This window comes from Leuresthes tenuis, unplaced genomic scaffold (genome assembly GCF_036924035.1).
Source record: "Leuresthes tenuis unplaced genomic scaffold, fLeuTen1.0.hap1 SCAF_17, whole genome shotgun sequence".
Taxonomy (NCBI): domain Eukaryota; kingdom Metazoa; phylum Chordata; class Actinopteri; order Atheriniformes; family Atherinopsidae; genus Leuresthes; species Leuresthes tenuis.
The window spans coordinates 15,039,343-15,327,700 of NW_027325371.1; the positions used below are offsets into that span (position 1 = coordinate 15,039,343).

At 39.5% G+C, this 288,358-nt stretch overlaps 8 protein-coding genes and 1 long non-coding RNA gene across 13 annotated transcripts; 3 read left to right on the top strand and 6 right to left on the bottom strand.

Moving 5' to 3' along the window:
• Nucleotides 1–7,501: 7,501 nt before the first annotated feature.
• On the bottom strand, nt 7,502–11,786 carry wfikkn2a (info WAP, follistatin/kazal, immunoglobulin, kunitz and netrin domain containing 2a). The gene is made up of 3 exons (XM_072368736.1): nt 11,247–11,786; nt 10,372–10,688; nt 7,502–9,344 (listed from the first exon to the last, which is right to left on the bottom strand). The coding sequence occupies exons 1-3, from the start codon at nt 11,457–11,459 to the stop codon at nt 8,144–8,146; spliced, it is 1,731 nt and encodes a 576-aa protein (XP_072224837.1). The 5' UTR covers nt 11,460–11,786; the 3' UTR covers nt 7,502–8,143.
• A 5,707-nt stretch (nt 11,787–17,493) lies between these two features.
• Nucleotides 17,494–23,473, bottom strand: ankrd40 (ankyrin repeat domain 40). Its single transcript, XM_072368732.1, has 5 exons — nt 22,929–23,473; nt 22,327–22,475; nt 21,473–22,150; nt 20,699–20,880; nt 17,494–20,512 (listed from the first exon to the last, which is right to left on the bottom strand). Exons 1-5 carry the CDS (start codon nt 23,060–23,062, stop codon nt 20,369–20,371), a joined length of 1,287 nt encoding a protein of 428 aa, XP_072224833.1. The 5' UTR covers nt 23,063–23,473; the 3' UTR covers nt 17,494–20,368.
• Nucleotides 23,474–25,029: 1,556 nt separating this feature from the next.
• Nucleotides 25,030–31,247, top strand: luc7l3 (LUC7-like 3 pre-mRNA splicing factor). The gene is made up of 11 exons (XM_072369794.1): nt 25,030–25,282; nt 25,943–26,009; nt 26,129–26,168; nt 26,253–26,397; nt 26,535–26,609; nt 26,762–26,866; nt 27,105–27,266; nt 27,584–27,945; nt 28,328–28,512; nt 28,657–28,871; nt 30,553–31,247. Exons 1-10 carry the CDS (start codon nt 25,184–25,186, stop codon nt 28,836–28,838), a joined length of 1,422 nt encoding a protein of 473 aa, XP_072225895.1. The 5' UTR covers nt 25,030–25,183; the 3' UTR covers nt 28,839–28,871; nt 30,553–31,247.
• Nucleotides 31,248–33,855: 2,608 nt separating this feature from the next.
• LOC140273429 (uncharacterized) lies at nt 33,856–45,666 on the top strand. Its single transcript, XR_011908034.1, has 3 exons — nt 33,856–34,038; nt 35,156–35,240; nt 36,436–45,666. It is a non-coding gene; the product is annotated as an uncharacterized lncRNA (long non-coding RNA).
• Nucleotides 45,667–53,197: 7,531 nt separating this feature from the next.
• Nucleotides 53,198–130,072, bottom strand: cacna1ia (calcium voltage-gated channel subunit alpha1 Ia). 4 transcript variants are annotated; one of them, XM_072368982.1, is made up of 35 exons: nt 129,963–130,072; nt 123,030–123,163; nt 116,717–116,814; nt 111,768–111,927; nt 106,966–107,314; nt 106,695–106,787; nt 102,055–102,379; nt 101,314–101,702; nt 96,506–96,657; nt 95,885–96,070; nt 95,079–95,196; nt 94,782–94,937; nt 94,430–94,520; nt 93,024–93,178; nt 92,100–92,813; nt 91,460–91,560; nt 90,174–90,297; nt 89,901–89,969; nt 88,085–88,263; nt 86,266–86,392; nt 85,831–85,956; nt 85,613–85,702; nt 85,296–85,488; nt 84,439–84,590; nt 83,383–83,492; nt 80,494–80,627; nt 80,059–80,129; nt 76,221–76,299; nt 75,071–75,192; nt 72,580–73,035; nt 65,876–66,025; nt 61,537–61,671; nt 59,633–59,849; nt 58,570–58,805; nt 53,198–58,352 (listed from the first exon to the last, which is right to left on the bottom strand). In XM_072368982.1, the coding sequence occupies exons 1-35, from the start codon at nt 130,050–130,052 to the stop codon at nt 57,621–57,623; spliced, it is 6,813 nt and encodes a 2,270-aa protein (XP_072225083.1). In that variant the 5' UTR covers nt 130,053–130,072; the 3' UTR covers nt 53,198–57,620. The 4 variants fall into 4 exon arrangements, with proteins under 4 accessions (XP_072225083.1, XP_072225082.1, XP_072225085.1 ...); XM_072368981.1 differs by having other exon boundaries at nt 61,537–61,674; XM_072368984.1 differs by lacking the exon at nt 65,876–66,025.
• A 100,407-nt stretch (nt 130,073–230,479) lies between these two features.
• On the bottom strand, nt 230,480–234,442 carry lgals2a (lectin, galactoside-binding, soluble, 2a). Its single transcript, XM_072369220.1, has 4 exons — nt 234,337–234,442; nt 232,539–232,618; nt 231,854–232,025; nt 230,480–231,121 (listed from the first exon to the last, which is right to left on the bottom strand). Exons 1-4 carry the CDS (start codon nt 234,343–234,345, stop codon nt 230,975–230,977), a joined length of 408 nt encoding a protein of 135 aa, XP_072225321.1. The 5' UTR covers nt 234,346–234,442; the 3' UTR covers nt 230,480–230,974.
• A 2,899-nt stretch (nt 234,443–237,341) lies between these two features.
• LOC140273604 (beta-galactoside-binding lectin-like) lies at nt 237,342–239,135 on the bottom strand. The gene is made up of 4 exons (XM_072369219.1): nt 238,857–239,135; nt 238,403–238,482; nt 237,917–238,088; nt 237,342–237,681 (listed from the first exon to the last, which is right to left on the bottom strand). The coding sequence occupies exons 1-4, from the start codon at nt 238,953–238,955 to the stop codon at nt 237,535–237,537; spliced, it is 498 nt and encodes a 165-aa protein (XP_072225320.1). The 5' UTR covers nt 238,956–239,135; the 3' UTR covers nt 237,342–237,534.
• Nucleotides 239,136–239,975: 840 nt separating this feature from the next.
• gtpbp1 (GTP binding protein 1) lies at nt 239,976–246,913 on the top strand. 2 transcript variants are annotated; one of them, XM_072368986.1, is made up of 14 exons: nt 239,976–240,433; nt 241,901–242,012; nt 242,091–242,271; nt 242,480–242,663; nt 243,080–243,244; nt 243,354–243,477; nt 243,591–243,705; nt 243,783–243,927; nt 244,023–244,205; nt 244,336–244,471; nt 244,732–244,910; nt 245,160–245,321; nt 245,617–245,667; nt 245,861–246,913. In XM_072368986.1, the coding sequence occupies exons 1-14, from the start codon at nt 240,239–240,241 to the stop codon at nt 245,975–245,977; spliced, it is 2,049 nt and encodes a 682-aa protein (XP_072225087.1). In that variant the 5' UTR covers nt 239,976–240,238; the 3' UTR covers nt 245,978–246,913. The 2 variants fall into 2 exon arrangements, with proteins under 2 accessions (XP_072225087.1, XP_072225088.1); XM_072368987.1 differs by lacking the exon at nt 245,617–245,667.
• Nucleotides 246,914–246,990: 77 nt separating this feature from the next.
• Nucleotides 246,991–258,334, bottom strand: sgsm3 (small G protein signaling modulator 3). Its single transcript, XM_072368985.1, has 21 exons — nt 258,154–258,334; nt 255,141–255,224; nt 254,899–254,984; nt 254,240–254,303; nt 253,548–253,759; nt 253,270–253,377; nt 252,929–253,072; nt 252,533–252,728; nt 252,180–252,325; nt 251,579–251,812; nt 251,225–251,407; nt 250,911–251,066; nt 250,725–250,779; nt 250,586–250,635; nt 250,299–250,451; nt 250,128–250,198; nt 249,900–249,948; nt 249,652–249,737; nt 249,424–249,546; nt 248,848–248,908; nt 246,991–248,479 (listed from the first exon to the last, which is right to left on the bottom strand). The coding sequence occupies exons 2-21, from the start codon at nt 255,145–255,147 to the stop codon at nt 248,399–248,401; spliced, it is 2,265 nt and encodes a 754-aa protein (XP_072225086.1). The 5' UTR covers nt 255,148–255,224; nt 258,154–258,334; the 3' UTR covers nt 246,991–248,398.
• Nucleotides 258,335–288,358: the final 30,024 nt, after the last annotated feature.

Consider the following 288,358-nt stretch of genomic DNA (forward strand, 5'->3'; position numbering starts at 1 on the left):
TTTTCCATCACAAACGGTAAAAGCATCAATTAATATTCATACTCTCTCAAGGTGGGGCGGCATAGTCTTTGGGGAAAGGAACCTGACTGCAATCCAAAAATAGTTCAACTGCAACTTCTATCTCGCTCTCGGTCTCTGACAAGCCCAGGCATTTCCTTCCATTTCAAATAGTGAACACTTATGTAATGCTTCTTTTGAAATAAGGTCAAGACTTCTAAATTGTGCATAAGATCACAACTCAAACATGACGAGACTATAAAAAGATTCTAGACCAAGTACAATTAAAACAAGCACATACAATTAAACAAACTGGGTATATTTGTAGTGTAGTCTTTAGGAGATGATGCCTTTCTGGGGAAACTATTTGAAACGCACGTTTCTGCCTCAGCTCTCTGTGACAAGCCAGGATCTCAGTGAGTTACTAATTATGTAGGATCCAACATTGGTCACATGTTACAAATGCTAAAATGGTATTAAACAGGCACAGGTGAAATATGGCTATATTGAATACAACAGACAATAAATGAAAATATTTTTTCCCTCAGTAGTATGTAAGGCATCTTGATATTTCTGTTTTGCTTAGATAACGATTGATTACCCCTTAATATGAATTATTTTGATGTAGAAATCATGTTTTTTCTTAAGAATTACCATTAGCAGAAACAGCTTCCATAAAAATTGAAACATTTGGTTGAAAATCTCTTCAAGGCTTTTGTTTTAAAGTCTTTTTATTTATTTATGGCTATATTTTTTAATACCAGATTTGATATTGTATATTGACATCTTGAGCATGTTAAAAGAAAAGAGTACAAGTACAAAATATGATTCCATCCACAGCCCCTACGATCAGCAAAATTAACATTGTTTGGGTCACAATATGGTGACAAAGTGAAAAGTGAAAAAAAATGAGTGAAAGTTTAACCTATTCATTTAGCAAAGGCAGTCCTTTCTAAAGTCTGAAATTGGACTATAGTGAATCAAGCATCTGCAAGCTAACAAGTTACTCAAATCAGCCTAAAGATTATATCAGCTGTCAAAAATGTTTTGTTACCAAGAGGTCAAAAAGTCTTTTCCAGTTGAAATGTTAGTTTTTAGTTGTGCTTCTTGATAAGTTCAAGGGTAGCAATGAAATTAATGCAAGTTCTAATCAAGAAAGAAAAAGGTCAAGAAAAAGTAGATCTGCCTTTCAGATTTCACAGGAAGTCCTCGCACAGTCAGGTCAAAAGTGTGAATCATAGTGTCTCACTGCAACACTCATATGTTTACTAAAATAGCCTGAGAATATCAGGGTGATCTTATCAAGGTATTTTTTTTTGTAATAATCTATCTGCCTCTTGATTCAAAGCACAACGTAGAGCGTTTATCTCTTTTCAGCGAGGTATGGAAAAACTGATGGGGGTCTTTGGATGTTTCAGAAGTTCAGCTAGGATCACTTGCTGTTGCTGTCTCTGATTCACAATAGTTCAGCTGAAACTTAACTGAACAGCAATAACTCACAGACAACAAAAATCTAGCCCAACTGTCTATGTCTCCACACGTGAAAAAGAGCAGTCTAGCACTCCCCCCAGTGTCTGCAGAGTTTTACCGCCTCCTAGCAGAGACTTGCATCCATTGGCCCCTCTGGTACCACGGCAACATGGAATGTAATGTCGCTGCCGCCTCAAGCAGAAAACATTCAGTTTACACTTGCTTCACAGCTGCGTGGAAGGCGTAGTCAGCTTTATTGACACAGAAAAAGAGATTGACTTCTGAAATTTAAATGTTCACATGAGCTCAGGCAATTGTTTGGAAATTGCAACATTTGCTGAACACAAGAAAATGCAATTAGGAAAGCAACAAAAAGAATATCATTTTTAGGTCCACGTGATATGATTGCAACTTTTTTGTTGTGAGATTGCTAACTACAGTATATTCATTTTAAATTAGATAGATTTGTGGCTCATGATCATGGAACAGCTGCGCCAGATGGATTTATTCTGAGTACAAACAACTGCGCCTTATTCATATTATCATTAATGAAATAACTCCATTACTTTATCCACTAACTCCTTTCTGTAGTCGTTTGTAACTTGTAGTTACTTTTTATGAGTGAAACGTGATGTGAGCAGGTTTTTTCTTTAATTTCTGCCCTCTCTGATAACACCATTCCTTTATATCCAAAGCTTTCATTCAAGTAGTCAGTGTCAGTATAACTTAAAACGCCTGTTTCCTTCCCCATCACCCAAAGGTTTCCTTTCTGTCTTTTCACATGTGATCAGCCACATCCACAGTGGACTGAAGTTCCCTGTTTCCACTCCTGATAGCAGCTGTCTCTGCTGCCATTCTGCTGGGTCACACAAGGACAACAGTCCTTGCCCCCCCCCCCAAAAAAAAAACACAATGTAAAATCCCAAAGTAACTCTTTGTGATGCTGGCTCGAGATGAGAACATTTTGTCCCAAGCATCTCTTTATCTCCCCACCCCTCCCTCTTTCTCTGTTTTTAGCCACTCCCTTTCCTCTCCCTCTCTCTCCCTCTCTCTCTGGTGTGAGTTTGTGTGTGTATGTGTCTCTCTTTCGTTCACATTTGAGAGCAGCACAGACAAATGTTGATTTTCACTTTTGTAGGGTGACGTACACACGTGCACTTTGCTATTTGCATTAATGTATTTATGAATTTTCAAAGTAAATTGACGTGTGTGTTTGTGTGTGTGCTTCAGCAAGTATGACGTGAATCAAAACCAGACTGGTGGTGTGACATCTCATTAAAGAGACAGACCCGCTGCTGTCTCTGCCAGCAGCAGCAGCACTAAGAAACTTTCCAAACTGAATGCCTCAGTCATTTTTTGATGGGAATAAGTTGGTGCATTGTCTTACTTGTGATTACAGGTGTTCTGTATCTATCTATCTATCTATCTATCTTGATACAATGAGGGGGGAAAGAGAGGGACATGAGAAGCAATCATGTCCTCCTTTCTCCCCACTTTGAGCAACGACTATTATTAGCCAAGGCAAAAAAAAAATATGTGGGAAAAAGATTCCCCAGGAGTTGGGGAGCATTTTTATGACCAGGACAATTTATACAATTTATAGCTACTATGACCTCCACCTCCATCTTATCCCAGCAACAACCCCCACCTCCGATACGCTTGCTCCAGTATGTCCTCATATTCCCCTTTCTTGTCTCTCTTTACCTTCCTGCTTCCTTATCCTCCTTTGGTGTTTGCAGACCATAGATATATCCTGAGAGACATGGAGTCTAGGTGCAGCACCTTGGCACAGTATGTGGATGGGACAATCAAATGAGCATCAATGCTTTCAGGAGAAGCTCAGAGAAGACTAATACATAGATAATAAAACAGGAATTATGGCTTTTGTTGCCCTTTCGGATACATGCATGTATTGTGAAGTTACCACAGTATATCCAAAAATATAAAGAATTGTTGTTATTATTGTTGTTATACGCTGTAGCTTTAAATAAAGCCCAGACTGTGGTCAACCTTCAAGCCTAAAGCGTGCCTAAAACAGAATATCTTATTATTACAGCATATCAATCCACTGATATATGCTTTTAGTTGGAGCTGTTGCACATTCAGCGACCTCTCTGAGATTAGGTTCCTTGTAAAATGGAAGGGGTATGATTATGTAATCAAATGAATAATTACCAGCGTTCGCCATACTTTTCTGCTTCATGCATTATAATGTCACATCTCCAGCTTTGGCCAAAATAAACATTTTCAGAAAGCAGTGTACTTTATAACTTTATGACTTTGTGTCCCTCTCTTGTATCCTCATTGAGACCTTTTTATTGTTTAATCACTGACCTTGTTGAGGCCGGTTAGGTTTAAGGCTAAGGCGTGAACTCAGATTAGATTAGGGCAAGGGTAAGTGTTTGGGTTAGGGTGTGGGCTACACAGCAAGTGACAATTCAATGCAATGACCTAACAAAGACAACTGTGCAAGCTTGCAGGTGACCACGTGTGTGTGCACGTGCGTGCTTTCGTGAATGTGTTCACAGAAAATGAGGAAATCACAATAAAATTAGATTTGCAGCTAGGCTTCTGAAAAGTGAAAAACATATGAATAATTTAATATACAAACATGAAACAATATAACAAACATGAAAATTCTGCATAGATTATATCTACACAAATACATGTATAGATAAAGATATAATATAGACATAAAATTCTTATCTTATTTATTGAGACTTATTACTTATTAGCAACATCTGTCTGCTTTGTGAAGCATTTTGCTGCCATCCAGTGGTCATGCACTGATTGCACAAAGAAGTAGTAGAAACATATTGGAATACTGAGAACTACCCATTTATTAAACTTCTGTCAGTATTAAAAGTTCCACCTTCTCTCATTCTGATAACTATATATTCAGAAGTCCAACCGTGTACGATTGCATCATTTCAAGTAACAGCTGCTTTGATGTCAGAAAAACGATTCAAAGAACACGTTCATCTATCTGATTCTGCATGATAGTAATTGAAGTAAATGCAATCCAAATCATTTCATTTTCACTGTATTCATACAGCTCCAATTGACAACAGAAGCAATCTCAAGGTACTTACATTCTCAAGGACATTCCATTCAAGTCCAATTATTTACAACAAATTGAATCCAAACCAAAATGTTATCTGTCCATGATTATGATTAAAGTGCTAACATCTAGGAGGAGTAGAACTCTTATATCCCACATGATGCATGTGCTTATGTGTATGAATGTGGATTCATATTTATCCCACTAAGTGCACACAAACTCACCAAGATGAACCAAACGCATGCTCCATCTGTTTTTAGTCCTTTTTGTTTGTTTTCTCTCTCGTCCCTTTTTTTCTCGACCAACTACAAGGTAAAACTTTGAGAAAGAAGAAAGAGCCTTTTTTGAAAATTGATTTCCTTGAATCTTCCAAATGTCATTGTTTTGCTTTTGAAATGTTGGCGTCTGTTTGTCATGGAATGTAACTTAAACTTAGCACCATGGCGAGCAGAATGGTGGTCTGAATGCCATGTGCCAAACAGTTGCTTTACCAAGGGAAGCTTTATGGATATAGGGCACCCCTTGATGCTTAAATACTATTTATTTATTCATTTATTTATGTTGAAATTATATATTAATGCTGAACCTGACAGGGGGAACAAAGAAAGGGGGATGTAAAGAAAAGAAAAAGGAGAAAGAAATACAAAGGGATAATATAAGAAAACAAAAGAATAAGAAAAAAAAGAAGACAAAACTGGTCAACCAGCTGCTACATCTGTAGAGACTTAACAGAAAACATTCTATGGCCTCCGTGGAGAAACCAAGTGGAGAACCATCAGGAGCATCTACAGGAAGACAAACGAAGAAAAAACAAACAGCAACAACACCAGCAGTAAGAATATGAAAACATAACTGTGGATACTGATGATTAAAACCACAGGACAACACAGCAACTGTATAATAGGCATGTGAGTGAGTGAATGAATGTGTGTAAGCGTGCAAAATATATCAACGAGGGAAAGAGAGAATGAAATGAGAATGAAATTCAGCCAAATCACTGTTTTGAGGAAGCAGACATTGTCTCTATAATGACGTGATCTGACACAAGACTACTACACTAGTTGATACACAGATTATTTTTTGATTTCCAGTTGATGAGAATAATTTCTTTGCGATACATAAGGCTGCGAGGACCTCGTGTGCTGTGTTCGTCGCTGAAGTCATCCTGCATGAACAGCATGCAGGGCCATGTTGATAGGTCCTCACATACCTCAGAACTTCTGGACAGCCACTCAAAACCACAAAGCATGCACATAATCATCAGTTGTGTTGTCTGTGCCATGTGAGCACATATTATTTTGAGGTCTACATGTATTAGTGATATTGGGCGCTAGCTGGATGGAAGTTTGAGGTCTTTGTCCGGTTTCAGTAGAAAGGTAATGTTAGCAGACTTCATGTTTGGAGGTAATCTGCCATTCTTCTTGATTTGTGATGTCATTTTGTAAATTGTAGGTGCCAGTGTAGTCCAAAATTCTTTGTAGCATTCTGCTGGGAAACCATCTGGTCCTAGGGCTTTTTTACAAGGCATATGTTGAAGGGTTTCATGGAGTTCACCCTTTCGAGAGAGGTGAATCCAAAGCCATGACCTGTTCATGTTGTAATTTTGGAAGGTTGATGTTACTAAGAAACTGGTCAATGTTATCGTCTAGTGGATCAATTTGTGATGAATATAGGTTTTAATGGATTTTTTAGGGTTTTATGAAGAGACCATTGGAACTTACATAGATGTATATATCCTTTTTATTACTGTATGTTTATATATTATATAAGGATAACAGCTTGCTATGAACATGCAATATTAGATCAAATTGTTAAATTGTATATGGAAAGAAAGTTAATCACCTCTCTGAATACCACTAAGTCCATCACTCCTGTGTCACTGAGGGCATTGTGCGCCTCCTTTGTACCTGCGACTGTCTGGCTTATTATTATGGTCTGTCTGGCAGACTGCCTGGGTGGTGTTCTCCAAGTGAACTTGATACTGAAATCAGCACCCGGCTGTGATCTGCAGAACATCAAGGCGGCTGAGTGGAGCTCAGTCTGGTGCACAGCCAGTCACTTAACACTTGTCAACGGCTCTAATGAAAATGACCTTTTCCTTGGTGGCCTCTTTTTCATTAGCAGGGTCAAAGGTCGCCGCCCAAAGCTGGTTATACGTTGATCCAAGAGGGTAAATGGATGAGGAAGAGGGCAGTGGAACAGGGACAGAGGCGGCTGTATGAGGGGGGAAGGGCGAAAATATTTGACGCTAGCTGGCTCCTTTTGTTTTATGTATGTTCAGCTGGTCCTTGAAACAAATTTGATATGCCAGAGCTCTAACATTAAATCTGATTTGATCGCCATCAACAACAGCAATCTTGTCATGAAATCCAGAAACTCAATCAGAACGTGTCTGAATGGAAATAATACAAACTTAAATCTCTATACCGACTTTTTCAATTTGTGGCTTGCATCGCTGCCCAAGGTTTAATCCCCCTCTTTTCCATTCTGTTTTCTATTATGTCTCCTCAACACAGATGTGGTGAACAGAGTGGGTGAAAGAGAGAGAATCAGCTAACATCCCTCTCCTCCTCCTCTTCCCTTTCACCCCGGCCTCTTGCACATGAAAGGGGCCGCACAAGGCCAATGGATGGCCAGTGGGGTGTGTGCTATGCGAGGGCCCCAGACCCAGACACAACACAACACACAGCTCTGCGGGCCACCACAGCTGGGCTGGAATGTGACCTGCCTCAGACTTTAATGCCAGACAAGGTCCTGTGTGTGTCTGTGTGTGAATTACGTGTGGAAGGAGGAGGACATGGACAGAGGAACATCAGCAAGAAAACAAGCATGATCTGACCGCCAGAGCCCTCCGACAAATTGAGGGTATTTTTCCCCGAGCAGAGGAAAGGCTCTAAAAAAAATTAGGAGAAGGGAATACTTTCAGAATGATTTTTTTTATTCACCAACTAATGAAAGCTATCATGGATGAAAAAAAAAAAAAACTGTTTGTTCTTTATATAATTAGATTCACAGAGTTACATTCTGTCTATCTGCTATATATATATTCACTGGCCAAGGCCCTAAGAAAGAGGTCAAGAAAAATAAATATGAAATACACAAGTCCACATACATATTCTGTATTGTAAAAGAAAACTTATCAAAACAAATTCCACAAAAAAAAAAATAATGGAATAAAAGAGCTTATTTGATTCTGGTAAATAAACTGAGGCTTCATATTGCATTACTGAGAGCTGAAGTGCTCAGAACAGCTGTTACACATTGTTGACTTTGAGATACCCATAAAAACATTAAACATGTATACTAATCACAATAGAACATACAGCTAAATGAATGATATTAGTGATAACATGTGTAGAGGAAAAAATAGTTACTTTTACTATAATACTTTTACACAGGGGGAATGCTTTTTGAGAAAAGGTTCTTCTGAGTGGTTTAGGGAAAAAAAGAGGTGGAGGAAAACATGAAACGCACAACAAAACTTCCAACATTACAGATAAATTAGCTTTGTGTTTCCTGGCAGTCTGTTTGACTGTTGAGGTCACTGGAACTTGGAGTAATCTTAAAACAAACAAAAAAAAAAAGCACTCTGGCTGAGTTTTCACGAGCACCAGTCTACTGGGCTGCAGAGAAATCTTTGAGGAAATCGCAGGTTTTCTTGGTGATAACCTCACGCAGCTTTCTGATTCTGCGAGTGCTGGAGGAGCCCACGAAGCTGTCAGGCTGCAGGACGGCCATCCCGTTGTGAACATCCCCCATGATGATGAGCTGCCCATCAGCAATAGTGATATTGGGACAGGGACAATTCCAGTCCATGTTCAGAAGAGTCACCTCCAACGGTTCCTTACCAAAGAACCTCAGACCCATCTTCTCGTCCTTCAAGATCTCCTCCACGGTCACCAAAGCATGGCCTGACTCTTGCTCCTCTGTCATCTCAGTCACACGCCCGAGGATAACAAAGTCACTCTTGCAGAAGCTGGTAACCATCTTGCCTCGAGGTTTACATATCTTGCAGTTATGGTTCTTTGGAAAGGGACACATCTCTTCACAGGCTTCTTTAGACTCAAAGTTGTTCTCATTCCCACCGCAGCCTCCATACACAAACGACTGGCACTTTTTCAGCCTGCTGCTATATGCCCAACGGGGCTCATACGCCTTGCAGGGCCCTTGTAGGCTTGGTAGGCTGCAGGGAACTGCCAGCTCTCCTCCACATGACAGCATGCAGGCATCATAGGTGTCGAAATGGTTTTGGTTTTTATTGCACTGACTGTAAGTAAAGGTAAAGCAATTGTTCCTCTTTGGTTCGTAGTACCAGCTTATGCTCTCTTCTCCACAATCATCAGTGTCTGGACTCTTGAGGCACTCAGCAGGTGGAAAAGGAAGGTTGGTATTATTCCCCTCAGCATTTCCACCTTTCGGCTCTCTCTTGATCACCACCAAGGGAGAATGTGCAGACACACTTCCTCCGACGTTTCTGGCTGTGCAGGTGTAGATTCCAGCATCCTGAAGTTGGGTGTTGTATATAACCAGCTGGCCGATGTTAGTGACAACAACATTCCCTTGCACATGATTGGGTCTCATTATTATATTGTCTTTGCCTTTCAATTGTTTCTCCCAGGTGATTTCCGGTTGTGGCTTTCCAGACACCTCACACAAGAAGCTTGCTGTCTCACCCACAAAAACAGCCTGTTTTGTGGGTCCACTGTGTATGGCAGGGAGCTGAATTTCAGTTGGGAGGGTGGTTTGGAGTGCAGTTGTGGGATGTAAGGTGGTCTCCACTGGGATTGGACTGGTGTTTGGCCAGGTCAGGTGATACCTGTAGGTAGGTTAAATATAATGTTAAAGGCTTATATTTAATAACAGCCCCAAATCAGAAAAAAAATGGTAAAACCAAAGATTGAATACATTTTTAAAAAAAGATCACAAATTCTTTAACTTACTTTGACTTGCTTTTTCTTCTCGACTCTATTTCATTTATCAATATACATTCATTTTTGCATTTCAGGTCTGCAACATATTCAAAAAGAAATTGGAAAGTTGGATGGGAACGATTCTGAGCTAACGATGATGTAAACAAAAATAATATGTAATGACCTAAAAAAGAATAAATAATGATACTGCTTAAAATAGATGATTCTCAACATGTGACTGCAATCATAATTTGTATGATGCAAATGTTACAAAAGCAGTATCCATAAAAGGCTAAATCTTTAGGGTCAAAAGATGGGCAGAGGATCTGTCCATTTTTTTCGACGAATGTTTGACAAATTACTGAAATGTTTGAAGATAATGAGCTTCAAAGAAGGATGGGGAAAGGATTTGCATTATATCTCTCCCTCTACAGGGCATAGTGTCATTAAACGATTCAATTTAGTCTAAAGGAACTTCAGTGTGTAAAGAGAAAGAGTGCAAACCCACACTGGTCTGGTTTGGTCGGAGAATGTGTGAAGAAATTTGAAATGAAAAAAATGCAACAATGACAACCCCTGACTGTTGCACATCTTAACCCTTTATTGTCCAAACAGAACAAAAAAGGAGTTGGGAAAATGTTTCTTTGCACCTTTTTCATCTCCTTCTAAACATATATACATATATATGTTTAGACAAACGTTAGAAATATCATTTCATGGTACTGGGTACTAGACTGGAAATTTTTTTTTTTTTTCTATTTTTTCTCTTTTTTATAACGTCCAAACTCAAAAATGACATAATTCACGCAAAAAAAAAAAAAAATCATATTTCAGAGCCAGAGATAGATAACTGTCATCATTTTGAGGACGTAAGCAAGACAACTTGACCTCATCTTACCAAAAATAAATGATAAAAAATACTTAACATGTTACCTGCAGGTGACCTCAGAGATTGAGATACCCTTGGAACAGGCCTCGGCATCCATGTAGCACTTGTTATAATAAGTCATGCCGTCAGAGGCGCATGTGAAGTGGGGTTCTCTCTCACAGCGGTCTCTGCACTTACAAACAGGCTGGCCGTCCCAGATGTCACACTCGGAGCCTTGCTGAGCACACATGAACTTGTCGCAGGTGGCACCCTTTGGCATTCCAATAGGGCCCTTGTTGCCCTTGATATCTATGTAGCGTGCTGCCACGCAGCTCTTGTTACCACACACATTGGGGCAACACTTCTCAAATGTCTCACAGTCCTATAGTTTGGAAAAGAAAAGAAAAAAAGACAAGTTCTGACCTCGCACCAGGATATTTGTTCAGTTAAGTAATATGTGTGAACTCGACAAATCCTTTAAAAGCAAAAACAGCTGTAGTTTATCGTGGGGTTTGTTTTAATTATTATGTCTGTTTGCAGCAGTTTTGTCAAACATTTCACAGCATGTAACTAAAGAGAGAACATTTAAATGTAACTGTCAGCATACTGAAGAGGAACAACAAGAATGGTTGGGAACTGACACAGTAATCTAGCATTTGTCAAACATGGGATCGTCTTGTACTAAAGAGTAGAATAGATCTGTTATTTTGTCCAGACTATGAAGTGTAAATGTCTGATCATCACAAGCCTTGTTGCTCCTGCATTTGATTCAACTTCGACTTTGACACCCAAACCAATACTTTTAAATACAGTTTGGTATAAGCTTGTGATCAAATAATTCCCTCTCTTATTTCTAGGTACTGTCAGTCTATTTTCTTAATTATAACTATAACTTTAACTACACATTACATACACTACAGTTACTGACAGGAGAACTCACCTGGTCAGATTCGCACTCGCGCATGCAGGTGCTCATAGCATCCACCCACAGATTGGGGTTCAGATCATTCGGACACATACCTGCGTGAGAGTACACCACCTTTGCCACCATCATGGGCATTGCTCTCACACGGCAGCTGTCCATGCAAAGGAATATAGTGTAACATTGTCCGAGAAGAAACCAAATCCATCGGGGAAACAGCATCCACCACATATCGTACCGGAGCAGACGCCAAAATGCTGAAAATCCAACCGGTTTAAGACTACCGTAAAGTTTTTCACTTAAAAAAAAAAAAAAAAAAAAGATTTTTAACCTGTCCACGGTCGCGTAGTTAACTTTTACCCACTCGTATCAGATGCGGGATGAAACGGCGTGCGTACTGGCCCGGTCCCGATCTTGAAGAAAAGTCCAGGTTAGTTACTCCACGTTAAGAGTTGTGGTGTGTAAACCCCCTCGAGGTCTGGCAACATGAATTACAGTGGCCTGTCTACTCAGAATGCAAATCCCAGCTGAGTTACAGTCATGATCAACTTAATTAAAAAGAGAGAGAAAAAAAAAAAGTTCGCCAGCAGTTTGCAGGGGCTGTTTCATAAAAGAACTGACGAGACACCTGTGCGTAAGGCGCCGGCTTCCTTAACCCTTAGCTTGCAATGTGGGCGCAAAAGGGAATTATAGGTCACTTTCATCATCTTAGATTTTAACCTTATGAAAGTTACTTTAATGCCATTAAAAATCACGAGTTACAACATAAACACTGAAATATTTTTACAACTGAAATAAAAATCCATATGAATATAAATGACAGATAATTCACATTCTGGTGTACTGATGAATATTATAGAAACGTCTACTATGATGATGATAGGCTTCTATTTAGTAACATATTTTGCTCTCGGGGATTTTGTTATAAAATGTTTTGTCACGTTCATAAAGGGTATGAGAATGCTGGGACGTTTCTACTACTTGCCTAAACAGAATATCTCCAGGAGATGGCACCAAACTCAGGATCTATTTGTATAAGAATCCCTCTTGTTTGAATTCTGCTCTAAAAGCTTACTTTAAACTATGCAGAATCCTGAGGTCTTTCTTGTCTGAAAGAAAAAAATCCAAAAACATCAGCAGCCAAACTTTCCAGGTGATAACAAACAGGTGCATTGGGTGTAGGTCCCATACCTGCAACTTATTTTAGATAGTTGATAACTGCTTTTCAAAAATGTAAATTTCAGATATTACGAGTTTAACTTCTGCCTCACAGCAGTTTGCATTTTTATCATAGTTTATAAACTGACCATATGCGGTTGGCAGAGCCACATATAAACCCATTTAACTGTGGCTGACAATGCAGTTTTTCTCTCATATTCCTTATCATATGAGTTTAAACTGATTTAAAAGATAAATAATGATTACTTGAGCTTCTAATTGTGTTACTTTATCGTACGTGTTGAATGTTTGTTTTATTCTCCAGTACATTCCTGCAGTATAAATGCAGGGTATAATGCTCCAAGCACTAGAAATACTGCGGCACATTGGGCTGCTATCACAATATTGACATGCAAGAAGTCACAAGTAGTACAGACAGCTTGAGATCATGCTGTGAAAAACTGTGCTGTTCCCCAAAAGGAAATTCCAGGAAGTGCGGCAGAAGAGAAGGCTTTGAAACAAAACAAAAAGGCCTGCGGTGATGTGTTCAGTATAAACATGACAAAAAGAAAAATAACCTTTTGAGTTTATTCCAGCAGTGACACTGTCGATACCCTTTTCTTGGTGTTAAAAACAGGTCTTTCTCTGTCATTAGGAGACCAAAAAAATGTTCAAAAATGGCTGTTTGTGTGTGTGTATTGTGTGAGGGTATTAGTAGTGTTTGAGCGTCTCTGCTTCCCAAGCTGAGTCCCTGCTGAGTCTAATGAGGCCCACTGCTCTTCAGGCCAAACCCTGCAGTCCAGTCTGGTCTGCTGTCTGTGAGCCCTCCCTGAAGGCCCTTTAATGTACACAAACAAGACATCCATTTAAAGAAAGTACAGAAAAGAAAGTTTATTAAGCCGGTGGTCCACATTACATATTACATATTTACAAGGAGTACATTAAAACAAAAGTGCAGGTACACAAATGAACGTAAGTTTAGTTTAAAGCAAATGTGCAAACACCGTCAAGCTGTGTTTGCACTGTCTGCCCCCCCCCCCCCCCCCCCCCCCCCCCCCAACCCCCCAACCCCCCCAAGCCCTTCACCCCTCAAGACCCTACATTCCCAACATAGTCAGTGCTGGGGCTACAGGGTGTGTCACATATTGAATAAAGCTACATGGAGGACCCCATGCAGGTCTTTCCAACCACTCTATCTGTTTTCAGCATCTGTATTATCTGCAAATCGACCTTGACTTTGACCGCTCTGCACTCTCAACATGTTTGTGAGCCTTTACAACTTTTGATGTGTCCATTTTCAGTCAGTTCCGTAATTTGTGGATCTGCATTACAATGGATGTTTAAAACTTGGATCTTTAGGTTTGGTTGTTTTGTAAAAGCAAAGCAAGGCTTTTATGTAAACTGTACCCGATGGGACATCTGGCAGAACACCTAACCTTATTTCAGTTCAATTTAACAGTAATGCTCTGCAATTACACTGGCATTCAGATCTTTTTCTATTAAAATATAGCAATGGAGTATGGTTAAGCAAAGGATCATCATAGTTATGCTTCAAATATTGCACACATTTCTACTGTATATTAATAAGTCCTGGTCATCAGCATGAAGGAATTTTAATTAGTTTCTCTGTATAGAACAGCTTCTACTCTGGAATGCTGGCGAGTTTCCTTGTATGAATGTCTTTCTTCAGATCCTTACACAATATTAGTGTTGGATTAAGGTTAGGACATTGGCTTGGCCATTTCACAGCAATAATCTTTTGCCAGAACAGTTTATGTAATATTGTCTTGCCGCATCCCAACCCCATTTGAAATACATTTTACAGACACATGTCTATTTTCCTATTGCATTTGCTGGTACATTTATGATGATTATGATTATGCATTTGGCACATGCTTTTATCCAAAGCGACTTACACTTTTATCCCAGGAAGCAGGTAGCGTAAGGGGGTCTTGCCTAAGGACCCCTACTGGAGGTAGTAGCTTTCATGCACTGGGGTCAGGATCCACATGAAAGTTGATAATCTTACCATTACACTATCCAGTTGTTACTTTCAGAGTTTGTTGTTCCATCAACGATGACAAGGAGCTCTGGTCATGTTGCAGCAAAAATAAAAGAGGTCCAAACCATGATACTGCCATCCCCATGTTTAACAGATAACATTCACATACAAAAAAAACAGCATTCTCATCTGTCCACAAACTATATCTCTATCTTGTCCTTGCTGTCCATGTCCTTCAGCAAACCTATAAGAAGCACTGTCCTTCTGTCGTTTTATTGATGGGCTCATCATTAGCCAGTGTTAGAATCACGTAGCTGCTTAAAAGTTACCCTGGGTTTCTTAGAGACCTCCCAAACTAATACACACCAGCTCTTTGAGGGCTCTTTTTTGGTTGATCACTCCTGTGGAGGGTAACAGTGCTCTTTTATTTCCTCTATTCACAGACATTTTATCTGACTAAGGATTTTCTAAAGTTCAAACTCTAGATGGTTTTTTAAATGTTCTGGAAAGGCCAAAAAAATCAACTTCAACAACTTCTTTTCAAGGTCTTCAGGAATCTTTCATGTGTTGTATATTTAAAGAGGCAACCCTTTATCTTATACATTAACATGGCATTGTATTAGAAGCAAAAGGTGTTTAGATATAGTGAATAATATGAGCAATAACAGGAAAGTTATAATGAGTCACTACAACATAAAAGAGACGGTGGAGCACTGTCTGCAAATGAAGACAACCTGAATATTGATTACAATGCTTGATATAGTGATTTTTCAAAATGTCCTCATCCACATTTGTTCAGAGCTTTGTGGGCCTAGCTGCCTTTTTTTTATGTTGGAAGATGTTTTATGGGTTTAGGGTGAAGGCTCGACAGCAAAGATTTGAAGCTGTGACTTAATCTGTCTCAAAGCTCCTGATCAAAGTCACATGGATTGGTAAGAGTGGTACTGCACAAAGAACTCAAGTTAACACATCAGTTCTATCTTCAAGAATTCTGACATTTATTTGTAAAGGTTTGGAATATACACCGATGTGATCAGGATCAGAGAAAATGCTACATCATTCCACACTTTCCTAACAAATCAGTCCCGCATAGTACACAACGACAAACTGTTGCACCATTTTTGTATGGCTTTTTCTCAAGAGGTGGAGGCAGATTGGTTTTGTTAACTGCAGACAGACCTGGGCTTGCGCTCTCTTTGTTTGCAGCCTTTATGCTAAGCTAAGCTAAAGATTGCGAAACAGAAAGACACAAGGGTTATCCCAGTTTTCTCTTTTCCTCCCTGCAACACACTTTAGTTCACATTACAGTTTACAGTGTGAAGCTGGCTAAATTGAGTGGAAAAGCAAAAATGTTCCGACCAGACTAGAGTTTGTACCCAGGCCCAGGAAGTAGTACAAGTGGCGCTAGCACAGACAAAAATAACCAGAAAACATTTTAATAATGTTGTATTCTGCTCAAGTGCATACTGCAGATCAGATTTGCAACAGTAAACTTGGCTCTATTACATTATTTGAAGATATATCATCGAGTTGTAAGGTTAAAACAAACTGTTGTTTCATGAACACTTCTACGTGCAAAAGAGCCACGAAATTACAGTATTTGCTTGGATTTCTGCACAAACTATGCTAATAACTTCCCAACTGAGCTCAGTGGTTTTACAGTGTCATGCATGCATTTTTGTGGCAAATAAGCAGCTCTGTATATTAGCTTTGTGCATTATGCCTGTTTGAGAAGGGCACAAACTACGTCAAATGCCACGTTTAAAGGCATGTACCTGGGAGTAACGTCGCCTTCTGCCTCCAGTTCCAGGGGGTTATTGACTACGCAGATCCGCAGCTTCTCTTGCCTGTGATTGAGGCCTGGGAAGCTGGTTTAAAACAATGACGGTGTTATGACTGTTCATACTAAGCTTATTATGAGTGTCTCATTCCAGAACAAAGGAGAAAGACACGTCCAGCCACAGCAGGGCCCTAAGCTGATTCCTCAGCCTCAGTCTAGACATACAACATAACACAGCAGTGAAAATGGACAGACATAGAGGCATGCATGCATAGATGGGCATCCAATGAAATGTAGATATCATGATAGCCATACAATGCTTTGTCCTCTCTTTTTTTTCTTTTATATAAACACGCACTTAAGTAAGACCACTCTGCTTAGATTATGCAATATTTGTGTTCTCCAGATCGCAGTGTCCGAACATCTGGACACCACATGAACACTATTGTATTCATTACACTAAAGAGGTTAAGGATTTCACAGATACAAGAGCATCAGTATGACCGTAACTTAGGTGTTGTTTATGTTCTTTCTATCAGGGAGGGAACATAACAAAATCCTATGTTAATTAAGTTTATAACAGATTGTACAACAGCAGTTGTTATACAGATGCAGGTCAAAGGTGAATGAACAGACCGGAGACCAAAACGACAGCTTGATGGTGCAACAACACATGATTCTTCCAATCCAGGATTAAATACCTTAAAAAGAACCATGAGCAAGTTGCTGAAAGTCTGCATCAAGGTAGAAAATAGGGATTACCTTTTTTAAAATTGCTCACAGTATTGAAAGACATGTGCCTCCGCATTTACTGTCAGAATTAGATTAGTTTAAAATGTTTTCAAAGGTGCTGCAAGAACATCCTCCTGAACCGACCCCCTGATGTAAAGTACATCCCATTTCATTAAGGGTAATGCAGTTTTATTTAACTGTATCGACTGATGTTTCTCTCTTTTCCCAAAACGCAGTTTAGGTCATGATATGCATCTATACCACCACGAAAGATGGTTTCATCCACTCAGCTGGCTCCATGGCTGGTAGGTGAGAAAACTCCAGGCAAAAGTGTAATGCTGCCCTTTATTAGGATCTGTGTGTACAGACTAAATTCACAGTAAAAGCTAATATTATTTTGTCAAATTTTTACCGTTTTCTTTTTTTTTTTTCTTCTTCTCCATAATCAAAAATGAAAACCTTCATGCAACAGGAGCTGAGATATAATGACCTCCACTCGGACTATATGATAAAATAAAAGGATGACAAGTCTTCACAACCCATGTGACACAGACGGGACTCTGGTTGTGAAGAACCAGAAGCACAAGAGCGCTGAGAGTGACATTTTATTAATCACCAATTGCCCTGCATGACAATACTCTGCATCCAATTATGTAACAAGCTGGTATCGTGACCTGCTCCCCAAAATTCCGTTCTGAAAAAAACGTGACACAGGAGGGACCAAGACCTCAGAAAAACTGGTACATTTAAGTATAGACAAAGAATGACTCGGTATCGAATCAACAGGTTTAGAGTAAAGACAAAAGCTTTACATGATCTGAAAAATTCAGAGAATAACGGTCTTCTTTTTCATCCACAAATCTAGTCATCTGGTGCAAATATCTGCTCGTGTGCTCCCTCTAGTGGCTGTAAGCTGGAATGCATTTCACATGAAGGATGACCAGCACTCGACTTGATGGTGAATCAACTACAAAGAAAAAGAGAATCAGGCCAGATACTAAATTCAATATGTTAAAATTGCATCGATCAGTCAGATGTGTGTTCGCTTGTATAAGACACTTGGAAAGTTTGAGAAAATATAAAAAAAGGAACAAAAAATAAAAAATAAAGATCAAGTCATATACCATGCTTTTATCAAAGAACAGGTAGAGGTCTCCAGAACAAAATCAACACAATTTTAACAGTGCCTAAAGATTATTTCTGCAAGTACACATGACCTACTGTATATAAAAATATCAGACTCTGAATGCATAGGTTAATTCAAACTGTATTCTGCTTTTTCTGGAACAATAAGCAACCCACAAACATAACGTAGGCATCTCCTTTCCACAGAATCAAAGAACCTACAAAAAAAAACAATGGCAAACATGCAGCTTTCATCCACCCTGAGCACAAAATGGCACGGGTCTTTTTTTTTTTAGGGGAGGGGGCATATGGTCAAATTCCTGCCTCACGCATGTGTCACAGCTTCGCTCAATAAAGCATTTAACGTAGCCGGATCTGCTCAAACTCTCTGGAAAGCACTTCAACAGAAGCCTCTCAGCACTTTCCTTCAAAGTAGACTTTTTTTGACACTAAAAGAAAAAAAAAAAAAAACGACAGGCCTAGCTGGTTCAAGAAAAACACACAGGTTAATAAAAAGAACAAATCGTAAAACACAGAAACACAGCAAGAGCCCCGGGAATACATTTGAACAGTAAACGCTTACCAGCAGGTAAGATACTGATTGTAGGACACGTGGAATGTCCGCCTACTGCACTGTTTGAGATACATTGACCCCAGCGTACACATTAATGAAAGCAGCATAAACAACATTACCACCTAACTCAACATGACTGTGCCTCTTCCCCAGTTAAATGATTTATTTTGCCCTTAGTGTAAATAACCATCGCGTCAAAACGGTCTCTGGGTGAGATATCTTGGCTGCCATTTAGAAAAAAGCAAAAGTTAAAACAGAAAATCACTTGAATTATATAGATCTATATATTCTTTCTTTTTTTTTTTTGTTAAAACATACATATGTACTGGAGTAGCCTTGAATATCAAACCAATATATGCAGTATGGTGATTTTCTGACGCGACACAGTGCAAAAGAGAAAAGATGCTGGATAAATGCTGGAAGAACAAGGAAGCACTCGATCATAAAACTAAGATCAACGTGGGCTTTCCCGTCTCTTCCGCTTTACTCTGGAGCAAAAAAAAAAAAAAAAACCCCAAACATAAATAAAGTGAAATGAACACTGTTTTGTTAGCTCTAAAGTTAGTGTCTTTGCTGGCTGGACGAGTTTTTGGTCAAACAAATCGACGGCGACTTAGACCCGAAGTTGAATCCTCGTGCGGAACCTTTCCCGGATCACCCAAACGTCTCACTTCATTAGCAAGAATCAACATGACTCGAAAATTAAATATGTATACTTCACATTTGACATCTGACTTAATGTAATAACACTGTAATAACACTCTGTGAAGCAAAGTGATGGACATGTTGTAGAATAAGAAGGAGTGGGGGGGGTTCCGCATCGACACTTTTATCTCTGAGGTTTTTGTCTTATGTGAAAAGAACCCAAAACAAAAAACAGAAGACAGTTATTCAAGACATTACTAGTTATTTCCTTACCACAGTGTACAAGTGACTGATTTCAAATGCAGGGGTGGATGCTAGTGCTTCTACTCAACTGGGTCCATCTGTGTGGGGATATAGATTAAAGCATGTTGTGTGTGGTCAGCTGATAAAAGTACTTTGAGTTCAAAGACAACATCTCAACTGGTTTGAGACTGAATCCACCTCAAGAATTAGGCTAACAACAGATTTTGCAAGAAAAGACACTAAGGTTTATGCCAAGAGCGTGTAGAAAAGTGTGTACACAGGCGACGTATCTGATATTACTCTGTAGGTCAATTTGTTAGAAATCCAAGTTCACTGTGGTGCAACATGTCCTGCTCTGTGGTCTGACGATTAGCTTATCAGTTAGAGTTATGAAAATCCTTCCTGATATCCTCTGCTCGTGTCCTCTCAGACTATGCTCCTCTTCGACCAGTCTGCAGCCAGAATAAAAACGTGTCCATATAAGGCGACTGAAGAATCCCATTCAAGTCCAGCCCATTAGGAAGACAAGCCAACGTCCCCCTCCGTTTACCCACTGGAGCCTTGGCACAAAGTGCAGTGGGAGAAAGGTTCATAAAGAGAGGAGAGAGGGGGTCAAATACTTTCGCAAATAATTGAGGATACCATGCATCAGTAATCGCTTGGAACTCATTGGATACAATAAAGCAGCAGGAGGGCCAGATGGGGACAGGAGGTGGACAATAGCTACAGTTGAAAAAACAAATCTCCGCTAGGATATTGGTAAAACACCAAAGCCGAACAAAGCTAGAACAAGGAACCCGGGCAGGCAACTAGTCGAGGTTGCTTGAGGATAGCTACAGAAGCCCATCATAATCAGGGAGACCTCAGGGTTCGTGGTAGCTTTAGTAGGTGAGGCGGGAGGCCTTCATGTTGTAGCAGGGTCTGTCTGTGAGGCCCCCAGCTCCAGAGAAGAGGGACAGACCTTCTGCTTTCTCCAAAACAACCTCCAGCTCCTGAAAGTCCTGCAGCCGAGCCACATCCTTGTCCTGGACAGGAGAGGAGAGGGATGCAGCATTTTACAACAATAAAGTCCACCTCTTGTTAAGTTTAACTGAAAACAGAATAGAAAGGGACTGAGGACTGCTGACAAAAGCTCGAAGTGCACTAAAATACTTAAGTGTTTAAATGCAAAAACAGAAAAGAACTCTTTGGGTGGGTCGTCGTTGCCATACCTTTCTTAACATAGTGTTTGGCAGCTTGCGGATCTTCTCCACGTGCTCAGCGCTGATGTCCAGCTCACGGCAACAGACTCTTAGAAGGGAGCGGTAGGTGAGCTCCTGACGATCCAGCTCCACTTCGATAAAGTCATTCTCTCGTGCATTGGGGTTCTGGATCCGAACCTTCAGTACCAGCTCTAGGGAAAACAACCAGTGATACCTCTCTGTTAACAATACTGATGTGTTTATTTAGAGGATGATGGGCATTGAGCCAGAGTTGAGTCACTAGAAGAAACTCGTTTGTTTAGTATTCCAGAAATGCTGTGAGACTGGATGAACTCAGGTGGATGTTTCTCCTTTAGTGAGGCTGTGATAACTTACTGTAATGACTTATTACAGTAAGCGATGCTGCATTGTTTAAAATGAGCCTTTCCTGGTTCAACATGTCGGATGCAAGAAGTGAGAATGCCATCATGGCTGTGCTCTCATTGCTCACAAGCTGAAAATGATCTGACCGCATAAAATGCAAATAACACTTTAGGTGATAAAGAGGATGGCCGTTTCTTGCCTCTGCTCAGACAAACGCATGCAGATGTTTCACCACGTGTATCCCAATGGAGCAACCCAAAAAGTGCCAAACAGTGTCAAATGTACGATTAAAACCATATAACTCTGTTTTTACATGTCTGTTTCTGTAACAGGTTACAAAAGAAGCTGCGATTTATCAGCTGTCAGGCTGTGCATCTTCGTAATGAGTCAGGAAAGTGACATAATTCAGAATAAACTGACCTTGTACATTGACAGGGAAGGTGCTGGTGAAGAAGAAGGGCTGAAAGGCCGGCATGGGCCCATTGGCCTGACTGTAGCTCAGTTGCTGTGGAATAGACTGCTGCCTGCTTATGGTGGGGTTGGTGCTGGCCACTGGGGCTTGAACCTGGCTGCTGCCGTTGCTCGCCAAGTTGGTGCACGGCGAGGACAACGGCGGCGAACACATGTGGCCATTGTGTGCCGCTGCGTGAGGGTAGTCGGCGTGGTTGACCAGGTGAGGCTCGACTGACAGGTCCATGGGCACCGTGCAGTTAACAGCAGTGTGATTGTGGGAGGAGGCCGTGCTGGAGGAGGCCGTGCTGGAGGAGGCCGTGCTGGAGGACACACCGTTTTGCTCAGACACTGGAATGAGCTCTCCGACTGGAGACTGACTGTTGTTCACGGTGGGATCTGAGGGAGCAGCTGGGCCATCAGAATCCAGGCTCTGTGATTTCTGAAGCTCTTCTGTAGGGGAAAGGGAGGCCGAGTCACTCTCTGTGTCTTCAGCGTGTTCTCCAGAGCCATTGTGCGTAAGGTGCTGGGTATGGATGATTTCTGACTTGTTGTCCATCTTGGAATACATGAAAGGCGGGTTGGAGAGGTAATTTGGGATGATTGGCAACTCAGGCTCCTTGACTTCAGGCACTTCCTCCACCTCAACTGTAAATGCATAGAAGATTATTTCCTTTTATGAGCTTCATGCAGTAACAAAGTCAGTTTTTTATCAGTCTTGAAATAAAGAGATACAGACAGAATGTTAATCAATCAGTAACAACTGTGGTGCAGGAAACATGTGAGAGATGCAGGGAAAAGAGAGTAAGAAAAGCGTTGTTTACCCCCTAACAGTCGCTTGATCTCTGGTTTAGATGTTAACTGTGAGGCCAACTCATCCTTAGCTGTGAGGATTTCCTTGTCTGCTCCACAAGTGAGTAGATAGGATACTACGTGCTTATGGTTCCTCTTGCAAGCCCAGTGAAGGCATGTCCTGATTTTAAGTGTTGGAAGAAGACGGAGATGAATGAATAAATAAATAAACGACTCCATCAAATAATAATAACATAAGCAAAATGTCCTATTTTAACATAATTTGAGAATGGCACAAACATCCATTGCAACATGAAATCAAACTGGCTGCATATGTAACTTATAAGTTGTTGCCATTCAGCACAGCGAATGGCACTGGTATGCAGACTTAAAAAAAAAAAAAACCTTATAGTTAGAAATTGAGATACATTTCCGGAACAGATAAGCGAGATAAAAGTAGCCAGGTTTGCCGATTAACAAGGTCCACTACGTGTACTGTAATAGGATAACGCCGACCAGTTTAATCCCTGGAGCTTCGCACTTTGCTCAATGATCTCTAATATTTTCTAATCATGTGAGGCAAACCAAAATTGACGGCGTTGAAGACTGTCAATCGTTTGCTAAGAACACTTACCATCCATTGATTTCGTTTTGTGAATTAACATTTACCCCACTCTCTACTAACGACCGCACTTCGTCGATATCTCCGATGGCAGACGCCTCTCTCAGCCGCTCCTGTAATTCTTTATCCAACGAAGTCATGGACATTTTGACACAGACAACTAGCGATGATCATAGGACACTCAAATGCCTCTCGATTAAATTAGGTTGCCAACGTGAATTGCCAAGCGATTTCCCAGGTGATGGTACAGAAGTCCACTGAAAATAGACTTGACAGCTAACATTAGCTACCTCAGCTAACCTCACCAACTGGCTAGCTTGTCGCGTGCTAGCTTGTGGCAGCAAAGGCTTCAGCTAATGTAACTTTGTATTGATGGTTCGTTAGAGCTTATACAGCAAGTCCTCTCATTTACATTAATCTCTGTTGTCAGTTCACGTTACTGTACCACTGCCATCCCTCAGCACACTCATTCAATCAAACTGAAATGACAGAGATCCGCTTGTGTGCTGTCAAAAACACCACCGCCTCGTCGGGGGGGAACGTTAAAATGTGACAACAGTGTGCACAAATGTTGGTTCCCCGCTGGACACTCTTTGGCAGCATACACGCTTTTTTTGCTACCTAACCCCACGTTCAATGATGCAACACTTTCCACTCTTTGGTTATAATCTTTCTCAGTAACTCTGACGAAAAAAAATAAAAGTAAAGTTACGTTATCAACCCACACGTGTTGCAGAGCTATCAATCACCGCTATTGGGCTATGAACCACCACAAGAAGAGTTACACAAGAAGTTATTGTAAAAAATGTTTCTGAATTATTCCCTATACCATACTAATTAATTTTCTTTTCGTGCCCTTAAAACTTAAGTTGCAAATATCGAAATGAATAACTGTATTGATGCTGACCACATTTTGGATGCTGCAATTTCTATATGTGACCACTAGAGGACAGTCAATATTAATTGTACTTGGTATACTACCTTCTAATTAAATGTTTTTAACGTTTAACAGAAAGGGTTGAAGTAATATTATCATAAGTCACATTGAAAAATCCTTACAGAAGAAACTATTCCTGAGAATATTTCAAATTAGTAACAGTAAAAAACAACAACAACAACCATTCGTCATTCCATTTTTTTATATTAGCCAAACTAATTTGATTCAATTTTGTTAATTCATAACTAGTTATAAATACAAAGATTTGGCCCTAACTTCCTTGACATTTGGACAGCTGCAAAAACTTTTTTAAATTACTTCATAACCAAATATTAAAGGAAAAAGGCAACAGTCAGAAAGTGTTTTTGGTCTTATTTATTTTGCTCATCAAGGGCCCTGTATACTATACACTAATCCAAAAAGTTAAGAATGAACAAAACTCTATTAATCACAAATAATCAGTGAAAATGTACAGAGGTTGGTTTAGTCACTATTAATTAAACTGGGAACCTTTTGGAATAACTTTGAACGGGAGAATAGACTGGGCGAGGAAAGATGACTGAATGGGACAACAATGATCGATCATGGGCTTACCCTTGTTGAAACCACGAAAGATAATAGGTATTTACATCCCTGAAAAAGACACAAAAGTACCAAAATGTCACATAAAAGCAAAATGCAACGTAATTATGCCAAAATTACACATCAATGTAAACAGCACAATTTAAAGCGAATCAAATAAGAAAAACACATTGTAAGGTTGAAAATAATTCACCTAAAAGAATATGCATTAAAGGTTACAAATGTAAAGTATAACAAATAAAACATCTGGGCCAAAAGGGAAATGGCAGGAAAAGAAAATAGAATATCAAATTAATAAAAAAATGGGGGGAAAATTAATAAAAAATTGCCACACGGTCATGTAAGTACTGTAGGTCTGCAAAACACACTTGTTGAAGACACAAAATGATCACAAGTCACACCTGCTTGGTTAGTGTTTGTCTTGCGTTTCATACACGTGCGGGTTGGCTTCTGTAAATCTGGGAGAAATTAATAAATAGATAGATAGATAATAAAACAAAAGAGTAACGAACGCAATCATATGCTTTTATCACATATCACCATAGGGGTGGTCGAACTCAGAGCTACATCGGTTTGTGCTTCCGGTTCAGAGGTACTCTGGGCTATTAGCAGTTGGAACGTGAGCGGGCGTTGTTGTTACAGCGTCTGCCATTTTGATTAGATGTACTTTGCGCAGTATATGGTGTGAATTGGCCCTCCACAGTACAGCACAGCACTTTGAGTCAAGGCTCCATAGTTTCGGGGAAAAATGCTTTCCGCCGCCCAGTTACTCGATGAGTTAATGGGCCGTGACAGAAACTTGGCTCCAGACGAGAAGCGATCCAACGTACGATGGGACGACGAGAGCGTAAGTTAGCATTATACGTTAGCCTTTATATTGTGATAAGCTAACATAAGGCAATCGTTGTGTGTTGTCTTAAAATACATCACATGGCTTGTGGAAGCCAGTTGACATGAGCCATCTGTCTTTAGCTGAGGTTTCATTGACCATGCTATGAGATGAAAGCGATGGTGGCCACTTTGAGTGCCGTCTCGGGACGCGTGTTAGCAGAATTAGCGTCGCTGTGCTAACACCAGTGCTATGTCAACGGTTCAGAATGAAGCAAGCCCACGCTGCGGTCTGACACGAGCACACATTTTAGCAATATTTGTCGTTTTGGATGACTAAAGCCTGGTTCATGTGCGGATGTAACGCTTGCAGACAACCGATGATATAAGAACGGGCATGTTAATCTGACTACTGTGTGTATAGTTAACTCCTCGTCAGATCCACTTGTTCTTGCTGGGGATGTCCTAATCGTGTGTGTGTGTATTTTATTTTTTTGATCTGAGTCATTGATATTACTCAAAACAGCATGGAGCATTGTGGTAAAGAGTAAAATTAGACTGGGGTATTCTTTGTTTGTATAAATGACCCTTCTCACGACCTGATTCTGTGTAACCTGAGAGGAATGCGAGGGGTCGACCATAGGATGCATTCATATTCAATCTCCCTCTCTCTTTCAAGGTATGTCGATATTATCTCTGTGGCTTCTGTCCAGCCGAGCTATTCACCAACACACGTTCTGACTTGGGTAAGTGGAAACCTTGCGAGATCCATAAATAAGCACATTTTAGTACAGTAGTGATCCATCTTTTTTTCTTTTTATCCTGGTTAATCAAATGTTTGTTTTTTTTTTGTCCATATTTTCAGGTCCTTGTGAAAAGATCCATGATGAGAATCTTAGAAAATTGTGAGTTCCAAAAGTGACTTTTTTTTTTATTCATGTGTGTCATGGTGTTTCTGACTAATAAATAGTTGTTTTTTTTTGTCCCAGGTATGAGAAAAGCTCTCGATTCATGAAAGAAGGCTATGAGCGAGACTTCCTGCGGTATCTGCAGTCACTCCTGGCAGAAGTGGAGCGGCGGATTCGTAGGGGGCACGCCCGGCTTGCACTTTCCCAAGCTCAGCAAAACGCAGGGGTTTGTACTTTGGTTTTAGGACATTATTCTGTACACAAAAATCTAAATGCTGCGTACTCGGACTGCAGTACAGATCATCAACCTAAAAGATTGATGACGTAGCCTCTGTGTCTGAGATGCATGGTTTTTCTCTGCAGGGACCTGGCCCATCGGGAAAGAATGAAGAGAAGGCCCAGGTGTTAACAGAGAAGATCGAAGACCTGGTTATGCAGGTTTGTAATAAATATTTAGTTATAAGTTTATATTTCTTTCGGAAATGGGTAAAGTGCATGCTGTAATGTGAGTGTTGTTTGTGATGTTTGAGAACCCCCAGACTTCTTGTTGTCACTGTTAAATGCAACACGGTGTGTTTTGCTTTGCTCAGATTGAGGAGCTGGGATCAGAGGGCCGCGTGGAGGAGGCTCAGGGAATGATGAAGCTGGTGGAGCAGCTGAAGGAGGAGAGGGAGCTTCTCAGCTCCACCCCCTCGGTGAGTCAGCTAACCTCGCTTAATCGGCCTACAGACACTGCTCAAGATAGCTGGTGCTGCTCCTGTAATGCTGCATGTTTGCAAACACAAGTTTTTTAAAATTTTTTTTATCCCCCTATGAAGTGAATTCTTAAAGTCAAACTAAGCAGCTGAACTTGGCCAGATAAATCGTTTGAACCCCCTGCACACAGCACTTAAAAGCCGTTCAATAAGATTTCTATCTGTGCTCTAAATCCAGACTATCGAGAGCTTTGCTGCTCAGGAGAAACAGATGGAGGTGTGTGAGGTGTGCGGGGCCTTCCTCATCGTGGGTGACGCACAGTCCCGTGTGGACGACCACCTGATGGGAAAGCAGCATATGGGCTACGCCAAGATCAAATCTACTGTGGAGGAGCTTAAGGTAACGCAGTCATCGAGCTTCCACGTGTTTATGAGTCACATTATTTGTGCTTTTGGAGCAAACAAGAGGCAGAACAACATAATTCATAGACAGAATTTCTTTCTTTTTTTATTTTTCTTAGTACTTTGAAGTAAAAGAAAGCTTTAGTTGTTGTGTAAGTCTAAAGAAAAGTAAATGCTGGAAGCGTACAGTAACGTCAGCGTAGGTTTTCTAGTTAATGTTGACATGTTTGCAGGACGAGATGATTGGCTCTCGTCTAAATTTGATTGGTCTTTGTTAGAGATGGTTTTTGGTGAGTCATGTTTGTTCGTTCCCAGGAGAAACTGCGCCGTCGCTCTGAGGACCCCCAAGGCGAAAATCCAGCCCTCAAACGAGACCGAGAAGAGCGCGAGCGCGAGAGGGAGGAGCGGGACAAAAAGCGCAAAGAGGAGGAGGAGAAGGAGAAGGAGCGGGAGAAGGAGAGGGAGCGGGAGAAGGAGAGGGAGCGGGAAAAGGAGCGGGAGAGAGACAGAGAGCGGGAGAGAGAGAGAGAGCGCGAGCGGGACAGGAGAGCGCGCCGGAGCCACTCCAACAGCCGCCACTCCAGCCGAGCGTCAGACCGGAAACGGAGCAGGTCCCGCGATCGCCGGAGGTCCAGGAGCAGAGACAAGGACCGGGACAGGGAGCGCAAGCGCAGCAGGTACGGCTGACTGAAGTGTAAAAGCCACGGTCTCAGGGATCGTTTTTATACGTTAAGCATTCGACATTTAGAGTAGTTTGTCCAGATAAGTTGGAATGTGGGTTTCTATTAGCCAACCCCAACAAACTGAGGAGTTTTCCCTGAAACACACGTAACGAGCAGAAAAATATATGATCATTACATTTTGTTTACATTTTGCGCAGCTTCCCGACTGTGGTGAAGAAACGCTGACTGCTGCAAACTTAGCTGCGTCCCAGTAAAAGGACATTATTGATACACTCGGGAGCCATTTATTATTAATCCTTTGCCTGTTCCTGAAAAGACACGATGTCTTTCACTACTTGTTTCAGCTGACGCTAACACGTTGGACTCTCTTCTTTAGGAGCCGGGACAGGGAGAGGAGGCGCAGCCGCGACCGTTCTGACAGAAAACGTCGCTCTCGCAGCCGCGACAGGAGGAGGTCGCGCAGCCCAGACCGCAAGTCTCACCGCCACCGCAGCCGCAGCCGCAGCAAGGACAGAGACCGAGGAAAGGAAAAAGACAAAGAGCGGTCATCTAAAGACAAAGGTGAGGGCCTCCGTTAGCAGGTGCAGGATATACTGTGAGGGTGGATGGATTTACTACCCGCTCCTTTGCTGTTTGTGGGACAGTAACCCTCGGCACAGATCTGGCAACCTGACCGACGCAAATGTTTGTGTCACTCTTTGTCAGACCGTAAGACGACAGAGGAGAAGAGCAGCTCTAAGAAAGACAAGCACGCTGACAGAGATGCAGCTGCCATCAAGGCTTCGTCAGAGGTGGAACCGATGCAGACTGAGGCGGCTGCCTCCTCCCCTCTGCTTAACGGCCAGCAAGAGCTCCTCCATTCTGAAGGTGACACTCAGTCCAATTAAAACTGATCTGATAGGACCTCAGATCAGGCTCAGGTAAGTGCGTCCTCCTCTTCGCTGCCCCTGGCTCTAAACTCATCCCTCTCCCACCTCCTCCAACCCTTCCACCTCCCTTTACCCTCCCTCTCACCCTCCTCTCCCACCCTGCTTATGTTCAGTTCAATGCCTATGATTTTTGTCTTCTGTACTGTATGCAAATATCTTTATCCTGTTTTTGATTAGTGCATCGTAAGTATGCACTGAAGATGAAGGACTAGGCCCGATGAATGAGAAGAAGGTAGAAAACATTCACACAAAGCCAAGAGGGAAAGGCCAGTGTAGCCCTGAGCAAACATGCCCGGAGGTACCCCTCGTTTTGTATCGGTTTTTGATCCTTATAGTTGTATATTTCACTTTGTGGACAAGGTGGCAGGAGAGAAAAAAAACAACAACAAACAGACAGAAAAAGAAAACACAGTAATGAATCCAATCCAGTTTTCCTGCCTGTATTTGTTTGTTTTCAGTTCATATATTTCTTTTCTTACTTTGAAACAGGAAAATGTGTTAACTTGTTTGACATATCACATTCTATTTAGGGAAGAGGTTTAGTCACTGTGTGTCAACATGTTTGTATTTGTATCTTGGGGAGTTTCTCCTACCCATGTAGAAACACACAGACACACATTTAGCCTTGGGTGTATGTGACAAACAAGCCGTTTATTTTTGCCGTAATCATAACTCAAATGCAATGGATTTGTTGTCCAGCTTACTGTGCCTGATAATGCCATGCACTGTGTGTGTGTTGGGGGGTGTTATAGCACCGGGGGCCTAATGTTACTAACTAACTGGAGGGTAGGGTTTATCGAATGAATTGCAGCTGACTTCCATACCTCACACAGCGTTGGTGTTGTGAGCGAGACCACATGAGAAAAAGGGCAAATTAAAAATCATGGATACTCTCTGACTGTCAAACTGTGCAGGTACTCACCCCAGGTACTCCTTTCTCTACCCACATCCATTTCTGAATGCTGTTGCCTGTCAGAAAAAAAAAAACAAAACAACACAAATGTACAGCTGTAGTACATGAATTTGAAAGCTCGATTGTGTGCACATTTTAAATTGTTTTCTACGCCTTTGTATTTGGTAATATGTCGGGGGGGGGGGGGTAATCTTACCGGGTCAACAGAGACACAGACGGCCTACTTGATATACCTGTGCCAACAGCTGAAACGGTCGCCGGCACGTGTTTCTTGGTGTATTTTTCATGGCGGCGTTGTTAAAGTCACACTTCTTCAGCTTGGCAGGGTGTTTATGGGGGAAGCGTTTATGCTCTGAAACATTAGAAGACGTTTCACTTTGGCAGAGGTAATATCAATTTGTTTTCTTCGAACCAAATTAATTAATTTAGATGAATGCCGATCAGAATCGTGTGGAGTTAAGGTGGCAAACTTGTGATTGGATGCGATGCAGTTAAAATGTTCAGCGGAGAAAAAAAGGCGGGAGAACGGATTGATGCTAACACCAAATTCTATTAGAAAGCTTGAAATGGCCGTTGTGCTAATAATTTGAGTTTACTGGTGGTGTCTCTTTTGGGATCTGCATTTTCCTGTGAAAACCGAGATAAAAAAAACCGGACTAGTTGGTGATACTGTTGCTCGTGTAGCAGCGGCAGATGCTGCAAGCGCGTGCTGTGGGACCTTTGCTAACGTTGGCGTTTGTGGCGGTTTTTGCTCCACAGGAGAAGCTGGGATGTCTGGTGGAGGAAGAAGTGGAAGAGCACGCCCATCCTTTCCCTGAACCTGACACCTCGCTGCTTAAAAACAAGGTGAACCACAAAATGTGTAGTGGCTTATTTAAGAAATGAACGCAAAAGTACACGTGTAAATGAGGAGAGAGGAACGATGCGTTGTTTTTTTGTTTTGTTTTTTTTTCTTTTCTTGTTGCATCACCTGTCAAATCGTTTTGGTTGGATGAGGTTAGCTGTGGTTCATCTGATTTATTTGTTTAGATGGCAGCCAGATATCACGTTGATACCAAACTCAGAAGTTCTTTGTTTTTTTTTTTTGTTGTTTTCTTACTTTTAAAAAAACTTTCCACATCCTCAGTGTTTCTTGGCATTTATAGTGAACATGAAATAAAAAAAAAACAGTGCTTGTGGTTTTGTATTGGTTTGTCAGGTTCTTCTTCTTCTTCTTCTCTCCCTGACCTCCTTTTTTAAAAGTCGGTTGAAAGCGTATGTACAATGTAAGAGCCTCCGACGGGGAGCGTCTCTTTTCTCCTCCACTTAGAGCTCACATTGATTGCTCTTGTTCCGGAACTGTAAAATACTCTGATTTCAATTTGATCAAAAGTTTTGAAAGACCCAAGATTTGTTTAATTTTTGCCTTGCTTTTAATGTCCATGTTGTCATGTTGAATAAAAAGTAAAATTTCATCGCTGTTGTCTTTGTCTGTGAGAGAAGTTTAATCCTGGTGAAGGTCGTCGGATGTGGTGTAGGTTCGTCGTTCATTTAAAAAACAATGTTTACCGAAAAAGCTTCATGCTCATAGGTCTTAACACTCAAGAAGGTTGTAATGTCCCTTTAAAAAAAAAAAAAAAAAAAAAAAAAAGACACTTTTGAGCAATACTTGTGTCTACTTCTAAATAACTGGTGAATTGTTTTTTATATGGCTACTAATAGCAGTTTATATACAGTAGCACCTCCTCTAAACGTTCACAAAATGCTGTGTGAGGCGACTGCAGGTGTGCACACATGCAAAATATAAAGAACATTTAGTTGGCCACATGAGTAAAAAAAAAAACAGCAGAAGACAACTCATCAAGAAACAAGTGAAAGCACCTTTTTTTTTTTAAAAAGTGCATTTATGAAAAAGAGGACAGAAACTGTGGCGCACCTGATATCCAGCTGTTTGCAGGCCTGGCACAGAGAGATTGATCACTCGATCCTGGGATCTCCCGTCGGGACTCTTCAGAAGATCTCGGTCTGCACCCAAACTCGCGTTGGTCTCAAATGGGCCTCGAAAGTGATTGTTTAAATCTTTTAGGGCCTCCTAAGCTAAAACCAGGGCAACGTGTTATTTTCTGTAGCAAATGCTGAGCAACCGGGGAGCAGGATATTAAATTACCAGGAGTGGAAAGGTTACATTTACTTAAGCATGTGAAAAGCAAATTACTCTTGCCGCTTGGCCTGTGTGATGCCAAACTTTAGTAACCAGGCCCATCACAATGAACAATTTCTCTGATCAGCCACATTAAAGCACAGATAAAGGGAGTAACTGATTTTCTGGCATCCGCCTGGAGAAGACCTCCTGACCTCACAACCCACAATGCTTTGCGTATCCATCGCTAATCTAGCGAGTCGCGATGTTATGGCCGATCAGTGTAAACACTATGACACATCTGGGATAAATCTGATTCAGTAGGGCTCTTTAATGCAAAGCACTGGGTCAAACTGACAGAAATGTCATGTTTCCAGACTGTTTTCCACTGTTTGACAAAGTTAACCGACTTTTTTTCCGCTTCTGTGCCCTTGTTGCACACTAATCCTCTGCTGCAGACACAGACCATGTGCCATTTGCAGATTTTGAAGGCACTGGAGACATTTTGCTTATTGCTCATTTATTCATTTGCAGGGTTTATGCAAATCAAATAATTTCTAGGCTTATAGCAAAGTGGGGATATAACAAAAAAAGCCATTGTTAATAAATTATATGTTTAACAGTCATTGACTAAAATGTAAAAAGTGTAGCAGCCCAAGTCTAATGAGCTGATAAATATATATATAGTGCAAATAATGTAACATTCTTTGATTTATTTCCATATTTGTCCCTAACTCCTTATACACCGGACTTGTTTTGCCGCTGACAGACACCTGGTTCGGAACTGACCTTTCCAAACCAGGTGCCTGTGGAGAAAGTAGCAGGCGAAGGTTACAGTTCATTTGACCTTAATTATTGGTGACATGGCTGTTGGGTCAGTGTACAAGCAGCATTTACTACAGATTCAGACGAAAGAGGGAAATCTTTAGTATTCAGGGAGCAAAGGAAAGTGTAGCACCGTCTGTAGGCTCACTCTAAAGACTTCCTCTTAATGTTAAAGTGACGGTAAACCGCAGACACACCACTTGAGATATGACCTTCTGTGATTACAGTGAAGTCGGAGAGTGTAATTATCTTGGCAAAATCCCAATTCTCACATCGATAATATTGTGTGACGACTCAGGCAAAAGATTGGCTTCTTGCACAGAAATGAAATTGCTCGAGGCAATTTTCATGGCAGTCTGAGACTGCGGTGATGAGATTTCTAGAGCCGGATCCCCCTCAGCTCCATCATTCCGCCCTGAGGTTTGTTACTCGTGATGCTCGTGGTACATATCCCTGCATTTGACACGGACACGCTGGGGGCCTTAATTGGCATCGACACTCAGCGGTAACTCTTCATCTGTAAAGAACTTACTGGCACCACGTTACCTTTCAGAGATTTCTCGAAAGCTGAAGATGGATTTGATCAGTCTTGCTTCACTGACCAGCTTTTACTTCACACCCCATGAGTTAAATCTGACCGTGTTAAAAACTGCTTTTGATTTTAGATCATTTAGCAAATCACTGAACTTATTGGGCACTGTGAAAAATGTGTTTTTGACCTCTACTTGCAATAGTTTCATGTAATTTTGAATGAATTATATGTAGATTTTAGGTACTGTTTAAGGTTTACTTATAGTTTTAAGTCATCTGCTTGAACTCCTTTCCGCCTGTAAGTGACTTAATGCCACTGAAAAAAAAAAATTATAACCATCATATTAAAAATTTGAAGTTGTTTCCAAGGAAAAGTTTATTTTTTGGCGTATTTTCCTCTCTTTTTTTGTTAATAATCTTCTCATTGTTAATGTGGACATAAATGGAAGATTATTGCACTGCAGTTTAGTGCTTGGAAATTGGGTGCCTTTTGATATTATCTATACATAATCCTTCTCCTTTAAGCAGGTGAAGTGGCTGAGCTGTTAGCTCTGATTCTCTCTCTCTCTCTCTCTCTCCTGCGACTGTATTTCAGGCTCTGGATTTGAACACCAAAGGTGCAGGTGGGCTTCAGATGGTCTGTTGACGTTTGGCAACATGAACTGAAATATGAAACAATGACCCGTGGATGGAGGCCAAGGTTTGAGAGCCAAGTGCAGTGCTGATAATATGCATAGCTAAGAGCTGGAACCATGATGCAGGAAGGTATGGTGAGCTGAATTTGGCTTTCTTTATGTAGTATTTTAGTATTTAACTGTTTGAAGGGACTGCAGTTACAGTCTTTTTCAATACCGAACAGCAGGGGGCGCTGTATATCTATTCTTTTGACTGAAGTACTCTTGTCAGCTGCAGAATGTGGCGGTGGCCTCACAGCAGTGCAGATACAGGAGTTCTGGGCACATACTGTGCCTATTATTGCACGCATTTTCACAATGATCTGGGCGGAACCTCATGAATAGTAACTCCTTTAGAACGGCGTCACTCTCAGGCATCATTAACATCCCACTCTGCAAACCAGACCTGTACGTTAAATTTGCACAGCGGTATTTCCTCAGGGTACAAGTTGAAGCTACAGGGGGAAAAAAAAGAGCAAAAGCAAGGAACGAGCTGGAAAAGCGGGAGGGATGAAAACGTGACAGCAGAAGAATCACGGGGAGAAATGGTGGCAAGAGTCCGCCTTGCGTGATGCTAAAAACCAGGCTTTAAAGAAATAATGGGCATAGTGCGTCTTCTGCTTTCTTTGCTTTACATCTCTGCATCACACAGACACCCAGTGAACCTCAAGTGAAGGTCGAAAGTGTAAACAGCGTGTAGATTATGCAGCAGAGGAGGCAATTCATCAGTATTGTTGGTGTGCTGTCTGATTAACAATTGAGACTGCAACACACGCTCACAGCCTATGTCAGCTGTCACTCAGGTTCTGATGAGGGAGTATAATTTCCCCCTCAGTATGTCTGTCACATGTGCCTAGCCAGTACCTGGTGTTCTGAAACACTATAGCCTATATAATTTATCTCTGTATTGTAATGAAAGAGTCTAGCTTGATTTATTCTTCTTCTTTTCACAAGTTACATGTTTTAGCTTTTATTTATTCTAAACTGCTTTTTGAAAGTATTCAATTAAATTAAAATGGATATGTTTTTGGATTTTGTGTGCTGGACCTACACAAAATATTCTAAATTTGTGAAGTACAATTGAAAGGGGGAAAAAAAGAAGAAGAGAAATAAGGGGGAAACCTAAACAACTGTCTGATGCAAAAGTAATGTGGTGTAAAGATCACTAAATGTAATGTTCAGTCCATTTTTTTTAATTTGAATTGTTTTTTAGGTAGCAAAAATGTATTCTGTGGCTCCCTCATGGGAACGTCTACTTGATTTTCCAAACTGAGAGCGCTCTGACTGCTCGACTACAGGTAAGACACTTATAAGCGGTTCACGCGACCCCACTAAAATCCCTTCATGCCCTGATTACCACTCCATGGCTGACTTGCAGTCTACACAGTTAATCAGATCAGTAATTAACTGTAGCAGGAGGTTGCATCAGATCCTTACCCAGCTCAGTTGAGTCACCAGAAAGAAATGTTGGCAATGTGTATAATCTCAGCATTTCTCAAACAGATTGTCACAAACTTTGTCAAGTGCATGAGGTGTTTTTTTTTTTCCCGCCCTATTTTAATTTCATACTTGCTCTGTTTTCACATACGTACAAAAAACGCTTAATTGAATTAAAGCTGGTTTTTTTTAAACCTTCTCATTCTCCAAATTTGGAGGACACTGACCTCTTTCTGCTGCGACACCGACTTCCCATAAGAGCTTCACACAATCCCGCTTAAAAAAATGCTTAAAACTAAATTATGGAGGTGTGTTTTAGCAAAAACCTGATATGCGTGTCATTACATTTTGAGATAACCACCTTTCCATAATACTGTACCCTGCTTAGACGCCGTCACTGCTTGTTTGTAACGAAGAATGTAATGTGAAGAAATGATAATAGAAAAACGCGCCCGTGCCTCCAGAAAACCATTTTAGCCCATGAGCTTAATGTCACATGCAGCTGGTACAGAAGCAAGGACTCTAAGGTTGTTCTCAGCTTGGTGGAAGTGAGGTAAGCAGGAAACACTGCAGCATTTACTTAGAGATGATGCCACCCCTGTAATATAATACCACTTCAATGCTACTCCCGATTCACCACGTATAAGCTTCAAAGCTACTCCACATGTTAGTAATTGCCTTCATGACACAGTCTCATCTAAAGTTCTGCATTGTCAGTGTTGCAGAGGTAAATGCAAACTTGTTCTGTCAGGTTGCATTTCCCTGTGCAAGACGGAACAAGATGCTGCTTGTCTGTGCACGTTTAAATTATTAGGGATCTGTTCTGCGGTTTTACCTGCACACTGAAAATTGGTACCGGCAATGGAACCAGAGTAAATCCTGCTTTCATATTGCGCCTCACACCATCTTTACCGTTGCCTCGGCAGATGGCTCCACCACAGGAATGGGCTCAGAATCGAGAAGTAACAGTTCAGCGGGTTTCTTTTTTTGTGTGTCTCTCTGACCATTTCCTTGTTTGTGTTCTCTCTTTTTTCGATTCCCTCTTTTGTCCTGCAGTGTTTGCAGTTCTGGCATTAGCGGAGCCACCCAGAGCCAGGGAGTGAGTGTTAATGCCTCCCACCTGAGCATCAGAGTCCTTTTGTAGGTGATGGAGTGAGGAAAACTCAACCCCCGTGCTTGTCCTCTGTGAGCCAGAAATACAAGTGATACAGTACAAGAAAAATAGTAGCTGGAAGAAATGGCGTTAGAAGCTTTTTTTTCTTTCAGCTGGAGCATCATACATTCTAAATTCACTGGTACATGCCAAACATTTGGATGTATTACAATAAATAAAGGGAATAAAACTGGCAGGGGGTGAGAAAGTAATATGAAAGCTTTTCAGACTGTGCTTGTGGGCTGGATCTGGTGTGTGGTTGAAATCAGTTTCACCTTCCCATAAAGAGCACACTCACAGACACATTTTTGATACGAGGTAATATCAAATCATTCTCTGGTGTAGCCCTGTCTCCACGGTGCTAGCTCAGGCTGACCCTGCCTGATTTGTACCATAAAAGTCGATGGTCATGCAGAGCACAACATACACCGCGTGGAATCAAAGTAATTCTGCACACAGAGCTATCCGACCTCCGTCTGTGTCTTAACACACCAGCAGAGGAGAGAACACATGACGACAACTGCAGGAGTACAAACGACACAGTCCAGCTAACTAAAGAGAAACAATTGATTAAGTATAATTTTAAAGGATTGTATATAAAGTCAAAGATTAACAAACAAATGTGCGTCTCGTATCCTGCATATTGAACTAGGACAACTAAACCCTTTGATAAGCTTCTGTATCAGTAAACGACTGTTGAGGTCCTAATGTTGGGTTATTAATCTCTGGCTGAGACACCTAAAGGTTTCTCATTACAATTTGAAGCCCTAATGCCTTAAAGTCTTTGTTATTCATGAGTTTTCATTGTCCTTAAGGTTCACGTTGGTATTTACTCTCTTGTTGTCTGTAGATTGCCGTCAGATTAATAAATGAATTTTCCATTAGGAACAATGATCCCATTCTCCTGAGTAACAGATCTAAAGAATTGTGTGCGTTTCTTTTCTTGCTTCTTTTGAAAATATGGGAGATATTAGGGCTCGGTTATGACATGTCTAACATGTCAGTAGGATTTGCTTTAAAGTACATTGAAAGCTTCTTCTCAAGTACTTCATCCTTTACTCACTAATGGGATTTGTGTATTGAAGAGGGCGGCTGCATGTTGACTTCTTTTTTTCTTGAGTTTTGCAAAATTTGTATTGACATTTTTTTTTTTTACCAATAATAAAGTAGGATGTTTTATTTGATAATATTCATGCCCTGTTTGGGGTAATTGATATTGCTTATATCGGTTGCTGGGTATTACATTGATAAAGTGAGTTGTACAAACAGCACCACCCACTGACTACATTTAAAATAACTCAAAGCTCACCAAATCTACACCAAGTCTTTTAGGTCTGACAATTTACTGTTTGCAGTCACTTTTACACCATCCATCGACTAAAATCGATTTGACTTTTTGGCTACATTTTCCAGGTATTAAAACAACAGACACCACACATTTCAGTAACGTCCTTCCTTTATGCAAACATTAATGTGGTTGCAGCACCCTCACATTCTTTGAACTATAAGTAAGAAAGTAAGAAAGTAAGAAAGCGCTGTGTCACTGTGATGGTAGACCATTCAGTCAGCAGCCTGTGGAAGTCATCTTCTCCAGCAACAGTCAGCCAGATCAGGCTCAATTTATTATATTTCATGCTAAGCCTCTACTGTGAGGAATTCTTAAGATGCTGTAATTAATGTATTCTGTCTAAAAGAAGTAAAATGAGAAGAAAGAAGGACGAAGCTCCAGAAAATAGACTAATATTATTGACTACCTGACAGACAGACCGCAGTTAGTGAGACTGATAGGCTGTGTGTCTGGAAAGATGGTCAGGAGCACCACGGGGGGCTGTACTCTCATCGTTTGTCCTCACTCTGTACACTTCAGACTTCCAGTACAACTCGGAGTCCTGTCATCTCCAGAAATGCTCAGATGACTCTGCTGTGTGGTGTGTTTTTGTGATGGATAAGAGGCTGAGTGCAGGGAACTGACTGGCCATTCTGGGCAATGGTATGACAAGTCCAAAAAGTCTTCATTAACTAACATTATTGTATTGTAAGTAAATTGGAAATTTAATAACAGCAACACATTCAAAAAAGGTCTGGAGAGAGGCAAAGAAAAGTTAATTATGGAAGATTCTATGATCAACAGACCCATTGGCAACAGGTGAACATGTCACCGGTCATCTTTATGTATAAGGACTGGGAGAATGACGCAGCTCCATCCTGGGATTTGATCTTTCATCATCTACAGTGCATAAAATTGGAAAAGGAATCTGGGAGTCTGAGGAAATATCAGTGCATAAAGGCCAAGGACGACAAACACTCTTGGATGACCTGCAGGCCCTCAGGAGGCACCGCATGAGAGACCATTACGCTACCGCAATCAATATATCCACATGGGCTCAGGGGTACCCTGACAAAGCATTTCACTCATCACAGTTCGCCGCTGCATCCAGACATGTAACTTGAAACTGTATTACACAAGGACAAAGCCATGGATCAGTTCCACGCAGAAACACAGCCGAGTTCAGCCAGAACAAGCTCATCTCGGATGGACAGCGGGGATGTGTTCTGTGGTCAGATGAGTCCATGCTTCAGCTGCTTTTGGGAAGAAGTGGCATCAGGTTCTCCATGCCAAAGATAAAGACCATCCAGCTTGTTGCAATAGCCAGAATCTGTGATGTGATGGGGGTGCATCAGTGCCCATGGAGGGGAGGACTGTGATATCTGTGAAGGTATTGCTAATGCAGAGGTGTAAATTGGAATTTTAGAAAGAAATATGCTAGCATCAGGGTTGTGTCTTTTCCCAGGTGATAAGTGGTTATTCCAACAGGAAATGGCAGACCTTATTGTGCATAATATAGAGCAGTTTTACTTCATAGCGTGTGCTTGAATCATCAAGAAGAATCCGACAACTGCGGATCGTTGAGCTGCTGAAATCTTGTATTTAGCCAAAATGGACAGATTCCTCCAAGAAACCGCAGAAGTTAGCATCCTCGCTTCTCAAAATGATTGTGATTGAATAGCTGGTGTAACAAAATGGGAAATTATTATTCTAAAAATATTTTCTTAATTGTTTTACAGTTATCACATTTTGGAAAAGAGAACAAAAAAAAAATCCAAGTACAGTCAGTAGATGATCATTTAGGGCAACAGTTTTTCATAAGTGTGAGAGAGTGTTTATGAAAAATACTAATATACTAAAGATATTAATACAAAGATACTACAGTTTAACTCTTCACAAAGGTGTTATTATTCTAACACGATTGCCCTTAATTTACTCAGAATGTTTATCCAGTCATTCATTTTTCATACCCACTTAATCCAATTTAGTCTCGCGGGCGGGGCTGGAGCCTACCTCAGCTGTCACTGGGCGGGAGGCAGACTACACTCTGGCCAGGTCGCCAGTCCATATCAGAGCCACACAGAGACAAACATGTCACCGTGACAAAGACACCATGCACGCTCACACTCACTCCTAGGGACAATTTAGAGACACCAACAACCTGAGATGCATGTTTTTGGACGGTGGGAGGAAGAGAACACGTACGCATACACGTGGAGAACGTGCTCTCTCCACTCAGAAAGACCCCAGCCGGGAATCGAACCTGTGAGGCAATGGTGCTAACCACCACACCACCGTGCAGCATGTTTGTTCCACACAAATGCACAAAGTATGTCCTCCACTATCTCTCTTTCTGAAAAATGCCGATGGTGCAGTCTTCAAACTAATCTTTCTCTTTCACAGCACACTTTTCCATCCCATGAATTATGTATCACATTAATTAGGCTTGTCATTACAGAATATAATATAATACAATACAAATCCACTGGAAACTCCCCTCTGTTCCAGTTCAAACATAAAACGGACATTTTCATCTTCCCCTCTCTCCCGGTGTCATTGTTGGCTGTGTGTTATGGATGAGAGGGAGGGCCCTGGGTATTTGTTGTACCACTCGGGACACTGCATGGCATTGCGCAGGGGGAATACAATGAAATAGCACGATAACAAGATAAAAGCCTCGTGTTGGACTTCAAAGGGGAGCGGCTGTGTGAAACACGGTCTGCGCCTTGATGATTTCAAAAGAAAGGTCTGCATTAATGGAAGCCAGGGGCTCTACATGTGCACACATGGGGTGTCGTATGTAAACACACACTGTGCATGCAATTGTGTGAATATATAAACACCCTCCCACTCCTCAAATCATTCAGGACTTAAATGGAAGCATTCTTCCTCTCACTGCTGCTATCTTTTGTACTTTAATACGGGACTTAAGCTTCTCCTAACTACCACGATCAAGTTAAGTCTTGTTAATTGAAGCTCCGTTTAGCTGCAATATGTTGCCCTGTTCATATGCTGTATGCAGTGCATGTTTAGCATAGAGTAACCTTAAGGTGTAAATCTCTCACAGACCTGTAAGTCTTGGCAGAGTGAGGTGCTGCCTCTGCAATAAATTTGAGAATCGCTTATTGATCCGTGCTGGGCTCCAAGAGAGTGGGCTGTTCTAGCACCTTAGAGACAGTTATGCTCATGCTTATGACAGCAGGGAGTGGATATTCAGACATATATCACTTTTTTCTCTTTCTGTCAATTATGGACCCACACACATTTGACAAGCTTTGAGGCACTGCTCTCAACATGAAGTAATGAGAGGATGTTGGGAGGTGGCTTCTGCATTGTGAATCCTTTGGCCTTTCATCGATTCAGGGTTTTAGTGGCCCTGTATTGATTGTCCGTCTTTCCTTGTACAGAGATCAGTCATTTGCTTGATCACTCATGCTCTGCGGCCAATTGTGCTTCCTTTTTGTTTCAGCAGCAGAGAGACTGCGGAGACAAGTCAGGCATAGGTGAAGTCTGACAAGCTTGGTTATTATGGTAATTATGTCTTAGAGCGATAGCTTCTGAAAAGCCTGAAAATTTAACAATCCTTAAGCACAAGCCTGCAAACCGGTGAGACATTGCATGTGCATGTGTGCCTGGGTGTGTTATCATCTATGCCACTGCTCAGCTGCAAATGCTGTCAGATGACATTACTCTGATGTACAGTATTTGTGCACACCTGTGTGTCTCAGCGTAGGTGTGTGTGTGTGTGTGTGTGGCTTCACTCATTTTCCTGTAATCATCCAGTGTGCGTCTGCAATGAGTAATGAAGCTCTGGCTGTCTGGCGGATGCTGTTTAATCATGCAAATCAGCGACACACTCACTCCCTGCAAGGATATTACAGTCAATGCCGGTCACCGGGTGATGTTGACCTACTGCTGGCTGATCTACTCTGCCCTCTTCCCTCTACCTCTGCGAATTACACCAAAGCGCGAGTGTAGAGGATGGCGAGGAACGGGAGAGGCACAAAGAAGGACAAAGTAGTGAGGGCTGAAGAAGCTGAAAACCCACACACACAGATGAAAAGAACAACTTGGAGAGAAACAGATGAGACAATAAGCAACGGGAAGCATAAAAACAGGGTTTTAGAAGTACATTTAATTTGATTTTGTGTGTTCACTGGGAGCACGGTATGCTCTGTGTTTGTCAATGAATTTGATGGTAATTCAGATATTCTATATATGTAGCAGCTGACAAACAGGTTTCCTTACTCTCTCATAGAGGCACTTACATGTATTGTGTTATATCAGTAACTGTTATAGCATATCTTATACATAGGTGGTTTAGGTAGGAGATCATATGAGTTATTTGCATGTGAGATGACCCTAACATTAGATAACTGCCTATAGCATATGAGTGGCTAGACAAGGCAGTGATGTCACAACTGCAACCAGCAGAGTAGTGTTTTTCAACGGCTTCTGAGGCATAGTATACGAGAAATGGATTATTTGTGTCCATGTGTGTGTATGTGTGTGTGTTAGGTCGGAAGTCAGTTGTGTCCGTGTGTGTTTTTGGATATTGAAGTCGACGAGTACTGACATTTGCACTGATGTGCACTGAAATGGAAAACTCAGCACCGAATGACAAAACACCCGACTCTCACCTTAAAACCTGCAGGAGCAGGTCCACTCTATAATGCTACACACAAACACAAACACGCACACACACACATACACATAACACTTGCTTCTGCCAGATTGGATGTTAATTGCTTCTTAGTTCCCATAGCTTGCTTTATATTTGACAGCACATTACATCCCTTATTTTCTTCTTTTTTTATAAGAAAATTATTTCAATTTAATCACTTATTTTTCTTATACTATTCAGGAGACAAGTTTGATATTTGATGTCGCTTACAACTAAAACCTCCTAATTGACTTTTTTCACCACTATCTTTATAGCACTGCATTTACTCAGTGTTTCCCCAGGATAGCCGGTCTAGGTTTGGTAGGCAGGATACGACTATTAGATTAAACAGTTCGCTGCTGCCAGAAAACCAAAAAGGAATAAACAAAATAAAATGTGTCCCCCTTGAGAAGAGTGTGGTAACACAAATCTAATTGCAATTAACAGGCTTGTGTTATTTACAAAGAATGTTCATAATGTTTCTCAATATATTTATTTGTAATGTAATTAGTTAGTTTGATATTTAAACTGTGACATAAATGCAGAAATTCGGAAGAAAAACCTGGCATATTGACAAAGTTAACTGGTCTTTTTTTTTTTTTCCACCATTGAATACTTTGTTAATGCAGGTTGAATAAACCACAGCCAGTAGTTTATTTTACATTATTTTTCTATTCATCAAAAAACAAAACAAAATAAACGAGTTAACGGTTGCATTTCCTACCCGGATTTATTTCATACAGGTGGAGAAAAGGTACCTCATTGATGTAGCTGTAACAACAAACATGACCATTTGTGACAATCGTTTTAGATAGGGGGATTATTTACTTGGAGATTTTATGGAGATCAGGTGGGATGTAGAAGCCGGAACTGTGCGAGACTGATAGCAGATAATAGTTCATTCCTCGCAGCTTCAGGCTGTCACGACAACGGCACACGAGACAGGGGGATCAACGGTGACAGAGTGCTGAGATAAAGCCTGACAGAGATGGAACCTGTGCGTTGTAAGTCTCGTTTTCTAATTTAATGTTTTACTTATTTATTTTTTTCATAATGTCTCTCTTGATTTACACATCTTCTTCGACGTCTCTGGCATCATAAACGTAGCTTCAGTTTGTGGTACAGCGTGTGATATGATTACAAGCCTTCCAGCTCATCCTTTGGCATTTGGTCCAATTTTTGGTCCTGCTTAACACTGCAGAAGAAAACACCCATCCAGTTGTTTTTAATGCTCTGATGTGCTGTGGTAAACTTTACGGTACCGTGAAACAAACATTGACAACAAGTAACTAAGGTCACTAATTCGGTAGCACAACAGCTCAGTTCTCTAACGGTTGCACCACAGATTTATTTCTCACAGATGGATTGGATTGTCTTTTTTTACGTTCATAAGTCTGTCGTCTATCATGTTCTTGTGCATTTACATTCTCAAAATGTGTCCCTCCTTCTATGTAACTGATATGAACAGATATGTTAAAGTGAACACAACTCTGATACTAGAACAGTTATATGTTTTAAAAAAACCTATTTCTTGTTCAATTTTTCAACACTTTTCGGGTATAGGGTCATTAAAGTTTAAATAAAGGTGTAGGCGCTCCCAAGTCATTAGTTATCGTTGATGTAGCTTAACATCACGTTAAACAACATATGAATGCAAAGTGTCATTGGGGAGTGGTACAATTATATAAGTTCACCAAACCGCCTTGTCATTTCCAACAAGTTATACACAGCAGCAAATAGAATGAACATCTATTTCACTCTTCTTTAGTGGACTGCTTACCATATGTTGAGGATATTGGACATCCGCCACAAAACAGGGAGGATATATGAACAATGGATAAGCAACTCGATCCATCCCCTCAAGATAGTGAACGGCATCACACGGCATACTGCCAGCTCTTGTGAAACTAATAAACAAAGCAAATTAGTCTACAGTGTCACTTGGGACCAAGCAACTAATAAAACACACTGTCCAAGAACCAATCTGTCACCCTGCCATGCCTAAATTAAGAAAGAGACTATTTGGAATGCTAAATTGGATTTTATTGGATGGGAATGAATTTCAATCAAAATAAAGCAGGTTTGCTTTTTGTGGTAGAAGCAAATGAGTGACTGTATTATTTATTTTTCTGTAGCAGTTGCTCCAAAGAGCGAGCGAGAGAAAATATCTGTTGATTGTTTTTCAAACTGCTGCTCTCAAGGTACGAAATCACATTTTGTGGTGTCATGTTATGATCATTTGGATGTTTAACAGCACTTGTAAAAGGTTGGTTTTCATTTCCACACATAATTTGGTTCTTAAGGCGAGGTTAACCATTCAAGTGTTTCTCCTCAAACAGATGAGTGAAGGTTTTTCTCCATCTGTGTTGCAACCACACTCTGAAATTGGAATAAGATGAATGTGTCATTTACGCTTTTAGTTAGAATTTCAGTTCCAGCTATGTTTGTTTTGCTACTCTCCTCTCAATAAGTGGAACTAAAAAAGCAACATGCTATAAGGCAGGGAAATTGGTGCACTTGTGTAAAGGTTGAGTAATTTAAGTTAAAAGTAGCAGGAGAACATACAAGGGGATATTGTCTCTGTGAAACCCAATTCCTCGTCTCATGTTCACTGTATGCCATCTCACAATGAATCTATTCTGAATTTATTCCTCCAGTGTGCTGTGCCAAGCAAATACAGGCTTCTGTCTCACACACAAATGACTCCACATATGGAAGATGGCAAGATCTTTTTCTGTTCTATCAATCAGTTTGGCCTTTGTCATTTGCTTTCTTGTGTATATTAGTGTGTCTAACATGCACTTGATATTTGTATTCTAAATACAGCTTCCCATTGAACTGCCCAGTAACCCTTAGAGTGTATTCTTGTGATGAAGCTGATCCAACAATGTAACCAATAATGGAAAAACAAGAAAGAAAATAAACCATCTGAATTCATGTTTCGTGATTGATCTCAGTGCCTTGGTGCCAATCATATAATAAATTCATCTTCTGAAAGCAGCCTTGCATCAGATCTTTCCTCTTTTTGTCTCACTGTGCCCATTAGAATCTACCCTCTCCTCATCTCCCTTGCCTCAACATCAGCGTCAAAGCCACAAACATCAAAAGTGCTACATAACCACTCATTTGAATGCACTTTCCGCTTCGTTCATGCTTATGCAACTAAATAAAACACAAGCGTGCGTGGCACATCTTAGAATGAGTACATCCAGTAGCCTAGTATATCATCAGACTTTGAGATGGAGCGGATCAGCTCCTGCAAACTGTCGAGGTTATCTGATCAGTGGACAAAACATGTATCGACAAAGTCACGAGTATGTCCTTTCACAGATACAAACCATCTCAACTAAGTGTTCCAGTACACTAGAAAACTCAACAAAATGACAAAACCCAGGCCAGTGTTGATACACTGAATGTATACATGCAGGAAGTATTTGATTCTTAATCACATACACTGGTTATGTTAATCCAACTTTATTTGATTAAGTATGATTTTAGACCATATTTTTTTTCAATTTCATGTTAACTTCGTTTAAGTAAATGTAGCAAAACGATGGGAATTCATGCTAAACAGTTTAGCCTTTCAGAATATCTACTGAAATGTCTAACTTGCCACAATCTATTCACTCTTTGATATATATATATATATATATATATTTTTTTTTTTTTTCTACAAAGAACGAGATCTGTGGATTTTTTGTCTGTCTCCAAGTTGGAGGCAGGTCTGGAACAGATCAGTAAATAATTTTCTCTTGTGCCTCGCCGTTTCTTTTTTTGTCAGCTTTCTCCCTCTTGCACCCCTTTCTTGCCCTCCTCTGTTTTGCCCCCTGTACTTTAACTCTTGTGAATGCAGACATGGGAAATGTAATTCCACTGTGGATACATCCTGTACATGAAGTGCTGGCTTCAGTTTCACTTCCCGAGCTCCTGTGGATATACAGCATATGTTCAGAAGCTAAAATTGGCTTTTTTTTCCATCTGCCAGCAAAGTTTGCAGTTTGGCAAAGTGACACGTTCTGCTTTACTTTGCTTCGCTGGTGTTTTCTTACATTTTTTTTTGGCCTTTCTTCTGTGCTTTGTCTAGTTTGAGCCAACCTCATTCATCTTTCCAGCTGCTCTTTGCATGCTTCTGTCCGCCTGCCCCTCTGTGTCTCTCTCTTGTTCTCTAAACTCGCTCTGTCTGTCAGTGATATTGTTGCTGTATTTGAGGACAGACCCAGACGCAGCAAGGACAAATGAGAACATTTGTTACTGAAAAGCTCCGGTGGGTTCTTGATCCTAGCTTTTACAAAAACAAGAAACATTGACAATCAACGGCCGCTCACAATCCCATTTGCAGCAAAATTGGCTTTGACTCTCTGTGTTACATACCTGTACGCTCACACTCAAGACTGTTAGGTAAATGGGGAAACTAACTCTTCAGTGGAGGGGAGAAATACAAGCTATAAGTGTCTTCATGCTCAGCAGAGCGACTGATTGCAGTGATATTGGAGATGACAGAGATGTGGCAAAAAAAAAAGACTTACAGTATAAGAATGAGATTTAGAGGGAGCTGGTTGGCTTAACACTGAAACACATCTATGAACTGTACACTGACAATGGTACTCAAACGCAGATGCAGCCAAACAGCTAAAATCCATACTCTAATAAGCACCTTCGCAACCTATTAATGTGGTATGTAAGCACTGGTGTTTCACCTTGATGTCTTAACTCCTTAAATCTAAAAAGTACTCTTAAACTGAGCCATATCTTTAAGGTAACACGCAAGATGGAGTCCTTTTTGTGTCTGACCGTACTTGTATCTGCATCATTTCCTTTTCTTTTTGTATTCAGTATTAAGATTCAAAGCCATATTTTCATTCAGCCATAGTAGGATTTACAGAGCAAATCTGATTGGCTGCCATGTCCAAATGGTTGGAAGATGGATGAAATGGAAATATAGAATAACAATGTAGATAAATCTTCTTTAAATCTTAAAATTGAATCATGACAGAATATGTTTTGTATATTTATTCATTTTCCCTCGCACTTGGCAACACAGTGACTGAGTGCTTAACAAGTTAAACGGCCCTCATTTTCTGCTAGAATATATCCAGTGCACGTTGGCATTCAGAACATTTATTTTCTCAAAGCTGGACTGACACACCAAGATAATGCAATCAGGAGTTGAAAAATAGCATATATACATACGATTGGTTGGAATAAAACTGCACCTTTCCTGTCATGATCTTTGACTTGAAATTACCAGAAAAAGCTGGACCACAGAAAAAGAAGCCAGCAACAACAGGGAACAAACAGAAAAGAATAGCACCCATCTAATTTCTTAAATGAATAAAAATGTATAGCATGAACAGAATGAACAGAGCTGTAAAACTGTCCAAGTCACTGCCTTACAAGTTATCAATTTGCTGACAGATTAATAGTTTGTCAGGTTTTTGGGTTATGGGTCTAGGTCAGCCGGAAGAAGCTCAGTGCCAACAAGCTAACAGGGAGCATATCACCGCCTGTCTTAGCAGAGTTGGACATAGCCTACTTCATCCATGTCTGATAGCTGCATTTAAATATACAGAGTAATTCTACAAGTCTCTGGAACTCCACTGAAAGAGTTGAACACCATTCATCCAGTTATTTCTTCCTTTGTTGTGATGATGGCAAAGAACGCTGTCAAACCATTCAGTTCAGTGTCACTGGCATAATATCTGAGGAGTGTGGGAATGGCATATGACACACACCCTTTTGCATGCTATGGTTGGTGACATCATCATCCTGGAAGAAACCACTCTCATTTGGATATAAAAGTGACTACAAACTCATCACAACCTCATCACAACCCCCCCCCCCCCAGCAGCAAAACAGAGGCACCAGTTGCCTTCACTGCATGGGTAAAAGGTTCAGGTTTTTCCTGAATAAAAAATAAATAAATGTCACGCTTCATAAATATCTTCATGGACATGTTGAACGGTTCCTGTTATTGCAATGCAGCTCTGGTTCTGAATACATTTTCGGCACATTACATATATTCTGGCAAGATTCTTTAAAATTCATGAGAGTCTTTATAGCTTGCCCTTCACTGCAACCTTGTGTCGTGCATTAGGCAAATTTGAGTGCATCTTACTTCAAGCTATTGTTCTGCCTCTTATTGTCACTCTTGATGGGCTCACAGCACAGAGTGGATGAGAGTCTTCAGCCAACAGCCCTTAAAATTAAGACCCATGTGTAAGAGGGGAAGCTTTTCAAGATGCAATGGCTATTAAACTCAAACGCTTTTAGATAAAGCCACTGAGCACCTCTGACATTTTCAAACACCTTGACTCAATGGCTTCTCCTCAGTCAGTGAAAGAGAGTGGGTGATGTGTATTTTATTGATTTATTCATTTTCAGGTAAATAAACTGCATGGATAAAAACTGCTGCTTTTGTTCTTGTGGATGCTCCACAATTTGGAGTACAAATGATAGAATTAGCTTCCTACTGAGCTGAGTTGATTGTATTGTAAATGCAGAACTGCACTGAACTGCAGTAAGTCATTGTATCTTATGGGATGAACTTTAGATCAAAGTTTCTGCTCCTCCAATCTTCTGATAAACTGTCAGTTAGATCCTGAAAGAGAACTCAGGGAAATGAAAGCAGTCACAATGCTATCAGTGCCAGTAGAACGTGGTCAGTTGTACTCTCCAGATGTGAAACAGATGTTAATCTTAATTTCAATTGATGGTTTTGATTGTTATGCTTCATCATACTGTGCATTGTTATCACATAATCAGATTATCCCATATCTTCCATTGCCCTTTGATGCAGCTGTGAGCTGCATTGTTGCAGCACTGCAGCTGCAACGCAGAAAAGTCGAATCATCTCTGTGCAAAGAAGAGCTAAACCAGCCAGAGCAAGTTTCTGTTGCTGCTACCTCCCTTCAGCATAATAAATAAACGTCATATTTAATTTTCCCCATAATTATAAAATTGGATTAAGAAATAGAAAATAGAAATGAGTTATAAAAACTTGAGTATGTGAATTTTTTATGGCATCTTTTCAGTATTGTTTATTATTTGAGTGGAATCGACAATTAACACAACTATAAATCTTTTGAGTACGTCAGACTTGTCCTCTCCCACCCATCAAATCATTCTACAGAAAAATAGAATAGTTTGAATACTGAGGTTCTGTCAACTCTCAAACTGGTTTTCATGTTAAGGGAAACCACAACGCTTTTTTTAAACCCAGCTGTTGAAAACCGGTTGTCACCATCCTGTGTGACTGAACTGTTGGGGCTTGCTTTGAATAAATCTTTCAAAGCACAAACCAGTCACTCAGAGGCTTTGCTGAATTATTTTTCGTTATCTTACAGAATAGCAGGCCAGATGTTTAGAGAGCCAGTCAATCAGCCATTATGATGAAGGTGCAACAAGGCTGAAAGTAGCAGTGTCAGCACTGCTCCCAATCCCACAGTTTATGCTGTCACAGCCTCTTGTTCTAAACTAATGGCTGTAAGTTGGAGAGAAGAAGCAGAAAAAAAATCAAGAGTAGAGAGTCAGAGGAGGAAATTGCAGGTTGTTAAGGGACAAGCTTCAGCCATTAGCACTGACAGGCACACTTCCTTGGAGAGTCATGTTGAGTGCAACACAGGAGTGAATCTTTTTACAGTAGTTGGTGTGCGTGTGCGCAGGAGAAGATGGAAAGAATAAACACACGTGAGGACTGATGCAAATTATTTGACAGTTCATAAAGGCCACAAAGCTGCCTATTAGAATTGAATGCATACAGGGTTTGCTGATACTGTACCTGCTTAATTCATCGTCTGAAGTCATAAAGAAAGAGTGAAAGGTGAGAGTTGATGACAATGGAAAAGGGAAAAGAGAAGATATACTGAAAGCAGACACAAATAAAGAGACGCTCAAAAGGAGAAAAAAAATCCTCTGATCAGGTAACATTTATAAAGCTTAAGTATCGCCTAGAGAATGAAAATGATTTTCTCTAATCTTCTGCAGTCAGCTCCTTTCACAGGCACTTTATTCATCCTTTTGTTGTGCCACCCCCACAACCTGCCTTATCTAGCTCTTTCTCTTGAGACTGTGATACAATCAGTGGGTCTGGACAACTCCCTGGGCAGTTAGCCTTGACAGCTGACAAGAGCTGGTTTCGACACAGCCCAGTACGTGTGTGTCTCTGTTAGGAGGGACTCAAGTGTGGTCTGTGAGTAAAGTTTGCAGGGTGATACAGTCAAATAAATAGATAAAGTAGGGGAAGCTGAGTTAAGACCTTTGGTCTCATATTAATAAACCTACCTAACTACATTAGGGAATAAAATGGCATTTGTTTATCTTAATTTTTCAGTCATTTAAAGGGAAGCTAATCTTGCTGCAACATAGCCCCATAGAAACTTTCACACTACTCAATGACCTCTCAGGTGTATGTCCCCTGAGCATTATATAGTCAACAAATTATTGTCCATGTTACTTGCTTGAGGTGAAAGTCAGGTTATCTCTCAACACATCAAAGATATTCTACTGGGTAATGTGAGTCATTATATGTGCAGGGCACAAAAAAAGGTCTTAATTAACTCACAAAAAACTTCTGCAGTCTAAATATTTAAATTCTGCCTTTGTGTGTATAAAACCACAAACAGTTGAAGCAACATATCTGTGCTGTTCTTTTCCAACTATCTTCTGACCTAATATTTTTGACTGGTAATTCTGCTGGAGAGATACATTTTTCCTCATTGAGAAGAAGCTATAACCTATTTTAATTTATTTCATGCTCCCTACTCAACAAAATAGCCTCGACTAATCCATTTGGGATATTTGTTTCCATTTTCACTTTTTCAGAGATCTCCCTCTGCCACTGTAAGATTAAAATGTTTAATACTGAGCAGAAAGGTCACGGCTGAGACATAAACGGTAGGTTTTCAAGTGAGGTCCAACAATTTCTTGTACCAAAGGAGACTAAAGGTCCCCGGGGATCTATGTGCTGCCTCGGGAGGATATTAATTAAATCCTGCCATTTGAGGTATCTGTTGCAAGTGTGCACTTAAGGAGGTTACTGGACTAAAAATTCCTTTTTTTTTTATGACAGGGCACGTCAGCAGTTCTCAAAGCCCTAAATATTTGCTCTTCAAAATCATACATTTTCTAGTCTGATTACCTGAAAATGCTCTGGGTATAACTTTGGATTTTTCCTCTTCCTGTAAATGACAAAGAAGCAGATGATATTGGCCTGCACTGTTGACTACAACTCTGCCATGAGGCTAATGCTGTGGTAATTTGGCCGTACACATTTGAACCAGAAAGCAGTTCTCAAGAAGAGGACGCTAAATCAGACGTGGTGTTATGCGAATGGATGAAGTTTATTTCATGGTAATGTCTTTACTTCCGATTACTTTCAACAATATTAGAAACATAACAGCAACGGATGATATGGGCCTTTGGCTTGACAGAGTTATCAGCTGGTAATGTGAAAGCTAATGTAAGATAAGCATTGTTCTCAGCTCTGACATGTTTTGCAGCTGATAAAAAAAAACAAAAACGAGCAAACATTGATCAAGGCTGCTAACTCACACGCAGCCACCTGTCAGCAGCTGGTGCTTGTGCCAAGAGACACGGGACAAGGAAACAACATTAAAAAAAAATAATAATAAAAAAATAACTTGTTGACGGACATGCCTTCTCATACTCCCACCATCAGCTGGATGAATGGCTGGAAGAGTATCAGACAATATAATTAGTGTAGTGGCAAAATCCACCTGTTTTTGGGTCAAGTTAGCAAAGCAGTTATCTGAGAAATGAACACTGTAGACCCATGTCCTTTAGAATTTTTAATGGGACACTGATGTTTCCAAATGAGTGAGTCCACTCCTCCTTCTTATTTAACATCTTTGAGTGAGACATGAATGCTTAAAGAATCACAACTTTAAACAGAACATGTCTTCCACCTTCACCACAAGAGCTAAACTAAGTAAACAGCTCTCCAGATAGCTTTTAATATCTCCTTTAGCTTATTAGCTTCCGATTCTAACGGTTTCTCAAAGCACAGTCAAATTAGCTGTAAAGTAGTCACAATTAACTCTCCGGTCTTCTTTTCATAGAAAATAGGGGCTGTCTGACCTCACATTTCTTAGACAGTAGGTGGAGCTCTGCAGATTCAAAGCAGAAATCCTCAGCCATGCCAATGATGACTGATTTTGCTCTTGATATTAACAAATCCAAAAGATTGACTTTGGTCAAGGGGGTACCTCAAAGACCCTGAGGACAACCGAAATGTTGCAACAAAAAAAAAAAAGTGCTCCAAGTCTTGAAGACCCATACACACTTTTCCACCTTCCTGTGGTGACATTTGAAGGACAGGGGCCTGGAGGGAGAATTGGTTTCCAGAGGTTAGATGAGGTGGAGGGCTGGCTGGTTGAGGGTGTGAGGTAAACAACACCTCTGAGTTCAGCGTGCATGCCTAATGTGCTCTCTCGCTCTGACAGTTCTGCTGGGCAATACTGCAGATGAAAAACTGTCTGGAGAAGTTGCCTTCTCCTGCAGCATCTCACCACCTAAGCCTCTAACACTGTCTGTTAGCTTTACTCTATTCAGCTTTGCACATTTCCTGCTCATGTGCCTGTCCCGTCTATAGCTTTCTCTTTCTTTCTTTTTGAACAGATCTGACTCAACGTCTTTCCCCCTGCCGTCATGTCGAAGAATACTCTATGATGTATGGAACAGGTGTGGAGACTACATGTTTGTAACATTACATGGAATGCAATATTTTCTGGTTTCATATCATATCATGTGCTGGAAGAAAACATTTTTTTGTGACTTAGACTGACTTTTAGTGGTTTCATAGCAGTGGTCAAAAAACAATGGGGCATTCCCTTTTCCTTTGTACATTTTTTAAAATGCATACTAATTATATATTCAAGGTCATTGGCAGCAATGCACACATGCAGATTAAAATACATAGATATGTACAAATGTAAATCAAATACTTTGAAGTTGTGTTCAGACTAAAGGCAAAGCAAATTTTTGTGGTGGTACAACTGTGTATGAATACAGTGTACATGTTTGCTCAAGGCAGCATGAATATAGCAAAATCACGTCCAGAAAAGTTGGACATGTTGAATATATACCAAAAATCTGTGCTCTTGCTATGTCCCTTTCGCCAGAGTGAAATGTCACCATTTTTTATTTCTGGAAATCATAGATAGGCATAATCTTTAATGTTTGTCGGCCCAAAGAGCTCCTTGTCACACATAGTGAGTGATACTGTGTGAGGAAACAAGCATAGTATTGAAAGGCTGTATTTGACTTATTTCATTCTCTTAAATCTGGCCAAAGAATGAGTGAGAACTCAAAAAAAGGGTTTCACACAAGACAGAAGCCATGGTACTTAAAGAAAAACTACAAAACAGCTGTGTTACATTGGAGTTGAATTGGAGACTCATGGACAAAGGGTTGGTGATTTGGTCTAGTGGCTAAATCCACTGCTACCCCTCCAACCTTGGGCTCATTAGCTGGTTGATAAGGCACATAGTCATGCAGGATAATATGCTTAAATTACAAAATGGCAATGTGAGAGGTGTGGACATTATGCCAGTGTCCTTGTAGAAAAAACTTTGTAACATGACAGCCATCTTCAAAACAAGCTCGTATGTATAATGAATGGGAGAGAACAATTGAAATGGGCACTGGGACAAGTCATATTTGATCAAATCTGCTGATTTTGTTTCAAAATAAGGTTTTAAAAGCCTTTCAGTACCTTCATTCCTAAAAATCAAAACCCTTTAGACATCAGGGTTTCTGAACTGATTGGTAGACTTTCATCATGAGCTAGGTAAGATAATTATAATATTATAATATCATATGGACACTTGGCATACATTGTACAACTACCATGGTTTTGCAGAATTCTATCTATGGTTCTTTAAGTTGCAAGTCTCTCCCTTATAATATATATAATTAGCCTTCATTTATATCATAGCCATTCATATCTGTGTTTTCTAGAAATGTAAAATGGTAATATTCTGCTCTGTGTGGTGGGTTGCCTCGTGGTGCAATTGTACTCCATCTTATCAATATAGAAGAAATCAAGAGAAAAAAGTCTCAGCCACTTACCAATGGTACACACAACTTGAGTTCCTTGTAAATTTTGAAATTAGTCTGCATAAGAGCTGTGGGGAACACACGCTGTACGGAGACACACTTTTTTCAGTGGTGTCATACAGCACGTGCACTTGCTGTTAGTAATGTATAGACACAGTATGAAAACACTCCAGCAGTCAAATTTGTGGGAATCAATCAAGGCAAAAGGAAGAATAAATTTGCTTCGCATTCTGTTTGAGCACAACTTTACAGCTATTCAAAAAAAATATATTATTAGTGGTTTTTACCCCCCAACCTGAGTACAATAGCTTCATTTGTTCAAGTGATCCAATTGGAGCCCATTTCTTTTCTGACTGGGTCTCTTAGAGGGCAGAGGTGCCATCTGAATGGGTGTGAGCTCAGCAAAGTCAAAGCAAGAACAGACAGTAATGACTACTGTTGTATTCTGAGGAGATAAAAATCACATTGACATCATTTACTCAGGGCATACACATATAACATTTATTGCTGTGTTGTCAGGTTTTAAACTTTGATGCCATACTCATTGACACAAGGATTTGTCTCAGAAAGATAAAGGATATATCTTTGAAGCTAAAACAGCCCTTGGTTGCTTTGTGTTTCCCCAATTCAACCTTAAACCTCTGGTATCCTCACTGACAAACAAGACACTTCAGGAAAAGGCAGTTGCTTCACCCGAAGTCATAAAAACACACAAACAAACACAGCCACCCACACACACAGCTGTCTCACTCATCAATTTCCAACACCATGCAAATAACCATAGTCATCAAAGTGATTTTGCATGATAAAAGAGGTCAAACCCTCAGATTTTCTAACATCACCTTATTCCTTTTTTGAGAAACTAAAAAGTAGGGTAATGTTCAAAACACTAAGGATACAACAGTCTACCTCTAGAAATCAGGCTTAAGGACAAGTATCTCCTTTTCTGAATGAAGTAATTCATCAAGTGGCAGAAGCTAAAATTAGTTTCCGTTAAAGATGCAACACTTTGTTCCTTGTTACAGTGTTAGCTTTCGATATCAAACAATAAAGTGGAAAAGAGTTGCTACAACATACTTTATGTGTCAAGAGATGGGGAAGAGAGGATGAGCGTATCAAGGTGTCATTTCAAGAATAAGCATACTGTATTGCAATCCCAGATCCATGCTTGAGGAGCACAAATGTGCCCGTGATAGATATGTGGTGATGTAACACTCAAATTAAAGCTTTCATAGACATGATTTATACTGTTCGTTGTTTTTATCCACACGGCTGCAAGCAAACAAAGCTCCCTGTGTGCAGGTATGTCTGAGAGCTAGACTGTCCCCATGTGGTAAGTGAATATGGCTGTTCCCATCTCTGGTCGTCCTCATACTTCCACATCTGGAAAAAAAAAAAAAAAGTCCACAAGGAACAAGTGTCCCCATAGAGAAATGTGCGGCAGGGAACAATCACTTCAGCGCACAAAGTTTTTTGAAATTTTTTGCTTTGTTGTTTTATACACTGTCCTTACTTTAAAAAAATATTATAAAACTGGAAGCCACTGGCAGACAAAAAGTCCTAGACAACAAGTCGAAGACACTGCATGGGTTAAATTAAATCAAGACAAACTAACCGGCAACACTTGAATGTGCCTATATTCTCTTTTCTACAAAAATAGTGGAATAGAAATCACATGGTTATCACCCAACATTGACATCTTGATACACCTCTGTATATAGATAAAAATCTTGGTTAAATGCAATCCTGTCATGCAACCAAGGTAACCTTGCAACACCTGCGATTTTGTCCATTCATCTTAAATCCTTGACGATGGTGAGAGGGAATGGAGTCAAAAGGAGTGTGCTTGAAGTCTCACTAGCTGCGAGACATATCAGTGCTCCAAAACTTGCCCCATGCACACATTGCTGCGACTTCTGACGAGGTTTTTTTTTTTAAGCTCAATTCAACCTACCTCTCTTTCACTCTCATTTTTTCATGTTCATGAATGAGAGATGCAAGAGATGGAAGGAAAGATAACCAATTTCACATATCACTCCATGCACTGTTATACCTCCGCCATCTCTCAATTCCTTTTCATTTTCCGCTGCCACTGAAGACCAAGTTGACAGATGCACAAAGTCAATACCTATCTCCTGTTTCAAAAACACTGAGGTATGGTGCAGTGATGAGAACAATTTAATTCATGCCTTGGATACCCGAGGCAGCGCTCTCACACACAAACACTATGAGCATGTATTTCTGAACTCTCCTCCACCTCACATTTTTACTCTGATCTCAGCAGAAGGGACTTTGCCAGAGTGAGTAGGACCTGTTGTTTCCGTCTGCCAGAACAGATGGGAATTATATCCGCTTTCTATTTCTCCAGCCAAAAAAAAAAAGACCTGCCTTTTCTATTCCCAGTCTTCCTTCCGCTATGATATATTCCAACATTATAGATCCTCCTCCAACTTACTTTCTGTCCTGCCTCCAAAATGTAAACAAATGAAAACAGTTTTTACTGGCATGGATAGCTATGCTGAGTTTGGGTACTTCTATTTTTGCATTTTTAGCCTCACTGAACTGTGGTGTTACAGAGAAAAGGAAACTACACTAGAGTGACATCAAGACCCTTTGTTGTGTCGTTAAGTTTGAGCTCCTTTGTGTCTTCTCTTATTGGCATACTGATATGAACACGACTCCTAGTTGTCCGGTGCGATCAGAACCTTCAAATTCATCCTCCAGGACTACCGTCCCTTGGAGGGTAAAATGGCCCGTCTTCAGCCCTTGGGCTTTAACTCTGCAGGCCACTTCTTCATCATGAAACCATAACCAAGACCAATCCCCTACAGAGCGTAAATTGGACATAGGCTTTACATAAATGTAAATAAAGAAGGTGAGGGGGCAAGATGGGTGTTTGATTTTGGAATACAGGATATCATATGTCATCAAACCTCTGTCTCACTGATGAAGCAGAGAGAGTGAGAGGGACAGCAATGGGTTTAGTACCAAAGAATGGAAAGACAAAAAGTGAACAGTAGGTTTCATCTGTTTTTTCGACAAGGCCCTACTGTTGTTTGGCTTGAGCTCTTCCCTTTCAAACCCGGCTCTCCAACTTCTAGTTCCCCTCTTCCCTCTCTTCTTCTTGGATCTACTAATACCCTTGTCCAGGGGTTTGCCAAGAAGCCCTGGGGGTCCATAAGCTCCAGGCCCATAATTTCCCTGCGACCCTCCCTGCCCCGAGAAGACATAAGCATCCCCCCTTTGTCCAGGCTGCCCGTGCTGTTGCACTTCTTGACTGCCCCTCCTGGGTACACGAGGGAGCTGGGGGAGAGTAGTGATGTCAGCGACAAGCTGCTCAGTGCCTCTGACAAGTGTTCACTGTTGCCCGTTTGGCTGGAGCCACAACCACCGATAGATGATCCAATGCCTATGCCCAGGTCCTCGTCTGAGGGGTCAATAGAGTCCTCACGGGTGTAGCCTGGGCTAGTGCTGCCTCGCCCGCTGCTCTGGCTGCGTTGGTGACCCTTTGTAGCCAGAAGGGTTAAGGTGGATGAGGGGTTGGGCCTTGGCCTCAGGGTTTGAACTGCAGGGGAAATGGTAGTTCTCTCTTCAGACTGTGGGGTAGGGCACATGGGTGGTAAGGTAGCTGTCTGCATTGGCAGCTCCAGGTTCTGTGGTGGAGAGACACTGAAGCTTAGTCCTTCTTCCAGGGTGGTCTGAAGGCTACCTTCAGAGCTGCCTGTAGCAAGGGATGAGTCACTGTGGGACGGGTACTGAAGAAAATAAAGAGAAAGAGAGGGTGGAAAAGGAAAGTGAGCACATCAATTCACTTTAAAAGTGTTCCAACTTATTGATATTGATTTCATAAATGTATTATTTTGAGCTAGCAATCAGCTACATCTAAGTAAAACCTCTCACTATCGTTGTATGTAATGCACCTCAGGTGTCATCTACATACTTTTAATGTGTTTTATGTTTACTGTTCCCTACCTGTGCACAGAGCATCTTTCTATGGGCTCCAGGGGAGTGGAATGAGGCCCAGGAGGATGGGGAGGTCAGCCTAATGCCTCTTGACAAACGTAGGCTCCTACTGCGGGGAGGTACAGGGATGGCAGCACCTGCAGAGTGGAAGAACTCTGCAGGCAGATGGAAGAGAGTAGAAATACCACTGGCTCCTCCTTCTCCTTCTTTGTTTCTTTCCTTGTTGCTGCTGATGGATTTGCCACCTTTCGGAAAGAACACAAGTTTAATGTCTATCGCAGCTTTCACTCATACTCTGACTGATTGATCAGTTGTATTGGTAAGGTGTATTTGTCTGTATTTATGAGTGGCAATAGCAATGTAACAGCTTTTAACAATACAAAAAATATATAAGACATACAGCTGGATGCCAAGAGTGAATTGCTACCGAAGTCTGTGAGGATGGTTAGAAATATTTTTTGCAGGGTCGTGGACAGAGCTACCAGCTGTTTCAGTTAAGATGACAAATTTTAGAGCTGTATTGTGAATGTGTAGGCCAAAATGTTCGAGTGTTTGAATACTTTTTTTTTCTTTTGTACTCTTCATGTTCCACATCCATTTCTTGGTTTTTCTTTTGTTGTTTTCACCAGTGTGAATACTGATTGTTCCCACCTGTGACAGCCCTCATATTTTAGATGGTCTTGCAGCTCTTTCTGTCCTTTGTCAGCGTGTCTATTTTTTTACTGTTTTGGTTATTTTACATCCATCTCAGTTTTTCTCTGTGCACCTCCTGGTTGCTCCCTGTGATTTTCACTTTGTTGTTTCTTGGATTCATCTTGGTTGGATTGTTGTTTGGACTGCCAGACTGGACTACGCAGCCATTTTCAGTTCACCCCGGTTAAACAATCATCCTTTCTTCCTTTGTCCCTGTCTTGATGATCTATGTTTTTCTCATATGGTGAGGAATATGGTGGTGTTAATAATTGCACCACAGTGTGAATTCATATCAGCCTTCCATCTGTATGTAAACAGTCATTTAAATGAATACACACTTTTTTTCTTTTTTAAATGAGCCTTGTATAGATTTACAAACCAGGGCTGCAGTGAGGTGAGCACATATGTGGTTGGTGTGTTTGCATTTCTGTCTCCTGCTGAGCGGACTCCTTCTCTGTGCCAGTGCTGATGGCCCTGCATGGCTGGCACGGCCCCAGGACCTGGCTGTGCACCATGGTCTGAGTCTGGTGACCTCCTTCATGACCTCCTGCACCACCAGCCTCTTCAGAGCTGCGGGAGTCACTGCTGCACCTTCCCTGAAAGAGAAACAATAACCTGACATTGAAAGGAAAGTTTTTTTTGTTTTTTTTTTAGAAGAAATCTTAAAATTAAATGATTAAAGATTAGATTATTAAAGAAGATGTGTGCATTTTTTCTGTTTATCTGAAAGAAGATGCATTAGATATGGAGAAATGTTAAATCAAATGATTGAGATCTGGGACTCATGTGCATAAGCTTTAATCATCAAAAGAATCATTTATGTAAAATAAAATTAGCCTTAAATGCTTATATTTTTTCAAAAGAAGCAATTAAGGTTTGGCATTCACTCCATACATGTAGGGTGCCCATTTCCGTTTGAGACTAAACCCACTTGAGAATGAGAGCAAAAAAAAAGGCAGCTCCTCAGGCACTTTGCAGATATTAAACATGGCCCTTGATTCACATATTCCCTCTGGCTTCTCTGAGAACTGATTATTAGCTTTTATTCTCATGTTAATGTCATAGATTTTAATAAGAAATGTTTGGTAGTAAATTTGTGAGCCTGTGTGTGTGTACTATGGCTGCAACAGCTTAACGTGGGGAGCAGGGTAAGGCAAAGTGAGGGTGTGTAAGTATTCTTAAGTGCCTTCAATAGCCTATTGTGCCTGAGTCATTCAGACCTAGGCACACAGGAGGCCACCTCCACCTAATTTATACAGCATTGGTTCATGGATGCATCCCCAATGTTGTGTTTCTAACTCTTTAGAGGATATTACATTGTTTTTTTCTAACCTCCCAGAGACTCGCTTTAACTCATTTTTTTTAAATCAGGTTTAATGATTGTTAAGGCTTGATCTCGGTCTTCCAGAGCACAATGTGACTGTGGAAACCGAAGAATGTCTCCACAAAATTTGGTGTGAACGACTAAAAGTACATGCACTGATTATTTTTACTTTTTTTCCAAATAAACAATGCTTGATGAGTAAAATCATTAACCTTACCCCGTTCTCACATTCTGTCTTTTCCTCTTTTTCAATTGCCCTGACCCCTTTCTAATAAGCAGTGGTTCACAGCCATGCTTGGTTATTGCAAGCTTATCAGGCTATCCAGAACCATGGAGCATTACCCCATTACAGGGGAGGATGTCTAAGAAGGATGGATGACAAGAGATGAAGATAGCAGGGCCAGAGGGAGGTGCAGAGCAGGTGTGCAATTACCGGAGGAGTAACACTGAGAAAGGTGAAGCATAAGAGATAAGGTCGAAAGTGAAAGAGTGGGTTCAAGAGAGGGAAGCATGAGAGCCCTGCAGGATAGTGACTGAGGAGAACATGGTGGAAGAATTTATTCATGAGATGGTCTGTGGTGGATAGAGACTGTTGGTTCTTAAAAGACAAGATTAGTTACCTTGATACATAGACAGAAAGGGATAAAGAGATTTTTGGAGAGGAAGGTTCATATCTGTAATCACACAGAGCCTACAGCATTGTCATGGAAATTGTTTGGTAATTTGACACTCTTGGGAGAGATAGGCAAACTATATGTCAAGTGTAGAACATGTGAAGACGTTTTAAATCCCACACATTGCCTTTCCTCGTAGTCTTCTCCAGTGATATCACATATGACTACAGGAGTACTGGAGATCTGTACTCCATGTTTTGGTGTAGCTTGAAAGAGATGTTTTATGTTTTATTGAGAGGTGTAGATCCCATTCTCCCTGTTTGGCCCCACTCTGTTCTCACCCACCTTGCCCTCTTGCGCCAGCAGCTGATAGGTGGTATGTTCGTCCAGGCTGAGGTCATCTGGCAGAGCTGGGGAGGAGGATTTGTCTGACAGTTGCTCGGACTTCAGCGATGCCTGTTCAATCTCTGCCATTTTGATCTGCTGCAAAGAATTTATTTCAGTTATGAATGTCTTTAAGACACACAGAGTCGGAAAAAGCAAGTCACTTCCAACCACCTGGGATTAGTTATCTCTTCCATTCTCATCATGAAGAATTTGCGATATAGAGGAGCCCAGTAACTTACATTTCGGGCATGTAAATTTGGTAATATGTCTGAATTTATCTGTTTTGAAAATAAGTCTAACGTGATTTTTTTGTTTACACAGTAGATCATACAGCCTAACAAGAACCACACAGACAAGATATGTAAAAACTCCACCAAGTTGGGATATGGTTCACCAGTTGTTGACATTTGTGGCCATAATGCAGTGGCACCTGCCTGTAAAGAGAGCAGGGTGAGAGATTTCAGGAGGTAACAATATTGCTTTGTCATAATCAACTAAACCAAAGTTTTCCAGTAGCATTAACATACAAGAAGGAAGTAGATATCCAAGTGATACAAGTGGGATTTTGTCAGAATGTTTGCTCAACAGAATCTGCATGTGAATGCGAGTATGAATATGTGTGTGTATATATTAAAATGTGCTGGAAATACACACAGAAATAACTGTGTCTACAGCATTTCTTTCAGTTTTGTGTAAAAATGGATCCCATCCTGTTTTTATTCATTTGCATTAAAGGTAACTCAGCCTACATGGATGTTGAATTGGTTTTTAAATGATCACTCGACACTTTTCTGTATCCCTCCCCTTGTGGCCTTTTTTTTTGTTGTCCACAGTTTTGAAAACATACTGCAGTGAGCTGAAGTGGAATTTCAGGGTTCTGTAAGTGCTATGATGTGTTTCAGCAATGTTTCTTTGAAGAGGCAGAGGAAATAAATAGCTTGAGAAAAGGGGATTAAAAGGGGTACTTAAAGAGGACCAAGAGAAATTCAATGAAGTGAGGCTGGTTAATGATGTATTAACGTGTGCCGATAGGCGAAAAAGACAAAGAGGCTGATAGAGAAAGATTCTATCCCGATATGAGGCAGTAAATTACCATTGCCACAGGGCCCAACGAACGACATGGCAAGAAAGAAAGAGATGCGATGATGCAAAGCAAAAAATCCAAGCAGAAGCACAGCAAAGCAACTCATTAATACACTTAGCAGTTTTTTTTCTTTTTCTTTATCATATACTGACCCTCACTTATTCCATTATGTGACAGCAGCATATCTGTGGATCTGTTGCTCTGTGTTTCACAGGAGGGCTGTAAATAGCTTCCGCAAAGGTCCCTTTAAGTCATCAGCTGGGGCATTTATTGACAAGTAATGGAAACTAAAGCGTCTCTCTTCCTGTATTCTTGGCTGTGCCTCCGGGGACAACACAAAGCACAATAGCTACAGGAAGACTTGCTACACCATTGCCTCCAACATACAAGCCGAAATATTGACGGCTTCACTAACAAGATAGGGGACTTGGGCAAGAATCAACTGAAAGTGTTCCCTGCAGCATGAAAGTGGAGAGGAAAAGCATTGTTCCATTCAGCATTGATGGGAGGGGACTGAAAAGAAAACATGCATTGCAAACATCTCGCATAAATGATACTAGTCAGTCAGAAGTGTTTGTAATATCATATCTGCTATAACCCAGGTGGACCAATTGTCAGTTGATCATTATTGCATCACGCACATGCACGAAGCGACATGCCTAATTTAATTGTGCTGGCTGCCATAGTTATTTCAACATTTTGCCATATGTTAGGCTCACATTAAGATGGATTAAGTAATGTCAACAGCAAAGCAAAACCTTGTTTCAGAACTAGAGGGCAATATATACCAGTTAGATTGTTTCCAGACCTGCACTTTATTCTGTATTTTAAAAAAAAAACTGCAGTGACGGCCTAAAGTTCTATTGGGAATAATCCTACAAGCATATTTTTTGGACACTTCTTCTATTCTTGTTGGCAGCAAAAGTCAAGACAGGTTGGATGTGGAATGATAGTGTACATCCCTTTTCAAATCTCTCCAGGGATGCTCTTCCAAGGTATTCCAGAACTTTCACAAACTCTACTCCTGAGTTTTGATGGTATCTTTTTAGTCATTGTCATGTTCAAATGTAAACCTTCAGCCCATTGAGTTTGGCACAGGTGGACTCCTGTCAAGTTGTAGAAGCCTCTCGAGGACTACTGAGAGAACTTGGTCACACTAGAACTCAGTTTTGAGTGACACAGCAAAGGGTCAGGAGAGGTTGCTATTTTTCTGTGATTTTATGCAGTCTCATGTGAAGCTGTCTCTACATATATTCCCATACTCTGTGACGCTCAAACCCATCAACACATTGCTATCAAGTCAACTCAAAAAGTTCTGTATGCAATTATTAATTCATACATCTGTTTATCTATTAGTACGTAGTGAATACATATTGTATATGAACCATTATAATGGCCATTGACAAACTCTTCCAGATATATTGTAAAATATGTTGAGGGAGCTGATGTACTCCTGAGGCCAAACTAATGGCAAGGGCCTTCAATGCGCCACTGAACTGTTTCCTGTACATTTGATTGTCCCTCTCAAGCTTTGTTCATCCCAGGAGCTTATTAGGCACTTTCTTGAATATTTCCACTATCACACACACACACAACAAACACACTGCACCCAAGTTTCCTGCAGAGCCTTGCCGTCCCCTGAAACAAACATTGTACACGTCTCATCTGTCTGAAGAGATCACACACCCACACTGGCTCGCTCACCCACAAACATCATATGCAGAACCACTGCTCAAAGAACACGGCAGTTTAAAGCAGAACACAACAGGATCAGATACATTAAATCAAAGACAGATAACTATTGGAAGTACTCATGGAGCGAGGAAGCATCTGAAGAGGGGAGGGAAGATTGATGGTTTGACAGCATGTGCACGCAGGCAGAAAGCAGGGCTGACAGGTGAGGAGGTATAGATCCCGTTTACTTCTTCCTCTGAGCTGACCCACGACCCTTTGTCATTATGATGGACAACACTTGCACGGGACACTATGTTTGTGAGTGTGTTAAGTGCAAGAGATCCTGTTTACTAGACACTTTACAATATGAGGACAAGTTAAAGAGATTGTTGATGTTTGTGTACGTGCATACATGCATACATTGTCAAACAGTGGCTGCGTTTATGTATGCATGCAGAAGGCCTCATTCATCCACTTTCATGCATATGTAGAAAGCTGCCTCTATCTTAAGCTGTCGACTTTAGTTAAGGGCTGCTGTATTGTAACACATAATAATAATAACAATACACATAAAAATAGCACATAGATGAGTTGACATGTTTTATTAAAGACTGGACCTCAGCGATACTTTCCAATCAGACTGCTTTGTGCGATGAATGAAGCCCTGTGTATTTTCATGAAAGTACATGCAAATGCACGTTCCTGTGTTTGTCTCTACGTGCATGTTGTCATTTTCAACACGACCCGAAGTAGTCAACTAATTCATTTTTCAGAAACAAAATAGCTGCAGAGCCGCCAAAATCCGGCATGCTTCACAGAAAAAACAAGCATCCGCAAATGAATTTTACATCAATAAACTGCAGGTGAAAATGCTATAATTTTGGCAAAACTTGGTAAGGCCTTTTTGCAAGAAAGAAAGAAAAAGAAAAATTGGATTTTCATATATACTACTGACACCCCACTCTGAAGTCGCTTTAGATTTTTGTCTGGCTGCTTTGTGCTGCTCTCTCTGACATAAAGCAGCTGACAATACAGAGAACCACAGCAGCAGTTAACGAGGAGGACTGCAGATTCACCTGTGACTCTCAGAAAAGGAACGTATGGAATGTATGATGCCTCTAAAGTCATTGGGGTTCATTGCTGGTGTTGTTGCTTTTAAATAACATAGCTAAAATAGTCATGGAATCTCCAGATTTTTCCTAACTGGCTGCATTGGATTGGTTTCCTCCCAAGCAGTCTTCTGAATCTGATGTGAGAGTATTAGCATACCAGAATGATGAAAAGGAGAGATACAGACACTGATATATAAATAGGCTTGTGTTTTAGGGTTGTAAAGCTCAGTGGGTAGAGCCTTTGACAAACCACCTAATAAACTCTAAACTACTGTGTATTGTTATGTCTAAATGTTGCTTGTGGTTCTGTTTGCTTGTAGCATAATTATCCACAAGAATGACTTCAACATCTGTGCACACGACCATCCTCAGGCTCTTTTGCGTGTACTGAATACATGTCTGCCTCCATGTGTGTTCAGGGTGGTACCTCTTGTGGGTGGCCCTTGCAGTCTTTGCAGATAGGTGGAGGAGAGGAGTAGTGGTGGAAGACAGAACCGGAGAGGTTGTCGATCATCAGCATCTCCCCTTCTAAAGTATCCTTGATTAGGAGAGATACGCTGTCCAACCACTGGCTCTCCTGGAACACATACACGCACACAGACACACACACATACACGCACACAGACACACACACATACACGCACACAGACACACGGACACGCACACACACACACACGGGACGCAGGCCGGCAGACCAGAATGCACGCAGGTGCAAACATGTGTACATGCGGACATGCGAGGACAAAGAACACGCAGGGAAATGCATACACCATCGTAAGGGTTATAAAGGTGCTTGTGTGCACACGCAGGTATGCTTTTGCACACACACACAAATGCACATAGTCCTCCATCCCATCAAATGTAAATCTAACATCATTTATTCCTTACAGTAAAATTCCTGATCAAAAAATCTGCAGACATCTTAAACATTTTGTGTCAAACATTACGTACAAATAAACCAGAACAAATCCTCCAGTCATACGTTGCTAGCCTTTTGGGATAAACACTTTTGAAAAAAAATAAAATAAAAATGGTCCTCAATAATAAAAGTCCAAACCCTCATTAACCCATAAATTTACTATCAAAGCCTTGAGCACTGAGAGCGGAGCAATTACATTTGATATATCACCTCAATTAAATTTAAGATTTAAGCATTTGCTTTCTGCTCTGGGTATTATTAAGTTTAAAGTAGAGACTGAATTTAGACTTTAGACTGAATCACTCAGGGCTTTATTTAGTGATTTAATTGATCCATCCTTACTTGGATTTCATCAGATATTTTCCTGAACAAAAACCCAAACCGACAGAAAAAAGAAACTACCCACAGAAAAGTAAAAACTACTTTCTAAAATGTTTTTAGTGTTCCTTGGTCAAGCTCTGTATGTCCAAATTAATTGGATATATTGCACCTGTAGTACCTTCCTACCAGCCAGAATAAATGTATTACATCAGTAGATAGTTCTCAAACGATACTGTGAATACTGCCAAATAAGGTCACTTCTCTTCAATCCCCAACCGAAGCCTATTTTCACAACACAATTCTACAATACTGCTTTGTAAGACTATACTTAGATCTGTTATACAAACGCACACCTCATATGACTCATCTGGCTATATTACATTCACTCATGACTTATTTTCAAAAATGAGGGGGTTATGAATTCAAGAGCCAAGTTACAGTACTCTCAGTAATCTAAATGTACATAAATCATGCTGGTTTATAAAACGCAGCTGCAGAGCCAAATGTTGGCTGAAAAACTGACTCTGCCATAGCCAGCTCACTACATACATATTTAAAAAAAAAAAACCAACAACAACAACAACAAAACACACTCTTCTTTTCTGTCTCCCTCTCACAGACAAGCACAAGTTAGTATGTTCTGCGTAGGTGGAGAGCTTAATATAAGAATAATGTTTGATTGACTGTGGTGGCCTATGTGCTGGCCCCCATTAATAACTGTATTAGTGGACAACAATAGGGCTCGTCTGCAGGGAATGGAAGTTGAGAGTGAGAGAGGAGAGAGCTGAAATTAATTACTGCCACTATCTGACTGTCGCTGGCTCGGCCATTAGCTCTCCTCTCTAGTTCCCTTACCCTGTCCCTGTGTGTGTGTGTGTGTATGTTTGTGTTTCAACTTTCTGCAGTGACTCCTTTACGACCTGCACAATGTATTACTAGTACCTCATCATACAGTTAAAAAATTCAACTCATAATGTCTACGTACTGTGACATGCCAAGTTTGGGCCACAATGTTAAAAGGTAAAAAAGAAACATGATGAGCAAGATTTGCTCGTCTTGCTTGTCATTTTAGAGAAAAACCAAAGAAGCAATACAACAACTTGCCCTATGATAACAATCAGCCTTCGGGGCCACGGCATTGTTGGGAAAGGCCAGGTGACGGAGAGTTCACAGCTTTAAGCCTCCTCTAATGTGCCGTGAAGTGTTCTGAAAATAAATATTTGATGCTGACTAGAAAAACTGGAGATGAACCAAATGTGAAATTCTGAGCCGATACTGATGCTGATGTTAAAGATAATGTTTTGGTCTGTGGCTGACTGCGGTCGTTTTGTAATCTATTATTCATTTAATGCCAGGGAAACGATGAAATATGCATTATAATAAATTAAGAAAACCTTTTAAAAATGACAGTTTTAAAATTATTTCATACAAATAGGTTCTAGCTTACTTATAAAACTATCCTTTGTGTGACAAAGTCAACTTTTCCAAATGACTTTTAGTCTATTAAACCGCAAACTTAATGATTTTTCTGTACTTACACAGTCCAACAAATATTATATTGTGCTCAACAAAAGTAAATAAGTCTAGATGATTTCAAGGCAAAGTCAATGCAACACAACCACGACACAAAAGATAAATATTAGCCACTGTCATAACCTGATATCTTATTATCCAATGAACCAACTGCCGTCAAAAAGCTGATATCAACAAATGCCACTGTTAGCCTGATATGTGTGCACCCCAACCAGATATATCAATTATAACCGCAGCTTGACTGGAAACGACCTAGACGAAAATTGTGGAGACTCTGGAGTGGTGGTACACTGTTGTATGTGTAGCAGCAATACCTGGACAAATATGACCTTTATGGGAGGCTCACATCTTTTTCTCTATCCTCAACAGAAATCTAAACCAGTTTGATGCCTTTAGGAAACAAGTCAGCAGATTGATGAGGCTAAAGCAGTAAAGCTGTAAAAGCTAAAGTTGGATTTGAAGAAATAAAAGTTCCGAATATTAGGATAAGTCCTCCAACTTTGATGCATGGCAGCGAACTGATCACGATTTGGGATTGTGTTTCAGTCAGAGGCATGGTTAACATTCTCCTGGCAGATGCAAGAAGGATTTTAGTTCAGGAAGCAAACATAATGAAAAGAGACTCTGTACAACAGCCCGATGATCCTAATAAAACCTTAAAATCATCTGTGGATGACAACCATGTCACATAGGAAATCTGTCCTCAAAAGATATTTGAATGAAGGGTGGTCCAAGAACTTCACAGAAAAAGGAGCCCTTTGAAGGAATATCAGGTAAAATCCATAAATCCATGTTGAAAGTCTCCTTGATGCTGCAAGAAACACTTACAAGCTGTGATACTTGCCCAAGAAAATGTTATATAAACTACGAGAAAAATTTAACGAAAAGTGTTCTTGCTCAAAATATTAAAGAAATCACTTATTTTTACCTGGTGTTTGTTGAAAACCAGGTCATAGTTTACTCGTATAGCTTTTCATAAACAAGCACATGTTGATCGGCTGTGCCCAGACTTTTGCATGCCACAGTACGTCATCAGATCTCATCAGATGTATAGCATCTGATGAGAGTGTAAAGTGTAAAGAGACCTCACTTGTATGGATGACTACATTCACTTGATCTATCTGAGACACCAATTTCTATTTTTTAACTTATCCTACCAAGTAGAATTGTTCTTTTACTGGAGGAGCTTTCGGTGAGATTATGACAATGTGTGCTGTTCAATTGCAAACAGACACTTGTGCACATACACACACACAAAAACACACTAAATCACCCCAGGACCCGTGCTCTGAATGAATTACATTGTTCTGCTTGATACCTTAACGCATCACAAGTGAGAGAGAAAACCAGAGAAGGAAGCATTGAGATGGAAAAAAGTGGGGGAGGATGCCGCCTGTGTGTTCTCTCTGGTCTGCATTAAGTTTCTTTGTCAGCCAGCACAAAACTAAAAATGGCTCCACACAGCCAAGATTAGCTCTACAAAGGTGAAACTCCACATGGCAGCTGGTGAGTCATCCTTGTGTTTATCAGTATAGATATCTCAGACTATCATTAGCGACTTTAAAATGGAAGCGTGCGTCTCGGCTGACTCTCACACACATATATGCAGGTAGGGAAATACTGATTAACCTGTCCATATAAATCTGCCAGCTCACAGTCTCATGTTAACACAGAGGTCAATAAAGCTTAAATGAATTAAAAAAGAATACATATAATCAAAGATTTTTACCTCTCCTTGCTGACAACATAGCTTGCTGTGACTACAGTTAAGATGCACTAAAAAAGTTGATTGAAAATATGTGGCCAAGCTTCGTCTCTCATCAGCTTAATGTCAATTAGTCTGTTCGGTTTAATTTTGGAAAATACATTTAATTGCTGCCTGATACTTGAATAGATTTCTTAATCAAACTGTGATGGTGCAACATTCTCACAAAGGCACAGTCTATTCTTTTTAAATTTGTATCTGCCCTTTCTGATTCTTCCCACTCTTCATAACAATGTTTAATCCTCCCTCCCTTCCTTCTCTGAAAATCTTTTTTTGGATTCAAATTTGACTTTGAAACTGAATGACTGAGTGCACTCAAGCAATGACTGTTGGTACATTTTGTGAAAAGGAAATAAGGTCACAAGCCTCTACTCTCTCTGACACCAGCAACATTCAAGTAGAACACAGAAATAACTAGCATCTTTTCCCCTTTTTTCTTCCAGCTTTTGTGTGAAATATGTAATTTTCTCTGGATGAACTAATGTATTGCCACAGTGTAAAGAGAAGCAATCTGACAGCCTGATCCAGTATGTATTTGCAGTCATGTGAAAAAAACTACGGTTTATCAGGATATGATATGAGAGCATTTAAAAAAAAATCTTCTTGTCTTTACCAGGTCTTGAAATTATGTAAATGGAACCTCAGAATGAACAAGAACATGACATATCCCAACATTTCACGATTTACCGAGCAAAAATCAGGTAAAAATGCAGAAGCAGTGCATATAAAACCAAGAGCATAACATCATTCAATTGTAGAACCATCTTCAGCAGCAGTAACTTGAAGTAATCATTTTCTGTATGATGCTATCAGTCACTCACATTATTGTGGAGGACTTTAGGCCCACTCTTACTGCTTCAGTTCATTGAGGCTGTGCATTTGCTCTTCTAAGAACCCACCGCATCATTTCAATTGGGTTGAAGTTTGGACTTTGACTGGGTCATTGCAACCCACAGATTTTTCTCCAGCCATTTTGTTGTAGATTTGCTGATGTGCTTGGGATTATTTGCTGTTGCCTCACTTAATTTTGCCCAAGCTTTAGCTGTAGGACAAATGGCTTTATATTTGACAGAGAATAGAGGAGTTTGTGGTTGACTCGATGACTGAAGTGTGCCCAGGTCACATCACTAGGTGTTTGTGCTGATATGCTCTTTGGTTTTCATCAAACATGGAACTGAGCTTCATGACCAAACATCTCCACTTTGGTCATCTGTCCAAAGGATATTTTCCCAGAAGTCTTGTGGTTTCTTCAGATGAAACTTTACAAACACAAGTTGTGCTGCCATGTTCTTTTTCTAAAGAAAAGGCTTTACAAACTGTACTGTCATGAACTTTAACATTTGATACGCTAAATGAGGCCTGATGTAATTCTTGTGTTTTTGCACTTTCTTAGAGCATTGCATGGTCAAACCTTGTAGTTAAGTTACTTATACATCTAGTCCTGGTGAAACCATGAACAGCCTCAGATGTTTTTCACTTGTGAATAATCTTACTCACTGCAGAATGATGGACACTACATTGTTTGAAAATGGCCTCATAACTCTTCCCATACTAATGGGCAGCAACAGTTGCATCTCTAAGACAGTCTTGACAGACTCCAGAATGTTCCAGAGCAGCAAACTGGCAAATTGTCTGCCGTTATAGGGGTGCGCTCACTTGCTGAAGATCAATTAAGCAAGTGCATTTGATTAGCACTTGGCTGCTTTTAATCCTTTTCATTCCAATGGAAACAGCAAAGATGTTTGTAGTTTTTCACAAACTGCTTCAACATTTTTGTTTAGTTTTGTTAAATAAATATTGGCAAAGTGTAATATGTCAAGGCTGTTGTTCATCTGAGGTTTTATATACCTAATTTTAAGACCTAGTAAGGACCAGATCATTTTCTGAAATGTTCCGATTAAAAAAAAACAGAATTGACATAGCATGTACTATCTTTTTCACATGATTCCAGCTGCACATATTTTACTACACATCAAAGCAATTCTGCATCTAATTTATTAGACCAATTTAGATATATGTCATACCTTGTCTACCTTGCATTATGCTTTGTATTGTTCCCTAGTGCATACTTTAGGTTGAGTTGTTAAAGTGTAAAGTTTTTGGTTTGGTTTAAGTTTCAGAATAACGTCCCTATATCCATTATGGAAATATTTAAGACATATTAAAGCCCAACAGCATATTCTAACCAATAACAGCACTGCAGAACCACACAACCATGTTCTGAAGCTAAAATACATACAATACAGTCGTTTATCCGCTTATTTGTACTATGACTTATTTGGCCGACAGAGTCTCAAATTACTTTGTTTTATGAGAAACAGCTGGTCAGTTTGATTGCTTTAAACAGGTAGTTTAAAACTTTTTTCCAAGATGTTCAATGGACACAAAAAGAGGAGCTGAGACAACAGTTGCAATGAATCCTGTTCTGACTTTTTAGCCTTGATCAGCCTGAACCTGTGGATCTGCTTGAAACATCCCTGCTCGCACATACACTGTCCACTCCAAACAAGCAAAAAAAAGATAGTCCTTTCATCCTACTACTACTAAATATAGAAATATTTGCACTCACACATACACACACAGAAATACTCACTTGTGATGGTGAGTACAAGGTCCGGTTGGAGTCGCTGGAGTTGTATGGTCCCTGGTGTGCAATTGTTACTGCATGTCGTATCTTCCTCACTCCCTCTCCCTTCTCTCCTCGGGCACTTCCTCGCTCCTTTCTCCCTACAGCGCCTCCAGGCCCTGATCCACTAACGAGTAGTCCTTTGTCCACCCCCCCACCCCCACAAGTGGGGGCACCCATGCAACAGAGGGTGCCCTGGGCCAGCTCCAGCTCAATTTCTGCATCCATCTCCGCCTCCTCTTGGGCCTCCTTGTTGGAGTCGTCCAGGTGCTTCATCAGCACGGCCACCACCACATTGATGAGCACAAACTGGGCGGTGAGCACAAAGGAGACAAAGTACATGGGCGAGATAAACTGAAGGCTTGGATTGCAGGCATAGTCCACATCAGTGCTGTGGTCCGGTGGACACTCCCGCAATGTGTCCTGGGAAGGCAAAAGATGAGGAAGGAGGTTGGAAGAAGTTTTATGTCAAAAGGAACAATCAAACAGACAAAAAAGAGATGACTTTTAAGGTGTAGTATTTTCTGGATTATGATTGAAGGGCAGAAGTGGTTTAAGCAAATATTGCAGCAAATAAAAATGCTTATAATTGTTGAAAGTTAAAAGTTTTTGGCCATGATTTAAGTTAACCACAAAAAACAAAACAGAACAAACAAACAAAAAAAAAACTTAATTTTCTGAAAATAGTTTCTTTATATCATAAAATGTCTAAAATGAGGGGTCTCAAAGTCTAAGACAGTCAGCCTCTCTCTCAGATAAATTTTTGAAAAACACACACCACACTCTGTTTGTTTAGTTTACGAAATTCTTAAAGGCCTATGGGATCACGATTGTGTTGTTGAATCCAATACACTCTTTTCAAGTGAGTCGAGATAATCATATATTGCTATTTGATACATCCAGACTGCACCAAAATACAGGGGTGTTTTTTCTTACAGTATTTATAAAAAACAATTACCGCAGAACTAATGTATCTGAGATCTTCAACCACATCATACATTTTTTAATTTTTCTTTGACAACTGGAGTCACATTGCCTAATATTACCTCACATTTTAGAGAGCTTAGTTTAAACTCTACATCAGTCTTTTCTTCTCAGCCCATTAAGGCTTCATAATTCTGATCATCAAGTGTTTAATTCCCTTTTAGAAAGAGAGGAAAACCTACTGTTTCTTTTGTTAAAACAGGAAGTCCCCGAACACAGAGAGGGTTCTGTTTAGGCAAATTAATCTTTGTACCCGGGACAAATGATCATACATGTAAAAGTTTTGGTGTTTAAAACGATGAAAGGTTTCATTTTCTTTGTGTAATTTGTTTTCCAAACCCCCCCCCACAGCTTTTTGACTCTGGTTAATATGTGCACAGTGTACTTTCATCACAGCAAAACCAAAGTGACAAGTGTTTTCTGGAGGAAGTACACACATCTCACCAAGTCTGTGACCACACAAAAATTTTAGCCCTCTGAGCTGAAGCTGGTCTTTTCTATCTAATTTGCTTTGACATTTACACATCGTGCTCCATCACAAAATGTTTTCCATTTCAGCATTCATCCACTTTCCGTATTTTTTCCTTATATATGTTAGTCCTTCCCTCACCTTAATCAGCCACTTTCTTTCTTTCTCTCTCTCTCACACATACACACACACAGCAGCTCCCTTGCTGTTTTCCCATCATGTTTTTCATATTTGCAGTCATTTTCTCTCTAAATGGTAGAAAGCAAAATAACTGCTTTCATTTTCCCTCTTGTTACAAGTTTGCTTGTACCTCCTTTTATTGAGGGAAAGTGCACGTTCCCTCAGTGTTCTCTCTCTTTGCTATCATAAGTGCATCACTTATTCCAACTCAGCATTACCTGTTTCTGACTAAGCCAAAGCAGGTCTACTTCTCTCACAGCCCGGGTAGTAAGTTAATGTCTAAAATTGCAGAGATTTTCTCTGAGGGGTAGCATCTGTGGCCTGCTGGCTTGCTTCATGCCTACTACCATTAACACTACATGTATCCAATGTGTGCCAATCTGCCCCAGCATTATCTCTGCTCCTCTCTCAGCATAGGTGCATGAAGGAGATGGGATAGCTGCTGGTGGTAGTGGATGGGAGCTCAGGGGAAATTGGTGTTTTTATGTGTGTGTGCAATGAGGCAATTACTCTCCTTCCCTTCAGTGAGGAGTGATCCCTGTGCTGAGCAAGCAGAATTCATTTTTATCAGTGACAATAAAGTGGAGACTCTCCCTTATCAATCTGATACTGTCATTTCAGTCTTTTTTTTTGTTCAAAGGTTTTGTTATTCTTGTCATTAGACAAATGAACACAGGCTTGCGTGAAATCTGCCTGCTACCCAGTGTACTGTCAAGTAACAATAGCGTATGCACACTAAATGTTCACTAAAAGTAACAGACTAAAATTTTTCACAAACTAAAGTGGATTAAAACTGTGAGTATCCAGATGAATATAAGTTTGTACCTTCATGATGCCATTCCAGTTGTCGCCCGTGGAGACTTGAAACAAGGTAAGGAAAGCCATACCAAAGTTCTCAAAGGTAGCGTGACGACTCATACCTTCACAAGGGTAGTCTTCATTGCAAACTGAGTGTAAGAGTGAGGTTGGTTGATGGAGCAAAATTAGGAGAGATAAAGGTTATATATGAAAAAAGTGGTGACAAGGAACAAATAAAAGAGAAAAGGGAACAGGAGGAGATAATGAAAAAGAAGCGACTTGTGAGTTTTATCCACATTTAACATGCAACGTTACCAAAAACTGCAACAAACAGGCACCATTTCTGTCACTAAGCAGCCTGGATGAAGTCAATCCATTGTAGACACAATCTGCTATCAAATCAATAGCAACGTAATCGAATCAATCTATTTGTTTTGGAGCTTATATCAAGAGATAATCTGTAGAATAGCCTCAAGAAGGCAACACTTGCATTAGCCACTAATCCTGTCTCCTGACAAGGGCAACAGCTGCAGCACACCAGAGAAATGAAACAGTGTGGGATATATAACTTCCAACTTCAGTGTGGATATTTTGGGACAGTGCTTATGTGTCATAATACTGGACACTGCGGTTATTCCCTGATGGCTGTGGAGAAAATGCTTTGAAACTGAATAAAGGATGGATAAAGAAAATAAGAAGGTTTTTATAACAAAGTAAATAGAAGACCTTATGTTTCTGTTTGTACTGGCAGAGTTCACTATAATGACAGCATTGAAACATGTATCCATTATTCTACTCATTCACTGGGAAATGCTGTTATACTGTATGTTGATTTTTAATTGCTTTACACCTATTATGTTACTGTGTTGAAAATGTCTTCTTTGACTAATGAGAGAATCCCTTCATATAACTGTGGTCAATACACTTTGTATCAAAAAGAAAATCTGTACAACTATAAAAATCCAGAATTTTGAATTGATACTCATTGTTTATCAAAGGAACAATAAATGTGACACAGTCATAACTACCGGCATCAATAATTCCTGATAAAATCCCACTGAACAGTCACAAGTCTTTACAATTGACCAAAGATAATGGAATAAATCATTTAAAACTATCCTTACATTTTCTGATACAGTCCTTTGTACTACTGTACCTTGACATCGTACAAACTCACCAAGTTCTCCAAAAAGCTCTACTCCTAAGGCGGCGTAGATGAAAAACAGCAGCATGAAGAGCAGACCCAGGTTACCCACCTGCAACACATTCACACACACACACACAGGACACACACACACAGACCCAGATAAGAAGTTCTCATATTACACATTTGTTTTAAGCTGTTTTTTTTTTTTGGATTCTGACATACGCAGCACATTCTTATCCTCTGGCTATCTAATGTAAAATATGTGCTTTTAGTCAACAGCAATAACAATCTTTTAAACTAAGCCTGGCAGGCTCTTGGTTATTGTTGTGAAATTAATTTGCAAAAACCACAAAGGCCGTTTCCTTGCCCGTTGTAATAAATAATGCTCAAATAATTCAAGCAACAAGATAACAGAAGCCATTCTACAACATTTACAGTTGCACAGTGTCCTCTGATTTTTAAGCAGGCCAAATGCTGAGGAATTCTTTCATCGAAAGCATTACATTTAGTTCCAGTATGAAAGCTGCTTTTGATACAGAGTAAACATAGGATAATAAGATTACAACACTAAACATTTTTTTGTCATGTTGTCCTCATGTCACCTTGTTTGGGTCAGCAGACTGAAGCACAACTTCCTCTGAGATCATGCTTTATGAATTTCTATGAACTAAACAACCTCCTGTTAATACAATTTATGTGGATGATGATGCACTACCGTAAACCCTTAATTACCAACATAATTCTATTACTATAAGCACTGCTCCATTGAGATTGAGGTCATGTGGACATGTCCACGGATGCTGCTTGCTCTAATTCTACATTTGTTCAAAAGAAAGGTATTAAAACTCCACCTGTTTTTCCAGCAAAATATGCTCCAGATTAGCTTTTTACTTTGTGAAGCTCGGTCTAAGTATAATGCATCGACATTATGAGCTCGCCCCAAAGAAATTACACAGAAATAACAGTCATTCAAAATACGCTTATAGACAAAAAATATGCTGAAATGTTTAATTAAATTATGTTGGCTCTATTTAAACCAGGATTTAGGAGGTCTTTAATTATCTGTAGGTGTAGGGGAATGAGGAGAATTTTCACAATGCATTGTTTAAAGCTAACATAAAGATAATATGTAATACCATATAAAACGTAATGACACAATTGTAATAAATCTAATGATTACAATTAGATTAGATTAAGTATACATTAAACTTAAATGTTACCTGTCTAGAATTTGCAGAAAAATTCAGGGTATATATATTGTGCATTTCAGTGCACCTTCCAGAGCAAGTAAACAAGTTCATCACTCAGTACAATTAAATCTAATCAAAATCCTATTTACTCCAATTCATTACAATTGCAATTAATAAAAATAGTCTCACCCAGGAAACCAGTGGATATTATCAAATCCTCAACTGGATTTAATCAGGTACCAATGTTTCTTTCTTAATAATCACTTTGGTCTACTGCTCAATAGTCTGCGGTTTAAGTGACCTGGGCCGAGGACATCGAGATATGGAAAAATGCAGTTTCAAGAAAAGCAAGTTTTGCAAATCTTTCAACTGTAAGGGCAGAACACTGAGTTCAAGGCATTTTTGGAAAAATGATCCTGTTTTCTCTTATTGTTCTGATGATCTGTGAATACGAACACCCAAATATCATCTACATTTTGAAGCACAATTAAATAAATGGATTTGGATCCATTGATCCAAATGAGATTATGTAGGTTTCTCAGCCATTTCAGGTAAACACATTAAACCTTTCGTGCTAATACCATTTAGTATTTGGAGTATGTTCTGTCTCTATCAATTATTATTCTAATGAGACATCTGGAGCTGTGTGCCATAGTTGCTGTATTGTTGCTTATTCCTTGCCATCTCATAGCAATATCAAGTATTTGCCTGCTGTCTTGTTCAATTGGATCCTGCAGCCTTTATTGAAATGTCAATACTGTCCTCAGTATCCTATGTGATGTAATGAAATAAAATTGGCAGCACAACATTTCATTTTCACTTTGAAATATAACATAATATATCACCTGGGGTAAACTCTGTCACCAGGTGTAACACTTCACCTCCCATTCTTTCAGTACCTCTATATGCACACACACCCATACGCATGCAAAGAGACTTTGTGGAACTGTTTAATTAACCCTAGTTTTAATTACCTCCCTGGCTGCCCTTGGGACAGAGCAAAAGGCTTTGTGTTAATGAGAGAGAGATCAATAAGAAAAGAAAAACAAGGAACCTGCTCTCCCCCACCTCTGCCTGTTCTCTTTTCCCCATGCCACCTGTTTCTCTGTTTGCTTTATCTTATTTTGATGGTCAGTGAATCAGATGGGTGTATTAAGGCGTGTGCGTGTTTGTGTGAGCAGGCATGTCTATGAATGACACTTCTGTTTTTGTACCTCAGCTGTCAGTCTTGAGACAGCACCTTTTCAATCTAGTATTACTTTTTCTTGGAAAGATGCTTCCTTACATTCTTCTTCAGATTTCTACAGACAGAAATGAAATGATTCATTGCACTCTAATGACCATGCAGTAGAACTGTAGTCAGAACACTACTGTAGATGGTGACAGTGAGCTCAGCTGTGTTAACTTTGGATAAGCTCACTGGCAGCATGCCCTGGCTACTTATTTATTGTACAGATGTGAAAAATGGCATCTATTCTCAACTAGCTCTCTACACAAATGGAGAAAAAAAAACAATTCCAAAAATTTGCTATCATTACTAAAAAAAATCACTTTTAGCATTGGAAGGTAGATTGTAATCTAATAAAGTAATAAACGGTGTATGTTTTTTGTAATTACTGTCATGTTACAAATACCAGCTTGCATGACCTTGGCATGAGTCAACTATACCATCTGGCTAGCTTGCTAACTATTCTTGCTTTGCTATGGAATCATCCTTGGATGCTGTGCTTATTTAAAGGGTACGAATTATGAAAAAAAAACTTTTTTCTGTGCTGTAGACTATAAACCATATCTTGTTTTCAAGCTCAGATACTCTACTGCTCTTCCTCAAAATTCTGCCTTACTATGATAATAATACAAAATAAAGAATCCACCCCAGCCTAAATATGTGCTCTGTTGCACTTCAGTACTGTGCCCATAATCCCAAATACCCTTGCAAAACGTATGTTTTTGAATTGTTGCTTTTTGTGCTCAAATTTCTGTGAAACAACCTTGTTGTTGATGTCATGATGTCATTATTTCCTTACAGGTGTGCTTGTTTTATTTTATTTAAGTTTATATAATTTCTGATGGTTTTAATAATTCGTCTTTGGCTTTGTTGGGTAACTAAACTTAAATAAACTTTATGTGGGGTAAAAAAAAAAATATAAACATTATCTATTTCAGTATTATTCTTATTTGAATAAAAATTGGCACAATGATCGAATCATGATTCTTGGGGGGAGCACATCAAACTGACTGTGCCTTTTGAATATATAAATCATAACGTCATTCAACAAAGTACATGCATAGTACCTTTATTTAGCAATTGAACAGCTCTTTAATAGCTTTGGAGAAATAAGAGAGACAATGCACCAATGAAATAAGTGGAGATTGGTTTAAGAATGGTGTCTAGCACATTGTGGTCTCAGTGGGAGTCTAGGTACTCTCCATGGTGCTAGAAGTGAACAGACAAATGCTGCGTTCTGCGCAAGTGCACACATATTTGTGTTCAACTTTCCTAGTCTTCGATGGGAATGAGTCATCTATTAGAGTTGCCTAAAGGCCAACAGAAAAAGAGAAGCAGGGCCCCTATTCCCAGACTATTGAGACTGACCAGGTTTCTCTTGGGAATATGCGGCCTGTGCCTGTGAGAGGAAAAAAAAAAAGAAGAGTGACAGACACTGTAAAAGTTGTACCTGAGGCAGGGCTTGGACCACTGTATCCAACAAAGCTCTCATTCCTGTGGCCATCTTCAGCAGCTTCAGCACTGTGTGTGCACGTAAGAAAGAGAAATCAGAGGCAAATTAGGGGGAAATCCCCCAGGTTCAATTATGTACAAAATGGGAACTTAAACCGTGGAAAGGTCAGTCCATAACTGTAGCTTCTGTAACACGCTCTATAACTCACTCTCACACACACACACACACACACATACAGGCACAAGTGTGTCAAAAAAAAAAAATACACTTCAGAAAATAGCTGGTATGCAGCCGACTGACCTGCAACAGTCGTTCACGGTTTAAACACTTACATTTTAACACACTAACAAGATCAAATCAATACCCTATGTAAGCGAAGTGTGGCGGCACAGGGATGTGTACGTGTATTTCTAGAATGTGTGGCATGTGTACCTCGTGCTATCCTCAGCACCCTCATGATCCTGATGATAGTGGGGTTGATGGGCAGAGCAGCACTGATCTCAATCTCTTCCAGAATGATACCCATTACTGACAGGAGCACGATGGCCAGATCCAACTGGTTCCACCTAGAGAAAAAAAAAATCAAATGAAAACAATCACACCAGAGCTCTGGCAAGATAGTAGGAATAAATGTTTCATACAGTGTCAAGTCAAGAGACCAGTTCCTGTAGATGTAAACAGTTGACTTGTTGATTTCTACTATAGATCACACTCAGCTTTCCCAGAAAAATATAAATATATAAGAGATATTACTTTACTTTGAGGTTTACACACACATTGACACCGTGAAGTCGCAACAACAAAAGCTGCAATAAAGCCACCGCTGCAGCAATTGCAGTTAGGCTTGAGGACATGAGGTGAACAGCTGGTAAGACATTACAGTCAGTGCAACATCTGAAAATAGGGTAAGAATTGTATTCATCTCGAATAAACTGTCCAACTGTTGTTAAATCTCTGGGAATGTTTTACATAGACCCAAACCTCATTCAGAAAGAATGAGAGCTGTTGCTGCACTGACACTCATATACTATTGGCAGCAACTGACTGACACATTTAAATACAGTGTTTATCAAAGACTGCATGAGATCTTATGACAGGAAATCTGATGCATATCAGATATCACACAGCAATGCACCCAACATGCTACAACATCTGTCAAGATTGTCACCAAACTCTCATTTGAAATGCCACTAACAACAATGTATCACTTGCCACCTGTGACTCATTATTATCAAGCATTTAATCATGTTTGCCTCTGTTGTGAGAGTGCCTGACAGTGGGTGTACTTCCTATCTTCCATTTTTGCTCCCTCATGAAATTAGTCTGCTCACCTGTTCACAAGAGCAACAGAGGGTGTGATATCCTTTGATGTTGCGGCCATGTTATCGCTTAAACAAATCAAAAAGAGACACTCAACCAGCCACATATGATCTAGAAAAAAGCCCCCCAAACTCTTGCTAATCAAAGCATTAAATTAAATGCATCTCACGTGAAGGTTTTCCTCAGTTTCAGCCTCAGAGCACACACAAACCAGGAAACTTACTCTGCCTGCAGTTGGACATGTTTTATTGTTTTTGTGTTACTTCTACTCCATTGACCCAGTTCAACAGCTGGCCTGAGAATCACCCCAGCCTATAAATCACACTGTGTGCAATGACTGCTCGTGGCTGTTGCTGACACTACATAAAAAGAGACAGTTGATAACTGTGTGATAAATTCTCACCATATCCGCTCATCTTCATCTAATTTCATCTCTCATTTGTCCCTCTCCTCTTTTGTCTTTGATCAATCCAGGCTCCCTGCTACATATTATCTGCCCTCTGCATTCCTCTCTCCTTCTCCCAACTTAGCTTTCTCGCCAACCATTTCTCCACCTATCGTTTCCTGCTCTGTCCTTTCTTCTCAGAAACTAAAATAGGTCAATGACATTAGACAGCCATCAGAATAATATAAGCTTCCAAATCTGTTTCCGCCTTAATCAGACACCGCATATCCCTGAAAAGAATGAGACATCAGTCTCATCACTGAGCACATGAGTTGGAGCTACAGTGGGTGAACAGTGCTGAGGTGTTCTTATCATGCAGGTCAAATAAAGATGAGCATAAGCCGAGTGAAATTAAGTGCAGCAGTATCACATGTACAGAATTTCCTGGCAATTAGTCTCCGTGAGGCAAAAATCCTCTCATTAGCCAACAAGGTGTCACAATGGATGACTTTTAAAGTAGTTTAAACAATGCCAGTTGTGCAAACGTTATGTAAAAAGTAAACCAAAGCTTTTGACATGATTTGCAGAATCTCATAAACCAACAGAACATAGAAAACAGTAAATGTTGAAAGTGAGTTATTTAAACTATGTCACGGAGAACATTTATTCAATTTGTCGACAACTTTTCTTTGTAGATTGTTAAACCTCCACCCATCTTCACTTCTCAGAGCCTCTGCCTCTCTACAGTGTTCTATTTTCTAAATAACCAATCATGTTCCTGAGCAGTTGGCAATTAATCTTATTAGATGAAATATATTCCTCTGGCCATTTCTTACTTCTTTCACTGTCAGCATTCGATGTGTTTTCTATGTTCAATTTTAGATTAAACATTGGTTTATGAGATTTTCAAAAACCCAAACTTTTGGGAACGGGGACTGTAGTAGCATGGAATAACTGAAATGAGACGACAGTAAACTGTCATGGTGGTCACTAAGTATTGCTTCTTTGTGTAAATACATGGAATGCACATTTACAATAAGGTTTGTGTCTGTAAAAAAACCACCACAACTTCTAGGGGATAGCTCAAATACCTCAACATATTTCATAATCCTTGACGCATTCAAAGCTGCTAGTCCTTATTCCATTGCTAGTGATCAAAGGGAAATGTGGATTTATGCAGAAACACTTTGAACTAAATAACTGTTTATTGTGGCACTATTTATATTACGTTTAATAAAGAGATTAAAGCAATTGCATGGAGCTTTGATAGTGGATTTAATGTTTAAAATTTTTGTAATCACGTTTGTGATAAGTGACTAAGCCTAACAGACAAACAAATGTAGAATGACTGTCATTTTTAATGATATAAAACTCGCTTTTCATCATCTAATCCAAGGTGTGCTTCTTGTTAATCACCTTTGATGCAGATTAAGTGTCTCAGAGTGGAAAGAGGAGATTTGAAGCTACCAAGCTTTGTTGTATGAAAAGTATGCAAGAGTAAACAGCGATACAATGTGCTAACAAGCACAAAGATACACTTAGATGTGGACACACAGGAAAACACTTTCATGCAAATTACACTGCAAAAGCAACAGGCATAAACACACACACCATACCTCTCTTTGAAGAAGCGGCGGAATCCAAATGCGATGAGTTTGAGTACAGCTTCCAGCACAAAAGTGGAGGTGAAAAAATAGTTGCAGTACTTGAGGGCGAGATCCAGAGACTGGAAAAAGAGAATAAAGAGAAGCACATGTGTGTGCGTGCGTGCGTGTGTGATAGAGTGAATAACCGTGTTAGCAACATCAGCAGGGGGAATTGTTCCAATTGTTTATGGAGCAAAATCAAAAGTGCTACAGGCTACATCAGAGCATTCTCCTTTCCTAACTCGCACACACTCAGAGAGTGTTCCCTAAAAAAAAACATACATTCTTAGCAGAGTATTAAAAATATCCAGAGTCAAACATGTTTGAATTGTTTCAAACCCAGTCCAGCATCCTGTTTCTGCAGAGGCTACATTAGTTAGCTGACTGTTTCCTCCTTTCATAAACAGAGCTGTGTCTTCTAACAAGTGGGAGGCTGCCAAATGTCAGGACCAACAGCTGACAAATACAGCTAAGACCTGTGATATTTATCTGATGCTCGGTCAGTTTGAGAAAGCTTGCTCCATTTTAAAGGTCAAACAGGCGTCTTATCTCAAGATAATCACTTTCCTCTCCCACACAAAAGTGCTTTTAGGCTTTTGAGCCTCCATTCACCACACATGAATGGACTGATACGTGGACTGTACAGCTAACACCACTCTGACAGCAGCCCACGTCAAATCAGCAGCGCAATCACAGCTTCTTTGTGTGGAACGCAGCATCTCACAACACAGGCTACAGAGGCTGGACACAGTGTCATGGTGGTTGACCGGTCAGTGGTGTCACTGGGGCCTTTTTAAGATGCTGCTGTTTGAAGAGAAGGTGTGGATTGATGTAGGGGAAAAAGGGCACATATCTACTTCTACTTTGTGTAAAAGCAGAGCTAAACCTGGAAAACAAAAAAGCTAACCTGCATAGCAAGAGCTATTCCAGCTGCACTCCTTAAATGTGACATGATATGTGCTTTGACCCTTCCACACAGGCACCAAATACACACATATCTTTGCACACACAGGTATTTCTTCTTACGTGAGGTTGATTGTAGTGCTCTAAGGACATTGTGATAACGTTGATGCAGATGATGAAGGTGATGATAAGGTCCAAGTAGTGGTTGGTGCAGAGTGTGTGGATCATCAGGCGTATGTGGCCATAACTGGCATAGTAAGGCAGCTTCTGGGCCTCTGTTTAGGGGAAAAAATATTTATTACTGAAACTTTAATTCATTTTAGATAAAACGTAAATTCAAGAAAATCCAAGCTTTCTGCAAGAAAGTTAAACGCGTGAACTTCTGCATAGTAGATATTTTTTCCCGGGTAGACCTGCTTGGCAGTAAGTGCTTGGAAATACAAATTTAAACATTTAGACTATGCTTTAATTCCCTGAATAGTCAGAGTTGGTTGTTCTATTTTCACTAAGACAGACACAATTATCTTATGGCTCTATACATGCACATTGTTTTACTTAAACTTTTTCAGATCAAGTTTTATGTTTTGACTCTTCAGATAAAATCAATTTCTTTTCTCATTGTCTTCACACAGTACTTTCATTATGATTTATATAATTATATAATCATATATATATATATCTTTTTAATTTTTATTTTGACAAATGACTGCTGTAAGTATTTACTGAGAGAAGGGTTTGAATGCTTATGAAAAGTGGGTATTTCTGTGTTATATTCTTGATAGAGCAGAAAACAGCAAGTTTTTGAAGTTTTTGAAAACAGCTTTTCTTTTTTGCTTTGTCATTGTAGAATAATGTGTGATGACTGAAGATATGATTCAAGCTAACTCAAGATAATTGTATTGATGATTTTGTGGTTTTGCTCCTGTGCTGGTATTCTTTTTCCTATTGTATTCCTCTCTCCTCTTAGTCTTCACGCTTACTCCTCCTCTTCTTTTCCATGCGCCGCTGACGCTTCTCCTCACGCCTCTTGGCCTCCTCCACCTCCTGGTGCTGGCGGCACTTGTGGAAGTTCTCCACCACCACACCAACAAACATGTTGAGGACGAAAAAGCTGACGATGAGGAGGAAGGAGATGAAATACAGCAGCATCCATGGGTTGTTGTTGGTTACTGGCTGAAGCACAAAGCAGAAAAAGGGTTACTGGGATAAAAATAGTGTTTCGTGCCAGTGTTTTTCTATATAGTAACGATTGTGGCATGAATCTTTTTCATAAAAACACGTTTGCTCCCATCCAGACCTGTTGGTCTACACCCACTGCATCCAGGCCATGGTACATGATATTGACCCATCCATCCTTGGAGGCGAGTACAAACAGGGACATCAGAGCCTGGACAACAGTTGGTGGGTAAAAGGTACGGTTATACAATTTATTTAAAAAGTGGAATTATTCTTTCAAATATGAACATTCCAATACGTTGCTTGGCATATGTGTCAAGAAACACACGTGACCATCACCTGTCCCAGGTTGTCAAAGTTGTACTTATGGTGGACCCACTTGTAGTTGGCTTGCAGGCAGTCAGACCTGTTAGTGATGTTTTTGACATCAGGGCCGAGGCAGTAGAAGAATTTGCCTTTAAATAGCTGTCAGCAGAAATAAAAAAGATTTTGATGCCATCTGACTCTTGAGAAATGAGCCATTGCGGATTACTCTAATGAGATGAAATAATGAGCTGGTCAAAGAACTCACAGGAAATGATCTACTGTTATATAAGAAGCGTAAAGGCAGTGAAATTTTACTTAAGAGAAGTAATGCAAGGGATGTTTTTGTGATTTAAAGCTAATGAGAGGCAGTGAGGGAGACAATGATATGTTTTAAAAAAGTTAATGATAATAATGTGTCAGGATACATTATAGAGGTTGAGTTAAAGACAGCGGTGCACCGTTCCCTACCTGCACTCCAAGAATGCCAAAGATGATGAAGAATGCACAACAGATTAGAACAATGTTGCCAATGGGTTTTAGGGAAGTGATGAGGGTCTCCACCACCAGCTTCAGTCCTGGAGCTCTACTAATCACTCTGAAGATGACAGACAAAAGAAAAAGACATTTATGATACAGAAACTAATAGGATTAAGACGTGAGATTTATGAAAATGTTTTTGGTAAACAGTTATTCTTTTTGTTTTCCTATCGGTATATATTCTGTACTACATCTTAGGTATTTGGTGTGATGCATGTCATTGGTCCAGTATAACATCTTTAAAAATGCATTGATTGGCTTGAAAATTGTACCATTCACGGGTGAAAACAAAGTAATTACAGAGAATCTGGTTTATAAATGATGTCAAGATTTTCTGCTTGCTGTTGCAATTGTTAAATAAGTGGATGAATAAATGGATTTTGAATGTGTCTGCAGGCAGAGCCTGGCCCTGCTGTCATTTTCATAACATTTTGAATTTGTAAGATTGAAACCGTTCAGACAAGGTTGGGCCAGTGAAGGGGTCATTTCGAGAACAGCCGAAATGATAAAAATAAACAAACCAACTAAATAATGACCATATTTCATCAATGCTTTACAGTTCTTATGCTATCTGAATGAAAGGTGGGTGCAGACATTTTGTTGGTAATTCTTAATCAAAGTCATATTGAATCCTGTGATTTATTCATTCATGCATGCGTGCCATTTAACTATATACTCGTTAAGGTGTGTCAAGTGTTTGATTAAGCCTCCCAAATATTCTGCATTAGATAAAGCCTTGCAGTTACGGTTATGCTCTTTATTATCACTGGATCAGTTTTGCTTTGTATTACAGGCCAGCCGATGATCCACCAAAATCCTTTCTTTTGCAGTATGAATGTTGCCTAGGTTGAAAATAAGGATGGCAGATAATAATTTTTACATTGGATAGCCTTATTGTAAAACTACAGTGAAATCAACCCACCCAACTACAGTGGGTTGAAAAAAAAGTCAACAAAAATGTGAAAGTTAAGGGAAAAATTCTGTTAAAAATTAAGACAACTATTCCAAAAAAAATCAGGATGCTGGAAAAAAAATGAATGAAAAGAGCACCTTAGCTAGACAGTATCTCAAAGGTTCAACATTCTGCAAAATCCTGCATCTGCAAACTGTGCTGCAATTTCAGCTTGATGTTTCTGAACTTAAAACTGATTTTGAATATTTCATCATCTACGGAATGTAATATCATCAAAAGAGAGTCTGGAGACATCTCTGTGAATGCGGGACACAGCTGGAAATCAATATTTGAAGCCTGTGATCTTCAGGCCCTCAGGCTGCGCTGCATTAAAAACAAGCAAGATTCTGTCATGGAAATTTACTGCATGGGCTCTGGAGCATTTCCTGAAATCCCTGTCTGTGAACACAATTGATGATTTTTGCTCATTTACTTAGTGTAACCCTCTTCGAATTGTAGCCAACAAGATCTATACTGTGCAGTGGCAAATGTAATGTTTGCCTCACGTAAGTTTTACTTTAAAGGTGATTTATTGTATAAGTTTGATAATGAAGGGACCCGATGGTTTGGTTTCTGATTTGTATAGCATAACTCCCTTCTTTTCTGCACAACAATAACACAGTCAAAGTGTCAACCCAGTTCTATTTTAACAGGCAACAAGTACTGTTGAAAAACAAGCTAACACATGTCAACGTGAATTTGGATTAGCACAAGGAAATACTCACTGGATCAAAATGCTTAATACATAAGAAAAACTGCAAAAATATGATGCTCTGTGTGCCGAGCCTTAATGTGTACCTTAGGGGACGCAGTGTCCTGAGAAGCCGGAGGACCCTGAGCACACCGAGTATCTTAGCCCCTCCCGCCATAGACACAACAATGTCAATCAATGACACAAAAACCAGGAATCCATCCAGAATATTCCAGCTGCTTCGGAGATAAGCCTGTTCCCCCACATACAAACCCATGGAAACCACCTGAAGACAAGAGAGAAGTGAAGCAGTATTTAAGAACATAGACTTCGCTTTTCGTTAACATGGAAACTCAAACACAATCACAGATGGTTGCATAATGTTAGTTTTTGACCAAGTTTCGAAAAGCAAACAATTTGAGGTGGACTAAAAATGACATGAGAATGAGATGACATGTAGACAAATCAGCCTGTAGCAGAACAACAATAAAATGTTACAGACATCTAAAACAACAAGTGGAACATAGGATATATAAAGCTTACATAATATACAAATGGCCCCTGTTATGAGTATGGATGTATAGCTACAGCGACCAAAGCAGGCATCTGAACAGATATCAGAGCTGGAGTGTTTCCTGCTGGTGCAGTAATTATGACCCCAAAGCCAATCCCTTTATCCTCAGCTAATGCAAAAACATTGTGTGAGGCAATTTGACAGATGATGAAACTATTATCCCTCTGTGAGTTTAGAAGTGAGGGATGGATGTTTTACAGGCATTGTAATACTGGCACACAGATGGATACTGTGTCCTGCAAAGCTGTCCTGGTAGCATAATGCCTGCTTAGGCAAAAATCTGCTGATGACATTTGAAGCTGTTTGCCAAGTGTTCGGCAAAGCTTAAAAGGACCGAGGGGGCTGGTGTGCAAACATCAAATTGGTCGAAGGATCAGCGTCTGGCAAACTAAGTTTGAATGCCAACATGTGAAATACCCTCAGTGATAAATAAAATCAACAAAATGTCTAACGAGTGTGTGTAAAGTGTGCAGTTTTGACTTTGTGTCTACAGTAGGATCTATATGGTTTGTAGAAAGCAAATATGAAAAAAACCGTTTTATAAATGATCTATTATAATCATTAAAACCAAGGAATATATGCCGCAACATTTTGCTAAAAGATGCATCATACTAATGACAGATTCTCCAACCCTGCTGTGTGGTGCATTTGTTTGGCTGCATCTTCTACATGGCAGAGTCCTATGGAGAGATTAATGTCACACAAACAAACACACACCAACACACATTATGGTGGAGATACACAAGATCAGACACACTGAGACACAAAGGGGTGCATGTACTGCGTGGCCAGGGGTCTGACAAGTCTGTGGCTCTTTGACGGGCTGGGATTGGTTAATAATTGATTGTAGTAGTGCATAATTGATGGCCCACTTGTGCCATAGCTTTTCCCAGAGAATGCAGAAACAGTGGAGGAGGGAGAGAGAGAAACTAAAAGAAACAAAAGATGGGGAAACAAACAGATCGAGGACTAAAAAAAGGACTAATGAGAACAGAGCGACCCTAAGGAAGTTGAAACGCAGACTTACAAAAAGGCGTGCTTAATGTAGGAGAGGAAAGGAGGAGAGACAGAGTGCGGGGGCAGTGCTGGAATACATCTATAGGAGTAGACTAGCCAGTAATTAATGACATTGCTTAATTGCTCCATTCTCCAAAGGAACATGGGAATTGCTTCGAAAGAAGGAAAGGGAAGAGGATAAGCTGTGGGAGCACTGAAGTGATTCACAGAGACAGACAAACCAGAAGACATCGGAGGAGACAGACGCACGCACATACACACACCCACAAAATATGTCTGTGTGTGGGGCCTGCATTGGCAGTAATAAAGAGACAGGTTATAAAAAATGTTACCTTGAGAGTCATCTCGCCCACAAAGATGGCAGTAAAGATGTAGTTGGAAATGGTGAGAAAGACTCTTTCCTGCATGGACAAAACAGAGGAAGGGAGGTCTGAGTCTCAAACAGGAAACAGGCCAATAAGGGGTTTTAAAACCCTTTTTATTGCACCGTTTAGATAAAATTGAATGTATCATCAGAGAATACTTTTACAGTACAAAAACGCATACAGGAGCAGCCCTGTAGATTCTAGCACACACACATAGGCACACATTTCAGATGGATTTACCAAGCTGCCTTGCATTATCTTGGGCCTCTCTAGAGCCACTGTGATGCAGTTGGAGAAGATGAAGGCCAACACCACATAGTCAAACAGCTTATGGGCTATGATGGACTGGCAGATCTGTCTGAACCTGAGGGCAGATAAGAAAATGAACATGGATAAGTTTGCATTTGTAATTATCCTAAAAAAGAAGCTGACACAAAATTATCTATAAACCACTTCTATCCAATCAAAATGGAAGCCAGTTCTCCGATTGTGCTCGGAAGCACCCTCACATCTAGCTGAGTAAATAGCCTCATTCAGCCCCTGTTTACATTGCTCCTAATTCAAAACAAATTACATTAACAGCACTCTCAGAAGCACAGCACTCCCGAGTACCATGCTCTGCTGGGAGAGGAGAATAGAGGGATATGAGAGAAACACACAGAGAAAGGGGGAGGAGGTGGCAAAAGAGATAGGACATATAAATACTGAATATGTTTTTGAAAACTTGTGCATGTGACAGTAGGTGCTGCCAAAAAGCAATTAAATATCTCCGCTGCAGTGTTTATTGGAACGGATGATACACAGACTAAAGATGAAAATGAATAAACTACCAGAGAAATCAAATTAATTCTAAATGGAACACATGGAGATATTCAAAAGGCTTTTATTGAAATACTCAACTATAATGAGTCAATCACGTCATGCAGATTACAGCAAAACATCACCACAAACTTTATGGCATCAACAATGTATCCCCTGAGGCCTGTTCCTTGCAATCGAACAGAAGTTTGTGGTTTTGTGCGTGTTTTTTAGTGGCTGTGATCTTTTTGTTTGGTTTAGTTGAATATACCTGTGGTGATTTCTGAACCAATGTAACGAAAGTCCGGGCAGAATGTAATGATTTCAGTGCATCTTGTCCAAAAACAAACAAACCATATTTAATAAAACTTAGTGTGAAACAAGATTGCTTTGATTAAAATTGCGAAGTACATTTTTCACCCTAGGCAGAGGATGTCTGTCTGTTCGCAGGATTACTCAAAAAAAGCTATTAGATTATTATTTTTACAATTTTACCAAAGATTGTTATGGCTCAATTTGGAAATGACTAACTTTTTATATCAATCTGCTTCCACTTCAAATTCTGCCATGGCAAAAATGAGACCGTACACCTTTTCATTGCATTATTGGTTGTTTTTGATAACCACCAAAGATAGGACACTCACTTTAAAACAGCACAAACTTTGAACAAAGCAAATCCCCCCATCACTAAACGTGATGGAAACAGCAAATAGATTGTGGTGGCTTACTTGTTCTGTGGGGAGAAAAGGAAGACGGACCAGTCCTCTCTCGACTCACACCAGTCCGGTCTGTATGCTTCTAACATCTTCTGGATGCGGAAGCACAAGCTCTGGAACAAACGCACATATCAGAGCACATCAAGGCACACACAGCCAAGCAGAGACACACAGCACTTTGCAGATAAAGTGCCTGTTTATATTCCCTTTTTTAATTATTTACGCAAGTGAAACACTTACATAGCAAAAGCTCGGAGCATCTCCCAACATTACCATCTGTACAGCTCTTTACCCCTGCTGTCTAAATGGTCCTTTCTAATTAACCTTGTTTTGCTCATACACAGACTTGTTTACAATGAAAACAATGGAATCCCCAAGAGGCCCAGGTGATAGGGAGTGTAGGCTTTGTACAGATTACATGATGAGAGCAAAAGATTATTGTTTGTATAGAATCTTGTGTTTTGCTCACAAAACCAGATTGTGTGTCTTTGCCTTTTAAATGTTTTCACATGGTTTTTTAGGGATGCATGTGTGGGATGGAAACTGCATCACATGGAACAGATGATTGCATTTCCTGTGTTGACTTCATTATTTTCCTAAAGCATTTAGTATTTAATTTCCTTCCTACTGTAAAAAACCCAACAACACTTACATAGTCAAGGTCATCATCCAGATCGTCCCGGTCCTTGCAGCGTGTATTGACCTGGGGGAAAACATCAGCCATAAGGCGGCTCTGGGGGTTTGTCCCACCAGTCTGCTCAGTCTGTCGTTTTGGAGGTGGCTGAAGAAGATGTGACAGTGGGGTCTTTCCATTACAGTCTTGATGAACTGCTTCTAAATCACCACCACCACTGATAACCAGTCCTCCAGAGAGGCTTTTCTTTCTGTGCCGAGCATGGAGCGCCAGTGGAGGCAGCGGCTGGTGTGGCTGTGGTGGAGTGTGAGGAGTTCCGGCTGGAACCTGCAGCACATGGGGGAGCTCTAGCGAAAGAGCTCTGCGGTCCCTCCGGGGTGCAAAGTAGCCAGGGAGCAGAGGATGGGGAAGCTGAAGAGAGTGATGAGCAACAATTGGAGGAGAGAGAAGAGCCTCCTCCTCATCAGGCTGGATATGATGGTTGTGGTGAGGGGATGAGGAGGCACGGGGACCACGGATACGAAGGCTTCCTCCAACCACCCCTCCAAGACCCCCCAGGCCGTAGCCATAGAAGGGCCTCACAGAGGTTGGCGTGAAGGCAGGACTAGCTGAGGGAGATGAGGAGCAGCAGGGCCGGCCGCCAAGGCTGCTCCAGCTGGACCGACGGGCCCACAAGGTGTGAGGGTGGGGAGGCAGTGGACGGCCCCAGTTATGGTAACTGCGACCTGGATACTGAGAGAGACAAAGCTCCGATGCTGATGGAAATCCATGGTGAATTTATGAATGCTGCCGTTTTAAAATCAATCACAATATAACAACTTTGACAACAGACTCATAATATTACTTTCTCACGGTTTCTGTCATTTTATAAAACAATATCCTGTCGTTTAGCCAACATTTAACAAGCGGTGGTTACAGTTTGTGTTAAAAACACCCTCTTACCACAGCCCTCTTCTCTAGGTCAGCTCTGCCGAGCGAAATTACACTATTCTTCCTGGAGCCAAGCGCAAAGGTTAACCTCTCTCCAGGAAATAGACCAGAGGGCAACAGGGATAGGTCTAGGTGTCCATTAGGGGTCAGGGTACATATCTTTGGATCTGCAAAAGAGAGGCAGAGGGGAGAAAAAAACAAAACAATGGTGTTATAAGGGAGTAAGGAAAACAAGAGATAAGATGTATGAGTAGAAAGAAGCTGTCATAGACTAGATTAAATAAGCCCCTTGCCTCTCTTTGTTTGTGATTTCTCTGTTGTTGCCATGAAAGCAGACCTCTCTCCATCATTGTACACAGTAAATTGCCAAAAACAATGTTATAGCCACCTCAAGGGGCAAAAGAAGGTTTCATTTACAATAAACCGCCTTGCAGAAGCTGGAGAGGAACTCATAATAGTGAAACAAGGGGATATGTGCCAGTGGTTTATCCACTCTCAGGGCATATATTTTGGCAGAATTGCTCTAGAGAAACATCAAAATTCCAGATGTGCTTTTACTCCTTGAATACATGACATTTAAAAGGTACATTTGGGCTGTGATCCTGGATCATCAAATTCATCTCAAATGTGCTGTTTATCACTGCTCTATACTGCAGGAGTCCTTGGTTAGCCCTCTGAAGTCTATGATCATGCTGACGTGACTAGATCACCTGACGTCATCACGGCGCGGTAGAAAATAAACTACAATTAATTTTGATATTACAAACTAGAAAAAAAGATACCAAACATGGGTATGGCAAACATTTATTTTTTTTGTGGTATATAAAGGCAAAATCAAAAGTATTCAAAAACGACCAAAATGGGCTCAGACCCCAGAGGGTTAACTCTTAGTGACTCCACTTCTGTTACGACAGGGGGAGATGAGTGGAGAGCAGAGTATGGACAAGTATCATGGAGCATGCATTATTTAGTCCTTCCAGCTAACATTTCAATCTGGAAAAAGGTGCTAACCAAGGTTTGTCGTAGAATATGTACATATTTTATGCCCTAGATACAACAAATTGGCTGACAGCTTAGAGCATGAATACGATGGTGCCTCTCACGCCTTTTGGAATTAAGTATTGAAAACATTATATCATATATGAATAGCTAATAACAAATTTTGTTTTGGGGAATTCATACAAAAATGCATTTTTTTTATTTGAAATGCAGAAAAAAACCCACAATCTTACATGAGCTGATCTATTTTAAAGCCCAAGCTTTAAAAGAGAGGAGATGCATTACTAGTCATTGCTAAGTGGTTAGTATATACTAGTTAAAAATGACACCTGGCATTCTGTGGTGAAATAAATCTAGAATTTCAAAGCTGAAAGGAAACAAGTCTTGAAATGCTGTAAAGCTGTGGGAAGTGTTCATACCCGAGAGGTGCAGGGAATCTTTATGTTTATCATTCTCGTCAAAATTACAGGAAGACCTGTCATCGTCCGAGTAAGAACGGTTTGCATCACCCTGTTGGATGATGAAAGAAAATAGAGTAATATAAGAGAACAAGAGAGAGAGAGAGAGAGAGAGGGATCAGGAAACAAAGAATATTGAACAGGGAGAGCAAAGAAATAGCATAAAGTGTAAAAATAATGAGCAGTTACAAGATTATTTAAGTTGGAAGTGCCAAAAAAGTGCAAAAAGAAAGAAAAACAATGAGGTTGTGATTGCCTATAATTTATCTTTTGCAAAGTGTGGACTATCCATCGTCTTAGATAAAGGTGTTACCTCAGCTTGGAAACCTTCAACCAGGATGGCAACAAGTAAATTGAAGAGCACGTAGTTTCCAAACGTCATAAGTGCCACAAAGTAGAGCGCAGCACAGGGGGAGGTGGATGCCATGCCATTGTATAGCACCATGTTCCAGTCCTCCTGAGTCAGAATCTATAAGAAATGAACACACAGCATGGAGTGTGTTATTTATTTTTTTTGCTCGTTTCTTTTTTTTCAAATTATTATTATTATATGAAAGCAGCTAAAAGTAAGCGGGTGGACAGGATTTCTGCAAGTTCAGACTATTATTACCTGAAAGACAGTGACAATGGCCCAAAGCAAGGAGTCAAAGTTCTTCCTGTCAGGCACGGTGTCTCCTGCCTCTGTCTTCAAGCTAAACTTACAGCCAAATATGTGCATCCCCAGTATGCTGCAACACAAGTAATGATTGCTGTAACCATCACTCAATTCATATCAGAAAAAGATTACAGCATCATGATGTTTGTAAATTACATATTGGATGGACTCAAGGGGATATTGTTGTGTCAGACAATGTATGTAATGTCAAAAATAATAATAAAAAACTTATTACAATGCACACACTTAGCTATACAATTATCTTTTACAGATAACCAAGAGAAAAAGTAACTTTTTTTACAACTGACTTACTCTACTGATCACAACAGCTAAAGCTAAAAAATTGCTAATGGCACACTGTTTACAACTATGAAACTATCAAAACTCAAGATGTCTTTGTTGTCAATTTAGTATAAAAACATTATGTTTTATATACAGTTTAGTTTTCTAATGGCTGATTTGTTTAATTTAGAGGAACTTCAAATGCTGAACATTTCACTGACAGTGTCAGATCCTCATACCAACAGTTTAGGTAAAAATGGTAGTGTACTTTTATGAACTGCAGGGTACAACTGTTTTTTTTTAATGAAATGATATGTGTGTTCAAACTTTTGACTGTTATATTAAATACAGTGTATGCATACACAAAAACACTCAGGCACACTTTCTCTACATATCTTATGAACACCTTCCTCCCTTAAGAGTCTTTCTCTCTCTAAAATTCTCTATTCACCATATTCCACATGAATTCATTATGTTACCTAAATATGAAGATAAAGAGCATGAGCAGCATACAGAAGGTGGCCACGTTGTCCATAGTCTTCATCAGCACCACAAGCTGCCGCCTCAATGCAGGCATGAACCTCACCAGCTTAATGACCCTCAGCAGCCTGAACGTCCTCAACACTGACAGACCACCATCTGCCTGGCCAATGATCTCACACACACTGGGGTGTGTGTGTGTGTGTGTTGCAATGTATATAAAGAGAGGAGATGGAAGATGTGGTAGAAATGCAAATATCTTTCATTAGAAGAGAAAAAAGCAAACATTGTTATGATTAAAAGAACTTTGGGGAGAGGGTGATCGACACTAATAAAATTCAAAAGACAGGAGGTATAAACACGAATAAAGATAAGGTCAAAGGATTAATCCCACATAAAAGTATATTTCTATAAACACTCAATATGAAGGTGGAAAGAAATACTGATGTATCTGACATATTCAGTTTAACGCTTCAGCTGTAGATAACTAATTTATTCCCAATTTATTTGGCAATGTTTTTAAATATATTGAAGAATACAGCAAACTAATGTATGTACAATTTCTGTTCATGTTTGGACAAAAGCTGCGACAACACTGAAACAACTGATAGATTACAGACCTGATGATGACAATGATGCCATCAAAGATGTTGTATGGGTTCCTCAAGTACTCAAAGAAGCCAAAAGCAGTGAGCTTAAGGATCATCTCCAGGGTGAACATGCTGGTAAAAACAATGTTACAGATCTCCAGGACATTGGTCAGCTCGTCAGGCTTGTTTGAGGTAATGCAGGCATGAGGACACAGGAACATGAAAGCACAAAATGATAAATGCCAGTCAGATCTGGAAGTTGGTATTAGACAGCGTTTTAGCAAGGTTCAAGTTGCAAGTATTTCAAGTGGAAAACAGAACATGATGAAAGAGAGAGAGAGAAAAAAAAAACATTTATTCAATCAATGCTTTGCATCTAGAGATGCTGTAAGAAAAGATACTGGAGCCACTGTGAAAAAAAGGAAAATAACTGTGCATGCATCACATCTCTCTGACACTCAAACTGTCAATCACTTGATAAGACAATTCACCTCTCCCCTGCAAATAAAATAAACACAGCCACCTCATCTTAGACAGGGAAAGAGACTGAAAAATGAGGAAACAAGTCGTGTTACCAGAGCTGTTTTTGTGAAATTGTAAAAGAAAACTTAAATCAGCAAAAAATAAACAGGAAATGAGAGTGTGTGTTGTTTGTGTCACAGCCTGAATAGCTGAAGCTGTGATGAAGAATTGGCAATAGTAGGCATAAAGACTGTATGTAAACCACACTACAGAGAAAGAAAAAAACACACAATCTCTGGTCAATTCTGGCTTCATTTCCAATTGTCTGTGCCTGCACATTTCATTCAAGTATGCTTTGTGTATGACTGAATGTGTGGTCTGCACAGTATAGATCAGATGCTTTCTTCTGATACCCCCTGTGAATTTCAGTTTCAAAGCCAGTGGAAAAATGGCCAGCTATTCCTGCCAAAGTTAGCTAAGCATGACAGGGAAAAACACATTCTCAGCGCCCGCCCCCTCCTCTTCTAATCCGCTTTTACTTCCAATCTATCTACATTCCCCTAGTTCTCCATCTTTTTTTTTCCTTTTTCTCACTGAGTCTCATTATCAGGCAGACCCATCTCTTCCCAATCAATATCCTCCTGTCGATCAGAGAAAGGAGAGCAGCAGAGGAAGAGAGCGCACAAAGGAGAGGGAAAGGATAAGAAGACAGTGGATCATGTAAACGATGACATGATGGGTGTTTAGGAGGAACAAAGAGAAAAAAAGAAGGAAGAAACAGTGAGATAAAATGATGTGGGGAGGGAACCATTACAAAACAGTCCAAACCCCATGTTTTGCTCTTTAAAACATCTATTGAGAATCAGTAGAAGGAGGACAGACACAGTGAGGTGAAGGTGATTAGAAGTTAAACCACCTGAAAATTCAACAACGTGAAAATATAATTTAAAGATTCTGATACTAGCAGTGGATGAGCAGAAGGAAATATGAAATGTGGAGTTGAATGTGAAGGGAGATATTAACACAAGTTTCCTTCCTTAGCAGCTGCTTTCTTAGTATATCTGGTATATCTCGAACTTCCACACCAGTTGTAAGCACAAACGCAGGATATGAGATTTATTGCTATTGACAGAGCCATCAAGGCCCTTGACACCACAGTTTAACTCTGACAAAATGCTATCACTTCTCCCTCTTCAAGCTTTCTCCCTCGTCTGTGCTCACCTTCTTCGTGCCCCATTACCTTTCATTCCCTAACCATGTTTTTGCTCATACTCTTGTGTCATTTTATCCCATATTACTCTCCACTTGCTCTTGTATCAGTCAAGCTACTGATGTTTCATGTTCAGTCCAGCGATAGAAGTGTCCTCATCCTGTTGTTCTTACTTCACTCATTCTAAGTTGACATGATTGTTGCTTTAATATGAAAAAATAAGCTGCAGCTTCCTGTATGACTGCAGATAGGAAGCTTGTCTTAAAACTAAATGAATTAGTAATGCTAATCAGTTGCAGCCGAGTATATATATTGTATATATGTGGCAAACAAAGCAAACTTGGTTGCTTTACAACAGATTTACAACACTATTTTCAACTATTTTGTAAAGAATTTATGTAACAGTCACATTTCCACCTCCCACAGTCAATGCAGTCAGTTAACCAGCAACAGAAGATAACTTCAATTCATCAGCATAAAACAGCTTTTTTTCACCAAATAACCCTCCAAGTGCACTCACCGGCACCATGAGTGCAGTGGGTTGCTGGGTTGATGACAATGTAATTCAGTCGCATGTAAAGTGGTGCTCTGCTTCTGAATATTTTTGGTTTAGAAGCAGAAAATGACCCATTGTGCATGCTGATTCGGGGGACACTTTACTACTAATCACTTCCACCAGTGGAGCGATGAGGAGTAATCTCTGTGCATAATACTTATTATATTAGTTATTTTATTGATTTGTTGTTTGAAAACTGTTTAATTTTGATTTTCTCGTTTAATTTTTTACATTGTATTGAGTGGATTAGAAAGAAAACTTTGTAAATGTAGAACTAGAACAGGCAGATAGAGTACATTTATGTAAAATCTAAATGCATCGCTAGCAAAATTCTGCTGTTCTATTTTTGCTATATTTTACAGTGAAAGGCTTTGCGGTGTCACCCACACAGAATGGTGTACAGCTTTCATTAGAAATCACATTCTCGATGCACATATTTTCCCCAAGAAGATATTTCAGCCCAGTATTTCTTTCAAGATCAATTCAAAGTCCTTGTGGTATAAGAAACTTGAGGTAAGGCTTATATCCTGCACAGCAAAATCACATAGTTTTATCAATGCCTTTATGCCAGCCTGTGGAAACTGTGGAGGTTGAAAAGCTCTGAAGACATGCAAATAAAGAGTTAGTGACTGTGCATGCAAATGCCAATGTGTGTTTCGGCATACATGCCTACTTTCAGTTGCACACAATCGCTCACTCATAGAATCACATGGGGAATTGAGTCGAAAACTGCTGTGTAACTGCCGTCTGCCTTGCATCCCACTCCCATCCACCTCACCCTCCTTTGCTGCTTTCCCAACCTCCCACCACCACACCCCCAACAACTCCTCGTTTATTTTTAGAGTCTTCAGAGATGAGAGAAAGCAACTACTCTGTACGCTGTCAGAGAGTGCGTGGGTGGATGATAAGGGGAGCAGTGGAGAGGTGGAGGGTGAAACTGAGGGAGGTAAAAAAAAAAAAAAAAGAGTCAGGGAGTAGATGAGACACTTGGGGGGCGGAGTGGGGGGAAGGAAGGAAGGCAGTAAGGAACAAAAGGACGGGTGGAGGGAAAGTGCAAAGCAAAGGTGCATGGGGGAATTTATGGAGAAAATGAGGGAAGACAGGCAAAAATAAAATCAGAAGGGAAGGAAGCCAGAAAAAAAAGAGAGAAAAGAATGGTTTGATCTGAGAGGGGGGTATGAAGGGAAAAAAAAGCTGTCTTATGTAACAGCTTGTGAGTCTATGCCCACATGTGTTTCTGTCGGTACTTGTGTACAAGAATGAAAAGATATTTTGTTTGTGCTCACACACTCTGGACAAAAAAATATGTGCTTGTATGGTGTGTGTGTGTGTGTGTGTGTGTATTCTTGGCAGGCGTCTTCTGCTCTCGCACTCAGACACCTGCCTCGTCTGCTTCTGAGGAGCCTGGCCAATGTTAAAAGCCAGCCTGGTTTTGTCTGCTGCTAGGCTAAACGTTTATACCTTTGTCAGGAAACTGTGTGCACTGATGCTCCACTCCCACACTCATCTGTCTGAATGTCATCTGCCATTATAATATTTCTTTCTGTTGATTTGTTTGAGTGAGAGAGGAGTGCAAAATGATTACGCCAACACACTCTGTTGATACCATAGTACTGTATGCCAGTATAAATAATTGAGGGCAATGTTCCAAAACAATCACTATCTCTGCTGGCTCACAGCTTTTAGAATAAAAGCATGAATAAACAATGGCCATAGCTCAAATAAAAGGCAAACCCTAACAAGACCAAACCAAAAGGGGGTATGAAGAAATTAATATTGAAACTGCAAAAACTAAAAAAAAACTATTCCTACCGTTTCATTATAATCAACTGAAGTTTGCTTTTATTTCTAAAAACTAACTTGCTGTCACGTGTCTGCTGCTGTTGAGCACAAATATACAGATTTTGTCTTTTGTTCCAGCCCAAATAAACATTTTTTGAGATGTTACAGTGATTATTACCAGAATTGTTTTGCAAAATGTTCTCCTCAATACTATAGAAAGTTAGATCATTCAAAATGTTGAACCTAAAAACAAGGGTTTGTATTTGCAATAATAGATTTTTCAAGTTTGCACATTTCTGTTTGCATGTGCAAACCTGTATAAGTCTACCAAACCAGGCTAACAGATATAAACTTTAGTGCGCAAGACTGCAGGAATATGGTCGTGGATAAAAAGCTGTTTTCATGAACACATTTTTGAAGGATGTAATCCTTGAAACAGTTCAAGATCCGAAAAGCCAGTGCCTAATTGATGCATTAGTTGGCCAACCTGAGCTAATGCAACAGAAAACAACTTATAAAACAACTTAGAAACTGCTTCACGGGAACATGCTGCTACACCCGTCTCCCTTAACAGGACAGCCTACTACTCACTGAGAGATGCTGGTAAGCTACCATGCTTTCATTCATGCAAGTAAAAATATCTGCTGTATGTATATTTCATCAATGACGTTTAAGTGAGCATTCTTCCATCAGTAGAGAAAACAGATTTGATCATCATTATGCTCATTTGCTCATGTGGTAATTACCTAACATTGTTTAGCATCATTGCAACCCAAACCCTCCCGAAAATAACAACAACTAAGAAGTGTCCCAACTTGATCATCTTACCTGGTTATGATGCTCGATGCCCATACTGATGGTGTTAATGAGAATAGCGATCATAATACCCCTGCTGAAGTACTTGCTCTCCACAATGCCCCAAAGCTTCTTCCTCATGCCATTCCAAAGGTCCTTACAACGCCCAAAGCATGTCCTCCTCCGCTTTATCTCTTCATGTCCCCTCTCCTCTAAGGGGTTCTCCTCTTTGTCGGTTTCCTTCACGGCATCCTCCTCATTTTCTTCTCCGTTAGCCGAATCTCCCACAGCCCCTGCACCTTCTTTAACTGATAATGCGCATATTGGGCAGTCCTCAGGATTCTGGGGGACAGAAAGACTGATGGAGTTGGCTGGTGCCTGGGAGCTGTGGTCCTGCTTCCTGTGATGTGGACATTTGGGTGCTGCATGGGCAAAGTGACAATAATATGTGCTCTTTAGTTTTTATTCAAATGTTAATTTTTTTTAAGCAGAGCATTTTCAAATGATAATTCAAGGTATTTGAAGTCATTATATTAGGTTTAATTAACAATTTTTGCATAATTTCCCATTTGACCTGACATACATTTGTTAACCTCCCTGTAAAAGAATTCCAAGATCAAATAAAGTTGTGATCTCAGTGATCATGTCTTTATAAAACAAAACACGTATTCAACTCCTACTGTTGCACATTTGTCCAAGTTGTGAAATATAACTGCCAAAAGTTACATAAATAAACGCTGTGCTCGTGCCATTTTCTGAGAACCTTCTACTCACATCTCGAGTGCCTCGAATGATGGTGATCTCCGTTCACATTCCCTGCACCTCGCCTATTTCCCCTGCCACCACCAGCCGGCGGGGGCTTGCCCCTCAGCGTGTAGAAGAGAGCTGCCGATCTCCTCTTTGCTTTGCGGAGGACATGGCAGACCAGCTGGAAGATCTCCTCGTAGCAATCTCCTGGCTCCGCCATGCTGGCCAGGGTGGAGGAGGACAGGCACTGTGCCCTTTGCTCCTGCATCAGCTGGTGTTCCCGCTGTTTGGTCTCTGAGAACTGGGTGGCGATGACCACCAGGCACAGGTTGATCATGAAGAATGAACCGATCTGGGAGGGAAGACAAGAAGTTAGACGACTGTGGGTCATGATGGGCGAGTTAAGTATTAAAGTCGATAAATCCAAAGCAACATCACTGCAGACACAAGCTCATATCTAACCATCAAAATGAATTTCTGCATATTAACATAGTTTTAACAAACCATAAAGCAACAAAACAAAATGTACAAGTGAAGATCCTTATTTGAATAATCAGCCCACGGCTAAAGTAGATGTTGCTAATTCAAGATTCACGAACTATGTAAAGAACTCCAATGTTCCAGTGGTAAATACACACTTGTTTGTGCAACAAATTATAACACTTGCTGATTCCAATAATGTGCGGTAATTGCCCTGTAGAAATATTGTACACATTCGAAAGGTCTCTGAGGGCAGGAGCAGACAGACAGAACCAACACATGCCCAAAGCAGCGTTTGGACTCTCTGACATGACGCAAAAGTTTCTGGAAAAAGGACAGCGGTTCACGCAAATCATTGATACAGTGTCATTTTTGCAGACAACACAAACTAATCAGCATATTTATGTCTTGACCTTTCCTGAAATCCTGTTTGAATATGCAAATCAAGAAATGTATTCAGATCGAGCTGATGGACAATCCCAAGAATCATAATGACTCTTTGAAACATTGACCCTGTGATTCACAGCTTTTTTGGGCAAATATTTTTTAAAATTTTAGGAAAGTGATGTGGTTTCATTTAAACCACACTACTTTAAAAAGTTTACTTGTAGCTTTAAAAACTAAGATCTCTGCATATATTTGTGACATGAGGTGGTCCTGATGAAACGGTAGCATAGAACACAGAACAGGGATGATAATGTGGCTGACAAAAACTTGTATATAGATACAAATATGGATTCAAAGTGGAGAAATTGGTGAATGCATGTCCTACAGAAGTGGAGATTTCAGACTTCAGCCTTTGAAAATTGCAGAAGAACTAATATTGAAATGTGCATATTGAAAGTTTTCCTGAACGTCCTGATAGCAAAAATAATAAATGACATGTTTACTGGACAAACACAGGAACAAAGAAACTTACTTGCTAACCTTTCCCATTCCTGCTCTAATCTCAACAAGCCTTTCTTCAGTTTCCTGTATCTTCCTCTTTTTGTCCACAAAAGAACCATTAGTTTCATGTCAGGAGTCAAAGTAAAGTTTGGGGGTATAGTTGCCAAGAGGAGATTGGCAGCATTGTGAGTGGTACACGTTGGCTGACCCTTTTAGTGGCAGTAATGGGAATCACTATAGGTCTGCTGAAATGGCTTTCATTGGAGTACTCTGAGCGGGTTACAGAACAATGATAAGATCAATACTGGCTAATGCTGGACAACTAAAAAAAAAAAATCACACTGCTAGATGGAGAGAGCAGCCTTTTGCAGCAGCGGTTAATTCGTTACAAAACTCAGCTAGTTTCTGAGGCTCTGTTTTTTTTCGCATGACAAACACATAAAGAGAACACAAATATGTACACATATATAAAGTCCAATCCAAATGTAATGATCCTCCACCTTTAGTCTTTCATCCACAGTGATCAAAGATTCAGAGGAAGGTGAAGGAGAGGGTGACACACCGGACAAATTAAAAAAGGTAACCCGTAGATATTTACAGAGAGAGAGACAGAAAGTGGCGACATGGACAGGAGTTGGAGAGAAGGAGGAGTGGTACCCATCTGTGGCCTGTGGGTCAAAGCAGCTTTGCAGGTGTGTGAGGCTTTGATTTCCCTCCAGGCTTGCATCTGCGTGAGTGTCTATTCTGTGATTCTGATCAGTAGACAGCTTTACGCATAATCAGGGAGGGCAGTCCAATATCATGCATTCAGATGATCACTGCATTATGCATGCAAACACACACTATCAGGCGCACACAAACACATGCACACAGATGTTCACACATTCACAAACTGAGATGGCAAGCCCAGTTTACAGTTGATTCCATGTATGGGCTTCAGTGCTACAGCTGTCACATATATTTATGTCTGTGCTGTACAAATCCTTTTTTGTTCCTGAAACACACAGTTCTTCCTGATAATCGCCCTCTTGGCAGCACTTAGCTCTTAAGCACTTTCTTTCATTTAGTGACACTCTTCTAGGTGACTTCCGGCTGCACACTTGACAGTGTATCAAGCACAAAGCAGACAGGGATGAGATTATATGTTTGATGCTGGAGAGCTCATGTACCTTTTTGTCTCTGAGTTTTATAACACACACAGGCTAATTTAGCAGGTTTTAAATCGCACAGTACAAATTAATGTGACAAGTTAAAGACAGGAAGTGAAAGGATTACAAAGGAAAAGAATAAGAGCAGTTAGGGTGACCCTAAACACCGCAGGGACTCTTAGACGAGAGTGACAGAAAGCGCCTAATTTCTTCTGGGCCATCCCTACGCGCCTTTGACTGCAAGCTACCAAACATCCTGGAGTCTTGGTAAGAAGTAAAAAAAAAACGCAATTATGTTTTATACAGTCAAGATGAAAAGTAGGTAAACCATCTTTCAATTTGAATGTTTTACGTGTAACCACATAATTAAGAATGAATAGGTTGTCACAAGGTCTTTGAATTAGGTAACCACAGATGGACGACAACACATGACGTATTATACATTAGCATTATTTTTCTTAATGAAAACGGCAAAATGCAGAACCAGTGTGTGATCAACCAAGTACACCCCATTATTCAGTAGCTTGGAGAACCGTCTTTAACAATGATAACTTGTGTCTATCCTTTGATTCTGATCATTAGACAGCTTTACACATAAGGTGGGAGACTATATCAGTCTTTCACATCATTGTGGAGAAATGTGGTCCCACTCTTTCTTTTACAGCATTTCATCGGTTCATTGAGGTGTGTCGACATTTGTTTATGCTCAGCTCTCTTGAAGCCCTCCAAAAGGTTCAGTCAAGTCTTGGTGTTGACTTTGACTGGACCTTTGCAACATCTCAATTATTTTCTTTTTCATCCATTCTGTATTAAAACTCTTATGCAAACTTTAGCTGTCAGATGCATGGACTCATATTAGACTTTAGAATACTTTGGTATACAGAGGAGTTCATGGTTGAATCAATGACTGCAAGGTGCTCAGTTCCTGTGGTTGCAAAACAAGCCTTTCACTAATCACTCTTTCACTAACGTGCAGTTGGTAAGAGAGTTTTGTGTTGGCCTGTTGTATTTGGTTTTCTCCAAATATGGTGCTGTGCATGAAAGTGCACTTCCTCTATGGTGTTGTCTGTCTAAAGGACATTGTTCCAGAAGTCTTATGGTTTGTTCTAGATGCAAGTTTGTAGAATCTAAGCTGTGCTGCCATCTTCTTTTTAGAGAGAGGAGGCTTTCTCAAGGGAACTATTCCAAGCAAGTTATACTTGTTCAATTTTTTTCCAATTGTACTATAAAAACAAAAACATTACAAGGTGGGAAAGCAGGCACTTTTAATAAAAGAAAGGCCTAGAATCATTTGGCAGAAGCCACGGCAGGTAGTTGTAGCCAGAAATGATCTATAGGAACATTTTTTTTATCTTAACAAGGTTTAAAACTTTAAAACTTTTTAAAATGAGCACTGCAACAAGGGGCCTACTGGTTTTGACTTGCTTTTGGAGCCAGAAGTCGCCACATACATTTGTAGTTGTGATGGACAGACTTGAGTGTTTGTGTGGTTCATTCATTTACCCTCACTTGTCATTCTTTCCTATATTTTCTACAGTCTTCCCAGTCTTCCTCTCCTCTGGGGTAAATTCTTGATCTCATTTTCAATCGTTATCTCAACTTGTTTTAATGTCTCCCGCTGGTAGGAAAGAGAAACATCTGGGACTTCTATATTGTACTTCTGTTGCAACTCAGAGAGACTCAATCCTGTTTACAGTTTGCCAATAATATGTGAATGCAGAATGAAGCAACATTCACAGTGATGCCATCTGGCACTGTATGAAAAAAGGCTCTTGCACACATGGTGAATACAATACTTTCTTTCTTTAGGTATTTTTTTTGTCCGATTCTATCTCCTGCTCTCTGTCTTTCTTTTTTCTTTTCAACCATGCACCAAACACAAATTTATGTAACATACACCTCCATCTCTCCCTCCTTTAGACATTGATCGTAGAGTCTTTCATGGTACTATTGATTTTCACAAATCTATCAACACTTTAATTCACTGCTCCGGAAATTTCTGGACAAAAAGATACTACAGAAGTCCACATGTACGTTATAGATATTTCAAAGATTTTAGGTTATTAGATGCCATTCTTTAATCATCAAACGTGCTGGATTTTTTTTTTTAGCAGGAAGCAGTGTAGAATTGTGTTAATAATTGTTACTTACAATGATGAGTAAGATGAAGTAGATGAAGTTGTAGAAGGAGTGGGCATCCATTACATAATACATGATCTCAACCCAGCCCTCGAGAGTGATCACCTGTGGGGAAAGATTAAGCCTGATTATTTACACATTTTATTTAAGGGTCTACTTCGCTAAATAAAACAACAAAAACTATTTACTTTAACCAATATTTACCATGAAACTCTTATAGCAAATAAACAAATGAAAATAAAAGAAGAAAATGAGACTAGTATCTCACACAGATGGAACGTACCTGAAAAATTACTATCCAAGCATAGACAATGTTGTCAAAGTTGATGGCCCCTTTGTGAGGATTACTATTTCCAGTGTGGCACCGAGTGTAATACTGATTCCAGTTGATGCAAAGACCCATTGCCTCCCCGGCCCCGCTGCCATTGGCCAGGGGTTCAGGACTCAGGCCTAGAGCCTGTCTGTGCAGCGCATCCTCTTTGTCAAGACAGCAAATGCGCCCTCCTTCACGCCTTGCCGGCACGTCAGAACATGACATGATACCATTATCAGAAGCCAGGGAGCAGATGAAGGGGCGCTCGTCATCTTCCTCCGGCTGATAGTAAGGAGCAGGCAGGGTCATACCAGAAGAGCTGGGGAAGAGATCAGGTAAGATGATAATAGTTATAGGAGTGCAAATACATAAAATCGTAAGTGATAGATTTTTATCCCGTTCCAATAGTTAATTTTAGGGTTTCATGAAGATTTCAGTGAAAGAGCAAAAGTCAAGAAGAAGCTAGACTTATGAATGGATATGAGATATGAATTCACAAAAGAAAATCCTCTGATGTGTTATAAATAATAAAAAATTGCAAATGTTCTCGAAAGTACAGGGAGTATATCTCTTGGCTCCCATCTCACTCTCACTCATACATGCAAAGATATCTTTTCTATAAAACAGCTGGATTTTGACATGAATAACTTTTCCTTTTTTTCTTTTTCATGTACATGGGCATGAAATAAGAATACGTTGGAGTGCTCCCACTTTTAAACTTCATAGTAGAAGCCTGGAGGGATGGATTTGTCATCCTCTGTGTCATGAGAAATTTCATGTGTGGCCATATGCACTAATAAAGACTATTTTGTTGTGTACGTACTTCACGATTTCCCCTCATACTTGGCTGACGATTTACTCTACTGTACTGTGTTTACACTCAAACGAGGAGCAAGTCTGTCATGTTTTTTTTTAAAGCCATAAAATTGTCTCTTCAATCTAACTTAGTCTGTTCATAAATACAAATGAAAAAGACAAAAACAAGCAGATGACCACGTTAGGTCAGCTCAGCTCAGTTCAGCATGAACAAAATTAGCATTCCAAGAAAAGATCAAGCAGAACATTTGGTCCTTTATTTGTCCCTTAGAGAAAAGCTGGTGTCAAATGTCCTACCGACTTGTAGTTTTAAAGCAGACTTTGTTTTGGAAAATTTGTTAGCTGTGCGGAGGTAAAATACCCATGTAAAACCAAAGAGGATCCAATGCTGGTTCAGGGCTGGTGCCAGAGCCAGTTTTAAGTTGATTCTGGCAAAAAAAACTGCTTTTGTTTTCCACAGCCAGAGAGCCACAAAACAGCGAAAAAATAAATTCACTTTAAACATCTAAAAAATTCTAACCCGTATCAATGAATGGCGATACAAACTGGATTTAAATGCATTATTTATTAAATGCAACAATGTTACTCGATGTAGTTCCAAGCTTCCTCAAAATTTCAATTGCAGATGTCGATTGTGAATGCAGCCCCTACAACGCATCAATCATATACATGACTGACGATAAAATATTAAACAGCAGGAAAATTAGAGGAGCACAGAGCTCATTTTGCCTCTTTGACTTTACATCCTTGTTACGGCTTAGTTTTTATTGTTTTCTGTTGAATTAAGCAAACTAAATGCCACACCGACAGGTGTGACAGGGTTTTTGAGCACTGCAGTCACAACATAACAGCTGGTCTGGTTGGTCTACAAAACCCTGTCCTCAGCTCTCTTTTATTCAAAATCAAACAGGCATTGCTTTACATTAGAAACGTTTCATACATTGTTCAAAGGGCTGAACCAAGAAAATGGAAATTACTTAGAATCCTTATGCAACAATAAAAACAAAACAGTAGCTCTTGCAAATAGGTGTGATCATTTTAAATAAGAATGATATAATTCCAAAGTAAATAGATACCCTATATCTTGCATTCTTTTGCACTCACAGAGGGAAACTTTTTTTCAACAGGATTCTCATTCACTACCGTTTTTACTAAAAACAACAAAGAAAGAGGAAAGTTTTTCGTAGTGAATTCAGAAGTGTCGAATCCAGATATCTAATGAGACTGCATTAAGAATATTTCAAGAAATTGTAAGTAAATAATTGGTCTGGTTTTTTTACCAATCAGCAGTAACAAGTGAGTTCTGGCATTTGACAGAGACAGCTCTGGGATAGGGCCCTGACTGCCTTGTTGAACATATGGACCTCATTTGCCTGGGATTGTGATAGGCGGAAATCATCTTAGTACATCATTTTCTCTGTTGCGGTATGTTCAGAGGTGTCGGATTTTAATGAGTCAAAAGGAGACATGCAAAGGGCAGCTCTGAAATGAGGATTTCAACATTCTGTATGTTCAAATGTCTTTCATTTCAGGCTCACTTAATTCTCCAAACTCTCCACTGCTTTATCAAAGATGAAAGATGGCTGTTACTGGTATAGCTGTTTTAAGATACTCTTGTCAACATCTAGACCATATACATATAGATATATATTTCTTAAGCCTAATAGGGTGTGTTGCCTCTGTTTGCTCTGACGTGACTGGAGTAAATGAGGACAGGGTGTGGGTGCTCATATAAAAGGTCTGGGCCTATGGAAGACAAAAATAGAACCCCTCCATCAGCAGACCCATTACTGAACACACACTTTCAGGGTCACTCGACCTACTGTATTTACTCATTGCTGTGATTCTATCACTTGAGCCCTCCTTTTGCAATCCCTCTTTTTGTATTTTCCCCACATTTTTCCCTTGATTTTTTTATTCTTTTCCACATGCAGCAAAAGATAATCAGGACAAATTTGGGGAAATCATCCCAGCGCTTAACCCAATCAAATCACATACACCTTAGCCTAATTGCCATATTTTTTCTTTCCTCAAATTATTTTAATCCAAACCTATCTCCCTCAATCAATAGCAGGATTGATGCTGACATATAATCCAGCAGAATAGCTCAGCTGCATGGTTTACATCCACACAAAACAGACGCATGCAATCTAATACCATGATCAATAACAGTTGTCATGTTGTACTGTAGCACAGACAGTAACTTACAAACTATGCATGAATTTGGTGGTACAATGAAGTTTAACAAAATAAGCTATTTACAAAGTACAGTGGAGTTACTAAAAGATTCGAGAGCTTTTAAACTAAATTTAAATGGATCTTTTCTCAGCAGTGTAAGAATGACAGAAGGGTGCAAATTCTTGATGAAGTGAAGAAAAGAAAGATGAGTAGTGGAGCATGAATAAAAGGTTGTTGCCCCCCTACTGGCGACTTGGCATTGCACAGCATGCCACAGCAAAACCTGGCCACACACTGAGAACACACCTGCTAATGGTGGATCGAGACAGAGGGAAAGATCAAGACAAGACAGGAGCAGAGAAAAAGTTAAAGTTTCCATCAACTGAAAATGTGGGACAAACATATATATATATATATATATATATATATATATATATATATATATATATATATATATATATATATATATAAATGCGTATGTGTGTGTCTGTGTGTAAATGATAGAAAATGGAAATAGTTAATTAGTCAATGAAAAATAATGGACAAACTGATTAGTCTTGCTAAAAAAAACAAAAACAGAAGACTATGAAAGAATGAGCGAAACTGGCAAAATGAATCATGAAAACGGAGATCACAAATAGTACCACAAATTCGTAAAAATGAATGCTGCACTTGACAGCAACATTCAGCCCACTCCATTATAACCTCTCAAACATACACCCTTTACTTAGCATAATGGTCCTCAAGTGCGAACTCACACCTTTCTAATTACACACTCAAGCTCTCTGCGTTTACAATATCACCATTTGAAATAATATGCAAAAATAATACTTCAGTTAAATAAGAAACATCTCTCGGTTCAATGCGAGATGAATGCACACATTCTGCATGAATCAGCTGATGTGTGGGAGTTAAGTGTGTACTATTGAGCATGCTGGACTAGAATTGTTCATGAAGCTGGGCTCAAACATTACAGTTATGTGAAAAGAGTTGTTTTTGCTTTGGCTCTACCAAATTAAAAGCTTAGCAGAGAGAAATGTTTAAGACTTTGATTAAACTAGATATCATAAAGTGACCACTGTGCAGGTGGAGATATCAGCTTGCAACTGTACTTTATAGGGGGGACAAAGCAGGCAGGGCAATCCCAACTTGTGAGATTGTTTCCCTTTTCCTCTGGCTATAAGACCTGCTATTGGTATAAGCCGAGTCTGCAAAAACAGAAGCATCAAGCAAAGGTAGGGAGAACTACACAGGGCTTATATATATATCATATCGCACGCATCTCAGATGTGTCTTTCAAGTGAGCTGATGCAAGCATTAAAAGGAAACAGAGAATGTAATAAAACACTATTGAGTACTGTTGGATGTTAGTAATGCCTACAGACACAGTGGCTGATGTTGTCATCTGAGGTCATAAATATGGGGGCATGCAGCTGAAAACTAATCACTATCTCAGCTGTAAAAATAGAAAAACTGCGGATACGGTTGTTTTATGAGGTATGAGAGCGATGGAATGGAGGATACGTTGAGGTACTGGGAGGAAAAGTTATGATAAAAGCGTGTAAACTGGGTTCACCTTCAAGCAAAGACTGTATAACTTCATATTCAAACTGAACAAATGAAAGAAAAAGAAAAAAGAAAACGAGAGGAAGCAGATTTGTTGGTGTAATAACGGTATGACGTGATGAAACACAGACGAGTGGAAAACATACAGTACACCCACCTTTGAGGCAGGATCATGGCTCAACATACAGGCACACGCATACAGTTTTACTCACAGGGTGAAGTTTTCCTCGGGGTAGCAACGATTTCTAAGAAGCCCCGCCCACAGTTGCACACCAATGATGCCGAAGATGAAGAAGACGAAGAAGCAGAGCAGCAACACATTGCCCAGCATGGGCAGAGTGTCGAGTAGCAGGTTCACCAGGATACGCATACCTGTGGGTTTCAGCAGGTCAATCAATCAGTAACAAGCTTGTGTCATTGATTAAAAAAGGATTTACTGCTGGCAAATAGATTATTTTGTCAGTGATCTGATGATGGTCATATATGTCAGGTCATGAAAACCACCACTGAACCTGCCATTTGTAAATTTCTTCATTACATTACATTTTCTACATCTATTTCTAAAAAATATATCAGCTAAAATTGATAAAAGATTGCAGTTTTGGTGAAATACTCCTTATAGCTGGAGAACAGAAGGTTGAAGGTTTATTTTAAAACTTTTGAGTGAGATTTCTACCACAGAAAATCAATCCTAACTTCTGACAGTAAACCAATTTAAGAAAAAAGATTTAACAAGTGCAAAAAAAGGGCAGAACAATGACATATTTGCCGAACAAACCCAACACACAGAAAGACAGGAGGTGAAGGCAGGTAGGAAGACAAGCACATCTTTGGCAACAGCTGGAAATTAGCCATTCCCTCAAAGATCAACAGCTTTAAAGCTAAAATAGCAGTGACACAGGCGTGTAATCAGGCTACATGAGGTCGCAGCCATGATTAGATGAAACCTAATTGCAGAAACATGAGCGAGTCCCCTGTCGAATAATGATGACCTCATCCCCTGTTGATGGGCCTGTCTCGCTGTGATGACACATTGAGATTGTGATTAGTAGAACATAATGAAAGTTGATTGGACTAATGAGAGAGTGAGGTGAGACCTTCTGATGAGATCACAGCAATCCGGCGATGACACCTAAGAGGCGTGGCTGTTGTTATGAGCGTGACTACATAGGTGTGTATGTCTCTTTTCATCCAGTGTGTGCTTGTGTGTGTGTGTGTGTGTGTGTGTGCTTGCCCGCGGTTGTGAGAGTGCCTAATCAGGATTCATAAAGAACAACTCAGCAGTTGGTTAATGTGTCACAACAACACATCTAAACTGCTAAGAGAATGAATGACTGGAGAGAAGCTGGGAAGAAGAGACAAGAGAAGAGGAAAGAGATGATGATAATTATTGTGTTTATAAGAGTGCGGATACCTGTGGCTCACTTACTACACATGGTAGACACCAACGTTAGTGGTAAAAACATTTTTTTAAAAAGCTAATTAAAAGAGGATCCCCTTTCTATAGATGCTAATCATTGCTTAGAACACCCTCTGATAATTACTACAATGAACCAAGTGTTTCCATCACAAACGACTGATTTATATATATTTTTTTCCCCTTCGTAAAAAGTGAAAGTACATGAAACCCAAAAGATGAACACCATGGAGGGTTATTCAACAAGTTACACACTTTTACAGAAGGTGGGTCAGATTGACAAGTTTCTTGGGTCAACATTATAAAAAGTCTAAATGTCTAAATAAATGTATTTGAAATTTGATGTGTCAAGCTAATAAAGAAGCCATTCTTGAAGAGGGTAAACAGGGAGAAAAGACTGAGGTATACCAATTGAAATTAGACGGGAAATCAGTGGCCTCTTATGGAGGGATGAATCCTCTCCACAGCCCGGACCTCAACATTATTGAAGCAGTGTGGGATCATCTTGGAATTTCCTTCACGAAACTAAATAAATTACAAGAAAGCTTGTCTGAGAGGGTTCAAATTGTGTTGAAGAATAAAGTTGGTCATACTAAATATCGACTTTCAAGTTTGTTGAATTGTACAAACTCTGCTTTAAAATGAAAGGTGGTTCAAGGCTTTGCATCGTACTGTTCACTATCCATTTGATTTGCCTAAATTTCATTCAGCAGCCATGCCTGCAGGCAAGGCTCTGTCAGATTAAAAACCCTCACAGCCTTCAAACTGCATCGATGCCCACAAAGGTTTGTTAAAGTGAAACAGATAGAGAACAGATAGTAGCTGTATATCATTAACATTCATTAATCATTTTTGAGCATTGGGTTTTTTTTCACACTAACTCCGAAATCAAAGTAAATGAATCAGACCCTGTGGAGATAACTAGAAAAAAACCCCAAAAAACTCACTGATGACTGAGATATGTGGGTCTATTCATAAAATAGATTCACCTTTCATGAGAAAAAAACCCCAAAACATTGATATTTAAAGATAGGGTATTTAAAGATGACTACTTTCAGTAGTCATCAATTTAGTTGATGTAATATGTCAATTTTACATCTACATGTTCATCTACATGTAGGATGAGAGATACAGATGAAACAGTTTTTCTCCAGCTTGAATGTAAACATGTCTTTCTCCTTTGGCTAATTTGTCCCGTCAACTTTAAATTGAAGTCAGTCGCGTTGCTAGCCTGTATGTGTCTCTGGTGGTGGCTGGGGGCGAGTCTAAATGTATTTGTTCCCTCTGGTCCTCGTCATTAGGCCACTGCTCCATTAGGCCTAATTGGCTGAAGAGAGGGAGAGATGGATGGAGGGCAACGAAGGATGAGAGAATGAGAATGAGACTGAGACAATGCCCAAGGCTGCGCCCAAAAATGAAGGAGCACCCGAGAAAGAAAGTACAAACAAAAGTAAAAATATATTTTCAACCAAAACATAAATGGTAAAGGCAAAAGAGCAAAAAGAAAATAAAACAAAGAAATAGTATCTCACAAGTCAGTCTCTTTCTATTCTTATCTACGTTGCATTGTCTTATTGAACTTTTTTGGCAATAAAACTGAAGAGCACATTTTACCCTTGTCTATTTTTTATCTACCTGTCTGCCTAAAGATGGATGCATCCTCTTATGCCACAAAGGTAACACTATTATACCTTCCTGACTGTGCTATTAAATAAAGTCCATGAGTCTTTTCCCTTCTCCATTTCTTTGGTGTCTGCTGTCTTTCCCCCTACTGTTCGGTCTAGCACTCCCTCTACATCCCAACAATTTAATCAAAAAAGAAGTCTAACACAGCACCATGCACTGCCACCACACAGCACTACTATCTGGCATTTTGTTGGAGTGTTACAAATTGAGGTGGGTAACGTGTCAGGATGTGCTCATGCTGCCTTTGTACCTGTGGGCAAAGTAGCAATCCAGCTAAACAAAGAACAAATAGCTTTGTCCCCTTGCTTCCTCACCTCTATTGGGGTCATGAAAAGGGGACAGAACCAGGCCACCCAAACTCATTATATGCAGCTTACTGATTAACACATAAACAACAACAGTATGCATACATCACAGACAACTATAGTATGAATAAATGTAAATAACAGAGAGAGGGCTCTTGCAGCACATGGTACATTCGTGTATCCACACATCTGCTGTATATCAGCTATGCATACAAATCCAAACCTTTGTGTCTCGAGATTCATGCTGTGATGCATAATCCTCTCCAGATAAGCATATTTGTTTACAACCTTCAACCTTGTCCCTACAAGACAGTACACACTCCACAGCAACTTTTCTAAGTGTTGCTGCTGCCGCTGTGACTGAAGTATATTACTCAAGCACGTCCATCATAATATCCAAGGAAATTATATCAATTCAGGCCACAAAGACATCATTTTCAGGTAGTTTCAACAAATCAGAAGAAGCTGCCATTAACCGACACATAAAGGTCAAAATCTGTGAGAATTATGTAAAAGTAAAGAAAAAGCCATAATTGTGGATTTGTGTCAGGTCTTCATTTGAAAGCATAAAGTGTTTGATGAGTGTTTGTACTGTATATTCATAGCCAATAAACAACATTAGACGACATAAAAGGTGCCGATGAATATATGTGAAAATAAGGAAATTGAGATATTTCTCAAGTTGGCTTGTGAAGGTAAACTTTTGGGTTTGTGTGGCAAGAGATCATGCATCATACAAGCAAACTCAAATATTCAAACTATAATGTCTTGCAGTGAATTTACTGGTGGTTTACAACAATGTCGTCAATGTAGTCTTACACCAGAATGTGTGGCTGTATTGTTTCACTGAGCAAAACTAACACGTTTAAGATGGCTCTAAAGGCTCTAAAATTCTAAAACTACTACACTTTCTAAGCTGAAAAACTGCTATATGCCTGTGTATGGTTTGTAAATTCGGAACATACTTCATTATTTGAATGTGTTGTACATGTTAAAAAACTGTAAAATCACAATATTCTGAAAGCTTTAAGAATGTTGAGAATGTCCTTTCAAAAACAGCCCACGTGGTGTATGTGCATGCAGGGAAATACGGATTATATTTACATTAAAAGGACATGTGACCTTAGAGGAAACTGCATGTAAATGGTAAAAATGGAATCGGTGATGCCCGTGTAACATTGTAAAGCATGTTTAGTAAGAATCTCACCTAAGTATAGCCAGAATCCAAGTGTTTTAGTAAAGTGTTGTTATGCCATTGATAGAATGTACGTTGTCAGAGAGACCCATGACTGAACGTGCAGCATTTAGCTGTTTCATTTTGCATTAAATAACAACTGAACCCAAGTTTGCCCTGAAACTGAGACGTAGATGAGAGGAACAGGGTTTTGGTCATACACTGATCAGTGAAGCAGCATTAATGTGTGGTTTAGAAATCTGATAAAGCCGTGACTTTAGGCTTGAGCTGACTGTGTGATTAAGCATAAGATGAAAGTTTAATGATGCCTGCTGGTGGCAGGTGGCATGGGGATGCACGTAAAAGATAGAAATGTAATATAAATGAAATGCATCCGCATGAATCTGCATGCAAATGTATTTTCAGTTTATAAGAACTGACAGACAAACAGACCTCAAAGACAGACTAGAAGCACAAGTCAACATGAAATACGTGAAAGACATGAAAAAACATGAAAGACTTACTCTGAAAGTGATTTACCACTCACAACCATGCACAAAAAACTTAAATTGCTCTCACTCGGCACTCTGTTGATGGCTTTTAGTGGCCGAAGGACCCGCACTGTCCGAATGGCTGACAGGTTGATGTTCTGCAGGTCCAGTGAGTACTCTACCATTCTGAGAAGGAGAAAAAAAAAAGACGTTAAAGACGATATCATTCAACTTTTATTGGAACACCCTTGTTCTGCAACTTGTCAAAAATATGTCAGCAATGATTTATCAAGACTCCAGCTCTGACATAAATCCCTGTATAGGATTCAAAATCAATCCAAATTTTTGGACCGTGCCCTTTCAGGGCCCTGAGTGTTTTAGCTGTATCAGAGACATGCTGCACAAGCTCGTTCAAGACTCAAGATAAAACAGGTTGAAGTGACAAAGCATCAAAGGGATGAATAACATAAAGAGATGTAAGGAAGAGAAAAGGCAGAAAACAGGGATTCATTCTATTCTAAGTGTTGCCTGCAGCATGTTGTGTCTCAGTCAGAGCCTGGCATCTGTTAGCAAGTCATTTCCACAGCATGGCTAAGCTGTTTGTGCCCCCAAACCCAAACCACTTTCACAGGAGAGCAGTCATCGTTCACCATGTATGCATGTGTCTGTGAAAGCAGTGTGTCCGTTTCAATGTGCCACACACTACTACAGTATATGACTATAGTCATCAACAGAAAGACGCAAGAGAGTGAAAGACGTTTTGCAGTGTATGTGTAATAAATGACAGAATAAATGCCATGTTGTGCAGCTGTATGTGCGTAAATGGTGTGCACAGTGTAATAGTGTTAAGTTAAGTGTGTTTGTGTAAGTGTGTACAAAAACATAATGTGCCCAGGGCTACGACAACGTCGAGACAGAATGATACAAATAGCTGTATCACTGACACAAGCTAATAACACCAAAAGCTCATCTGCTGGCCTCGACGAAAACAAGCCAAGCTTATGGTCTGTCACAAAGATAGACTTATGAACCATGTCATTTATAATAATGTGATGCTTTATTGATCCCGGATGGAAGTTCTTTCCATTTGCCCTTCATAAGTACCACAGTCATCAATAGAGTTGCACCCCAGCTCACACTTAAGTAGGATTAGTTGCTGTAACAAGAGCCTGAACTGCTCTACAGCCCACACGCAGTTGCTTGAAGTACTTGCAATGTACTCATATAGTCGAGAAATATATAAAACCAGGATCAAACTTTGAGGTGAAAAGCTTCTTTACTTGCAAGAACACTCCTATTTCTTTTGTCCTTAAAGCTCATGTGTCCCATGGCGGAAAGAATCCATTTTTGCAAGGATGTAGAGGAATGCCATAGACCAATTTTCTTTCTCCTACCTCAGTTGAAAGAGCAGAAATGCTATACAGCAGCTTGATGAAAATGTCAGAGTATATAGAAAAGCAAAACGGTTTTGGAGCCAGACTGGGCATATTGGTCTTATTACCACCTGCCTTAAAAACAATGGTATCTGAGCCAGTTCTAATGATTTGAAGAGGGTTGCTGGGAGACCAAACTGAGAGCTAAAATGTCAAAAGGAAGCTTTGAGCCAATTAAACATCAGTTGATTTTTCATCTTGATTGATCAGGTTATTTACATATGCATAAAATTTATACAAATCATAGACAAATACATGTATAACGAGATCATCAATGTGCCCAAACGTGTGGGTTTTTGCACGTGTGTCTTTGTAAATATATGTGTGTGTATAAATATGTGTGTGTCTGGTGTTTCTTCCCGTGTACATCGATCACGCCAGTGTGTTTGGGAGGGTAATTAGTAGACTGCCGCAAGCGTTCTTTTGATGATTGTTTTTTTTTTCCATTTTTTGCTCATGACACCTTAATCTCATTCCTTCATGCTTTTACATGACAAGTGTGTATGTACGCGTGTGTGAGTTAATGCGTGAACGTTTACAGGGAAACAGAGTTCAGGGTATAGCAAAGAGCAAATTATAAGAATTCAGAGACACCTTTAATGTCAGGGAAATGGAAAATAATTTGGTCTTCAATGTAAAATCTGTTGAGACTTAACTGTCAAATTAGTAATATGCCTTCAAAAACTATTCTCAATCACAAGGAATCAAACACAAGGAAAACGTCATTCTGTCAAAGCTTCTGATATCTCAGAAATATGCATGTGGTGTTCTTTAGTAGGTTTTTTTTTTTTTATAACTTACGCTTTGACTTTTAATGCGAAAAAGCTGGCAAAGTTAAAATGGGCTGCGCTTCATTAAACTTCAAGTTCTGTGTCAAGAAATTTGTGTTTCTGCATGGTTAATTGTTAAGGTTTATTGTCAACAAGTTAGTGACATGATGGGTAAAAAAACAGCACCTTAAAGAGGAAGGTTATCTCCAGGGTACAGATGGGCAGTAGTCCGGGAATCTGCATAAAATCTGCACCCATAAATTGTGAAGCAGTTTCAGAACAGTTTTAGACAGTTTCAGTTGGGATTCACAGTGCACCACTGCACAGAAATGGCACCGATCACCAATGATCTCCTCTTAGCCTCTGATAGCGGACTTGTGTCTGTGCTTGTCCTGTTGGATCTCACAGCTGCATTTGATACAATGAGCACAACATTCTACAACAGAGACTTCAACATGTTCTTAGGATTAAAGGACCTGCATTAGGTTGGTTTAAGTCATTTTTATCACACAGATCTCAGTTTGTTCATATAAACAAAAAAACCTTTTCTCTACACACTTTTCTCACACACTAGGCACTTATAGCTAGCCAGCTTTTTTTTTTTATTGGCTCTGTTTGAATCAGACTAATTTCAATTTGATTTGATTATGATTGTATTACAATTGGCTTGAATTGCACCGTATGTTTGAAATGCCCTGAGATGACATTTGTTGTGAATATGCGCCATATAGATTAAAAACTGAAGGACAATGTCCCTCAATGTAAAACACTGAGACTTTGATTATATTGAAGCCAAATGTGAACATGAACCAAAAACGCAGCTATTTTCACTGGGACAAAGCTAATTCAAATAAACGGAGGTAAAGTTGAAAACTGCTATGTGGTAAAACAGATGAATCATGGACGCCATATCCAATGGACAAAAAAGGAGCGGTACCATCCAGCTTGCTATTAGCACTCAATTCAAATCTATAGACACTATAACAGTCATCTTGAAAAGATACCATCAATCAGAGCATGTATGTCCAGATTCTAGAGCAGCATATGCTCTCACCCAGATGACAAGTTTTTGAGGGAAATATCTGTGCAAGAATGTCAAACGACACACTGCATTTATTCAAACAGTATGGCTACATAGCAGAAGAGTCCAGCTGCTACCAGGGTATGCCCTGTCTCTCAGCCAATGGCAGCTGGGATAGGCTCCAGCTCCCCATCACCCTGAATTGGAAGAAGAGGGAATAGAAAATGGATGGATGGTTGAAACTCAAAACACATAAAAAGAAGATGTAGGACTTTCAAGCAGCTAGAATCCTGTATCAACATCATTAAAACGTTTGTTAACTGTCGTTGAATGTAAAAAGATGCATCAGTATCTAACTGGCCGACCTCAGTTGTCACAGAAGTCCTTGAATCACATGTTATTGCTACTCGACAAACCTTGTTCACAAAATACCTAAAGTTGCAAAACTAGTTGTTTCACGTAGATTTTGTTTTTGCAAGGCAGATTTTGCATTCCAAATACATTTTATCTAGTTTGTGCATTCAGGGAAGCACCATAAAACTTGAAATGCTCCTAGATTTCCACTTTCAAAAGAATTCTTTAAAATCCCTTTCCATATTTTGCCTTCCTCCTCCATACTGTCCAACAGCATATTGAATCCAGTACAAGAGACTGAAATAACAAACCTCTACTTCTTTAGAATTTTACATAATCTGTATAGTAAGTTGTACAGTTTCTGTACAACTTACTATACAGATACTATACTGTTCCAACAAGAAAAATCCCCAATCATCTATGATGCAGTTGCCTTATATTTTGTGTAGGCTGCAATATTCCTATGGTCTACCACTGCATCAATGCAATTATACAAGTCTGCCGCACAATACCGCCATGAATCAAGAAATCTTATTCTTGTCTTCAACACTTGCTGAATAGTGATTTGTTCAGCTAAAAAGATTATTCAGTAACACAGTTTGGCTAAGGCAAAAGGGCAGGTACTTAAGCTGCTATCAGAACATATGGAATTTCCTTGCTCATATTTCTGAACAGATGCAGAAAGTCCCCCAGGTTCAGTCAATAAAACAATAATTTCTTTGACTTGCTGCATTTGTTTTCACCTGTCCTGAGCACAAATTAGAATAGATATGGAAGGCAAGACTGTACCTCTCAGTCAAAAATGATCACGTTTCATTATTGGATCAAGAATCTCAGTGTAAGACTCAACACATTTTTTCTGTTTCTGTTTTCACTACAGACAAGGAAGGAAAAAAGGCTCTGCTCAGTGGATTAGGCAAACAGAAATAACACAGAGGAAAATAATAGAACAGACTTCTGCAACATGTTCGATTACAGATTTTTTTGGGTCTGGAGTGGGGATAACATATCAGAACGAAAGCGAGGTAAAAAGACTGACGTGATGAGGTGATGCCCATGGGTAATAGAGAAATAGCACGTCAGCTGTGATTTGGCCTGGAAAAGCCTCTGAAACTAGCCTAGGCACTAATCTAATGCATTCTACTTAAAGGAAAACAAAGACAGAGGTGTTCACACAGTTGCATATACAAACACAGACATGCACATATCAAATGGACTCTAAAGACATAGGCTTAAAGACTGTAATCTGTTGAGGGCAATGCTCTGCTATAAACACACAAACGCACTCACACAGAGAAACTCTACACATCCAGTGGGGATAAACTGATTCAGCTCAAATGAAGATGAATGTCCCTGCACCTTCTCTGGTAAGTCGGCAGCTCTGTTGTTGTTTTTCTGCTATTATACAAGCCACTCTTCCTATCCATCTTCCCTTCACTCTCATGCACACACCCCAGAGGAAATAACCTTTACTTCTACTTGTGAAACATTAATCCTCACTCTAACCTTAACCCACCAAAACCTAATCGTAATCGGGAGTATTCATACTAAATTGCAATGGCAATTTTGTGTTCCAATGGCTTTCTTTTCGCAAAAAGGGGAGACAAATCCTCTTACTGTGATGGCATAAATAGACCCACAACATGAGCAATACACACATCACATAGACTTGCTTTATCACCCATGTCTGAGCGTCTCATTTCACTTCGGTCGTAGCAGGTGTTTGAGCAGATGCATTTGGTTTTTGTGTGCGTGTGTGTGTGCCCATGCATCAGTTTCCCATGGTAACAGTGATGAGCACTGCAAGATCCACTTACGTAACAACTGGGTGTCCCTCAGAAACTTAGAACAATTTCACTCTCAGTCTGGATATGCAGTAAAGCCCAGCCAATACATGTTATATCTGAAGTTACCACAATGTTGGTTAAAAATACTGTTATAGAAAAATGACCAAAGGTAAAAGTTTACCTGGTTGACAAAGCTCAAAAAAGGAAGAGGAAGATTACTTGTATCACTTTTCTATTCTATGATTTTTGCTGAGGGGCCCATAGCAAAGACTTGCTAGTGATGTGGTCCACAGCAGATTTTGTGGCAAGTCAAAGATTATTTTCTTTTCGTTGAAGCCAGCCTCTTTTCATCTTCAGCTCTTTTATAGTAATTTGAGAGGTGATATATTTCCCTTTAAGAGTAAATTGAAGCCAGCGGGCCCTTTAGATTTAACAATTTAAAGATTAAAGCTTAAAGCTCGTGTCAGTCTTTTTCAGAGCAACACATAAACACCAGTTTGTGTTCCAGTTTGGACCCCACAATAGTGGACAACATCACTTGCTGGGGCTCTCAAAAACCATTTTAAAGAAAGTTTCAAAGATAAAAGCATTTTCTGCTCTGACAGCATAGAAAACAAATTAATAACTTCTATTGCTGCAAGAAGGCTTTGTCACTCGAACTTCAACATGATGTTTTGCTGCATCTGCTGAACTGGCTGATGATGTGCAATGTGGCAAAATTGACCCAAATTTTCCCCATCAATATTAGATTGAATATTAAATATCAATTAATATTAGATAGGACTTAACTGCACATACAAAGCTGTACATCAAATATTCAGAGCACAAGTGAACTTATGCAGTAATGTCCTATAATAAGATAATGTCATTACTTTCTAACCCGCTTCACTGCCAGTGTCAGCTGGGATGAACCCCAGTGACATTAACAATGACAGGATCCAGGAAGGGGCTGAGTTTTATTGACTCACTTGCACATCCTGATTTTAAGAGCCAGGAATATAAAAAATGCTGACACCAACATGGAACAGTTGCTTACCCGGCCATGACAATGAAGAAGTCCAGTCTGTTCCAGGTGTCACCCAGGTAACAGCGACGGCCGAAGATCCCAAGAGCCACCATCTTTATCACCATCTCCAATGCAAAGAATATGTAGATGAATGCATCAAAGGCCTATGAGAATGGAGAGGCAGATAGGTGAAGGAAAGCAAGTAAAAGAAGTATGCTTTTGATGTCAATTTTACTCATTTGAATATTGATGACAATATAAATTCGATATATATAGATGAATATATTCTATATCGTGATCTTAGGAGTGTTGTCATTCCATATTCCATTTTACACCTGTGCTTGCTAGTTAGTTGTAAAACCTGCACAAAGTAGAACTTGCCCTCAGTGAAATGCAGCCCTCATTAGTACACCTGTTCTTGTCCTAAAGAAAATCAAAATGTCTTTGCGATATCGATATTGTGCAAGCTGATCTTGCAATAATACATTTCTAATAAATTGTTTAGCTCTAATGGTAGGTAACTGGTGTCTTAAAGAAATTACTTGGCACAAACTGTTCACAAAATGTATGAACTTGACAAAATTGGTCATTAAATATCACAATAAAACCAACAATTTGCTTATCAGTACCATGAAATATGAAAGACTACAACATGATGTACATGTGCTTGGAAGCTCATGTGCCCACTTCTCAACCTTGAAGTATTTTTTTTTTTTTTGGTTCGACCCCGTATCAATTTAAACTTCTACAAAACAATCCACTACCTTCCATTTTACGCCTTTCAAAGGCAATTTTAACACTGTAAGTGGAGCAAGTTCACACTTCAGCAAACTCACCCCAAAGCTCATAGGAGCTGTCAGGTTAGTTATTTTCCAACCAACTGCCCTTGGAATCGTCACACATTATCGGCTTATAATACTCTAACTAACCGATGTGTGATTTTCAAGACTGATGTACTCTGATGTGTTTGTGCTCACTTGTAGGGCTTATAAAAGCTCTGTTAGATATTGATGAAGCCAGTTTATCTGTGAATGTGATCTATGTGGCTTAATAGAGATGCGATTTTTGAGTGAAGTTAGTTCTTTGTACCAATGTAATGCATACACTGTTTTGCCCACACAAAGTGGTATTTATTAAAAAAAAAAGAAAAAATGATTGCATGTTGAGAATGAACACACCTTGTGAATTCTTAAGATCATGTGCATACAGGTTTTTTTTAGAGCAATTTTGCTCGTAAAGGAAATGAAAATGGAAAAAGAGGCAACAAAATTTAAAGCAACACATTCACAGTCTGAGCACTACGATAGTGATTTATTTCTAATGTTCTTTCCAATTGTTAAACATTTTATTATCTACTCTTACTTAATTGTGAGTGCTAACTTTGCTAATGAGGCTTTAAAAAAAATCATTATTTAATCCTTGTTATGATTTATTGACATACTATCGGCTCAGCTCCAATAGACTTCCAAAAGTCGTTTGAAAACACATCCGACGTATCACAATTCATCTGTTCATCGATGTCTCCCTCATTTTTATTGAACCAGTAAGCATTTGTGACTTTTTCTAATGTAATCTGATAATTTCTTTAATTGATTTTGGCCCTTTCCTCTGAATTTACAGTGCCGATTGCTTCTGTTCCTTGTTTATAATACCGCAGTTTTTATTCCATTTGTAACTCCAGAACAGAAAGCAGCAACTATAACAAATTAAATTTTCGCCCCGTCTTTGCTCAGTGTCTCAGTTTCACATTTGGTCAAATTTGAGATTTTCCTTCACTGTTGCTTTAATTGTTATGTCTATTTAGATGATGTTCAAACAATGTCTTGATACAGCAAATCAAAGTAGTGCCTGCACCCAATTATGGTTAAAAATGGGAGTGGCATCCAGGTTTGTGTACATGCGTAAGATGTTTGAGATTTATCAAAACAAACCATACACACTGTACACATTGCTCGATAAATCTGGCTGAATCAAATGGGCTGAATCGAATGCTTGAATCAAAGGAGAATGAATAAGTGGACAGGGAAAGAAAAGGGGAGATCCGAGTCAAATTTAATGGATCACAAAGATGAAAGAAGGAAAACTAGTAAGAGGTCAATTCAAACAGATGACAACATATTTCTGTATTGTCTTGTGTTCATTATTAAGTTTGTAGTAGTCACTAAAGCGTCTTTTGTATGTGTGGAAAAAAACGTTCCCAGTGCTTTGCCGCAGGCTGAATGACAGTGTTTGCTGCGTTGTTACATAGTCTATGTTCCTGCGCCATATAACACATTGACACAGAGACTCTCAAGGCCTAAACATTCAAATGAAGCCATGGCAGCTTGATAAAAATACACAGGTCATTGTTTGGCTTTTTAGTTTCTGAGCCATCCCTGCAGAGAAAAACACACACAGCGCAACAATGTTATGTGAATGAGATCATTTGTTTAAACCTGAAGTTATATATGAATGATATTATCATTTTGTGGTCTATCCCTAAATATAGAACAAATTAAATGCAAAAAGCATTTGAATGCAGGAGTAATCATTGAAACCACTTAATAAACTTCACTGAAATTTAGATCATCATTGCTACAAGATCAAATTCTCCAAAAGTCGAGACAGAGGTGAGCTGATGACTATTTGTATGACTGTGAATATATATATAAGTGCTTTTTCTCAAGTTTGGCTTTGTGTCTACATAGGATACGAGCCTGGCAGTGGTTTGTAATGCATCTGAGTGTTTCACTGTCGCTCGCACAGAGAAAACTCATCACCTCATTCACAGCCAGCGTACAGACCCAGTGGAGTTCAATGGGAAAGATGAGAAAACCAGCCTCACACGCTGTTTAAATGATGTTTTGATAAATAATGCAGGCCGAACATTTCACGTGCAAGTAATCTAACATTGGCTGCATCAGTCAAACCCTCGTTGTCGTTCTCCACTGTGTGTGGAAAGGGGATAAATTCATCATACTTATTTGTCACTGCTGCCAGCCTCCTCTTCAGCCAGCCTATCAAGTTTCATCATCAACCTAATTTGTAAAGAGGTTCAGGGTGTCTTGTGATGGGCCTTTTCATGATTTGATATACGAGCTGGTGGGAGCTACTTTATATGCTGTCATTGAGCCACATATATTTGGCAAGAGGGAAGGACATGGTAAGTGGGTCAATCAAGATTGCGATGGTGAACAATTTAAAAGTGAAATCATGTTATGTCTACACACATTTTATAAGATACAAGTAAAGTAAGATGTGTCTTTGTGTGTCTTTGGTTAAAATGATCCAAAGACACCCTGAGGACTATCTCCACTTAATACACAAAGGCAAATAGGGCAGGAGAAGAACTATAAGATGCAAGTGTTCTTCTCTGACAGTGTTTTTTGTCAAACCAGTGGTGATTTGAAGATTAAAATTAACATTTTCCCATACAATTGAACTTCTATACAAATAAAAACAAGAACTGAATCAGATTTTCCAGAGAAGACTATAACTTAATACAATCTTCATCTTCAGCTGCGGCTTGATGGTTTAAGTCTGTTATCTTCTTGTCCATACCGACACGTTTTCGCTCCTTTCACCAACTTACTCATATTCCATTAATTCAAATTCAGCTGAACTAATAGGAAGAAAACGGTCAGCAAGTTTAGCTGTTTGGTAAATGTCATGTTTTTGAGAATGAGTTACCTCTATATTTCAGGTGTCTGGCCATGGTGATATCTTATATACTCTGTAATAGTAATTCTGGTCCAAAAAAATAAAAAATAAATGGTGGTCAAATGTGCTTCCCAAGCATGTCACATGTAAGCTGCACTACACATCTATAATTCTTTAACAAATATCAATGATGCAAGAAAAAAAATGTTTAAGAGGTGCATCAAAACTCAAGCATACATGCAAAGTTTTTTGGTGAATTGTTCATCCAATTTGCTCACTATCCTTCAATTTAAAACTTGGGTGTTTCAACTTTATCAATTAGTTATTTTGTGGTTTCAGCTATGTTTTACCAGTAGTTTTTGAATGAAGAACTGACTGGATTCTCTCCACACTTAAGTGTGGTTTGATATTCATGCCTGAAAAAAATAATTAAAAATTAAAACCAGAGAAAATCTGAACATGTACTGTCACATATAGTGGTTCTAACACACCGGTAGAGAAGTTTATGTATCTTTACTTATGGGACCAGATTCTACATTATACATTACAAAATTGATGCATCTTATTTCATCACAGAAAAGATTCAGTCATGACTGAAAAACAAACAAGTGACTTCTTCCATTTGAACTGATGTTACTTGTTTTGACACAGTTATTGAAACAATGGATATCCAGGCAGATTCTTGCTTAAATGCAGATATTTTAAAGAAAAATAATTAGTTAAATCATTGTCAGATGATACCTAATTTGAGATTTATGACAGTGCCTTTTAGTTTTCACATGAGTGTTGACATGTACGCAAACCAACGCATGCTCAAACATAATTACTAATACCACTTTGGACTAAAGCTTCTTGTACCAAAATTGTATATTGCAATGTTGGAAAGTTTTTGATCACTGGGATCAACTGGATATGTGCCTCCACTGTTTATACAGTGAGGTCTCGCATCATTATTGAGGCGACTGTTTTGCCAATAATTATCTAGATTGGTCCATGGCCCAGCTCTATTTCTAGGAACTGGCCAAAACCCTCACCTCTACAAGGTTATTCTGTGCTGATGTAAATATCATTTGTGGTTGTTACTTTGTCTGTTGCCTCCAGGAGATAAAGCGAGGATGCAGGATTTCACAGGGGGCCCAGAAAAGATTTTGAGAGCCACGTTAACCATCTAAGCTCTGTCAGCAAAATCCCTGCTGTTACCATTAGCAACCAGCAGAACAGGACCCCTCACATTACTTGGGGAGAAAGTATGCTTGTTAAAGAGACAAAAGAGTGAGGAAAGGAGAGAGAGAGAGAATTTGTCGGTGGAGGAATGGGAGTACAGGGAGGAGTAAAGATGACACTGGAAGAGTTGGTGGGTAAAGCAGGAAAAGAGATTGGGGAGCAGGCAAGTGTTATGTACTGTTGTTGTGCATGCTTCAAAATCTGTAAACTATAAAGAAAAAATATGATGGGATAAATAAGCCCTTCCACAGTTTGGCCCGTGGGGCTTTCTTTGATATTACAATCCACCGTAATGGGTTGTAGGCTATGGCACTACAACCACAAAATTGTTCAAATCACAAACCGGGCATGAAATCTGGGTGTGGAAATGAAATGAAAATGTATTCTATTTATCCAAAAGGGAAAATTCTATTGTTGCAGTAATTATTTTTTTCTTGTCACGCAACCGTTGCAAGTTTTCATTATAAACAGTTACTGCTGCTGGCAGGAAGGACCTCCTGTAGCTTTCTTTTTTGCAGTAGCGCTAAAGAAGCCTTAAAGCGATCACACTCCATTGTTTCAACACAATATTATGAAAGGATGTCAGTGTCGTTCTTTATGTTCACCAACTTGTGCAGCATTCTACTTTTAACAATCCATGGGCTCCATAACAGTCCCCACCATAGAGTCTTGATCAGTTTGTACAATTTCTTTGAGTCACTGGCTCTGATGCTGCTGCCCTAACAGATGGCTACAAAGCAGATTGCACCCTCACAAAGATTGGGTGCTATCATAGATTATAGACCTGAATTTCAAAAGCCACATCTAGTTATGAAGTCAGCCTACAATCATCCATAGAATATTTCAAGGAGTAATGTTTTAAAGTGATTTTGAAAAGCCAATCCATCCATTTATCTTTAGTATACTCGATTATTGTCACAGTGTATTTGATGGTCTGCCGAGAAAAACTGATCAGACAGCTGCAGCTGATGCTGCTGCTCGAATCCCCTTTGAGACAAGAAAACTGGATTATATCGCTCCAGTGCTGATCTCTACGCTTGCTTCCTGTCCATCAAAGAGTTTTAAAATACTACTGTTGGTTCATAAAGCCAAAATACAGCTGGAACATTATGAGCCTTCAAGCAGCTCATGGTCATCTGAAGTAGGTTTGAAGAGTTTGAAGTAGGGTTTGAACTTGAACTCTAGAGTTTGAAGTAAACATTGGACTGCTTTCAGTTTTTAAATCAAACCTTAATATTTCCTGCATTTGATTGACTTGATTGAACTGAGGGTGTTTGATTAGTAACTTTTGCTATACTGTTTCCTTTATTGTTTTACTTCTTTTCCTAAACATCTGAGATTGAGACTTGAATGCAAATCTCAGCAGTAAACACTGATTTGTTATCCAGCTGGTAAATCACCCAGTCAGTAAAATGTCTCCCACATCAGCCTTTTATGGCCTACAGAAAAAAAAAAGGATGATCAGCCATTTAAAATATACAATTCTAATTTTGAACTCTAATTTAATCATTTGCTTGATCAGAATTAATGCCAAATTGCTCGTAAGCTTTTTTTCCTTTTCTTTTTACCAGGGTGATCAAACAAATGATAAATTATGTCTCAGTTGAAAATAAGATGCACAGTTTTGCCAGCATGAAAGAGACAGCCAACTGCAGTTGTTATCACCTTGGAACAGATGCCATAAAGTGACAATAAAAGCGCTACACATTTTTTTTCTTTTTGTAATTCTTAAGCAATAAATCCAAGTAGAGTTACACCTGCTGGTGAAACTTTGTCACCTGTGGTGTTTGTGAGCATCCACAACTGCAATTTCAACCATTGTTTCTCCTCTCCTCAGGTGACAAAATCCCAAGTCAGCACTGCAAGACTTTATTAATACAAACTCATTCCCAATTCCCTCCTCAGCCTGTAGGAGAAAATATAAACATTCCAGGAGGGGAAAATTCTATCTGAAGTGTGTTTGCATCACAGCTTGAAGACCGTTGACAAGAAAAGGAGTGAGTTTCTTTATAATTGCTTGTTTTGTTCTGTTTTTTTTTTCTCCCAGTGTGACGACATGTTGTTCACACACACACACACACACACAAAAGTCTGCCTTACCTGCAGTATTTGGCAGCGGTCCGAGGTGCAGTCTATGTTCTCACAGGGCTGGTACATGCCCAGCGTCACACAGTTGAGCAGGATCACCATGATGCTAATCCTCTCGAACCATGTACAGAATTGGGGTTAAGGAGCAATGCAGTTGAGGAGAAATGCACAGCTATTCACACAGTAGGTAGCCCCTAAGTTATATAAGCCACTCTCTCACGGGCTTGTGGTTATTCTCAAAGAAACAAATATGAATCTGACTGTACAAAACTCTCACAGGATTTTGTTAGAGAAACATTGCTGCATAACGTTTGCATGATAAGTAAAATACACAGATTATTGAATCTATTTTTTTTTTTTAGATTACCAACTTTTGCAACAAAATATACATTGTTAGTACAGTAAATGTATTTCACAAATTTCAGTGTCTGAATAACTGACTCATTCATGTCACATAGTGTACACAACACATCATTAGTGCTAAGAGATCATGCATCTACTATCGCTATGCATCGAGCTCAGAGCAAATCATCAATAACGATGGCACCCCCACGCCCAACCCTTCTATTTTTGCTGTTTGATTGTATGAGTCACAAAATCCGATCCGACATAGAGTAACTGTGTGTGTAACAACATCTAAGTCTGCAATGGCACATTATGCATTTTTTTCCTATTTGTCTAAAATGATGAATCGCACAACAGTATGGAATACGATGCTTACAGACAGTGGAACCCCAACTAAAGCATAAGTTTTAAAAACAAAGTTAGATACAGTAATGAACTGTAAACAAGGATATAATAGGAGCATCCAGTTTAAAAAAGACTAAACACAGCACATTTGTACAAACACATCATACCAGCTGTCAGGCATGGTGGTGAAGGGTTTCAACTTTTTTGCAGCTGCAGAAACTTGGATAACTTGCTTTTATTGAGTTCTGTATCCCAAAATATTATAGATTCAAATGTAAGAACATGCGTCCGACTGCTAAAGCCCATCTAAGACTGAATCATGCAACAGGTCAATGACCCGAGCACAACAGCAAGTCTACAACAGAATGGCTGACAAAAAAAAAAAAGAAAAGAAAAAAGAATTGAGGTATTGCAATGTTCCAGTTCAGACCTGAACCTGACCTTAAAAAGCTGTACATAAACAAATATCCACAAACCTAAATCGACAGAAGCAACATTGTGAAGAGTGGGACAAAAGGATTGGTAACAAATTAGGATTTTACTGAAGTTATTGCTGCTAAAGGTGGTTTTACAAATAGATCAGGACTGTACTTAGTTTTATACACACCGTCTTTGCATTTTGGATTAGTTTTTGTTAAATAAATAGTGACACGGTGTAACATACACTGCTATTCATCTGGGACTATATTTACTTAATTTGAAGATTTGTTAAAGAACATTTTTGTTATTTATTTATTCTTACTTTCTCTCATGATTGCATTCTGCCCGGCAGCATTAGAGTCTCCCTAGATCTTTTCATCCATCTTCTCATCTTACAAAACCACCTTGTCACCCTGCAGGGTGCTTTACCATCCCGTTTACTCCTTCACCATTGAACACCCTGCACACTCTTCAGACTCAGCACGAAATAACTGTTCTAACTTGATGCCATGCAAACACGACTATAACAGGAAATGTCCATCGCACATTTCTTATGCATACAATAGCAGTGGGCATGTATGTGTGTATGTGTCATAATCACAATTATGCAGATTAAAACTCTTTCTAAGCTTTTCATACACTTTATATTTTGAGCTGTCAGCTTGTGTTCCTTTAGTTCTTTCTAAGCTTTCATTTATGCATTTGTTCTCTTTACATAATGAGCTTAGTCTTTTGTTGTGATGGACTTTGCATTTACAGTCATGTGGAGCGTCCATGTCACCGTGAGCAGCCAACTCCTACATGGTTGACTTAAAAAAATGTATTCATCCAGCCCACAATGTATAAAACATTTGCATGTACTACAGGGCAAAGACTTTTTGTTGGGTTATTTCATAAATCAAAAACATTAACACAGACAAGCATGTTAACAATCAGGTGGGCAATAGTTAATGGATAACCTCTCTATGAAGCTGCTCTGCACAGAGGCGTACCTAATATTTAACTGTACGGATTTAAGGACGGAAGAGAAAAACCAAAAACAAAAAGTTATATGAAGTGCTTTTAAGCAGCTCGAGGAAAACAAGGAAAAATCCAGGGATCAGCGCAAACACACTGAATATATCACTTCCCTCCATCCAGAAAATATTTTTGTGTTTATTTTCCCAGCACGTCTCTTTTTATCTGAAAAAAAAAAGACATTCCAAAGAATAAACATTCAAGACATACTATTCATTACTCTATATGTCTCCTCTCTGCAGTTTCTGCTATTGCCTCGGTGCTTCTCTCTGAAGAAGCAGTAATATGGGTAGAAATAATATCAGAACCTATATGTCTGTCTGTCTCTTTTCCCGTCCGTGCTTCCTCACCTAAGAATCAATACCCCTTCTTTGAATAGGAGTCTGTAATTCCTTTTGTGTTACAGTGTTTTTTTCATTTCTTTCTTAATATCACTTCAATTTCCTTGGCTCACCCTTTGCCGTCTATTTTTTCTAGGCACTTGTTTTTCATTCCCTTGAAATGATGGACAATTTTGCCCTCACAACACAAACAAATGCAAACACTTTAAGACACATTATACTTCAACAAGCAATGAAAAATCAATCAGTGTATAAATGTGCGTGCTTGTGTTTATATGTGTGTGTGTGTGTGTGTGTAGCAACCCCATAGTGCAACTTAAGAACCTGCCTAGAGGTTCTGTGTTCACAAAGCAAGAGCCAAAAACAGAAGCTTGGCATGAACTCGCAGAGAGAGAGAGAGAGAGACAGAGAGGCCGAGAGAGCGAGACAGACAGACAGCCTGAGAAAAAAAGAAGAAGAATAGATGCAATTTAAAAAGCATTGCAAGAACGTTTGGGCTTTACAGTAGCTTTAAATAAAGATGAGACAAAGGCAGGCCAGTCCACCGTGGCTCTGAGCTGTCTCAACAATCTAGTGGCTGCGGTAAAACACAACTTTCTCCACACAGCCTCCTCCTTCCCTGCAAAACACGACCTTTCACACCTCTGTATACTCCTCACCTCCAACTTATTAAAGCTAGAAACATAAACAGCATCTGCACTGACATGTGAAGTGACTCAGTAGTGGCTTGAGTTCAGTGTCTTTGTCATACTGACCCCGAACCTTTCCCTCCCCAGGGAGCGAAGCAGCAGGCGGCTGACTCACGCCCAGCTGATTCCAGAGCGCTAGCTGATGCATGGTCATGTCACTCCCTAATCATGTTGGGCGGGCGCTAACTGACTCTGACATCAAGGATGCTTTGAGGAGGAAGAAAAGGGAGGTATGCCGTTACTGAGGTTCAGTATTTAATTTGATTGTTCTTTCAAAGCTATTTCACTCAAATTGTTCTCCGCCCAGAGAGCATCCACGAGTGACTCAAGATGTTCTGTGTATTTCTCTCTCTTTAGCATCACATCTTCCTTCCCTCTCCCCTCGCTGTCTAATCTTCTTAGGATGCAGACAGGGCCTACTCTCTGTCTTTGGTCCTTTCTCATCTTTTCCCTCCTCTTCTTCTCTATGTCTCCACCTATTTCAATGTCTGTCTTTCTGCGTCAGTGCAGATTTAGTCAGATAGTTGCCCTCCTCTTTCAAGCTTTTTTTTCCCTTCTTTTTCTGACTTTATCCAGCTTGCCATCTTCCTTTTTGGCAAAACATTTCACAATAATCATTTTGTGTCTCTGCTTCTCTTTCTGTTTCTCTGTGAGCCTTTGCAAAGCACCCAACAAAACAGCATCTAACAGCCCAACCTTAAGGACAAAGGAAAAGATATTTAGAAAAACAGAAAGGTGGAAATGGTGGATTCTGGTGCAGAAAACAATTTATTACCTGAGTGCATTTCTTTCTTTCTTTCTTTTTTTTTGCACTCCCTGCTGACTGCAGCATCCAGACATTTTACAGCATTAGTCTTAGGGCTGAGATTAATATAATCTGCTAAATATTTAACCTGTCCATACACTATGTGAGTGCTACTTGAAATTCTTCAAGGACCAATTCAGTGAATAAAAGCATTTGCCTCTCTTCTACTTAAGTGTTATAAACTACCACATTTTAAATCAAACAATCAATTACTGAGTTAAAGACATGAAACCATAAAAGGTACAGTGAAAAAACAAAAAAGTGTCCAAATAAAGCACAAACTACATTATCATGCTGGTGTGCCTCCATTAGGTTGCATTTTTTGATTCAAGTATACATAAAACATCTCTGTATCAGAAGTAATCTTCTTCTGACTGAACTTAAAGTAGTCGCCATGACAGAAGATGAAGATTCAAAAGCTTTGCACTTCAGGAGATTTACACAACAACAACAACACTTTTAAGGTGGATAGTGCCACCACTTCAGCATCCAACCAAGTGTGAAATATGATCACAATCTCACCTTTCTGTTCCCAAGTTAAGGTTTTGAAGAATGGCCAGGAAAGTGTTTCTGCAGCACAAAATGATGTCAGTGTAAAGCTGACCTTTGATCTATTGTATTAAACATGTCATTGCTTCATTATTTTATCCAATTTAACAATTCTAAGAGATATTCTCATAATAATCAAGGTCAAGAGAACATTTGTGCCAGAATTGAAGAAATTCTCTCAAAGTGTCCCTGCAATCAGATGATCTGAATACATTATGGCCTCCGCCACGGCTGTCGCCAAATCAGAGGCATAAAAATGACATGTCTTCCCACTGATCCTGACATACCAGAATGTCAAGTTAATACATGAGCATGTAGCTTGTAATCCAACTGACTTTAATAAAAGCATTTAATAAGTGAAAGTGAAACCTGAACAAATCCAATGTCTTGTTAAGGACATGCACAGTAAAAAGACAATTCATTCTGAGTGATCACAATAGCATCTTGATACTAGACAACATGTTGGTTATATAGACCTCTTCACAGTCCTTTTAGTCGCGCACTGTGTCTTGAAACATGTTCTTCGCAACATTGGAATTCTGAGGAGATAAGTGAATTCGCAATGACAGGTGTGGCAACATGCATTGAATACCTTCATGGTGTTCAAAGGGAACATTCAAAGAGGCGAGCCAGACACACTGCACACTTCTGTCTCAGTTGTCACCATTTTGGCAGTGTAGGGAAGGGACCACCAGCTAGTGTTCAGCCAGAGGGGAGGACATTATCCTGTCAGCACAGATGTCAATGAAAATGCTAATTAGCTAGCTTCATATTTTTATTTGATATGTGATGTGGTGTTGTTTGGTGCGAGTAGATATGTGATCAGAGGCTCAAAAAGCTGCAAATGTTCACAAAATGCTGCAGGTAGCATTTAGTCAAATGTTAGCAATTCTGAAAACGACCAAAGTTGTCAGGTTCAATTTAACGTTAAACTTCCCTGTCGAAATGGATACACTAAAAAAGTAAGAAGATTGCACAACACACACAATGTATTAGGTGAACTAAAAGAAGTATCCAAATCGAGATACATTCTAAATTACTGATACTGTCCGAAACTTGCTCCTGGCTATCTATGGACACAAACCAGTTGCAACGGCAGTCTGACAACCTCTCTCACTGTCTGATGAAGAACTAACATTTTTAGCCTCAATCAAACATAATCTTTCAATTCTTACTTGTTGAGCATCTTTTATCTGGAACGGCCGAGAATTACACATTGTGCACTGAGCTAAAGAAGGACATAACTTGAAAGAACCCATGCTGCAGACTTTGTGTTTAAGAAGTCAGGTTTTACTCATTTTCCCTGTCAGTTGGAACAAAAACTGCTTCACCAAAATAAAGAGACAAAAAAAACAAGAAAAAAAATAAGCAAACAACGACCAGAATTTCATTGTCGATTTAAATACTAAAACTAAGTGATATCCTTTTCTTCAACCAGCTAAATTGCAGTCACAGCATCATCATGTCACACGACATTTTTTTATCGAAAAATAATACACATTTAATCTGTGTGCTGCTAACACGACTATATGGTAATGAGACTGATTGTCCATTAATCAAAAACAAGGAAAGTGTTCTTACTGCCATGATGTGAAAAGCACAGGGATTCCCTTTTACTTTTAATAAAGTTTCACCATTCAATTTACCAGTTTCTTGAAAAATGTCTTTTAAACTAAGCTATGTACCTTTGCAAGTTTGCATGCTCATAATTTGACTTTCTGTTTTGTGTAAATAAGTAAGAGCCAAACACTATTGATATAATAATTTTCCCTCACTAATGAATTGCTGTAAATCCTGTACCTTTCTTTGACTTAGTATGTGTGTAAACGTCTGTGTGGGTGTGCATGTAGAGGTGTGGGTATTTACATAATCAACAGAATGACTACATTAAACATTTATGTACTGAATCAAAAGCCGCGCATGTGTTTTTGCTGGTAAAAACTGCATAAATTATGCCCAAATGAGATCTTAAATTTGTAATTTACCGCAAGCCTTTTAGACAGAGCTGCTTTACTGTCTGCATCTGCACACATGTTCTGTATGTGAGCGTGCGCATGTGTGTGTGTGTGTGTTCCTGTGAACTCCTTTGGGATCAGTCTCATTCAAACTGAAACCAAATGACATCCAGCTTCTCACTGTGGCACTGAGGCCTGTCTCTGCCTCTTCTCCTAATGAGAACACAGCACGATAGGTCACACGCTGTTAAACATATTCACACATACATGCACCCATTAAACCAGTATTTCCTTCCTTCACACAGCACACACAAAAGCAGAGAGGCAGTCATACACACATCATCCAGCGCAACATTTTTATTGACAACCACTGTCCCATCCAGTTGGGTGCGTTTTCAAATTGCTTGTCTTAAAAAAAAAAAGCCATGTGTGACATCTTGCACTACTGTGTGTGACACAATGAAAAGGGTCCCAGGTGCTGGAGGAAGAATCAGTCTGTTCGGCTGAGTGATGCTTCCGTCAACCAGTGCTCAAACTGATACACAGTGTGTCTGCCCACTGTCCATGGCATTAGACAGTCGCACTTCTCTTTTGACTCCAGTGCAGCTATATTATGCTTTTGCTTCTCTCCCTGTCACTCACTTTCTCAAAATCCCCCAAAGAATTCTACGAGTAAGGTGAAATACACACCTTCACACCTACCTCATTCAGTTCACATCCCTTTTTTTTTATCCCGCTTAATTTCAAAGTACCTTGTAGGAAAATTGAGCAGTGAGTCTTTCTTGTTGGCTATCAAACCAGTTTTCTCACGCCGGCTTTCTGGCTGCTTGGCCTTGATTCTGCTTGACTGCTGGTTCACAAGGCTGTGTCACACCCTCCTGCAGTTTCTCCAAACTTTTACTTGCGTATCTACAGTCTTTTGCTGACTTCTCTTTATGCCTCACCTCTCTTTTTTATAAACATAGGGATAACCTTTTCATCAAGTGTTAGTAGTCATGTGCTAACACAGAGAAACTTATGGTCATACAGCAGTTTGCATGCTCTGTGTAACGCTATCTATGACAACAGCTGTGCATGTTCTTTGATAACCTTTAATTATGACAAAAGACAATGTTGTCCATGTTCTCAACAAAACCCTTCATTCTGTTTTACAGCAGCATAAAAGCTCCCCTGCCAAATGAACCACCAGTGTAAAAGGTTTAAACTAACTGCAACATAGGTTCGGTATGTGTTGCTATGCTTGTCTCTGCAAACGTAACTTTAACATTCCAGTCCATAGAAAAAGTTTGCCTATGAGGAAACAGTCAAGCTTCTGCGTACACTTTAGGCCCCCTACATTCAAAAACCCAATAAAGATAAGAGGGATTACGTTCCACCCGCACTGAAATCTGTCTTTCATCTACGAAAACATTGTCAGTCTTTAATATAAGACCTTCCTCTCACTGGAAAGGCTTTTTGGAAAGTGTCATGCAGTGAACAGAATTGAGTCTAAAATGTCCAAGAACCGCAAATTTTCGCTTAAATGCTACTAGAAAATAAAATGAATGAAAATATTGTCTTCTTATCCAGGCAATGACACACAAAAACCCAGTGCTCCAAGTGCAAAATGTAAAATGAAAAGCGATGATCAAATAGGGAGACATTTTTGCCAAGTTCAGTTATCTGAAGATCATTAAAAGCTATGAAAAGAGATGAAGTGATGGTATTCAACGATGTAAAAACCAATGAAACATGAACAGACCTCAAACATAAAAAAGAAATTTCGGTAGGGACTGTTGGACTGAATGGAGTTAATAGCAGTATCAAGATATAACGGAAACAGTGATTTAAAATAACTTAAAGTTGCAAATAAATAACTAAATCAATCATCAATCACCACCTACACAACAAAAACAAAAAAAAAACACCTGCTGACATTAGCTCAGTTTCATTTCATAAGTTATCAAAGCTTCTTATAAAATGCCATTCAGCTTTTGCTGAATTAGAAAGATGTGTCAAAGGGTCACGTTTCCACTTTGCTTTTTCTCAATCGTTCAGAACGAAATATTTGAATTATTAAAGAGAATTTAGGCAGAGGTAAAAGAAAAAAAGATCAGTTAACCAGAAAAAAGTAATACTACTATATTATACATATTTTTTCTGTTATCCAGTTTATAGTCAAAATGTGTTCTTCTTACTGGGGAGGCTTTTTTTTTTCAAAATGTGTTTTAAATAAATAAATAAATACATTTTGGACAGATCAAATGCAAAGATGAGAGAGACTCATGACTTCTAAACAGCCAAAGTAGTGATGAGCAGCAGAACATTTCAGTTCAAGCTTATTTTTATTCAGTTCGGCTCTTATTATCATGAGCTTGCTTATTATTGAATTACACATTTCTCTGAAGCAAGCCAAAAGTTAAAGATAATGGATTCGATTTACTTTCATTTTATCTGTAATGTAATTTCATGACTTTCACCTCTCATACAAGGACACACACGATTAGCATCCCATGTATATTCTAAAATGATCAGTATAAGCAGTCCTGGCAGCTCTTTTATCACTCTGTAAGACTGCAACAAATATGCACATGATGCCATGTCAGCATATGGTTTGCAAAATACTGTAGAGACAAATGGATCTGGGTTATCTTATACCTTTTGTTTTGGATAATAAGTGAAAGTATGTCTCCCCGCCTGTCTCATTCGGCAGACAGAAAAAGCAGGAAACATGGGGGAAAATTAAATAAATAAATAAGCAGAACTTCAGTTCCTAGTTGAAATGCGTAGCAGTGATGCTTGTGAATAATATGGCAAAAGAGGAACAATTTCAAAAGTCAACATATGCATCTTCTAAAGAACAACTAAATAGAGGCGACTCATGATAGAATCTATGAAAAACTAACCAATTGAAAGAATTATTTGTTCATCACTTGCAAAACAACTACAAAACTGTTCTGTAATGTTTCATGCTTGACAACAGCAGCAACATGCTCACACCCGTGCACACATATATACAGAATCCCACTTATACATAGATACACAAATATGAAAAAGCTAGAGAGAAGACAGACCTCAGCCTGACATGGCACTCAGAGACCTGGACCACCTCTCTAGGCAAGCCTATGGCTTGTAACCATGGCAACAGGAGCAGCCACCCATACAGCCCTACTGTATGTGTCAATATCCATGAGTGAGTGTGTGTGTGTGTGTGTGTGTCTGCATGCCTCCATCTTTTCTTTATTAGGATTTCTCTTATAAATTTTAAAACATAAAACAAACAAATTGCAATAACTAGATTATGTGGGAAATCATCGGAATGACCTGATTTTCTGCATTAAATGATATTTCAAAAGATCTTTTACAAACAATAAACTGTTATTAAACAAATGTAGTCTATCAACCACTTCAATTAGCAACCAGAACACAGGTGGAGAAAGTAAGACTTCTCGTTAATTATATAAACAATAAAGAACATTCTGCTGGCGTTTCTGATGCAGTCGATCACAGCCGCACAACATTAAAGCCGACTTCAGACTTCAGACTTTTACAGAAGTGCTTCAGCTCAACCACAATCTTTGCATATTTGATGTAAACAGCTCTCTTCGAGTCAGCATGTAGACATAGTTGGTTCCCACTTAAAACGAAAGTAGCCACAGTATTAAACTGTAATTTTTCTAACCATGAACTGATGAATATCTAAACTCTGATAATAATTTGTGACCTTTTCTGGCTTCTTGACAGTTACTCCTGATTTTGACATCTGTGCGATGTATGTCATGTTAATGTATGCTTCTTGTGAGTTACCAAATCAGTTGTTTTTTTTCATATACTGAAATAATGCACATCCTCAGTATTGTTTTACTGATATGACTTTAATATTTGCCACCTCCTGACTCTAATTAGCCTTTGTCTGATGTCAGTTTCCCTGGGAATGTTCGACTGATGGATGTTGTCATTGTATAATTCCCTGTGCAAGAGAAATAGACACATCGTATCTGCATTGCAAGATTGGACATTTTCCATATTTAAGTTTTTAAAAGCTCACGATATGGATAAAAGTATGTTTGATTTTAGTTTTTTTACCCTGACTCTCTCCTCATATCAGCTCAGTGCAGTAGGTGCCTTGCTCCAACAAATTGCTGCTACTAGTGAAGTTGAATGTATTGCAGATGCCACAGGAAATATAAGCCAATGCTTTCAATGCTGTGTGTGTATGTGTGTAAGGAGAAGATTGACAAACCGAGGAATAATACAGGGAGAAAGGTGAAAGATAGAGGACGACCAACATAGTCAGAGTATATGTGTGAGTCAAGGTTAAAAAATTATCTAAAGGAAACAAGCATTTATTTTTTTGGGGGGGTGGGACAGTCAGTGTACAGTGGTGCATGTAGTGTAATCGCATGCCATTAGTTTGAATGTCTGAATATTGGCAACAGCAGCAGGGTATTGGCAACGGAAAGACACAGGAAGAAAAAAAATTGTGATGACATGACCGTGCTGCTGACATCCACAGGGACAACTCAAACTCAGATTTGACAAGCGACTATCCTCAACCCTCAACTTCCCTCCAGCCATCTGTCCCTCTCACTAACTGTAATACAGTCTAACGCCAACCTCAAGCAACAGTCTATTTGTCAATTTGTTGGCAATAAATAGTGATTTCTCATCAAGAAACTATATTGACAATCATATAGTATGTGCTGCCATGCTCAAAAGCATTTTGAACCCCTTTAGTGTTTCATAGCAACTTGACTGGTCTCATGTGGTGATGCCATCTGCTCTGTGATCTCGCCACCATCTCCCCACCTCCGTACAGCTGCTACAACAGAAACTGAATGTCAGAAGTGCAGCACTGGACATTGTCTGCTTATTTCTGTAACCAGATATCACAGACTTCTGAGCATTACAATCCATTAGAGAAAAGGACACAGAAATATTTCATTCATGGATAAATCAGCATCACAGATTCATGCTGTTTAGTTAGCTAAAAAAAAGGGAAAAAAATGGAAGAAAAAAAGCAACACATTTTTTTAGCTAGCTAACATATTGCTAGCTAACTAACTTTTTTTTTTTTTTTTTTTCCATTGATTGATCTTGACTAACGTAGTTTTACCAGCAAAATTTCCTTTGTGGTCCTGCCTGTAACCCCAAATGTAATCTCAGTGATATGATAAAACGAAACATTGCATGGATGATGCACCTGTGTCACACATAATATTTAATCAAGATACATTCAAAATGGTGGCTCTAAGCTTAAAAGTCTTCATTTTCCTCATACTCCTTTCTCACTACCACTGCATAACTCAGAAGATACACGCAAGATACCCGTATAGTGCACAAGGCCTACCAGCCACTGCAATATTAGATCAAATGCTATAGGACTTATTAGGAATTATGAGACTTGATTTGAAGACTGAGTGAGGACAGCAATGTTTTCCACCAAAAACTATGCAAGACAATTTCCTGTTATTTTTGGGATGATCAGAATGCAGTCAACACAGGCAGTTTAGTACTGTAGATTATGGGATTTGCCTTGACAAAACAGAAATGTATGATGCAGTCAGAGTTAGAACTGGCTGAAATGTTATATGAAAACAGGAGGTAAAGGCCTCTCACAGTATTTGGAGATGATATGTGGACATTTACCAAACTGGCACACAAGTGAAATCTCTGAAAACTTGTGCAAATGTTCTTAGATCTCAGTCTGATATTTTGTAGAAGGCTGAGGCAAACTTGAAATACACAATATTTGGGGTCACATCATCAAAACTACCCGAATGGGAGTTTGAAAGCCAGGTCAGCACGCTTTGTTCTGATAAATGGATGGTTTGTGTCAAAGTAAGATGAATCCCAGAACACAAAGTTTCCCAGCAGAACTGTGCAGTGTAACGAGATGATCAATGCTATCCAATCCACCTGTCAGTATATTTAATGTAGTGGCTGATCAGTACAAAGAACAAAGTCATGACTGAGGATACAGAGATTTGAAAGAGGAGACTGGGATGAAGAGGATCTGTTTGAGAGGAGAACTGTAAGCCTTCATCTCTCATCTCTTCATCCATATTTCAACAGGGGTCTAATGGCCTGATATGATCTTTGTAACAAACATATTCCCTTAATATGACGCTATTTAGGGAATATTTTTAATGACTGAATTAAAAATAACAAATTAGAATTTTAGCTGACAATTTTTGTTTATTTTACAAAGAAATTTACAAAATTATAGTCCATTAAAAAAATGGCTGGAACATTTGAACTATAGACTAAATGACAGTCCTGTAGTGTATATATGAGCAGCAAAACTGGATTAACAATCCCAGTTATACATACATAAACTCAATTGCCTGCTCTTCAAACCTCATGGGTATGGCTTGAACTTTAAGATTCTCTCTTTACTTTCTGTTCTTTCCTTCTGGCGGTCGATTTCCTCATGATTGGTTATATGCTTCTAATTGAAGACATGAAAACCAGATCCCTGAGCTTTGCAAGGTGTTTCATGAAAAGAGAGGAAACAAGCGACAAAAGCATGGTGGATGGATGAGGTGACACAGGGTAGAAGTGTATTTGAGTGAGAGAGACACTAAGAACAAAAAATTATTATTAATTCTGTGATCCAGTTATTTAGGATGCAAATTTTTCAGCAGAGGTGATAGTCTCTCTGCTGTTCTTTCATTGTTCTTCTGGTGGTTTTGAAAATTTTTTTTGGTCCTGCAAGCTTATATGTTTAATTTAAATAGACAACAACAACTGGCAGAATTTCCTTATGTCAGTGTTAAAGTGACTGTTCAAGAAATGAACGTGTTATTTATATCACGCCAGATTACTGAGCATTTGCCGGAAGATTTAGATGTATACAAGGAAAAAATAGCCTCATCCAATTTGCTTTGTCAGGTGATCAAGAGCCAAATGAAAAGAAACTGCAAGCATCAGTCTGCACAGAAAAGTCTCCCCCATTCTGGTACAGCACGGACATATTGGATATTTACCCTTCATAAATTTCATAAAGGTAATGGCCGCAAAGCATATTGAAAACACAATTATAAATCAAATAAATCAGCACACTTTTAGAGGCCTAAATTTAAAATATGTGACACCGATAATGCTAATATTGTATGTGGAGAAGCAGGAACTGGGAATCAATTCAATTATGCAGAAGGTGACGGACCAGTGCTCTACTAGTTTTGACAGAATCGATCAGCACAGTTACATGCACATTTTATTCGAGCTACAGTTGCAGCTCGACTTGGCCATTTACCTGAAACTCTACTTGTTCCAGTACACATCCACAGAAGTGGAGTCAAGTTATTCAACAAAGTATGTACAGAGGTCTTCCCCCTGCCCAGCCTAGCCTCTCTTCATAGCCAGCTTATTTTCATTAGTATTAGTGATCACATTGTTTTGGTCACTATCAACAGCTCACAACAGTATATGTGTGTTCTGCTTAAAAGAATGTGGTGGAAACCATCCAGTTGAATATAAAAAAGAATCGTCAGATAAAGCGAATGAGATTTCAAAATGACACTTTACAGCTGTGGATGTATTGCTGATGGTGACGGACCACATGTTGGTGGAGTCTATTCGGCTATGCTCATCAGCCAAAGAGGTAGATCTACAAATCTAGGGTGTTTCCTATGAAAGTATGTCAAGCTTCCAGGTATAAAATGGTCACTGCAGAGGCGGGTGCCGTGGTGAGCATCAGCTCATTGTGACCAAGTGCAACACCTATAACTTGTACATGTGTATCTCTATTAACCATGGAATATGGCTTTTTAACAAGGCTCTGCTGTCTCATTCTTAGGGAATTCAAAGAGGCAGTCAGAGCTATTCAAAGAAATTTTGGCATCCAGAAAAAATGTATTTGACGAAGGCAACATTGTTAACCAGCAGTCAAATGCATAACCTCCACAAATCTTGAATAAAAAAGTGATAAACATAATTAGTCAAAATCACCAACTATGTCAGTCCTCATATTCCCCAGCCTTTGTATGTGTATATGTATGAAGAATTATTTTCTAAGAGCTACAATGTCTATCCTAAAAAGGAATATCATCAACACTATTCAGAAGTTGTGTGTCCTATTGGAAACACTAATTACTGAAACAGAAATTCCAGCTAATGTTGCTGACATTTAGAACTGCAGCATCACATCAACTTGCCCTTTTTCATAAAGAGGAAAGTAAATAAAGACCGTAATTAATTACTTTACAGCAAACTTAAGCTGAAAAAATATATAATAGGGATACTTGCTAATCCCTGTTTTATGTCTGCCTGCTTTTATTTCACCTGCTTACTTAAAGTAGATGACTACAGTAATACAGGATACATTAAATGCAATCAAAAAGTGTAGGACAGGGCAATCAACATCTGTGTCCAGTAAGGCAGTCTACGTCTATTTCATGCTTCTTCTTTTTTGAGCGCTCTCTATCCAGCCACACTAATTGTAATTCATGTTTGTCCCCATCTTCGATTACCTGAGCTCCTTTAAAGACTGTAATCCTTCTTGTGAACATCAAGTTTCTTCTTTATCAGGAGCATCACAAACTTTCCTTAAAGCTTGTCAGCCTTCCTGGATTTAATCTTGGTTGCAGAAACTTTTTTTTGGTCTCCGGCGCTACACTGACATCCCTCGCCAGCTTTAACAAACCAATCGTTACCGATATAAAATAATTATTGACTGGTCCACCAGAGCAGGAAAGTCTCATGAGATTCAAGATTTAAGACTTGATATGGTAAAGTGTGTGAAATTTAACTGGTGCTATATAGTATACTTAATCCTCACTGTTTGAACTCAGGGGCTTGAATATAATGACTTTTCATTTATGCAAAATTCCAGCACTCCATCTTTAATTATGTAAAATGTGTATGGGGATAGAGATGATGGGGATATTCGTTATATCTCTGACTTCCTGACACAGGTCTCGCTGACATTAAAATTATTCATGATTTCCAAAACCCACCCTGCCAAGACCACACTCTATGGTTTGAAATATCTTTGAAAATAAAGTTTTAAATATTTGCTTTCTTCTTACATATATGGCAGTGTTATTTGAGAGTACATTTCAGAATGAGACTACTTTTTTCTTTTTGGAAGATGTTCGCTGTAAGCACAAGGATTTTATATTCATGCTCCAAAGAATGAGATTACGCTTTTGAATACAACTCTCCGTTGCGAAACGTAGATTATATTAAGTAAAGAACTGCAACTGGCTCTGTAAGATAATGATTAACAGCTGAAAGAAAAACTAGATTGAACCCTGTTTATGCTCAATATAAAGTATATATTAATATAAACTAAAATCCTTAGATACATCACCTAACACTGAAGTAACTTTTACTTTGAAATTGCAGAATTTAGATGTTCTTTGCCAGTGTCTTAAAGACATGTCAGTATTTGCCACTAAAGGTTTGTTAAATTAACAGTTATGCATCAGTTTTTTAGCTGGGCTTTCAAAAATGACAAATTCCAATTGTAATGTCCCTTCATGAAATGATATATGAGCAAGATTTCCAGTTGTGCAACCACACATTTTATTCCGGATGGAACCCCTCAAATTCTGAGTTCAGGATGTGTATTGCCTTCACTTAACTGAGACAGCTTTACTGTCTGTGACAGAAGCCCTAAAGGCAGCAAGAACTGCAGCACATCCAGTCTCATTTTGCTGAACCTGAACCCTTTGACATGGTAAATCATGCCGTACAAATATCAGTGCTCTCAGAGATGGGAATCTTGGGCATAGCATATTGTTAGTTGGATTTGTACCTCACTTAGCTGTCTTTTAAAGTTACATGATAAGTACAAACATCAGCACCACTGACACTCTACCCAAAGATCACTAGTGGGATCCTTTTTCTTTGCAAAATATACCACCTCCTTGGGCCACCTCCTTATACCACCTCCATTCACATGACTTCTTTTATCACTGTTGAGTAGATAATATCCAACTGAACCTATCATTCCTACCAGGTGACCCCACAATTTCAGCACAAATCTTAGTTAGTCTCTCCAACATCCATGAACAAACACCCCAACGAGTCATAGACTTAGTCATCTAGCTAATCCTTCCATTCAAAACAACAAATAAGTTGCCTCTTCAACTATCTCTCTCACAAAAGTTGTAAGAAACTTGTCATGATTGATGACAAGTTGTCCTTCTCTGTCCATGTTGCACTTGCATCCGTCTCTAGATCAGGTCGCACTCTACAACATAAGAAGAATTAAACTGTATCTGACTCAGTATCCATCAAGTTCATGGCCATGGTTATCTCTCACCTTGACTTCTTTCCAACAGAGTTATTGAGGGATTTGGTGCCTGCAATTTAAACTCAGTCATGCAGGCTTATGTTACTTCTTGACCATAATATTTTAATCTTTAAGGCTTGGCTGGATATACATGCATTTATTTGAAGGAGATCCTATCCAAAGCCAGACAAACTAACATATATATAGGGCTATGAATTAATCACATGGTTTTATACATTACTTATATGATTAAGTTATTAATCATTCTTGGTGAGTTTACAAACATGCTTCCTTACTAAATAATACTGGCCGAGCTTCTAAATTACTTCTAAATTACTGGCTGCTTGCTGACATGCTCAAAATAACATATACTAGCTATGATATATTGGCCTGGTGGCTGTTATATATGTTCAAAGGTTGACGCAGACCCTCTGCCTCTGTTTTAGCTGCTTTCTAGTATGGATGAACATAAACAGCAAAAAGAGTAAAATGTCATAATAATAGGCATTCTCAATCCAGATTGTTTTAATTTGTGGTTCCACAATAGTAGAATGACCTACCAAGTGCTACCAGAGCAGGGGCGTCCATCTTTACCTTTAAGAATCCTCTCCTCGGAAAACCCTTCGTGTCCTAACACCCCAACACTCCCTTTCTGACACTGCTTGCACTTTTGTTCTTCTTCTACTTCTACTTTGCCATTAAGATAGATTTTTATCGATTTAGCATTGAATGTATACAATGGGGTTTCGAACTTCGCACTTGAACAATGTTTTCTCGTTTGTAAGCCGTTTTTAAGTCGTTTTGGATAAAAGTGTTGGCAAAATGACTATATTCAGAATTCTATGTCTTTTTTCCTAAGTACAGATGTCAGATAATGATTGAAGACAATATTTTGCTATTATTATTTTACTTTTATTTTTTTCTGTGTGAAGCCCCTTGAATCGTTGTTGAATTGTGCTATATGAATCAATTTCCCTTCCCTTGCTTTACAAAAGAGATGCAAGCTTAAACTTTAACTGCTCTGATAGGTAATCATGCTTGCGTAAAGTATTGAACAATTCTAGATGCACACACACACACACACACACACAATAACACAGTCAAGCTGTGCATCATTTCCATTTCCTCTGTTCTTGTTTTCTCTGACCTTGCCTTTCTCCTTGTGATGCTTTTGTGAGATTGCCATATGCACTGCCTTCAGTTCATAAAGGATTTTCTTCCATGTGAACAAGGACATAAAATAATAAAAACTTCCGCTGGTTTTATTATTTAAATGCCTCTAGAGCAGTGACAGATTTTTCCAAGAGTTGAAATACACAAGCTTATATCTATAGATACCTGATTAAACTGAGAGAATGATTGAAACTGTGTAGTTGTGCATTAATGTCAATCACTAAATAAGAGTAAATCTTTAGGCCTTCTCATCCTCACAACCAACTCGAAAGAAAACTTAATCTTCATGATAATTTTCATTAAAACTACTGAAAAATACCAAAAGCAATAAGCTTATTATTGCATTAACATAAAACTTAATTGCTTCTTGAGATTTTTTTTTTCCTGGTCTTTCAACTCCTTCCAAAGACATTTGCTCTGTCGAATGCAGCAAGGTGCATTTACATATCCTCATCACCTGCAACACCAAATACCAGAAATTCCATTATATTTTTCTCTCTTGGTTCACTTCAGGAAATTCTAATTGCTTCTGTTCCGGTGACTGCAGAAAAAAAACACTGCAGGTGCAGCAGTCTAATGCAGAGCCCACTGAACCCTGGAAGTTTATGTCTCATTTAGTGGTTTTGTCCTGATTTGCAAATGTTATTTGTTAGTAAGGTAACTTTGTTTATAACTTTTTTTTTTCAAATGGTGAGCATAGTATTTCATTAAAGAGCAAAGTTGACAACGTCCCTTCTCTCACTCTTTCTGCTCAAGTCTGTTTTGTCCACATCAGAGTAGATACTATATTATATACTATAATAATACTCCACATTGGCTGCAAGGCTGGCAGACAAAGGAAAAACAATGGAAAAATGAAATTGTGCTTAGCACTACAACAGCTTCATGTGAAGACTTTAAAAAAAACTAGGAGAATATGCTTAGCTAAATTAAGTCTTCATTTAATTTTAAACAGGCCATGAAAGTTTTAGCCACAGTCCAACTGGCAAAAATAAGTTTCTCTGTAATTTCAATTTGTTTGAGTGTTTCAACTAGTGGCAAGACCCTTTTAGGCATGTAACCACAGCAGGAGAGCCAATGTTCCTGTCTTTATTAATTACCACCTGACACACACTTTTACCCGATATACAAACACTTGCCTGCACAAACATACCCAAACCTCCATTAAAATGCTCCACAAAACACGTGCAATTAAACTTTAACTGAAACACACACCTTCTCCTAAAAATATCTTGCTCTTTGTTTTTAGAGTAACAGATTTAATCACATGCACACACACACACACAAAGACCAGCAGAAGGAAACAAGTAATTTGTCCTCATATCCCCTTTGCACTTCTACTTACTCATGCTTGATTTGGGCCAGAAAGGGCATTGAAGAAACACATGAAGCAGAATGAAACACCAAGCTGCTGGCATGACCAGCTAAAAGCATAGCACCCTACATAGCATGACATTACACAATCTATAACAGTTTTAAGACTAAGATGTCTTGCATTTCTTTCCCTCTTTGCTGCTAAGAAACATTTTTTAACCAAAAGACCGTCCAGAAATAAATCAGTGTTACTTTGCTATTCATTTAGCAATGGCATTGGCTACAGTCAGTAGTTCCTAGCTCTTATATATATCATTTGTTATAGTTTGGATCTTCTCTACAGTGCCCACCCTTATTCTAATTTTTATCACATTCATTATAAGAGTCAAATGGCCATTCCTTCATTTTAATGGCCCCGATTATCAGCGTTCTTGTGAAGGGCACAATGTGAGCACAGCTGCCAAGTCTCCCTGCCAGACTGCTAAAGCAAAATGTTAAAAAAAAAATGAAGACAAAAGGGTTCAGCTTCCAGATACTGGGACTAAACATTAGGCAATAACACAATGATAGTGGATTCTTATTATTTTTTTATTAGTCATTTAATTATTCTTTTATAGTTTGCGAGCAAGCGCTTGAAGCAAGTAGGGAATGCAAAGCAAGGAAGGTAAATCAAGATACTCTCGTGTCTCTGAGTTGTCAAGGTGCCCTTGCAAAAGACACGGGGCTCCAGCAGCTCTTTTCAGCAGTTATCAGTACAGGAGTGTACATGCACCAGGCAGCTCCGTTGTGGGTGTTTGCAGCTGTCATATTCTAAAGATATGATTTCTAGAATACACAATCAAAGTTACACAATAACAGAAAAAGGCAACCTTTATATGAAGAATTGAAGAACATATGTTTGCCGAAACATATGTGAATTCTTTGCCAACCATTTCAGTGAAATTAACAATGTTTTTCTTTAATCTAATTTTCCAGCACTGGCTGGTGTTTGGAAAAAAAATCCATTGAAGCTCGCAACATTGTGCTGCAAAGAAGATGAAGGAACAAAAGAGCATTCGCTCTTTCACTCATCATCCCATTTGTTGAAATAGAAGCAATTTCATTCATGTTATTGCATTATCTAGCTTTTCTTTCTTCCTTCCCTCTCAGACAGTTAACCTTTCCTGGCTGCACTTGGGCTAAATTAGCCCTCAAAACAATGTCAGAGTTTCTGAAGGTGCACTGGAGGCCCCCTCAGAAACATGTATATTCAAAAAATGTGCAACCAGTTGTTTGCCATCTATATATCTTTGTGTTCTCTGTTAGAAGTGGTTGGGTTTTAACCAGCTCAATCGTTATTCAAAATGTAGCCAACATAGTTTTTGAAAATCATCACTTTTGGGCCATATATATCAGTTTTCACAAATCTTTTAACCTTTATCTAGAATTCTCTGTGGGAATAATCTGGTATGGTGACAAGACTAGAACCTTGGTCTTAATCTTGCGTAAAATGGATATCTTGTCACAACCTAAGTAGTTTACAACCAACATTTAACCATACATGCAATGTCTTTTATGATTTTATTTCTGTTTTTTTTTTCTGAAAGACACATTCACCCATCAATGTAAACATTGGGGCATAAATTATTTAGCAAAAACAAACAGTAACAGAATGTATGTATGAATGTAACAGAAATTCCCATTCTACCAATTAATGAATAATATGGTGGATTTAGTGACACCGAGTGTCAAATTTAAAGATTAGAATGAAAAATAATCTTCAACATTAATGAAATATAACTAACTAGTAACATATATAAATGTAATAGTGCATTTTAACAAATATACAGAATGTATGGGGCTCACTGTGTACCACACTGTGGTCCTACTATGTTAACCCCTTCACATTCCAACAGCTAGAAGTCAGGCTGTGAGCTCTTTCTTTAAACAACATTGCTGTGTACACCACTGTTGTCTGTAAAGCCCCTTTCAGGCATGCACGATTTTCCATGAATCAAGTGGCAACTGAAGGTGTCGGTGTATTGTTTGAAAGAGGACCCTGGGGACAAGATAATCTGACTAGGTTGGACTAAGCAATTCAACCCCTTCTCAGACAGGAGATACGTAAAGTTTACAGACTCATCAATATGTTGAAGTGATTTATTTGGACATTGATTGCTTTTACATCATTGTTGCTAACTGCTTCATTCAGACATTTCTTTCAAAAAGGCCCCTAAAGACAGGATGAGTGAAATTCTCAGTCGCAGTTTTTTCAAAACAACATACTGTATCGATATAACAGTTCATATTAGTGTACCAAGTGTGTAGTGGTTGTGGTAAACAACAGGAAATGTCACTGTTCTACATGTTTAAGCCCATTTAACATTTAATGTTACTTCTGTGTTGATCCCAAGAAGAGGAAAAGCAATTTTGTGAGAGCTGAAGGCAGAAAACAAGAATAAATATTGATGAGGCTTTTCCGGAATGGAAATTGCTGAACAAAAACAAAAGTGTGGAGGGACACATTATTTTTGGTTTGTTTCTCCTTGACAGGTAGTATACAGTAGCTCACAAACCTCCAACTTGACCGCTAGATTAATGAAGTCAATAATATACATCTCATGTCTAAAACGGTATAATTTGTGCCACATGCTGCTATGTATACTGGAAACCCAAGTCAATTGTGATTCGATTGATGCAAATCATTTCAAGATACAATCTCTTGATCTTGCACAATCAATGCCAACAACTATTTAAGCAACGATGAATCTTTTAAACCGTTGGACTTATTTTGAAGCATGGCGACTTCTATTATGCACAGTCCCAGGCCTGAAAATGCTCTAAAGCAGCAGGGGGGGCTGAGATAAAGCGGTTCACAACTTTGGTTTCTAGTGCCACACCAATCCAATCCAGTCCAGTATAATGTTTTGAGCAGAGATCACGATTTAATTACTAAAATTAGCAACCAGTTGTTTGCTTTCTATCTTTGTGTTCTCTGTTATAACTGGTTGGGTTTTAACCAGCACAATCGTTATTCAAAATGTAGCCAACATAGTTTTTGAAAAACATCACTTTTGGGCCATTAGGACCTCTCATGTATTGTCTATAAGTTACAATTGCCAGAAAGAGTCCACAATAAAAGTCAATGCCTGCCCAAAAGATATGTGTGTAGACTGAACCAGTTGTTAAGGATGTTTAATGACGACTAAGACATCAAATTGCCAGAACCTTGGTACTGCATTCAAATGCATCACATGAATTTCCAATGTCTGCTTGTTGTTTCCTTGGCAGTATATTAATCTGAAATGCATTTTGAGAGATTTTGAGAGGTAAATTAGGTCAGCCGGAGCTGTTGAGAAGTACATTTTTTAATCTAAATATTTTATAACAAAGTTAATCAACTTTTATCCCAGGAGCTGTGAATTTTTAAAGTCTCCAAAATGGCAGATACTTGAACATAGTCTTCGGGAAACCTGTGCAAGTTTGTTGACATTTGGCAAGGTTGTGATTTCCATATAGAATTTTCTGACTTCAGTCAGGCAACTGTTTTCAAAATGAATTTAAAAAAGAAATAAACATACATTTGTGTGTGTGTTTAAACCTTGTTTACATAGTCCCAGGGAAAATAGTGATTCTCTATTCACTCTGAAAGGTTCAAAAATTGTTTTCTGTTTAATCTGGTATGCATTACACGTGCATTTTCAGTTTATTTCACACAAAATATTTACCATAACATTATGTTTACCATAACATTTTCTAGTGTATATATCTGGAACATAATTGCATATCACACACTATGATAATATTTATTTGCTGTCTTGTTGAAAAGTAGCACAGGTAAATGTGCATTAACAGCATAGATGCTGCATTGGGGCCTGTGGACTATATGTGGACTATGTAGCAGTCCTTAGAGTGTTTTTGAATGAGACATAAAGTGCACACACACACTAATCATCCACAGTATTTTTCACACCACAACACACTGAACATAACTCTCATATAGTTCACACTGATCTCATGCTCACACCACACAAAAATAAGAGACCGACACTGTAAACACAGACATGATAGAGACAGAAAAGTAGGTTTTCAGAGCAGTCAGGGGGAAAGTGAGAAATATTTTCTGGTTTGCTCATTTACCGTCTATCACCAGACAGTAAATGAATGTGAACAAACACAGTCTTTAGCTTGGCAATTCTAGCAGCAAAAAATCTCAGTGTGTGGAAGTTAGCATCATACTGTATGTTGTTGGAATGTTTTTTGCCTCTTAACACTTCAAGGTCAATATAGTCTGGAAAAAGTCCTCTTCCTTGCACTGCTTACATACAAATTCTATCTAGGCTCTCTGCCGGTGCAGAGCTAGGTTGGGGTGTGTGTGTGTGTGTCTGTGTCAAAGTAATCATTTGTCCACCTTTCTTTTAATTCACACAAATCAATGGTTCCTTTTTTTAATGCATTGTTAGACTTTGAAGATGGCCTAATAAGCAATCTCCAGGTTTAACACTATTTCAACAGGTTTATCTTGTGATGTGTTATTGTGTTTTTCTAAATTGATTATCTAAATTTGACAATTGTCCAATTCCTTGAAACCTACCATTACTTTATGTAACATATTGTTTTTCAAAAAGCTAGCATCCTGTACTGATGCATCGAAATATGGTGCAGAAATTCTCTTTTTTTTCCAAAATATTTTTTCTTTTCTTATAAACTTTGTTTTCAACTAGGTATCATTGGAAATTTGCCTCCTTATTCTAAAACAAACAATGAGAGGTTGTAGATTTATTTACAGCCTAACGAACATGTGAAGTTTGTATAACATCTTGTAGGCGGTGCAAATTGCACCAGTTGATTTAACTTATTGGCATGAATATCAAAACAATAAGTTGTGGGTTGTCAATACTTCTAGACAACATTGCAGTTCTTTGTGGGAATGACATGGAAAAGCAACCATAGAAAACATAGCGTCACTGAGGACAAAAGAGATTTCAGTAAAAGTGGATCAGCTCTTACTTATTGTGACCTTAAGGGACACAAAATCATTTACCTAGCAAACACATAGAAACTGACTTTCTCTAAAGAAAAAAAGTCATGTCACACACCATTAGAGATTTGTTGTAATAGTTAAGGATTACAGTTTCTGCAGGATTTATCTGTCCAACAGTAACTCTTCAAGAAGCTTGTGAAAATGTGAGAAGCAGTAATGCAGGAAAACTATGTGGTAACTCATGAAATTGATCTTATTTGTCACTCAGTCATCAAATTATCAGACTATCCTGATCTAAAATAATTCTTGTGGTTCAGTTTTGTAAGTGGCTGTCATATCAATTGTATTTGAAATAAGATGATTTATCAGAAAACAATTAGAAATCATGAAAATTTTAAGTCACTACAGCCTCTGAAAAAATCACACATTGTAATGCTGGTAACATTAGCTTATCGGTTAGCTAAAGCTTATCCAAGGTCAGTCATTGCAGCTCAACTGGTTCCTCTGATATTAATAGGTAGTGGCAGTGACTGCGCCCTGTGGGAGTGCATCTCTGCAGGTTGCCAAGCTCAGGTGTGTGCAAGCGCAGTGTGCATGAGCACACACCCACGCATGCACACACACGCACAAACTTGGACACAAAAATTGCACAGACTTGAAGGCATTATGTGAATATGCAGGCATGATGTGGGAGCAAGGGGATGGAAGAGTAACATTATTTCATTTATCCAAAATAACTACAATAAATGCCATTTTTTCCTTTCCTTACTTAGTTTGACAAATTTACCCGTTTGTTGCCTGATGAGCATAAGATCCATATTTTGTATGCTGTTTATGCAGCTATAGCTACTGCACACAGTTGCATAAATACTGTATATGTAGTACTTAGTCCAAAAACTCATCTGAGGACTTCATGCTTAACTCAATAGACAACCCACTGAACACATGCATTATTCTCAGTCATTGGCAAAGGATTAGGTGGTCCCATCACCCACAAGCCCAGTCCTTAGATGACCTAAAATTATACTATTGGTGCCAAAAAAGAGAAAAAGTGAAGCTGTTGCCACAGTCCCAATTTCGATGACAGGCCTGCTGACAGCCCCTTGATTGATATTTGTCATTTTGGCATTCTCTTTATCTCTTTCAGTAAACGCTCTTCCACTTCATTGACTTTGCCTCTGCAAAAATTATTCTAACTCAAATTAAAGAAAAGAGGAGAGACTAAAAGAGAAAAAAGGAGACAAAACTGAGCAAATCATTAGAAGAGGAAGAGAGAGGAGAAAGGTGTCCCTATTAATCATAGTGGCATGGGGGCATATTCAGCAAATTTCTAATAGTTTCTCACACAGGAGAAACTGGAACTCTTGTCATACCTTGAAAGAATCTAAGAGAGCTGAAATGTGTAAAGTGCTTGATTTTTTTATTTGCTTATTGGCACTACTTCTATATCTTCTAATTCTGCTAATTCTCTGCTAGTTTATTTTTTTCTTTCTTTACAGTTTTGATTACAAAATCTTTGTCGTCTTCAATTATGAGTAAACTTTAATTGGTAAAATATACGGACAACGCTCTTGAAAAGTACAGCTGAGTTTGTCTCATAAAACAGGGATATTATTGCTATCACGAATGCTTTTGGACATGATAATCATGTAGTAAAAAGTCAATACTGTAACATGACAGCCCTAAGTGATATTAAAGCAAAAAACAAAGACATAAACTGTTTGATAGGCACAATTATTGGCACTTTTTTATGATAAATTCCCTAAACAAAACAAAAATAATAATAATCATAGAACAACAAAATCTCACCTGCACATAATTAGTAGTGGGTAGGTAAATGTTTTTTTTTTCCAGCTTCCCTCTTAAAATGATTTGGACCATCAATTTATGCAAAAACTATGTATAAATAGTTTTTTAAAAATGGCTACAAGAATCTTGTTTCAACAGTTTGTAGTATTGAGACATTTCACAGTCATAAAGCTGTGAAGACGCTTGCAGGAGGTGGTGCTAAGAGCGATCTCAGTGGGAGTAGAATGTAAAGGTTGGTGTGTGGATGACAGACAAAACATTACCCAAGGCATCTAAGGAACTTCAGAATGACCTGGTTTAGTCGAGACATCATTTCAATCCTACTTGGTTTCAACTAATTTGTGTTCTATGGCCCAATGCCATGTAGGACGCTGGTGCAGAAAGAAAAAAGGCTGAAAAAGGCGAGACTAATGTCTGGAAAAACTTTTATAGAGATGTAAAACTGTCTGTCTGGGACAGCATTCTTTACAGAAAGATATAAAGAATAATGTAGTACACAGAGAAGTAAGCAAAGTAGAGCTATTTGGGAATACAGTAAGCTACATCCAGTGACTGTAGTAAGATGTGGTGGGGCTTCTATCATGCTGTGGGGTTGCTTTGCTGCCTCTGGAGGCATTGAATGTATCAAAGGAAGGATGATAGTAGAGGATTCCGAAGGCATTTTAGACCGATTTGTGCGACTCATTGTCAAAAAATTAAACTGCAGGAGAAGGTCTTAGGCTTTTTAGAAAGTTAAAAATCTGAAGGTCACATCCGTCAGAAGAGTGATTGAAAAGAAAAATAGAAACATTTTACACCATCAAGATCTTATCCACCCTTTATACAGAGAAAAAGGTTCACCCACATGTTGTATCGGATCTCATTGGTAGGTAATAAGTAAATTCAGTCACATTGAAACCTTGGTGAGGAGCTGCACTATGCCATAGCGAGTACCTGAATAGGAGGAGAATAGAGGAGCTTGAAGGCATTGGAGTGGCTGATCAAAAAATTCATAAATGTAAAAGGCATACAAGTAAAAGAATAGAAGAAAAAGAACAAACATACCAAGACTTCAAGAGATATTCTGATGACAAAGAATTTGTCCACCTTCATTTCTAAAAGGCACATTAAGATTAGTCCTTTGGCTTGGACTGTAGGTAAAAATTCAAATAAACCAGCAGAGTGGTGTTTGCTCGATGAACCACGACAAGAGACGCTCACAAACTGATACTGTCCTTGAGAATGGACAAGGTCCTTCAGTACTGTAGGCATTTTGTGATCAATAACTTATTGAGGCACAAAATGGCTAGTGGCTATGGCCTGAAAGGTGTTATGGATAGAATTTAAGTGTGTGGTCCTGTGCTTGTGTTGTGGGTGTAGCAATGAGAGGAAGCTTAATTCTATCCTGCATTCATGTTGCATGCTTTGCTGTGAGGTCTCTGTAGGAAAAAAAAACTGTGAGACCGCTTGAAGTAAAATAAAACAGAAAACCTTGTTTGATTCAGATGCACACAGGGCAAGAATATTTATAGTATCTATTCATACTATATCATCTTCATGTTAATTGTAACATGAGTCAGAAATATTTAAAGACTGTGAGAAGTGAGAAATGATGAGCATGAGTGAGTAAATGCATAAGGGAAACAGATGTAGTGGAAACAAATGCATTGTGATAACATAATTTAAACAGAGCTTAGGTCTCTGAGGACCATGGGTGACATTACAGACTCTGTAATGCCCGTTTGACAAGGAAAATTGCCAAAAAGATGACAAAAAAGGACACACACACACACACACACACACACACTTTCTCACCCAACAACCCCAACTCCCTCGATTTGTCTCTCTTCTGCCAAGACACTAAATTGTACAGAACTGTGCTGTCAGGTCTCATTTGTGAGAGAAATGGTCCGCTAGGCATTACGTGAAGACAGCAGGTTGCTTTGTGAGTTCTGATGAATCATCTTATTTCAAGAATGAGGCTTTAGTTAAAGGACAGAAAACGTTCCTACTGTATATGAGACAACGTTAAAAGTATTGATGGGTGGAGATGTGAGGATACAATACACATACAGTCCTTACTGGCATCCCTGAATACCCAAAATTAGATTTTTGTGTAATATATTTCACATGATCAGAATATTCTTAATGGAATATCAGTTTGGATAAACACAAAACAAAATGACTCAACAGTGAAATATTACAAACCCAATGTGAATCATCACAAATATTTATCATATTTGTGCTATTATATATATATATATATTTTTTTGTTTGTTTGTTTGTTTTTCGCTTCCTTTTTTTAAATCTAATTCCTGTCAGTAAACGTTATTGATCCTTATTTATCACTTGGTCTACATCTGTCTTGCTATCCAAGCTAATGGTTTGCAATTCCTCACACTTGCATCACAGTGTCTGAAACTGCCAACTCCTCTCTTGGCCTGGGGAGTGTGTAAAATGACATGCCTGCTCCCACATGGAGTTCCACACGGTGCCATTAGACGAGAGGACTGTCACAGAGCGAGCGTACGACACACAGGGACGCACGCTATTCTCCACAGTATTCCTGTTGGGTTTTTTTTAAACGTTCTCCGTGGTGTGGTGATGCAATCCCCCATTGATTTCCACCAGGAATTGTTGAAGAGATTTTCTTTTTTTTTCCTTTTTTACTTGACTACTTTAATTTCAAATAGAAGTTTAGCCAATGTATTCTCTATTGTTTTAACACTCCTTGAGACATCTTTTTGCAGGCCCCTCACCAAGACCGCTGTGTCATCCGTTTTTTCCTTGTTTTACTCCATTTTTCCCCTTTCCCAGCCCTCCATCCTCTCCCATGAACTGCCTGTCCTTCTCTAAGCTAATATCACTTGCACTTGTTGCCGTTTTGTCAGTGACTCAGGTGCTGATTCAGTTACATGAGAGTCAGTGGAGTTTTGCAAGAAACTTACTGACTCAGCTGCTTGGGGAGAACATCAAAAGCTGTGTGAATACGTGTGTGTGTGTGTTAGTAAGTTTAAAGCCGATATTTAATGACCTAAACCCCAAGGCTCATTTGAGCTGCAGATACAAGCAGTCAGCTAATGTACAAACATCTGAGTGGTCATGTGTGCACGCGCGTGCACTCACACGCAAAGGCTGGGCTTTTATCATTAGCCAGAGGAAGGGTTTTAACATCTGTCCTGACAGATGCTGCCCACAAGCCAACACACACACACACACACACCGCAACCGGTGGAAAAACATTGAAGGATTTTGGCAGAGTATGATCCATATGTGTAACATATATCTGACAGCTGGGATTATGTGTATATATGAGAGTGGAAAGAGCCAGAGAATTAGACCTATATGTGTTTGTGTGTGTGAGACAGTGACAAAGCAGGGTAATTTCATTCAATCCCTCGGTGGCCAATAACCCTGTCTTTACAGGTCTTTTTTTCTATTTTTGATTTTCCATATAACCATATAGCTTCTCTGTCTTTGACTTTCTCTCTTCCTCCCTGTCAACCTCTCCCCATTTATCACTTTGTCTCTTTCCTTCCAGTGCCAACAGAGCAATAAGAGAATGTGTCCAGGAGAGAGACAGGTCAGTGAGCAGGACTAAGGGAAATGTCGGGGGTCAGTATTGTGGCTGTATCATCTGTCCAGCAGGTCAACGTGTGCAGCTAAAATCGCTAAATCACAAGGGAGTGAAGTGAGTCTGCACATCTTTGTACAGAATCATGTACATTCACCTGACCTCTACAAAGCACATACTCATGAATGATGAAGATGGGATCAAATTCATTTGCAGAGGAAGTTTGCAGCATCCGTAGAATCGAGCAGCAATTGATGTTCTGTGATTGCAATGCATTTCCTAAACAACTCATCAACATGACTACATCACAGCAAAGAAATAGTAATCTTTTTACAAATAGGATATTAGATAAACAGAATGCCATTTACATTGTGTAAAATAGCTGCATTTAAAAAAAGAGAAAGAGAACTGTTTGCTGCAGCTTTATCATTTTTTTAGTGATTTTTATGTGTTTCGCAGTATATAGTGGTTTATAGCCTGAGAGCTTTGGAGCAGTTCAAACACAACCATGAATATGTCCATAAATACAAAATGGAAATTTCAAAAGGATTGCTATTGAATAAATCATTGTATGAAACAGGTAAACATTTTTCTAAGTCAGTTAAGGTGAGAAATACAAGGATGGAATCACATTGAAGCATATGGTCTGAGCATTATAGATACTGCATGAAGTCCATCAGATCATATGTCACCATAAGATGGTGTATGCTCAAGCTACCCGAGGCTCAAACTGACCAACTATAAGTTCTCAGTCCAATCTGAGTGCTATTCAAATCACTATTGGAAAATATGTATGTTTTATCATATATTAGTTTTACTTATATGGTGCTAATACTACGGTTCAGGGAATGAAACAACATTTGGTTAAGAACAGAAGAAAAAAAAAATAAGAGACCATCTTCGTTTAATTGAGACCTGTTGTCTTTATTTGTTCTGCTCTCAGTGATACTTTGCCCTCCCTCCCTCTCTGTGTCTCTCCCCTTCACTGAAGAAGAGGTCTGAAGTTGCAGTCACCAGAGCAATTAGAGACTTCATGTTCCTCTTCACTGTCAAGAGGAGGCAAGGATACACACATGCACCCATCCACACACGTGTTATGCGCACACACACGACCCGTTCTCCACTGTCCTCTATGCTGACAGGCATTGGGCAAAAGTTCACTCTGCCATTGTGCTAACTATCTCCCTTTCTCCTCCTCCCATCCACACTGTCTGCCTCTCAAGCTCTGCCTTTTCAAGAAAAGTGCTAACTAGCAATCTCTCGTTCTCTCCTTTTTTTTATTCCTTTGCATGCCTCTCCAAGGGCTATCATCCTTCTCTTTTGTCTCCATCTTTCCTCTCTTTTATTTCTTCTAAAGAAGTTATACTCTTGTCCTTCATCTAGCTTTTGTGCCTCACCAAGCCCCTATCCATCCCGATGAATCTGCACAGAAATCACTCCTTCTCATCCACAACCTCCATTTTCTCTACCCTGTCCCAACCCTCTTTTTAAAGAAAAAAAGCACATTTCCGTCATTCTTGCTGTATCGTATATCTTTGCATCAAATGTGCACGCATTTGCACTGCTCATTTGGCCATCTCAGAAAATGATATAACGCTGATCAAGTGCATTCGCAATCTCATATATAGTATTATGTTTTAAATATTTCAGAATACATGATCCTCTATACAATTTTAGTCATCTCTCCAATAGATCATCTGAAACATTTAGGAAAATGTTCATTAGCAATGGAAGTTTAAGCTTTTTTGTTATAATACATATTATCTTAGAAGGTTCTCCAACTGTTAGGTAACCTGGAAGTGATAACTGTTCTAATATATGAGTGCCTTTAAGAAATTAAACTCCTCTTTCTGCCAATCCAGTGAAACTTTCTTTGATCTCTCCCGGATGAACACAAGCATTGCCAAAAGCTCCCTTTTCATCAGAATAAATGAAAGACCTCCAACCGCAATATCATATCACATCCTTTGTGAGCTAAGCAGTTGTATGTCTTTCATCTTTTATAAAGTGCGGTGATGGCTCCATCACAACAGCCACGGGCAGGTAAATCTATACTTTATGCACACAACACGCTGAAACAGTGAATGCAGCATCACTCACTAAAGCTACAGTGACAGAAACTCTGTTCAAAGTCCTGAAGGGGGCTGCAAAGCCTGACGTGACCTAACTTCCACCATACAAGGACTTTACAAAGACTTTCTGAAAGACTGACACGAGCAATTGTACCATGTAACATGTGGTTCGAGCGTCATATAGCAAGGACAAAAAGAGAAAGGTAATCTCCTCAAAGGTGCTAAAAGGGCATGTGATGAGCTGGTATCCTTGATATTGTAATGAGTCATCTTGGTGTGTTAATGTGCTCATAAGTATTCATTACCAAAGGGTAGACCTCAAAGCCTGCACTGCAAGTGGGCAAATGGTTCAGTAGTGAAACATCCTGATGATCAATCAAAAAGAAGAATATTCATAAACATCCCTCAGTGACTCACACTTTCCTCACACTTCCTACAAGACTGGAAGCGCTTCCAGGGTTCATAATAGCCGTTTGTTCTCTTTCATAGATCATTATGCTATTTGACAGGACCTAATTCTTTTTCCTTTACAGCCAATGATAGTGTCACAAGATGATGTATCAGTACTCCACCATCAATAATTAAGTAAGTTAAAGACAAAGCAACCCTAAAAATACCCTAAAGTAGATGCATCTCATTTTAGAATCAACTCTCCCATATTTGTCATTGATACATATGTAGCTATTATTCATGGTCTGTGATATTTCAGCATGAAACCAGAGTTTGCTATTTTTTTTCTTCAAAACAGTAGCCATAAGAAAAACTTTTCAAAACATATTCTGAAAAGACCAAATTTATTCTACAAAGGACAGACTGTGAGCTGTCACATTTGATTAATTTGTAATTCTGACTGCTGGCAGTTTAGCTTCCAAGTGTAACAAGACTGGAATATTTTGAGCAGAATAATTACAGCTTTTCTTATCTATAGCTGTCTTTACAGCAGCCTCTGGTAATGACCATAATGTTAACATCCAAACTATTAACATGTAAGCTTTTGTTTAAAACGTTCCATTTCAAGTGTGATTTAACAAAAAGAAGCATGGAGGAAGTAAAATGCCCTGAACCTCAGTCTTAAGCAACGACATTGTCAAAAATGAATTTCTACCGTACATTTGGTCAATTATTTTATTATTATTTAAACAACAAAAAAAGTTTGGATTACTTCCCATTGTCCTTTTCTTCGGCAAAAGTAAACTTCAAGTATGTTGGGACTCCTTTCCAAACTAGCCATGCAGGCGTGTCAACTCATATGCACCTGAAATCATTTCTATTGTTGTTGTGCATGAAAAATAGACAGATTCCGAATAATGTGTAGTAGAGGTCGAGTTTTGTGATGCATCATTACAGTTAGGATACTATGGACTATGGATATATGCCACAGAATATATGATGTCAATAAGTTCTTGGTGTCGTGATCTATCGTGCGATAATTTTCAAGCACTGTCACAGACTAAAAGTAAATTTCTTCCCCAAATTTCAATGGCTCGTTTCAAACTTCACCAGGCAGTCGGTGACCATCATTGCATCATTTCTGCATTTGAAAACCTCGAACCTGGGAGGTTAGCACTGTTGCTTCACATCTGGGAGTCAGGGTTAGAACTTAACCATCTGTGTGGAGCCTGCATGTTGCATGTTGTCCCCATATATATATTGTATAAAGTAGCACTAGGTAAATTTGATGGAGGAATGGAAATCTGTACAGTAGAATTTTAAGGAGGTTGTAGACAAAGAACAGACTCACTGCAGAATGACTCACACAATTTATATGGCACTTTGTGGATAATAGATGAGAAATAGCAAACTACAAAGCACTCCGTTAGATAAAATGTACCCTGCAGTTAGTGGTGATGGAGCCATTAAATGACTTATTAAATTCTCTCAAGAGCTCCAGTTTGTGCAAAGCAATATGTCTGAGTTGAGCTGACACTAAAAGGAAGATGCGAGTTCTTTATAAGTTAAATAATGAAACTTGAAGAATGTGGTGATGACAGGTGGAAAAAACTTTGTCCAGGCTTGTGTGCATGCACGCCTGAACAGAGTAGAATGGGTGTCGCCAAAAGGTGTGAAGTGAAGAGTAAATAATTCTTCTATTATTTTAACTTTAGCTATTCTATCTAGAAAACCACCATCATGCAAATATTTGGACTCTCCAAGCGACTTATGGAGTAAGACTTTCATCAAGGTCTCTTAAACCTAATTGGGGCCTTGGCTTGTTCAGAGTAGTCATGAGAAAAGGCAAGTTGATGCAAATTTGAATTCTTTATGAATACTTTCACCCCCAAAAACATGTCTTAATAATCAAAATCCATCTTAACATCTGTACTCTGAACTTTTAAATAATTTTGATAGCGCAAATGTGTTTTCAGGAAGCTGATTTCTCATTGTGTGATGTGATTAAGAAATATTCAAAGCTGCAGCCTGGAAGCCCAAGAAAAAAAACTGCTGACAGACAAGCAAGTCTCTAACGAGAGTGGCAGCCAGTGACCCTGTAAAAATTCAACTGGAAGGAAGAATGTATTGGATTAAATATCAATAAATTCTGGACACACACACACAATGAAAAAAAAAGGGTATGGAGGGTACGGTGTAGTGTCTGATGTTTACCACCTGTGCAAAGTTACCTTGGGAAAATGATAAAAAGTCTGGTAATTGCCAGCTGTGTAAGTGAGACATGGGTATAAATCAGGACATTTTGAGAATAGCTAAATAAATACTCCCCATTAAGTTTGTCCAAGGATGTCCGGGTTTTGTGCTTAGTGATGGGAACATGCAACATCTTCAAGGTCACTAAGAACAAGCAGATTCTACTTAACGAACTCCGCACCCTCAGTAAGTCAGAGATTTTGGGGAATCCGGACTTGACACATCTCTCCAGACTTGAAGCATCAATCTGTAATTCTGATACGGACCTGGTTGATAATAAAGGGTTTCTGTGTTCCAAGTCTGTGTCAGCAGAGTTCTTCCTGCATCATCTACACATAGGCTGTTTGAAGGCGACCATCCCCAATACACCACAATGGTTTTGTAAGATGTTAACAATTCCAGCCACAATTCAAAATAGACAATTGCAGGAGATTTAAGCTGAAGGTTTTGCCTCCAACAGTGCCTCTATAAGCAGGTTTGAGCATTTTCTTTCTGTGCACTAAATGTCACACTCCTTGTGATATTCATTTCTATGGTTGATCTAAAAGAAGTCTTACCTGGTTTTACTTTGTTGAGACAAATGGCACTGCCTCCTAAACTATTGCTGTTATAAAAAATATATATCCATTTATATATATATGTCTTATTACATCAATGTCTAGTAGGTTGAAGATGTCAGGCAACCATGGAAGTAAAATCCTCCTCAAAGAATGTGACATTGAACTAACCTGTAATCCAGTTATGGCTATAATTTCAGTGTCCACACACATACAAACCAAAGCATGTTTTGTTTTTTTTTGCACAGATGTGAATGCATGCACTTCTAATCTACAGCTGCAGGCTAATGTTGTCGGTTTCAGGACAACGTCAATTCAACATCAGAAAAACACCGACTATTGCTATGTTTTCCTTTTTGCTGATTGGTAGTTAGCAATCTGAACATCTGATCTAAATGTTTGGAGATATTCAGGACTAATTGAGCGCTATGACTAAAACCAAGAATAAAATCCCATTTAGTCCTCACTGGGTCCACAACTTTTTAGTCATCCATCCATCCATTTTCTATACCCACTTAATCCAACTCAGGGTCGCATGGGGGCTAGAGTCTATCCCAGCTGTCATTGGGCGAGAGGCGGGGTACACCCTGGATGGGTTGCCAGTCCATCACAGGGTCACACAGAGATAAACAACCATCTTATTTTACTAATGCAAAAAAAAAATCTTCCACAGAAAGCTGGGTAAACAAAGTAAGAATGGAACAAGGTAGCATTACTCATCCTAATTATTTCTCAATATCTTATCACATTTCAAATCCATGAACTTCAAGCTGCACCATATGAAAAGTAAATGTTCAGTGCAGATTAACTACCATGGAGGAGTAATGCATGTGAAAGAGGTCACAGAGAGAGTGTATGCACAGAGGGCTTGGTACTACACTTGCCATTACAGTCATTTTAAGCCCCTCATCTTTTCTCTGCTGTTTCTCTCTCATCTCCCTGAGACTGCAGATAACTAATGGAGTTTGCATAAGACCTAAGGGAAAGAAGATAGGAAAGAGGAGAGGAAGTGTTGAAGAGTGACGAGAGAGTGGGGATCATTAGAATTAGTATTGGTACAAGTATAAACATTAGCACTGGGATTTATTTTGGAGGCGTAAGCTTTAGTATTTTAATGAGTTGTATTTGTTTTAGGAGAGGTTTGTCTCATTAATGTTTGCACCTCTTAAAAAAAAAAATGTTCTCCGAGGTAGAAGGACAAGTTCATGTTCCGCTTGAAGCAGACACTAATTAAAATAAATGGAACATTTGCATTATTGCACAACACGAAGGCATGGCTAGAAATTCGGGAAGAGATCTTAAGTGAAAGGGAAAGAGATGCAGCCTAGTATGTGACTGAATTTGTGAGTGAGAGCAAAATTGAAAGCAAATAAGAAGAGATGACAGAAAACAGACCACTGAACAAGTAGAATATGAAAGATAGTTTTGCTGTGACTCAGAGAGAGAAATTCTATTTCCTTTTTTTAAAACGTGTCGAAAACAAGTCGAACAGCCATTGAATATCTACATAAACACGCCTCCATCAAGTGAAACACCACATAGCAAGTGTCATTGCAAAAAGAGAAGTTAATCTACCATGAGGCCAAGCAGCAGTTTTTCCAAGTGGAATAACAGACTGTAGAGGGATGGAAAATAAAAGTTCAGAGAAAGAGAAAGGAGAAAAAACTACAGGAAGAAAAAACAGGGACTTTCAGAGAAGATAGGTGATGTGTCCCAGGTGTGAGTTTCATCCTCAGCAGTAGTTAGGAGCAAGGCATGGCAACGCCTCAGCCATCCGTCACCATGGAGATAATAAGCTGTCAGACCCAGAGAAGATCATGGGCCATGGACGCCGGTCACTCTGCTTGAACACCGCAAGAGCCAATCAAAGGATAAAGGAAGAGGGTGAGATAAAGTGAGGAGAGGTAGAGTTTATTGGCACCAAACTATTTGGGGGGGGGGGGGGGGGGGGGGGGGGGGAAGGAAAGAGAAACCATGAGGAAATGGACTGATGGAGGGAGAAAAGAGCCAAAGAAATACAGTAATGTCAGGGTGGCCAGAAAATGCCAATTTTAGAAAAGAAAATCACAGGAAGACATTGGGAGGAAGGGGGAAACGTGCCCACAGTTGTAATGATGTTTGGACAAGCAAAGAAAAAGTGCCCTGAGCAACATATCAATCAATGCGGTCCTTTCTCACAACTTACTCACACATCCCCACTGCGGTCTCTTCATAAACTGCTATGCATTGCAAGTAATTACTCTGCATTCCCACTTTGGGAACAAAGCTTAAAAATCTGGCATACAACGCATCCATTTTGCAATGATGATTACTGACGTAAACACAATGGGGAGAAATTATTTTTCATTTAGATGCAAAGTATTATGAATTATTTCAATACATAAAAATGTTGGAATCCTTAAACTTGAATAATATTCAATTATCAAAATAATCATCACAATCGTGACACAGTTGCTGGAAGAAAATCTTTCTCGTATGAGTTCCTGCTGACAAGTCAGGTGACTCTAGATGCCCTTAATTGTGTTATCAGAGGCATAACAGAGTATGACTGACCTGTCGTGCTGTCAGCCTGACCTGTAAAATAAATCATTGTTGAGAGATAATCGTCCCCCTGTAGAGACAATGCGACAGACTGGCTGAACAGTAATTCACTGTCCTCTCAGACTTGTACGAATTAAAGTCTTTTCTTGCCATTCAACTGATTAACCCTCCTGTTACCTTCAAATTTACTAAAATCTTTGACCCCAGCAACTTAAACTTTCAGAAAATTATAAGAGTTAATATTGTTTTCCAAGTTTGAGTGTCAGGTACTTTATGTTGGTGTGTTGACTACCTAAATATAAAAATAGGTTTTCCTCTGATGACTCTGTCAAAAAGGTCATATTTGTGTTTAAATGCTTCTCTAGCATCTAAGAGCAGTTTTGCCAAACGGTTTTAACCCTGACCTAATTTATTTCTGCTAAATGCCTTGTGTTACATTCACATTAACTGTGAAAACAAAGTATCCGTCCATTCATGTATCCATTATAAAGCCTTGCTTTTGCCTGTTCAGCCACTGCCTAGAGGCAAGTTACACATCTTTAAAAGGTCACCAGCCTCTCACAGGGCCTATCAAAAAGATCCAATAACGCACAACTATTCTTATGACCAGTTCAGAATCAGACACTCTGGAAGAAAAATTGACCACATGGAGAAAACCTACGCTGGCACAGGAACAACATAAAAACTCCACATAGAAAAATCCCCTAATGTAGTTTGAATCATTAACCTTACCGCTGTGACTTAACAATGCTAATTTTATGTTGGAGGAGTATTTTTGGAGATTTGCATTCTCCTAATAGTTACTGTGAACAAGTTAGAAGTGTTAACAGGAAACTTAAGGTCTGATCTGAGAGCTGAAATCTCTTGACCAGAGATGACAAAACTTTTCTGCATGACATTGCATGCACCTGTTCGTATATCCAAGCACAGGCTCGTACATGTACAATGCATGACACAGTAAAAAATTACCATTCGGGGAGATGTTAATGGAACACAAATCTGATTTGTCAAATATCGACAGAATTTGTAAGATTAATAAAGTAAGTGTGAAAGGAGTGAGAAAATGGGGTCCAACTCTCAGGGATGATCTTTATAGAGTGTTAAAATAAAGAGAGGGAGAGGATGTGAGTGGGGTGCAATATAAAGAGGTGCTCCAGGAGCTCTGCTGCTGGCAAGCGTGGGAGAGCAATGTTTTGTGCGTGTGTCTGTGTGTGTGTGTGTGTGTGTGTTTGTATATATGTGCGTCGCTCTCACAGTTCTGAGTGGTGGACAGAATCATTGATCTGCCAAGAGATGGTGAAACAACCACTTATTGCCCTCTCCCATTCACACCCATATAAACAAAATTGATCTCAAATACATTGCACTGAGCACAAGCAAAACACTATTTGATGACTGTAAAATGATACTCATTTTGTAATCATATCAAAGTGGAGTGGTCTTGTAATTAAGTATTTCAAATGATCAAAAACGACTTTTCATAAGCGGTCCAACAAATGTTAGTACACAGTACTGCCTGCTTCAGTACAGTGAATACACACACAAGTGCAAATCATTGTCTGTGTGCACGGAACTTCAAACACTAAGATTCTGCTACACTGTTTTCTTCCCTTTTCTGCAGTTTGTATCTTTATACGCAGGCCAGCTGAGAGTAGCAGCTCTTTCTCAAACCTCTTTTCCTTCAAACATCAAAGACAGAATGACAGGGAAAACAGATTGTCCAGTTTTTTCTGTCTGACTTCTTACTACTCTCTCCATCTTGCTCACTGATTTTCTGCTCACCCATCTGTTTGTCTGTAATAGAGACGTATTGCTATGGTATTAGTTTCCCTTTGCTGGCGAGCAGTAAATTGATGGGTTTTGAAGTTAAACAATATTTGATGGGCTTTTGCTTCAAGAGTGGTGTGGTCATTTAATTTTTTTCAATATAGTCTTTTCTTTCAATTCAAATATCACTGCATACAGTTTGGTCCTGATATTTCACACCAAAACATATGTAAAAATCTAAATTAACCAAGCAGATCTAATTTCAAACAGTATCCTTAATGCAGTGTAGTTAAAACACATTAACAGCAAGTGCAGTAAGTGACTTATAGTCAGTCACTTATTGTACTTTTGCAATTTTGTAAAGAAGCATAAACTCTTATGATATTAAGTTGATATTTGATTTTATATTAGTATAATTACTTACAAATTATTTTCATCAACAATATAGACAGTAATAGGAGAAAAATAGTCTGCAATCTTGGTGCTAGCTGTAAGAAGTTGAAGTCATCAGGATGATTTTTTTTAAAATGTATATATTTTTCTAAAATTCTTATTCCTGGTATTGCAGTGATCCATTCATCCATTTTCTATATCTACTTCATCCATCTCAGGGTTGTAGGGGGTACTGGAGTCTATCCTAGCTGTCATTGGGTACACCCTGGACAGGTCACCAATCCATCACAGGGCCACTTAGAGACACAGAGTCAATTTTAGACTCACCAATAAACCTAACATGCATGTTTTTGGGTGAAATGATAAATGACTAGGAACAAAATCAATCAGTTTCAATAAAAGTTCTTAAAATGCCAGAACAATTTTGAAACAGCTTACTTTGGACAAATGTAACTGTGATAAACCTGTACCACCATGTCAGGAAAACAAAAGTTTGTCGAAGTAATAAAACATCTCATGATCCAAAGGCTACAACGCTATCAGTAACACATATGGAGATAGTGTGATGGCACGAGCATGCATGGTTTCTTGTGGCAAAAGGTCACTAGAGATTTTTGATGATGTGACAGAGAATATTCTGTCTGTCAGCGTCAGCAAAATGGCACCAAGTTGAGTGGGCAATTCTTCACTTTGTAGTTGGACAATGGGCCAAAAAGTTTCTTGGAGTAAAGAAGTGGACTTTTTTTGTATCCACCACTTGTTAATCGCCTGATCTCAACCTAATATGACGACATTTCACATGCTTATGTCAAAACTAAATGCAAGAACACCAACAACATACTGCAAACAGTTCCTGACAATGCAGATTCATGACAAAGTGTCCATAGAAAAATGTGTGGTCATTTTACAGTAAGGGCTCATAAATTGTATATTAGTGAAATTTTCCTTTTTCATTTCTCTGACGTGATACTGCTTCCATTGCGCTTCTGATTACGTTGCCACCACTGTTACAAAGTATAATGATATCAAATGTTGCCAGGTCGAGAACACTAATACCATGTTGGATGGAAAGACAGGCTGGAAAGTTACGTTATTCAATACTTCTTATCGCAGGTTCTGTGACTTGACACACTACCCGAGACAAAACAACTGCTTACCAAAACAGTCACAACTTTTATGTCTAGATTGTGAAGCTACTACTATTGGATACTTGAACGGTAGATTTTATCTCACAATTTCTGGTGAGACTGGGCTGTGGTAGCAAAGGCCTTGCAAAGCCTAATGAGGAAGGATACCCAATATTTGGTGATGTCTTTGGGTTTCAGACTTCATTTTGTTCAAGCCCATGATTAAAAATCTGAGTTTGCACTCTGATTTAATTTCATATCTCTTGTGGCCGGTATACAGAGCCAAAACTATGAAAATATCTTTCAGATTTCAGATTTTCGTGCTGATTTTGCTTTGACAAGAAGGAGAACGTAAAGGAGAAATCAGCTCATCTAAGAAACCCACAGTTTGCACATTTGCCTGTAAATCAAATAGGTAAGTAGCGTTTTATCTGAAAATACTTCCACTATCTGTTAAGAAATTTGATGGTAAACAATGAACAGTGAATAAAAGTAATCAATTTATGTTGAAATGCTCTAGTGATAAGGGTAATTGCACTGAAAAAATGTCAAGACAATGCTCAAGACTTTCTATGACTTGAACACCACCATAAGATTAGCGGTTTAAACTGACCAACTGAACAGTGCATCAGCTTACAGACGTATCAACTCTTAAACACGCACACAGTCCTGCAGCAGTGCAGCACAAACGGCAGTGTTTTTGTATGCCCCCAATGTTGAGAGGATCATCCTTAGTCCCACTGCCACTATCAGTGTTGTCAGCGAAGAGAAAAGCACAAGCTGAAAGCACATACACAGCAGCTCACTCACAGATGTGCATGCACACAAATGTGCAAATTACATCGTCTAAGCAGTGCAACGCTGATTGCTGCAGTTGCACTTCTGTAAGGATGTCAAAGGGACTTACTTTGTGAAGACTCCGGGCTGACCGCTGTAATGTGGTTCCAAATCCACAACAAAGTCTTAAGGGTTGATGGGGTATGTTGTGAGGCAAAATGGATTAAAAAGATAAATACATATGTGTATACATATATATATATATGTGTGTGTGTGTGTGTGTGTGTGTGTAAACACAGAACATAGTTGCAAGAAGTAACACAAATAAGTGAAAAATAATGCTGTATCATCAGAAAAAAGGCTCTAAAAAGGAGGAGCAGATATGGCGTAGAGGAGAGGAAAGCATCAGTGTTGGTGAAGGGAAAAATTAAACAGTAGTGGAGGGAAAGGAAATGAATTTCATGTGCAAGGTGAGTGTCAGTGGAGGTACAGAATGACGTGACTGATTTAAAGAGGGGATAAGAGAACATATAGATAATCTATAAGCACTACTGAATGATACAGTTGTGAAAAAAATATGATAATGGGATATGCAATAATCATGTTCAAGGTTAATTTCCCCTGGTGTATGAAAGGATATGGACTGGAGACCATACGGATACACCAGTTGCGAGGACAGGTGGTCTGCTTGAGGCAAAAGAAGACCACAGGCGCCAGCTCGGGGAAGGGCAGCACTAAAGTGCTTAGGTCGCTGCCGATAGTGACATCATCACCTGGACCCACTTCTTCGATGATGTCATCAGCCTGCACCGAGCTGTATTCCTCACTCTGCCCTGGCCCTGCTGAGGAAATGCTCCTCAGCGGCACAGGACACTCCTCGCTTGTCATGGTATCGCAGCTGAGGTCTGAAACACAATGAGGAGTGACACTGGAGTTACTGGAACTGAAAATAACAGTTAAATTGTTGTTGTAATGTTCCCAATATTCATGTAATACACATGTCTATAAAGCTCGTAAAATCACCTCACAACTCTCAGACCTTTTTGTGATTGGTGGTTGTTCGAGCTTCAGTGGCCCGTTGCACACTTTGAAAAAAATACTTTTATCACAGAAACACTTCACGAGTTAAGAGAAAATAAGGTTTTTACTGATAACAATCACCTCACGCACACCGAGGTGTACGATAACGGAGAGTAAATCTCTGTGAACAGCCATTGCACATTCACTGACAAATCATTTAACCCCACTGCAGTGTAGAAGGGCGGAAATGGCTTTCCATCTCCAACCACTTTGCTCACGAATAGATCCACATTTATCGAAGAATGAAGCACACAGATCTCACGTAAGCACAACAAAAAAACAAATCTACATATTTGGTTGATGGTTCAACAAGAAACAAAAGAGCAATTTTTGACCGAATGACACGTGCTATTTTGGTTTAGCCAGCTCTCACATGCATCAAACTAGCAGGCCAGCTAAGATGTTGTCCAGTAGCACCCACAGCTTAAATGAATGCATAATAACACACTGAACTTGCTATACTTTTAACTGGCAGCCAAGGAAGGCAGCTGACAAGAGGCAAGCAGCCAAGTGAAGGCTTATTGTGTGTATAGCTGGACATATGTGCAATCTTGCACATATACCCACACATATAAACAAACATATTCTTGTTCTCTCACACACACCAATATATCCTTGTTCAACAATAACGCATACAAGTAGATGTGAGATTGGGATCATATATTAGATTGCTGCATTAGTATTTTAAACCATGAGACAATGCATGAGTGCTCACATTTAGAGCCACAGATTTTTATGCAATGACCATAATCAGATAATGTGTGTAGGTGTGGTTTCCTTTGTATGTATGCAAGCAGCATTAGATGTGTTTGTTTGCACTGAAGCCCACAGTAGGATTAAGTACCAGTGGGAGCGCAGACTTGGTTTTTATAGGATAATGATATTAAAGGCTATTCATTACAAGCTAAGAAAATAGGACAGCAGTGATTCAGTAGCCTGCATCTCTTACAGCTTCAGAGACAATCCTCTGACAAGATGTTGAACTAGGTAGACATCATAAAGTGGAGGAAGTCACCCACCACACACAGTGACATGGTATACAACTACCTTGTGATCATTGGTTAGTGAGTGTCCATGTATTATCTCATGAGTACCATGCTAATAAATGCAGTGTCTCTAACCTGACTACTGTTTTGTCTTTTTCCAACTGCCAACTTCCATTTAAAATAGCCTTGCCATAGCAACAGCTGCTTCCTGTGGAGGAAGGAAGTTTATTCTTACTCTGTTGTGCTTTATTTCGCATGACAAAGCCTCTTAGGGAGACCCTGCAGCTATTACCAGCGACTACAGTTAAGTCGGAGACAGCTCCGCAGAAATGGTTGAAAGGAATGTGCTCCTGTGTGTGCACCCTGTATAAGACTTTCTCTGTGCTGATGTTTGTGTGTGGCAGATACATCAAAAATATCACAATTTGTTTATCTAATTTCTCTGCTCAATGATAATCACTCCTTCTTTTCTTGTGGTTCTTTCCTGGGGGTTGGGTAAGCTTCCTCCGTTTGTTTTGTGTTTAATGATGACGACTGATGAATGTGTGTGACACAGAAGCTGAGCTGGAGAGCTTTGGAGATAGACTACGCATAAGTCTCTAAATGATGTCTCAGCACTGACACATACACACAAAACACATTCACACTTTCTCAGCATACAGGCTCTCGCACATTAGCACCCTTAATTGGGGTAGCGGATATACAGTCACTCATTTAGCTGCACTATGAGCTAAGGCCTGTGATGAGCTTTGGAAAAACTTGCTTCCCCCTCCCACACACACTCACTGCGACAGTCTGAGAGACGCAGGAAGAGGCTGGATGGAAAACAACAGCAAAAATATAGCCCAAATGGTTTGAGCAACACATTCTTCCTTTCAGTCTTTCATATGGGCCAGCTGAAAACAAAATACTGTGATATAAAGTATTTTTGGTCCTGTCTGAGTGTTCACAGGGATCAAAAATGTCACGCTGAATGCCCAAGGGATGAAAGTAATTCTAAAAATCTCACTGAGTTACTCAATGAGCTCAGAAACTGAAAGCTTAAGATAAGGAACTGGTGGCCTAAAATGAAAATTTCAGATTCCAATGTTCCTAAAGCTCATGCAGTTATGTTTGACTATTTATGATTTTTCAAAATTCTCTTTAGGAAAGTGATGTAAAACATCATCAGATTTACACACAAATCTTAAAAGTAGATTAAGAGAAGCATGGTGAAAACATGAGACAAAATGATTTTACTTGTCATATCTTATAGATCCTTACTGCTGGTAAATATCATTTGTACATATCTTGTCTCGCTGAAAAGCACAGTTTTTGCTAAGACTGAATATTTAGGCTATCCTCAGAGTTCATTGCTCCGTCAATGAAAATGAGCCAACATGACCCAGATGCAACAAAATAGGTCCACTTTATCATGTGAACATTATTACTTTTACAGACGGGATAACGTCTTTATGTTGCAATGCAACGTTTCCCTTTCTCCAAACATAATACCTCTCATTCAAATTCAGAAAGGGTTTGGTCTAATTTGTCTTCATAACATTTTTACAACAGCCTTGCCTTCATACTCTTTTGCAAACTTTAGACGGGCAGCGATGCTCTGTTTGGAGAGCTGTGACTGTCTCCTTCCAGCGCTGCCATGCACAATGTTGTTGATCGTTTTCCTGATAAGGGGCTCATGAAACTTAACAATAAGCCAGTGTTAGAGGGGTCTCTAGTTCGCTTACCAGTTACCCTGGATTTTCTTTCTGACCTATAAGACTTTTGAACGTCTTGCTCTTGGCTCTTCTCCTCCGACGGGTAACGGTGGTCTTGAATTATGTCATTCATGTCATCCTCCATTTGTATACAATCTGACAGTAGATTAGTATAAACTCTTCAAATATTGTTTTGATAACTTTTCCAGCTTGTTGAACATCAATTATTCTTACCCTGAAGTCTTGAAAATTCTGTTTTTTTTATGTTTCTAAAGTCAAATGTGAAGCCTTCTTTCCAACAGCAAAAGCTTGTTTAAAACTGGGTCATGAAAAGGGAAATAAATCAGGGTTATGCATTGATCCAATCAAAGTCCAGACCTCAACCTGATTGAAATGCTGTGGCAGGACCTTAAGCAAAAAAAAAAAAAAAAAAAAAAAAAAATGCCTGTAAACCTCAATGAATTAATGCAACTTAAAAAACAGTGGGCAAAAATTCCTCAACAATGAGGTAAGAGACTGAGAATGTCACACAAAGAAGATGTACATCAAGTTCTTGCTACTAAAAAAGGTTCTACAAGCAACTAATTCATGGGGTTTGATTAGTTATTTACATTGCATTTTGGCTTAATTACTTTACTCAACAAATAATGGCATCTTGTGAAAATGCCATATTGTTGTTTCTCATCTGAGGTTGAAATTGCCTAAATATAAGAGCTGATGAGGACCAGATGATTCTTTATTATCTCCTCATATATAAGAAATTAGAACTGGAAAAGGTTGTTTTTCAATTTTTCGCATAACTTTAGCTATGGAAGGCAACTCAGCTGTGAGCAACATCAGGACATCTGGAAAAGGACTGATATGGACTTATACAGGGGGGAGTTATTAAAAGCTACACCCCTGTAATGTTGCATTATGAGCTTCAGAGGCTGGTTTGGAAAGTTCCAGAGGAATTTAACAATTTTTAATTATTCATGTTTTTCTTAAGAAGATGTGCATGATTTGCTCTGTATATGTGTTTGAGAATTTGTGTGTTGGATAATTTGGGAAAAATACGAGTCCAAAATAGAAAAAAAACAGCCTGGCAGTCAAAATAAGTTAAGATTGTAAGCCGCCTTGGCATTGCTTCAGTTCATTCTCCTACTGTGTCAAAGCACGGTGAACGTGACACAGTGTTATCAGCTGTAAATACACAGACCTGATAAACCTATAGTCCACACAGTGCTGTATGCCTGCACTAAAAAAGTGAGAACATGGACCATATTTGAACACATAAGAGATATCCCCGATGATTGGTATGTCCCAGAGGTGTGCGTTTGCGTCAGAAGAAAGATAATGCTCCACTGGTCCACTGAAACACAGACAGTGGTTAATGCTATAAGAGTCACTTCAGGGCAAATATCCCTTGAGAAGGCAATTTAGGTCTGTGCAAATGCTGTACACACACTTCAACAATTGACACACTCCCTGTCTCATTAATGCCAGAATTTGCAAACCAGTTTTGACACCTACTACTGAGTGATCAAAACAACACTTTGCTATATTAATGAGACTACAAGCATATCCATTGATGGAGTAATACACATTTTAAAAGCAGCAACTAACAAGGAAGCCAACACTGAGTATGATAGCTTGCTTTTTGACAGCGCTCTAAATTTGCCCTCTAAATGTGATAAACGTGCCTCTCGCATAATAGAGAAGATCATAATCTTCACTCTGCATCTTTAACTTGCCAAGTAAACTTCAATATGTTGAGTTCAGGGTCATTATTATGTCTCAATGCGTCAGCTTAAAAGCATTGTTGACCGTGATGTAAGAGTCATATTGCTTGTTGTCAACTGATTCTGATAAACTTCACGAGAAGGCTCAGAACAACCAGTGTCTTGCTGTTTCAATATAACACTGTGATATTATTTTTCATTGTACAAATTGTTCACTTACTACAGCTGATTAAATAACCAGACATCAAGTTAATATAGAACTGCACAATAAGTTTAGTTTTATTGATGCAGGTCCATATTCTCCATATCTCTGTTCTACAATCCTATTTGTTTTTAAGTAGGTACATTGTGTAACATGTGAATAGAAACAGAATGCAATGATTTGCAGATCTCAAAAGCCAATATTTTACACAAAATGGTACAAAGCAAATCAGATGTTGAAAGTGAGATATTCTACCATTTCATAAGAAAATGTTAGCTCATTTTGAATGGGATGACAGCAACAGAATGCAGACTACAGCACAAGAGATGACAAAATGACTGAATGAATACAAGCAATGAGATCAACGAGGATGTGAGGCAAGAGAGCTGATGAGGACGCAGAAGAAAAGAAAAGCTTAATCACTATCTGGGTGGCTTGGCTGCGGCAGCTGTAGTACCCTGATGTACATTATTCAACACTATTTATGATAGCGTTCAATAAATCCAAAACTTTGTAATTTGTTAGGTTTTAACTCCAAAAGGCAACAAACAATATGGCAATAATTAAAACAATGATTACACTGAACACAACTAAAGGCTTAATTATGTAAATAACTGTAGGCTAAGAATAAAGATAAGCCCTCCAAAATCCTCAAAGAAGTGAGGTCAGTCTTCATTTGCTTTTGATGGAAGGAAGATGAAGGAAATGTCTGGGAAATGCTGCTCTGCAATACATATAAAACAGCATGTGCTTCACAACATGAGCACAAAGGCCTTTCCTACAGCATGCTGTAAACTCCGAGAATGAAGGAACAACACATATTACATAGAAATAATCATTTTCTTTTGTTTATCCATGTTAGAATAACTACAAAACGTGTGTTAACATAGATTTTAATCAGTTCTGCGCAGAAGCAGGATTGCTGATAGTACAGTGCGAGAAATCTGCATCGCAGCACTGTATGACAGTTTTATATCCTAAATTCAGACTTCTGAGCTTGTGTCAAATTTTTGCCAAGAAAAGGTAAAAGATATCCATGAGCTCTGCAGTGAAATAGTTTGTTGCTCTGACAACCAGACTGTCTGGGTTATTTCAGTTAATAAGGTGACATATGGATGTCGAGGCCATCTCCAGCTTCCAACAGCATTTTCCTGACTCTGCATATTGGCCCGGACAGTTGTTATGGATCATATACCAGTCAGCAGGGCAGATTTATCCCTAACAACCATGTGGGAGTTTAAGATTTTCTTTTTTTTTTTTTCCAATTGAAATAACACAGGTACAAAGGAAATTATTATTTTCTACATATATTTTAATAGGAGATAGATCTGCAGGCAAGCCAGTAAAGCATGCACATTATATCTCTATGAAGCCACCATGTTGGAAGTCTTACAGAATTAATCCTGACAATGTCGGGCTGAAAACACCACAGATCTCCTCCGAAACAATATTGTTTCAGCGGTGCCATATCTCTCTCCAACACACCTCTGAACCACTGATACCTTTACACACTTCAAAGTGATCCATGGGCACTGATGCACCCGCATACCACCAGAGATGTTAGCTTTTGCTCATTTCGCTTTTAACAGCTTCAAAACAAAAAAACAAATGAACAAATTTCAAGCTTAGGTTTCTGTTGCATTTTAAAGAACTTTCTCTAAATGTATTTTGCATTTATATAAATATTTCTATATCAAATTGGGCAACATCAGTCCCAGTGAAGAATTAGAGGTTGATAATTACCTTTAAGATTGCACTGAATCAAATTATTTCTTCATCTTGGTCTGTTGTCCTCTATCAAAGCTTTTAGCACATTTGAGCACACATCTTATGAAACTGATTACAGCTTTATTTAGTACAGAAGTAAACGCAAGATAATTTAGTCAAATGCATTCTCTTTTATTCCTCTTCCTTTTATCTTTCTTCTTTAATATTTCTTTTACATCTCTCTTTTACATTGTTAAACTTCCAGTTTCCATTGGAGTTATGTAATCTATCTAAATTTCTACCCATCCCCTCCCTTCATCTCTCTCTGTCATTAAATGTTCTCATCTTCTCCTCCTTGCAAACTGTTACAAACTACATCTGACTCTTTTTCTGAACTTCTTTCTGACTGTGTCTCTCTTTCTATGAAAAAGAGTAGACTGAGCTCTGCGTCAGAAATCATCTTTAGAGAGTTGCTGCCAGTGGATTACACTAAAGCAGTGGCCTCAGCGGTTTAATCTGTTTTAACAGCCTCAGCTCTCACCAAGCATATGAATACTGAACATGTCTTTGTGTATTTAAGGCAGCATGACTGCTGTTTGTAAATCCTTACCAACACTGGGAAAAGCCATTGCTGACACTAATGAAATGATTTGCGCCATTAGGGGCAAAACTCTTAGCTTTAGCATCATGCTAACAGCTTTGTTTGGGTCACACTTCAGTTGAAGTTTTATACCAAAAATGAATTGTCTGAAAGGAGACTGGGTGAGAAATTAGCAAGAGGGTACTAAGCAGAGACTGGAACCTATAAATGTAATCATGGCTCACTGCACAGAGTACATGTATTTACAGAACAAGAACACTAGATTCTTACTTTTCATACTTTACCAAAATAATCTACATGTTCTTTTCATCATTGTCATTGTCATTTGACATGTTTTATATTTTAGTTCAGGTTCACATCCCTTTAAGTAAAAAACCTTACAAGATAACCATTTAGCCTGATTCAAAATGGGAATAAAAGGCAAATCTTTTTTTTTTTCTCGTCCAATCGATTAGCACACAGTGCATGCTTGAAGCACTAACCAGGGGTATAGCAGAGACGAACAGTTCATACGCAGTAAAGTCCAAAAGTAATTTGGACTGTGGCGTAATAGCAAGACCCAACAACTTAAATAGGTAACAAGCTACCAACTAAACTCAAATATCATGACGATGGACGGTTAATGTTGATTCTCCGGTTCTTCCTGAGCTTCCTCTACACTCCCTTGCCAACTGACTAATGTACTTTATTTTTAGAAAAAGGTGCCACATAGACCCTGGGCTTTATGTACAGTTACCTGACTGCACCCCCCAAGAAAACAATTCGGTCACAATAATATGATAAATTGATATGGATCAATTTGTACTTCTTATTAGACTATACAAAAAAATTTGCTCTTTAGTTTTTAAGTTTGCTGTTTGGTTGCAACAAGTCCTCCACCTGAAATGGTCATAGGCTGTAGGTGATTTGTTCATACCCTTCAATAACAACATCCTGTAAAGAACTACCCCCTCAAACAGCCTTTGTGTGATGTAAGATCGAAAAAAATCACAATTCTGTCAACACCAAAACAGCACTTTACTAGAACACTTTAGTCTCTTCCTGGTTGGGTTTTGACAATAATATAATTTGGTCAGGGTTAGGAAATAATCGTTGTTATTTTTTGAAAATGATTTCCACCTTCATGTAAACCATTTATGCTGGTTATAGCTGGGCATCAGCTGTATCTGCTGAACAAACGCAGCATGGACACATTTTAAGAGGGAGGACAGTCTCCTTGGTTGACAGCACAAAGAAGGTGGGTGAAGACAGAGGACAGGAAAGCGAGAAGAACCAGGTGAGGAGGTGGACAGACACATTCAGATAACCCTGACAATCCCATCTAACAACTCCAGCTATGAACAGTCACTCAGTAATTTGGCAGTTTTGTATATTTTTTTTCCACACACAAAGTATCATTTTTCCGCTTGAATGCTTTTCAATTTTGATAATGTGTGGAAGCACTAGCCTACATTTTTACTTTTACCTGTTGTTTCAGTTTAATCCACAGCTGTATTACACTGTTAATGAGATAAGCAAGTGAAGTTCATGTAACATATGACAAACACATTGACATTTCACACTCATGGCTAGTCTTTACAATAAAAAGCCGTTATCTGAGTAATGGTGGACTGTGCCCCGGCAGACCTTTCTGCACAGCAGTTTTCGTCTGATATAAACAGACTCTGTTGGGTATTGCATAAAATAAACTGAATTTCGTCGAAAACAAACAGAGCCAAAAGCAAAAGTAAAACCCAAGCTAGACCCCCTCAAGCAGCTGCTAGTTCTCTCTGTTACACGAAAAATAGTGTGAATTCTAGTCTTACACCTCACTTTGTAGGAATCCGTTTTGCCAAAGAATTTTTTTTTTCTGTAGCAGAAAATCTGGAATTTTGCCAGCACCTGATCGCATGGCAGACTCACACGCACCAAAATGTATATAGGTCTGAACCTGCTGCCACAAAACTAAATCCAGGACAGAGTGCAAGACATCAAAAAGAAGGGCGACAATTTCCTCAACATTGCATTATCATATCTTAACATAACAAATAGTTGGTGCACTGTAAAAATATTGTACACTGAACCTTTACCATTCTCTGACAGTGGCGTGATTTTTCTTCCCTTGATTTTTCCTATCCACTTACCATGATTCAAAATGAGAGTAGAGCAGAAAACACACCTGACACAGCAACTGATCCGTCTAAGGCTAACTCAACTCCTGTCACAGACCAGTTATCTGCTCATTCATTATCCTTACTGATGTATATGAGCTGGTGTAAATGATCTGGGAAAGTGGATTTTAGCATTTTAGCTCTACCCATGCATTGTGGAAGTATTTCTGCACGCACTTCTGGGTGTTATTGACTGATTTATTACAGACTCCCCGAGTTTCCCAACACAAATCCATATTGGCGAGGGAGGGAAGGTGCAATAATGCTGCCAATGATTTACTATTGGAGCTCTTGCTGTCATTCGTTCACCCTGATAAATGACAAGCATTTCTCTCTGGCTGCCCATGTGTGAGGCAGAGAAAGCTTCTTGTAAGCGTGCCAAATAAGAGAAATGGTCAGTCTTATAGGCTGATGTGCCAGAGGTTTTACTACGCCTGGTTAGCTGCAGTGACTGTGCAAATGTGTCTGTATGCGTTTCCAAACCAGATCAAGCAGTAGTCTGATCTTTGCTGCGTACACCAACAGAAGCAGGGGGACTGAAGACAATCAATTCAAATTAGAGACAGACCACTGCACATGCTGCAGGTGCACATATATTACGTGTGCAGTTTGTGTGTGTGAGAGAGATGCTGCCCTCCATCACATATTTTGTTGTCCCACAATATTATTTGCTTTTCTCTCCTTTGCTTCACACATGGGTGACAAATGAGCAACAGTAATAAGAATGAGGACAGTGGAGGTTCTCATTGTCACACGTGTTCCTTCAATGCCTAAAAGCACTATTATCTTCCTAATTCATAATACAAGAGGGGCTGTGTGACTCTGTTTAAGGTTTTGTGATTTCAGCTTTATTCTGCCAGCTTCTGCCTCCTCTCTTTAAACTTAACTGAACTGTTAACAGCATAGCTGCTTGAAATATGCAGCACAAATGCATGTGAGGGGCTGGAAATCTATTCTGTCTCGCTGTATTATATTTGAAATTACCTGAAAGATTATTGCCTTAAGATCAAAGGAATGAAGTTCTGGTTAACGTGGGCTTTTTACATGGGAAAACAAGATGGGGTGGAGAGCAACAGAGGTTTGAGGGAAGCACAGTTGATGGAGGAGGAGAGGTAACGACAGACCCATTCCTCTTTTCCCCTTTGAGAGGCAAAATACGTTGAACTGAACATCTGTCAGCACTCCTCATCTCTTCTCCCTGTGTCTTTTCACTGTCTGTCTGTCCTTTCAGAAATCTTTTTCTCACTGCTTTCATGCCCTGACAGGAAGCTGCCATGCAAAGTTTAAAAACTCAGGGAGAAAGGGCGTGAGGTGATGTGTATGCGCACAAGTGTGTTTGTATGTAGCTTTGTGTGAGAGAGGACATGAGACAAAGAGAGAGCAGACAAAGCCTTGATATCAACCCTGAGGAGGCATGCTTGAGAAATGAGAACTGCCTTGACAGAGCGGGTGTGCGTGTGCCTGTCCATGTGTGTGCATGTGAGATCTCCATATTCACGTTTTCTGCTCTATCGTCGATGCATTCTGTGTGTCTGTGCCAATACAGGATGCACATGTACATGCACTTTGTACAAATGTTTTTCTATGTGATATGTAATGAGTGAATTAGCTGTACATATTCAGTTAACTATAGGCCTATATTAACTGATATACAGATTGCCTCTTTAGCACAGAGGCATTCTCACTAACTAGTTTTGTGGGGCCTTGCTTGGTTTATCTAATTGATTAAATTTCATTCCTGTCTTTGATAGACAGATTCTACATTCAATCACCCGCTAAACGTGCCTACTAACTCGAAATTATTTCTGAAATGAGGAACAAAAAATACTTAATAATAATGTCTTAATAATGTATGGCTGTATGTCATAAATGTGACCAAGTATTTTTAGTGCATGAACCTAAACAGGTAGCTTTTTGCCTTAAACTTAAACTAAATAAACACAAAATGAAAACCAGCGCCTTTTAGTTTGAAGTTTTAAGGCACACTCACACCAAATTCACACCTAACTGAAGAAGTGAGCAGCAACTTGCTAGCTCCCCAACAAATAGCATTTGCATAGCATCAACTGCTAGCCAGACAATCCATGCCTGTGCAAGAAAAGACAGCCAGTCAGTGTAGAAGGGAATACATACAGTATATATGTATTAAACATGTGTGTTTTGTGTTAATCAGTAGTGTCATACAGAGCCAGTATCGCTTCAGTCATTATCAGTTGGCCTTCGGTTACTTTACTCTATATGGATGCATTGTAGTGGAACTGTTCAACAAGTTGAGTTTTCTCAATGACAGGCATAACACCAATTCTACATGTTGAACAAGCTAAAAAAAATATGTCTACACAAGCCCGACAATGTTAACAGTGAGCCATCACTAAAAATCTAGCAGACAGACTTTCACCGACACTCCAGACAGGCCTTATGGTGAGTTGCTGGTTTGGTGTATAAGTCCTCTTAGATTTGTGCTCCACGGTAAATGTCCTCCATTAAGTCCAATGGGGGACTTTTGATGGCCTTTGTAGTTTCTCAATTAATTGCTAATTCACTTTCTTTATGCTTTATTTAAATGGGACTGGGAAATACTTTCAGAATGTTCAACTCTGGTGTGAGTTTTTTTTTCCACTTAGCTTTATGCAACCTTTAAAAACCCTATACATTCCTCAGACAGTATGCAGTACTATTTACCTCACAAACCCAGACAATTAATGAGTCAATATATACATTATGTTCCTTTTTTTTAAGACAAGCAAATTGGCATGACATTTAACAACAAGGTTTGTAGAGAGCGGTAGATAAAACAAACTCTGGGCAAAATAGACAAAGAAAAATGATTGAAAAATGACAGGGACAGGTAAACACAAGACAGAGGCTTGTGTGGGCAAAATAAAGGGGAACCATGGGGAAAAAACACTAAAGGGAAAAGGGAAATGAATAAAGAGGAAAAAAAAGTTGGAGAGCTTGGTGTGAAACGGGTGGATCAGTTGATGGAGACAGGTGAGACAGAACAGACAGAAACAAAGGAAAATAACAGAACAAGAGGGAGACTTTAAGCAAGGGTAACAGAAAGAAGGTAAAGGATGAGAGGAGATTGGAGAGCTGAAGGGGGAAAGAAGCAAAAAGCTAAGGCAGGAGACAGGGAACAAGACTGTGTGTAATGACAGTTGTGGCTCCGAGCAAAAAGAGAGAAGGTATAAGTGATAGAAATATCGAAAAGCCTTTTCTGCTTATACACAGAATCATAAAGCACATTAAAGGGAATATATCATCATATAGGCATGAGTAATGCCAATACATGCATACAGAAACACCAAAGTCTGAATCCTCATCCCTTCACAGCCCCCGTCTTGTTTGTCGTTATACATCTTCTCAAAACTTAGAGCTCAAAAGAAGCCACATAGCTTTCTAATTACCTAATTTGCATCAACATACACATTGTGCAAGATGGAAGGAGGTGGGCGGTGGAAAGAGGAGTAGGGGGAGAGGGGCAGAGCTTCACCTGGAGAAAGGAGGAGGGCAGACAGATACATGTTTAGAAATAGAAAACTGAAGGAAACAGAAATACGATGCTTGCTGACAGAGAGAAAACTGTCATTGCTATTCTTTTTTTTTCTCTGATATTCTGCACCCTGTTTTTCTACCCTTGGCAAAATGGCCGTGTGCTATTCGTTTCTTTGCCCCCTCTCCTGCTTTTGTTCACTTTTGCCCTACTGTTGCTAGCCTAATGCCAACAGCCATTATTCTGTTCCGCCCCACATCATGTCTTTCTCCCTCAATCTCCACTTTCAGCACTGTTTTCACCATCATTCCCTGCCTCTTTTCATATTCCTCTCTTCACTATTTCTCACCCTCTCACTGCTTCATTTCTTTTTCTCACAGAGTGCTGTGTCAAGTCTTTTCACCCTCAGCAGTGTGAAATGAGATTTGAATATGGCTCTTAGAGAATTTGTGGATCGCCTCAAACCCCACCTTCTGTCCACACACTCACACACACTGTGAAAACTTGCACACGTACATAAACAGAGGGCCACTCAAAGATAAAGGATTGTGACGCCACATGAGTGCATGTCAAGCAAAGGGAGAGGGGAGAGATGAGTGCAGGAAGTTTGAGGAGACAGCGAGGATAGGAAGGTGAAGGGTGGAAAGGACAGGAAAGGTGAGGGATGGAGACATGAGAGGCACTGTGGGCTAGTGTAGAATCATGAATATAAAGAGGGGCTCAACAAGAGAGAAAAACCTATAAAATGGATGAAATGAGACACAGATAGGGGATCAAGTGCGATAAAAATGAATACTATTGACAGAGGGGGAGACTTTCATTTAAAGTGCAAAGTTAACCAATGTCTCTGAGTGGAGACCCTCATCTGAGAGAGGCCAGGCAAGCAAAACCAAGTTTTAAATGGCCATGAAGTGGCCTTCTCAGGAGGAAAACAAGGCAAAGATAAAAAGGTCCCGACGTGCATGTGATCCAAATCCAAATGTTGTATTAATCACATTTTTCTGCATGTCTCTCCAAACTCTGGTTATACCTTCTGAGATACAGGGCTTCTGCTGATTCATGGTTACGTAGAAAAATATATTTGTATTATGTGTCATTCACATAGTATTTCTGCAACACTTAACCTCAAAAAGTAAATCATCTGCTCCAGATTAACATGGTACCACTCAGTATAATTTACCAAAAAAAATAACATAATATGAAGAGATTGCAACAATTTTACATATTCTAGCATCTTCATTATATCCAAATTAGGTTTGAATTAGGATATTTACCCAGGATCATTGTGAATGTGGTAATTATGGATTTTGTACAAAATACAGCATAGCAAGGGGAATATTTTGATGCATCGTGATGGACTGTACCTGCTTTGGCTTGGTGCACATTTTTTATGCTACTATTCCCTGGAATGTTATGAAGGAACACAACCTACATTCCACAGGTAAACTACACAGCCACTATCTGGTTTTGTATAATGTTTTGTGACTTTATTACAGGAATCAGAAAACGGATGTGCTGTCATCAGATAATAGGTAAGTAGCCAAAAACCAGTAATTACTAAATGCAATGTGTCATTTTACTTTGGTATGCAGGGTAACTATATTGATTATGTAATTGCATTATGAGTGAATGGAGCCACTTTGTACAGTTCAGTGGCTGATTCAGTTAATTTGGATCAACTGATGAAGACAGCTCTCATTATCATCATATCATTACCATACTTTCAATATCTTTATGGACTATTATTTCTACTGAGGTTTCAGTGTTCCCTCATGCCTGAAAGTATTCAACTCTCAGCAGTTATGTAATTTACTCAGTTTAATTCTATTACATAATTAAAACTTAGTTTATACATGTACTTATATATATGAAATCCTGGATTTTTTTGAGGACAATCAATTTGGACACACATTTTGGAGGAGGCCAAGCGGCTCAACCAGGCAGCCGTGGAGGAGGTTTTTGGGCAGAGGTCTGCACAGGTGCCCGCCATGCCCCAGCCTGCTGCCATGCACCAGCCTGCCGCCATGCCCCAGCCTGCCGCCATGCACCAGCCTGCCGCCATGCATCAGCCTGCCGCCATGCATCAGCCTGCCGCCATGCCCCAGCCTGCCGCCATGCCAGTCTATGACAGTTTTGTGTGGTGCATGCACATTCTTATCTCAGTCACAGAAAGGTAAATGCAGTAGCTGGAATAGCAGCTTGATACAGACGATTTAGACAGGTTTCTGATTATCCTTTGTACAAACAGACTGAAGTGAAATCAAGATATAATTATGAATAAAGTGACACGGAAAAAGAGTTTTACATGTTCAGTCTTAACATAATACCAAAAACTGGAATACTGGTGCAAAATAAATACACTCTTTGTTTACTGTCTGATAGTTATGGCTGCTAGTCTCTCCTCAGTTTTGATTTTGCCAAAGGAAAAATATCATCTTTTAGAGGTGTTTTTGAAACACCTTTTGGCTTTGTGATTCAGACTTGCAGGCTTATTGTAATTCATAATCTTGCCAAGTTCTCTCTAACCATACAGTCTGAGGCTGTTTATTCTCGACCTCACATTTGTGTAGATTTTAGGAACAAAACTTGCTGATGTTTTTTCATATTGATATAAAAACAGATGAAGGACAATACATTTGAGGTGTTTTAAATCCATAAAGTCAAATGGGTTTGACAGCCTCACCCGCTCTTAAAGCTTTACTTCATTAATTCAATCTGCATTGTAATTATCCATACAAGAAAGTCAATTCATCATGCTCTTGTAAAAGCTTTGCTACTCACTTACGCCGAACATTCAAGAGTATTCTGTTGTGTTTTCTCTTTCTGTTGCCAACAGTTACCTAATGGCGGTAGACAAATTTATTATTCAGGGCCAAATGTAAAATTTCTTTTGAAAATCAAGCCATGAATTTATTCGCCTGATTAGGAGAAATGTTTGCTCAGTTAAATGATTATCAGTTCACTTTTTAAGGATGCGGGCAGAGTGCTCATTTCTTTTTTCACAAAATTTGTGATTGAATGTATAATTAAACTTGTCAAATCACGAACATTGTGACTAATTTGTTGTTTGAAAGCACTAAGAGACCCTAACCCTAAGAACTGTATCTCAACGTTTAGCATAACGCAGTGTCTCATTCGACAGTTGCAGCACATGCATTACTTACAATAAGACTGCTGAGCCAAGTTGTTGGATTTTGTCCGTCTGTGGCAAAAACACAGAGACAAACAGAAGTCTAAAGCTATGTCGAGAAAGCAGAAAGTTCTCGGCCTTTATATATACACTGAATCAGCATTGTGTGTTGGAGTGGATGTGACAACAGAGACTTCTGCATGAGAGCATGATTCAGTTTAGGACTGGATATGTAACATTATATGTGCATATGTTGTGAGTGAGAAAGAACAATTTGGATTAATAGTCTCCCAAATCAGGAATCTGACACTGCGTACACCAAAATGTCGACCAAAATGTAGTCCAAGCTGTTCTACTTTTATTCTCTATTTACCATCTCTTTAATCTTTCAAAATTGTATGTTGTGCTGCATTGAAGAAAATTTAAGTTAGTAAAGAAAACAGTAAAAAAAATGGCCTCAAATGTATCTTCAGATTAATGTGATTTGGAATGATATGAAAAACTCATATTGACTGAATTCTTGGCACTACAAATAAGACATCACCTGTTTATGCTCCCCTTGAATGATTATGATCTGAACTGTCACAGGGAACTTGTTGCCAGGAACACTTTTAAAGAAAAAAACATTCAAAGGCTGGGGGATTCAAAGTGGGCACCCACATTCAAAGGCTGGGGGATTCAAAGTGGGCACCCACTGAAATATCAAACAGGGGAAAGTCTCTACTGATGTTTATACTAACATGATAAATACAGTGCCATCAATAGTGGCAGCATATGCGTTTTGACAAGTAATTAATTAAGTTTGAGAGGTGAATTTTCTTATGTTTTCAGAAGTAACTAAAGAAAGAATTACTGCATAGAAGTATTTTTTTGACAAGACCTGTCATTTGTGATTAAAGTGAATTTTTATCATGATTTCTTAAGGCTCAAGTGTTCTAAGGCTATTTATTTGGTCTATCGGTGACTTGTAAAACGCTGAAATCCATCCTCTACCTAAATGTTGTGTTTTCCACTGGGAGAACACTCTGGATTTGCTCAGCTGCTCTTTAATTTCAGTAGAAGTGATGTGGATGACCCTTGGTGGTGAGGGAAGGCATCTCTGTATGCAAACAAATTGACTTTAATGATCCAATTTGCACCTAAATCCCCATCACCCATTTAAACACTTATTGACATGCACTGAATTATTTACATTCACTCTCTCTGACTCCCTCTGCATCTCTCAAATCATTACTTTACCTCTCACTCAGTCTTGCCTCCCTTCTCTTTAACTCTCACTTTATCGTGTGTCCCCCTTTTCCCTGCTGTCTTCTTCTTTCATTATAGCTCATTATAATATTTTCTGCAAGATGTTGCTTTTCAATTAAGAATCTTCTAAATAGTAAATTCCATGGGATCACATCTCAGTGGGTGTCAAACTCATTTCTTATCACCTACTAGCACTATACTGCCAAATTAATATAGGATTATGATAACAATTGATTCAGAAGATAATACTTTACACTATGTAATTGATGGGATTTTTCTCCGTGACTCATTGATCAGTATGACACAAAAAGACTGTCACTACAATTTTTTATCAAAACAGATGAGAGAGTCAGATAAAAATACCTCAAAATAAAGTCTTGACATCTCATTTCATTTTGTATTGATTTAAAATGGAAAAAAAAAAGTTCTTGCATGTGTATATTTCAATATGGTAAAATGGGTTTGTAAAAATATGAGCCAAGGAAAAAGGATTCTTTCTGAGTTTGTCATATCTACAGAAAAATGTGTGATTAACCACTCAGCCAGTCAAGTTCTATTCTACACATTCTTGCATGCAGGAAAATTGTATTTCTGTGATGAAGTTGACTAGCTAGTTTTTAGACACAAAGCTAGATAGTATGGCTGGCTGGTTTAAGACTAATGCATCATTGTTGGCCCGTTGACATCACCTTGTTAGGGCCAGGGTTGAGTTTTGCTCGCCTTAAATGCCATTCTGCTGCATCATCCAGTCGAGATTCGACACCTGCCCTCGAAATCTTTAACTGGTCTAAACTCCATAAATCAGTACAACATATTTGGCAGTCTTCCATCAGTTTTAGCAATATTCTCTAACACATAAATTGTTTCCATGAAAACCAAGTTTTTTTTTGTTAATCCTAGTTCATCATCCATCATGAATACAACAAATTGGCTGCCAACAGCTAACTCTGTACCCTAAAACACTTAGCCAATTAACTGCGTGAATATTAGATTAAGACTTGTCCAGATGAAGAATGGTATCAGTTCTCACTTTCTCACCTGCTGCCAAAGCAGATATTCATCTCCACCTAAATATCATTAGCCTTCTGTTCAGAATTGTTCTTTCTTGCTATAGAGTTTTGATAATAGGGAACAAAACATCTCCATGTCTCCCTGCAAACAAAAGTGAAATTACCTTGTTAATTAGCTAAAGCAGATTAATCAGCTAAAATGCTAATCCCAGTAAATCCACACTCGTGTTTTTTCTTTTAGCCTTTTGCAGAGATAAGTAACAGGAAGCTGAGACTGGAGGTCAGACTTAGGTGGAGTGAAAGAGCGAAAGAGAAAAGGAAAAAAGATGAAGAAGAGAAGAAGAGAGTTAAAGGATCAAGGATCCCTGGGACTCAGGAGAGAGCTGGATCAAAGGCAGCGTGCCATATCCCGGAGCACAAAAATACTGTAGATGTAAAACACAGAGGGGAAACTGTGAGAGCTCCAGACTGATGGCGCACAGCTTGAGGGGCAAAGGTGTGATGTTTGAAGCTTCAAAAACCTATTTGATAATGTTTATGTCACTCATACTTGCACTGTGAATAAAGCCTGTCATGCTGCCCACTCTTAGTCCAGTTTCATCCCGGAGGCAACAGGATGAGAGTTTAGAACATCTCTAACCAGTTTCCAGTAAACCAACAGAACATTCCGATTCCTGTTTAATTGTTTTTGGCTCTGATCCAGCTCAAAGAAAGCAGAGATTTCAGACTTGTTATCTTTTCTGAAAATAATCAGATTTTGAAACTTACGCTTCAAAGAAAATAGTTTGTAGTTGTAATTTTGTAGGAGATACAGAATTAGCATATTTTGTGTGCTTAGAAAATCTTAAGAAGGATGACAAAGGACTCTAAACTCCTAAGTTTAGTCTATGAATATTCCTCCCAAATAAAACACTTGTTGCATTTAATCTTTTCCATCAAACTACATGCAACACCATCTACAGTGACCTTCTTTAAATTACAAGCAATCATGGGAGCGACTGTGTTGTACGTTCAGATGTTCATTTAGATGAATCATCCTTGTTCCACTTGTTCTGTGTGCTGTTACATAACTTCAGAAACACAACGACTGATGTGGCTATTGAAACAGATGGACTCAAAGTGAGATTCACAGGGGCTTTCTGCGGTGTCAATGAACAGAACATTTTGGGCCCACACAATTATTCTAGCTGATCTTGGTCTAACTGACCAAAAGATAGTGCTGTTCAGAGACTGTGGAGCTTAAAACATAGAGGTCTAGTGGTAAATGAGCTGTGTCTTACTCCAAGCAGCAGAGGGAAAAGAACAGAAAGAGCAAGAAAGTATAAACGTTAGCACTTAGAAGTAGCAGTATAGTAGTACTTACTGGTTTATAAGTTTGCTGAAAAGTTGCTGTTTCTCCCTCATTTCCTCATCACGCAAGCAACCTTTTATTTTCCCTTGCTAAATTATTCAGTTTTTTTAAACTGTGCTGATGTTGATTTCAGAGTGAGCAGACACCAGTAAGAAACAGTGACAAAGCAAAAGTTAAACAGCAAGATTGGAGAAAGAAAGAATGGTACTGTAGTAAAAAAAAGGGAGAGATATTGTGACAGCAGGCAGAGAGGCCGTTCTACGCTGTCAAGCATCAGTTCCCTCAGGACTGATTAAATGCATTAGGCCTGTCCACTGGGAAGCAGTGAGGTGATTAGCTCTACTTCAGCTTCACAGTGGAAGATATGGGGCACACATCCAGATAGATACACACAGATAAATGCCTAATGTAACAAATGTGGATGTACAGGACAGTTAATAAAGTGGTAAGATAGCACTGGGGTACCTCACAATTAGGGTGTAATGTACCAGAATAAACACATTTAAGCTAATATTACACATCATATTACATTGGACACCATTAACTGCATTACAGCAACTGGATCTTGAATTTATAGACTGCTAAAAGCTGTAATAGAGGCAAGGGAGAAGAGTAGCCTCAAGCAGGGAACACAAGCGTTGCACAAAAGATTCTGGGATCAAACCTGCTCTGAGGTTAAACCAGCCCACTCTCTTAAGATCAGAAGTAAAAGATACATTTGTCCACATAACAAAAACGTAACGTCACAAATCAGGATTAAAAATCCTGAGATGGCAAAGTGTTTTCCCAGTTGTTGGTTGATTTTTTTTTATCTAGGTTGCCTGTGTAACATTACCAGAACAGCAGTGCATGAATGCTTTAAACATGCAAGTTGTAACCATAACTACTTTTCAAAACAGTTAGAAGTTTAAAGCATGTAGTTATGCTTTAAACTTCTAACCCCTGACCAGTAGCAAATGAAGCTGAAGATGTAAAGCCTCATGTTGATAGTATTTGATCTGCTCAGCTTTTGGATGAGTCAGCAGGTTAAAAACATCCTTCACCCCTCATTCTCCTTACTAGCAACCAAATCAACAGTTTGCAATGTGTGCACATTGGCAAGTAGAAACATGTGGTGGGTAAATGACATCATCCCGCCACATGCAGCAGCTTAATGTCAATCACATGGTGATTTGTAATTTGTGAAACTGCAACAAATTTTTACTGTGTACGGATGCAGTTATGATTATACCAGCCAAGGTGAGATTGGGTTAGTTAAGCACATGTTAAAAATTGGATGAGAAGCTCATTACTTTATCCAGCCAAACAAGTCACATCAGTTATACAGCAGTAAGCACTATTTGAACACTAGAAACAGTGTGCTGCTGCATTATGGGCTTCTTGAAAAGGCCAAATGTGAATATGAAAACCTACAATGTGGAGGAGCTCCATAGTGGTAAAGTAGAGACTAATAAAAGGTGTCAGAATGGTAACATTTGCAGAAAAACATTGCATTATTAAAAGTTTAATCAACCAAAAGTGAATAACCAAGGATAGCTTTTAAAGATTCAACTTTATACAATGTGCAATATTCTGGGGAAAAACTGCATACTGTACATCCATATTGCATGTGGTGTAGTGAAGCCCATCCAACTATCTTTGAGGTCGGTCCTGGCCAACCTCGGTGGGTAACTTCCGTTCATGTGGAGGAGGGTAGTCAAACCCATGTGTGTACTCTCTGTTCTGTTCAGTTTTTGCCCCTTTAACACCTCTTCGCATGACACGCATCCCCACACTTATGCACCACTTGTATTACTGTTACTTCTAACATCTACAACCCACTGCTGTTCCGTCTAATATTCCTTGTAATACATAAAATAATGCCTTGCATGGGCTCCTTACCTCTCGCACTCTTGTTGCCAGATTCGTGACAGGTATAATCACCCTTGGCCTTTCAGCAGAACTTGCTCTCCTAGGTGTGCACAGTTTTCAGCATATTTGAGCCATGACATCTGTTTTGGGTCTAATTGTTGCGCTTTCTGTTGCTAAAGTTTTTTTTTTTTTAAGTCTGGCTGTATGTTTAAGCTCATTATCATGCAGCAAAATGAACAGGGACCAGGTGCCCCTCACAGGTATTGCCTGATAAGAATCTGAAGTGCCTAAAACCTTTGCACAAGACTCTATGCCATTCATTATTTATTTTATTCTGTCTAATCAACCACTCCGGGGCCACTGGTAGTCTGAGGCATGTGGGAGTGTGGTTTACAAACCCTGTAAGTAATCAATGAATGGCTGTAGGCAAAAAAAAAAAAACATCCAAAATTCAATTACCCCAAACTTGGCAGAGAAAACTGTTGAGCAATGACCTTACAGAAATGTCAAACTAAATGTATGCAGTTTAACTTTACATAATATTAAAATCTCCCAGTAGACCAAATTCATCATGCAGCCTATTTGTCAAAGAGCAATCCTGGCTAAGTGGACCATGCATCCTTTACATGGGATGTTGTGAGATGTTCCTTTCATGAGCTAATGTACTGAATGTTCTTAGAGCTCATTGTTCTGCATTCCAATGACTGGAAAACTATGAAACTACCTGTTGGAACAGAAGCTCACAGAGGCACGATTTAAAAAAATTATTGAGCAAAGGACTTTTTTGGCATCTTGTAATTCTTAAAATGAATTCCAACATAAAAGTGATATTTTGGAATCCAATTGTTCCTAAATAAATCTTCTCTCAAGCAACTGATTCCCATAATGCCGCTCAGCTTACTCACGATGACTGTTGTGAATAGTTAATGTCTAAATATGAACAAATATATATTTAGATATACAACTATTTATCTTTTATTCAGTATGTCAAAGAACTTGCACTGCATGCACTCTCATATATAATTCAGTGTGACTGTGTCAAACTATCCACAACGACCAAGATTGAAATACCCTTTGAATTTTACCAAAGGCACACATTAGTCCCCTGAAGTACATTCATTCTTTGACATATGAAATGTCAGCAGCAGATGCAAAAAAAAAAAAACACAGTATCTTTTTTTTTTAACCTTAAGGATATGTATTAGGCAGGGCCTCCAGTTGATTTCAAATTCAGTTAGAACTTAAGTTCGTTGTGAATTCAAGATGTTACAGACATTAATTTTCGATTCTGCAAGTACAGTAAACCTATTGCTATGTTCAAAATCAGTCTTTGACAACTCTTGCTTTATGACATGGTGCATTATCAACTGGAAACCCCCCCCCCCCCCAACAGCAGTGCTGACAAATGACAGGTTGCGTCCATGCATTCATGTTGTTTATGCCAAATTCTGCCCCCACCATCTGTGAGACTCAACAAATCAGGTCAGGATATCCAGTCATCAACTGTCCTGGTTTGGCCAGTCTGTGTCCACTGTGTGCTCAGATTTCTGTTCCTGTCTAATATGAGTGCAATCCAATGAGGTCTCCTGCTGTTCAAAGTCATCCAAGCATGGACAGAATCTGCACTATGAGATGCATTTTGCTCAACACATTGTGGAGAGTGTTCCAGCTCCAACCAGTTTGGCCACACTCTTCTGACCTCTCTCTCTCGAACACTAGCACTATTGCCCAATGGACGTTTCTTTTGTGTTGATGTTTTTGCACCACTGTGAGTGAACTGTGGAGACTTGAGTGCATGAAAATCCCAGGAGATCAGCAATTTTATAAATGCTTAAATCAGTCAATAAGCCACCGACAATCAAGCCACAGTCAAAGCCACAGGCTGCACTTTCCTCCATTTGATTGTTCAGTGAATAAGTTGGCGTACAGGTGTACGTCTCTTGCATGGTTGCATGCATACTGATTTGCTTTGAGTATCAAATCCTGGAAGATTTTCTTGAACACATTATGTCCCAGATTGCAAAGGGTGAAACAGACATTTGAGCACACAGCGTATGCACTCATGCAAACTCATACACACACAAAACCATCGCCGAGCTCCACAGTGAAAAGCTGACGCAATTATGAAAGGAATGATTCACCTGCTGATCTTCAAAGGTCTCCCTTCATTTCAGTACATCTCTCATTTCCCTTCCCTGCTGCATCCCCACTTCTCTGTTTGCGTGTCATTTCTGATGTTTCTTTCTTTTTCTGTCTCACAATCATTGCCATCTTTTTTTTCTGCCTCCTTTTGTCTTTTTGCCTGCCACTCTGAAAGTAAGAGCGTTTTTGCATCTTCGTAGGTTGTATTTTCAGAACAGCACACTTGGCGACATTAGTAGTGTTGCCAGTGATTTCTTATTCAGAAGAGAATAAGCATCCAGGGAAAAAAAAAAAAGATAAATTGATTTCACTTCTCTCAGTATCTCTCTGCTTCCCCTCTTTCTCTCCCTCTCTGTCGTTAGAGTTAAAGTTAGAGCCACCTCCTACAGAAATTTCTTACTGCAGCACTCTGCACCACACTTTTCCCTTCTCAAGGCTTCTTTCCAGCCTGTTATTTTCTCCTCTTAAGTTTACACATAAGCTTACAATTAGTGCAATATCACCCTTTAAATATCATGTGTAATATAGTACACAAGCTGGTATTTTCTTGTTTGAAGACAGCATAGTGACGACTGAGTACTACCATATAGTGTTATTTACTGTAAATGCAGATGTACAAGGTGACGCATTCACTCAATAAGGTAACCTACATTTTTCTGTGAATTCTATCATTTCCAAATGGTCCTCAACTAAACAGCGAGAGTAGCTGCATAAGATTAAATGTTCATTTTATTTTGACATAAACACAGACGATGTAGCCAATATGGTTCAAGAGCAGAGCAGATCTGGGCAAAGCACTCTCCGACTACTTGAAAGCACAGCATTGCTGTTTGGTTGTAGCACTGCTACACTGATCCACAGGCAAGCTCTTCCCAGTGCTGCTAATCACTCCCTACACCAACACCTCAAGGTAACTGTGTAGTTCAGAGTCTTTCCTCCCCAGTTATCCAATATATCCAAGGATCTTCACTCTCACACTTTAGTCTCCTCTTTTCCCTTTCCTCCAGAAGTTTTCTGCTCTTCTCGTCATCCTTACAAATCTCACCTCTCCTGCAATTGACCATAAGAGTTAATTGCAGGATAGGTATAAAATGCAGAGCTGGAGACAGCTTACCACTCACAAAACATTATTTTCTGTGAGGCTAACAGGGTTAAGAATATTAATGATACTCTGCTCCATCTCATTACTCAGAAGGTCTCCAGACACAACCACGCACACACACATACATTTATCTCCCTGCATGTCAAAGAGCCCTCCAGCTGAGCGTTGTTTTCTCTCAAAGAGCCCTAAAAAAATCCAATATAGAGTCCACATAATAGGAAATTACCCGTTTTTTCCCCCTTAACTTGTTAAATGAGTTATGCAAGATTAGGATGCTTGAGTCCAAGGGCATTTATGTTTTTTTGCATGTGTCTTTAAAAGTACAACTGTTGTCGTTTCAGGCTGAAACATTCATAGAACACAAAAGACCAGGTTGTGTTCGAAGCATCTAATGAGTGTCAGCTACAATTTACTGCATACACTGTATGACATCTCTCTAAGGGTAAATGTCATTTCTAAATAAGCGCATGAGAGTTTGAGAGTGCATCAGGAATCATTGTTGACGCACTATAACACCATTTTGAATAATTTTTCATCAAGCGAGGTTGTGGTGTGTTCTAAGCCTAACTCTATTTTTTATAGCTCTAAAGTATTTGGGTGCCTAAACCTAACAAAGTGGCCGGTACAAAAAAAAAAAACAGGTGCAAAAACAGAGGTTTCACACAGAACTCACAAGGAAGTAGAGCTACGTTCACCACAGAGAAAGTCCCATGACTTCCTTTAGCCTGGACATCAGGAACTCAGGTTATTACTTGAGGATCTTCCACCTCCTGAAAACATTTTTGTCTCTCTTGGCTTTATGTTTAAGACTTGCTGAATAATGCCATCCACTGACTTGTGATGCATCTGGCACTCAATATAAAGAAAATTAAGATTAAAGCCGAGAGTGCTGAAGCGCCTTCAAATATAGACACATCATAAATGTGTCTGGATGTCCTAGAACCACCATGTGTATCCTCTCTCAACAGCACATATGTGGCAACAGTGAGACTGCCCCAGGATGAAAGATACTTCTCCTGGGAAAAAAAAAGTGTTGTCAAAATTAGAGAGCTTTCATGGTCTAGTTCACTGCTTGTGTCTGCATTCACAACACTTTAAGCTGCCTTTTTAATTGCTTGCTCCAATTCTTTACTAGTTGGAATAATTAAAAAATATAATATGACACAGTCTTCATTTCTAGGACACTGCATTGGGACCTGTTATTCGGCACTTAAAGGTGGAACTTCTCCCTCCTCTATCTCTCTCCCAACATCTATCTATCTATCTATCTATCTAAATATCTATCTATCTACCTATGTGTTTGATTCAGTTTCTCTGTGCGTGCATGTTTGTCTGTTTGTGTGTGTGTATGTGAAAGAGAATGGAGAAAGAGGCAGCCAGTGACAGATGGTCTCTGGTCATAGTCCCAGAGGATTATATACTACAGATGCTGCCGCGAAGTAAGGTGTCAGCAGTTTGGTCTCCCATGCTCTTAATTTCTCTATGTATGACAGATATATGTCACTGCCCTTCATGACTTGTAATTGCAGCTTACACGTGGAATCTTGGCATCTGTCCTGGTTTCGAGATATACAATGGGAACCTACACCATGCTCCACCTCCAGCAAAGAAGAAGACCAAAACTGTGTTTAAAAAAAAGAGGAAAATTATCGTCCCAGTTTTGCAGGATAATACACACCTCTTGCAGTAAACATACCTCCAGAAAATATTTCTTTTGAGGAAAGCAGTTGCAAAGATTCAACAGTTTTTGATCTATTCATTTATTTACTTGAGAGATTCTAACTGTCCAAGTCAGTCCCCGTCAAAAAAAGATAACGTTCCACCACCCAAACCAGTTGTTGACTCCACCTGTGCAGTTTTAATATCTGAAATGATACTAGTATTGATTTGCATTCAACAACTCTTTGTGTGATGTAAGATTAAGACCAAGATATGTTCCTTCAATAACATGACAACACTTTACTAAAACACTTGTCACTTCCTGGTTAAAAAGAGGAGTGTTATCCTGTTAATGACAAAATTTATGGATGATTCTTTATAAAAAAAAGAGAGAATAGAAGACACCACAAGACTTCAACCAGCAAGTACAAGCAAGTAGCTTGGGTCAAGAAATTACAGAAACATGAGAGTTCATGTCAGAAACTTACTGATTTATAGGATGCAAAGAGTCGTCCCCGTGATTTCCTAATTGGTCAAAGTCCGAATGTAACCTTGCTGATCGGAGCAGCTTGATGTTAGTTTTGATACAGATGGAGCTTCCTTTATATATTCTAGTGCCAGAAATAGTGACACAGGCTTTCTCCACCCATGTCTGTAACAAAATATGGAGCTTACAGATGAACAAAATGATATAATAACACTGGTTGAGTTTAGACAATATTATCACTTGGTTAGGGTTGGGAAAAGATCATGCTTAGATCTATAGAACGTTCTTTTTACAACATGACTGTTACTGTCGTAGACACCATTTTACTTTTTGTCTCGGTTCCACAAGTAAACAAAACATGCAGCAATTAAATATTGTCACTTTCTTGTTGACTTTAAAAAACAATACCACTTGGTTTGTGTTAGAAATCAAAACTACTTGGATAGCGTTAAAAAAAGATCCTTGCTGTCACTCTTTCATAACTTCAAGGGCTTGACATGTGTGAACCCTTCTGGGGTCCCTGAGTGATGGCTCTACCAAAGATTTTGCATGTCCCAATATCAGCCTGTCAGATGACCTATTGTGTCATTTTCTATGAGGACAATTTCTCAACTACAGCGATATCACCAAAATGCTTTATTGGATTCAGGTGCACCACAGCTTTTGACCCTGCAGTAAGCTCTGGGCTGAGATGTCAGTGTCAATCAGTCTCATAGTATTCAGAGAAGAGACTTTTTTTTTTATCCTGTTTTTGCTTATACCCAAGGGTGTGGACCCACTTGTAGATATTTTGGCACACCGACCCATCCACGAATATATTATATGCAGCTCAACTCTGCTGTGCAACACTAAGACACTCGCCTTTGGTGTTTCTGTCCATCTTGTCCTGGCCTGGCAGAGCAGAGGCCAACTTGACAGAATTCATGAAACAAAGAAGGGACTGATTGCTGAACGAGGCATGCGAGGGGGAGGGCAGTGTAGAAATTAATTATTAGAGTGGCAAAGTCCCATCTTGTGATCAACAAGCTTGGACCTGTGGAGCCTTCTCTCTGTAAAAGTGTGTGTATGTGTTTCCAATTAAAGCAGTGAAATTGAGAGACTGGGCCTGTAGGAATCTAATTATCAGAGAAGGAGGACAGAGTGCCTTCTGTGTGTCAGCACATCTTACAAGTTTGTGTGTAGAAGTGTGTTTATATATCTATCCAGGTGTGAATGTCTATGAATTCATTAAAATATGTCTGCATCAGTTTTTATGTATTCATTAGTGCAGCTGGACCTAATTTGTCTCTGTGTTTTATTCTGTCTGTGTCTTTAAATTGCTCGTCTGTATGTGCATCCATATATTTCACCTTTATGCCTGTGTGTAATTTTGCAAACTCTTTATGCTGTGTGTCTGTGGTCAGTGTCTTTATGAGTGACCAGAGGCAATGAATCAGGACAGCAGTGAGGTGCTCAAAGGAACCACAACGTCATTACCATCAACAACTACAAAAGCTCCTAACGTCTGTCAGCCCCCGCTCTGCTCCTGAGAACACACAGCTGGCATTAGAGAGGGAGATCAGATAGGTGCAGTAGGAGAAGGAGAGTGATGGAAAATAGAGAAGGCAGTCTATATAAAGAAGACAAACAACTCAGCTTGTGTTAAGTCATATAATATCATTCTCCAAATACTGGAGAGGGGACATTTTTTGATAAAGGAAATTTAGATGGAAGCCTCTACCTTAGAAAGCCACAGGCTATGTCTGCCTCCACACTAAATTTTGTGTAAGATGCATGAAATGGAGTGGTAGAAAGGCCTTTAAAAAGGTATATAGAGTACAACTTAAGTAATTGGTCTTGGCATATTTACATACAGTAGGCCAAAGCTTGTCAAAGTATTGTCAAAAGGCAGGTGCAGGTGCATACAAAAGAAAGATGATGAATCGTCTAGTACAAAGACAAATACAAAAACGTACACTAATTTAACAATTACAAGATATAAGCATGTAATGTTTCCTTATTGAAGATGAAGAAAATACACTGTATTCATATCCTCGGAGGATTCATAACAAGTTTCAAAATGGAACAGTTAGTTACAGTTACAGTCACAGTAGAAAAATAAAGACAATATGGCTTAAATCCTGGCATAGTCCTTGTTGAAACAAAATATGAAAAATGATACGTCTTCAGAACTCTTGAGAAAAAAAAAAAGAGAAAAACTAAACACTTCATCTGTCAAACGTGGTGTTGCCTCTGTTGTGGCTTGGATATGTATGGCTATCAATAAAACTGGGACACTGGCATTTACTGAAATTTGCTTTGCTCGCTGTGGCAACAGGACAAATGTAGATGCATACAAGAGCATTTTCTCTGCTCAGATTCAGCCAAATGGATCAAAATGTATTGAACAAGATTTCACCTTTTAGCCAGACAAAAACCGTAAATAATGTACATCTCCTAAGCAGGAGTTTTTGAGGATTAAGCGCTGGGATATTCTTGAATTTCTCCACTCTCATATTTAAGGCTAAGAGGCCCATAACAAGCAAGCACCTACCAGTAGTGAAGGTGTGCAGATGTCTGTAAGTTTATAAATTCAGAGAATCAAAGAATTCTCCATAAAATCTTAATTCAATAATTGTAAACTCGTGCACATCTTTCTAAATACTCTCACTAACTGAAATCAAACATAGGCTCAAACCTATCTGTAATTTCACTGTGAATTAAATGTGCTGAAGAACTAATAACCGTGCAAACTGTCAAAGTCAAGATTGTAATTTTCAGCACAGAGAGGCCTGACTCTGGAGAAATTTAATTTGTAATAATTTAATCAATAAAAGTGAAAGTAAAAAGAAATTACTACTGGTTACAGACTTACTGGTGCATACTTTTGGAATATGGACTGCAGTTCACGTAAACTAAACCTTCATTCCAAACTATTTTTTCCAAACATTTTCAGGTTGGATTTTTACAGCTGGGACTCACAACTTTGACATAACACTGTGCCTTAAACTTTGACCTGTCTGCTATTATCCATCATAAGCTGCTATGTGAAATTTGAACTAAAAAGAGAAAGTGTGACATTCAATGCAGGGCCACATTTGGCATCAGCCACTGCAGATTCTGTCATTTATTAAATGAGTTGTCATCCGTCTAGGATCTTGTGGCAGTTCAAGCTTGTTCACAGGAGACACGTGTCACAAATTTTCGGCTGATCAGAGCATTGTGGGTCAGAACTGCCAGAAAAGCATTCCGGCTTGCAAACTGCCAAAAATTACCAGATGGAAATGGCACTTTGGTACCATTTGTGAAGCACTTTGTAACTAGTCATTTTAAAGAGTGCTTTATAAATAAAATTTACAAATTGTACTAACGTTAATCAGTACAAAAATGAAAAGATCTAAAAATTTGGAGTTTGGATGAGGGCAGAAGAAAGGACACAAAACTGAATCTTGAGACTTCAAGTCAGTTTGGGAAAATGTTTTTTTCATGTCCTTGCTTGTTTCTGTTTCAACATAGATGTGGTTTAATTCGCTTATTGTTTTAAATTAGGCATTCAATCATACCAAAATCAAAACCATTGGCAATCGCCGGAGATTTTGTATTGTTCTCTTCTGGAACCTTTCTGTCCTTCTACATGCTTATAATAAAAAACCTAAGGCAGGAAAAGCACAGACCATAACCAGAGTAGTTACAGAACAGAGCCGAGCACAGCACTGATGTAGTCGGACACAGTTCCAATTTGAAAGCATATACCACTATGACATCATTTCAACAAACGCTTGTACTTTAATTGATTCCAACAAAGGAATCAAATCCCCAAAATCATCAGAACACAGACAACATCCAAACTTCTGTCAAATTTATGTTAGAAGGCAGCTTATCAGTAGGGTGTTGGTGCCACTTTCTCTGTGGCAGCCATATCGTAAGCACATGAACACACACCCACAAATACACGCACACACACATTGAGCCCACGATCAATCAAATCCATCAACAAACAGGCAGGGTGAGAGCTGACATTTACAGCCTTGCGGCTCTCAGTATTGTGCATGTAGATTTCGCATTCCTGTGTGGGTGCTTTTGTGCACATTTGTGTGTTTCTTCTCAGCCCATCATGCAGACAGTGGCCACAACATACAAGCTTCCATAGGAGAGGAAGGGAAAACGTCCACATGGAATATAAAACATGAACACTTGTCAATAAAAGCACATTGCAGGTCCCTGAGACTGCTTCATGTTGACAAAAAAAGAGTTGAAAATAAAGACTAATGCTTCTGACACTTCAGGTGGATGTATAGACTCCACTGAAAATGAATTTGGTCAAATTTGATGTCCCACATCAGTATGAGCCCCAGAGTTGCAGCTTGTAGTTGGCTCCATCTCTTCCTTTGGACTCAGGGCCCAATTAAGCAGCGCCAGATTTTTGTTGTTCACACTCTGGAAACAAGCTGAGCTATGTTGAACCAAAGCAAACCCCTGTTGTCTGGAAAAGGGTTAAGCTTAGCTGTGTCACACTACTTGGCAGCGTAAGTGAAGCCAAGCACAGTGTAATTTGGTTCAAACACTAAACTTGCAAAAATAATGCTTCTCAGCATTCTGTAAGGGTTGTGGCCATTACAGGCACTACACTTTACTACAGTAAAGGTTTTAAGTCTCCAGCTGTGGTAGATGCTGCCAGGGTGAATGTGATGATTGCAGCAGTCGATCACGAAAGAATCTGTTGTGATGAAATGGGTGCGGCTGAGGAAGAAGTCCAGGATCATATTTTTTTTTAATCATGATGGCACAAAGTAATTACTTTCTGTAAAGAAGAAAAGCAATATGAGGCTCTAACCTCTCTTAATTTTGACTGTCAATATCATGTGATAAAATCGATGACAAGACACAGATGGTTGAGTTGAACAGGACTTGGAGGGAATTGCATCAATATGCTTAGGGTCAAAGAATACAACAGGTTCGTGGCTAAAGCAATCTCTTGCTTTTAGGTTTCTTTCATATCTGCAAAGACTAACACATAGAACAACCCTAAAGCAAATGCTGGTGCCGATCCCTTTTCAACAAAAGCAGCTTACAGAGAACAAAAAAAACACAAAAAACAAGTAAATAATTAAAATATTGAATTAAATACCAGAGAAAGTGCGCAAAAAAGGTCAATACTATTTGTAGAGCATGACGGATTATAATGAAGGACCAGACATAATTCAAAAGCATCTTTGAGCTCAGTTCACTGCAAATGGTGGGATTCATGAATTCTCAAAGTGTTGCTGACATAAAATCTTTCTAACAGGGGTGTGTATCTCTCCCTTGTAGGACAATCCAATACATATCGATATAGACAGGCTATTCAGATACTCCATGTATGCAGATAATACATTATTTTACAGGCTTATCAAGTCTGATACATGTTTTCAATCACCTCAGATGTGTCGTGTACCTATCCTGTCAGCATTTGTTTGTATGACATGTAACTATGAAAAAAAGATATCAATTTAACCATTGCACATGAAAACTGTGCATTTCTATAAATGTCAATATTGTGTAAAATGTTTCTAAAAATGTTTCTAAAAAAACAGATTTTTTTTTGCTAATTTATTTCTTTATTCTTTTTTTTTGGCGCAGAGGTATGTACTAATGTTAGCATGCTAACCACTTAGCTCTGACCTTGAACTCATGTGTAACATCATACGGTCACTTTTTATGACGAGAGGTGACAGTGAGTTCATACAGTCCCTCACTTTCTTGTTGCATTGAAAGTTTTAAGCAACCAGTATCAAGCAACTCCTGAATGGAGACCTGGTTCCTCATCTCTGTTAACATTATAAAGCTTATCCAGGAGATCATCATGCGGGTTAACTGCGGAATAATTAGTGACAAATGAAGACTTCTAGTCTACGACTTATATGCGGGAATTATTCGCTTTCATACTTCAGATTACACAATAACCCAATGTACAACAAAAAAAGTTCTACAAAAATGATCTTTGATGTTAATAGAATAAGCAAATAGATTACTTTTACTTTATGGCATCCTGTCGTGACAAAATTGTTTTGTAGATCTGTCTCCTAGTATCTGTAGCACAGTCTCTGACATGCAAATAGAAAAAGAGAACAAAATAGAAATGGAAACAGAGTACGAAGCTGCTTTCCAGAGATAACTCCAGTCAAATGTCTCTCTGACTTCTGTCAAATGTGTCCCTGGGTCTCTAAACTGCTTAGTCAAAGCTGCTGCTGCTTTAATAGACACTATAAAAGGGTTTGGCATAACTCCTGGTGTCTCAGTCTGTTGAGGTGCATTAAATCATTGCACTTTATCTCACAATTGCACTGGTTGGAGACACAAGACAAGCAACAAGCAGCAATGCCACCACCAGATTAAGATGCCTTAATCTGAAAAGTACCTTACCTTTTAGCATTTTCGTAAACCACAAACCTAATTTATCGAGTGGCCAGTCGTTATATGGGACAATTGTTGCTGCCAATCATAGTGGAGGAATGGAGGAATAGTGTTCTTTCTAAGTATCAGGGGATTCATTTCAGAACTCATTTTAGTTTAACCATTTCTCAGAAACCATGCTAGCCTTCTACAGCGATACTATATGTGTAACTCACATTTGCTGATGTATTCGTCAAGCAACTAATTGTGTGAAACACTATAAGACATATTGCTTTATGTATACCTCACATGTGCTCTATGATCCACTAATCCCGCAATCAACCATGCAAAACATCATAAAACATTAGTGCTACTGACTCCAAAAAGGTCACAAATCTTCATGGCGGGGGCGCTGTTTATTCACATCACTGAACAGCGAGCAGAATGGGGTTGAATGGCAGGATGTGGTGTCCGTCAAAATGACTTAGTGACGGTGGAGTGGGCCTGAGACGGTCTACCGTACTGGTGGCAGCTCTGACAGGTTACAAAACAGCCACGGAAGAGGCACACCAAGGGACCACATGTGTGCATCTGAGAGAGCAGAGAAGAAGAGGAACAGCAAGTGCAGGTGCCTCAGTTTGTAAAAGAGTGGGAGAAAAGATTTGGATTCAGTGAAGAAAGATGTTTTGCTGTGGAAGATATTGCAGACAAGGATGATTTTATAGGTTATGATGCATACATTTAATAGGAAATATAGCATATATGCGCTGTGGCCTGAAACAGCATAGTGCATAGAGTCATGGTCAAACACCATTTTCATTACATGAGGCATTTTACCCGCCTTTGTTTATCATCATTAATTAGGTTAATTAATTAGGTTCACATGAATACTTGTGGATTTTTTTAGCACAAAGAAAGTTAGTTTTACATATTTACATATTCTAGTGTTACATTTAAAGTGTGTAGCCTAAAGAAGCACATATATCACATTTGAGACAATGACTTAAGTTAGTGTGACGTTTTGGGTCAGAGTATTGTGGCTGTTCACTAATGTTGGGAGCAGGTGTTTGGAAAGATGTTACTGGGGCAACAGAACAAGGCGCCTTCTGGGGATGTTTTGGCCCAAATTTATCAAAGCGCCTGTGAGAAGATACTATATTTTCTCTACTACACAAAAATTTATAAAATTAATAGACGTGCTCACTCTGAGCACAGATATATATATATATGTATATATATATATATATATATATATATATATATATATATATATATACATACACATGTACATGCACATGTACATATACATGTAAATGTATATGTATATATATATAGAAATTTCTCCCTGCTTCTCCAAACTGAAAATGCTCTGATCACTAACTACTGCAGTTAGGACACAAAGTAATCACATAAAGTTCACTCAACCCCCACTTCAAAGATATCTACACAGCTCACTAACTGAGTTTAAGGCATAAAATTATAGGTGAAAACTACAAGAGGGTACAGGTAGGTTCCAAAAAAGGTTTTAAACATATGTACATATAGTTTAAAGGACTTCATAATAATGTTTCCTATTTTTCAATAAGGCAGGACATTAACATATCTAATGGCAGATCTAAACATTTTGCAACCCGCTTACACAGCAATCACTTCTCTTGATTCGTCTGAACAACAATGATGATTTCAAGGACAGTATATTTTTATATGCCAAATTATCCGTAGTTACAACAGCTAGCACCGGCCAACTAAACAGACAATTTCTTGAGTCACAATTTGTGACATAAATATATACCGTTTCAGTCCCATAAATTCTCACCTTTGCATGGTATGTGGCATACAAGCGTCTATAATTGGGAAATTGTATGACCGGGCAACTGCTGCCTGCCAACAGAGATTAGCAGCAGCAGACAACTGTGTATATGTAGGTTTGTAATCATTGTCGCACCTGAGCACACTGAGTGAAGGCATCTGGATTAGATACGATACAGTAAAGGACACACCATGGACATGCACTAACACAAATAATAATCAGTCTGTAAGTAGACAAGTTTAAAATACAGATGTCTTTCACAGTGATTTTCCTTTTCCTTCTTCCAACTTTGCAAAAAGGTTTGTTCCTTTGTCACCGCGCAGCAGGGCGGCACGTGTGTGCATGCACATCAATATTAGCACTCATATAACACGCATGACAAATGATTATGATAGCTGTTGTTTTCTTATTGGCTCAAATCTTCATTGTATTGATACAGTTCTAGTCCCAAACTGTATATTGCATGCCTACGCCTGGGAGATTTTACAGGCTGTGATTCTGATAATTGAAAATCTGTCTACATGCAGTTGGATCTAATTTCTCCCACAGCGTAACTGCCTTTACAAACCCACTGTGTTAAAAAGATCAAAACACGACTTTTAAATAGCTTAATTTGGCTTTCCCAAAGCATGGTCTTATTTGGCAGAATTTACATATGACACACCTGCAGTCTGTAATAATTTATAATCTGGGATTAACACTTTTTTTAAGATCTACTGAAGTACTATCTTTATTGTGCTAAGAATCTTCTTACAACATTAACGACCACATAGTATGGAAAGTAAGATTTACGAATACAGTGTGAAAGTATCAGAACTCAAATCTACACAGAAATGCACACGAGGTGCATTTTAAAGCTCCGCCTTAAAATGAGGCATTAGGATATCTGTAACACTGATGCCACAATTACACATTCAGAAAGCTCAGCCAAGGGAGGCGTGCGTCTTCTCTCTCCTCCTTCATTTTTGCCAGGGTATTGATGGCACTGAAGGGGCAAGCACACAGTCTTTGTGGACACCAGCGGCTCAAAAATCAACGTTTGGTCTCTTGAAACATGCTGACCTACAACTAATGCTCCTCTTTTTAAAAGACAAAATGTAATAATTCCAGGAATGTGCAGCATGCCTCATTGAATAGATCAAGAATTTAAGTCTCCTTTATTGTTCTGGCCTTCACCTATCTGCTGAGTTACTCCAGTAAATTGTGATTCAAGGGTATGACTAATACGAGCATTTTCATTTGTAATTGTGATTTAGTAACCTCTGTAAAGATAAACTCCCCCTTCGTGAACTGTTTTTGCTATTTTGTTGACCTGTGTATCCTTTACTCTCATCTCCCATATTTACGGATCTTTGGGTGCAATCTGTCATTTACAGATAGACAAACAGGAATTTGGTCTCACACATACGCACACACACTTTGGCTATCATCACATTCAGTACGATACAAAAACACAGCCTGTGGGTGAGTGTTCATGAGTCAACAGCCTTGCCTGCCGGTGGCATTCACTGTTGACTCAGATCTCCAGGAAGAAAGAAAGAGACACGCAGAGAAAGAGATAGGTGGGCCTGATGTCAAGACCACCTCATTTATGATACAAATTCCTTAAGATGAAAGGTGAACGGTCTGTAAATGTTGTTTCAAACTATTACTTGTGGCAAGTGCAACTGAATTCTGAAATAAAACAATTATGTGAATAAAAAAAAACTTTTTAGCAAGCAGCAACCTCATGGTTTAGCTACAATAAGCTACATGAATGTGTTCTCTAATCAGTCATTTTTCTCTTGTGTCTTATCTTTTCTGCTGGTGTTCGTCCTCCAAACATCGCATTCCTTTGTTTTCCTTGATAGAATATCGACAGACACCAACCCCACCACCACACCTCATCTCAGCTCACCCTCCTTCCTCTCTGTCTCTCCCTTCTTCTATCCCTTGTTTTGGCCTTCACAGGAGGCTCTCAAGGCACAGTATGAGGTTGTCCTCACTGCACAATTGTCAGGCATAAACCGATCGTTTCTCCTAACCTAATAATACCAGCATTCATTGCAGACACACTCTCATCCTGCTCGCTGTCATTTCCTATGTGCTCTATCCAGCTCTTTGTCATTTTATATCCTTTCTCTTTCTTTCTGTTTTTTTAAGCATTCTTCAGACCTCCTGCTCCTTCTCCTCCGTCTTCTCATTTCTTTTCCTTCTTCTTCGACTTTTTCACTCCATTACACATTTTGCCCCTAAATGTTGCATCACTTCCTCATCTATATTTTTTTTTCCATCCTGCCTATTTAATTTCATTTCTATACAGGCACACCTTTTTTTTTCTTGATTTGCTCAAACCCCTATCACTGCCAGGTCATTGTGACCTGCTGCTGCAAAAGAACAATAAATCCTCCTCTTTCCATCCTATGGCGAATCACAATGCAAGGTTTCACACAGGCAGACCTGAAATCCATCTGTGTACATGTATGCTTTAGTGAAGGAATCTGTGTGTCTGGGCCTATGAGACTTCATCATGTGTGTGTGATCAGGTAGTATTCTTAACGGGCAGTCTTCGACTGCCAAAGGTCCTGACCCTGCAAAACAACAAAATCAGACCAAATACCATCGCATCCTATGGAACTCGGTGTGCAGACAGGCCAATTTATGTTTCTTTGTCTGTCTGCCAACACAGAGGGGATTCTGACAGTTCAAAAAATGCTGAGGCCTTGCATGTGATCAACATAGCATAAGAAAAGCTCAGCAGAGGTCAGTATGCAACTGCTTCTAATGACTGCCGATGCAACAAATGAGCTAGTGGCAATTCTGTTTTAATTAATCTAAAAAGAGGTTTTGCGTCAACAACAACTGTTGTTCTGTCTCCACCAAATTCATGTCAAAGGGACTAAAAACAGCTCAACCACAAGTTGCCTACATTTCCAGCCCTTCCACGTGTTTTTTACACTGCCCCCATGTGGCAGTAGAGAGCAACAAGAGAAGCATTTGCAAAGCTCTGTAACAACATAGTACTGACACAGTAACAAACTTGAAAGTGGCCCTGACACCCCCCAAAAAGAGACATCTGATCTTGAAAGGAGTTACTGATAGAATAAATGTCTTCTATAATTGTGTCCAACTTAAGAGATTTTTTTTTGCATTGCGAGTCATTTTCAGATTGGAGAGGATTCTTTTTTCATACCTCCTGTCTTAGACTGAAATGCTGTATGAATCCCAGACACAGACTGCAGCCAGGCTACTCTGAAACAGCCTGAGGTTACACTGATATATGTGAACTTGCTTATTGATGCTGTGTTTGGGGGGTCAGAGTTCACTTAAAACAATTGCCAGTTGCCTCTTATAGTTGAGCTTAAGGGCATTTCATTATTCCAAGGGGGGTTGGAGCAACCTAAGCATTAACCGCAATTCTGCCATAACCAGAATAAACAATAAGTTTGATTTTGGGCTTATCCATTGCAGTTCAATTTCTTTCCAATTGGGAGAAACATAAGGACAATATGTGTGGTTGTATCCATGTGTAATTCAATTAATTTACAATGCAGACTTTAAGATGGCAGTTTTATACGGAGTCACTTACAGTGAGTGCATTAGGAGAGATGGCCTGCTTTCTAGATGCAATAGAGGCAGCCACTGGTTGGGAGTTATAGGCAGCATTCTTACTATGACCAATGACATCTTATCTTTAAAGAATGCCAAGTAAAAAAAAAGAAATCAAGATAAGACAAGGTCCAGTGTGCTGCAGCGCAGCTATGATATCTAGTTCACGCACACAGAAAGAAATCAGTTTTTTCACCAATCTTACTATAAAACAGGTGGGAGAGAAAGGTATTAATCAAGGTCCATCAAGGGCCTCAACACAACATTTTTATAGTTATGATTATTGACTGTCTTAAATAACCTAGCTGTCCCTCATGTTTTACTAGACATAATATACCAGGCCCTCAGAGACTTTATAAGAAGGGGATTATTTGAAGTGCAAATCTTAGTTTACTGCAGTATCTGCCTGCTTGCTTATTAAACCCAAAAGGGAAATGTGTTGTTATGGAGAAAGATGCTAAGGAGGATAGAACTTGTTTGTGGTGTTGTAGTCTGTCCCTAAAAAAAATCGTTTTGACTGTAGCCCTTGAGGTGAGGATGTTCGCACAGGTTAAAGAAATCCAGTGCTGTGACAGATTTCTGGTTAAAAGCACGTCACATCTCAAAACTGGAATGATCATTTTTGGTGAATTCTATAAATGGAAACTGAGTTTTTAGAACATTCCATTCTCTCCAGAAATGCAGAGGTAAACACACTTAAAAAAAGAAAGGAAAAAACATCACCTGATGAGAGAGGTGCTACAGGTCTAACAAAAAAGGAACACTTTTGTTTCAACTGTGGTCTCTCTTAGCTTTTTTTAACGTTACATCACAACCCATGAGTACCTCTCGGCAACATGAGAGTAACACTTGAATTTGTTTTAGGCCAAACTTACCTTGACTGGCATTAAAAAAGGTGTGTCCAGGATTTACTGAACAAAAGAGCCGAGAATTCGCCTTCCCTCATACACCTGGCCGGTGAACACCATAGAAGATCAGTATCCACTTGCCATTTATGGAATCGGTCCACATGGAGGCATTTAGGCGAGGGGAAAAAAAGCGAAAACGTCGTTGCGGTGCTGCAGCACAAAGCCCGGTTTCCCGGTGAAAAATTAGGTTGTGTGTTGAAGCCTTGGCGACTCTAAGCGTTGCGCACTGGCTTCCACTGGACTCACATTTCCAAAGAGCAAATAATATAAATAAAATGCCAAATCAAGTACATTTTTGTTGTTTCCACCTGTCAACTTTTATTTCTAGACTCCTTGACGATTATTTCGACACTGTGAACGCAAACAGATGATCAATATTCTGAGTTCCACTTTAAGCCGTGTGCGCAAAGGAATTTGGGAATACTTTTTTTGCCATGGTCACGTTGACTGAGCGCACTGCAAAGAAAAAATTCTAGGTAGCAGGAAAAAAAAATGTCAGACCAAGCAATCTCGTCCCACAAAATGTTGGCATGATGAACGTTTCACATCTTCTCAGACCGTTCGGACACCTTGATAATCCCAGAATCTTTATCCAAAAGGCGTGTCTGTTTTCAACAGCAACCAACAGCAACAGTTAATCCCCCACCTGCTAAAATATAAAAAAAATCGTGAGTATCGTCTTCACTCCGTCGTGCGGCCAGACTTCCTCCCAGTGGAATACTCGACAGAGGGGCGCAGCTGTTTAACCCAATTTAGCATGTTGCCAAAATATCACACCAAGGTTTACCTAATGATCGCTTTAGAAAAATGTACCGGTAAAAAAAAAATGCCTTAAACTGTAATTCTGCAACTCTGAAGTTACAGATGTTCAGAAAAAGTGGATGCTTTCTTCTCTTTCTCACGCTCTGAAGGCATATTTGTCTCTGGCGCGTCAAAACCTCATCTTGTGGGTGAATTCTCAGTGAAAGTGAGTGCGCGCGAATGTACGTGTGTGTGTTGTGGAGAGAGGGAGAGAGAGAGAGACAGAGAGAGAGAGTCCTTTTTTCGGTCCCCACGTTGAAAGAGTGTGTGCGCGCGCGATTGCTGGTTAATCGAATAACCAAATGTAGATTAACTCAGTGTTAAACATGGACTACACATCTACAAGGAAGATTAACTGGACGCGGCAATGAACGTTGGGAAAATGGTGTAGTGGATTTGAAATTGCTCATCATGCTCATACCATTAGAACAACTTCACACCAAAACTGTGATTTGCGGCACCGAATTAATGTAGCTATGAGTAGACATGTGTTTTCACGCGTGAGCACACATATACGCACACATAAGTACACTGTGTCAGACACGCACACAGCTGTGGATAATCACCGTTTCATGTTTTCATTTGATCGGACAAGGCAGCGCACCATCGCAGCGTGAACACGAGAGACTCACGCGTGAGCAACTCTGAACCCCCACGAAGAGTGCATTGGACGAAGAGCACAGGGGATCATATTGGCAAGTGGGTGGCCATACCTTGGCATATGATAAGACAGCATACAGTGTATAGTATCTGCTGTGTGTGCAGAGGTAGAAAATAGACTAAGCTCTAGGATCTCCAATATATTAAAGAAGGGGAGATGGAAAGTCACCTGGAGGGGTGCTTAATGTAGATGACAAGTCAGATGGGAAGGAAAATATCATTTTGCAGTTCGGGAGTATGACTATTCCTACGCACACATGCTATGTTAGGACACTCTTACTTTCTGGTGACTTGATATTTCATATTTCAGCACCATGGACAGCGAAAAGGTCTGCGGTCCCCTTTGGCACTGTCCATGGTACTGAAAGCGTCTAATTTGGAAAATTACTTAAATACAGGTAATTACTTTCTTTTCCCTTCTTATTGTCTGCTTTAACCTTCTCTATAGAGGAGTCAGAGCACGAGAGCAACTTTCTCATACACTCTTGAGATGCTTTCTTGCAATACTAACTTTGGTACAATCTCACCCCTGAACTGACTGCTGCACACAATACACATCAGTACACTAGTTCATCAGTTTGATGATGGTTTATTTGTGTGGTAAGTATGTAATATATTTCTGATAGAAGTCTAAGGCTGTTTAATGGGGTGGAAATGTTTAATGTCAAGTTAAATACTTTATAAACTAAAAATATTTAATTTCTGTGGCTCACTGGCCACTGGAAATAATGCTTCATAAAGAGTAATGCTTGTGAGACTCACATGCCAGACCTGTCACACCAGCTGCTTTGAAACTCAAGTAAATAGGTTAGTTTATGACACTCTCAACATGTATCGATGGCAAATATACTTATTATGGCACTTTAAAATCCCACAAAGGAAAAAGCCTGGAGGCATGAAAATTGCATGTTTTGCCACTGTAAGGTTATGACTAATTCAAGGCACCATGTGCAAAAATACCCCCACTTGCCAGCTTGAGGTGAAGTGCGTTCTTCATAAGTTGTGAATAATTAAGGTCCAGTGAGCGCAGTTGGAAACATGAATTTTTGCTGACTGTGTGCTTTGTCTGGGTTGGCATTTATGAGAAACTACAGAGCTTGTAATGGGTACTAAGAGGGCAGAACAGAGATACAAACACATGCATCTTGTGGGCTTTAAAGATAAGAAATAACTTTCAAATTTGGCTTTTTCAATCCAATGTACAAAATATTAATAATGAATTTGAACTGGATTTTCTCCTGCTAGAAATTATTGTGATTTTTTTAGTAACAACTCATATCAAGTGATAAAGAATTATAATCTAAAAATGCAATGTTTTGATGGGAAAACGTTTGTCCTAGCATGTATATGAATGCCGCTTTGACATGTACCAACCTGAGAAACAAGGCCAGCACATATAACAACCACTCCATGAAAGCAGGAGCCACCTTCCTCTGAACAATTTGCCAGAAATGGTCAAAACAACACTCAGGTGTGGCTCAAGAATTATGACGAGTCCCGACTGATCAGCCATCCAAACTCTCCAAATCTCAAGCAGAACAGGCATCAAAAGTATGCACTCAAACAAATTCAGTCCACTGAGACCTATAAACAACTGAAAACATCCTAATGCCACACACCAAAGGCCACCCAATAGGTTTACTGTCTCAACCACTCATAGCCATTTTGGCGATGTGAGAAGGACCTGTACAATATCAGGGGGTTTTAATGTTACGGCTGATCCTTATGAAAACAGCATAAAATGCATTGCATCACATCGAGGAACATCATGTCACCTAGTGCCACAGCACATCTCATCACATTAGGTCACTTCATGTCACATTGCATGGCATCACAACAAAGTAGTCCAATAAAGCAGTAACATCCATGAGTCATATAGCATTTTGGTGTTGTTTTTTTTATTCAGACCAAGAACTTGAAGGCATGCTTTACTCTACAACTGCCCATCTTGGGAATCAAGGGCTTTTAATATTAATGGCAGTACTGAGTTTCAGAATCTTTAAGCAGTCTGAATATTTATACCAGAAATATGGCACCTACTTGAGCACAAGGTTGTTTCTAATTTGAATATAAAATGATGTAAAAAATATATTTTTCTGGCTCTGTCTTTGCATCTAAATTCACCAGGGAAAAAAAAGAGTAGTGCAGTGTTTATAGCTCCACACCAGTCATTATGTAGAGCCTTTTAGGTTTCATAAAAATATTTTTTACTAAGCTGAATGCTTTCTTTGTGCTCCTTGATGCTTTTTAGATGTCACAATTTGAAAACTACAAAACGTCACAGAGATTTATTTTGCAAGGACATAACTATCTTCTGCTTGACTTGATATTAGAATCATTCAAACCACATGCTTCTGAAAAGACGTGAGAAACTTTGTTGAAATCTGGTATGTCAGTTTGGATGACCGCAAAGATAAAGGATGGTTTCTATAGAGTTGCCAGTTATACACAGCCTTTGGGGCTGCTGGGAAGAGATAGGCTACATCCCAAGGTGTGTGTGTGTGTTGCTAGTTTTGTTTAAGTGTAGAAGTGTTAGTTCTCCCTCTCTCTGAGTAAAGATAAGGAGGAATAAAAGAGGTACCTGGAGCGTGGAGGGATTTGGGGGAAAGTGATTGGTGCAAAAGGCACATGCCACACACTCACCATCTAAACACTTTAGGATAAAAAGGATAGAACAAAAAAATGTCACCACCTAGGTAGGGACACAGAAAACAAAAAGAAAAATATACAAACATTATACACACACACACAAGTTGCTTGTTGTGTGTGTCTGACATCCATCAATTTCATGTGACATGAAAGATTTGTCTCAACTGTCAAACCAATTTCATATCTTTTATGTCTAATGTAAATGTAACGTTTGCCTGCCTCTGTCCCTAAATAAACTCACTTTCACAGTGTTTTACACATTACACACATACCCAAACAAAATCTTAATTTTGCCTTCCTGAGTTCTGATGAAATGTTTAAGATCATAGCTGATGGAACGCATGTTTACCTTTGTTTAGATAAACCACCATAAATGTATGTATGTATGGGTGAGTTTCACATTAATCACTTCTTTACTAGACAAAAGGAAACAGAGTAAGGAAGTCTAGAAAAGGAGACAACAAAACAATAAATACATTAATGGAAAATGTTAACATTAAAACAGGCCTGATGGTATCTGAACTCTACCACAGAGATACCCTGTTCCATTTCATACCAACCATTATGATGTTTTGCCCAGTAATGGTGTCATCCAGATCACGACAACCTAGGGGGCTTAAGCTTAAAACAGCGACGCTTCGTTTTTGATGTCTGACATCTCATCCAAGAGGCTTCCTCATTTCTGACTCACGGGTAGAAGTGTCAAGTATTTAATTACTTATAGGGTCACTGACACATTAAGAGTCATCAAGATGACACATGTGCTTAGACCAACCCTGTCATCAGGTGGTTCAATGAGGTCCGACAGTTAATGAGGTGTATAAACCTTCACACAGGAGAAACTAACCAACTGCTCTACAAGCATCTATGTTATGGCCTACGAGTTTTGTTATGTTCTTTGTTTCCTTGTTTTAGTGCTGAAGTTTTTGGGCTGATACTAAATATGAAAATTGATCAAATAATAATACTATTTTTTGGGGGACATTCCCCTTTAATGTCATGGAAACAATCAAATACGTCTCATAAAGATAACTGAACAGATTTGAAATGTTTCTGTCCCTCATCATACTGTATTTGAATGAGCACAAATCAATTTGTAGAAATGCACTATACGCTTTTATTATAAACCTTCACATAAAAATAAAAAAAATGTGCTTACATGACTCGGCGAAATTTTTGGGCCCAACAAAACTGAATGTAAATAAATATTGTCGGCTTCAGGGCAACATCAATGAGACACGACAAGGATAGACACGATAATAACCGTACACTGCCGTCGGCCAATATGATCCTATTTGCCAATACACCATTTGTAGTCAAAAAGCTAAATATCAGTTGATACCAATGTTAGGTGGCTATATATGCGCAACCCTTATTTCCATGTTGTATATGTTTGTCAATAGTATTTTTGCTTTAATTTGACAAACGTTTTCCTGTTGCACCTTAGCAAGTTTTAATTTCCGTTTTGTGTTGTTGAAGCTATCTTGTACATTCTGTTTATTTTGCTTCCTGTTCTTGTTTAAGACCTTGTTTCTGTTACTAATTACCACACACCTGTGTTATATCAGTATTCACCGTTCTCAGTTCTCATACTCCCCCTCCCCCCCCAGTTATATATATACAAAAATACATGTATGGGAATACGGGTGGTTGTGAGAACCATGGCATCAATGAAGGTAATGGTTACATTGTCAAAAGGATGTGTTTAATCTCTAGCCATGATAGCTTTCTCACCCAACACAAGCAGTTTTGGTTTCTAATCCTTAGGATTAGAAAGGATAAGAAGGATAAGGAACGCTGCTCTGATAGCAGTAATGTACACATTCTGTACAAAGAAAAAAGGAGTGATATAGGAAGCCATTTAAGTAAAACTGGATCAACGACGGTGTCGTATGACACCATCAATCAGCCATGTACAATGAGCTCTGACAAACCTCTCCAGGCAAATGGTCACCAGTTGAACCTTGATTCATGTCACTGTAGCATCTGATTTGGTGTCCAGTATGAGTAATGAACATATGACTATGCGCTGGGCTTTGTGCATATCGTACAATCACATCAACAACACAGATTTATAACTTTAACTGAACAAACAGTTGAATTGAAACACGTGTTAAAACTGCAAAATTGCTTTTACTACTTTTCCTCCAGCTGTATGTCCTTCTCAAAGTGCCTTTTCCTTGAAAATCCCTAATGACCTTGGATATGTCTGAATTCACAAAAAAAACATGTTTATTTATCACTTTTGTAGACACACACGAACAGACTTACTTCTGCTGTCCCCAGCCACACTCATCACTCGAGGAAAAATCCATTGACACTGCCACTGAGGCAACTTCCCCTCAAACGAACACACACGCATGACCATGAAACGCATGAAAATTGCGCACATGTAAGTCTTCAACTACAGTCTCATTTCACAGTCTGCTCTTTGCCTACCTTGAATCCCCCTGCAGGGATTTAGTAAATAGAAAGATAGTTTGTACTTTCCATTAGAGCCTAATTCTATTACGCAGTCAGCTCTTATCGATCCAAACATTCAGGGAGACATGCAAGAAAAGAAGCAAGTAGAGCCCAGCGGAGGTGACCACGGTTTACAGATGGGGGCAGGAAAAGGTGAGAAAGTGAGGTGGTGCAAATAGTAGGAGGAAAATATGAGTGGAAATGGGTTGAGAGAAAGAAATAAAATGGCAACCAGTAAAATATTAACTTGCATAAACATAGCCATGACATCTGTATGACTAGACCTATGATTTTCTTTGGTGGGTTGGATGTATGTGACATAAAGCTGACATATGTATTTTGTTCATTTATGATATCTTCCTTTACATCATTTAAAGACATGCATACATGAAAGGTGCATATGCCTGTGTGGACATTTAGATGTCTTATGTTCCCTCGCATCATCACTTTGTGGTTGCATGGTGTCGCTTCAAACAATGATTCAAACTGACAGCTCGCATATAATTTGAATAGCATTGGGAGATGAGAATTTCAGACATACGACAAGTACACACACTTTTATGTACGTGTAATCACCTAGCACTGTAATATGGAGATGACCACAGCAAAGCTGAGCCAGACATATGCAAGCAAGCAGGAGAAACCTAGAGAGTGTATGCTGTATGGTGTCGAGGCTGCAGTTCTGTTTGATGTTTAACCCAGGCTGCTCTTAGAATCAGAGATATGGTCACACCTGACTCACCCTGCCTGAGGCAGCGAGTGTAAGCAAACCTGAAAAATAAGGGAGAGATTATGAAGGACATTTCTTCAGAGACACGGGTATATTGCAGGTGGGAGAGAAAGGTGGTGGCAAAAGGCAGCAAAGCGGATAAAGAAGGAGATGAGCTCAGAGAGAAGTGTGAAGGACCTAAGGCAATAGGGGTGTATCTGTGAGTATGTATGTGTGTCGGAGATAAAGCAGTGAAATAGACAGAAAAACATTTTGGCAAAAAAATAAAAATCAGGGATCTATAAAAAAAAAAATACAATGCAGACATCACCACTACCTGGACCTAAAATAATAGATTTTCCGTTAGCTGTGTATGTCCACTCTGTCAGAAGTAAAACACAAAGACAGATCCCAGCCAAATATAGACTCAGTGACCACAAACAAGCCACCGAAGAAGCAGGAAAAAAAGCACAAGGCTACAGTGAAATGACTGAACAGATTATCAGAAATAAAGAGCCACTCTTTGGTCAAACATTAAGAGTAAAATCATACAGCGAACACACTCACAGAGCCATGTGGCTTTAGCGTTTCATTTATTTATTTATTTTTTTACTTTTAAAGGAAAGCATCTTGGAGACAATAAGGGAAGCTGTGTACACGAGCTGCGATACAAAGCAAACCAGTAATGGACTAAAAAGGCAGACGGAGAAGAAGAAGTCATGGAACAAGCCATTTGAAATCATTTCCCTGTCTTTACAGTCTACAATGAACAAAATAAAAGGAGTGCTATCTGGATTGCTGCTCATGGGCTCATGTTGTTACTTTATCAATGACGCACACCCACAGTCACACTGCATTTCTTGTCATCCCCCTTAATGCAGTTTTGTCATTTAGAACAATGATTCATTTGGCAGCTTTGTTAAAAAGGGACAAAACAAGACAAAAACAACCTAATACAGCAAGTTCTATTATGTTTGAGTTGCTAGAAAATGGAGAACTTGTCTTTTTTTTCTCCATTGACATGAACAGCAAATTGTTCTTATCGACAAATTTGAAATATGAATGATAAAATTTTCACAGCTTCACCCACAACTTATATGAATTTAAGGGGACATAAAAAAATTGTGCTTGTTTGTGACAGCATCATTTAAGCACTTTATAAATCAAGTCCACTGCTTGACACTTACAGCTATCTGATGGCCTATGAGGTAGATCAGCAGTAAAAGTTTTGCAGCTTTATGACACTGCTGCAAAAATTTACTGAAGCAATAAGAGCCTATTCTATTTTAGTTTAGGCTTAAATTATGAAGACATTGCTTGAAGTGCACTGGTTGTAATGCTTGCTAGGGGTACATTTATTCTCTTGTTGGATTGGGCACAAATTTAGATCAGTGCGTCATAATGTGGGCTTGTCTTACAAAACAATCCTATAATAGTTGCCTCAGAACCGCAAGAAGTTTAAAATTCAGCTATTTAGAAAACACGTTTATCCAAAGTGAGATGAAGGGTAAAATAAGTTGATGTTCCTGAGGCACAAAAAGGAGACACTGCCAGATAACTCAACATGCTCCAAAAAAGCTGGTGCATTAACTATCATCAGTGGTGAAGGAACAAATGCTTGGTCCTCAGTAAAGCATGCTAGGTTTTAGCTGTATTTGCAGTATAACCTTGCAGTGTATCGGTTGCACATACAGGTCGATATGTGACGCCACACAGCCTGAAGGCCTGATTTCTGCGGGATGACAGCAGACGGGCAGAACAGAAGATCAAACTCATTCTGCAGTGGTGTCACATAAGAGATCTTTATGTTTTCGTGTTTCGGATTGGTGTCGAAAAGTCAAACGAATCCCGCCCGGTCCAAGAGCTTTGGCAACACTGTCACAACGAGTCTCATTCAAACTCAGAAGACAACTCCAGTAAACAACAGGAGTGACTTTGACACACTGCATGCGGGTTGCATTTTAATCCTGTTTGGAGGTTGTGGATGATTAACATACAAACACAAACAACAACTTGCAGTATACATGAATATGTGATTCTACTGGCAGGTAGGGAGCTCGCTTCTGTGCTGCTTTATTTTGCTCAGCAAGCACTTGAAAAAGAGAGCTTTCTTAGTTTTGTCTATTTCACACAGCAGGTTTGACATGAACATTGGTTGTCATGTGTGACCTAGCAGTGTAGCTAAAGACCCATCCTTTATGTCTGAAAGGGCTTAATGTTTGGCAAAAGGCTACCTGTACTGCCATGCATACACATGTCCATAGACACACACACACATACTGTCACTGTTGGGCAGGTCAATGGCAGTGTACTCTCCAAGCTGTCATGGTCATTCTCCAGTTTAACCAGAACAAAACAGGAAATTCCCCCAGGCTTCCACCTCTGGAAATTGATTTTAATACAGAGCGGTGTGCAATGCAAATTAAGAAACACACAGTCGGTTTTACAGGACAGATCCGTGTAAACAAAAACATGCATGTTTACGATGGTACAAAACTTGAATTACACACCACAATTAAGGTAAAAACAATTTTGTCTTGAGACCTTTTAATGTCACCAAATGATTAAAAAAAAATCTGCAAATGTTTTTTTTTTCTCATTCTCATATTCAAAGATTATTTGGTGCTACTCTGAGAATCCAGCTGTTTCAAAATCAGTGCAATTGTGGATGTCAGACTGGAGGCCTATAAAATGTCTATAAAAGAAGTGTATATGAAATATCATGTATTCAACAATTACATAGATACAGAGTTTACAGTTAGAGGAAGGGGAAACAACTCTCCAGATCCAATGAGCGTAGGAATTCTTGAAGGAATTGGAGAGACAGTCATCCTCTAGAGGAATTGTGGTAATTGTGTCATGCATGGCAATTCAATTCAGTGAACCTGTTTAAACTTGGACGCAGTTTAGAGTTCAACAGGACAATCATCCCAAACACAAACCAACAGCATAAAGCAAGCCAACCATAAGAACGTCCCACAGTACTGATGCCATCCCCGATGATACTTTGTAGACTGTTCTAATTAGTCAGATCTGTCCCTGGAAACCAACAAATGTTTTACCAATTTCACAAAGAAGAGTGGTTGGATAATTAACCAGATATTATGCCAGAAGCTTGTTGATGGTCACAAAAAAATTCTACTGAATATATACTTAACAACCACACTGTATTCATATTTTTGACTGTGTTTATTTCTAAAACAAAACAACAAGTTGAAAGCGGCACAACAACTTCTTGATTTTTCTCTATTAAAGATGAATACTGTGCAATACCTCAGACCTAAAAAGACAACAAAAAAAAATCAAAGACAACATATCACCTTGACATGATAAGTTTCCGCATTGAAACCTCTGACCAGAATTATAACCCAATTTGCCAACCATTACTGCACATGAAACAAAATGTATACATTCATGCATCAGTTAAGCTCCGATTTATCATTTTTGCAGAGCGGGAATCCAGCACTGCAGTCAGCTCATGGCAGGCCCACGCACATCTCAATATGTGGCTGATAGCTTTGGTGCAGAAATCTGGAGTCATGCTGGCGCTAAATATAGACAGAGGTTTTATGTAAGCTGAGGTGAATCATTCCATTCCACACAATTCAGCACATTTACTCACACACGCTGAATAAATGACATAGCACAGGTGAACAACAAAAAAAAAAATGGTGTTAAGTGTGTTAGAAACTTAAATACCATTTACATTAAATGGATCTAGAGAACAGACAATGCAGCATATGCTTGCTGTCTGCTGACTGAAATCTTTTACAAAAGTGTATATTTGTCTACTTGTGTGTGGTTGAGCTCCACCAGGGCTTAATGTGAAAAAGGTAATTTCACTGTTGCAATCCAGACTGGAAGATGATTGACTGTATGAGTGTTGATGGGCGAAATAATCATCCTTTTAGCAATTGTCACACAACACACAGCCTGTCTGGCATTTATGTGTGAAATACAAAGTGCACAGATAGGCTCGTCTCAACCTCTTTTGAAACATGTTGGTCAGTAGAGTCCACCAAAAAAAAACAAAAAAAAACCTCATACTATGAGCTGGACCCTCATCAATGTGTGTGCTTTAAAAAGGAACAGGGCTGGGAGACAGCCTCGAGCCAAGCTAAAATTATCCAAGTGGATGCAGAGCAAAGATAGCCTGGTTTATTGATCGAGTCTGCCACAGAATAACAAAGGAAGGAAGTGTTAAAATGAGTTACTTCCAATTAAGTATGTGGGAGGAAGGATGAGTTAAAGCCTGGAAGAGTGGGAGAATGAGAGAGACAATTCAGTGCAGAAAGAGGAATCATTAAATGATGGAAAGGGAAAAATGAAGCAAGAAGGGACAAAGAAAGAGGGGGTGGTGGATCAAGAAAGAAGCGGAGAGGTCAGTGAGAGGAGAAGAGAGGAACTCAACTGAGGCTATAACAGTGACCAAATCTCCTCCAGAGAGATTTCCTTTGACACTGACAGGTAGCTTCAGATCAGTTATCACCTCGCACAAATACACATGCGCTCACACACAAGTAGCACAGTCATACACTTGTTGAATTGTAATGAAGAAGCAAGCAAAGGGCTGCTGACATGATTCCATCAGCCTTTGTCTTAAAGGATCAGAGGATGTGAACCTCTTCTTATAGATAAACTTTGTTCTTCACTTCCTCTTGTCTATCCACCTCTCTTGAAATCAGATTCATACACATTTCCCTATGTTACATCAGATCAAGTTACTCATACTCAAGAGACATACACATTTGCATGCATAACAGTTGTCTGACTTGACTTTTGTCTTGTTAAGATTCCATTGTAATCTCTTTGCCACTTTATATATAACGCATCTATTCTTCCTCTCTTCTAGGCTTGCATCAGTCCTTCCCCCACATTCACAAAACTTTTTCAGCCCCTTTAATTGCATAATTTCAACAGAATGTGCAGTTTTGAGACTTATGTTCCCAGCTGATATCTTGAAAAAGGATAGATGTTTTCCATGTGTCTAAAGTACAGAAAGTGACACAAAAGCTCAAGCTCTGAGCAGCAGAAATCATTTTCTTTGTGGTCAATGTTTGACTTGAAGCAATCCTAAAATAACACAATGCTGACACCTACCTGACAACATGGCTAATTACTGCATTTTTCTTCTTTTTTTCCCCCACTTAGGTTCATTTACACATTAAATGAACCTAAAACGCAATAGACTGACCACAGAAAAGAGGAATGTGGTCAGTATGTTGTTAACAAGATAGAAAGATTTACTAAATGAGGTTTCATTTCTTGTTTGCTTGTCGATATATCCTCAAATAGCCAACATACAACTGTGTATAATCTACATGCTACATGACTTTACAGAATAAAAACCTGTTGGGAAAGGTTCTGTGCCATCGATTAGAATATCTTTACACCAGCTCAGGATCTGTGGCTGCTCTGCCTTGAAATTTAGGCATAAATTGTCACGATTAGTAGTTGTTGCTTGAGTAAGAGGATCCAAACGCAGGGTTACCAGATGAGCTGACAAAGACGGGCGGTAAGAAGAACAATGGATTTGTTAAAACAACTAAAGGCATTAGTGATGAACAGAGTGAAAACAGGTGAGTGACTACCAGGAGACAGTTGTGAATTAGACCAAATGACCAGACCAAGACATCAAGGGGTAATGCCGAGAAACAAGTCTACAACAGAATCTGATACTGAGGACTGAAGACGAACAGAATACACAAAGAAATTAGCTTAAATGCATTTTCAGATGTCAAACAGGAACTGAACCAAAACACAGAACAGAGACTAAATAAAGGCCCTAATAACTGAACCAGAGCAAAGAAAGAACTAAGAAACCACAAAAAAACTCAAAAACCTTTAGATCATGATGTAAATCCCAGCAATCAGTAACACAAAGTGAGATGTAAAAGATATGCATAGAAATGTGTGGATTCACTGTGTAATGTTAATTTCTATAACAAATGTCTACGCAATGCTAAATATGCAAACGATTCTGCTGTTAAAAAAAAGGAGTTCTTGTAGAAATTAGCAAGCTGTTGTATCCGACTGACTGAATCTCTGAAGAGATTATAAAACTTCTTTAAAAGGCAAATCAACACGGAGTGTCGCTAAATATATTGGTTGTTCCTCTTCAGCAGCGTCCAAAGTTTAAAACAAGTAAAAAAAATATATAAAGTGTGTAAAGGTGAAACAGAGGTAGAAGAGGAAGACGTCAAAGTGTCGGGACAGAAAACTCAAAGCAATTTGCCTTGGTAATAGAAAATGCACAACAAATTAAATCAAAAACAAATGGCAGGAGTCAGTGAGGGAACTGTAGGAAACCGGCAAAAGAAAATGGGATTTACTCCTGAAAAAGCCAAAAGTAAATCGTCGCCAACACCTCAACAGAAGAAAACTAGGTTATATTGGACTAAAAAGGAGCGGTCATGGACTGTGGATGATTGGATGGAAGTGATAGTCACTGTTGAATCTTCACTATGCAAGTTAATAATGCCAGAACTTTTGTTTAGTTCAGGTCTACATGGGATATATAAGACAACTACCTGAAGAAAACAAGAAAATTTATACAATCACTGATGATATGGGGTTGATGTATGGTAAAGAACCCGGGGAGATGGGACTCATTACATCTTCAGTAAATGCACAGGTTGACACTTTTCTCCATTCCGAAAAAGGAAAGGAAGTCTGGTGATCCTGAGGTAATTGTCCAGGATGATAATGTAACATTTCAACTCAGTGATAAGCCAGCGAAAAATCTCTCATTCGGATGGAAAATTCATGGTGGATATTTGAAAAGAAAGTTGCTCATGACAGGTCTTTTTTTTTTCTTTCCATGCAAGGCTGCTCTGTCGACTGCTCTTCAAAAGCGTTGGAACCTGACGGATGAAGAATAAGCCAGAGAAGGAGCAAGTTCTAATTCAATTTTTTCTCAACCACAGTTCCAGTGTTCAGCAGTTAAATTAATAGTTTGTGTCATATCTGGGAGTCGATTGGTTTTTATTTTCATACAAAATAAAACTGAATGAATATACTGCAAAAGTGGTGATTCCATCATTTTTTCCAAGGGTTACATAAAAACTCATAAGCCACACAGAAATTAAGAGATTTTTATGGGTTGTTTGATGGGTGTACTCTTAGATTCTCAGTCATCCATGTTAATCCTAATAATGAATAACTGGAATATTTCAAACTCTTGGGATTACATATGTTGGCTTTCTTCAGTAGCCAAAAGACAAATGTCACTAAAGTTGACCTATCTGCTTAACCCACAACTGGGATAAAAAAAAAACAAAGCTACTTTCCTGAAAACCCAAAGAAACAGTCCAGAAGAACCCTGCATTTGGATAGATGAAAATAACCCGGCATCATCATCTGTGTGTGAACTGATAGTTCTTCAAAATAGTTCAAACAGTATCAAGGAGTAGGGTAAAATATTGCTTTAAACTAGTCATAATCTACACTTATGTCAGAGTTGTTCATATAAATCAGGGATGTCCACATCCGGTCCTCGAGAGCCGCTGTCCCGCAGGTTTTAGATGTTTCCCTGCTTCAACTCACCTGATTCAGATCAATGCATCACTAGCAGGCTTGTGCAGAACTTCTGCTATATTTTGAAGAGATCCATTTCAACTGAATCATGTTTGTATAAGCGGGAAAACGTCTAAAACCAGCAGTAAAGCGGCCCTCGAGGACCAACTTTGGATATACCTAATCTAAATGTGTTTCTTATGGCTAAGGAGTCATTTTTTTGTTCTTTTACTCTCAGCTAGGTCCACCTATGTCCTGTGATATCATTATATATGGACTTATTGAAAAACATTACAGGGTCTGCGTCACCCCCAAGCATCATAAAGACTAAGGGGCTCTCCAAATAGGTCAGGGACAAATCAAAGAATTGTTTGTATTGGGGCACTTCCTGGATTCTGCATGGCATTCAATCGAGTTGCTCTTTAGATAAGGTAGTCACTCTCTTTCAAGAAAACCTTTAAATGTCTTTCTTTTCGTGTCATAGTCAGACATAGTGATTTCTAAAACTCAACACATTTCAGCTTACCTGCCTTCTTCAGAGTCAAACAGGACTGAAGGAGTTCAAGGTTCTTTTCTAGTGGAATTCCACCAATAGGAACTCTCCACCTGTCATGGAATTTTCCAACAGTGCTACTCCTCCCATAGGAAACTTAAAAAACTAAATTGGATGCAGGAATACAGCAGGAGATGGTGTCATTTGGCCCACAACAATAATAATTACGAAAGAACAACAAAATGAGTAGGTTTTTACAGGGGTCTCGTATGTCGTGGTATCTTTCTTTTTAAAATTAACAAATTTGAGTGCTGCCCATCCATTTGAAGTTGTGTTTTTAGTTTTTAATCGTGGCTGTTAAGCTGGCAGTGCTGTGTCACTTATCAAACTGTATAGCGCTGTCTATTTACTAGCCTTATTTCAGAGAGACTGGCCTGCAAGCCTTAACATCCCCCTCAACAGACTCACAGTGGGTGATCCAGCCCAGCCTCTGTTAACTCCTGGTACAGTATTTGACACTTACGTTTCCACTCTTGAGCTTTCTCCATGCACTCTTCCCCAAGCTGCAGTGAGTTTCATCATGATTACCTGTTTGATGGAATTGGAAAACATTACTATGTCTGGATGCAGTGTTGTTGAGGCACTGTGCTCTGGAAAGCGCTGCTGCTTGATCAATTTTCAGCTTGACGTTGATCCTGACTGTGAGATGTGTTTCCCATCCAGCCTTGATAAAGTTTATTATTTTTAGGCGCCGTTGCTTGCTGGTTATTATAGCCAATGCTACTATCTTTGCAACTGCCTTAAGTATTTGATCATGCAGCCAGCGGTAATGGCCATTTGAAAGTGCCTTTAGGCAGCTGCTGAGGATGTGCTCGACAGATCCTCTTCCAGAGCACAAGATGGAGGTTTACTTGACCTCAGCACTTCTGATGTGACAACCCCCATTGAAAGATAAGTACTGGAATTCATATGCACAGATGCAATGGGGGAGCTGATTTTGCTGTCATCGGGTAAAGGCACCTCAAAGCCACTTAACTCAAATTTAGTGATGACCTAAAGGGTGGAATGGGAGTCATACAGACGATAAAGCAAAATAGCCAACAATGTTGTTCTCATACAAGAGAATAAACACAAGTATTTTCACAGTAAAATCATGAAGTACAAATATGGAAGCACATCTTGAAAATAAGGAGACAGATCAGACAAAAAAGATTAAGTGAATCACATATCTGGCACTCGTGCACAGCAAGAATATGTGCACGTGCAGTAACTTGTACCTTGAACTCCTCTCCCTGTTTGAAAGAAAGACTATTTCCTTGGCCTCCATCAGCCCACTTTCTATTCTCTTTAGTGGCAAAGACAACAGTGTTTGGGCAGATATTCACCTCAAAACTAAAGGACACGGAAACGTTTTGATGGGTTCCTTCCATCAATTCACAAAAATGTTGAGGGAACCTCAGTTTTTGTTGCTGCTATCATCTTCAATACAAGAGTGGAGTTGGTAAGAGAGCAATAATTAATTCCAGGGTCTACTTCCATTTATGTGTTGGTATGTAAACATATAAGATGAATGACGACGAAAGAGAGAGAAAATCTCTTGAAGATGACATTTTGATGAATCAAAATGGCTGCTCTTTGTCCTAATTCTAATGGAAACAGTTTGAGAAGGGGAGGTTTCGGGTTTATTCCTTCAGTGTACAAACAATCACATCACACCAGGAAAATCCTGATATCACATCAAGAAGAATCTCTTGAGAATGTGAAGTTGAAATCACATGAAAATTTTTTTAAATGTCATATTGTACTCTCTCTTGCTCTTGAGGTTGTCTTCTGCATGCATACATTCTGAATGCTAACTTCTAACATGTTTTTTTTTTTATACAAACCCTGTAGGATTAGGCTCTGAAATAATATATCAGTCAATTTCTACTCCTCATAACCAAATAAACTGATGTCTGTCCAGTGCAAGGTGAATAAACTTATAGAATTTGTTCTGAGATGTCTGTATAGCAAATCCTTATTATCAATAGAGGGACTCAAATTATCCACAGGACGTGTCTACATGACATAAATCCATTACTCAAAGCAGTTGCACACATTACGCATTACTACTTATTTTTCACTTAAATAAATGAGCCAAAAACAAGGGGGGCTCTGTAGCAGGTCATCATATTTAGGCACACTGCAGGCTTGTTAATTAGCAGACCTTCCACACAGGGTCATGGTTCTCTCTTTTTTCACCAAAGTTGGCCATTTTGATCAATTTGTTTATGCCGATGCCGTGGCATCAGCTTCAGCTACTTCAACAACAGTCAGGGTTTGTCCAACTTTAAAGTGCATGGGCTTATTCATCATTTACTGTACACAAACAGAAAACAAAGATAGTTAACTTTTTTGTGCAAGTGCTGCAACAGTTTACGGCATCATATCATTGTAGCTTCTGAGTCTCTCGTTCCCTCTGGTCAGAATTGAAAAGTTTTAAACATTTGCACTTACAATTGCGATTAACATGAAACACAAACATGAAAAAGTAGCAAAGTGGCAAACTGTCTATTGAGAAGGAACACTGTCTATTTATGCTTACTGTGTAAATGGGAATTAAGCCCCTGTTGAAGCAGCATCTTCATTGGCTGACAAAAAAACAAAGAAACTCATATTCAGATATCTCTAACAGCATCTGCTTCGGGTTAATACCTAAATGCAGACTTTTATGCTCAAATCGTTGTATAAAAGACAATGTTCCTCTGTCTTAGCTGTTCTTTGTTAAATATTGCTGACATTAATGTAACAAAGATTCAGAAAGAGCTACATGACAACTGGTACTCGCCAGAGGACCTTCAGTTGGCATCTTTGTGTCATTTGTGGCATCAATTTAAAAGTAGAATAAATGTCTATGATGAGCGCATGTAAACATCTGATGCAGAACTGCACCTTTATCTGTCTCTGCAATCGTTTCAGCTGACTGAGAATGAGCCAGTTTAAACATCTCAGCATCACTCAAACTCAGATTTTAAGCTTTTCCAACATGTACAACTATGAGACTGAGTGAATGGGTTTAGTCAAAAGTTTAGTTTAGTTTAAAGTATACAGAAAAAACAAACATTTTTTTTATACAAGCTGATATCTTAGAGAAGGAAAGATATTGGGCATCTATCTAAATGGAAAGACTATATCAGTGGCAGAAATAACTTTGATGTACAATGCTGACACCTACTGGATAATAAGGCTAATTACAGCAAGGGTATTTTTTTTTTTTTTTGTAAATTTGTTTAAATTAGGCAGTCTAAGACAGACACGGATAATAAAGTAAAAATGGAGTTGTGTGGTTTGTAGATGTGTCATCGGAAATAAGCTTTGCACCGATCAATATTGAAATCAATTTGATGAGGCTTGAATGGAGGCTTGAGTTCTTGAGGATATTTGACCCATGTCACAAGCTCAGAAAGTCAGTTTTATCCTATTGTTGTTTTACCTAAACCTAAATTGCACAGCACAGGATAGAAATAATGTTTAACAAACAATATTCCATTGGATAGAAACAGAACGTTTGACATGTTTGGGCTGCAGGTTTAAGAAGAAACCAAAGTCTTGTTTTTCAATGGGTGTGCTTTAATAGAGTCTGTTACAGGTAAGCAATACTTTCTGTTACAAAGTTGGAATGTCAAAGAAATAAACAGCTAAAGCACTGCAAAGCACCTTCTGATGACATTCCATGTGAATCTTGTCAACTGGACTCTGCAAACTGCAAAGCAATAACAAAGTGAAACAACTCTATGTTCGGTTTGTTTTTCTGTTAGTGGTTCTGCAAAGAGCACAGAAAGGTCATTTTGTCACAGGGTTGTATACATTTTGGCCCGGTCTTTCTTATCTTACTCGTACGGTTGCTTGAATCTGCTTCCAACTAGCTAACTTCTTGCAAGTTGTGTTAAAATATGCAGCTTTAGGTATTTAAAAGTTGGCACAATGTATATTCAGAAAGTTGAAAACATTTGACAATATGTTATCTGTTGCCAGACAAGCAAATAGAAAAGAAGAAGGGAAAGATGACCATTTCAATCCAGGGATTCACCGGAGGATAGCGGTTTATTTGATCTCAAAGCTTGTGATGCGAGCCTCCCCATCGAAGCTGATGAACGAGTACTTTTCTGCTCCGAGGCGGTTGGGGAAGTGGATTTTAGAGCCATCGGATAAAGTCACCACAAACTCATCAGGTGTGAATTCAATGATGATCTAAATGGTAGGATGATAAAAAGTTATTTCCATTAAGTCATCTTTTTGTATACATATTCAGTCATCAACTAATATGATCATATAGGTCGTATCTTCATAGGCCTAAATTCTACCCATCATGATGGACAAAAGCAGCAAAAATTAAATGTGAATCAAACGTTTAGAGCGGATAAACTAGGCCGTAGAGTGTCACCGGTGGTTGGCAGTGTTGGCTATGTTGCTCGTGGTTATATTCCAGTAGAAGTAATTGTCCTATCTGGAAACAAACCTTGATGAGGGAAAGCAAAACAGCTGCAGTGGAAAATGGAAAGAGCTCTTATTATCCATCTTCCTTGACACAATGTCATGTGGTATCTGAGAAGATGCCATTCAATAAACCTGAGTTTATTGTCTAATAGCTCAAATTGGAAACAGCTGGTGAGTCATGTCTTTGCCCAATTGGACGCGATTCCAAAAAGTGTTTCCATTCACCAAAAACACATCAACTCTTCTTCATAACATAAAACGATCAACTCAAGCGAAGCCATAAACATTTTGTGTATCGTTACATTTTTCTACCATTTCTGTCAACTCTTTCACATCCACATGTTAACTGCAAATTAAAAACGACAATGGAAAACCAGTTAGTGACACAGACTTTCTAAAAGAAGTCACCAACCAAGAGCAAGAGACGTGGGACACACCATGTACAGTATGTGTCAACCCACACCAAGACTATGTACACACTCCCACCTTGAACTCCTCTCCCTGTTGGAAAGGAAAGCCTCCCTCTCGGTGCTCCTCGCACCAGTTGCCTCCCTCATATGAGTTGCAGACAACTGCATTCTCGTCTCCGTGGGCACTAAAACGGGGGTTGATATGCATTGTGATGTTCTGCTGATCCTGGCCAATATTCACAGCAAAGCTACAGCAGCCAAAACACAAAGATTTATTAGATATGAATGTGATTCTTTACATTTAAGACCACACAAGACAATTTTGAGGCAGCCTAAGCAACTGCATGGTTGCTTGCTGCTAAACATCATCTTTATCAACTCCCACTGCAGCTGCGAATCTAAATAGTCATCAACTAAATGCAGAACCTATCTACTGAGTTATGTGTGAAAGAGTTAATAGAATGAAACAGAAAGAAGACAGAATATTCATACTTGACCTTTTCATGCAGTTATCTTCTCTGATGCAATTAAGAGGGGGAAAAGCTAGACTGCAAAGAAGCCTCTTTGTCCTAATTTTGATTAAGAAATTCTGAAGAAACAGTTCTTCTATCTTATGATTCCAGGCCTTAACAATCACATGTCACACTGGAAACCTGTTCTCACCCCATCTAGACTGTTTGCGGAATGCATATGTAACCTATGGTTAATACAAGTATACAGACATGTTTACAGGCACATTAATGTCTTACTATAGGACTTACTTTGTAGCTTCAGGTTTAGCTACTCCAACAACAGTCATGGTGTGTCCAACTTTGAAGGACATGTTTATGATGTTCATACCCTGTGTACAAACAGAGGGGAGGATAGTGATTATGAGATAATAATACAGAATTTTCTTCGATCTAATTATCATTGCAGCTCCAGGAAGAGAATTATCTTGACGTTGGCCTTGGCCAACTTGCCAGCACTCCCTTCATCCTTACAAATAGCAGAACATGTGTTTTCAATTAGATTCCCACTGACCAGCTAAGCAAAGATTTCAGCTGCTTTCCACCCGGCTGTTGCCAAGTAAATTTTTGTGCTTTCCAAATTTGGTAGAGCATGAAAAAGTTAGAAAGTGATGAGAGGTTTATTTTTGTTCATTTGAGTAAGAGTTTCCTTTGTGCATGGTAACCATGGAGAGGAAACACACATTGCACAGAATAAAGCTTCAACTCAGCTGTTATTGTACGTATGGAGGGTAGTTATGGCCTGCACCCCAATGAGGAACTGATACTGGAGCAGTCAATTTTTACATGTAAACCAAAATGACGGGTTACGGCACAAAAAGAGTCATCTGAGGATTTCTAAGTGTTAAAAATGTAGTTAATTTCTTAATTTAAAAAGGAAATTTTGTGACAATTTTAGTCGATTTGGAGTGAAATGACCCCTTGAGATCCTGAAGCTGTAACCAACTAAAACAATGCAACATTGTTTTAGACTGTAAAACTCTAGATGATGAATATGAAATAAAACCAAAAAAAGTCCAAAGAAATCAACTAATCTATAAAAAGAAAGGGCGGGAAGAGGTTAAATTGCATGGATACGACATTCTTTCAACTTTAGAGTCCATCTGTAAAATGCATGTGTAACATATATCGCTGGGGCTTGAACTGTGCGGGGCTTGGCTGAGGGCAGAGGTGACACTCACCCTGAGTCCCTCTGGTATCTACACACTGTATTGTTAAAGTCATGCCACCTCACTGACACAATAACAACATGTGGCTGCCAACCCATTTATCCATCTTAGTGTGTTCAGTATGACACGTATAACTATCAGAAATAAATGAATGATTGCCATGAATGATTTTAATCTGATATAATAATGTAAATTAACTCTTGAGAATGCAAGACAAATTCCCAACAGCATCAGAAGCCTGCCACTTTTGTCTTGTTCTAGCTAAGAGATAAACTCTAGAGTCAGTTTTGTTGCATCTGTTCTGGTCTAGACATTACTACTTTATTTGATTCAATCCTCTAATAAAATCTAAGCCACTGCAACCTTTCCCAAAAGTATTTACTCCGAAGGCAAAAATACAGAAAATCGACACAAGGCTTTCATTGTAATCTGCTCACTTTATGAACCCAAAGAGAACAGAATGAATTGCTGCCTTTTTTTCCCCTTAGGTCTGATCCTGAAACAGAGAGGAGGTGTGGCTGGAAGGAAAATATTTCAATATTTCTTTGTTATATCGATATTACAGGAGTTTGCCGACACAGACTGCTTCTTGTGTTAGTCTTGTGCCGAATATTTTGACCATAAAAGGCAAACAAAGAAACCCATAAGGCCAGATTTCTCAAAAGCTATAAAAAATGTTAGAAACAATGATCTGCATTAGTTGCAGTACATCTCAGCTGGTTCCGTTAAGTCAGCCTGGGTAGAAATAAATTAGCAAGCACCAGCTGTTGGTTCCCCATTTAAAACATGACATCACTTACGACTGTCTCTGTCAGTCATGAAATACACACCAGTGGTAAAAGCAATGCAAGTGAATTAGTCGTCACAAACATTCTACTTACTTTCATCATCTTTGCAGATAGAACCAGCCCAGCCAAGCCAAGAAAAAAATGAGAGTGGTGCAGGGCCTCGCCTCTATGTCTGCACCCTGACTCATGACTTTATACTTTTCATAGTGGGAGGTTCCTTTAATGCGAGTGACATCCCACGCAGCCAGTATCAGGAGCCACTGCAGAGCAGCAGCCAACAAATTTAAAGGGAAGTTACCGACCAAGGATAACTAACCAAGTGGTTAACAAACTACTGCAAACCTCAGTGGAGTGAGAACAATTTGATCATTTGAGAGATAGATCACTTGTTGACCTCAGACTGACAGTTTGTATCCTGGTAGAATTGCGTCTGCCTGTGAGAGGGAACACTGCCCGGAGTTGCTCACAAAAATAGAAATGTATTTGTTACCAGGGAGACAACTAAATATTTAGCACAGGCAGCAGCCCTAATGTGCACTTACTGTATATAGCTTTACTTACAGTAAGATCAAGTGGTAGGTAGGTCTGACTGCAGTAAAGTTTATACAGAACAGAAAAAAAAACAGTGAACGGTCACCGTTAGATTCTAAAAGTATTGGATTTTCTGACTCAGTCGCCAAAAGTGTACAGTCTACACTTTCAGCTGCTGACATACAGCTGACACTACTTCCTTGAACAAAAAGAGGACAGGAGACACACTTGGACCCCAGTGTAATCAAACTGCAGCAGTGTAAATCTCATTAAAGTCACATGGAGCAACTTCTTCAGCAGCTCATTTTTTATGTAACCGTGGCGTGTTCGTCATAAATAAATCAAGAAACTTGATAGACCCTGAATTGCTACTGTCAAGTGCACAGATTTCAAAGTAGAACCCGAATCAATATATCTGATGGATTTTGCAAATTAAAACTAAAATCTTCTAAAAGTTTACTTCTCCTTTGAGTAAAAAAATAGAAAAATCGCTGCCAGTCTCCAAGCACAGAATGTTAGTGTATGCAGGTGATATTGTTTTATTTGGGTTTGTTCTGGGCTTTTTCTGTCTCACACTTCTACTCTTCTGCAAGACCTCCGTTCCTATTCCTCAGCTTGATGAGTTTCCACCTCAGTACATAATATTAATATGCACGGCACACAGATTTGCTCAGCACACAAAACCAAATACAACGTTCACACAGTAGCCCACTCCCAAACGGCACACACTCACAGGGAGAAGCACACACGCACTAGCACACGACACTTTTGTTGCAAGCATTTAACACCCACAATTTGTCAGGGCCTCAGGACACAGGACACAGATGCAGGGTCTGTTTCAAAGGCAAAAGATTTCTAAAACAAAACACAAAATCGCTCAACTAGTGGAGGAACTATTGAACTTTTAACAATAAACAATACGCAACGCTCCTCTAACGGAGGCGACTATGAAAAGGTTACAAATAAAAATCTCTCCAAAAACGGAGGAACAAAACCAGGCTGTCAAACTTCCCGTGCATAAACTAAAGCTATGGAATAAATTACAAAAACAAAGGATGCTGCTCTGCAGGAGGATCGCTCACTGCAGGCTCGAGGATTCTGTGGCTGTGGCTACTGTGGTCAAGACGCTAGAGTGAGGCTCGTGAAAAGAAACAATACACTGGCACAAGACAAGGGAGACGCAGACTATTTGAGCACAAGAGGAGCCAAGGGGAACAGGGGGAAACACTTTGGGAATCAGGGAAGACACTTGACACAGGAGGAAGGGCAAGATACCTGAAACAAGAGGAGCAGTTAGTGTTTCAAAATAAAAAAGGAAATGATGAGACAAGACATGAATCAAAGCTTAGATCATGACACAATTGAGCTTATAAATCGGAGCGTGTCCACGCTATGGTTTATTTAATGGAATGTGAGTGGAGCTGGGTCCAGGGAGAAGAGATTAAAAATCTCCAGTAGATTGAAGGTTCTACAGGCAGACATTGTTTTACTACAGGAGATTCTTTAACAAAGTTAACCTCAGTTTCCTCATGTGCACTCAACCTGTTACAACTCCAGACAAAGAGGTGTTGCCATTCTGATGAGCAGAAACGCAAAGTTCACCGCAAACAATGCAGTTATAGATCCGGAGGGCAGATTTAAAATAGGTAACTTATCTATCTAAAATATGAATTTATTCATTGCTATTACATGGCCCAAATGTTGATGACCCCTCGTGGTTTCACTCCTTTTTCACTTCACATTCTGATCACTCAGATAACACTGATTCAACACTGGCCTTGGGAGTGGGTGTGCTGAGTGGTCTCTGTATCTGGTGGGCGGGGCTTTTTGGGTAGGTGGGACTGCTTGGAAGGCAGCGTTCTACACGGTTGCCTGCCCCTCAATTTGAACTGCTCACTATTAGACATTGTGGGTCTTTGGGTGGGAGAGGAATGTGGAGGAGCTCCACTGTCCATCAACAGTGGGGAGCATTCTGCCACATTTATCCTTCCTCCACCCATTTTAATTACACACTAGCTTCTCATACACTTAACATTGATGAGCCAGGGGGGAGAAGGGAAGGGTCTTTCTACACACCTGTTGCCTGGGCGCTGCCTGGGGTGGGAGGCGGCCAGGAGGGGGAGTCAGTCAGATGTGTGAGCTGTGCCAGTGTGTGGGGGTTTTTGGGGGGAGAGGGCGTTTCTCTTATTTGAGTGGGAGTGTGGGTGTACTTGGTTGGCTGTGGTTGCTCCCCCTCTTTCTCTGTCCCCCTGTCAGGTTCAGCTTTATTATATATAAAGTATTGTAACAAAAATAACATTCATAAAGCTTCAGTTGGCAAAGCAAAAGTGTTTGGTATAACACGGTATTGAGATTACAATTCTGCTGTCATGATGCTGGAAAGGATAAGGGAAAGAAAATCATTTAGAAACAACAATCTAATATACTTATGTTATAATTTTAGCTAAGTAAATTCAAATCATAGTGCAGGTTCCATTTTACAAAAAAAAAGGCAAAGAGACTTTCAAAAGGGAATTTATTGAAGGATAAGCTTTAATATGCTTTTACAAGGAAGCGTAGCACTTGGAACAAATCTGAATGTCAAATAAAAAAATTTTTAAAAAAATTATGGAGCAAAATCTGATTGTGGAAGCTAAACATGTTTGAAGCAACTTTGAAACACATTTATGTTTCATTTAACTTTAAGTCAGACGCTGTGTGAAATGTGTAGAAAGATCATTTCAAAACAAAAAATCAAATCCAACTTATCATGATCGAGGTTTACTTGACCTCAATGCTTCTGATGCGAGCATCCCCCATGAAGCTGAAGAATGAGTATTTCTGCGCACCAAGACGATTGGGGAAGCGGATTATACATCCATTGGATAAAACCACCACAAACCCCGCAGAGGTAAACACAGTGATGATCTGAGCCAGGACAGCGAGAGAAAAGAGAAAAATGTGCAAAGATGATACATTCTGACAGCATGAAAACTTGCATCACTAGAAATACCATTATCAAAAATAAATATATATATATATATATATATATATATATATATATATATATATATATATATATATATATTTATTTATTTAAAACTAAACTACAAAACCGATCACATATGTACAAGAAGAATATGTATGCTCACAAGCCTCACACCTTGAACTCCTTCCCCTGGTGAAACGGAAAGTCTCTTTCACGATGCTCTTCACCCCAATTACCACCATGGTTAGAGTTACACACAACTGTTTTCTTGTCGCCATGCAGATCGAAACGTGGGTTGATGTGCAATGCGATGTGTTGGTCTCTGTGGCCAATGTTGATGGAAAAACTACAGTGGCCAAAACACAAAGTTTTATTAGGTTTTAATGTGACTCTTTACATTCAAGACAATACCAGAAAATAGGCAAACTTGGAAGTTGCGTGGTTGCTGATCCTGGCAGTCAGCTTCATACTATTGAAGTGACATTCAAAAGGCACTAAAGGAAATAGAAATAAGAATAACAGGACCTAGGAAGATGCCACGGTTGAACATTTTATGCCTCTTGTAACTTCTCTGATGTAAATAACGGAAACGAAACTCAAGTAGGTCACAGGTGTCATTAAAAATATCAAGATAAGGTTATGGCTTAAATGAGTACTCACGTTGTAGCATCAGGTTTAACTTCACCAACAAGGGTCAGGGTTTGTCCAACTTTGAAGGACATGTCATTTATGACCATAGCCTGTGCAGAAACAGCAGGATTGCGATACAGTTACATATTGTGAGGTATTATCGCATTGTGAGGTATGCTCTTTGGTTTGAACTTCCCTTGTGGTCACACAGCAAGACAAACAGGAAATGAATGTTTGTCTGAATATCTGAGGTCTTATTTTTAAAGATTTGCACCTGCATTGGAGAAAACATTTCAATAAAATTTGTATGTTGTACACTTCAACTGTTGGAAGAAAAAGTCCAAATAAATCTTAAAAGAAAATAAATATTACCACAGGAAATGACTTGATGATATTTAGTTCATCGTGCTATGCGTCAAAATAAGAACGATTTAACTTGGTGGAGAAATTTCCAAAGGACTTTGAGTGAAGTGTTGTTTCATACCTTCTGATTTTTACTGATACTTATCATCTGAACACATCTTAAAATGGATCCTGGCATCATTCTGTTGTTGATTGAAAGCTTGGGAGGACATGTCTTCATCTAAAGATCAAAATTCCATCTAAAAGACCTAGATTCAGCAGTATAATCTATTCTGCACGGAAAACTTTACTAAAAGCTCTCTACTTTAGTCATACAACACAGAGAGGTAAATCAAATGTAAGTAAGCCTTTCTTCAGAATTCTACTTACTTTAGCCATCTTTGCCAGTGTTCAGTAATGAGTTGAGAGGAGGAAGTGACAACGCAGCGAAGTCTCTGTCCCCTGATATATCACAATACACAGTGTGGGAGGTTCTTCCCAACTAATTTACACTAAAGCTGCTCACTGATTCTAATATTGACAACAAATTCATATAAGATCTGTGCCTTATATTTTGCACAGACGTGCATTCACTCACTCACATGCTTATAGAGTTGCTGTGTTGTCCTGTGGTTTTAATAAATCAGTATCCACAGTTATGTTTTCAAATACTTGCTTCTGGTGTTGTAGTTGCTGTTTGTGTTTTTCTCCATTTGTCTTCTTGTAGGTGCTCCTGATGGTTCTTGGCCTCGTTTTTCATAGGGTGTTTTCTGCTAAGTTTCTCTACAGATGTCGCAGCTGGATGTCTGTTTTGCTTTGTTTTTACTTGTACATTTGCTGTTGTTGTCATTCTTTTCTACATTCTGTATGTTTTTCTTCTTTCTCACACTTTGGAGTCACCAGTTTATCTCAAACTAATCTCATATTTCCAACAAGTGGGAATTCTACTATGAAACTTCTGAAAAGATCTTCAGAGTGAACTATGATATTTGTTGCCTGCACACTGACATGTCCAGACTTGTTCTTTTTAAGTTATATAGTTATCTATAAAGAACATTAGATCTGTTTCCTTACCATTACATCAACAGTAACTGAGTATTACAAGGTGATTACAACAGTACAACTAAGCCTGCCGTCAAAGGCTTGTTCTACTTGTAATAATATGAACGACCCCCTCGCTGCCATTGGTCCGCTACTTACAGATTCGCGGTGAAATGTACACTATTGGTGAATAGGAACTAAAAACATTCACGGACACACACACCCTTCTCGTTAATATTGATGAAGTCTTGGCTAGTCTTAATAAATGGCTTGACTGCAAAGTAACAGGTTTTGAATGACCGTGTTTTTATCGTTAATATTTGCTCATGTGAGGAAGGACGGCTGTTTGCTTCGTTATCCGCAGTGCAGCTATTACTAGTTAACAAACGTAGAGCTCGCCGACAGCGTGTGTATCCGTGTTGTCAACCGTCATCACAACAATTAGCACCGCCAGAAATTCACTATTCCAAAGTTGGTGTGGAAATGGCATCGATAGCAGCGGCACATGATCCAGGCTTAACCCCAGGCTCCGTACCGCTGGCTGACGCGTTAGTCCCGGCGAGTATATTTGCTCCAGACCGAGGAGGATGTGGGGACGACGCCGGGGACGAGAGCTTCGAGGAGGGGGACATGGTCAATGGCGAGCCCGAGGATCGTGGGATGGACTGCAGCAACAAGGTACATGTAGGCCTTGCTATCCAGTAGCGCTGCCAAGCTAACGCTCGCGAGCTGCTCCTCTGAATGAATGAATGAATGAATGAAAATACGAGTGCGTCTCTTACATGCTACTATGTATTTATTCAACATTGCATGGCAGACAACTCTGTGGCCATTGAGAACAATTCGTGCCATACTGTACAGCCACTCTGTGGCCTCGGGCTGCATTTGCTGACGTTTACTGCGTTAAACAGTTAGCTTATCCGTGGCTAAAGCTAGTCCCAGCTGACGCTTTAGCTCTGTATCTAAAACAGCGCTAAAGTCAGTTGCACATGGAAGCACTTTGCGCCATATGCTACCCCATCACGTGTAACAGTATATAGTGACCACGGCAAAACTAACTGCTTTTGTAGAGCATAAATATCGTCTGTCAGAGCCTGTTAAGGTCCACTTAAAAACGCACAAGCTGATTAAATTAAACAAGATACAGGGTTCAGGTTGTCCTGCTGAGCCACTACCAGCAGCATCAGGCTGCGGACTCCTGATCAGCTGAAAGTTGCTATTAGGTACTTAAAACCCCTTAAATGGCCACGAGTTTCGTCATGATGTAACCCTGAATGTCGGAATGTAAGAGAGGCAGCATGTCCCATAAACAGATTGCACAGGGTTACATCAGGAAGGCAGCACCTTGTTGTGTTTTGTTTCCTGACAATATAACTAGTATGCATAACTTTATCAGCAAACATAAACTTTCAAGTACTTGTGTGACTTTTAAACGGCATAACTGTGCATAAACCTTGTCACAATAATAATGGCTCCAGATATAATTTTGTTGCACCATCAATTTAGTTCTAAATGCACATGTTTTAGCACATGTTGTCATAGTAGTTACTCCGTCATAACCAGGTTTTCCAGGGACACTTTTGTCTAGATAGTCTTGATGAGTCTAATTATCTCCAAAGAAATATTGACCTTATTGGAATTGAATTAACTCTTTTTTTTTAAGTTATATGAAACAGTGTAACGTACTCTCAGAGTTACAGCATTAAGTGGTGAGAGCCATGCTTTGCACTTATTTTGCGAGAAAAAAAAGTGGTTTAATCTTAGTTCACATCCCAAAGCAGTTTTAACTATAATACTTTCTTGGCATATGGAGGGCTTTTGCTCCACATCAGAAGGATAAATAACGGAAACGAAACTCAGGAGACTCAGGATATTAGTGTTAATAAGTAACATTGAGGTATTCCATGGGAAGAGAGACAGCTGCTTATGTAGGAGCAGCTTTTGAACTCGCCATTCTCTTGTACTTTTTCCTCTGGCCTGTGTTTGGATATGAAAACTGTCCTCGGTGAACAACATATGTCCTGACAGAATAAGGCTTTGGACGAGTCATTGTCTCTTGTGAAAGCAACACACCTGTTTAAATCTCACCCTAACTAAATAGTCAGTGTTTTCTCTTTGTGTTCTTTACTCTCTGAAACCCAACAGCTGGCCCTTGTTAGCCCAAACGGAGAGCAGTATGACTCGTTACTCCGGCAGCTCCGAGACAGGATGGAAGAGGGCTGTGGAGAGACCATCTACGTGATTGGGATGGGCTCTGGTAAGAAACACACAGCTCTCCTGTCAGTCTAATCACTATGTGCAGGTGCAACACAGGGATTGTTCTCCTTCTCGGTAGATGGCGGTGACTGGGGTCTGGATGAGAAAGATATGGAGGCCTCGGTAGCCACGGTGCGCTCACTGTGTGAGCAGCTGGACGCTGACCTTATCTCTTTAAGAGACCGCAGTGAGGCTGCTGGGTTGGTGCGCGACTACCTGATTCGGAGGCGTGTGGGTGAGCTGGACTTCCTGGAGGTCAGGTCAGTTGTGAAGTGAACGCAGTTAAAGCTGAATTTCATTCATGGTGCCAGAGTTTTCACAAGGTCTCCAAATGGCTTAAAAACTTTGTTCCAAGGTTAGCGGGCCCTCACATTTTGTCTGAGTTTGATCATCAGGAGCATTCAATTTCTTTTTCGCCCCCCTCGTAGTGCTTTTGAAATGACATTTTGGTGCTCTTGTGTCTCTCAGGGTTGCAGTGGTGGGGAATGTGGATGCTGGTAAAAGCACTCTGCTGGGAGTGTTGACACATGGTGAGCTGGACAATGGCAGGGGCTTTGCCCGCCAGAAACTTTTCAGACACAAGCATGAGATGGAGAGTGGCAGGACCAGCAGTGTGGGCAACGACATCCTGGGGTTTGACCAGGAGGGGCAGGTGAGGGGTAGACAGATGGCAGAGAGGGGAGGTCTTTTGAGTTACCACGCTCATGAAAGAATTGCAATTCTTGCAGGTTAAACATTGTTAATGTTGGTTCCTGTGATGTTTTTTTTGTTTTTTTTTTGCTGTACAATGAAGTGCTGGAAAAGTGACGTAGGTATGGATCTATAGGCGCTAAAAAAGGGAGAGTTGTATATAACAAGAAGGATATTGAAAAAGGCAAGTTAATGAAAGAAAGTATTAGAGCTTACATTCATATGGCCTGTAGGGTGTAATAGATGAAGTGATATGAAGATGGTCATAAGCGTAATCTTATTAACTACCCTTGAATAGTTAAACATTTGCTCATTATTTGCCATATGTTCATATGTTATCTGCATGCGGTTTATGGAAAGCCTCCTGTCTGTGCCCAGGTGGTGAACAAACCAGACAGTCATGGAGGAAGCCTGGACTGGACCAAAATCTGCGAGAAGTCCTCCAAAGTCATTACCTTCATAGACTTGGCAGGCCATGAGAAATACCTCAAGACCACTGTGTTTGGGATGACTGGACACCTTCCTGACTTCTGCATGCTCATGGTCAGAAAGAGGGAGTGTTTGAAAGGACGCCCCTTATCCATTGTCCAGAATGTAGGAAAAAAAACAACATACATGATGATTCATTTTTCTCTGTCCCCTACCTCTCCAGGTGGGGAGTAATGCAGGTATCGTGGGGATGACCAAAGAGCATCTGGGTCTGGCTCTAGCTCTGAATGTACCCGTGTTTGTAGTCGTAACCAAGATTGACATGTGTCCAGCCAACATTCTGCAAGGTTATCCACAGCATTCAGTAGACGCTGCTGCTTTTCTTTTTGTCCCTGAACAAAACTGTACGGGACAGACGTAGATGCTAGAATTCTCACCGTTCTTGCCTTCTGCCTCATAGAGACTTTGAAGCTGCTCCAGAGGTTACTGAAGTCCCCGGGCTGCAGAAAGATTCCCGTCCTGGTACAGAACAAGGACGACGTCATAGTTGCCGCTTCAAACTTCAGTTCAGAGAGGTGCTGAGTCTGCGCGGGCCACATGTGGAGTTAGAAGGGAAGTGCTTTAATGTAACGTGTGCGTTGTGTCCCTCCAGGATGTGCCCCATCTTTCAGATCTCCAATGTGACTGGAGAGAACATGGACCTGCTGAAGATGTTCCTCAACCTGCTCTCCTCCAGGACATCCTACAGGGACGATCAGCCCGCTGAATTTCAGATAGATGACACCTACTCTGTACCGGTACTCCGAGCACTGACAAACTCCCATCACTACATTCATTATGTTCATTTTACTGTGGAAAATCCAACACAAATCTCCCCCACCCGATGTCTCAGGGAGTGGGAACTGTGGTGTCAGGGACTACTTTACGGGGGCTCATACGCCTAAACGATACCATGCTGCTGGGACCGGATCCTCTTGGGAGCTTCATCACCATCGCCGTTAAGTCAATTCACCGCAAAAGAATGCCTGTGAAGGAGGTCAGAGGTGGCCAGACTGCCTCCTTTGCTCTCAAAAAGGTAGGTAGTGGAAAACGAAAATGGTTTGGAATTGTCAGTTTTTTTTCGGTTTTTTTTGTCATTATCGTCTTTAAAAAAAACCTCTGTCTTCTTGTCTTTGCTCTTGCTACGTCATGCCTCCTTTTTAAAGATCAAGCGCTCCTCCATAAGGAAAGGCATGGTGATGGTGTCTCCGCGGTTAAACCCTCAGGCAACTTGGGAGTTTGAGGCTGAGATCCTAGTATTGCATCATCCCACTACGATATCTCCCAGATACCAGGCCATGGGTGGGTAACACATGTATGGAGGGTAAAGTGGGGGGAAATGCATGATCTCCCAGAGTCAATATCAGGTTCTTTCTCGAGCTGTGTGCCGTGATTATGTTATATACATAGAAATACAGGACGGTGTCTTACTACTCTCACTCATTATCTTGCAGTTTCTCAGTAATCGAGTGTTCATTTTTTATTTACTCGCTGTTTGAGGTGCAGGATGTAGTCCTTCATCTTCCACCTGTTGTCTCTTGTCTCCCTCATGCACCCACTAGTCCACTGCGGGAGTATTAGGCAGACAGCCACCATCTTGTCCATGAACAGAGACTGCTTACGGACGGGGGACAAGGCTTCGGTCCATTTCCGCTTCATTAAAACCCCCGAGTATCTGCACTGCGACCAGAGGCTGGTGTTCAGGGAGGGGCGCACCAAGGCTGTGGGGACTATCACTAAGGTAGAAAAGCTGCAGTGCTTTGTAGAGGGTTAATGCTGGGATTTGGATTATCTGACGTGTCCCTTAAGGATCAAAGATTGGTCATTTCTGTTGAATGAAGTCTGTTCAGCGCAATAGAATACTAGGGGGGGGCTCTTTCCACATGGAAATTCATATTTACTGAAGCCTGAGCTCTATTTTTTGAGCATATTAACGATAGAGATCACCTTCAAGACGTGAATTATTCCCATGTACTGGCGTTCTTTGCAGCTGTTGCAGTCCACCAATAACATGCCATCAAACTCCAAACCCCCTCAAATCAAAATGCAGTCCACGAAAAAGATGCCACTCCGAAAAGAGGACGGCACAGTGGCAGCCGGCGACGACGCGGCGACGATAGCACAGTCCGCAGGCTCAAACGCCTCACAACTGGTGAGTCAGTAAAGACGTTAAAAGCATATTACATGGGATGTCAGCGTCTACCGGGAAGCGCTTTTCCTTGTGTTTCTTTGGATCTCTCTCACTGAATTGTATTGTCAGTATTGGTTATCCTGCTCCAACTTTCTAACGTCCAGGCTGTCCCTTTTGTTTCGTCCCAACGCATCGTCTTATCCAACCTGTGCCTTCCTGTCTCCATGTTGTTCTGTCCCACATTCAAACTTTTCCCACACCGCATCACTCCATTCCCTCTTTCCCTCTCCTTTGCTTGCGTGGCTGGCTTCCAAAGGGAGAGGGAGATGATGACCCTCAAATAAAGGAGGGCAACAAAGAGAACAAGGTAAAATGTGTCGGTGAACTATGAACAAGGACAATAGAGTGGAAACCACAGTAGATAGTTGAGTCAGATGCTCATTTTGAACTTTTAGTAAACGTAGGGGGCAGCTGGTATGAACACAGTTTTATTTTTAAAAAAAGTCAAATGCACACGAGCTTGTTGCTGTGCCTAATCTGATGTTTTGTGTTGTTTGTAGCCAAAGTCTGGAGGTGGTGGGCGGAGAAGGGGCGGCCAGAGGCACAAAGGAAAAGGCCAGAACAGCAGCAGCAACTCCACAGCAGCGCCCACCTCGTCGGGGATAGCAAACTGCTGAGCTGCTGTCATCGCGTCGCAAACCTCCCGCTCTTTGATTCCGCCGAGAGTCATTCCACAAAACCACGAAGGACAGCGATGTTTGGAGCAAGATAATCTTACTTCTCGCCTTTCTACACTAAGTCTTTTTTTCTTTTTTTTTTGGTGAAAGAGGGTCACCTCAAACCAAAAGCATAAAACATTTTATGCATTTTAATGTCAGCTGCCTTTAATATTGGAATGGTTTTGGTGATGTATAACAATGTCTTCTTCTTTTTTTTTTGTTTGGGGTTCACCTGGCACAGCATGAAAATTTATTTAATTTTATACATAGCAGTGAAACCAGTCCTCTTGCAGGAAAGAGGGAGGCTAAATATAAAAAAAAAAAAACAAGGGTCTGGCACCAACCTGAGCAGCTATAAGTTAAAACTCCCCGACGCATTCCCTTTGTATTTGCAATGATGAAACTGTTGTACTATTTATACTGCATATGTAAATGAGCCGTTAGCTGTCGTATTGATGGGGGAAAGCTGGCATTGTACAAACTGTATGCAAATCACACATGAATGTAGCAGAGGGCATTTAAAAAAAACAAAAAAACAAGTAGAATTCTAGATATATGGAAAGCTGTGGCTTTTTTTTTTCTTTAATTTATTTGGCATTCATGCAGAACATTTATTGTGGATGTTTGGAATCTTTATACATAATCCCACTTGCTCTTATAGATTCTGTAGTATCTGTCATGCTTCAGTTGTCAGTCCGTGTACCAAACCTTAGAATCAATCGTGTTCGTACACATTCAGCACATCGTCTGTCACGTAAGCTGTTGCACACGATGATGATGATGATGAGCTACTTGTTACTCTAATTACGCCACGTGTTATGGCCTGTTCCTGTTTGGTCGTTTTAAAAACACTGCTGCAAAAAGAGGACCATTAATAAAACACATTTTACTCAACTTTTCTTTAACCCGTGCTGCTTATACAGTATGTACCTTTTCCATGAAGTGTTAGAAGTCTCGTTTATTTTGTGTGAAAATATTCCAACTTGAAGGTAATCAAACAGGAGAAGGGGATAGGTTTTCAATACTTTTCTTGTAAAGTACACGTACATATCGAGGTTTAAGTTACACGGGTTACAGGCGGAAAATTGATCACCGCTGCCTGGATCATCTTTGAGCAGATACCAGGCTGGTCGTCTCTTCGACTGGAACAAATGCTCTTTTTTTTTTTTTTTTTGTTCCTACAAAGAGAAACACCAAGTAACTTCGATTTGTTGCGTTTTCTCTGTGAAAGAAAGTAACATACCAATGAGAGAAAAAAAACAAAAAAAAACTTAATTTAAAATTGTGAAAATCTAACTGGCTTGAAGGGGGAAATGACCATATGCAACCTGTCAGCCTGGAAGTAAAGGCTGCGCCACGTTCCACTTTGAACAGTTCGAGCAGAAATGGGAACAGCTCAGGTTCTGAAATCTAATGCGTTGCGAAACATTCAAGTTTCCCTTTTTTTGTGAGAGCACTTTGGAGAAAATAGGCTAAAGATCTGTTTGGAAATCAGTCAAACAAGACTCGTAAAGCATTACTTTAACTTGCAAAAGTACATTTAGTCACTAACAACCAATGTATTCATTTACAAAAAACAAAAGTAGGAAGTATAGATCATGTATATATATATATATATATATATAATTTTATGCAACACAAAAAGTATCTACTTTGTGTACATTATATCATACAAGTGCATATTTGCTACTGCTGTTAAGGTGGCACACATTGTTTCGAATCCCAATCTGAAAAGGCTTAACTCGGCATGTGCAACATTACAGTAAGTTAGCAGGAAATATTTTGGGATAACGAGGAAAGCGGCATTCCTCTCAAAAATAACTGACATCTTTACAGCCCAATGTTTAGGAAGGCTCCGTTTCGGTCTTAAAATTTGGGAATTCACAGAATTTGGAGCCATTTTAAAACACCTAGTGTTTCCCGGGGTGATCTAAATGTGCATGAAAAGGGTCTAATTCATGCACTAAAACAGCCGGAAAAGACAAAGTAGTGAGTTCTGCAGAAGAGCTTAATGTTGGGTTAGGGTCACAGTAATACAGACTATTCTGTACCACAATAGTGTTTCACTTGCGTATATTTATACATTTCTAACTCTGTAGTGAGAACTAATATGTCATAGGAAAAAAAAAAAGTATGCACCACAGTGTCCCCCGTGTGTCACCACATCCTGTATAAATCATCCGCACGTTACTGACGGCTTCGGTCACCATCTGGGTTGCTTCCAGTGCTCATCGCAGACATCAGTCTGACGTAGCCACTTCCATTGGCAGACAGTAGCGTCCCAAGTAATGATTTGCTGTTGAAATCAACAACTAAAGAGACCTCAAATATACACAGATACCAAGCACAATGTAACTTTTAGGCATTTCTGCTCCGTGCTCAGCCGTCGATGTCCCAGCTAAAGAGGTGATGTTTCACCAACATGTCCTGCACGCCCTCTTTCAGTGGCTTCTGCTCCTCCTGGAAACAAGATGAATATGTAAAAGTCAAAATTAACAACCCAACAGAAAGTAAGTGATTCTGAGCTTTCCTTTTAAAAACACTTAAAAAATAAAGTGGAAATATGGAAAGAGCCACTGTTTGCAGCAGGGTAAGAAAATCAAATCAAAGGGTATGTAAAGCTATCCAATGATAGTACTATGGAATTCACTGTCTCACATGACATGTTACCCAAGAGATCCCAACTAAAGAGATGATGCTGAATCAGCACATCCGCAACTACTTCCATCAGATTTCTGAAACAAAGTTTTTCTCGCCTGCCATCTACAAACAGGGCACAAATCCTTCTGCTCTGAGTTGGGGATGAAGGGAAGATCTTCTTAGCTCACCTCCTTCTTATCCGGCAGCTCGCAGTCTTGGGAGAGACTGAAGGCAAACTTAGACAGGACCCTGAGGACACATTGACACAATTGGTCATTAATAGTTTTTACTGATCAGGTCACACACTCAACAACGCAGCTTCCTTTATAGTTTTATTTTTGTCCTTGAAGCCCACTTTATGCATAAACTGACACGAGGGAATGCCATTTTAGTCAGTATTATGGGATGAGTCAGCCAGCAGGCAGGAGTACTCCACTTCAGGGGAAATATATGTCTGAATCTCACATTATTCATTTAATAGCACTTCTTAAATTATTGGTCTACACATTTTAGGGGACTTTTATTTTTTCATATTGGGAAACAAAGTTTCCCTAAAATAAACAAAATTAGCCAAGTAAACAATACCATTTATTTATAAGACTGTTTTAACTTTTGTTTGTTGTCAGGATTAATTCCACAGCCCCATTTATTCAATTGCTGGTGATAAAAAACATCCTTTCAGACGGTGGAGATGATACAGCACAGTAAACATTCAGCATTGCTGGGCCAGAATTCACAACATCAGTTCGTTGGGATGTTCTTACCTAAGCTCACACTTGATCTGGACCCATCCGGGACTACGAAGGAACGACCATGGATGATACCATTTTTCTACAGCAGCCATGCTGGAGCACAACACCTCCAACCATAGGTGCAGCACCTGCTCACTAGAATAACAGATATATTCAAAAAACAGATGTTTACACCTGATTTGAAACAATTTGCACAGATTTGGAAGATTACAAGCTTGTTTGTGTGTGCTGAGAACTCACTTGAGGCCAACGCAGATGAGAGACCTGAACTTTACGTCCATCTGAGCGTGCGCCGAGTCGTGGCTCATGTTGACTGACTGCACTGCCTGGAAACAGCAGACAGAGGGCGCTTGTTCACTTCCTTTTCCTTACCGCAGGCTTAATTTATAGACCACCTAAGCCTCATTAAACAGAAGCTCAGCAAAATAACTGAAAACGAATCATTAGATTTTTTTTTTTTTTAAACTATACCGATGGTGTTGACTCACTCTGTAAAGCAGCTCCTCTGGTGTTAGTACTTTCCCATCTTCATCTAACCTGTAAATCACAATGACTTAATAGGAATACTGGCAAACTGGAATTCAGATTTTAATGTGCAATTTTAATTTATATGATATGTTGCATCCACTGCAAATGAAAGCCTGAATCCTCTGCAGCACATAACAAAACTCACTCTTTGGTGAAAGCTAAACACCAATACTGCACGAGTCATTTACCTGTAGGTTTTGCACAGCACCAGTCTAGAGTAGACCGAGTTGAAGTCCCTCTCCACCTCCCTACTGGCAGCCTGAGAGGGAAGCAGAAGACCCAACGATACCATTTTCATTGAAATTCATGCAAATTATTGGTAAAATATGGTCTTATCATGAAAGAGACAAAAAATCTACCTCTTCTATGAATAACCATGGGTGACAGGGCCCACCCAGGATTGATGCTTTCTTAAGTCCATGCTGAAAGATGGCTTTCAGAGCTGGACACAGAGTGCCCCTGACCAGGTCCGTGACTGCCTCCGTCACAGAGTCATCACCTGCCAAAGAGTACTGGAGACAGACCAAGATGTGTGCGTCATCACCTATAACACTGTCACCATTAGCATTCAGTGCTACGTACAAACGGGACCGGACACTTAAAAGCTTTTGACCATGTTGAGCTAAAAACAGAAATCCGTCCATACCTCCTTGCTTCTTTCATCTAGAATCTCGACAAACTTTGCAGGAAACCAACCTGACACACACACACAGAGGGAGAGAAAATGACAGACTGCAGAAAACTCCCTCAATCATTGCTGAGATATCTAAACAAACGGCACACACCTCTAAGGCCGTTGAGCTCACCAACCCAACAGTGTTCATCCTTCTGTGAGACTATCTGACAGAGAAAGATAAAAACATCAGAGTGTGAGTCAGAGGCAGATGGGTACATGCTGTGTGTGTACAAAAATAGAAGCAATTAAACGCAGAGCTTTGCTCGCGAGTATCTCATCGTAAGCCATGACTCACGGTGATGATGTCATTCTTCCTGAAGCCCAGTTCATCGTCGTCATGACGCTCGAAGTCCAACAGTGCCTTAGCCCGTCTCCGTCGGTTACGAGACACCACGAGAAAGTTTTCATGATCCCGCTGGTGGCTCTCCATGGAGTAGTCTGGAGTCAGGTCCTACAGATAGAAGGGAAAGGCTCAGAAAGCCTGAAGAATCTGCAGTGGATCACAGTTTTTTTTTTTTTGCAACACATTTAGGGCTGCACAGTTGAGACTCTCTTCTCTCCTACTGGTTGATTCATATTTCACAAGCGGACATAAAACATTGCACTCACAGTGCTGGAGTGACGAGGGTCCAGACAGTGGAAGTGCTCTGCAGTGCGGGCTATAGCCTCTCGGAGGGCAGCCACCAACTCTGTCTGCTTAATGTTCTTGGATTTCAGGGCCTCTGCCTCATCCTCCCCAAACAGCAGAGAGGTAAGAGTGGATTTCCTGCGCAGGGACTGTCTCCTCACCACCTGAATATAGACAAACAAGGAGAAATTCTTTGCCTTTTCACACACACACCTCTTATATACACTTCTGTCCAAAGGACTTGACTCGAGTTTGCAAAGCTGAAACATGAACTTTTATTTAGTCTCTGAAAGACATTTCAATACATTAATGTTCCCAATACTACCACAACTAACCTTGTTGAGATTAGCGTTGAGTGCTGTGTTGTTTCCATTGTTGAGCTGTGCCTGTTCATTTAGGATATAGGCAAGGTGTTTGTGTCGGTGAGCTTCCAGAGTTTCCAGAGATAATGTCCCCGCTAGCCTCATCGCCTCCCCAAGAACTGTAGGCCCATCCCTCAGTTGACTTGGCAAGTCAGACAGAGTATTAAAAATGGAGGCAGAGTTCTCCGATGATACGAGCTCCTCTTCCTGGAGTCATGAAATAAAAAAAAAAACGAACAACAGCCCTTTTCACATATTGGTTGTAGCTTATCGGCAAAAAGGAGGACATGCTCTTTCACCCGCTGCTTTTCCTATAAGTAATTCAGACATGCCAGACAGAGGTGGCAGAGTGTTACATCGGTGTGTGTAAACATTGCTCGTTTTAGCCTCTGTGATTCTGCCGTGCTGCTCAGAGGAAAATCAGCAGCAACATTTGAATCCCTGGGGAATAAGTTTGTGCAGATATGTTCCAAGCCCTGGTAATCTATAGTATCTGTTGACACTAATGGCTTTAATTGCTCATCCTTAACTGAAAAAAAAAAAAAAAAAAAAACTGGTGGTGTGGTGCTGCTACCTTAATCTGGAGCATGCCCAGTGTGACCTGGAAAAGCACCAGCGAGCCTTGATAAAAGAGCAGATCCCAGATCCTCAGGAGCAAACGGATGTCCACCACACTGGCAAATGATGTCAGGAACCAGTGCAGGGTAATTAGCGACATTTCTGCACGCATGAGGAAAAAGGTGTTACTCTATCTGATACACATTTGATCAAATACAACATTTAATTCAGCAGAAGAAATTTACCAAAAAGGTTTCATCTTGTAATTGTCATTCTGTTTAATTATCATGTCATTTAAAAAGAAAGAAAAAAAGTGTCAAATATCCCCGTTGCCTCTCTGATACGGTGCACCACAGTTATTATTCTTGCCTATGTCGTGCTCCTGGAGAAGGCGGTCAAGGGCTGGCAGGTACTGAACAATGAGTTGTCGAAGAACTCTCTGGTCTGTTTGGACCCCCAACAGAGTGGAGGAGAAATAGGATGGAGGGAGGAGGTCTTCGATTAGGGCACACATCATCCACAGAGCATCCTCCTCCTCAAGAAAGAGCAGCAGGCAGGATATGACCTGAATTGATATGTGTGTAGAAAAAAAACAAAACACAATTAAGCTCAATGGATGAGAAGTCAAAATGAAAAAAGAACTGCAAATACCGCAAAGCACCTGGTGACACCTTCATCACTCTGACAAGTGCGCAGTGTAAATAAGGACGTTTTTTTTACTCTGTGCTGAAGCAACAAACGTGTGTAAAGCAGCTGTGGTCTCACCATGCCAGTGCCCTGACAGTATCCGATGTCAGGGTAGAGCCAGGCGAGGCCCCTCAGGACCCGTCTCAGTCTCGGTACCCCGACACTGGTCAAACTACTGAAACAGGCGTTGGTGGGCATAGTCCGTAACAGGTCCTTTTCTATCTGAGGGGCAGAAGTCGAGAAAGGACCAACAAATTATCATCTCAACTGTGACAGAATCTTCTCAGACCTAAGAGCATACATTTATACAGCAATAGCAGTGCTTGACCCCTTATCTAATTATCTTCAAACAAAGTATTTTACTCCAATTAGGCTATACTCTTTGTACCTCAACTTCAACACAATCTGAAATCTTGTACCTGTTTAGCTGTCGTGGTGTCATCATTAGAGCTGTTCTTGACGATTTCTTTGTAAGAGATCTCTGAGGTCCTCTTCTTTTGCAATGCACCAGACAGACGCATCCATAGCTAAAAGATGAAACACCTTTAGAGCACATATTTGGTCCTCGAAGAGAGAAGATTTCCTTCTTGGTTAAATCTAACGGCATCTGTTCAGCCAACACTGTTCTTTATTTAACGGTGTCCCACCGTTAATCAATGCCACAAGCGGTTCCTCACTGCTGAGAAAGTCCACTTACCTGTGGCCTCATGCTGTGAGGTATGCCGCCGAGCACCAAGGATCGAAGACGCTCCGAGCGCGGAAGGACGGCATCGATGAGATCCCAGGTCAGGTCACCTACTGCATGATTGTGGGTGAACTCCAGGTGGGCTTGCCAGCGCAGCCGCTGCTGAGGGTCTTCACGCTGTGGTGAGCCATCGGTGCCCAGCCAGGACCTGGGCTCAACACCATCTGAGGGAGGAAAGAGTAATAGATCCAGATTTAGGCTTAGTAAAGGACACGTAACAAAGATCAACACAGAAATTATAGCATGAGAGAGACATGTGAAGGACAATGACGAATAAAAAAAGAAGAAACTCCTGAATGGATGGCAAACATGAACATCTCCTGTGTGTTCATGGTAACTATTAAGCAAAAGTAACGATGGAAAATACTGGACAATTGAAGCAGACAAAGGTTTAAATCTAAATCACTACATTACAGCATTACGAGTGCTATGAAACTGATAACAAAAGTGGCACTGAATGATATTTTTATTCATCAGCATTAGAAGAAGAAACAAATGCAGATATCACATGGGTTCCATCAGTGAAGATAATGTAGTCAATATACCCAGATACAAAGACTTCATTCTTCTTGACTCAGATTGAAGAATTGAATCAGTGTCTTTTTTTCTTTTCTTTTTTTGAGTGAATATTGAGCAAAAATTACCCTCAGTCTCTACTCTGAAGCCAAACTCATCAAACTGCAGTTCGGCCTGCTCTGATGGATCTTTCTGTGGAGACAAAAAGCAGTGACTTATTTCATTAGCGCGCATCTCACAGTGGGAAAGATGTCTGAATAAACACTTTGAAGCCTCAAATTCACAATTTCGGCAGTTGTTATTTTGACATTTGCAAGCAAGCGATGGATCTGACTGAGAACTGAGGAAGCAGAGCACAGCCATAGGCTAGTGATTTGTTTATCACAAGGTAACTCAGCCCAGAATAATGTTCTATTTCACGCTAAATTACAAGAAAAGCATCATACTTGATTTAAAAAAAGACTTGAAACTACAAACTAAGATCATAAACTCATTAATAATTCTTAAAATGTTAATATATATATTGCCTGTGAAACCAAGAGTGATTCATCAGAATGTTTCTTCTCTCTTTTTTTTATTTTTTTTAAATCAATTTCTGTATTTTATACATTTTTTGTGTCACCTGTTGGCCGTTAGGAGGGATGGAAGCTAACAGTACTTCTTTACTGGTTTCATTTTTCCGTCATGGAGGCTCTGTGTATTTTCCTTTATGTGGTTTAATGATTTTTTTGGGGCAGATGTGTTGCCGATTGTCATCTGCTGTTTTGTTTAGCTGTCAGATTCTTACTTGGTGGTACTTTGCTAAAATTTCCTGAGGCCACATGCTCGGGGTGAGAGCAGAAAATGGTCCGCCAGGAGCTGGTGTGTAGGTACCTGACACAGAGGGAGAAAAACAACATCTTTACTCGAATATATATAGAAAAATTAAATTAAAAAAATCAAGTAAAAGAGGGGAAAAAGCCTTGCACACAACATACGCAAAGATGCACATTTTATCATTCAGTTTAAAAATCAATATGAACTCATTACCAGACATTTTGATGACTGAGTGAACGGCTGCGATATGGAGAGACTTCAGTCACTCTGCAGAAAGCACATCAGCTGAGAGCAACTCTGTAGAAAGACAGAGAAAAAGAACATTTCCCGATTACATTTTTGGATCACGCCAAGAGCTTAAAGATGACTCCCAGTATGTTCCAGGTGTGTGAACAGAAGCACGTTGCACTATACCGAGAATAAAAACGCGTTTAGAATTGCAATCGAATTAATCTTCGAGTTAATCTGCATTGACAGCCTGGTTTGTTTAACGGCTGAAAGTCACACGCAGTATTGTTCGTGTTGTCGCTCAAATTCATTATCTTCTTTCTCCTAAACTCTGAACACTGTCCCTAAAATAAATAAATAATAATTAAAAAAATACACCAGTACCTTCTCAATGAAGAAAGTGCATCCAGCTTCAAAACCAACAATCATGCAAGTAGAAAATGCTCCTTCCTCCAGCGGCAGATTCAGAGCTTCTGCGTCATCATATTAAGCGAGGAGAAAGGAAACGTACTGACAGAGAAAGGATGCCTTTGTTTCTTCTCGTGATGATAAAACTTACCAGAGAATAATAATCTACTTTAATTCTGTTTGCGAATGAGCTCTATTTTTACAGAGAACATGTCTCTTCCACATAAAGCGAGGATTGTAATGCAACCACAAAAAATAAAAAAAAGAACCTACATGTGGTCTTAATTCAATTTATTGGACAATTATTTCCTCAATGAGAATTCTCTAGTTAAAGAAAACTACTCTTGCATGATCAGTCTGCACTGCAAGTGCTCCACGTGAACAGATTTTAAAACCTTAGATGCATAACGCACACAACAAATCAACTGCTGCACAAAAAGGTCTCGAGAGCACCAACTGCCACTTTACAGCGATAAGTTCTTGGCAAGACCAAAAATCCCAGAGGTTTCAGTTCCTCCCAATCAAACACGAACACCTCGTCGTCACAGAAACAATCACACTTGAATAAAGTGAGAGTGAGAATGAAAAAGAATAAACAGTGTGAGAGGGAACACCGTCTGAAATGTAGGCACTGACTAAGCGCTCACCAACAGACACGAGTAGTCACAACAGCAGTATGAGTGGAACCGGGAAAAGAGGCTCACCACCATGCAAACACCCTGCCAAAATGATTAATTCCAGCAGCAGGCTTGCAGCATTTCAAGGGGGATTTAGGACTTAAGAGAGATGAGAAATCAATTTGAGGTCGGAAGGATGGCCAAGTGCTTTCAGGGAAGCTCTGTGTGAAAATCGGGGGAGTGCTGGGATTTTTAAAGCAACTTCCTTAAAAGAATATTCACGGTTAGATCACGAGCCAAGAGCGCCCAACATCATCAGAAGCCCTCTGACGAAGCGCTGCACATACTGACAGTCGACCTGTGAATACCACAGGAAAAAGGAAGTGCCAGGTTAGAGATTCCTCGTCTCAGAGTGAAATCAGGATATGTTGCTTACCGCTGATAGCGAGACAAAATATGAAACAATTCAGGTCTTTACCCAGAGCACGCATCTGAAGCTCTCTGGCATAAAGCATGCCATCTCTTATAAAGTTGTTTCTGACTTTATATGAAGAAAACCAACGGTCAAGGACTTTTAAATTTGACATGGTGATGTACAGAATATTGTACGACAGAAAAAAACCGAAAGCATTCACATGTGTGCATTAAAACTCCAGTTTTTTTTGCCTTTAACTAGTCCCTCAGGTTAAAAGTTCAACATCACACAGATTTATTACAAAGTGATGCATGGTTTTAATGACACATTATCAAATCATAAATGCCACAATGCTTTTAAGTCAACTTGCGGCAGCCACTAATGCAAACCTCGGACCCACCAATCCACTTCACTTTCAGTTTAAGCCGGTTCACTTTTTAGAAGGACAACGACATCAAGACAAACATAAGAACATCTTCTCCACTTTAGAGGTGTGGCCGTGCTCACCTACTGTTTGCACATAGTGGTCAACACCCTGCAGCACCAAGAGCATTGACATCCTGCTCTACAGACAAGGGTGTGCACTGAAACACTCCTCCTTTCTTGTTTCCACAGCATAGAAAGGGAGTTTGTGATGCCCTGAAAGCTCGTCCAAACCACAACTGACCCTCTCTTCGCCATTTAAACACACTTTGAGTTTTTCCCCCACAGTAACCATAATATCGGTGACTCATTTCCCTCACACATACACACACAAAAAGCCACACGTCACCCACTCTGTCCCATCCCCCTCTTCTCTCAAGCTCAAGGAAATAGGAAAGTATTGTACGTCTCCCTAAATCATCTCCTCTCCAGAAAATGTTAATATCATTATACAGGTAGAATTCAATAACATGCATATCATTCTGATCTAATTGCAGAAGAGCTTTTTTTTTTTTTTTTAAATCAACATGCCATATGAACACAGACACTAGACAACAAGTGTCATCTTGTCATTTCTAGGTATAACTGCCTAAAAACATAGCAGTGGAAGACATTTTCGCTGCTGTACTACTAATATTATTATTATTATCATTATTATCAGTAGTAGTAGTATTACTTCATTAATATAGATCATAGCTTGATTTAACATTGTGGCTTTCTGAAAAGCTAACCGACTAATGTGATGCAAATTATATGTGATATGAGGCTTTAAGTATTCCGTGTACATTTGTGTATGCAAAACATAATGTTTCACTGTCGCTAAAGTAACGTTACGTCAAGCCACGGCTGACGTCGAGTGATGTACGACAACACAGCAATGACTTTTTCACTACAGCATATTTGGTCCAGTTGGTTTGTATCCATTTACAAATGACAAACGCTAAATAAAACACGCAGCGGGAAAAAAAAGAAGACAAACCTAGGCCTTGCACTGACTAAAATTTCAAAAACATCGCAAAGACAAGCGTTCATGTGTCCATTCTTCCTTGTCAGCTGTTAGCCATACGTGCTACATTTAGCCTTCAGCTAACAGTTGCATTGAATGGTTTGACACAACATTACTCACGTAACTTACCGTGACATTATTCAAGTGAAAGCACAAGAGTCTGGTTTCTGGTGAAGGTGCCTTTTGTCGTTGGGAATCGTAAACACCATATGTTATGCCATTACTCGCCTTGCATTAGTGATTTCCCTATGTTGTGCACCTGCTAGAGCCGACGTGTAGCTCCGGCATATTCATTCGCACGTAAGATTTTTTTCCCCGTTCCTTTTCCATTCCAAGAAGTAGATCCAAAACCCGGAACTACATCTCCTAGTAGAATAGATCCCTCCGCGTGGACTATGTGACGCAGGCCCTTAAGGCTAAACGTTGTTCCATTCATTCGTTTTTGTATGAAACCTCATTCATTCACAGAAGTCACACATTATAGGTGAACCGGTTGGTAAATCTGACTTCGTATCAATGATTGCAGCTTATGTTCAACATCTAGTTGACATTCTTTACATCCACTCATTGGCTTAGGTGTTTTTCTTTGATTATCTTTATGTTCCACATTTTTCAAACCTATAGGGGGGACCATAATTGATAGGAGCTGAAACAAAAGGGATTGAGGGAGGATCATGATTTTTATGGTGTCTGGCATTGTCTTTCACCGGTTCAGATATTTGTCAATAAAGTTTATGGTCCAATAACTTGTGTCAGAGATTTCTGGAATAGTTTTTTATTATTATTATTATTATTATTATTATTATTATTATTATTATTATTATTATTATTATTATTATTATTATTATTATTATTATTATTATTATTATTATTATTATTTCAGCATGTGTTTGATCTTGATTTTTACCACTGACTTTGAATTTGGTAACTGGATTTATACGATTTGATGGAAGAAAACAGCAAATGGAAGGAAAAATTTAATTTTTGTGACTGTAATTATTGATAAGACATTGCTGTCCACGTCCGTGAACAAAGTTCTGACATTTTGTGGAGGAAGCATCAATAACACTTAAAATTCCTTCATATACCTAATGGCTCATGAGAAGATGAGCTATGCTGAGGTCAAATCTTTAACAGTGAGTCAGCTTCATCCCAAGTGTGGTTGTTCGGCTTTATGACACAGAAATGTCACAAGTGAATTCTCTTCACACTGACACACTTCTCAAACATGCCTACATAGTTCAACCAGTTTTACGAAAATCTTAAAGAAAAATCATGCAATACAACAATAAAAGTTTCATTCTCCCTCACACATCCACTGATATGGAACAATGGATTATCACAGATGATTAGATAACAAAAAGAGTGGTGGAAAAAACAGTCAAAGGTTAATTAATTGAAATTTTCTTTCCATGTTGACCAAGGTTATTCTAGTTTATTTTTATTATAGTTTATTTTTACTAGTAGTTTATTTTACAAACAGGGTTATTTCCACCTGCCCTAAGTCGAGGAAAATGATTGCTGTTTAATCATGATGTAAGGTTCTGTTTTGTTAACAATGATATGGTATCTGTTTTTGCTCTTCAGCCATGATTTTTAAAATTTTTTTTATTTTTATTTATATATATCGTGGTACCTCTTTTTACACAAATGAAAATATGTTGATTTTCTTTCTATGTCTTTCTTTAGAGGGATCTTTTTAATTATCTTGTGTCACAAGATAGATGTTTTATCAGTGATAATTAAAAAAAACATCAGCAAAAAGAAAAAAAATCCACAATGAACGTATAATACATTTTGTCGGTTTAACTAGTTCAAAACGCATTATGGTAAGTATGAGAATTCCATTTGGTTGTGTGTATTAATTGTGATGAATCTATTGAGTCTTTACTGATTGTATTTGTTCATTTTCACTGAAAATTTATGCATAGTGGAGTTTTTATGTCTTTTTAACAACAGCCCATATGTTGTTGAATAATACACCAATCTTTTGTTTCCAGCGCTGCTTTTGGAGATTACATATTAGCAGTTGTGCACTCATATTACAAGCTCGTCTTTACTTGGTAAGTAAGTGGAAGCCAAATGGGCATTAGATCCAAACGACTGGCTATTCATCTCTGAGAACAATCATGTATGACAGAAGACAGTGCTTAGAAACTGGCACTGAAAACACTGCATAGTGAGAGACTGCCTTTTAATTTCTTGTTTGTGTGTGCGCACGCGTGTGTGTGTGTGTGTGTGTGTGTGCTTTTGAAAACACATATTGCATAGCCCACTTACTGAGGATCTGGTAATCCTTTAGAAAGCAAATCACACTGTCTTTCTCAGGCATTACCCATTACCTTTAAACAACAGTTTACTCCTCGGTTCCAGCAACCCTCCCTACGTCTTCTTTACTGAATTATGCCTGTTTTGCTTCTGACATGTGTACATGTAGTTAAAAAATTGTGTTGTTTCTCAAAAGATAAATTCACATAGACTCTCATTTCAGTCTCCCTCTCCTTCTACTTCTGTCTGCTAACACATCAGTATGACACAACTCTCTTTCTGACCCTCTTGCAAAGCTTCCATGCTCAGTCTGCTGCACTAGTGACTCACATCATTAAAAACGCTGAAGCCATCGACCTTGCCTACAGCTTGCTGCCCAATAGATGAAACAGTTCATTCACTGAACATGTCCGAGCAATGTGGGTGTGGCTTACACATATTTTACCATTTTCTTTCCCCTTACACCAACTCTGTTGGTGCTCATTTATCTTGGCTGTCTTTCCCATTTTTTTTTCCCTTTTAACAGAATCATTCGCACTCAACCAAGCCCTGAATCTTACACTGCAGTTACCATGACGTCAGGCAGAGGCAAAGAGGGGCGGAGGGAGATGCCAAGGGAGGAGTGAGAAGACAGATAGCGGTAGAGAAACATAGAAGCTGGGAGGGACATATGGGATGAGAGACATTGCTGCCATAAGGGAAGTATGAAGATAGGGGCAAGAGATTGAACTGAAAAAATTATTTGTGTTTGAAGCGTGTGTGTGTGTGTGTGTGCGTGTGTGTGTGTGAATATGTACGAGTGACTGAGACAAGAAAAATTTAAATTTATTAAGCAAACAAGTAAAGCAAAGAAGGTAAAGGGAAAGCTGTGGAATACACAATAAATAGAAGAAGGACAGAATGGGTGGGCTGAAAGAAGGTGTGGTATTTGGTGATATTTTTAAGGACCTAAAATCTGAAAAACTCAGCCTTGTACTTGAAGGTGGATTTAATGTAAACCCAAAAGCCTGCACACATACGCACCCACAAGAACACAAGGGTTATCGATCTCGTCTTTGGATCAGAGGAGGGATCCAGATGAAGCAGCGTGTTGCCATGAGATATAAGCAAAAAGAGAATAATAGAGTACCACTTGTTCACACCAGCTCAATTTGCTGCAGTCTTGCAGTTTTTTTTCAGGACAGAAGATAGCAGTGTTGTACTGAATAAGGCCGTAAACAAGTATTGACTATGCATGTGGGCCCTTTTTGAGAAGATTAGATGATTAATGTAAATGCATGCATGCTCCTTCATATATGCACCGATGTGAGGATGGTGGACCATGAGTCCACATGTGTCAACGTGCTTCATGCTTCTTCATTTATTTATTCATTGTTTCCATATATATATGATGTTGTTGTCTGTACTATTTTATGAATATATATATATATACTTTAGCTAATAACAACGATTTGTCCCATTTCTCTTGTTTCTTCTTTTTTTCACTTGCACATATCTGAAGCTGACTTTAAACCATTAATCCACCACATGAATAAATTGAATCTGCTGTCATATTGGAGTTGCACAGGGCAGCCTCTAAGCACAGCACAAGTTTATGTAACTTGCATGGTGTGACCTCTGCCTTTGACACAATTCAGTTCATGTATGCAAATAAGGTCAGGATAGACCAAGTCAGGCTGGGTCTCTAGGGTTGGACCATGAGTCTTTCACACAGCTGTTCCCCTGGTCTCAGAGGACTTCTCCTGTGACGAGGAGGACTGAATTTAAAGGGCAAGGGGCTCTGTGGCTAGGCATTGCAATGGCAAGTGATTTCTCCTGGGTGCTGTAATAGGAGTGGTATTAATGACTGTGGTTTTACATCTAAACTGTATGCAGGGTTAACCATGAGACATACAAAATGTAAGGCAAACATGATTAAATCTGTATTTGGAAAACAAATACAAAAAACGCTACAACCTAATTAAAAATAATGCATTCCAGATATTCTTGTTTCTAAGCCCTGTGAGGTAAAAGGGTCAAATAAAATTTAAAAAGAGGGGAAAATGAACGATGCATTCAATACAAATCTTACATTTTTCCATCTCTTGATACTGTACATTTATCATCTGCGGAAGTCACATCATTTAAGAAATGAGGTACAGGTCTGAAATGAATATACAAACACATTCACACATCCAGGGAGTTGATGTGATGCAATGGATGCAAAGGAGGGAAGTTTGACGATGGACGCAGAGGTTGAAAGGGACAAAGAATGCCTGAAGAAAGCAGAGTGCAGAATGTGGCTTAGATTTTTCTATGTGAGCTATAAAATGCAGAGCCAAAGACGAGGGGATGTTAAACGCTTAGGCACAGCAGAATTTTTAGATGCTAATTTCATTGCAAAATGTACAGCAAAGGACTAACATTACTGCCATGTCGCAATAAAACCCACGTTTATTTGCTTTAACTTATACGAGCCTGCTCAGTCAACTGGTAACTGCCATAATGGGAATCTCTGTTTCTGCGAGATGACAAGAAATCTGCAGCTTATATCCTTTGCAGCAATGATTTTTATGGTGATTTGTAACTATTTTAAAATCAATATTGATAGACGTATGATCAGATTCATGCTCTAACAAGAAATTTCCATGATCATTGTCATATGATTTGAAGTGCAGCAATCATCTGACTTAGGAATAGTCAAGAATGAATTAGTGCCATAGCAAAATAAATCTTAATAACCTTATGTCACCCTTTTTACATATACTGCATGACTTTAAGTATAATGCTCTTTTGCCTGCCAAGCTGCACAGTATTTGTGTGTATATGTTTGTATACGTATGATCAGAAGTCACATTGCGAATTCATGTGACAACTTTTCCTTCTTCCTTTTTTTACTTCATTCATGAACTGCTGAGCTTCACCACTGCCAGATCTGCTATTCATCCCCTCCGTTCATACCCATGTGCTCATTTTGTTCAGCTGCACCGTCATGGCTTTTCCTGACTGCAGAAAGATTTCCCAAGTTATAGATTGTGATGTTTGCTGTTCTAGCTTGTCTTTATCTCTCTAGTTAGTAAAGAAAAGGTTGCATCAAAGGTGAATGTAGATCATGATTTATGTCTATATGTTTATGTCTATGTGGGCACATCTGAGAGGTTTAGATCTGTGGCTAAGTGCTTGAAAAGAGGATATAAGAGCAGTGTGCCCTTGATCCATGTGCTGACTTATATTTCAGTTAGAATAATCGAGGCGGCACAGACTCCTCCACACTGACAGCTATGGCTGTAACCAAACAATCAATTTGTAAAGAGAGTCCTATATGGAAACATGATGGATAAAAAGCATAAGGGTAATGGAAATGTGTAGGAGAGACACTATCATTCACTGAAGTTGTTTTATGCCAAATTACTAAATTCACATCTTTGCGTGCTGATGCTGTAAACAGCAGGTGTCAAAATATCATGCGGTAAATGAATGTAGAGGTGTTTGAAAGTTTCTGAACCTCGTAGAATTGCCTGCAGTTCTTCAGAAATGTGATCTGAAAGATTTCCATGTAAGTTCTAAAAGAAGATGGAAGAAGCACAATCAAAAAAAGAGAGGAAAAACTTTATTTTTTGTTGTTTATTCAATGAGCAAATTTGTTCAATATAACATATGGTATCCAAGCAAGACCCCCTTATAAAGAAATGGCCGCAACAAAAGAGTCCTGCATTTCAGTTTATCACCTATAACATTGGAATCTTGATTTGTTTTTTATTTGATTCTCACTTCCTGAAAATAACTTTCAAGCACAGCTGTATACAAAAACAATAAATTATTAAATGCTTTTGGCCCTCTAGTGCAGACCAAAATCAGAAGGAGCACTCAGTGGTGACATTCACTTATATTAGAAAATGGGTTTGGTCCCTTTATCTCTGATATGCATCAGCTGATAGAGACAGTTTTACTCATGTTCTGTCAACACTAGCTGTTGATGAACACTGTTAGTTCTTTGTGTGTATATACAGCTTCAAATCTTTCCATGTTGATAGAACATCAGATGATTTCTGTAGAATTGAGCACATCCATGCTGCAAATGTACGATTCAACCACATCAAAGGTGATATATCAGACTCAGATCTTGATGCTTTAAATAACCCTTGAATAAAATGAATAAAATGTGGCCTTGAAGGTCACCTTTACTCCTCAACCAACCTGCTGTAGACAATGCAAGTTGGATCCTTGTTGTCAAACCTACCTTTTATGTCTTGCTGCAGCTGTTGAGAATCATCAGACCAGGCTCCAGGTTTTTCTAGTTGGGTGAGCTTATGTCATCTGCAGTAGGATGTGTTATGCATTCTGAGGTATTTTTCTGCTCCCCGCTGTTGTTGGCCATTCTCCTCTGAGCCCTTTCATCCACAAAACATTAACAAATTAATCTTATTTTTGTGTTTGTTTTTCCACATCATTAAAAGTATATTCTTTGGAGACGCTTTGAAAGTCCCAGGCAACAAGCTGTTTCAGAATCACTGCTCCAAAAATCCTTCCACAGAAAAGGTAAAAATTGTGCTGTTTAATGTGAAAATTAACTAAAAGTCCTTCTCTATACCCACCCAAGTTTTTTAATTACTCTGATGCCATGAATAAGCATGGGTAATTTGTTCTGTACAAAGTGCTTGGTGAGTATCCATAAGTCAGCTGCATCAACAAATTGGGTCGATGTAGATATTACCTCGACACCTTCTATAATTGTTGTAACAGACCCCTTCGTGTTATTTGCTGATGGCAGAGACCTTTTTCTGTCAGATTTTACACCTTGCCTCTTGGCAAAAAGATACTCAGGAATCTAGATGTCAGGAACAAAAAGATAAAGGTGTTGACTCGGGCTCCAAAGTTCTCAGATCTCAATTTTTGTGAGAAAATCTCGAATGGAAACAGAACTGAACTGAATCTCAACTGTGAGGCCTCACTTACAGTAACTTACGGAGCTTGATCCCAAAAGAGGTCCTGTGAAATGGATGTCTTCGCAGGTCAACGTTGCTTTGGTGGTCTGAAGGACACCTACACACTATGAGGCAGGTAGCTTTGATGTAGTGGCTGATCAGTGTGCATATGTAAGTCAGAGTGTAGGAGCAGAGCATGTTTGTGGCCTCTAGTAAAAAGGATCCTTTCTTGATTGTCTCTTAATAAACTTCTTATGAGTCTGCTGCAACACAAAACAGATTAAGCAGTTAGTAACTCACAGTCATTGGTTATGGCAATTAAATATTATTAGTATGAGGCACAACATCATGAAAAAAAAAAGAGAGACGATAATATTGTGCAACTAAGATTCAGTTTAAATTCTGTGTGCAATTGTGATTCACATACTGCCAGAAATCTTACCACATAGACTTCATTAAAACCTGTTTTGAGTAAATACGTCCCAGTGGGTGTCTGAACCAAATAAAAAACAGTAATGTCTTCGGATTTTCAACAGCTTCACCTGTTGGCAAAGCAGAATTTAACTGAGCAAGTTTAGAACATTAAATCAAACACCTAAATCTGGGTGAATATTCACTGACAGTCACAGGCATACAAATATACTGCATGTGCGCTCGAGGGTATATTCATGAATATGGGCATTGCTATGTAGCTTTTCAGATATCCGTCTCAGCATATTCTAACACCAATGAGGAAACATAACAAGGAATTTTACCACATTTCTTTTGCATTTTTAATAATATGCCCACACTGTGTTATATATAATATATATGTAACCATGTATTTGTTTAAATGAAGATTCAGCTTTATTGTCATTAAAAAAGCAAACACTGCAGTTTGGCATCTAACCAGAAGTGCAAATAGCACCTTATCACAGTGCATGGCAGTGTAACACAGTAATGGCTGTGGTAAAGTGCAGTATGTGCCAAGCAAACTCATATGATATGGATGGTATTTACAGTACGAAGTGGATATTATTTACAGTATTTATATGTTGTTTTTGTTTTCTTCTTGTTCTTTGTTGTGTTTTGTTTAAAAAGTTCAGTCCAAGTACCTGTCTGTGGGGTCCAGTGAATGTGATTGTGTGCATATGATGTCCTTATTGTCCTCAGTTCAGCAGGTTAACAACTGTGTGAAAGAAGCTGTTCTTCAGCACGCTGCTTCTAGAATGGAGGCTCCTGAATCTCCTTCTTGTGGTTTGGGTGGTGGGAGTCCTTCGCAATCTTACGAGCCTTCTTCAGGATGCGGCTCCGAGCTCGGTTGGTGATGGTGGGAGCTGGCCATCAATGATGTATTGGGCAGTTTTCACAGCCTGCCTGTCCACTGACATGCAGCTGCACCACATACAGCTCATCAGGATGCTCTCGATGGTGCATCTGAAAAAGTTTGTGAGGATTTTGGTGGAGAGTTGTGCCTTCTTTAATGTATGTAGAGAGTACAGGCGTTTCTATGCTTTCTTCAACAGATTGGATGTGCTTTTATGCCGGGTGAGGTCCTCTATAATGTAGGCTCCCAGGAGCTTGAGGCTGGGACACGCTCCACTTCACAACCTTTGATGTTTATTGGTGTGTGTGTGTGTCTGTGCCGCCAGTAATCCACTATCAGATCTTTGGTCTTCTTCGTGTTGAGGGTCAGGTTGTTGTCTCCACACCAAGCAGCCAGATGTTCCACCTCCTCTCTGTCGGGCCTGTTGTTCTCGCTGATCATCCCCACCTCAGTGATGTCGTCTGCTAACTTCACGATGTTGTTGGATATGTGCACAGGGACGCAATCATAGGTGAGCAGTGAGTAGAGGAGAGGACTGAGCATATAGCCTTGTGGAACCCCTATCAGGTGTCAGGGTGGAGGAGGTGTGGCTGTCCAACCCAACAGACTGAGGTCTGTTTGTCAGAAAGCCCAGAGTCCAGTTACAGACTGATGCGCTGATGCCCAGGTCATTGAGTTGTGGGAGGAACATTGCAGTGACCACCTCTGATTGGATCAATTCTTATTGTAGGATCCACGCTGTTACATTTTTTTTTTTTCACTGGATGTGTGAACATTGGTGAGGGACCTGTGAGCAGCTAATTCATCTATTTATATCATTCAAAACACAGATGAAACAACTAGATGGAAAACAATAATTATAAATGCCCAAAATTCAGATCGCCATCATGTTTTCATAGTGTGATGGAATCACTTAAAAAAAGAAGTAAGAAGAGGAATAAAGTCAGATTTGTTCTAGGCTACAGCATCTTCTCATTGTGGTCCTACAAATCTTACACATCTTTATGTCCATTTGTATTTGTGTATGTGCATAGCAGAAATATGGAAATAAGCTTGGAGAAGATTGTATATTCGTTACTGTGAAAAGTAATTGAATGCTAATACATGTATCAGTATAAGGGATGTGTGTTTTTTGTGATAGAACTTCCCCATGGATGGAATGCCATTACAGATGGCAAAGAACATGTCCAGGTCTTTCAGTTTGCCTCATCCATCTATTTAATTATTTTAGATTCAATGTAAAACTGCATTTTGATCATGTCAAGTTGCTCCCTCATGTTCAGTCCTGGTATTAGTGTGAGAGTCTGTTGAACGAAGGTGAATACTGAGCTGCCAAAATGCCAGAGCCAGCTGCAGTTCATGCTCAAACACGAGAGACGAGCATGATTCTGTCCACCATTTCTATTTGCATTTGTGAATGAAGACTTATAGGTAGAGAATAATTCTCTTTTTTTTTTTACTGTGTTTTAGTAGAAATTAAGCCTTCAGCTGTTTTATTCAACATCTGCTAGACTACATCTAATGAGTTCGTAGAGGCTTTTTGTATTCTTTTAATGAACTATATGCTTTGATGCACATGTCTGTTTGGCATTTTATGTGCACCACCAAGCAGACTATATGCAGGTTATCAGCAAATCATTCATTTTTAATCTCAGCTGACCCCATTGTTGGACTGTCTGCATTTAAATGTTTTGCCCAACAAATAGCTAGTTTGTCCACAACTCACAATGTGGCAAGTATCAAAGGCTCTAAGAAGTGTGAAAATGATGACACAAAATCATTGTTTTGCTACATCTGCCTTTTAAAATCGTGAGATGTTTACATTTTGAAATTATGTGAAACTGTCTCAAAAAAATGGCGATCAGCTGCTGATCTTCAGTTTGTTGCCTGCTGATGCAACTCTGCTACGTTTTGGGCATTTGGACAAAATGTATAATACTGAGCTGAGCAGTGCTTTCCCGGAACCCAATTTATGGTCTAGGTCTAATAATCAGTAATAATAACCCTAACCCTAACCCTTTTTCTGATTTATTCATTCTGAGAAGATAACGAGTCTGTCGTAACAAAAATGAATAAATAAGAGTTAAAATGCACCCAATCCAGATTAAATAATGTAATTTAGAAAAATTTGATCATTTGATTTTCTCTGGCTATATTTTGATAACCCTATTATGGGTTGAACAAAATTACATTAATCCAAGAGTTTAAGAGGCTGCAAAATGCAAGACATTTTTTTCACGGTGCATTCAAGTGCTTAAAGTGCTTTAGATCTGCATTTTGCTGGTGTATCCTTGTATGTACAAAAAAAGTCTAAAGAATGGGGAGAAAATAAGAGATTCTGTTTTTATCACGCTACATTAAAACACATTTATCTTAATGTAAATAGTCGTGAAAGACCATGTGTATGGCCAATCTTGTTCAGAAATCAGAGCATCCTTTTCCATGTCAGTATGTGCTACCTGTATTCAATCAGATATTTAAGATTTCCCATTCACCTCACTTATCCTTGAAGCTTCTGCACAGAAAATAAAATATTTGCCGTGTCTGCAATTTAATAAATACATGTGGCATGATGCACACATGCAATTACATACAGAGACTTGTGTACACACCCGCAACCCTGCATGTATAACAATGCATTTACATTTAAATGCAAAGAGATGTGTGAAACTTAAACACAATTTCTTGAAAATTTCATACAGAAGAAACATCTCTTGGCATATGTTTTGTCGGCAGAGTAAGACCCTCACTGCGTGTATGGCATGCTGTCAAGTCATCCTCTTTCTTCTTAACTCCCAGAATTCACTCTGTGTGTGTGTGTGTGTGTGTGTGTGTGTGTGTGTGCACTGAATGTGTGAGTGAGCGAATAAGATAGGGAAAAAATTAACGTTCCACGTATTGTAAACATAGTAGCATCCATAGAAATGGTTCTACTTTCGACAGTCTTGCAAGTAATGGTATCCGGACGGCAGGAATATAGAAGCAATATTTGATTCTAACCCTAATTTAGATTCTCATGTCAAGCATGTTGTTCAGTCTTGGTTACTCCAGCTTTAGACAATCTCATAAATCCTAGAACTTTTTCTCAAATGCTGACTTACAGAAGGTTATGCAGGATTTAGTCTTCTCTTGCCTCATGTCAAAGTCAACTTTATTGTCAGCTCAGCTTCCTCTTTTGTCTCCATTTGATTCAAAACACTGCAGATAGACTCACTACTGAGATAAGAAAAAAAGGCAAAAACACATCACTCTTGTGCTCGCCTCTCTCAACTGGCTCCCTCTTAGATTCCATATTGATTCTAAAATCTTACTGCTCACCTTCAAAGCCTTAAATGGCCTCGTCTCAAAATACATCTCCGACTAATGGACCCGGCATGCGCCCTCTTAACCATCGACCTCCACAGATACTGCCTTCTAACTACGGTATTCTGAGATTTCTCACAGTTTCTGACGAAGGGAGATTGGCCCCCAATCTTAAGGAACTCTTTTCCCCCTGTCAGGCACATCAAGTCTGTAGTTTCCCCCTCACAGAATCCCTTTAGCTATGTTTGGTACATTTATCACATATCTAATTACTGTGTTTTTGTGAAAATCCATTTGACTGTGACTCACTCCCTTCTTGTAAAGTACTTTGTAAAATTGTTAATAAAAGTGCTCTACAAGTACAACTTCATTACTCTTATTATCAAACTTTATTTGATTTATTTTTAAGAGTATTCACGCTTTCATATGATTTTCTACACTCTACATATGATTTAATTTCTAAATTGCTGCCGCTGCTCTATCTGCCACCAGCTCAGCAAATTCTTCCCGTCCTCCTCTTCTTCACATTTCTCTAAATCTTCATCGATTTTAATCCTGTCATGGTATCACTAGTCTCTCAGCACAGATTCAAGTGTCATTCTGTCTGCCTCCCTTCTCTCTCCCCGTAATTTGTGCCGTCAATCCTCTCCGTTTTCGTCGCCACACACATCTGAGCCCCTCTCCCTCATCTTTCTCATTCTCTGTTCATCCTTTCACCTCGCCTGCCAGCTCTGTCTGCCCACTTTCTGTCCTCGGCCAATCTACCTGATAACAAGCAGAGTAGCGTAATGCTATGCTCTGGTGGTTTGCTTTGCTGCTGCGCATGAAAAATGGGAATGGTGAACAGGGAGATATGTGGCACACGCACGAGTAGTTCATTCATATGTCCATGCGCAGCTAACACACACATGCATACACACTACAAAATATAGTATATTTATTCACCATGAGTCATTAGCCTGGTGAGAGGTTAACATCCAATATGAAATAATGAAATGTAACACAGTCTTTTCCTGCAAGCTTTACTTTCAATGGGCATACAGACATATAAATACTGTTATAATTCATGCCTAGAATATTTATTTCTCATGCTTGCCAGCTGTGGATACTCCTGACATGTGTAGCATAACTTCAGTTTTTCATATCAAGCCTTTTGATTCAGTCAAGTGAAAATACATTGTTTATAAAGATCGTTTGAGAGTTTGTCTCTGTGTATATTAAGTAATCTGGATTATAATATGACAAAGCTTTTGGAAAATAAGTGAAGAACTACATGAGAAAGACTGAAAATGACTATAGCTCTTAACCTGGAAGAACAGAAAAGTAATCACCTTCAAACTTTTTAAATGGGGCAAAAAGTAAATTATAGATAATGAAACTCACAGACAGGGATCAGACAAAATACAGGATCCGAATAAAGAGAGAGCGTCAAAAAAATCCAAGAGTGAGCTACAGGTAAGGGCAAGGCAAATGGCACAAACAAGGAACAGACTCGTAGACTCACAAGGACGATGCAAAGGATAATCGGGTGGAAAGATAATAACAAAGAACTGGCAGAGAACAACAGAGTGAGTGATGACTGAACACAAACACATGTGGACTGTGTGAAGAGAACAGTGGGGTGATCAACTAAAAACAAATCAGCTGAGGAACAAGCACAGGCAGCAAAAGAAACAGAAATGAGAACGAATAAAAATGTCTCATTGTTAATGCAAAAAAAGGGATGAAAATCTATTTAAAATGAGAGAAAACTATTTCGAGATCAAATAAAACTGAAACCATGGCATGCATGCTGTTTCCGCTCTATCCCCTATCATTTAGTGCTCTGGAAACAATCAACTGGCAAATTAGTAATACAAAGAAACAAGTCTGCACCATATCAAAGTTGCAGATAACTGAGTTGCACAGTAAAAGAAGATGAAAAAGTAGCTCTGTCTTCATGACTCTAATGTAAGCAGTCAGCCATGAATAACTCCCTGACTCTTCTTCTTTCTGGCCAGCCTCTGCCATCCAAATAATATAATAGTAATTATAAATGACTAAATACAACTTTATCTTATTAAAATATATTATTATCATGATTATTATTGTTTTATCATTACTATTTGCTTATCATTGTTTATCCCTAACCAGGGTGTTCAAGGATCAATGACATGAAATGCATATTTTTGTGTCTGAGTCCATTATTTAAAAGACAGATATCATCTATTAATGATATCTGTCGCTTTATTCTATAAACCCTATTTATTTTCATACATTTTTCAATAAATTCAAATAATTATATCATTTTATGTTTTTGGCCTCTCAAACCCCTATGTCAGATGGTGCAAGTGTCCGAGCAAGTGAGCAGACGAAGAAAACTATCAAAATTGTGATTTTGATAATGATAAAGTCAAATTAAAACACTCTGCCATTTTTCTATGTTTGAAGTCTTTTGAATAATGTTTTTTTTTCTAATATCAATAGTTTTAACGTTGTTAAAATAACTGCAAAACTTTTGTCCAGCAATTTACATTTCCTAAATGTCAGGGTGGCGCAACCATAAACACTGGACTTTTATTTTGAAGTGAAGAGATAATAGCTGTAAACAGGATCTTGCATCAGCCAGGGGACCCCAAGTGACCCTTGGGACTAAGCTAAAAGGTTTGTAGATCTTTGTCAAATACTGATAAAAATAACTACTTTCAACTCTTATGTAGGATGATATACTTTCCATGTCAGGTGGTACAACCAATGTAAAACTTTTAAAAAATAAAGAGTTTTATGTTAAAATACCATTTTTCTAAAGTTTGATCTTCATGACAAGGGTAGAAGCTAATGCTAGCATCCAAACAAAATTTTGGGAATTTGTCACTTTATTAGTTCTTGTGTTTTATAGTTATCAGAGGAGGGAGAGAGAGGGGGAAAATGGCGAAGCCCCCCATCAGCCAACTGTCTAAGCAAGAAAAAAAATATGAGGCAACAGTGGAGGCAAGATCAGAAAAAGCACAGGACAGGAAAAGGGCCATTGAGAAAATTTCACACCAGAGTCAATAGAACCCCCAGCAGAGTTTGAACCCAACTCTCCCAACAAGGCTGACATTGTCAGTGTAGATACACCTAAGGCATCCTGAACACCGCAAAGAGAAGCCTGCAATAGATGGACAAGAGAGAAAATGCAAAAAAATGAAAGGAGAAGTGGAATCTGCCAAAAGAGAGTCTGAAAAGTTAAGAAATCGCACAGAAAGATTAAAGAAATTTAAGCCTGAGAAGCAAAAGGCTAAATCTACCGAAAGAGACAGATCAAGTCCAGTGGCAATGCAGAGCAAAGAAAGAGTTGTAGACTTCCTCTGTCGAGATGAGAACAGTCGCTTACTGCCAGGTGGAAAAACAAACAACAGAGACGTGTATTAGTTAAACCCCTCACTCAACTCCATCTGCAGTATAACTCTGAAGTGCAAAAGTCTGTCAGGCTTTACAGCCAGAATGATCAGACAGGAGTACATGTGCGTGCTTAGACCATGAGAATGTCAAACTCTTGACCAAAAGACTGCACCAGAAAGGTCTCCTGAAAACTACCAGCATGTCTCAGCTGTTGTCTTCTATTGTATGCAGACATGCATGTATCGACTCTGCCCCAAATGCTGTTACAATGAGGTTGAAATTCTAATACCAAAGGCAGAAGAGACCATGACATGGCATCAGTGGATCAGAAAATCTGTGCCAGAGGAGCCAAACTGGAACATGCGCTGAAGTGTTGACCATTTTCTATCAGAAGCTCGACAGCCTCACCAAACACCACAACAACTGGTTGCACCAAGCCAAAGAGTGCAGGGCTTTAAAAGAAAGCCCAGCAGATGAAATTGTCCTCCATGTGGACTTTTCAGAGGATTTCTCCTGCAAACTTAATAGTGAGGTGCAGGCTTTTCATTTTGGGGGGAGTGGGAAGCAGGCCACAACCCATACATGCGTAGCTTATACAGCAGCAGGCTCACAGTCCTATGCAACCATCTCTGCATCCCTTCGGCATGATTAGAGAGGTGTGGGCCCACTTGGAGCCAGTGCTGAGGGATGTGATGAAGAATTTCAATCCATCTCCTACAATTCTACATGTGATGAGTGATGGTCCTGTCACCCAATACCGCAATAAAAAGAATTTCCATTTGCTCAGCACCATGCCCTTCCTCTCAGGCTTCCGGAAGGTGACATGGAACTTCTCGGAGAAGTTCCATGGCAAAGGCTCCCCTGATGGAGTTGGTGGTACAGTGAAGCCTTACAGGTACAAAATCAAAGCTTTAATGAATTCATCTGTGGTTTGAGGATTCACATCGTGGACCTTAAGGAGGCTGACAAGAAAAACCTTAGATGTGAGAACGAGGAAGGTGTGGGACACGCAGAAAAGGTTAGACGACGAAAGGATGACAATTAAGTTTGATTTTTCAGAAGGCAAAACAGATGCTGGATGAAGCCAAAAGAGTGCCAGAGACCATTGCAGAGCTGGAAAAAGAAAGGTCAGATCTGGCAACAGAGAGGAAACATTTAGAAGAGGCGTGGAGGGAAGTGAAAGATGAGAAGAAAAAGATGGAGGAGGATAAAAGACAACAAGGGCAGGCTTTGCAAGGGTTAGAAGAGGCCACCTTAAAGATGAGGAAAGAGAATGAAACTGTGGAAGAGCTAAAGAGAGAGATGAAATGTCGAAAGCAAAATGTGGAGACAGAAAAGAGGGATGTAGAGGAGGAGAGAGCAAAAGTGGAGGAGGAGACAAGAGAAGTAGAGGAAGAGAAGAGGAGCTTTGAAAAAGAGAAGAGACAACTGCAGAAAGACAGAAAAGATCTGGAGCTGGAGATAAAGCAGCTGGAAGAGGATAAAAGAGAGTTTCAGGAAAAGGCACAAGAAATGGGGGATGTTCTTTATCCACCATTGGGCACCATTTGCAGCATATGAAGAGCAAACATCCCTCCATCTCTCCACTGAGACTTCATGTGCATCTTTTGAATGGTCTCAGCCTTCATTTGACTATCCTCAGTATGTTGAACACGATGCTCATTCATTCCTGCAGCTCTCCTCTGACCCTACTGACTCCTTTGCCCCTGCACCCCTCAGATATGCCGTCTACACAAGAACTGATTGAGTATCATCCCTCCACCTGCCTGAGGATCCCTCAACTTTGGAAATCTAACCTTCTCCACCTGTAATTGATTCTTTCTCAGACTTTCCTGTACATTATACCTTTTCCCCCTTTCATTTATCTGAGGAACCTACATATCCACCCATACATACAGCATATTATGTATAGCTTACGATACATAACTATTATCTATATATATATATTTTTTTATACTGTTAATACAATTATTTTTGTCGTATTATTATTTATTTATTTTTATACAAAAATTTAAAATCAAATTGATTCAGAACATAAATAAATACTAAGAATCATATTTATGCTCATGTCTCTCTGTCTGCTTTGAAAATGTTAAGTGCTTCAATAAAGCTAGACTAAAGCTCTACACTGTATCTATATCGATTGGATCACATTATGTGGAATACATTCATTTTAAGCAAGTAAAACCAGGCAAAAAAATCTTTAAAAAGTTTTGGGGGGGGGAGAAAAAGAAAGAAACAATAAGAGTACATTTACAGGTGATCTCACAGCTAATCAGCAACATGACTGCGTTAAAAGACCATCCCAGAGAGGTGACATCTTGTCAAATAGTTGAAGAAAATTACTCTTGTAGTCTCCCAAACATTTTCACTTGATCTTGATAGAAAACATCAAGGATCAACGTAAGATAAGTTGTTTTGTTTTTTAATTAATGGGCAGTAAATCTTCAGTTAGTCAACACATATGTGAGAATATAATTTAAATGTCTTTAAAAAAAAAACTTTTCAAAACTCAGAAGGAATTTCCATGTTTAGAGACCAAGGGCAGAAGCGTGAGCTGAACATCCACGATCTCTGACTCCTCAGATGGCTCTGCACCAAGAACCATCATCAAGAGCTGATTAACTACACGGGAAAGGGAACATTCAGAAACCTTATTTAAGAACTACAATACAGGGTTATATACATATATGACACTTTAAAGTTTACTGTGAGGTGGAGTTGACTTCTCTGGGCTCAGAGTCACCTGAGATGGATCATCACACGTTGGAAACCTATACTGGGATCATACCCATCTGTATTCCAGCTGTGTTTTTGGAAGACACTGACACTGTGAGCTCTGAACCTACGATCAAAAGACCCATAAAGCAGATACTCACACTTGACCTCAGTATTTAGAGAGTACGAGAGAATTAGAAATCTATCTTATCGACAAAGACTCATACCCAACTTACATCTAATCAAAGACAGAATGTTTTGCAAGTTCTTGTCAAAATAAAGCCTGAGAATGACGGGATTAGACATAATTCCAGGTGATTCCGACACACAATTTGTTGTTGATAATCCCAGTGAGAAGAGAAGACAAGGCAGTGAAGATGATAAATGTAATCATATGAATTAGAATTCTGGCTTTAGTTCTCACCGTGTAATCTGCCGCCTTGAAATGGAGAGACAGTGACAACAATGCGTATCATGGAACATTTTTGCTGGTCTCAGTCTGGACTAATCACATTTTGAGCTGGTAAGTGTTTGTGTGCTGCTGTCCCAAAAGAAAGGCTATTTTTGAGAGTCAGCTCAATCACTGTGTGACTGTCCCTGCTATAGCTCTGGTGGAATGAATCACAATGACTAGAAGCCGATGGCAGGATGGTGGTGTGGAAAGGGCAGGCAGTTCATGTCAGCATGACAGCAAACATCCACTCAGCTTAAGTCTTACTGAACTGTCTCTGAACTTTAACCTTTCTGCAGAATCATAGCAATACATAAAATGTCCCCACAGCAAATATGTGCCTAAACAGTCAGCTTATGGCTTATGGGGTGGCTGAGGAGATCACCACCAACTAAAAGGTTAGTGATGTGGTCGCTATTGTTCTTGGGCAATATACTAAACCCAATGCACTGATATGCTCTCTGGTGTGTATGTGCTTTTCGTGATGTTTGTTTACGATAACATGAACAATAATTTCCCTAACAATTCTATTACACACGTTCAACGTAAAGAGTTAAATTTAGAAAAAGGACATTCTCTTTTTTTGAGTGGGGTTGTGTGAAATAATTCTGGCGTGTGGTAAGTGTCCTAGTTACTGTAGGCAGTGATCTGAGCGCTCTCAGTTTGGAGAATCAAGGTGGAATTCTGACAGGGAGCTAAGCTAACGGCTACTCAGACTGGAGCCACTGGAAAGCAAATTTTAACCATTAAAAACAACTCAACCAACAATAATTCAATAGCCGTTTAAACATCATAAAGAGGGAGTTTATACTTTTACATCAGCTATCTACTTCGTCACTATTTTCTCAACCAAAGAACATTTTGTGTTGGCGAGCATAAATGCATGCATGGCAGCAACGGTGTAACAACGGTGTAACAACGGTGTAACAACGGTGCAACAACGTGGTAGTGTGATGTGCAGAAGCTGTGGAAGCTCACTCTCCCAAACTTTCCATATAGGGACGAGACTGTCCTATTGGGTTTGTCCTATTGTCTCTCTTTTCTCCAGAGAGCTTGGACCAGGACCATGGCACGAATGGTGTACACTATGATGTAGCCCAGTGGGTCGTATTGACTGGCGAGCAGCCGGTGCACATACCTCATTGTTGGTTCAGTCACTGGGATGGATCGAGGTTTGTATCCAAGTATGTCAGAACTGCAATGCCACAGAAGACCGAGTGTTGACTCTTGTGGATGAGTCTTTTTTGCAGCCAGCAATAACTCACACCCTGCTGATTTGGCTTCAGGAGGTAGGTGGGCGATATCCTCAGGGACATTGCTGTACCACTGCCTCATGTCTGCCTCTACTTGCCAGTAGAGGCTTTGACCAATTGACCTGTTTGGTCTTGCCAATGACCTGTTTGGATTGATCCTGAGATGCCAGAGACTGGAGACAGCTGTCAACATAGAATGATTGTAGCACAGACTTCAAAACATCTTCATTGCCCTCACTATGGGTTTTCACGTGTTGCTGCAAAGCGTAGATGGTGAGATAGGTGAGGCAAGCCATTCATAGACATCTGAGCTGCGCTCTCTCTCTCCATCACGCTACAGGAAGCGAAGAAGCGGCCGCTTTACGGTGAGCAGACGCACCTGATGAAACGTGCCGTGGATATCTCCACCGATAGCCACGGCGTGTTCTCCGAACCTCAGACACACACTTAGTGGTGGAGCATGGAGAGAAGGGTGAGTTGGGTTTACGCAGCAGGGGAGTGTAGTAGCGGGACACACCTTAAACTGTGACTCTGATGGTCTTCTGCTCCAGCTGTTCCATAGTTGCTTTATCCTCCCCAGAACGGATAACTTCCGTGCTGTTTCTGAATGGCAGTGAGTCGAGTTTTCAGAGTCTTTCGACACTGTGATGTAGCTCTTCTGTAGGAGAGAGGAATGAAGTATGAAGACGGCTGGTAACCACTGAGGAATGATGCAGGAAGTTGATGGGTCCCCGCACGGCCCCTCCCAGAGCTGTGCACACGGCCACAGGTCTACTGACTGGTCCAGACCGAAATTGGAATAGTGGTGTTATCAGGTGAGGGTTGTCAGAACCAATGAGGAGCATAGCCTTGACTCTATTGAAGGAGTACAATGGAATGTCAAACAAGTGTTTGTAGCTTCGTTTTCGGTGTTCCGCTACACGATTGCTCAGCCAAGTTCAGTTCTGCTGCTGTGAATACATGCTGAACGTCATGTTTTGTTGCTTTCTTCATCATGGATGATACTTTCAATGCAACTGTAGCCCCCTTTAACTGCACTTTGTGTCTGATTGTTCTCAGGGCAAACACCTTTCCTTTGGGAAAGAGACGATGCATGGCAGCTGGCAATATGATTGTTCTTTCAGATCCATCGTCCAGAACTTTGTAAGTGCGGAGTGATTTCTTCTCCTTATGGATGCGAACAGGAACCACTTTCAGTGTCACTCTGCCTGAATCGCTAACTTGTTCCATGTAAACCATGCTGTAGGAAGTACCCATAGTCAAGATGTTCTGTTTGGGCCACATCATGCAGAACAGATAGGTGCTGTTCTCCGCAGGTGGAACAGGACTTCTTCAAAGTGCAGTTATCCAGTGTGTGTTCTCTCCCACACCTCCACCATCTTTTCAGCTTTGCAAAGTCACTACAGGCGCTGAGGTAGTGCTCTTGGTTATTACAGTGAGGGCAACAGTGCTTGAACCTATCATGCTTCTTAGACTAACCTGGGGTACTTGATGCAGGCACTGGGTTAAGTTGGTGAGCATCCTGGTGGTTGCCAAGGAGTATAGCTGCAGACTTAACTCTTGGCTGCTTCACTGCTTATCTAACGGGATACCTGCAGCGTCTGGACTTTCCTCTCAAGCCACTCTGCGAGATCTGGCAAGACTGGAACTGTAGAAGGCTGCAGGTGGCACCGATGATATAGAGGGAGTTAATCGTATCAGATTGACTGGAGGCATGGGGTTGTGCAGGCTGGACTGATGATTCTGGGGCTGCAGTATCACAAGACACAGATGAAACAGAGGCTACATACATTGGGTCTGTGATATGGGACATTGTGTCGATCCAGCATCTGAAGCTTGGTCCACATCATCAGTCTGCAGTGCAGCAGAAGAGTGATCCACAGCCTCTGTCAGCATCGCAGGAGATGCAGCTTGCATTGATGAGGCAGTAGCTGTGTACTGATCTTGAGAGGGGGGAACCATCTGAGATGGGAGGTGTGATACAGATTGTCCATCTGGATTTCCAGCTCTTTCATCTGATGTCTCATTGATATCCAGCGCGCCTCTAGGCGCCGTAGTCTATAATCAGGGCTGTCCTAGGACTGATAAGTAGGCACTGGATAGTTAGGGAATCCTCCCATAATGGATGGTGCTACATACGTGGATGTTGTCTGGGACACTGCCCTTGTTGTGGTGGGATGAGAGGGTTACTTCAGGGATTCAACCCTCTTTATTGATTCCACACCTTGTAACAGGTACAGATGATGCGTTCTATTTAGTTGCATTGTTGTGTCGGGTTGTGGTTTCTCTGCATTTTAAAAAATACAAATAAACAAACAATATATTTATTAGTCGTGGACAGAATATAAGTAATATGTGATGTAAACTAAACAGACATACACAGTAAACAAAGGAACAAATGACTGACATTTAAAGGCAAATTAATAGCCTGAAACGGTCACATGGGGGAACTTTAGGCTACATACTCATGATGTCTCATACTCACCATCCTTAAAGTAAACATCACAGGATATAAACCCCCATCCGCGGTATTTAACACTCCATCATAGAACTGCATGCCAAACACACATATTTGAAAACGTGACCATGTATTAACCGACATTTAAGAATATATCTGGCATAAACAAACTCCATGAGTGAGAGAAATAATTATAAACATGACCGCCAGTACGGGGTTTGCACCACGATAACAGCCAACAACAATAACAGAATGTAAAACTTACTCTGCATTTAAGCACAACAGGCACACGATGATAAGGAGGTTAACTATGGCTACGCCTGGGCCGCTGAACTGTGCAGAACTATCATGCTATTAGCGTAGCTGCTCGTTGGAGCGTCAAATGCGGTTAGTGGACCTTATGGAGGCTGACAAGAAAAACCTTAGACGTGAGAACAAGGAAGGTGTGGGACACGCAGAAAAGGTTAGACGACGAAAGGATGACAATTAAATTTGATTTTTCAGAAGGCAAAACAGATGCTGGATGAAACCAAAAGAGTGCCAGAGACCATTGCAGAGCTGGAAAAAGAAAGGTGAGATCTGGCAACAGAGAGGAAACACTTAGAAGAGGCATGGAGGGAAGTAAAAGATGAGAAGAAAAAGATGGAGGAGGATAAAAGACAACAAGGGCAGGCTTTGCAAGGGTTAGAAGAGGCCACCTTAAAGATGAGGAAAGAGAATGAAACTGTGGAAGAGCTAAAGAGAGAGATGAAATGTCGAAAGCAAAATCTGGAGACAGAAAAGAGGGATTTAAAGGAGGAGAGAGCAAAAGTGGAGGAGGAGACAAGAGAAGTAGAGGAAGAGAAGAGGAGCTTTGAAAAAGAGAAGAGACAACTGCAGAAAGACAGAAAAGATCTGGAGCTGGAGATAAAGCAGCTGGAAGAGGATAAAAGAGAGTTTCAGGAAAAGGCACAAGAAATGGGGGATGTTCTTTATCCACCATTGGGCACCATTTGCAGCATATGAAGAGCAAACATCCGTCCATCTCTCCACTGAGACTTCATGTGCATCTTTTGAATGGTCTCAGCCTTCATTTGACTATCCTCAGTATGTTGAATACGATGCTCATTCATTCCTGCAGCTCTCCTCTGACCCTACTGACTCATTTGCCCCTGCACCCCTCAGATATGCCGTCTACACAAGAACTGATTGAGTATCATCCCTCCACCTGCCTGAGGATCCCTCAACTTTGGGAATCTACTTCTCCACCTGTAATTGATTCTTCCTCAGACTTTCCTGTACATGATACCTACACTGTATCTATATAGAATAGATCACATTATGTGTATTATATACATTTTAAGCAAGTAACAATTAGAATATATTTATATTCTAATATAATGTAGTCTTCTCCTAAACATTTTCACTTGATCTTGATGGAAAACATGAAGGAACAACGTGAAAGACGTTTTTGAGGACTCAACAAGAAGCTGAAGAGAATTTTTGAGTTTTGAGTTGTTTTAGATGGCAAAACTTTGCTCTTCTGTTGCCACTCTATGAGTGGATGTTAGCTTAGTTCCAATGCTGGAAACCCATGATAATTCAAGGACATAAGAGCACTATGACTGCTCTCTTTTGCAAGTAAAACGCTGACTCATCAAGACTGCATGAATAAATCAATGTCAAATTTAACAAAATAAAGTGTCTGCACAATTTAAAAAGTTTACATTTAATTGAAACACAAATGTACTCATCAACATGGACAATACTTCAGTTTGCCCGGTTCTTCATTTTGTGACAACATGCTTCAAGATAAAGGGATTAAATGACCAAATCTTCATCCACAAAAAATTTTAAAAAAGCACCACAGACATTGTTTATGGCAGTGTTATTTTCACCATGTCATGGTACAGTTACACGCTGATTATCATAATACTTTTCTCACAGCAATGCTGTAGCTAAGTACGAGCTCACAGAGCCCCCTGCAGAGGCTTTAGACTCTTAATCTTGTTATGTTTATGCAAGACATGAAGATCTGTCAGCATTTTTTTATTCTGTGATGATTCTCTTAATGCTGCGCTGGAGATTAGGAACTAATGTGAGCTGGACAAGATGATCATGCAGTGAGGTCACGGAAACAGAACTCGAAACATGGGAATATACATAGAAGTGTATATTGGGAGCTTGCAAAGGAGGAAGAGAGTGAGGAAGAACAAAGCAAAGCGGGTGAAGCCGTGATACAAGTGTGAGGAGGGAAGAGGAGAAAGCTCCTCTGGGGTGTAATTAAGACTCTAAATTCTGTTTGCAATTGACCACTAGAGCTTGAGAAAGATGAAGGGAGCAATTTGCAAGTAAATATGCGGTGGAAAGGGATGGGACACAAGGGAAGGACACAGATAACATTTTATTAAAAGTTGATGACTGTGAAAGGGAGCATGCAAAAGAAGAGAATGAACAAGGGAAAAACAACTAAAATGGGGAATAAGTTTGGGAAAATCACAGGGGAAGAGAAAAAAGAGAATTCCAGATTTTTTCTTTCATCATTTCCTGGATTGATCCATTGTAAATTGTAACTGTAAATCTAAAATGTTTTTGTTTCGAGTAGATGATAAGAAAATATGAAACAGTCTTAGATTCCAGGTTTCCAAACCTATTTGTACCTCTATGCTGAAAAACTACATCTGACAATGATGCAACTATAGACTGAAAGCACCTTACTCTCAATCTGATATTGTCCTTCACGTTGTTTAGCTCAAACATTCAAGAAGGACGCTCGGCAACTGGCGATCACATGTGGTCTTGATCTTTCAATGATTATTCTCACCAATATACAGTACAGGTTCTGTGTTTGAAGATTCTCAACAAACAGTTTATCTTCTTGCCTTGTTTTTTTTTTGTTGTTGTTAGCTAATGAAAAAGGATGACATGAAGATGAAAAGCAGAATGCTCATCAATCCCAATTTGGAGATTATGTACATAGAAAACTATGACAAAGAGTCTTGCAAAATAACATAACACGACAGAAACAAAGCAGGATATTTATACACTAGCATACGATTGACAACATTAATGACTGTTTTACCTGATATTTGGCCACAGACAGTTGTACATAAACCCAGAGATTACAAGGTGAACAACAAGTTATTATTGTATCATACTGTGATCAACAACACACCAAACATGTTATAATGTCTGTTTATGGAGGAATTTTCAATCTAATCACGGAGACCATAATTGATGATGACAATTCACCTCCAGTTCAGCAAGTTGAATTGAAGCATGAGGATGATTTGAGAAAGTCACCGTAATGGACGCTGACAGTTGGAGGATGGCAGTGCGTTGGGCTGCCGTTTCCCTTCTGAAAGGAGAATTGGTGCTGCGAGCACCTGGCTCCATTGGATCTCTGCTGATGCCGAGGTCCTCCGGGTGCTGTGGTGAGTCAGGTTCCCTGTCGCAATGCATTCTCTTTTACCCAGACATGCTCTGGGAAATCTATGACTGATCCTCCTGCCCTGCAGCACGCTGTTGTTGCATGGTTATGGTTTTGTGTGTGTCTGCATGTCTTAGAAAGAGAGTGCGTTTTGCACTTGACCTTGCAAAAGTATAAAAAAAACTAAAAAAATCTGACATTTTCAAGGAAAAAGACTTTTGAACTCCTTGTTGACGTCAAATAAGTTGACTCATAGGCAACTGGTGAACAGTCATCAAACATGGATTTCAGGACAGTTTCGCAACACTGTATTTGTAGGTATGCAACAATCTTAGTGGAACCTTAGAAATTAAGTATTTTTACAACTTCGAGCCGCCATTCTGAAGATGCTATGTTTCCACTGTGGACCAAAGCAGCTTTTACACCGTCTGTTGCTTTACTTAAAAGCGAATGAATTTTAGTGTTAATCTGAATCCAGAAATGAGAATTTTTTTCATTCAGCCTTGGCATTTCAGCCAGGTATTTTCCTATTGCTGGTATTGCTGTGAAAGACAGAAGGTATACATTCTACAGCACATTTAGTAAAACGTGCATTTTAAGTACTGCATATTGTTTTATTATTGTTTATGCTTGAACCTTGTTTTTATGCTGGGAAGAGTTTATACACTAAAGTTACAGTTTCCGTCTTTTATGAACTGTAGTTGAAAAAGGCTGATTCAAATGCCCAGATTACTCCCTAATAGTCATCACATTCCACCTGTCTACGTTGTGATGGCCTTGTCCTCCTGTCATATACAATACATAACGAGTGTATTGTCTTTTCCAGTTAGAAATATTGCAATATACTAAGGATTAGACGAGACTTTGACAGCATCTTGTAGCTTTAAATTATGACCTGCTGTGGAACTTCACAAAAACTTCTCAATAAAACTGTCAAATGCGCAGGATCATTTAAAAGTGTGAAAATGAAAAGTTTACTGGAGTGAGTCAGCAGTTCAGTAAATTTTCACCGACTTGTCAGTCTTAGACACGTCCTGTCAGTCTGCATTTGCTGTAAATGAATTAAACATTATGTCTCACTCTTGAAATAATGCATTTTTAAATGTTCAGCTGCTGCCAAGTAGTGGCTGACTGTGACATCTGACTGTGGCTGTTTTATTTCTGTCATCAAACCAAAGTGCTCAAAAGTCATTTTTGGCAGTTATATGGAGAAGGTGGATTGATTATTTAAAGGGATTTTAGACTTAGATTTACCATTTAAGAAAAGCCGCTAACCTTTGTATTCGTTATGGTATAAGTATAAGATGTGTTTTATAACTATGTCTTTATAACTTTTGCTATTTCATTTGTAATTCTCACCCGGTTAGCAGAATTTCTCAAAGCACCATCACTTGCCGCATGCACAATTCAATATGTAAGTAAGTTACTTGTTTCCTGAGAAATTGATATGATACTTTCTTTTTCAGCGTGAGAAATACCACGTGTGGCGTGTGAGCGTGAGAACTTGTTGAAATGCGTGTGTCTCACGCTCATTGCGTGAGACTTGAGAGCCCTGGCTGTTCTTATGCAGTTTGTTCATGCTGTCCCACTGCTGTTGTGTCTCCTAACGTCTGTTCAGAAACCACTCAAGTGGTTGCTTCTAAAGGGAAGCTTAGCACAGGATAAGGGAAGAATTACAGGGGTTAGAAGGATCGAAATACTTTAAAAAAAACAACTGCCTTGTGCATTTAATGTCTTCCGCATCCCTTCAAATCCCAGTTTACATTTGCGGTCCCTTATCTCGCTGCTGTTTTCCTCCGTAAACCAGATTATTGATCCAAACAGATACACTCAGACCGAGAGCGAGTTGAATTAAGATAGAAGTGTTAACATTGTCTTATTATATTCCCGGGCTCTAAAATGGGTCTATTTCTTTCTCAGCAGGGTGAGATGAGGTAATGGAATTATCACCAGAACTTCTGAGTAACTGTAAACCCATCCAAATGGCTCTAGTCAGCGCTTTTTGTGAGTTACACGCCCCTTTGACGGTAAAGATTGTGCCATTTTTCACCTTCTAAAGCGTTGTAAACATTCCTGAGGGCCATTGTAGGCCTGTGCAAATCAAAATACACAGTTTTAATGTGTAAATAGATAATGTTTCTGCTTCTCTCAAGTTAGTTGGCAGGGTTTACCAAATTGCTATCTTTCTCAGTGTTTAGGAGGCATTTGTTAACCAAAACCTCCATTTTATTATAATATCACAATAAAATTGGGATATTCGTTCAAAAGAAGTTTCAAAAAGTTTGTTTATTCTTCGCTAATTCATCTATGCAGTATGGCTGTTTGAACAAATCTGAATTGATACAAATGTGGTCTGGATTTTTACTCCACTTCTGGATCAGACTTCTGCCTTTGTTTGTTGATATAACTTTACACAATACATCCAAACGCCGCTCCTATTGCATTATTTTGTGTTGTGACTGTCCTCGTGTGACTGCTTTGCTCCGTCTTTGTCAAAACAACTTTGCAACCAACTTACTCACTTTACTGCAAGCTTAACAGGGCATACATTAAAATAAAACTGTTGCTAGAGTCTCCTCTCTAGCACGACAAGGCAAATTACTTCCAACAGTCTGACGCATCTATAGCCCATGCTCTGATGCACCGAAACACTTATTTTTTAATTCGGACAGTTGGACGCTTTCCAACGGATGTTAAAACTTAAAGCAAAAAGTGACAGTCCTGGTTTATCACACAGTTTTTCATACACGATGATTTGTGCATCTTTACCACCTCTCAGATGGGTGGCTTCGAGCCAAAGTTTGTGTGTTTTTGATACAAAGTGAAACATGATCTCCTCCACTTCTAATGCACCATGAGGTCTCTCATATCTTTAGTATGTCTCAAAGCCATTTGAAACATTTTCTGTGCCATTATTATGACTTGAATTAGTTCAATTTTAACACAGTGACGTTTACTGACCGTGGCAAGTTGGTATATGGTTTAAAAAACAATTACACGGGAAGTCCGTTTAAAACACGAAGACATCAAGAGACTAAGAAAACCTTACAGTATATTTGTAAGTGAGTTGCATGAGTGTGCACATGCGTGTGTCTAATTACAGTACGAGGCAGTTGAAGCAGTTACAATGCCCCTTGAACTGTAAATTATCATAATCATGTTTTTCTGAATAGTCTGACTCAATTCTGCCCTCTCTTTTATCCTCCTGCTCACTCTCATTGCCTCTCTTCTTCTCTTGGTGTTTCTGCAGCAGTGAGGTAATTGCAGTCTGCACACACACTCACAGCTGAGGCCTTGCATGAGGAAATAGAGCACATTCAATATTTATGAGGGCATTCTGAGAGGTTATTCCTCCCTGAAATTTTAATGTCCTCTCTCGGGTAGGGCCCTGGACATACATACATGCATAATTTTCTCCAGCTTTAGGTAAAAAGTGGACAAAAGGTGCTTTACGAATATGGAACATGTTGTCACCTAATCTGCTTCGGAGCATCCGAAATTCTTGTCTAAATATGCCACTGTGATACGGTGGCTCCGAGAGCTCCACACGCTGCAGCTTTAGAGAACATACACAGTTGAAAAGCAAGCAGATTATGAATCTTTACCATTCTAAAAAGGGAAGCTCTGTAAATGCCAACAACACAACCAAACACAACAATGGAGCAAAGGAAATTTCAGCGGAGGTGAGTTATTTGTTTGCGACATGCCTACCGTGTCTCATTTCTGATTCATCATTTCATTCATCACAAAAATGAACAAAAACAGATTGATTTCGAAAGAAGAGGCACATGAAATGTGTTACATCTGTGATTCTGAGAGAACTCAGCAGCACACGTGCCTCTTTAGTGAACTGCCTGATGTTCCCCTGAAAGGACAAAAAGGTCTGCAGCCATGTCTCCCTGTCAGTTGGCCTCCGTAGCATGATGAGCTCCATGTGGAGCATGACAAGTTTGGCAGTTTGGGCTGATGGGGCTCAGCCTCTTGGGAAGGTCAGTTCTCCCGGCAGCAGGAGAGAGGTAAAGGTTAGTTTTGGTGCTACGGAGAGCACGAGGGTTAGGACAGAGAGGTATAATCAGCTTATGGGATGTGAATAAAAAAAGAAGGTGAAATCTGACTTGACTTACTTAACTTTAAACTTTTGGTGTCTATATTTAATTTGCTCCTATAGCAAGAGAGCTTTTCGAAGGTAAGTTCTACGTGCAGTTTATTTTTCAGTTGGCAACTCGCTTGGGTTTAAGATTAATTCTTATAGTGTATCGAGTTCAATTTGAAAACAGTTAAAGCTTTATGTTTTTAATTTCAATTTGCAATAAATTGAACTATTCCCAGGGCCATAACCAATGAACATGAAATCCTAATTATGATAGATAATTATCAGTTGTATGCAGTTTTTTTCAGAAAGTAATCATTAAGTAATGGTCAGATTTCCTTTCACAAGTTAAGTACGCCGTTACAAAATACTGAAAGTTATTATTTTCTAATTGTAGATTCTCCAAAAATGCATGTGAATATCAAAGGGAAAATTCAAGTTTCAAGTCATCTCATTTATTGGAATGCTTGCTGGGTTCACTCCTAACAATCTATCCCGCTGATTTTCCACCAGGTTAATTTTATGGATCTGATAGGTCTAACTCCAGGTTTTTAAGACATGGCCAAGGCTGCTTTGCTTCTTGTCTTGGTGTCTATTTGTCTTAGTTGTACATGTGTGAGTTACTGAACATACGTTAGGGTTTTGCAAATTATAACCTTTGCTGTTCGCAAGCCGGGCTCGGACAACATCTCAACAGCCAATTGTTAAAAATAAAGTGAACTTCAGTTCAGCCTCTTGTCAAATATGTATTTTATAGCCACTATAGATTTTACTTATTCAAACCTGTTACATGTATTATTAATACTGGCAA

Coding starts and splice junctions, on each gene's coding strand:
- gtpbp1 (XM_072368986.1), top strand. CDS start 240,239: ATGGCATCGATAGCAGCGGCACATGATCCAGGCTTAACCCCAGGCTCC. Junction 243,928..244,022: donor ATGACACCTACTCTGTACCG/GTACTCCGAGCA, acceptor CCGATGTCTCAG/GGAGTGGGAACTGTGGTGTC. Junction 244,911..245,159: donor CTGTGGGGACTATCACTAAG/GTAGAAAAGCTG, acceptor CGTTCTTTGCAG/CTGTTGCAGTCCACCAATAA.
- cacna1ia (XM_072368981.1), bottom strand. CDS start 130,052: ATGGTGATCCTGCTCAACTGTGTGACGCTGGGCATGTACCAGCCCTGT. Junction 116,815..123,029: donor TTCTTCATTGTCATGGCCGG/GTAAGCAACTGT, acceptor TCTCCTTCTCAG/AATGGTAGAGTACTCACTGG. Junction 89,970..90,173: donor AGATAATGCAAGGCAGCTTG/GTAAATCCATCT, acceptor TTGTCCATGCAG/GAAAGAGTCTTTCTCACCAT.
- sgsm3 (XM_072368985.1), bottom strand. Junction 254,304..254,898: donor TTTTAGCAAAGTACCACCAA/GTAAGAATCTGA, acceptor TTGTCTCCACAG/AAAGATCCATCAGAGCAGGC. Junction 253,378..253,547: donor CTCACAGCATGAGGCCACAG/GTAAGTGGACTT, acceptor TTCATCTTTTAG/CTATGGATGCGTCTGTCTGG.
- LOC140273604 (XM_072369219.1), bottom strand. CDS start 238,955: ATGAAGACATGTCCTCCCAAGCTTTCAATCAACAACAGAATGATGCCA. Junction 238,089..238,402: donor GTTAAACCTGATGCTACAAC/GTGAGTACTCAT, acceptor TGGCCACTGTAG/TTTTTCCATCAACATTGGCC. Junction 237,682..237,916: donor ACCAGGGGAAGGAGTTCAAG/GTGTGAGGCTTG, acceptor GTCCTGGCTCAG/ATCATCACTGTGTTTACCTC.
- ankrd40 (XM_072368732.1), bottom strand. CDS start 23,062: ATGTCCATGACTTCGTTGGATAAAGAATTACAGGAGCGGCTGAGAGAG. Junction 22,476..22,928: donor CAAAACGAAATCAATGGATG/GTAAGTGTTCTT, acceptor ACTTAAAATCAG/GACATGCCTTCACTGGGCTT. Junction 20,881..21,472: donor CTTCCCTGTCAATGTACAAG/GTCAGTTTATTC, acceptor TGTTTTCCCTAG/AGCTGGTACTGAAGGTTCGG.
- lgals2a (XM_072369220.1), bottom strand. Junction 232,026..232,538: donor GCTAAACCTGAAGCTACAAA/GTAAGTCCTATA, acceptor TGGCTGCTGTAG/CTTTGCTGTGAATATTGGCC. Junction 231,122..231,853: donor AACAGGGAGAGGAGTTCAAG/GTGGGAGTGTGT, acceptor CCTACCATTTAG/ATCATCATTGAATTCACACC.
- wfikkn2a (XM_072368736.1), bottom strand. CDS start 11,459: ATGTGGTGGATGCTGTTTCCCCGATGGATTTGGTTTCTTCTCGGACAA. Junction 10,689..11,246: donor GCGAGTGCGAATCTGACCAG/GTGAGTTCTCCT, acceptor TCCAAACTATAG/GACTGTGAGACATTTGAGAA. Junction 9,345..10,371: donor ATCTCTGAGGTCACCTGCAG/GTAACATGTTAA, acceptor ACCTACCTACAG/GTATCACCTGACCTGGCCAA.
- luc7l3 (XM_072369794.1), top strand. CDS start 25,184: ATGCTTTCCGCCGCCCAGTTACTCGATGAGTTAATGGGCCGTGACAGA. Junction 26,010..26,128: donor CAACACACGTTCTGACTTGG/GTAAGTGGAAAC, acceptor CCATATTTTCAG/GTCCTTGTGAAAAGATCCAT. Junction 26,398..26,534: donor AAGCTCAGCAAAACGCAGGG/GTTTGTACTTTG, acceptor TTTTCTCTGCAG/GGACCTGGCCCATCGGGAAA.